Raw genomic sequence first — 249,521 nt, forward strand, 5'->3', positions numbered from 1 at the left:
ACTAAGAGCGCTCTATATCCGTTTATATGTGCATGCCGTTCTGACGCGAAAGACGCGGGTGCGATCCCGGCCGCGGCAGTCGAATTTCGATGGAGGCGAAATTCTAGAAGCCCGTGCACTGTGCGATGTCAGTGCACGTTAAAGAACCCTAATTGGTCGAAATTTCCGGAGCCCTTCACTACGGCGTCCGTCATAGCCTGAGTCGCTTTGGGATGCTAAACCCCAATAAACCAAACCAAGCATGGTAACTGTTGGTTTGGTTTTGGTTTTGGGGTGTTTAACGTCCCAAAGCGACTAAGGCTATGAGAGACGCCGTAGTGAAGGGCTCCGGAAATTTCGACCACCTGGGGTTCTTTAACGTGCACTGACATCGCACAGTACACGGGCCTCTAGAATTTCTCCTCCAAAGAAATTCTAGCCGCCGCGGCCGGGATCGAACCCGCGTCTTTTGGGTCAGCAGCCGAGCACCATAGCCACTGAGCCACCGCGGCGGCGGTAACTGTTCTGTGATATTTACATTTTTTTTTCATTCCGCACGCGTGGCCTAGAGCCACCGTTTACTTTTCAGTCATCGCTGGGTTGATGACAATATAGTTACAAATGCAGCGATAAAAAATTGGCAGTGGCTTAGCTCGGTTATGCCAGGACATACGTAGCGAAAGCTAAGGAGCCAGTCGTTCAGCGCGCCGTTCCTCTGTTTCTTGGGCGATCCGTTTCCTCTTCATCTCATTCCGATGTCGATTCCAGGCCTCCTTCTGCTTAGCAGACTTGTCACCGTCCATACTGCCGCCTCATCTGTGGTTGGTGCACGCGAGCTCTCCTTTTCAGTCTTCCAACATATTATGCGAAGCATATTAACGTAGGTTTCGGGCCTTCGCGCGACCCCGGCGGTGGCCACCATTGACCTTGAAGTGAGATCACGTGATGTGACGTCACGTGATGACGTCACACCGGCTGCAGATGAAGCCTCATATCGCGCCGTCGGACGTCGCCCGGCGGAGGCCTCCACGCCTCGCGCGGCGGCGGCGCCCCCATCGCTGCATCACGTGATATGTGACGTCACGCCAGGGATGAGGCGGCGCGCGCCCGCCGTCGCGTCAGTCTCTGTGCCCGCAACCGCGCCAGCGTCTTTGCGCCGGGCGTGTATATGCGGTGAAGATGCCTCCAAACGCTAAGGACGTTAATAATAGGAATGCAAAACGAAGTGACGTGCAAACCAAGAGTCATGCATTTACGAACCATAAGAGTGTGTTTGTCGGGCTGCAAAGAATAAAGTACGACGATTAACCTAAAAACACGTCTCCGTTACTTAGCCCCATCCACACTGAGGCAGCTGCTTAACATGCTTCGCATCCACTGGGCTTAACCTTGATAAGCCTTCAATTTTATTGTTATCAGGCATGCGACACAGCTGGTGAAGCGAGCGGAGGCGAGCGCAAAGACGAGGCAAAGCAGTGTGACGTCATACCAAACGGCGGCGAGCGCGCGGCGTCCACTAGCTGCGGCGGTTGCTAACCAACGGCTCAAGGTCGGTCTCTGTGCCTTCTCGGAGCACCGCCACAGCGAAATCGCAAGTTCGTGGCCAGTGTAGCTTTCGCTACAAAACTAGGCCAAAGGTAAGAGCCAGAGGGCGACACCTGCAAAGGTACTTACCGGCACACTCTAGGGATGTCCAGCCTGGACACGAGCTGAGCGTGTTTTTTTTTTTTTTTTTATGGCTTCGACCCTGTCTTACAGATTAGGACTAGCTATGGTCTCGTGTGATCGCATTCAAATGGCGACAGTCGATACAAGGCCGGGCGTCTTTACCGGATGCCTCCACTAAAGCGAGAGTGGACGCGTTCTCGCACTCCGAAGGCACACTCGGCATGAGCAACGCGTTTCCAAGATTTCCTTCTGCCTAGGTGGGACAAAGTAAAGGCCTGCACCGGACGGGCTTGTACGAAGCCAACTTTATGTCGTTTTCAATCAAGCTAGTTCACCCGGGCTGATCGACGAAACGACAACCGAACTCTCGCAGAATACCTTCGAGTTGTGAACACTTCAAAAGAAAAACAAGCGAGTAAGTAGGTAAACAAAAGAAAAAGAAAGGAAAAGGGCCTTCAACAGGAATTATTAGTGTAATAAATCAATTAACATTTTAGGCAATTAACTTCATTCACAACACTGTCTGGAAGGACATTCCACTCCGCTATGACAGCTCCTGGCAGGTCTCTCAACTTCAGAACTTCCGGCAAGCAATGAACTCAGGTTCTTTGATATGACCCTCGGAATCGCACCAGATCACATCTGCCGGAGAAACGCGCCACGCTCCATGAAGTGCCTCCTGCCCTTTTCGTCAGCGCACTCGAAAAACTAGTTGGTTGGTTGGTTGGTTGGTTTATGGGGTTTAACGTCCCAAAGCGGCTAAGGCTACGAGAGACGCCGTAGTGGAGGGCTCCGGGAATTTCGACCACCAGGGGTTCTTTAACGTGCACTGACATCGCACAGTACAGGGGCCTCTAGAATGTCTCCTCCAAAGAAATTCTAGCCGCCGCGGCCGGGATCGAACCCGCGTCTTTTTCGGGCCAGCAGCCGAGCACCATAGCCACTGAGCCACCGCGACGGCTCGAAAAACTAGTGAAGCGCAGCATCGCCAAGGAACGCACTTCAAAGATTGTGCTTTCACTGCGTCCCGGCCAGCTTCCAGGCGCAAGTCGGACGGTTGACAGACGGAGGGTTCCCCGTGTCGCTCCTTGCTAGCTTGGCAGGGAAATTACTGCGAGAGCTTCGCCATTTTCGGCCGCGCCAACAGCAGCCCGGATAAGTCAAGAACAGCGGTAATTCCCTACGTACACGGGGCAAGCCATAGACTCCGGCCGAGAAACACGGAAAACGCATAGCTTTTTCGGCGCCTAAAAAATTAGGAGGCCTCTGTAAAAGAGTCAGTCAAGAGGATCAGCCGACAAGCGCATGCAAGATCAAGCACAAGGCACCATATCTAAAACCCTGTGTGAGCTCGGCTGTATATGGGATACCGCTAACATGTGGTGCGTCCTACATTGGACAAACAGGAAGGTGCATCGCCGTGCGTCTGATGGAGCACTCGAAGTCACTCAATACCGGCACAGGCAGCAAACTGGCCATTCACTGTAAGAAACGCGCTTGCGTACCAGCCCTCGACAAGACAAAGATTTTGAAATAGATGTTATGGGAAGCGCGCACGTGAGATACATGAACCTACTATCGAAAGAGACTGCCTATCTGAAGAAGTGACTTAACTTTTAACTTTTTAACCCTTCTACAAAAGTGCTAGCCACGTTCCTTTTGCACCCAATCGCATGCCCATTATCCATCCTTCACCTGCACCTTGTTGTTTTCCTTTTCTCATGTCACTTATACCACAGGCATCGTTCCTTATTAAAATTTTATAGCTTTTATGATTTTATTGCTTTTATCCAGCCCTTTGCACCGCCCCTGACGGCTCCTCCATATCGCCGCCGGCCGAACAGACGAGTGAAGTCACGCCGCTCAATCACGTGACCTGCTTTAGAGGGGCTAAACAGCTGCTTCGCAGCGCTCGCTCCTCAGTCTGGCTATGGCCTGCCCACGGAAGGTGCGGCGGCGGCTGGGTTTGGCCGTCAGTGTCTTCGGTTCAGTGCAAGCCCTAGGCTGAATTCGATCATCCTGGATGTAGCTTGGCGGGACACCTATCTCGCTAAAGACAGTAAAGCAACCGTGTCAAACGTGAGGCCGAGACCACCGAACAATTAGAAGCCACTGGCCTGTTACCGAAATGCTTACCGAGCGCGGGAGCGTGTCAAGCTTGCAGCGACAGTCGAGTGAGTGAATCTGCGATGGACGTGAGCAGCGAGCGCCTGAAATACCGTTCGCCTAGCCGAATGCTCAACCGCAACGAAGCGGTTTCACGAAGACTTCACGCGTAACCCGTTCGGCTATGTGTGTGGCGTTTGTGATAGACTGCGGCATGCCAAGGACTTGACAGCGGTGAGTGAAATGTTTCCAGCGCTTGAAAATGCGTTTCGCTTGCGCTCGTCAAACTAAGTTCGAGCTATGCTTAAACCAGCCGAACTTTTTTTTTTTTTTCTGGAGTGTCGCCGTGTATTAGTGGAGGGGAGCGAGGAGGAGCATCGTCACTTCTAATCGCCAATACCGTCGGTGTTAATGAAGCTATAGCTCAACGACTTTTGCGGAGCGGTGACGAGTGATGGAATACCGATCGCGCGTGCGCCTTTCCTAACCTTAGTATATGCCTTTGATAGTCCATTTAAATGTTTGGTTTCTTACTGTGATTGAGGACAGTGCAGCCTCATATATGTTTATTGAGAGCTCGGCGTTCAAACTCTGTTCCAGCGCAGATCCAATTCGACGCACCACACTTCAGTCTGCGAGAATCGCTCTTGTGGGATGGTGTCATTACACGTGCGGACATGAGTAAACGGAGAACGCTATTCCGTTTTAAGTGCAATCACACCTTTTCTATATAGGAAATGAACAATGGTGAACGATTTCAAATTATCCGCCGCAGACGACGACAAAGGTAGATCGGGGAATGTGCAGGGGGTGGTCACGTGATTGCGAGAGGACACGCACGTCGCCATCGGGGAACGTCGCAGATACAGCTCTCGCTGCACAGATATTCGCTCGCGGTTCGAGAGCAAAATTCGACTGCTAGGCACTGAAGAGGATTCTGAACTTGTCTTCTTGCCGCAGGAACTCGATCTACACGTTCCTAGCAGTCTTAGAAACTGCAACTTATTGCCCTGTATGGCCGATTTTCCTAATTAAATCCAATTTACGTCCGGCTCCCGCCCTTTTTTTTTTAATTCTGCCTCGTACGATGGGCGGAGTCGACCAACGCGTGAAGTTCCTTTCAGCCAGCTCCGTGGAGACTTTGCTTTCGCTTTATTTTGGTTTTTAGGTTTCCATGAATAAATGGTTTCATTCGCAGAAAATATAGCCGCAAAATAAGCCCGCAGAAATAAAAATACGCGCGGACTATTTGCTACTACGGACTACTACGTATTACTCCGACGATGGCAGAGCGGCAAGCCGCCACGGGACTGGGTGAAAGGCACTCCACGCGTTGGTCGACTCCGCCCACCGTACGAGGCAGAATTAAAAAAAAAGGCGGGAGCCGGACGTTAATTCGATTTAATTTGGGAAATCGGCCATACAGGGCAAAAAGTCGCAGTTTCTAAGAATGCCAGGAACGTGCAGATCGAGTTCCCGCGGGAAAAAGACAAGTTCAGATTCCTCTTCAGTGCACCTTTAAGAGGTTTAAAAACACTACATCTACGACAAAAACACATGGGACACTAGCGGGTGTCCCTTGTGTGTTTGTCGTAGATGCATAGCGTGTGCAGGTGTTTTAAAACCGATAAGAAAATGATTCCAGCATACAAATACCAACTAGCCCAATTTAATGTTTTAACAAAATTCGACGTGCGCCCCCTTGTCCTCTACATAATGGTCTATACACAGTTTTCTTTCTGGAATAATTTCTAGTGGCACTCCCGACATATTCTTAGAGCTGACTTGTTCCTGCTGCACTTCGTCCAACAATGCGACCCCTTTCGATGGACCTCAACGCACGTGTTAAGTTTTCATGACACCGTGTCGGTTTGAAGATGTTTCACGCAGTAAACGAAAACTCATTTCGGGCACTGTTCCCTGCGGCAGCTTGAAAACTCCGTCACTTTGGATAAAATGAGACTTTCGGTACGTAAAAATTGCCTGGAACTCCGTAAAATTCATTTTTTCCCCTCAAATTCCATGAATAAGGAGTAAATTCCCCGGAATAGAACACCACTGGAGTTCCAGCCTTAAAGGGGCTCTGAAACACCTTCCGAGGAGAACATCAACTCGCTCAATCGCTACATTGCGTTGTCATGAAATCCTAGACAATAACTATTATGAACTTGCACTGCAAAGGCACTAACGTATTACAGGTAGTTAGTTTTTGTGACGCTGCATAGTTGGAATAAAGTTTAAAGATGGAAAAAGAGCTACATAATGGGTATGACAACAGTGCAGAAGCAATCGGGAAATGACTAGCTGGCACCCACACTTCGCGCACGTTTAAGTGGGAAGCTCCCAGACACCCTTAGAGCGTGTGGGGGTAGCGGTCTCGGACTCGAAGGAGATGCCCTCGACTCAGCGTGGCAAACTCAGCGGAGACCAGCTACCAAGTGACAAGAGGTTTTTGGGCGTTCGGTGCCCAGCTTTCGCTGGTCGCAAGCCAGAGAATGGGTCGGAGCCAAAGGTTCACAAAACAAAACAAAGTTTATACAGCAAAGAGACGATACAGAGGATTTCACAATCACTAGTACAAACACATACAAAGTGATTAACAAAACAATGCAACACGTGCAAAGTTAAACTCAAGAGAGAATACAATACTCAAAGGAAATATTGCACCTAAAGTGCACTAACACAAGAGAGAGAGGTAAACAAACAAAACACAATTTGTTCACCGGGCATTGCGGCAGTCCGACGACCAGAGTTCCACGACGATGCCGTCCCGCAGACTGGCGAACGTTGCCTCGTTGGTCCGATGCTGGCCGAGTGGTGTTTTCCCGGGAGTCGAACGGGCGCGCTTTGATGAAGCTTAAACGGCGGTCCGGACTGACTTGACAACGGTCAACGTCCTTCTTTATAGGCTCGCTCTCCCGTCTGTTTGTTGTTCGCGCCCGAGTAGGCGCGCACATACACGCAGCATTGACAGTGCTGTCTCCCTTTCCTCTTCTCACCGGCCGCGCGTCCCCATTGGTCAGAGGTCGGGGGTCGCATCTCGAAGTTTCGAGCGTGATCTTGAGTGGCGCCGTCGCCGACGGGCGAGGGGGACGTGTCGTAGTGCACGCAAGGCTACGTACGCCCTTTCCCCCCGTCAGCTGTAGAAGCAACTCGTATGTTCCAGAGAATTCGGCGTGGATGACTCCCTCGGCGCACGCCGCGTCGGTGAGAGGTGGTGGAGGAGAGAGGGAGCACACGCTCACAGGCTAGGCGCTCCGCGGAGGTTTCCTCCTCTCCCGTTCGGCCCGCGCCGGCGAGACGCGTCCGCGCGGCGCTGTTTTTCTTCAAAAATGCGCCGAATTTTGTGACACTAGCTTATTATAACGCCACATACTGTCAACTTCAATATTTGGTGTTCGACATCGGGTTCTAATGCTAACGAATTAAAATTATTTTTTTAAGCGTTACTACGCTTTTCGTGAATGACATGTGCTTTCGGTTAATTGAGCTTTTCGCACACTATCTTTTTTCCTTCGGAGGAAACGCTAAAACAATGCGACTCAGTCCGCTAGTCAACGTTTCAGCATAAGAACTTGCCTTTGTCTGGCCCAGACGACGACAAGGTTCATCTGGTTCATGTTGTTTTGTGCTGTCACGAATCCCGTCTTCCAGCCTTGTTTCTTTCCCTGGAAATCACGTGCACGACGAAAGCGAAAATTTCGAAAACCGTTTATTAACCGTAGCACACTGGTCAACGGGCACTTGGTCACTAAGGGTAAAGAATGGCTTCCAGCCGAAAGTCCGCATCCGCTTTGTGCAGGACTGTTCTTGGCACAGAAAAAGGCACATCTACACACGGCGCCTGAACACCAGCATGTTCTTCATGCTAGACCTGTAGTTTAGAGAGCAGCTAGGATGCTGCTAGAGGAACGCGTTGGTTACAGCCTTGTCCAATTCGTACTCAGCTCTTCGCCTCGCAGGTCTTTGAACTGGCAGCTTCGCCGTACTTTCCATTGCGCAGGGCATGCTTGAAGTCCCTCGCCCAAAATCGAGCCTCTTTCATGAGGCGCGCGGGGACTTCTCCGAACTCCGGTCTCTGCCACAGATGGTGGTTGGGGTCCGGCGCCAGCAATGCAGTGAGCCTCAAGGCGTAGTCGAGGTTTTCCTGCAGGGTTAGGGCCAGGAAGAAACAGGTGTTAGCCGTGCGGCACCACGGCCTCGTATGCTGCATCGGCTGTGCGGCGCCTTCCAGGAACTCGGCGACGAAGCGACTGGTATCCGCCACGGACTCTGAACAGCCGTCCTCCCGAAGAATCCGGTTCAGAACAGTAGCGTCGAGTCCTATCTTCTCTTGCACGCCGTACAGGAGCTCGACTACCTCGAGATGACCGAATTTCACTTGCTTTAGGAATCCTTCCTCCAAGAACCTGATGTCCGCGCTGCAAGGCAATGAATGCGTGCGTCACTGATTCAAAACAGCACTTTTCAATTGGCAACGTTCGTTCGCTTTGCCGGAGACTGCACTGTTATGAACAGGCGTGAAACAGTTGAAGTTGTCAAGGCATTAGCGTGGAGACTGTATTTCACATCTGACATGGACACTTGAAAACTTAATAAAGAGTTATAGCATACCGCGATCCGCTACCCTGATCCGTTTCAGCGCCCCGCCAATGGGCAAGCGCTGATTTGTTCCGCCGCGGTAGGCGTACACGCAGCTGGCCGGGCAGATGGCGCCACCTGGTGCCCATAAGGCGATCTACGCATGTTCAGTGGCGCTACGTGGAAGCGCATTAGCGGATCCCGCAATACTATAACTCTCTAATACTAGATGGTTTCAGCATAGCGCCTACCACATACCGCGTCCCGCCACTGCGCATGCGCAGATCGCCCTAGGGCGCCGTGCACCCGTCAACAGCGCAGATGCCTGCAGCGTCGGGGCCAATCAGGGCGTGCGTAGGGCGGGGTGCGGTACGCACTCTTCTAAATGTATCTATTAAGCCCGCCTTAGCGGCAGACTAGCAGTAGAGAATGCAAGACGGAGGTATTAGAGATTTAGCATAGCGCGAACGGTTCCTCGAGGCCCCAGCAGCGCATGCACATATGGTCCCGAGGCACGTACGCCTGTCATTGCGCAAGCACAGTTGGGTCTCCACGGAAGCGGATCGCGATATGCTGAATCTTACTAAGCATTTAATCTTCTTAGTAACAATATACCGATGACTGCGGGCTAGCTGGTGTAGCATTTTTGCAATGGAAGCGCTAACTTTGACGGAACGACACAGGGACGATGGAAAAAAAAATGACGAATGACCGTCCTCAATATGCCCACATATTGCTTAGTGCCTTGCTGTACGCAGCAGGGTCACAAAGACGCCCAGGGAAAAAAGGCAGGAGCGCTTGATTTGAGCGCATTTCTATTTTTGGACTGCGATCCCCGACATCCGCGGCACAAATGTTGCAGAACCGTCGCTACATGTCGCGACATCGCACAACACATTTCGTTATCCCCATGTAGCAAATGAAATTAGAAATAAGCTCTGTAGGCACGGAGAAAATATCACACAAAAGCTGTTTTTCTCCTGCGATTGGCCGTGAAGTGCTGCGATTATCGGCCTCGTAAGAGAGTAATCGTGATCAGCTGTTCAGTGGTACGGGTCGCGATTTGTGAGAGCCGTCGCTTCTAGCGTTATCCGCCGCAGTGGTTACACGCGTTCGTTTTTAGTGAGAATATTTGTTTCGACGGAAACACTAGCAAGGGTGAAGTGCCCGTGGCACGGAACGTTTGCGCTCTGCAAGTCAGTCAATCGTTTCTGTTAGACCAGGGAAAGGTGCCTATTTTGTGGAGCGACGGCTTGTATGAATGTAGCAATTTCACTTAACCGGCCGGTTTGTACGAAGCCGTGTGTTGTGTAAAAAAAAACAAAAAAAAGACCGTAAGGGAAGCCGCTCAAGCTGTACCATAGTTCCAACTAGTAGCGGGAATGCATAATGCGTGTAGAATCCTCTAAATATCTCAGTGCACAACTGCTTGCTCGTCGTGGTAAAACCAGACACTGCTGAATTCACGGGCTACCTGTTTTTAACGGCGATAGTCCAAGAATGGCAAACACCTGTGTAGTGGGGTCGTGCGGGGAGGGGACCTAGGGGTCTATGTGCCCGGTAATAATAAAAAAAGTGTTTTCTCTCGCTGCCTAGGGCAAACTAGGGGCTCTAGGGCACTATGGCAAACAAACAAATGCTGTATGAACTTTTCAAGGGAAATGAAAAATGTCACATGTTGAGAGGCCACTTTTTCGACACTACCAACTAAGCGTGAGATTTACTATCGTTTGCTTTCGGCGCCGACGCAACACACAGAAAATGCTACACCGAACCACAACCATACAAGCGGGAGGCTCGTTCGCAAAAAAGTATCGAACCAAATAAAAACTGACTCCAACGAGACCGAAATGCGCGCATTTTTAGCCGTAAACGAAAATTACACTTGCTACGTACATATCTTGGTGTTCAGCGTCGGCAAACTGACGTAGGACTCCGTGAAAAACTTGTAGCTCCGTACCCGGTGGCGTTCGGAAAGTGTGTTTTGGACGCGTAGTAAGTGTTTGCGAAGTCACTTGGAAACTTGGGCAGCAGAAACAGGTCGACTGACCCTTCAGTCAAGTTTACAGGCTCAAGTGACAGGAAATAAGACTTTCGAGCCAGCACAGCCGTAAGGAAGCTATCGCAGGACGCGCCTAAATCCAGAGAGCAGAGGCGAAACGAGCTTCAGTCATCCTCCAACATGGCCGCTTTCCCCTGGTTCTTCTTTTCTCCGATAGATGGCAGCAATTTTGCATAAGGTCTATAGAGGAAATTCTCGTCATTCTGATAAGCAGTCCCTGCCGCGCGCTACAATCTCTTTTAGTCCACTGTAGCCTTGCAGCACCAATCTTGTGGCGGGGGCGCCCTACGAATCTCGCTTTCACATATCTATAGTTGGATACAACTTAACAAGGCAGTGGCTTTTCCCCTTCAAAGGCTCCCCTTCCATCCAATGGCGTCGGCCAATTCTCATGACCCTGCTAGGGTGACAGTGCAGGGTGGGGTGCCACAATGGAGAGGGGTCTATCAACTTTTATCTACCACTCCCTGCTGTGTGACACTATCGTGGTCATGAGAATCGGCCGACGCCATTGGCTGGAACGGGGTCCTTTGAAGGGGAAAAGCCGCTGCTTTCTTAAGTTGTATCCAACTAAAGTTTTCCTGAAAACTGATTGTTTTCGTTTTGTACAAAGATTCTCACAAAATCCTTTCAGATTCAGATTTAGGCCTAACGCTGTTACCTGGGGGCGGCCTTCGCGTTGACGTGGTAGGCGTACTGGCCCAAGACCAGAACCACGAGAAAAGGCTTAACCACGCCGGGCCTAGAGTAAGTCTTCTGGAAGAGTTCGGTAAGGAACCTCCCACTAGGGCAGAACACGCCGTCTCCGTCGTAAGACGTCGGCACCGCCGCAGCGAGCGCCCTCTTCATTCGGATTCGGAAGAAATCCTGCACGTCCCCGACCGGTTTGGCTGCGACCGCGGCTAGCGCCAGGCTGATGAAGCCGATGATCAGGCCGGCTTCGCCCAGGGCCTCTCGGCTGGTGCTACTCTTTCTGATCAGATCTGCCAGGTAGTCGACGATCCCGGGAGAAGAGGGCAGAGGCTCTATTGGCTTCCGCTTGCATGCGAAGAGATCGGGAATCTTGTCCAGGTTCAATACAGGCGTCAGTACGTTCGGGTAAGGTCTGTCGATGACGGGGTCCCTGACCTTGTATATGTTGGCAAACAGAGGCTGCTTCGGGGTCGTCGGCGACGGCGTGGCCGCGACGCAGTCCAGCATGAGGCCGTCGAAGGAGTCGTGCCACTCGTTGGAGGCGAAAACCTTGAGCCACGCAGCATACAGCGAACGGCGAGTGGCGTCATCCGGGTACTTGACTCCCTTCAGGACTTCCCGTGCGCCCTTCATGGCCACGATGTCACTCCAGTCGCTGCGATGGTTTAAAAAGCGCTCCACATCCGGTCTATCGGGAAACATCATACGCGCAAAGGCGTTGAAGAAGTCCGAGAACGTCTCCATGGCTGCAAAGGGTCAACAGAAGGTGCTCTTACCGTTTGGCAACAATTCATCCATTCAAACAACTCGTGCCTAAGTCCTACGCCCAAGAAACCCCAACTTTAAAGTTGGGGTTTTTGGAATGTACGAGTGTTCTAAAATGCACGCCCGGAGTAAGCCGCCTCCTGTACTCTCTTTAAGCGGCATTCTTAGTGAAATGCCGCGTCCACTCCTGCATGCTTCTCTGGGAGAACACCCTGCATCATCATTACCATCAACCTGAACACCCTGCGCACTCCCCCAACTGACTGGCGACTCCCTGCACTAGTAAAATGTTGCATAGCTGCAGGCTCTTGTGATCTGAATCGTCGGAGAAATCATTCGTCATCGCTGGTTCCGCATACCGCAAACGAGACCTCTTTAGCGAGGCTTGCTTCTGCATGCATTCAAAAACACGAATTAGCTCATTTGGGAGTAAAAAGGGAATAAGCAGTCATCTAACTACCTTTTAGCGGCATGGTGTTCTACCCAATCCCAGCGGTAATTTACGTCACTAAAAATGCGGAATACTTACGGTTGACAACCCTCTTCAAAACATACGACGTTTTAACAGTGGCAAAGATTTTAACTCAGGTTTCAGTCTTCGCTATTTGCTATCCTGAAGACCTTCCATTCTAACTCTTCCCGTTGCTAGCTCCCATCAGCTTGTTATGCTTTGTGGTGGAAGTATGCCTCCACTGCCACGAGTAAGCACTCCGTACTATTTAGGGATCGATATCTACCCCGGGATTTCGCCAGCATACCCAGCCCCGAAAATGATGTGCGCTAGAGGTGAGCTTACTCCCATATAAGCTACTACTTCGTGTTTAAAGTGTGGTAGATGAGAGAAAAAAACAGCGCAACAGATGACGAAGGTCAAAGCGACAAACGCGAAGAGCACGAGCGCCATGCAAGTGCCAGGAGAGCATGTTTACCGATATATCCGAACGGCTATAGACACGCCAACGCTTGTATAGCAAACAGCAGTAAGAGACTTCGGTCGTACCGCAAAGTTGACAGCACAAATTGAGGAGGCACACAAAGTCGCTGGCTTAATGCGTACGAGATCCAAGAATGCGATGCCTATCCGATCTAATGATATCGGCGGGAGTGTACGAACGTGCACCCATTTTCCGGAAAAGTCCAAAATTTCAATGGCAAACGGACTCGCCACTGTACGCGCGATAACAACGAACAGGGACTCATGGAGACGAACCACCGATATGCTTTTTAACCGTTTACAGGTTAAAAAAAAAAAAGTGCGGAGAGTATTGTGAATGCCGCCTTCATGGAATGTATATTCGGCTCGGTGGACACAAGCTAAGGACATAGCGGCCAAATTTATTTAATTAATTAGCCCAATTTCATTAATTGGCTTTATAAATCTTCACTTTACGCTGCATATTGCAATCGCAATATTGAAGAATGTAAAGATTCAAAGCTGATACAGTTTGCAGCGTGTCCCTAAGTGCAACAGATACTGAGATACTCGCGATTGAATTTTCAGCCTTTTCGGATCCGATTCGGGAACTGAACGCTCAGAGTGCGCCGGAAATCCCGCCCACGATACTACGTAGAAGACTGACGAAATGATGACGACAACCGACGGCACCAAGGCTAGCTCCGACTGCGGCAGGCAGGCGCACTTTTTTCGTCATTGGCGTTGAACTTGAAGGCACGTTTCCTGCCGTCAGCGGCTTCGAAGAAGCAGCACAGTGATAACGCGCAAGATTTCCCTTTCCGCTCTGGCTCGGCCGAGAAAGGAACTGTGTGCAAGTTGTTTGCTTGGGCTTTATTATTTTTCATCCAAAAGACGTGAACTGATGATTGTTGCCCCGTCGTATCTCGGTGGCTAGGTTTTAGGCATCAGTAATGCTCAAAGTGCTTGCCTTCAACCTACACGAATGCCATGAATCTCTCCTTCATGGACTACAGCACTCGTTTCACAACCTGAGGGGGGTATATTCGCACATGCCTTGATGAGTCTTTGTACGAGGCCTGCCACTTCTTCGGGTTCAGTTGTGTAGGCTTCGTTCTTGACGTAACGCCAAAGAAGTGTAATGAAGTTAGGTCGGGTGACCTTGGTGACCAGAACAGGATTTCAGCTGACCGGGGAAGTTGCTGTCCAGCCAATCCCTTGCACGCGACGAGAAGTGCGCAGGCGCCCCGTCGTGCTGAAACCACGAGCCGTGGACTTGATTCAACAGGATCTCGTTCATGAAAACGCTGACAGCACCACTTAGAATGCTCGCTGTGCATGACTTTGTTGTTAGATTTTCTTCCAGAAAGTACGGCCCCACCACTATATTATATCACCAAAAGAACTGCGTGAAATGCTTGTATAATGATGCCATACAGTGACTTTTTTTTTTTTTTTGCCTGATGCTTTCCAGTTTCTAGCGATTTTGCTTAACTCATGTCTTTTTCCAAGTGCATTGTACTTCCTTAGCCGCACGCTTCTATGCTGCCCCGTGTGCTAGGGGGTCAGGGCTCCTCAAGCTGTTTCTCACAGCTTTTACCTGCCCTCCTCGGAACTTTTTTGTTTCGGAATAAAATTTGATTTGAGTAAATGCCACACCAGACATTCACTGACCACCGGACTTGGTCAAGGTGGTGTTCCCGAAGCCAGTGCGGGTTCTGATCAGACCAGCAGTGGGCGTTGTGTACATTGACTTCTCCATTAAGGCAAAAGTAGGCCTCGTCTACCCACAGAACTTTCCTAAAAAAGTCTGACTTTTCGTCACATTTGATCAACGCCCAGTTGCTGAGTTCGTACCGCTTTTTATAATCGCCTTCACTGAGATCCTGATGCAGCAATATGTGGTAAAGATAAAAAATATGCTTCTTGAGCACTTTCCATCCAGACTGACGGGAGGATCTAACGGCCTCAACGATTTCACGGATGCTGGCTTCGGGGTATGCACGAACGTAGGCAAGAACATTTATCTCGATTTCTTCACTCAGGATAACTCCCTTTGCCTCCCTTGAATGAAGCACAGATCCTGTAGTCCGGAACAGTTTGTGCATTTTAGAGAACATCGTATGTGACGGAACCGGGCGACCATGATTCTCGGAGGCGTGGAGTCCTGAGGCGAGGCGAGCGTTGCCATTCGTTTTTAAAAAACACAGGCGACAACCACTGCACCTTGGTTGCAGCTGCTCTGCCATTCCAACGCGCATTCAGATTTCATACGCATGTATTGCAGCAGCCCTGTTCGTTCTGTTAACAGAACCGACAGCCTGCAGCCGACCAGTGGAGATTCCGGTGAAACGTAATACATCGCAAGCCGATAAGCCATCGGTGCTTTCTTGGCCGAGCCACAGCGGAAAGGGAAGTATTGAGCGTTATCACCGTGCTGCTTTTTCGAAGCCGCTGACGGCAGGAAACGTGCCCCTAAGTTCAACGACGATGACGAAAGAAGAGCGCGCGCTGCTCACGGAGGTAGTGACTATGCGCTCTTCCCGAGCGCCTGCCTGCCGCAGCCGGAGCTATAGCCTCGGTGCCGTCGGTTGTCGTCATCATTTCGTCACTCTCTCACGTAGTATCATGGGCGGGATTTCCGGCGCACTCTGAGCGTTCAGTTCCCGAATCGAATCCGAAAAGGCTGGAAATTCAATCGCGAATATCTATCTCAATATCTGTCGCACTTAGGGACATGCTGCAAATTGTATCAGCTTTGAATCTTTACAGCCTTCACTACTGCGATTGCAATATGCAGCGTAAGGTGAAGAGTTAAAAACCTAATTAACGAAGGCTAATTAATTAACAAAATTTGACCGCTATGTCCTTATCTTGTGTCCGCCGAGCCGAATATACATTCCGTGAAGGCGGCATTCACGATACTATCAGCGCCTTTTTAACAAAATCTGTGAACAGTAAAAAAAATGGCTGAGGCTTAACTTGGTTAAGCCTGGAGAATGCGAAGCATCATCGTGTCGCGTAATTTGGAGGCGCACAACCACAGCGACGGCGCGAGGTGGGCCCCCGTTTCTCCACTGTCGTGACGTCATCGTGTCACGTGGTGTGACGTCATGTATCACGTGATTTGGAGGCACACAACCACAGCGACGGCGCGAGGTGGGCCCCCGTTTGTCTACTGTCGTGACGTCATGTATCACGTGATTTGGAGGCGCATAACCACGGTGGAGGGCTGAAGTGGTAGCTAAAGTAGTATGCTTCGCATAAAAAAAAACAATACCCTGTATGCGGCGATGTCGATGAGGTCAGTCGCATGCAAACACGCATGTGCTCTCTCGGGCATTCCATTGTACAATACGCGCGATGCCAGTGAATGCATCCGACTCTTCGCGGCGACAGATAACGTACGCCCTTTATCACCGCGGCAGATACGCGTAATGAATCAAAGTATCAAACGCTGTTCAAAGCTCTCTTGTACATACGAAGTTAACGACCTTCGAAAAAACAAGTGCCGTGGCTCGCACCGTATTTCGACAGATGGCATGAGGTATCGCTACAGCCCGACTCTAATATCTCTCTGCAATCGGGATGTCGTCGCAAACTCTCCTTGCAGCGTTTGGCACAGAAAATGCTGCGTGGAAGCAACACGAGTGAATGCGCTAGCGAGGAGGAGAAAACTCAATATATTGAAAATGCCCGGAAAGAGTGCTCAAGTCGTTAATTAACCAAGACGCACCGCTAATCAGCGTCTTCCTGTAATGTCATATAGTCGACTTGGCGATGGCAAAGGGTACTTAACGTCGCAGTCTGTGCAAATAGCAAACGGATCATGCAACAAAATACATCATCACCCAGCGTTTAACGGCGTAGCAGAGTGCGTTGGTCAACTGCAACTGAAAGATCAACATCCCGGTAGCCTGAGAGTATCCGACAGCAAATAGACCAAAATAATTTTCTTCAGCGCTGGCACGCGCTATATGCCGCTACCGGTAAGAGGCCAGCGTAGTTGTAGACACGAACAATTCAGGGGCACTTTGACTGTCTAAAGAGCGTAGAGGCGAGAGCGTTTTCCGCACCACTTTGACTGCCTCTGTGGCACTGGTGACATCACCACTGGATGACGTAATACCCTATTACTGACTAATTACTAAGTAATGACAAATTCCTAATTAACGATTAATGGCTAAATAATAATTAACTGCTAATTAATGACGCTTAAGCTTCGCCTTTAGGAATGGAACGCGACAGCGCGTTGCGGTTCTGCCAGGGAGTCAACGGAACGTCACCACCCGTTCCGCGCGATGCCTTGCCCTTTGAACGCAACACTTTTTCGAGGAAAGGAAATGGAGCAGTAATTCTCTGTCATCTCGGTGGACACCCGAACCGCACCGTACATGAAGGGAGAAAGTGGGAGTGACAGTAGAAAGAGCGGCCGTAATGAAGAAAATGGAAATTGTATTTGAGGAAAGGACATGCGCAACTGTCTCACATATCTCGGTGGACACCCGTCATCCGTTTGTAGAGGCAGGGAGGAAGTGGGAGTGAAAGAAGAAAGAGGGGCTGTAATGAAGAAAATGAATATTGTATTTTAGGTAAGGAAATTACGCAGTAACTCTCTCACATATCTCGGTGGACACCCGTCAAAAGCGTGGCACCCCTGCTGACAGCCTTCTGTCGACAACAATGAGGCATTAAAGGCTTTCGCCTTAATAATGCGTCGCAGTACGGCGCATTCAGAGCTGTGCAAACGAGGCGATGTGAGGCCCGCATACGCTGACGCCCACGGGCTATGACTCAATGGCTCGAGTTCATGGAAGGTGACAGAATGCGGGTGGAGGGAACGCAAAGCTAACTCCATGCCTCCGCCATCAGAAGGGCCAGTCTACATCGTAAACGTGCACTAGCAAATGCGCTCTCTTTCCATGTCGATAACATCGTATCAGCGGTTGAGTTTCCGGCTGGCAAAACGGGCAGTTCCGGTTCCACTGACTGAGTTTCCGGCGCCGAGTTCAGGGCGAAACAAAGGTGACGCCCGCACGAGACAGTCAATCTGACAACACCCAACAGCTGACGACAGCCAACCGTTCCGCTAACGGTAGATCCCGACATCAAAATAAGTTACAGGCAGCCTAGTACTGAAGAGCCGGGCTTGAACTGTACGAAGTAGGTGATTTGAGATGGTCAAACGTCGGGATGTGAGGCGGCGCGAACAGACGGGGCAAACGAACACGTAAACATGACAGCACCCGTCCAGCGTGGCTTCACTCTAGCAGCGACGGTCTGGCTGTTGTGGTTACGCTAGACTACGCTTACAATGCAGCAAAGAAGAAATTGGTGTTGCGTAATGCCGAGAACAAGAATCGTCACTGCCGAACTCCAGTAATTAAAAACATTCCTTCCGCGTTACTAGAGCTTGTCACCTAGCCATATCGTAAAGCGGTGTATAACCGCGTTAAATTCGAACGCAGCATCTAAAGCCGTTAAGAATTCTCACACAGCACCTGCTTTCTTCAAAAATTCCTCTTTTCTTAACGTCTCCGTGTCAAATACACCGCTGCGCGTAGCACGTGATAAACACTGTCGCGGGAAACACCGATTCCGAAACAACAGCGTAACTACTCGTGTTGTTTTCTGGTCAGTTCAGCATGTGTGCGTTTTGAACACGGTTACATTGTGGGTAAACTGGCACTTACCAGCTTGATGGGCAGTCCTGAAAGCGAGGTAATGAGCTAGACGGGAGGCTGGGTTCAAAATCTGCTTGTGCGCGGGATAACCAACGTAGCGCGGAGAATCCGAAGGCGCCGAAGATCTGAAGTTTTTCTTCCTCCATGATCTGAAGCAACTCGGAAGCGGATGCTGGTGACGTCGACGGCCGAGAACCCCGTAATGCGATTGGTCCACTCGCGCGTTTTACTTCGACAACAACACGATAGATGGCGCGACGTCCTCGTCAGCCGCAGACGGTCGTACTCATGGTCGCGTGCTTTGGCGCTTGTACCGATGGCTTGGGAACACGGTGTGTGAATATTTTTTGCACCGTGGTTCGGAAACGTATCTGCTGTAGTCGGTTCGTCGAGTTTGAACTGGCTGCTTAAATGCCTACAGGCAAAGCGAAACCCATCGTTGGGCTGAACGCCGCATCTGGAGTGAAACGGCGCGCCTCGTGTTGTTCTTGTTGCGCGGCGGAGGGTTCGTTTACACCGGAGTTTAGTCTGCGCCGGGCAGGCGTACTTTGAGCGGTCCGCCGCATGAGCTTCGTAGCCCTTTGTTTCCTCAGGCTGTTTGGTGACGCTATAGCTCTACTGATCTCGTCAGATCATTCTCGGATTCGCTAGCTTGTTTAGGCACTCTTTGTGTGATCCGGCGAAGGAATAGCGGTACATGTGGGATGCGAAAGATTATTTTGAAAAAAATTATTCACGGGTGTGAAAACCGGGTTGCTCGCCGAGCAGATTCCAATTCATTGTATTTCCTTAAAGGCCCCATGTATTACATAAGATGCAACCGAGAGGGGGAGGTGAAATATCATTCTTGGCTGAAAATTCTCCGTGAGTGAAGACATACGCCGTTTTGGGTCTCAAATTTTATGACTATACCCTTGATGGGCATTTGAGGAAATAAAAATTTTCTGAAACTTTCACATTTTAACGCAGTAAACTGCATACGTTTTACCAATTTCCTTGCTCGTCGACTGTGTTAGAACGCATAATTCTTTTCCACTTTTTCTTCGCGTGTCCGTGTTTCTTCGCGCTGTTTCTTCCTTTTAGAATAAGAAAACTAAGGAATAGTTATGATTTTCTGACAGGAAGTTTACTAGCTGCTCTCGCCAACACGAGGGACAACGGTGGAGTTCAGTACGAATGCCGCATTTTATTGTTACGCCTTTGGCGTAACCTAGTCGGCAACTCTCAAGAATAGGAAGGCCATAGCAACGCACTTTCCATCAACGCTAAAAATGCCTCACAAACGCGCCCAGCTTTACTGGCTGTGGTCGTGCACGGGCATACATTCATCCATCTCCCACTAGATAGACAGATATAAGTATTAGCTTCTCCCCTTATAGTATTGAAGTGGTGACAATTAAGTGTCACCTAGCCATTAATTCTTACCGTGCTCAGTATCTTCGGATTAACTGCCAATATTCTTCCCATTTTCTCTTGACCTCCGCCAATCCCCTAGACGTCTCTTACTTATTTCTATATACTTTTCGAAAATTTAACGTGTCCTGGTCATTCCGAAACCCTAGTGCTTCGCTGGTTCCTGTCGCGGCATCGTGCACTTAGGGTTGGAGGGTCTTACACTGGATAAGAACATGTTCTATCGCCTCCCTGTCTTGAATGCAGCAACAGCAAACGTCATACGTGGTGTCAGATTTTTGCCGGTAACACTTCGTCCTCAAGCACTCAACCCTGGCCTCGAAAAGTAAAGCACTTCTTTTGGAACTGTCAAAAAAGTTTTCCCTTTTAATCTTAGATTCAGCCGTCCTACAGAGCTCCAACGTCGGCTTATCCGGCGTTTACTTTTGCCGGTGAGTATTTTCTGAGGGCCTTACTTTCTGTTTCAAGGTTGTCATACAAACCTTCCTTTTGACATTTGTATTTATTAGCAAACCATCTAGTTCTTCGCTTCCATGTAGTATCGATACTGCATCGGCATAAGTACCAGGAAATTTCCCCCACCCGTCGTTTCTCATTCGTATGCCTCAGCCGTTCTTCATAGTGCACCTCACCATCTCCGGACGCTTATCTCTCCCTTTTCTCCCCTATGCGGTCGATTTCCCTATGAAATCGAATTGAACGTCCTGGCTCCCGCCTTTTTTTTTCAGCTCACCTCCAAAAGTAGGAGTCAACCAAGGCTTGTAGTACCTTTCAGCCACTCGCGTGAGAGCTTACCGTTCTGCCATCGTCGGAATGGTTGGTTGGTTGGTTGGTTTATTGGGGTTTAAAGTCCCAAAGCAACTAAGGATATGAGGGACGCCGTAGTGGAGGGCTCCGGAAATTTCGACCACCTGGGGTTCTTTAACGTGCACTGACATTGCACAGCACACGGGCCTCTAGAATTTCGCCTCCATCAAAATTCAGCCGCCGCGGCCGCGATCGAACCCGCGTCTTTCGGGTCAGTAGCCGAGCGCCGTAACCACTGAGCCACCGCGGCGGGGCAAATCGTAATGATACGTAAAGCAAATTTCCCACGCGTATCTTTATTTCCGTGGGCCTAATTTGCTGCTATTCTGTCTGCGAGTAAAACTCACGAAAACACACGAGTAAAATTCACGAAAACAAAAAATACAAGCAAAAGCGAAGCCGCCATGCGACTGTCTGAAAGCCACTCCATGCGTTGGTTGACTCCTAATTTCGGAGGTGTGATATAAAAAAAAATGGCGGGAACCGGGACGCTTAATACGATTTAATAGGGAAATCGGCCGCACAGGACACTTCGATGTTTCTAAGAATGCTCGGTAAAAATTGACGAGCTTAGAATCTTTTTAAGTGCACCTTTAAGGAGATTTCCCTCTCTCCACCTGCCAAGGTAGAGAGACGGAAATTCCCTCTCCACTTGTGTGGGAGAAGACGGAGAGGCCGGACTAGGAAAGACTCAGCAAAATGAAATGCGTCTGAAACGGGCGGCGGGAACAGGATTTGGGAACACTGGTGCAGTGATTGGTCACAACCTCCTATATGAATACAGCAATTAACCTTCGGCTCTCAGTCCCCAACGGCTTCGGAGCAACTGACCAAGGTGGCGGTCGGCACAGACCTGTGACACAGCAGAGGGTGCTAAGAATCTCTGGCTCCGGACAGGCCGTCACTGGAAACTGACTGGACTGGAGCCCATTTAGCAGGTTCTCCGAGACCATGAATGGCGGTTTGCCAATATCCCTCAAGATTAAAAAGTAGATAACAGCTGTATCTTACCGGTACTCACCTATATGGCCGGCGCAGAAACGTGGAGGCTAACGAAAAGGGTTTAAGTTATACGCGGGTTATTTGCATCATATAGTAGAAGTCAAGAAGACGAAATGGGCTTGGACAGGGCATGCAATACGAAGGCAAGATAACCGATTGTCCTCAAGGGTACCGGAGTGGATTCCAAGAGAAGGCAAGCGTAGCAGGGGGCGGAAGAAAGTTAGGTGGGCGGATGAGATTAAGAAGTTTGCGGGGATACGGTGGCCGCAGCAGGCACAGGAGAGGGTTAGTTGGGAAGGCATGGGAGAAGCTTTTGCCCTGCAGTGTGGGCCAGTGACGTGCCCCAGTAGACGATGAAGCGAATGCTATCGCATCTCCTCCGCATCAATCCAAATGATCTTTCCTAAATAAGGGCAAACGGCACCTCAGGCGCATTTAGCTTCACGAGCTAAATCCTGGGCACAATTTTTCATCGATCGATACCACGCAAATAACAAACCTCAAAAATATTTTATTAACTGCAAGACGCCGTTGCGTTCTTAATGGCAAAGAACGACTCTCAGATGTCACGTGGCCACATCCTCTTGATGGATTCTTCTCACTGGAAGGCACGGCTATGCAGTGACAAAAATGCAGCATGATCTTGATGCTGGGTTGTACTTGAAAGACACGGCTACTTAGTGCCAAAAAGGCAGCATGATCTTTGTACTCTCTTCAATTCAAAGGCACGGCTATGCCAAAACAGCAGCTTGATCTTGATGCTGGATTACGTAACGCAGATATACAGAGCAACAAAATGGCAGCATGACCTTAATGCTGGTTCTGTTTGAAAGCAGAACTACTGCTCTCAGATGCCACGTGGCCGCATCCTCTTCATGGATTCTGCTCAATGGAAGGCACGGCTATGCAGTGGCAAAAATGCAGCATGATCTTGATGCTGGGTTGTACTTGAAAGACACGGCTACTTAGTGCCAAAAAGGCAGCATGATCTTTGTACTCTCTTCAATTTGAATGCACGGCTATGCCAACAAAATAGCATGATCTTGATGCTGGATAACGTGACGCAGATATACAGAGCAACAAAATGGCAGCATGACCTTAATGCTGGTTCTGTTTGAAAGCAGAACTACTGATTGTTGCCAAAACGGCAGGATTTGGTGCTGTATCCTGCTTAAAGAAATACAGTGCGGAAACTCAGCATGGTCTTCACGCTGACCTCACAAGAAAAACGTATGCAACACCTGCAGGGAAGCAGGCAATAAAATGGCGTTACGACCTCGTCCAACTCGTTCAACCATTTCACTCAGTCACGTCCGAGATGGGAAGCTCTTCGTAGTTTTCACTGCACAGGGCCTGGTTGAAGTCATCGGCCCAAAGTCGAGCGTCCTCCATTCGCGACGCGGGGACGTCAGTGAACTCCGGCCTGTCCCGTAGCTCGTCGTCCGGCGCGAGCACTGCCGCGAGCCTCATGGCGTAGTCCAGGTTATCGCACAGGTTGAGGTTCGAGAAGAAACAGGTGTCGGCTGTGCGGCACCACACTGTCGTTTTCTGCATTGGCCCTTCGGCGCCTTTGAAGAACTCCACGACGTGACGACCAGATTCCGCCAAAGACTCTCGTCCGTCCTGCTGAAGGATGTGGTTGACAAACGTGGCGCTGACTCCTGTCTCCTCTTGCACGCTGTACAAGAGCTCGATCACCTCGAGGTTGCCGAATATCGCTTTGTCCAGAAATCCTTTCCTCAGGAACGTGATGTCATCCCTGGAAAACGAAATTGCACACTTTTATGACTGAAATGTTAACTTCTCCGGCAAGACGAAAGTGATCGAATGATTTGTTTGCTTCAACAGAGTGTAACTAATTTTTCGAACAAGCGGGAATGGGCGTTACCATGAAAAACATTGCATGCCCGTGCGCCTTCCCGCCAAACCACAACCCGCCATCTGTGTCCTCACAAAGCCTTTCATCTTTGTAGGAACCGAGTGCCAGCAAGTAGGGGGCTCTACCACAGTTCGCATGCAACGGCATGACCGGACAAGATTAAGTCGCTGTGTTAGACGTTATTCAATGGTTAGCAGCGTTCCAGAAAGGAACAACTACCCTCCACTTTCTAGCGGCCAGTGTCATGCTCCAGGAAAAAAAAAAGGCTTTTTGAGTTATGAAGACGCTTTCTTCGGCGGTATAAAACCAGAGTAGGCGGACATCAGAAAACAGGCGAATACAGTTAACTGGTAACCCGGTTTACTAATTCCTGATATTTAACTATTTAACTATTGCAGTTAGACACCTGGTTGCAACTGTACTTGTAGACGGTCGTTGTAATAGCCACATCAGTTTCTAGAATTTATAAAACGCAATTACCCTCGACGCTGTGGCTGTTTGGACTAGTTAGTTGCACTTTAGAAGGGTCGCTTTGCCTGCACGCGTTTCGAAAGCACATGGCCACGATGCAGCCAAAATTTGTTCGCTCATTCACGGCTTCGTCAAAGCCTTCCTGTCCGATAGAATTGCCACCATCGGCATGCCACCTTCGAATTGCCACCTTCGATGGGACAAAATTCGCACTCCAAGCAAGGGAACACCCCAAGGGTCAGTTATCTCACTCTTCAACATAGCTTTGATAGGCCTAGCTCGAAAACTAGAGAACATCGAAGGCATCAGGCATATGCCATGTATGCTGACGATATAACAGTCTGGACAAATATGGGCTGTCTCGGAGAGAAGGAAGAAAGGCTACAGCAGGAGGCCTCTTGTGTAGAGCAATACCTCGCAGAAAGAGGACTCGCATGCTCGACCGAGAAATCGGAACTGCTGAGAGTCTGGAGAGGCAAGCAAAACCGGACCGTCCCAACCAACGAGGACCTAAAACTCAACGTCTACCTAGAAGGGACGCCCATACCGGAGAAGACAACAATAAGAATTTTGGGCATGTGGGTTCAATCCAACCAGCGCAGTACTCACACTTTTACCCTGCTCAAAGCAACAACGCTACAAGTCGCCCGCATGATCACCCGCATCACCAACAGGCGACATGGCATGCGTGAAGAGGACACACTAAAACTAGTCAGAAACCTAGTAGTTAGTCGAATCACGCACAGCCTACCCTACCGGTGCCTCAACAAAAACGAAATACAACAAGCGGATGCCTTGCTACGCAAAGCCTATAAGGCAGCGCTCCGACTACCACGCAACACGTCTACAGGAAAACTAATGGCCCTGGGATTACATAACACCTTTGAGGAGCTACGAGAGGCGCAGCTTGAGTCGCAAAAACTCAGGCTGTTGCAGACAACGACTGGAAGAGCGCTCCTGCAGAGGCTCGGATACCGCGAGCAGATGCGAGAAATGACGAGGACGGCAACGATCCCCGACGAGCTTCGCAAGACCCTCAAAGTAGCGCCAATACCAAAATAACATGGATCCCAACCTCCATCGAGGCAGAAGAGAAGCGAGGGCCGAATTCATCGAGAAAGCATACGCTCCTCAAGCCACGACCGTGTATGCAGACGCGTCTTGGAAAGGAGAAGACACCAAAATCGCTGTGGCGGCGGTGGTCGATTCGTCTTTACGCGAAATGACCAGCGCGTCTCTCCGAGGCTGCACAGCTACAGAGTCCGAGGAAGTAGCCGTTGCTCTAGCGGTGGCGGAGGGCTATAGAACCGGGCGGTCGCTAACAATTAATACTCACGGACTCTCAAACAGCCTGCCGAAATTACATGAATGGCAGGGTAGGTCGTCACGCGCTCCGTATACTCCTCGCAGCGAACGACAGAATTAAAAACCAGGAAGAACAAAACGACAAGATCCCACACAAAATTGTGTGGGTACCGGGGCACACGGGGGTGGCGGAACCAAGAGGCCGACAGGATAGCTCGAGGATACATTACTTTCCGAGCATCCGACGAGACCGCGGAACTCGCGCCAGCACCGAGGGAATACTCTGCCATATTACAAAACTATAGAGGCAGAAGAATGCGACATCCCCCGCAGCACAAATCTCTCAGCAGAGATTAAACTGTCACTAGGAGACAATTAGAAACAGGCTCTTTCCCAAACCTGCATATACTAAACAAAATGCACCCTACGATATACGCGGACAAATGTCCCTGGTGCGACGAAAAACCTACTCTATACCACACCACATGGGCCTGCCAAAACATAGACGTGGTCCCCAAAATACAAAACCCGAGTGCGGAGCAATGGGAGACTCTGCTGTCCAGCGACCGCTGTGAAGACCAACAAGGTCTGGTACAGCGAGCTCAACGGGCGGCAGTGGCCAGCGGAGCCCTGGACTGAGGGCAACCGACCACTGATTAGAGGCGGACGACTTCGACAGAGAAGGCTCCTGGGGGTAGAACCAAGACGTCTCTGAAGATGCCCTCAAACCGCAGGAAAAAGCATTAGTGAAAATAAAGTTTTCCCGTCCTTCCTTCGCTCACAGCGTCGAGGGTAATCACGTATTATGGCTCTAGCGTCGTGAACCCCCAGTGCTTTCCATTTATGCCAAGGAAAGGCAACTCCAGCGTCAACACCCCGCAGTGCGTGTCGCCGAAGCTGAGTCAGTGTTTCGGCGAAACAGGGAGCCGAGCTACGACGGGCTTAAAGCTGAAAAGGAGCTCGCCACTGAACAACAAAAAAAAATTGCATAGAAAAGAGTTTCACAAGAAACGACAGCCAGCCGGTGTTACCTGGGAGCAGCACCCATGAAATTGACGTAGTAGGCGTACTGGCCCAGGACCAGGAGCACCAGGTAAGGCTTAACCACACCGCAGCGGGAGTTAGCCTTGCGGGAAAGATGGCATAGGAATCTTCCGCTGGGCCAGAAGAAGTAGTCGCTATCGACGTACTTCCCCACCGCCGAACACCAGGCACTCTCGAAGTCGAACAGAAAGAAATCCTGCACGTCCTTCACCGGCTTGGCCACGACCACGGCCATCGCCAGGCTACAGAAGCCAATGATCAGGCCTGCCTCGTCCAGGGCCTCTCGGCTGGTGGTACTCTTTCTGATCAGGTCTGCCAGGTAGTTGACGATCCCGGGACGCGTGGGCAGAGGCTCTATGGGTTCCGGTCGGCGCGCGAAGAGAGTGGGTTTCTCGTTTACGTTCAAGACAGGCGTCGGCACATTCGTGTACGGTCTGTCCACGGTGGCGTCGTGCAGATTGTAGATGTTGACGAACAGAGGCATCCCCGGAGTCGACATCGACGGCGTGGCAGCGACGCAGTCGAGCATGAGGCCGTCGAAGGAGTCGTGCCACTCGTCGGAGCCGAACACTCGAAGCCAGGAGGCGTACAACGAGCGACGGCTGGCACTGTTGGGGTACCTGACGCCCGCCAGGATTTCCCGGGCGCCCTTCATGGCCACGATGTCGCTCCACTCGCCGAGGTGTTCCATTCCGCGATCTTGGACGTGTTCTGTACATGTATAGAGAATAGAAAATAGAATAGAGGCATTATAGCTGGTTTTTTTTTTCAGCCAGGAATACTAGCGGATTGTGCAAACGTGTTAAAAAAAATGGTCTGGCTTAGCTTATGGTTAAGCCTAGGATACGAAGCATACCGCCGGCAGAGGCTGCGCGTCCGCAAGCGAGCGCACGAGTTGAGCCCCAGCTTTCACAGCTGTTGTGACGTCAGCGCCCCTAGCGGAAGGAGCGGGAGTTAGGCCGCCGGTGGAGGCTGCGCGTCCGCAAGCGAGCGCACGAGTTGAGCTCCAGCTTTCACAGCTGTTGTGACGTCATATCACGTGGTGCGCCGATGTAGGTCAAGTGGTAGCTACGCGGCCGCGCGCGGCGCAGCAAGGAAGACCTCGGTTGTGCGGCTAGTATGCTTCGCATAAAAGGCTGCCAGAAGAAGCATAAGCGGAAGTTCGTCCACTGTCGTGTTGGAGTCGTTTACAAGATCCCGACCTCTTGTGGCAGTTTCTACATCGGTGAGACAGGACGATGCACCAACGATAATAGACTGCGTGAACATGCAAAAGATCTAGAGAACGACTCGCAGAAACCATCTTGCTGTGCAGTGTTGAGTGTGACGATTGCGAAGCGCATCTCAATCGGACCACTATCATCGCCCGTTATAAAGATGAGACCACGAGGCTCATTTCGGAGGCTTGCCATAGCAAAAAGCTAGGTAACACCTGTATCAGCAGCCCATCGATAAATCTACTACCTAAGGAGCTTGCGCATCTTAATCAGTGACGGGGCTAAATCCCACCATGCTATGCGGGTAAAGATTGTTGTCTGCCATGTGACTTGTCTACCAGCCGTTTCTGGCCGTCGGGCTGAGCGGTCCGTAAAACAGCCTCCCAGGAAGAATGAGTGGGATTTTTGATCTGGGGTGTACTGCCTTTGGTCAAGGACATTCCCAAAGGTAGTGGAAAAGTGTGGATCTGGGCACGCCACAGGGGGTACAATCAGGTGGTGGTGGTGAAAAACATTTATCGTGCAATAAATTTTTACAGAGAGGTGATTGGGGTCGGACCCTATTGGCCCTTTCCCCTCACAATACTAGGTGGAGCCCCTATTCCGGGGCCCCATCGGCAAGCAACGCCGCCCGCGTCCGGTGAACCAAGGCCGGAAAGGTGGGGTGAAAGCATGAGAGACGGTGGGGTGAAATAAAGCAGCCTGTCTGTAATTGTCGCCATGTGGCGCTGGATAAAGGCCCGTTCACACTTGCCAGTCGCAGAGGTCGCTTCCTGCTCGATTTTCCAGCTTTGCGACTGCCAGTCGCAAACCACTTCACCAATCAGCGAGCGAGCCAAACTTCCGGCAACGACACCGCTCGCGGGCGCGCCGGGTGCCGACCTGCGCTGCTCTCAGCTGGCTGTCCTAGTCGTCGCTAAGCCTAGCCGGTTTCATATCGATGCCGCTGCTGAGGGCACTTCGGATCCTGGTCAGTGCTAGTAATTAAGACGCTGCTTTCGTCACCGCTTTATTGTGGACCTCGTATCATAATAATATGAAGACATGCTTGATTTCCACGACGCCTTCAGCAGCGGGTCTGGCAGACAACAGTCGAGCCGCATTGGGCAGCAGCAGCAAAGCGGCTGTGGGAAGAAATTTGCTTGTGTCCCAGTAATCACTTCTACCAGAAACTCGGAACTGGCCATCGATTTTCAAAAATGATTCATTTTTTTACATTCCTCTACCCAAGGGCTTGGTATGAAGGCGAACAAGCAGTACTGACGCATTTTCCTGACGCCGGCGGCCGGCATACAGTCTGGCAGGCCGGCCCTGCAGAGAAACGCCCCTCAGTCATCATGACGCTTTTACGACCGCGTGAAGATCAAAACCGCCACGACATCCACCTTTTCGCTCGGGTCGTCGTAGTACATTGCGAATAGCAGCTTAGAGGACCGAGCGCGAGTGCAGGAGGAGCGGCCAAAGCAGACGAAACTCTCGAAAGCGCGTGAACGTCATTCCCGAGAGTTTTCGCTTCAAACGAGAATCGAACGAGAAGGCAACCCGCAGGTCGCACTTGCAAGTGTGAACAACTGTGTCGTCGAGCTGCTGCCTGGTCGCAAGCGACTGCTGGTCGCATGCCCTTTGCGGCTCGCAAGTGTGAATGAGCCCTAAGGGCGACAAGGTACTGTGGGGTGTTGGCAGTGTCATGCGGCTGAGTTTGGAGAATGTGGTGATCTTCAAAGGACGGACGCCGTTTTTTTTATGCGAAGCATACTACTTTAGCTACCACTTCAGCCCTTCACCGTGGTTATGCGCCTCCAAATCACGTGATACATGACGTCACACCACGTGACACGATGACGTCACGACAGTAGAGAAATGGGGGCCCACCTCGCGCCGTCGCTGTGGTTGTGCGCCTCAAAATCACGTGATACATGACGGCACACCACGTGACACGATGACGTCACGACAGTGGAGAAACGGGGGCCCACCTCGCGCCGTCGCTGTGGTTGTGCGCCGCCAAATCACGTGACACGATGACGTCACGACAGAGGGAAAAAGGGACCCGCCTCGCGCCGTCGCTGTGGTTGTGCGCCTCCAAATTACGCGACACGATGATGCTTCGCATTCTCCAGGCTAAACCAAGTTAAGCCTCAGCCATTTTTTTTTTATCGGCCACCTCGGGTTCTCTCATGTGCACCGACGTCGCGCAGTACACGGGTCTCTAGCATTTCGCCTCCATCTAAATGCGAATGCCGCGGCCGGGATGGAATCCGAATCTTTCGGGCCAGCAGCCAATCACCATAGCCACTGAGCCACCACCACTGCTGCTAAATTAGTGGTTTCTGAGAAGAGGAAATGGCGCTGTAGCTGTCTCACTTCTCTGCGGACACCGGCGCATATTGGAATATAGCTGCCGATGCGAAGATCCAACTCCACGCAACCTGATTTGGGCCCCCGGTCACCAGGGCCTACAGGGAAACGAACAGGCCGATCAGGCCGCCCGCGCACTCTCTCCCCGGGCTATCTCCCTGTCCTTGGAAGCCTACTCCCAATCAGACAATCTGGCCCTTACATTCAAACACATCACCGATTACTACAAGGAGGAGCACCGGCGCTACCCGGCCCCTTGTAAGGGACTGGATCGCGCTGACGAGCGCCTCCTCATCAACATTCTTACTAACACTGTACTGTGCCCGGCGGTACTTAAACATTTCAACGAATCCTTTGATGGCACGTGCCAGTTCTGTGGGGAGGTGGCTGACACCTTCCACATGGTTTGGGCGTGTCAATCCAACCCATCCATCCCCCCCAACCCCAACCCCACCAGAGAGGACTGGGAGGCGGCCCTGCTCGGCTGTCAGGACCTAAAGACCCAAAAGGCCTTGGTTCACCGGACGCGGGCGGCGTTGCTTGCCAATGGGGCCCCGGAATAGGGGCTCCACCTAGTATTGTTAGGGGAAAGGGCCAATAGGGCCTACCCCAATCACCTCTCTGTAAATATTTATTGCACTATAAATGTTTTTCACCACCATCAACCACGCCGTGAGGGAAGGGAGGATGGTAGGAACGAACGAAGAAAGAGAGGAAGGGGTGCCTTAGTGGAGGCTCTGGAATAATACGGGATAGTTAACGTGCACTGACATCACACAGCACACGGAAGCCTTTTGCCGAAACGCCACTAACGTAAAACGGAAGTGGTCAATAGAAGCGGCATTAAAAAAACTTATCAATGCAAAAACATTATATAGCTCAGTTGAGTCCGCAGGTCCTGTCCGCAGAACTTTTCCGAAAAACGTGTCCTAAAAATGTGACCACACGATGACGTCACTCCAGATGATTGGTTTATTGGGGTTTAACGTCCCAAAGCGACTCAGGCTACGAGAGCTGCCGTAGTGGAGGGCTCCAGAAATTTCAACCACCTGGGGTTCTTTGACGTGCACTGACATCGCACAGCACACGGGCCTCCAGAATTTCGCCTTCATCGAAAAGCCGCCGAGGTCGGGATCAAACCCGCGTCTTTCGGGTCAGCAGCCAAGCGCCGTAACCACTGAACCACCACGGCGGGGGTCACTCCAGATGAATGAACGTGTAAAAGGTAAGTAATAAACTAATAGCGGTATATGCCTTGATGAAGAATGATGTCGTCGCAATGTTAATTAGTAAAATCAATCAATGAATAATTAGTGTAATTAAGGAGTTGATTATTTGAAAGTAATGAAATGAAAAGCGATGACGTCATCACTACTTAGTTACATGAAATAACATGAAATTACTAATTACATGAAATAATTAGCGGTTCACGTGACAACAAAAGCACGTGACAAATCTGAAAAAAGTTACGTGGCAATTAAGGTAATGACGTCACACCAACGTCACGTGACATTGTGACGCAAAAAGATTGCTGTGGCTTAGCTTGGCTAAGCCCGGTAATTGCGATCCAATTGAATCGACTCCAATCCATTCCAATCCAATTCAATCCAATGTAATCTAATGTAATCTAATCTAGTCCAATCCAGTCCAATACAATCAAGGTCAAATGAAGGTTAATGGTGGTCACGGCCGCGGCACGGCAACGGCGTGAAAGTGCAAGTAGTATTGCTTTCGCAATAAAACAAAGTGATGTTGCCACGGCACACAGGAAGAATGGCGAAGAAGGCCAGATAAGGCGCGCGGCAGCAAAACCGCGCTCGTCAGAAGAGAACGACACTGGTTTAAGGAACACACATCACAACTGCAGCTGAAATACCAGCGATCTCATCACTGGTTGACCTCAATGTGGCGGCGGTATTTTCGAAAACAGCCACCAAAATTTTGAGTAATTGTTTGTCATACGGCATTCTGGGTAATGCCACAGCATTTCTCTTTGCATATACCTTAAGTGTTTTAGACAAGATGCAGGCTAGCTTGCGACATTGAATCGGAACAATGACATATGCAGCTTCACTTGCATGCTTTCTGACTACATTTTCCCTTAAAGGGCGGTTCAGGTGTCCACTGAGGTGTCGAAATGTGAAGTTTGAGGCTAGCTTGCGACAGGCGCGGTTGAGGTGTCTACCGAGATGTCGAGATCAGAGCTCTACTACGTGCTTTCATTTCCACACAAACATTATTGAATGTAAGCTTACCGGCTTAGCGTATTAATTCAATTCAATTCAAGGTTTATTTTCCAGTTTACACTGGAAGGCTTTCAGGGCTAAAAGCTGCTCTGGGCATTTTGACGTGGCCACTGAAACCTTCACTTGGCTTTTAAAAAACGACAAAAACAGTGGAAACGCAATAAATAGATCACAAAAACAAGAGCAGATATAATACAATACAAGATATAACTGAAAAGCAGATGATCTGAATCACTATTTATAATGAGAAATAGATTTTTAACATTGAAGAACCTATTCTGACAACACATAATAGATTGTACGATGTCGTGCTCTGATTAACATCACATCAAAAAACAAACACAGGAAATCATATGAGAAAAAAAAAGAAACATTACATATTTACAAAATACTGCTGCAACTGTTTCATTGTGAGAAGTTCTGTGTCCTGATGCTTGTTAAGAATGGTAGGAAGAGAGTAGTGCAGTGTTTGTAGCTTGTAGTTAGTGCGAAAATGAGGCACGAACCATTGGTCTGGCTACGTGTACGCGCATCATTTACACCAGCTGTAAGGCAAGCGGTATTTATTAAAAAGCCTTTTAGTGCTGTAGACGTGGAATGAAAATATGCTAGAATGCGATATGTGAGTTGGTGTTCAGTATTTATTAGCCCGTATTTTATGCGAAGCATACTACTTTAGCTACCACTTCAGCCCTTCACCGTGGTTATGCGCCTCCAAATCACGTGATACATGACGTCACACCACGTGACACGATGACGTCACGACAGTAGAGAAACGGGGGCCCACCTTGCGCCGTCGCTGTGGTTGTGCGCCTCCAAATCACGTGATACATGACGTCACACCACGTGACACGATGACGTCACGACAGTGGAGAAACGGGGGCCCACCTCGCGCCGTCGCTGTCCGCCTCCAAATCACGTGATACATGGCGTCACACCACGTGACACGATGACGTCACGACAGTGGAGAAACGGGGGCCCACCTCGCGCCGTCGCTGTGGTTGTGCGCCTCCAAATTACGCGACACGATGATGCTTCGCATTCTCCAGGCTTAACCAAGTTAAGCCTCAGCAATTTTTTTTTAATAAAGCATACGTGGACGCGGAATATAAAATGTTTGCGATTATGCGAACGATTTTCTTTTGCAGAGCATTTATTCTATTGATATTCTGTTTAGTTGTTGTGAGCCAAACTAGGCTACAATAGTTAAGATATGAAGCGAACAACGCATAGTAAATTTACAGTTTGATTTGGACCGGAAGAAATGATCTGCATCGAGACAATGCTCCAGTGACAGAAGAAAGTTTTTTACATACCTGAGTTATGTGTAGGTCCCAAGTAAGGTTCGAGGAAAAGGTTACACCTATAATTTTATGATGTTCAACGATGTCAATAACTTTTCCCTCAAATGTAATAGCGTGTTGTAGATAACGGGGCTTATTTATTGATCTAAAAATTATTTTCTTCGTCTTTTTCGCATTAATGGTAAGGTGACTGGCCTGCGACCACGAGGACAGATTTGAAAGCACGCTATTGCATTTTGTTGCTGATGTGTTAATATCAGGTCCTGAGAACAGTATACTACTGTCGTCAGCATAGATGATAAACTTAGCTGTTTCGTCGAAATTCACTATATCATTCATGTAAACACTGAATAACAGAGGACCCTGAATACTTCCTTGAGGCATACCTCCCAAGAGAGGGAGAACATGCGATCGGTGGCGTCCCAAACACACAGATTGTGAGCGATTTTTCAAATATGATTCTAGCAGTTCTAAAGGTAGTCCACGCATTCCCGAAAACGCAAGCTTTTTTTATCAGAATGTGATGATTTAAAGAATCAAACGCTTTCGAGAAGTCTATGAAAAGTCCCAGCGTGAAAAACTTTTTATCAATATTTAGTTGTATGTCTTCTGTCATAGCTAGTAGCGCTGTTTCTGTGGATAGTCCTTTGCGGAAACCGTATTGTGCTTCGGAGAGTGTATTATGCCTAGTAAAAAAATCTGTTAGTCGACGAAAAGTAATTTTTTCAAGGCATTTGGAAAAAATTGGGAGAATGGATATGGGCCTGTAATTGGATAGTGCATTTTTTTCACCGCCTTTGTGTACAACGGACACTCTAGCTATCTTCATTAAAGTTGGAAATACCCCAGTCTCTAGCGATAAATTATATATGTAAGTAAGTGCGGGGACAATAAGTTCTAAAACGTACTTCACTGGCTTCATTTGAATGTCGTTAATGTCTAAGGCCTTACTATTCTTTAATGTCATGAATATTTCACCGATTTCACGTGCGTCAGTAGGCGCAAGAAACAAGCTTTCACATAAGGTCTGGTCTGCGTTATTAGAAAAAGACGTAGCAGTGGGAGCTGCAGTGCTATCCAAAAAGTGCGTGTTGAAAGCATTCGCCAGTTCTTGACCAGCAATATCTCGGTTATTGACTCTTATCTTTTCAGGTGCCAAATTCATTCTTTCGCGGCCTAGAACACGATTGATCACCTTCCACGTGGCGTCCGGTTCTTTTCATTTGATATCAGCAAAGATGTTGTGATAGTAAGCTGTTCTCGCTCGCCTTACTTCGCTATTAAGTTTATTTCTGTGCGTTTTAAACTCCTGCAATGCCACCGGGGATCGAGTGCGAAGGAATGCATTGTAAAGTTGATTTTTCTTTTTTCTAAGTGAAACCGAGTAACCCATGATTTTCTCATTTTTTTGGATGGTTTAAGAATTTTCATTGGCAAATGCTTAGCATAAATGCGTGTGAACGCTTCCAGGAACTTGGCATAGGCATCATCTACGTTTTGTATTCAGCGAAATCTGATTTGCATTAGCGGCCGAGAGCTCTGGAGTGGCACGGCCGCGGCGGCTGAATTTCTTTGGAGGAGAAATTCGAGGCCGGTGTACTGTGCGATGTCAGTGCACGTTAAAGAACCCCAGGTGGTCGAAATTTCCAGAGCCCTCCACTACAGCGTCTCTCATAGCCTTAGTCGCTTTGGGACGTTAAACCCCATAAACCAAACCAAACACATTTTGACGTTCTACACGTGACTGCCTGGTTGGGCGTATACATGCCCCTTATGGCGTCAATACGCTCACATGCGCAACAATTCCAGACAAAAGCACTTTTGAGAGGGAAACCATTTATGAACGTAATTTTTTCACCTAATGTAACATTTCACAATAACAATCCCTATATCCGCAGATCACTCGACGGCAGTCGTTATTTTTTTTTTTTCTATTAACATTTGTGCTACCGTCAAAAGCTTTCCCCATTGGCTTTCTGTGGCAGTCCTAACTATTCGATGCAGACACGTATACAAGCGCAAAAAAACACGAATAGAGAAACAGACTTGGACAACACGAGCGCTTATGCGATGCGAGTGATGAAAACACTTAAGAGATAGATTTTCCTATATATTAGAAGAATGGACCATTATCTTCAATATTTCCACAACAGTATCTTGCAGTTCACCAATTTTCGTAATGTCTGTCCGAGAATGTTTGACATGTGCGTGCTCGGCCTCCATCCGCTTGCTGTCTTCGGTTCGATCTCGTACCCAGCACGCTTCACGGACTCCGCCTGAAGCTGCGCGCGGAGGAGACGGACTGTGCGCGCGGAGACGTTCAAGTCCCGCTTGCACCAATCAGACTAGTCCCCAGTGCACGCGTGCACACACAAAACACATTTCGCCTCTATCAAAACACAATCGCCGAGTCCCAGTGTTCAGTAGCCTTAAGCGGTATCCATCGAGCCACCACTGTGGGCATGCCGCGCAAGTTTCGTACTCCATCCCCAGATACGAGTGGGGCGCGCTGTAAAGCGTGGGCGAAGTACGGCGACGCGACAGTGCCGTACCAACCGCGGCCACTCAAGCCAACTTTCGCGAAACCAACCTTCGTAATCGCTGAGTAATTCAACGCGACGCATCGGCAATTTCGCAGTAGAGAATTTTCTACGACAGCATACCTCGCAACCACGTCTCGTGCTCGTCTCTCAAATTGTCCTTGTAAACTGTTTCTCCAAAGCACACGTGCTCAACTGTTTCATTCAACATTACATCTCATCACCATGAATGTAAGGACATAGCTCCCGCTGTAAATCACAGCACAAAATCTGGCGCACCTAGAGCGATAGCCGCGTGCGTGTCGTCGACTCAGTGCCAGCGCACGGAGATATTTCACGCGCTTTACAAACGTTTGCAAACAAGAAAATGGCAACAGATCGACTCATTCTGCCCGAGAGAGTGTTCCTGTCAACGGTTTGTTCGGTATTCGCCTGCCGCAAACAAGTTCATTTCAAAAACAAGTAGATTTCAAAGACAACTGGGTGTGCTTGTCGGGCCGCGTACTTGTCAAGGCGGGTATGGAAGTAGAACGACATCGCGCACACTTACCAATTGCTGGGAAGCCAGAAATGCGGGTAGTTCACCATACGAAGGAAATTCAAGCTGAAAGGCCGGTGCGGCGGTAATGACGAGCAAACGGGGCTGCGATTGGTCTGATTACAGTAAAAAATGCGCAATGTTTCGTTGAAGGTTAGACAGATGGCGCGACTTGAGTCGCTGGAACGACGCAAAAATTTAGCGGGATATAAACGTTTCTTTTTCCGCGCTCTTTTCAGCTCTTTTCCTGAGCACAGTGCGTTTGATAAAACTGCGCGACCAACACTCGAGGCTCAATAATTTTACTGCAGTACCAAAACAGGCAGTCATTAATTTTTATTGAGGCAGAGGTTGGCATGTGGCCATGGTTGTTGGGTGGGGAAGAGGCTCCATTAGATGAAGTAATAATAGTGGAGCCTCTTCCTCCCCATCTTCCATGGCCACAAGCCTTCCGCTGCCTCAATGAAATTTTGGAACCTAACGAATTGCTTCTTGCGTGAAATAGTACTACAGGCGTTAGCATACCTTTTTATCGTTCCGTTCTCTCAGCTTGGAAAGCACATGCGAGCTGAGCACGGGCCAGTGTTGCGTCACAACTGAGCTGAGCATAGTGCGGTATCCCCCTCCCCCCTTCCCTTTCCTCCAACCAGCCTCATGCACCACACAGGTCCCCTATAGGGCACTCGGCTACTGTGCCGGCGGACCCCGGCTCAATCACGGCCGCGGCGGACGGTCGCGTTTCGACGAAGGGGAAACGCAAACTGCCTCCGTGTGCTGTACGATGCCAGTCAGTGCACGTAAAAGATCTCCAGTTAGTCGAAATCATTAACACCGCAGTGTTAAACGGGTGATCGGAGAAAAAGCGTGCTCGTTGTAGCATTAATTCAGAATTGGTTGAGAGGGTTATGAAGCCACACGTTGAAGTGGTGAATGAAAGTAATTAAAGCTTAAATTGTGGCTGTGATGTGTAGCATGACCTTAATGCCATTATAATGAATGAGGGAGCGAAGCATATTAATTACGCTGGAAATTTAATTTGAGCAATTAGAGTGAAATCGACCTCATGACCCTTGGGTTTCGATTAAAACCCGCTACCTCCAAGCGAATGATTTCAGAGTCCTTGTGTATCTTGCGGTGTATCACGTGGTCTAGTATGCTTATACGGATGCATGCTAACGAGTGTGTAGTTAGAAATAGGGACTAAATAAGAAAGGAAGTAGCACATAACCATCGATGCTTTAAGGTGGAGTTTAAGTGTGCCCATAATTTCCCGGAGCCCTCCAGTACGGCACCTGTCTCTCTCTCTTCCTTCTTTCACTACATCCTTCCTCCCTTCCCTCACGGCGCGGTTGAGGTGTCCACCGAGAAGCGAAAGAGAGACTAGTCTTTGCTTTCTTCGAAACCATTTTTTTTCGTCCTTAGGGTTGCATTAGTTGTGTGCTTCAGCTGTCCATTTACTCTTTTGCTTGACCAGCAGCGCCTTCCACCGCTCAAAAGACGTGTTTTCCATCTGTAGGGTGTTGGTTTGACCCCACATCCCCACGAAATGTGGTAGAGTGTAGGGCGGGCCTGGCATCAGGAGAGAGAGAGAGAGAGAGAGAAAACTTTATTTACAGAGGAATTCGGGGCACGCCCCAGGGTCCCCGCACGACCCCACTGCACTCAAGTGTTTATGTTCCGAAGGTCCATAACACTGGCAGCACGGCCGGTGGCGATGGTCTGCACGGCCGGGTCCTCCGAGCGCAGCAGGGTCTCCCAGTCCTCCCAGGTCTTGAGGTTCTCTAGGTCCCGCGGGGGAGGGTCCGCCGGGCAGAGGGAAATGATGTGGAGGGAAGAGGCGACGGGTTTTGGGCATAGAGTGCATGCCGGAGTGGGGAAGGAGGGATGATAGTGGGCTAGGGTAAGGGGTGAAGGAAGTGTGTGTGTCTGTAGTCTGCGCCAGAGTGTTGCGTGTTTGTTATCTAGGGAGGGGTGGAGCGGGGGGTAGAGCTGGCGTAAGGCTCTGTGCGCCTGGGTCAGCTCACTGAATGAGTGCATGCGCTCCTTCGTGAATCCCCGATCAGAGGCCACCTGAGCCCGGTTTAAAGAACCTCGGGCTAAAAGGTTGGCGGCCTCGTTTCCGGGATTCCCGGAGTGCGCGGGCACCCATATCAGCTCCACTTGGCGGGGCGGGGGCGCATCGGGCGAGTCCAGTATGCCAAAAGCAGGGACATGGACTCGGCCTCGAGCAAAATTTAGAATCGCAGTTTTAGAATCGCTTAAAATGTACTGGGCTTCCGTGTGGGTTATAGCAAGGGCAATGGCGGCTTCCTCTGCAGCCTCTGGGGACGTGTCTGGAGGGAGAGGTAGTGTGAGGAGGGCGGATAAAGAGGAGTCCACCACAGCTGCTGTCGCTTCATCACCCGTGCAGGCAGCGTCCACCCACACGGCGTCCGGCTGGGGGCCGTACGCTCGATGAAGTGCCTTCGCACGGGCTCTCCGGCGCTGCTCATTGTGGGACGGGTGCATATTCCTCGGGAGCGGCCTGATGAGGAGCTCTCGGTGAAGGGATCGTGGGATGGCGAGGAGGGTTGGGTCGTTGGCCGGTATTTTGATTCCGACGGTGTCCAGGATATACCGACCTGTGGAGGTTTGTGTGAGCCTGATGTATTGGGCCTGTCGGTGGGCCTCCACCAGTTCCCCGATCGTATTGTGGAGGCCCAGGCCTAGTAATCTGTCTGTGGGTGTGTTGAGGGGAAGGTGAAGTGCTACCTTGAATGCCTTGCGAATCAAAGCATCCAAAGCGTTTATGTCATGTTTGGATAGGTGTAAATATGGGGTAGTGTACAGCACACGGCTCAGGTCAAAGGCATGAATGAGGCGACATAGGTCGCGCTCCTTCATGCCTCTATGACGTCCCGAAACCCTGCGGATGAGGTGCGATATCGCGCCTACAGCCTGCTTGAGTTTCTTGAGGGTGGTGGTGTTTTTGCCATCGTTCTGGATGTGCAGGCCCAATACACGGAGGGTTCCAACCTTAGGTACCGGGTCACCATTCAGTTCAATGGCAATGGGGGAGCGGGGGCAGCGGTGGTTCTTAGGCCGGATGAGGAAGAGTTCGGACTTCTCTGGGGAGCAAGACAGTCCGATGGTCCGTGCGTAATTTTGGGTGAGGGTGGCTGCTTCCTGTAAGGTGTTCTCTATGTCTCCGTCACTGCCGTGAGTGGTCCACAGGGTGATATCGTCGGCATCGAGTTGGGCCCCCGTTTTATGCGAAGCATACTAAAATAGCCCAACCCAGCTCCTCGAGCGCGGCGGTGTCGTTACCATTGACCTTTCGTGACCTCCATGTCATACCACGTGATGCGTGACGGCACAGCAGATGAAAAACGGGGGCCCAACTCGCGCCGTCGCGCGAGGCGTCGTGACCAAGGATGACCACGTGGTGCGTGACGTCACAGGAGATGAGAAACGGGGGCCCAGCTCGCGCCGTCGCGCGAGGCGTCGCGACCAAGGAGGACCACGTGATGCGTGCCGTAACGACATAGGAGAAACGGGGCCCCAGCTCGCGCCGTCGCGCGAGGCGTCGCGACCAATGTGTTTCCTGCTTCTGCCGCTAGGTGCGCTGTAGTGAACACGTGATGCTGGAGCGGCGGTATACAAGGGGTTGCGCCTGCCTCTGCTAGGCGTACACGGGATAGAGATGCCTCCTGCTCGGGATTTAAGACCAAAATACCGCTACTGCATTCCTCGCTCCTCAACCCGGTACGGAAAGCGCACACGTCATTACTATGTACCTGCCTGTTTCAATAGCTTGCCTCCTACTGTACTCCGCATGAAAACCAAATACACCCTGAAAAAAACTTTGCGGTATGTCTCCGTGTTGCTTCCTGCCCCGTAGTTATTTCAGCTATTTACTGTATTAATTTCAAATCACTGTAATCTTTCTTGATGTTGTAATAGTTATATATTTGTTTCATTCTGCTTGGTGACCATTTTCTTTTTTTTGCAAAGTTCATTGCAACGTCTCTATTTTCCTTTGTTTTGCCAATGTTAGCTGTCTGCCAGGCGCTGCCACTCAAGCCCTTTGAGGCTTTGGTAGGCCTGATTTATGTTGTCTGGCAATTGACGTGAATAAAAGTTCTATCTATCTATCTATCTATCCTGGAGACAGGGCCGCTCGTTGGAATGAGAAGCAAAAGTTGCGGCGTGCTACAGAGACTGATGAAGAGCGTGAAGAACGTCTAGCCAAGCGGCGTGCTCGATATGCAACTCGGCGACAATATGCTTCGCATCTGACTAGGCTTAACCTAAGCTAAGCCTCAGCCATTTTTCATCTGCTGTGACGTCACGCATCACGTGGTATGACATGGAGGTCACGAAAGGTCAATGGTAACGACACCGCCGCGCTCGAGGAGCTGGGTTTGGCTATTTTAGTATGCTTCGCATAAAAGAGTTGCGTGGCAATGTAACGCCACACCGAAGTCACTCGACATTATGACGCAAAATTTTGTCCGATGAAACTTAGAGCGTAGACACCACACCGGTCCTGAGTCACAATTGCTGCCATGGCAGAACGAAAACAGCGGACTTCTTTGAGCAATATCAGGTGCCGATGAAATGCCAGCGATGTCATCACTGGTTGACCACAATGTGGCGCCGGTATTCTCGAAAACAGTCACCAAAATTTTGTATTAACCGTTTGTCATACGGTATTCTGGGTAGTGCCATAGCATTTCTCTTTGCATGTAGCTTAAGGGTTTTATTCAAGATATAGCTAGCTTGCGACAGGGGTTCGGAACAATAACATATGCAGCTTCATTTGCATGCTTTCTCAGACTACATTTTCCCTTAAGCGCCGGTTGAGGTGTCCACTGAGGTGTCGAGATGTGCAGCTTGAGGCTAGCTTGCGACAGGGGTTCAGACCGTGATATATGCACTTTCAGTCGCATGCTTTAAGGCATGGTTGAGGAGTCTACCGAGATCTGAGAGAGACTGCGTGCTCTCCTTTCCTCAAAACACATGCTTTCGCACTCCTCCCCGTAAGCGGACTTAAGTGCCCTCAGAACTTGTTTTTGAGGCTTAAATAAAGAAAATTGCTGAGGCTTAACTTGGTTAACCCTGGTCAGATGCGAAGCATATTGATGGCTAGGCTTGGTAATACATGGCTTTCCTTGGTTGAATACTTGGTCATTTTAATGCAACCACTAGAAGCCTTCGTCGTGGGGGAAGACAACGGCATGGCTACAGCGGAACGCCGACTAACCCCGAGACGCGCGTTGGGTGGGCGCCTGGATTGCCACGGAAGCCGCGTCCGCCTGCCCGGTGGAGCGAGCGTTTCACCTACACCGAGTGTGAACGCGCGTTCGAAATGCACGGGAATGCCGCTCGAGGACATTCCGGTGTCTGTGCGATGGCATCGTTCTCCCTCTCCCAGCGCGTGACGGCGATCTGTCGTGGCGTCATGTGTCACGTGGTATGTCACGTGGTGTGACGTCACTGTACCACGTGATGTGCACGGCGCATAACCACGGCGAAGGGCTGTAGTGTACCTCCGTCTTCCTCTGTCGTGACGTCATGTGTCACGTGGCATGTCACGTGGTGTGACGTCACTGTACCACGTGGTGTGCACGGCGCGTAACCACGGCGAAGGGCTGTAGTGTACCTCTAGTAATATGCTTCGCATAAAAGCACACACAAACATTATTGAATCTAAGCTTACCGGCTTAGCGTATCAGTCAGCGAAATCTGATTTGCATTAGCGGCCGAGAGCTCTGGAGTGGCAGGCCCATTCTGACCTTTAACAGGTGACTGCCTGGTTGGGCGTATATCATGCCCCTTATGGCGTCAATACGCTCACATGCGCAACAATTCCGGACAACAGCACTTTTGAGCGGGAAACCATTTATGAACGCAATTTTTTCGCCTAATGCATGATTTCACAATAACAATCACTATACCCGCAGATCACTCGACGGCAGTCTAATTTTTTATTCTATTACCATTTGTGCTACCGTCACAAGCTTTCCCCGTTGGCTTTCTATGGCAGTCTTAACTATTCGATGCGATTGACGAAAACACTTAGAAATAGATTTTGCTGTATATCAGAAGAATGGGCCATTATCTTCAATATTTCCACAACAGTATTTTGCAATTCACCAATTTTCGTAATTTCTGTCCGAGAATGTTTGACATGTGCGTACTCGGTCATCATCCGCTTGCTGTCGTCGGTTCGATCTCGTACCCAGCGCACTTCACGGACTCCGCCTGAAACTGCGCGCGGAGGAGACGGACTGCGCGCGATGACGTTCCAAGTCCCGCTCCTACCAAGCAGTCTAATCCCCAGTGTACGCGTGCACACACAAAACGCATTTCGCCTCTATCAAAACACGATCGCCGAGTCCCAGTGTTCAGTAGCTTTAAGCGGTATCCATCGAGCCAACTCCATCCCAAGACACAAGAGTGGGACGCGCTGAAAAGCGTGGGCGAAGTACGGAGACGCGACAGTGCCGTACCGACCGCGGCCACTCAAGCCAACTCTCGCGAAACCACCTTCGTAATCGCTGAGTAATTCAACGCGACGCATTGACAGTTTCTCAGTAGAGAATTTTCTACGACAGCATCCCTTGCAACCACGTCTCGTACTCGTCTCTCAAATTGTCCTCGTAAACTGTTTCTCCAAAGCACACGTGCTCAACTGTTTCTTTCAACATTACATCTCATCACCATGAATGTAAGGACATAGCTCCCGCTGTAAATCACAGCACAAAATCTAGCGCGCCTATAGGGTGATAGACGCGTGCATGTCATCGACTCAGTGCCAGCGCACGGAGATATTTTACGCGCTTTACAAACGTTTGCAAACAAGAAAATGGCAACAGATCGACTCATTCTGCCCGAGAGTGTTCCTATCAACGGTTTGTTCGGTATTCGCCTGCCGCAAACAAGTCGATTTCAAAAACAAATAGGTTTCAAAGACAACTGGGTGTGCTTGTCGGGCCGCCTACTTGTCAAGGCGGGTATGGAAGTAGAACGACATCGTGCACACTTACCAATTGTTGGGAAGCCAGAAATGCGGGTAGTTCACAATACAAAGCAAATTCAAGCCGAAAGGCCGGTGCGACCAACAGCGGAGCGGAAGCTATACAACATGGAGCTACCGAAAGTGGGCTATTATTGGGCGCTCGCGAACAACCCTATACTCTTGATAGTCATGGTGATTTCGCCTACGTGGAATAGACGTCAGACATTTCTTCCCACTGCGCTGTGAGTAGCAGCAAGATAGACCAACAAAGAAAAAAATATCTGGACCAAGCAGCGTAACAAATTATCGCGTGCTGCAGAACTCCGCTATCAAGAGCTTCCTTCAGCAAGCAAGCCAGAAATCAGTCCTTGGGTCAGAACTAAACTGTATGAGAGCCCGCGTCACGCTATTTGTTACGGAGTTGATTTGCTGCACCATGCAGTAGCACCAGCTCTGTCGTTACCTAAAAAAAGTTCACAAAGAGCAAGCAGCGAAAACAGCTTATTAACGACCCGAAAGACGCGGGTTCGAACCCGGCCGCGGCGGTCGAATTTCGATTGAGGCAAAATTCTAGAGGCCCGCATACTGTGCGATGTCAGTGCACGTTTAAAGAACCCCAGGTGGTCAAAATTTCCGGAGCCCCTCATAGGTTGAGTCGCTTTGGGACGTTAAACCCCCCATCAACAACAACAACACGGTGCTTGAAGAACACCTGTTTATTTCCCAAATGGCAAGGAACGGCTGTCAGGCGGAAAACTGGTTGCATCCTCTTGGTGCGGCAGAGTTCCGGCTGGAACTGTAAACTCACTGCGGCCCAATGTCGGCCCAGCGTCGGCCCAACGATGGTCGGCCCATCAGCTGGTGCCATGACAAAACATGTCCCACTGCAAAAGAAGCAGCGGGGATGCCCGTAGAGGGCGCTTCTTTCTTCTCCTCTCGGCCATCCATCTTAACGTGCCGCCGGTGCTTTGTTCTTCTTGGTCCGCACGAAGCGTCTGAAGGCCCTGGCCCAGAGCAGAGACTGCTTGATGCGCGACTCGGAGACGTCCACGAACTCGGGCCTCTGCCAGAGCTTGTGGTTGCGGTCCGGCGCCAGCAGCGCAGTCAGCCTGACGGCGTAGTCCAAATGGTCGCGCAGGTCCAGCTCCAGGCCGAGGCTGTGGCTGGCCGCGAGACACCAGGGCCTCGTCTTCTGCATCGGCTCCTCCGCGCGCTCCAGGAAACCGGCGATGACCGAGCTGGACCCGGTCACCGAGTGCAAGGGGACGAGCTTCCGGACGAACCGGTTGAGGTTCTTGGCGGGCAGCCCGGTGTGCTGTTGCGCGGCGTGCAGGAGCTCGATGACTCCGAGGCGGACGTATTTGGCCTTGTTCAGAAACCCTTCTTCCAGGAACTTGATGTCAGCGCTGCAAAATGAAATTTCGCGAGTGCAGACGGTTCAGTTAGGTGGGAAGGGAAATAGGAGGAGGAAGAAGAGAAGTGGAAAGGGATGGAAAAACAGAAAGAAAAAAAATTGACGGGGGCTCAGCTTTGGTTAAGCCTGGATATACAAGCGAAAAGCTGCAGTTATGCTTTGTTTGACGTCATGGCTGTCGCAGTTCGCGCACAATGCACTGGGAGCACCACGATAACGGTAGAGGCAAGCGCGTTATATAGCCCTCCTTCCGCATGCGTAGCAACTGTGGTAAACACGCGGCTGCAAGAAGCGTCATACGAGGAAGCCGAGGGCGCGCCGATGCACACTCGCTAAATGCGCAGAGCGCGCGAACGATGGCGAAGGTCGACCGACGGAGCCGCGCTCCGCGGCGGCTCCGCCGATCACCTGCGCCTCTTCAGTGACGTCACGCGGCCAACTCGCGCTTGCGCAGCTGTGCCTAAAATTGATCCCGGCGCACGCCAGACCCGGTGTTGACTAGCCTAGTGAAGCTTTTCGCTTCAAAAAGGAATGCGAGCTGATACTTGAAATTCCGCTATGGTGTCTCAGTGGTTAAAGCGCTTGCCGACAGAGCCGGAGTACCCGGATTCGAACCCGACCGCGGCGGCCGCGTTTCGATGGAGGCGGAACGCAAGAGGTGCCCGTGAGCTGAGTGATGTCAGTGCACGTTAAAGATCCCCAGGTGGACGAAATTATTTCCGGAGACCTCCACTGCGTAACCTCTTTCTCTCTTCTTTCACTCCCACCTTCCTCCCTTCCCTTACGGCGCGGTTCAGGTGTCCACCAAGATATGCGAGAGAGATACTGCGCCATTTCCTTTCCTCAAAACAAATTTGCCATTTTACCAGAGTGAAAAAAAAAGTCGAGCAGTTAATCTTAATGAGACAGCATTCTTGGGGGGCCAAAATGTCTGCACGCTTAGAAAATTCACCCATTTTCTGGATGGAATACGTCACTAGACCGGATAATTTCCATTGGCTGGAAAAAACAATTGCGTCGCCTGAGTGGACAATTCACACTGGCTGGAGGGAAGGGACGTCATCAGACCGAAAAACTGAAGTCATTTCCGGGAATGGCATGAACAGCTTCTGTTGCTGTCTCAAGTAACGTGTCCTTGCGAAGTTTGTGCGTTTCAGCTCTAAAGCTGGTGGCCACGAAACCAAAACAAAAATAAAATAAGCGGGCAGCTGGCGCCACGACACTGAGGACGTCATATGACATGCCTAGCGAACTAAGAATATGAAAATGACAGCTTAATACGTCCGTCTTAAAGCCTAATATACTTTGCGAATCATGATACCAGAGTGAACTGAGTCTCCGCTCAAAAGAACATAGAAAATTAAGGCTTTGAAGCGGTCTTCCGGTTGAATGAAAGTTTCCATGCTAGTTCTCTACGCAACCCGAGCCCTTTCCTGATGGCTTCGCTTTAAGAGCACCACCGTTCGTCCTCCCTTTTGACTGCTGTATACCTTCATCACCATCAACCTGACTACGACCACTGCAGGACAAAGGCCTCTCCCATGTCTCTCCAATTAACCCTGTCCTGCGCCAGTTGCGGCCACCTAATGCCCGCAACCTTAATCTCATCCGCCCACCTAACTTTCTATCCCCCCTACTGCGTTTGCCTTCTCTTCGAATACAATCTATTGCCATTAACGACCATCGGTTACTTGACTTTGCATTGCATGCTCTTCCCAAGCCAATTATTCTTCTTGATTTCGAATAGGAGGTCACATTTACCGTGTTTGTTACCTGACCCACTCTGCCCTCTTTATGTCTCCTAACGTTACACCTCCGATTTTCCTTTCGATACAGCTCGCTGTGCTGTCCTTATTTATATGCTGAACCCTTTTCGTTAGCATTCACGGTTGTGCCCCTTAGGTGAGTACCGGTAAGACGCAGGTGTCAGCAGAGGCGCGTAAAAAAATAAATTCAGGGGGCACTTTGTGCTGCAAGGCGAAAGCGTTTTCTGGCGCACTGTTTGTTTTTATTTACTTTTTATTTTTCATATTTTGTTTTTTTTTTTACTTTTTATTTCTGCTCCTTTTCTTTTTCATTTTCATCTTATTTTTATTTTGTTTTTAATTTTGTTTATTATCTTTATTTTTTATTTTTTCCTTTTCTTGACTTTATTCCTGTTATTTTATTTATGAAACCCATGCATTCACTAGATGCGCCTTTATTCATGCTCGAACCTTGAGCCTTCGTGGCGGAGTGGTAGCGTCTCCGCTTCAAATGCCAAAGGCCCTGGTTCGCTTCCCAACCTCGGCGCAGTTTCTTTTTAAGCAGTGACGCCGAAAGGCGGACAAATCTGCCGACGCGTCTGTCGACACGGCTGCCGACGCGTCTGCTAACGGCAGTATGAGGCATTAAAGGTTTTCGCCTTAAAAAAGTGCTCTCAGGGTCTCCTACCTGGGGGCGGTCGCCGCGTTGAGGTGGTAGGCGTATTGGCCCAGGACCAGAAGCACGAAGAAAGGCTTGAGCACACCGGAGTGGGAGTAACTCTTGAGGGTCAGCTCGCACAGGAACCTTCCCCCGGGTACGAACATGTCCCCGTTGAACGACGTCGGCACCGCCGCAACCAGCACCCTCTTCAGACCGTGGCGAAAGTAGGCCCGCACGTCTAGGGGATTCTTGGGTGCGGCTACGGCGAGCGCCAGGCTCATGAAGCCGATGATCAGGCCAGCCTCGTCCAGTGCCGCTCGGCTGGAGTCGCCCTTCCGGATGAGGTCGGCCAGATAGTCGACGAAGCCGGCTGACGTAGGCAGGGGCTCTACCGGTTCCCGCTCGTGCTTAAACAGATCGGGCAGCTGGTCGAGGTTGAGCACGGGCGCCAGGATGTCCGGGATGGGTCCGTCAGCGGGGTGCCACACCGAGTACATGTTGGCGAACAGGGGCCGCTCCGGAGTCGCCGGTGACGGCGTGGCTGCCAGGCACTCGAGCATGAGTCCGTCGAAGGAGTCGTGCCACTCGTTGGAGGCGGGCGCTCGTAGCCAGGCGGCGTACAGCGAGCGTCGGGTTTCGTCGTCCGGGTACTTGAGGCCCATCAGCACTTCCCGGCCAGCCCGCATGGCGACGAGGTCGCTCCAGTCGTCGAGAGGGTGCATTCTGGGGTCGAAACGCGAATCCGTCATACGCGCCAGGCAGCGGAGGAAATCGGAGCGTCCCCCGTACGCTGCAAAGAAAGACGAACGGTCGCTGTCGTTTCAACCAAACGGAGGCAGTTCATCCGCCGGAACAAGGGTATATTTTCGGGTTCTGTTCCGGCTGTGGCGGTCGAATTTCGATGGAGGCGAAATTCTAGAGGCTCGTGTGCTGTACGATGCCAGTGCACGTTAATGAACCCCAGGTGGTCGACATTTCTGGAGCCCTCCACTACGGCATCCCTCATAGCCTGAGTGTCTTTGGGACGTTAAACCCCCATAAACCAAACATTTCCAGGTCAAATTGGCAGAAAAAAAAATTAAAAATGGTTTTTAAGGAAAGGAAACGACGCAGTAACTGTCTCACATATCTCGGTGGACATCCGAGCCGCGCCGTAAGTGAAGGAACAAACGGCGTAAAAAAAGAAAGGAAGAAAAATAGGGACCGCAGTAGAGGGCTCCGGAAAAATTTCGACCACGTGGAGATCTTTAACGTGCCCGTATACATCCCACGCAGTGCATGAAAGTTGGTTCTGCATAGAACGCCGACGCACTTTGATGTGTTGAACAGAACGCTGGTTGTGTTCGATGTAACGCACGGTCGCACACAGCCGAAGCTCCCGGCATGGTAATAAAACATTGAAACCAGCGTTGTGTCTTATATCGCAGGAGCTGTCGCCCGACATTCGGTTTAGTAGCGTTGAACCCCTGCAAGCTTTTGTCTTTAGATTATACTGACATTGCACAGCTCACGCGTGTTTTGTGTGTTATGCCTCCTGCATCCGAACGCTTTGAATACTGAGCGGCAAATTCCTCGTTGGCGTTGCTTAATTCTCCTCGCAGCTCCGGACCCCTCCTCTGACCTGGCAGTCGAAAAAACATTAGTATACACCCGTAGGAGGTCCGAGTGTGTCAGCATATGTTCAAGGATGCGCATACAGCCTACTCTACGGCCGCAGATGAGCGGCGAAACATGGCGGCTCCGATCACAGAAGGGGAGGCCGCCTCAGCGGCACTCGCGAGGCAGTCTGCCTGTGACTGCGGCTCCAGAGGCGCGGAGGCACCGACAAGCAGGCTACAGGCTTCGAACTTCACCACAAGATTCGACGGTAGCCGTTGTGATCATCCACGCGTCAAGCTTGACGCCAACCGTGCATTGTGCGAGAGCGTTTGCCGAGCCGGCAAATTCTACCTGCGGCCGCCGCTGCGGGTGCTGCGGGTCGCACCACGCAGCTAAGCTAGCCTTCGAACACCGCACCAACGCTGCACGCTACCGTGATGCCGCTTAGCTTCGCGTATAACGGTGTTCTAAACACAATGACCGGCCCGGGACACAAGCATTGAAACTTACCCATCGCAACGCTCCTGGAAGTCGGCTGAGAGGACTCGTCAGGGCAGCCTCCGTCACGAACATCCGCACGCGACAGAACCTGTGGAATAGAACTGCATTTTGTTGCTGCGAGCGCTCGCGCTCCGATGCTGGTCGGCGTTGTCGTTTCTGAGTATTTAGAATTTTTTTATTCATTAACTGACGGTGGTGTTACACTAATATATTGCCACAAAAGGGACTGGATTAGTTGGGGCTGGTAATGATATAATAATTTAATTATTGAATTTTTTGTCAATGACAAACCACATAACATACGTGTTGCAGCGCTGCCAGAAGTCCACGGAACGCTAGCGCCCGTTCGGCGGGACGCCTTGCCCGTTCTCTGAACGCATTTTTCTTTGTTATATATAATTGTTTTAATTAATTAACTGATCAATTGCGCACTCTAAATTTTCTTAATCACCATCATCAAGCATTGGTTCTTTTTTCATTCTGAGCATTCTGACACCTTAAACCCCCTTTTCCAGCTATTTCGTTTCTTTAATAATTCAGTTAATTGCAATGATTTCATTAACTCGTAATTGCCTATCACAAACCAAGCAGTCACCAGTCGCTGGAGTCACAAATTACCATGATAAGATTTTTTTTCTTTTTTTACGCAGCCCCCGATTATTTCCAACACGCGGTTCCGACTACGACGACGGCCTTTCGACCGAACGGCCTGTATGCGCTACCGCATGAAATTCTTCCTGCTCAGTAGACGTGAGTGGGACACCCACCAGTAACCGATGCCAGGCTTGCTAGGGTACTTTGCCGTGCATTGCCGTGCAACGGTACATTGCCGCCACGCGGTAGCAGTTACTGCGTTAACCGTACAGTTTAAACAATCATCGATAACAATGTTCAAGGGCATATCGCGCCCAGATGATGTCTTCTAACTAGGATGTTATTGTGCATGCCCTTTTTATTGTAGCGCTTCTCGGAATTCAGCTTAAATATTTGCGCAGTGCTTATGCGCCGAAACGCGCGGCCGAAACCACTTTTTCCAGCCCGCCACTTCAAGAACGAAACTGAAGCAGCGCCGCAGTTCTGGCTTCTGTTGGTTAGTAGTGGCTCGCAGTGACTAGCGGCGACTGACAGGCCAAGGCCGGCGCAGGAGTATCTCATAAAGAGCGAAAATGAACAAGGTATATAGCGCTGTGTTTTGGGCATGGAGGATTTTGAGGCTGCTGGAAAACAGTGCTCAGCCACGCTACGCAAAAAAAAACAGAAATGTTGGATTCTGTTGGCTGCATAGTGGCTCGTAGTGGCTAGTGGTGACTGACAGGCCAAGGCCGGCGCAGGCTCGCAGGAGTATCTCTATGGGCGGAGGGCGTATTCAGAGGAAGGTGATCCTCGTTGCGATTGGCCAACCGAGAACAGACGTCACTGCTCTACTCTACGTCACTCTGTGGGGACTTTTGGGGAACACTGCGCTTCAACCGACAGGGAAAATCTCAACTCTTCGTGAAAATCCTTGTTCACTATCCCGAGGTATCCCAAGGTGCATTTCTTGCTCGCTTGTTTATTTTTTTGCCTTGAGCATGGAGACGGACATGTGCGATGGCGTTGCTTCAGCGGTTTGCGACAAGGCGTTCTTCAATACTAGTAATTTAAAAACACCCATCAAGGATATTCATGGGGAAGGACGCAGTTGTTGCTGCGACGCGTCTTTTCTTTTTCTCTTTCCTCTGATCTCTCCTCTATCTGCACGCGGCAGCGGTGGTGGCTCGGCTCCAGCCAGTAGGCAGGCCCATGCAATTTCTTTTTCATCCTTCTCCCAGTCACAACAACATGTAGTAAGGCACGGCCGTTCTTATGCGACTTACGTCCGAAGCATTTTGTCGCCCTTCGTGACCTGCGACGGCACCACAACTTCGAGGAAGAGGTGGAGAATCTAGTCTTCGACTCTAATAATAAAGGTAAGAAACGAAGTCTATAACTGTTGCATGCACGCACGCAGTGATCAAAGCAATAAAGGGCCAAAGCGGGATGCAGTCGCGCGCTTAGATTACCGATTGAAAAGTTGCAGTTTATTGACTTTTCGAGTGCGCGCATTTTAAGTTTGTAAACACAAAGCGCGTTCTTTTTTTTTTATTTACGGGCTTACGCTCACCTGGGGAAACTTGCACGTGGTTTTGTGCACGAAAACTTAGCGATGACATGCACGTTTTTAAAGGAACCATGAAGATTTCAATGGGCTTAGTCTAGTGCGACAGATCTGCAGAGGTAGCCTTTGCGAGCATTCGAGTGAAATGTGCAACGTAAGGTACTATAACCTTTGAAAGCCATGACTTGTCATAGTCATTTTGCACTTATTTGTAATGTAAGGTATAGTTTGTACAAAGTTTAGGTAGTCATAGTTTTGACTCCTAGTAATTCTGAAGTGTAGCATGACTCAGCACTTTACTAGTAACATAAGGTGTGCAGAGTTTGTACAAAGTTGCGCAGTCATGCCTTGCACTCATGACTCATCATTCTGCAACATAGCATGACTGTGCACTTTAATGCTTTGGCATTCTCGCTGGTAAGCAGTCTTATGTGTGTCTGCAGAATTTTTTTTTGGTGTCCTAGCTCCTCCATAAGCAAAGTGACAAGCAGTGCACTCTCTTTCATATTTAAAGTGGAAAAAAACTGCAGGAAAAAAACTGGTCCTTGGAGCAGACTCGCTGCTACAGGCCTTGCTTATGCTTTGTTGCAGGCACCTGCAATGTCTCGACAGGACACACAACATTGTCGCGGCATGCACCAGCTTAGCAGCGCTGAAGCCATGGCAATCGCAACACGCAGAAGTGTGTAGGAAGAATGCCCAGCATTGTTCTGCCTTTAGAAGTCAACAGCGCTGACCTGAATTTGTGGTCAAAGGACAGGGCCATGTAAAAGGTTGCTGTGCAGGAATGAGTTTTTGCAGGATGTAGTAAAATTGAAATACTTCCATGTAACAGTCCGTGTAATAACTTAACCTGAACTTAATAATTTTCTCCAAAAATTGTTCCCCATGCGCTATAGCAGGAAAAAACAGTAAGCGAATGACTGATAAATTTTTAACAATAAAAAAGCTGGGAAATGCAGTTCTGCACTGCAGTTAAAAGGCTAAAAATGTGAAGCTAAATCTGTGATTGTCATGCGCACTTGGCAGAGGCAGAGCGCCAGTAGTAGTGCGAGAGTACTGCATATGTGCCCACTCCATAGCACATGCATTTTTCATTAGTGTATGTAAAAAGTACAAACTTTAATTTGGCCTTGCTTTTCAAAAAATGAAAGTAGTGTGATACACAAAAAATTGACAGAGAAGTTTTGCCGAAATTTTATAAACGTGCAAAAGCAGAATTTCATGAACGTTGCCTTGTCTTGTTACTTTACTGTTGGCTTTCTAAGGATGCCTTATGCCGTTATTCATCTGCTATCATTGTGTACACGTTTTTATCAAAATGGAGCCCACCTTTGTTCACGCCTCAATTTTTAAAAATTTCATATTAGTCATGAGTTGTTGTTGTTGTGTTGGATTTATTGGCGCATAAGCTTTAGTCAGAGTGGTCATGGACTTAACATCATATGTTGGCATCGTGTTGTAACTATGTTACAATTCTGCTATGAGGCTGTGGTTGCTATGTCGCCGTTGCTATGCTCTTGGCACAAACCCACATACATCGCAAGATCTTGCTCGGGGTTTACCGTTCGGAATTGTGCTTTCACACTAATAATTAACTAAGACTATGTGGAGTGCTTAGTTATGTTTACAATCTTTCCATTTCAGGATTTTGCGCCTGGAAAGACAGAGAAGAAAGCAAAACTTGCTGCCATTTTACAGCTTCTACAGGAAAGAAGGAATGTGCACCAAGGGTTTTTAAACGCTACCTGCACTGCCACCGTTCCGGCTCGTACGAAGAGCTTCCTATAGAACAGCGCCAAAGGCAGGAAAAGGGGCAAGGAAGCTGCAAAATCGGCAAACACTGCTTTGCTACTCTAGAGGTCATGGAGAAAGAGGGCAAGGTATATGTAGTGTTTCAAAAGAAACACTACGGACACTTCAATGAGGCCTGCCACCAAAGGCTGTCCCAGGATGATGCCAGAGTGCTTGCAGGTTAGCCACTCCTCTTGTACAAAGCATTTGTGCATGCTGTGTTGACTGTACCGGAATGTGAAAACGTTTAGAAGCTACACTCCACCAACCTTTCATAAATGGGAGACGAAAGTGCAATAGAAATGTATTTTAGGGGGAAGATATTGCTCATTAACTCGAGTGATCATTTCAATGATTTGTATTATTCTGCGATGCATCTATGGTACAAAAGAGGTGGGACAACACGAAAATGCCTATTGTAAAGTGGGAGAAGGCATGTCCCACAAAACGAGGGGGCGGAAGAAGTTATAGTAAGGCACAGCTTAAGAACCCAGCAGCCAATGCCCCTCAAAGGAAGCCTGCCATCCAATGGCGTCGACCGATTCTCATGATGTCATGGTTAATCCTAGGGGGTAGCATTGCAGGAGGGTGGCAGGTGAAAGGGGATTAGTTATGGCTTTAACTGGATTAACTGATGAAAATCAGCTGACGCCATTGACTGGGGGGTCTTCTTTAAGGGCCATCTGCCACTTCGTTCTCGAGTTGTATCTGACTGTAGTGCAATTCACTTGAGCCTACTTGTTCGCATCAAAGGGTGAAAAACAATTGATCCACGGCACATCGCATGCACAGCACAGTCTGTACGAACTTCATGCCGTTTAGTTTAGAAATGCTTTGTGGAAGGGGTCCAGTCTTTCGAACTGAACATAATTAGGAATGTCATCTAGCACTGAACTACTCCAATGTCTGTTCTTTTGTTTTTCTGCTGGTTTCATTGACTATCCTAGGTCTGTCGCTCAATTGGCTGACGTTGAAACTTCATCCGTAAGAAGTCGGCTTGAGCTCCATGAAACGTGTCTTGAATGACTGACAGTTGCACTTGATGCTAGCCTCTTTTTTTTGGCTGCCTGTCAAAAGCGTAGGCATTTTGTTGCTGATCAATGCAACGCCACCAGTCTAATGGTTGTATAAGGGCCATGTTTTTTCTCATAAGATAGATCGTCTGCAGTGAACTTTCATTAATTAGAATTATTTGGCTGTTTTGGCACTTCATCAGTAATGCTCACAGGAACGGCTGTGGTTTGAGTGTTCAGCTACTAAGCTGGAGTACCCGGGTTAGAACCCGGCTGCGGCAGCTGAGTTTCGATGGAGGCAAGAGGTGCCCACGTGCTGCGCAGTGTCAGTGCCCAAAGATCCCCAGGTGGTCGAAATTATTACGGAGCCCTCCACTACAGCACCTCTTTCTCTCTTGCTTCTTTCACTCCTTCTTTCCTTCATGGCATGGTTGAGGCAGTTACTGCACCATTTCCTTTCCTGAAAAACCACTAATATAAAACACAAGCCTGCACAAGAGTTGAAATCGCAAAAAAAAAAAACGAACAAGCAGCATTTATATTTCAGTTTATGTATGACTGGCATGCCCTCCAATTGTCTCTGACTTAGCAGCAGTCATTTAGGTGTTGAGCCGCCGCGGTGGCTCAGCGGTTATGGTGCTCGGCTGCTGACCCGAAAGACGCGGGTTCGATCCCGGCCGCGGTGGCTAGAATTTCTTTGGAGGAGAAATTCTAGAGGCCCGTGTACTGTGCGATGTCAGTGCACGTTAAAGAACCCCAGGTGGTCTAAATTTCCGGAGCCCTCCACTACGGCGTCTCTCATAGCCTTAGTCGCTTTGGGACGTTAAACCCCATAAACCAAACCATTTAGGTGTTGAAACTGAAACAGCATGAGAAAAATATTCACTTAGAAATTACTCACCTGGCGTAAGTGAATTCTACATTGTGACTCGTGTACAAAGATCGCGTTCAAAAATTTGGTGTCCCTACTCCTTTAACGGTTGCTGTCAGGCGAATTGGTGCATTTTTTGAATATGCAGAATGAAATGGGATAGGATGAGAAGCACACGTCCTTATTCTTTTCTTGTCCACATTTTCAGTGCTGTTATATTCTGCATTTATAACACGCTGTATATAACTTCCCTGTTTTGCATTGCAGTATGCAAGTTTAAACACTCAAGCTCATAAAAATAAAGTCCATCTGCCTTTGAAACAACCATTTTGTCGTGTGCTTTGCAGTGCCACAAAAGTGAAATGAAAGTAAGATGAACTGTGTGTCACCTGTGAAAAGGAACAAAGTGCAAGACGAAGGAATCCGACCAGAAGTATTTGTCACTTTATTACATGGCTGTAGGCAGATGAACCACCAGAGATGTTAACAGTTTTTTTCTGTACCATTTTCAGGCCGGTTAGCAGAAGGAGTGCCAGAAAAAACCATTGTGCACAACATCCGAGCAGGTACAAGTGGATCAAGCCCACGGATGCAACTTGTGACCACTAAGGACCTCCGTAACATTGCAGATAAGTTTAGGATTGGCAAAACAGAGCAGAGAGATGCAGACAATTTTAAGAGTGTTGAATTATGGGTCGAAGAAAGGAGGGAAGAAAATGAGTCGCCACTGTTGTATTACAGGAAGAAGGGTGACCCCAACAGTCATGATGGTGACTTTGAGCGAGCATTAATGACGTTCCCACAACGAGAGCTCCTTTATGAATTGGGGGCAGCGAAACTGTGCATTGACTCCACCCATGGCATAAATAAGTACTAATTCCAACTGACAACCCTGCTTACAATTTCTCAAGATGCCTTTGGTATCCCGTGTGCCTACTTGATTTCAAAAATGGTGAACACGGGCACTGTGGTGAGGTTTTTCGAGGCCATCAAAGAAAAAACACAATACCATGTCAGGCATTTATGTCTGATGATGCCCCTGTTTATGGCAGTGCATGGGAGCAGGTGATGGGTCCCTTGAGGAGTCGACTGCTTTGCAGCTGGCAGGTGCTACACAACTGGAGCACGCACCTGAATACAGTCACAAACAAGGACTGCAGGAGTACAACAAGGGACATGCTGCACACTCTGATGAAGTGGACAGATGAGACTGACTCTCAACAGTTGCTCCCTGCACTTCTTGGTATCCACTCCAAAGAGCATCAGCTTAATTGCCTTTGGCTTCGTCAGAAATTTTGAGAAAACATACGCAATGAGGGCATGTCAGTGGGCTTACTGCTATAGGCAGTACATTGGATTAACAAAAAATAATCACTTGGAGTCAATGCACAAGGCACTGAAGTACTCTCACTTTGGTGGCTAGGTAAATGGGTGATTGAATACATTAATCAAAGTACTCTTCAATTTCACATCCGAAAAACTTTACAACAGGTGTCAAAGGAGGAGCAGACCACCGCAAATCTGCCCTATTTAGGAAGCGTAAAGTGGGGATTGAGCTTTCTAAGTCCAGTACTGAGAGAGTGGGAGATGGCCAGTGGCATGTAAAGTCACAAAGTTTGGTGAACTTCAAGCACACAGTGGAAAGAACTAGCAAATCGTGCAGTGGCTGCGAGCTTCATAGTGAGCAGTGCGAGGCTTGCCACAACATGTACACATGTACGTGTTGACCATGCAACGCATGTGCACATGTGCAAGCACATGCATGCTGTTGCTATAATGGAGTTACACTCGTGCCAGATGCACAGCAGCCAGAAAGTAGCATCTGACTGTGCTGGCGTTTGTAGGCCCTGCCAGCTGAAGATGGCAGATTTCAGGTGAGGGATTAGGATTATGTTATGAGCTAGTTGGCAGGCTATTCTGACAAAGTGCTTTAGCATAGCAAGCTCAAGACACAGCAGGGAAGAGGAGTGCCATTTGCTAATTTTCTTGAAGCCCACATGGTCATGAGAAAGGTGCGCCATCATATCCCATATCAAGCAGCACCATTGAGGGTGCACTACAGGCCTCTGGTATTTCTTTTCTAGTCATTCCTTTTTCCCGAAACTTTCCTCCTAGGAATGGAGAACTCATCCCGCCACGGCGCCTCAGTGGCTCTGGCATTCCTAGACTGCTTACCCGAAGGCTGTGGGTTTGATCCGGCCATGGCGGCCACATTTCAGTGGAGGCAAAATACAAAGATGGCCATGTGCTGTGCAAAGTCAGCGTGCATTAAAGGGCCCCAGGTGGTGTAAATTAATCCAGAGACCTCCATTATGGTGTCCCTCATAGCCCATGTGTCGCTCCCGAATGTTAAACCCGACAATTAAGAAATTGAGATATTTCAGGCCCCTCATTCCCTACTCAGAATCTGCTTGTGTGAGTACGCCCTCTCTGGCACTGCTCAACAGAGAACTTCTGACAATTGGCAAACATTTTTCATCTTTGGGAAATTAGTGCACTCATTTTCTTGTTCATACCTGCCTTGCATTCACTATAATTTTATTTCTTCGTCATCCCTGCTTGATTTCATTTTGCCTGCATGTGATGCACTCAGAGAGGCATGCGCTCTTCAATAAAATTAGTATGAAGTGTCGCTCCATGCTGCATTCCTCTTTGTTGCGTCGTGCTGTCACAGTGCACCGCCCTTTTAGGACATCTTGAGAAAAACAGCGCTTGCAGACAAAGGACCAGAACAAGAAGGACACACACAAAAAAAAACAGCGCAGTTGTGTGTCCTTCTTGTTTCCTTTGTCTGCAAGCGCTGTTTTTCTCAAGATGTACCCCAACCAACTCGCCCAGCAACACACCTTGCCTTTTAGGACAGTTGACAATATGTGGTTCTACAGTTCTGCAATGCATATGAGAAAAAGTATTCTTGACAAAAGGCTAAGCCGTAGCTGTCATCTTGCACACTGAAAGCTGCAGCGCAAACTACTATTCATCTTATTTTGCAAAGAGAATACTGCTGCAACAGAAAAACAGTATTACTCATTTTTCAGAGCATTGCTGGTGCAATTTGTGACACGAACTTATATTGCCATGGTAGAAACAGCCGTGAATAGCCTTCCCTCACATGATAAAGCACTTCATAAATGAACTTGCTTGGCTCTTACACAGTGTCTCTCCACCAGCCTTCCAAGCAATGAGCCTTCTGTTGTGTGATAGGAACACTGTGCCAATTTTGTTGCCTAGAAATTCTAAAATGCCCCTATTTGTCGAGAAGGCAGCTTAGATGAAACATATAGTGCCCAGTTAATGTCATTTCCTTTTTACTCATTAATGAAAAATGCTTCAAAACCCAACTGCAATGAAATTATAATTTGGCTAGAATGCCTGTTAATGTGCTGGGTGTGTCATAAAACTAATTGCAACAAAGTTTCATACTTCTCAGAAAACTGACTCTGTTGCTACAAGTGTTTAAAAAGCTGTGTAGTAGACAACGTGGCATGTCCATATAGGCAGATACGGATACCCGAGTGCCATACGGCCTCATGTCTGGCCCATTGGGAATGAACAGATTAAGGACAGTGTAGAGTGAAAGGCTAGGGGCTAAAATGTGGCTTGGCAGTCATGGGTATGGTGCTGTGGCAAAGTTCTTAGGAATTTGTTTCAATCCTGCAGATGCTGATTTCTGTTTCCATTCCAGGTTTCTGTACACCATATTTACTTAAATAATGGATGCATTTGCATAATAAATGCTTTCCCTACATCAATCATCAAAATCTGGGGAAAGTTCAACTGACCACACCATGGTTTACACCATGTAATAAATGCACCAAACTTACCATTCAAATTTTTTCCCACAAGAAACTGCATCCATGATGCAAGTAACTGCGGTATTACAGGTTACAGAATGAAGCACTGTCAGCCGTATTGTGTGGCCGCAAGACTGCCTGGCGCCATGTGAAGAGGAATGCTCCCAAGGCTCATCACATCACATTTACTCCAGTATCCAGATATGGCACCCATTTCATCCTGCACGTCACATTCACCTCGGGCTGGTGATAGCCTGCCAGCCAGATTAAGAATGTCGCAAATAAAATGTCTACCTAACTGAAAACTGCGGTTGTATATATCGGAGATTTCTGACTTGTGGCAGTCTACCTGGACAGGTTATGGTAATGCAAGGCAGCCCATTATGCACAGCATATGAGTGCATAGGCGCCACAACTTCGCATCTTTTCTAAGGGTTCATGTTTTGCACTATTGGGTGTGACCCGACCCATCTCTCCACAATCCTCGCGTAATTAATAATAAAGTGCTCCTAATCCTTTTTTGACAGCCAAAATGTATTTTCCTAGGCATATTGGCAATCTGCAATTTGTATTTCTCCACAGATTTGGTACTTCTGAGAAGTTGGACGGTCATTTTTATAAATGATATATTTTTAATAAGCTAGCAGATACTATTCTTGATTTAAACATTTGCAGGCATATATACGCTGCCATTGTTTGCCTTGATAAATACCGTGTCCATTGTGTAATCATAGTACAAACACGTTAATTGATTCTAAAGGATGTTAATGCTGCTTAATTACGCCGTACAAGCCCAGCTGTGGCTTTGGAAAGCTGCCCTTCCTTGGACTCTAACATTAAATACAACTTGTACGTGGGAAAGACTAATCTTACTGTGAGTGTAACGACAAAATTAAACAAATTCCATTAGACGCTGGTATGATCCCGGCTGCGGCAGTTGTATTCCGATGGTGACACACTACAGGCCCAGATGCTGTGCGATGTCGGAGCACGTTAAGGGCCACTGTTGGTCGAAATTACTGGATCCTTCCACTGTGGCGCCCCTCATAGCCTGAGTCGCTTTGGGACGTTAAACCCCATAAGCCAAAGTTAGCATTATGTTCCTGCCGGACCGAGCAGCCACTGACAGGGTAAGACTGTACGAATGGGTACCATCAATCACTACGTGACACCTCCACTCCACTCACCCGATGAAATCCCATCCATCAGTGACACATCCACTCTCTCCACCCTTCGACTCAGATTTTCAACCGCTTGCCAACCGCCTCCTCCCGCCCTCTCTTCTTCCCTCTTCCCTGCAATTTCGTGAAGGTGGATTTCACTCCCTCCACTCTGTCACCTGAGGCTTCAGACCGACGGATTATTCCAACATAGGGGGTTCTGATGCTGATGCACTAAAATGATATTTTTGAAAGGAAGCTACAGTTTGTTACATGTTAAGGAGAAGGGTACTCGCTGCACCATGCAAAATGCGAGATCATTCCCTGGTGTGCACACACTGCATCACAAGGAAGTACATTTTGCACCTAAATTTAAATGTGCAGTATAGCGAGCAGTTAGCACCAGGTGCTGTACACAGACACGAGCACAAAATGAACACGCTTATTACCAGGCCCTCTCTGTGCACTCTCCCTATACATAGTGCGAAGACTGCTTTTGAAGCTAAGGTTGGCCACATTACAAAGAAATAAAGACAGCATGAACATGAGAACCGGACACGCAGCACTGACAGAAATCTCGATAGTCGGTGCTGTGTGTCTGGTTCCCGTGTCGTCCCTTTCTGTTCGGCGACCAACCTTAACTAGAACAAACAACTTGCCCGAACCCTTGCTTTTGAAGCATTGCACATTGCATGCAGTAAGTAGCACACAGTACAATGCACAGACTGAGCCATGTGTGTTATTGTATCAGCAGTAAACCACGTGCAAAAAAAAAAGAAAAGACAGCCAATAACTACAGTCGGTAAAGCGAAATTTGAGCGCAGCTCTTCACATGTTTTAGTTTTGCAGTATGCTGAAGTAAAGAATTCCAGAGAGCCACCTGCCCCGGCGAGAGGCAGTGGTAGGTGACATTTCGCCCTGAGCACTTGGCTATCACATACTTTGTACACAAGTTCTGTCCCACCTCATACGAACACCAAAACACTTTCTTGAATATCTTTTTCAATGAAGGCAAATACACTGGCTTACACAAACATCGAAATTACTTGCTATTACATCTTAATAAAGTGTTCAGTGTCACACTATTACGATGCTATATATCAATTTATGCATGCCAGCACATCATCTCTGGCTGACAAAGATCTGACAAATCTTGCTTTTTGACAGTATGTGGGCACAGAGTCATTGATTGCACAGACCAAATATGACTATACCAGCAGAACGAGAACTCGGAGGATTACCTTAGAACTCATGTGCCTTTGAAAACATGCAGTGAACATGGAAACAATTTTATTTTTAAGGTGCGCCGCCCAGCGTATGCACATGCGTTCAGTGCACTCTCTGCGCCATGAAGGACGACTCGGTCCCAAGAGCAGAAGTACACACTGCCAGTGCATTCCAGAACACTCAATTCAGATAGGTACAACATGAGACGTAAGCAACGTATCTAGCGTTCGCACCGTGCAGCTTTATTGCAGCTTTATTGCTTCGCTCTGTCCCGAGCATTTTTCAGTCCACTGAGGTGGTTGCGAGCCACAGGTGGGTTAGTCTTGCGATTATTCTGCCGGCAATTGATTCTCTCTGTGATCTAGCAGATCTACGCCACCTCGCACCCACAACAGTCGTCAACTGGTACTGTCGCCATTTGGTGTCCAGATCAGTGTCTTGAAGGATCGAAGGCGGGCTGGAAACGACATGCTGCAATGTTCTCCAACCCTTGCATCATGAGAAAGTCAATGCGACGACATATCACAGCCCACGCACTGCATCGTGATGATTATAACAAGAGTTATATGCACAGATATTTTCCAGAATGAGCTGGAAACACCCAGATCAGGGACGCCAGTACTGGACGGCGCGGGCTTGCGTCCTGCTCACTCACCTTTAGAGACGCATGGGCGGTAAACACGCATTCCATAGGCGGTCTACTGGTCACAAACAAAAAAGGGGCAAATTTAAAGAACTACACACGCCACAAAGACGAGACACCGACGAATACTTCACTCGCAACAGCCGCCGACCGCGATTCAAACGTACGTAAACAACCGCCATGTTGTTTTTTTTCTTCTTTGCTAACTGACTGTAGGGGGCGCTGTAAGAGCGCTAGCATCATCATCATCGCGCGCTCCCTCAAAGAAAATTAAATACAAATAGCCGACACCAGCAATAAACTAGAAAAAAAAAGCACTAAACGTTAAAAATTGCAACATAAATAAGAAAGTCATTTATGCAGTTGACGAAAATCAACACACTCATTCAAAGGAAACGCCAATAAAATTGATTCATACAAATAAAACAAAAATATAAATATGCATGTTTTCTTTTCCTTGGTTTTGACTAAAGCTAGGACGTGCGACTATTTTTTGGCAGTTTTCTAAATCGGGTCGCCCAGTGCGACCATAAGAAAATTAAGGCAAGAAAACTGAAAACGTAACAGGGGCACTTAAGGGTCAACATTGCATCGTCAACAATATGCACGCTTTCTCTCTTGCTGCTCATCCCAAGCTTGAATGCATGTCAATTTGCTGTTTCAAAGCAGAACGGACTTCTATCATTGTAGCGGATTGAACCGAACCAAATGTACTGTCATGAACAAAGCGGTCACATAACTTTCACTTATGCAGCTCAAACTCACATTATTTATTATTTGAGTTTAGTTTTAATGACATGAAAGAACCACAAGTACCATTATAAATGGTATTTTTCATCAGAGCACTTCGGATGGACTAGAAGCCTTACTCCCAACAGTGTACAATAAAGCCATTCACACAAATCATGTTGGCAGCAATGTTGAAACTGTGTGCGTCCACCTTACTTGAAACTGCAACGGATGCAAGACAGACAAAATTTTACCATTCAAAATCAATGTGCCGAGATATTGCTGCAATCTTGAACGTAACCACGCTTGCCATTACAATCAAAATGACTCAACAGCACATGCAAACATGACAATCTTTTTTTCACAGACATTTTGACACTACATTTAGTTCACTATTTATGCAACTTCCGTTTATTTGCACGATGGACACGAATATTCACATGCACGCCAGTCTTAGCATGAGTGCCATGCATACGTAATTGTCGATATGCACCCCGTCACACATTGTGCATTTACACATAAAAATACTCATGAAAACTCAACAAGTGCTCAGCAATTACTGCAGCTTAAATGGTCAAGCACACAGAACACGTCAAAGTTATGGTATGGTATAGAATATGGGGTTTAACGTCCGAAGGCAACATGGGTTATGAGGAACGCCATAGTGCAGCGCTACGGATTAATTTTGACCACATGGGGCTCTTTATAGAGCACTGATGTCACTCAGTACACAGGCGCCTAGCATTTCGCCTCCACTGATAGGCAGCTGGCGCAACTGGGATCGAACCCGTCCTTGGGAACAGCAGCGGGCACCCTAACCACTCAGCCATTGCAGAGGGGCAACGGCTGACCACATTATAAGCAACCAAAAGTCCAGGTCTCTGCTTTATGTCTTACATGTTGCCTAGGTATCGTCTACTTTTACTAAATCTGCAATCTAAAAATTAACAATAGACAACTTCCCCACTCCATCTAAATTACTATAATTGTCCCATGCCCTTCTTGGTTTGCTACACACTTAAGCTTATAATTTTCGGCTAGTTTTATCAAGGTGTCATACAAGTGTAACAGCTGCCACAGTATGAATTGTGGATTCTAAGAGAAAAAAGAACTCACAAATTTTGCACTACTTTGAACAAAAATATTCAGCCAATATATGCACAACAGGCATACACCAATAACATTTCTACCGCAAAACCGTGAACCCACCGTACTGAGGGCCAGTAATAGAAAATCACTAGCCGCCGCGGTGCCTCAGAGGTTATGGTGCTTGGCTGTTGACCCGAAAGACCTGGGTTCGATCCAGGCTGTGGCAGTCGCATTTCGATGGAGGCAAAATTCTATAGACCCCTACAAAAATTTTATTAGTCACCCCTTGTCATGCTAATATGCAGGTACCAATTATTTCTGTAACATACCTCTTATCATTTCTGTAATACCCGTTACTAGGTCTTCAAGAAAATAATAAACTGAAATGTAGCAAAGAGCTGATGGTTGTCTTTTCATAGAACATTCTTCACAGCAGCTCTGCTTCTGAAAGGAGCACCTCATTCTTTGTGGACTCAACTAGTTTTCTTCTATTTTAATCACCATGAGGTCAGTTACTCCAGTAACACTCTGACTCCTGATATGCTACACTCTAGTGAGCCAGTTTCACAACTCTCATAAAAGAATGATGAACTCAAAGGTCTGCCACAAGCATGTCATGGGCTACATCTTTAATGGAGTACAGAAACCAAATTTTTGGATGCGCATTTCTCTTTACACTGATGCACTAGGCAATGGTGTACACAAGCCACCATGTGGATTTTAACTTTGTCAGCTAAATAATTTACAATTGAATTTTTTTTCTCGTGTCATCTGGTTTCGGTTTTTAACAGCCGAATGACTGCTCTGAAGTCAGATACATGTTCAGGTCACATGAGGCATGCAAAAAGAGATATAATCGCTGCCTGTTCACTTTATGTGACTCCAACTCTTAGACAGGTTTGTGTACGAGTTGATGCAAATAACAATGAACAAAGCTGCAACAATACTGCTGTCTTTGTATGCCTCACATGACCTGAACACATCCCTGACATCACAGTCGTCGTTCGGTTGTTTAAGCTAAAGCAGTGCGAGAGAAAAAATGCAATTATAAATATATTGCCTCTTGTCGCAATCCATGCAGCTGTCTAGTCTTTCTAAAGTACTGCGCATCATTCTAACCGAAAGAAACAACTAAAATTTTGTTGTCTCTACTCCTTTAATACCTACTGGGCCTTGACAATATAAAAAGCACCTAAACATATCAGCGAACTGAGCTGCCAACCTTCAAAAATGTATCCACAAGCTCTTTTCACATTGTGCTTTTAAATATGTTGCCTCATACTCGTGATATACATATGTTCTGACTGTGCACATTACAAAAACAGTAATTCAGGAACCAGCAGACCCACCCATTCAGCAGCATGGCAAGCGAAGAATGAAAATTAGAATGCAGCTAGAAAGAAAAGGCACACAGCTTTTTCAGACCTTCTAATTTGAATACCTCAAACTTATGTGGCCAACTGTAAATGTTTCCTTACTGAAATCTCACACTCCTTTAGACGTTTGCCATAAAGCAGAGAAAAATTTGTCAACATGCTTCCCTCTAAAAGGAACAACCAAATATAAGTAGACAAGCCATGTTTACATTTCATGCATTTTTAAGCTCTTCACTGTATGCAGAGAAGCATGTCACATGCATGGCGTGTTGATGTTTGGTTTATGCTGCTTCTTCACTTTATATTGAAAGGTCATGGCTACTCTTTTTTTTTTGTGTGTGTCCATTGCCCCACAGAGCTACCATCTATGGAGCAAGCTTATTTGCATTTAAAGGTCGCTTGCCTAGTCACTGCTGACTCCACACAAAACAGATTTTCCCCTCAAAACTGGCAACGTGCAGTAAAAGCAGGCGTGCAATTAATGTGACACCTCATACACTTCATAATGATGCAGTCGCCTACAAGGCCAAGCCAGCATGCTATTCATGTATGCGCACAAATTATATTCACTTATACAATGCTAATGTCAAAAAGAAACCCTTCTAGCTACAAATGCTAGCACAAAGTTAACGCAGCGCATTACGGCATGCATGGCATCCAACGTCCCTGTACAACATACTTTTACTAATAAGGCTAAAACAGTGCACCTGCACAAGGATGAAGGAAGATGAGACAAAACGCAGCATCTTCCTTATGCAGGTGTGCTGTTTTTGCCTTATTATGTCATACCAACTTGCCCATCAGTCTGTGTTTTCACTAACTGGTGCAGCAGAAAAAACAGCTAGCTGTGAAATTTGGAATGCATTCATGGCGTCTAGAAATTGAAGCTCAGAAAATGTAACACACAGAAAGTGCAAGAAACTGATCATCCCGAGTGTTTACGTTTCTCTCTGTGTTGTGTTTTACTTACCCCGCAATAACCCAACATCGTTCCCAAACAAACCCAAGGGCCACACTGGCTACGCGGATGCTGAAAGCCTAAGTCAAGCCTCCCACTTCATCACAAACCATTACAGAAATGACAGAGCAAGCAAAACAAGCTTCGGCCTTGTCTGGCTTTATTCCAATGCTGAACGTTACAAGAAATACACCAAGAACCACACGTTCTACTTAATGAGTATAAAAACACTTCACCAAATAGATAAAAGAAAAGCAGCTTTCTACATATTCAAAGGTTCGGTGGTGTGACCATACTACGACATTCGCTAAACGCCTATCAGCGAAGAAAGAGGCGTACGGATCATAGTTCATGTGGCACGATGCGTCGCGTTAAGTCTCTCCGTGGGCAACGTTACGGCGTCGTACAAAGCAGCTGTGGCCTACCGTGTGCTTTGCGCAACATGGGTGTCAACGCGAAGTAATCCATTACAGCTTGGCTAGTTGGTGGGTAGACACTGCAGGCATATTAAACATTAAGACGGAAGATGTGTTGTCCTTTTAAAGGCTAGCGTGTAGTACGTCCAGTCCGCCTTCCTTCCGCATTTTAATTTTTTTTTTAGCATAGCTTGTCGCCGGTGGGCATACATGCAGGACTCCAGGAACATAGTTTATATGTACCGCAACTGCCAAATGGCTCGCAGTATCCACCATTTTTATGCATACGAGCTCATCCTATCAGTACGTACAGGTCAGAATCAGTTACGCGCAACACAAGGAAACATAATTTTCGACACTCATCCAATGCTTCAAACCATTGCCTCCTTCTAGAGGAGGCAATGTTCAAACACGAGATACAATACCGAAAGGTGCCGAAGAGAACTGAAGTGACCTCAAATTCAGTCAAGAACCGCCTTGCAAAACGTCTCTAGGGGCTTCCGATATCATACCACGGCTGGAACAGGTCGCACTGCAAACTTGCATAATAAAGACAACACTAGGGCACTGGGGTACAAGTCCGGACGTTAGCGCGGTCAATATTACTCGCCATTGCACCAACCTTTGATGACTTTCACGGCAGCACTTACTCCACGCGTCAATGCACCGCGCGGTGAACAGCCATCGCAGCCATGTCAACAAACCACCGTGGCGTTGGCGATGACAGCGATGGTCACCGTGGCAACCGTGGAGACGCCAGCGACCTAGAAACTATGGCTAGGGACGTTTCAAAATTTTGCGACGCCATTTTTACCTAATTTTGCAACAAAAAGTACCCAGAAATGTACCTAAACAAACGCCATTTTGTTATGACGTAATTAAAAGTCACGTGACATGAGGATCGTCTTCCTCCATTTAGCCTTACGCCTCTATGGGCGCAGGCTGACAGTAGGGAGTGTGTGCGTGCGTCGCAGGCTGCCTGGCACTTTCCGCGGGCGGACGCGTTCAGCAGCGTGTCCCTGCATCAAGGCGCGTGTTGGGTTACGTGATGCCCTTTCGCGCCGCCGCATCAGCAGCGCGCGTCCGGTGATGACATCCGCCGGCCCCTGCCGCTCGTGATGCGCTGCTGACAGGCGGCGGCGCGCCGTCATGTGCAACATGGAAGCTCCCCGGCCCCGCGTCGGCTTCTGGTGGGGAGACAAGAAGAGCCGCGAATTGAGCACGGAGGACTTCAAGCAAGCCTGCGCGTAAGCACGCCGCGGTTATGTGCACGTGCGGCCGCCCCCCACTGGCCGCCGGCATCAGTTTCGATGGAATCCGGGCTTCGCCACTGGAGGCCATGCGATCCGCACATACCGATCACCGGGGCGTCGCGGTGCCTGTGTCCAGCGCCTATCAAGTGTCAGATGCGGCCTGTGTTTTCGGCGACGTGTGAGGGTGTCAGTGTAACTGCGCGCTGCTAGTTATGACGCTAGTTTCGGGTGGCACATCGGCATCTCATTCCGCGTGGATTTCATTTTGTGCACTTTCTGCGATTTCAGATGTCACGTGAAATAGTGAGGTTTTGATGAGCGCTATTTTCTAAGTGCTTCCTGTAGAGATAATGGGGTAATTTATTCCGATGTATAGCTAGCCTTCAAAAATTGCGAAGTGCATCACAGAGCATTAACCTGTTGCGCAGTGGTTGGAAGGGGTAATTTTTTGCCTCGAGGAAATTTTAGTGCGCAAAACCGTCACCCTATAGGGAAAATTGTTTTAATTCTGTAAGAGGAAATGGTAGTACAAACAGCAGATTCCTGATGTGTGCAGTCATCATACTACAGTGCAGACAAACTATGGCAGTTTGCTATCATGTTAGATCAGTTTACAATCGTGTTAGCTGTACAGTGGAAATAGCTGTGAATTTACGGTTTGCTGTCATAGCTTCCAGGGCACCAAAGCATCTTTTGGGGCAGCAAGGGCCAGAAAATGTGGTAGGATTCAAAAGCGAGACTGACTGCTTGCTTGTGAAGTTTTTGCTGTGGGGAGCCGTGTACTAAAACCATTGAGAAGGGAGCGAACACTGTTCATAACCAGGGTGCATTTGCAAATAACTGCGCAAAAAATCTACTTTGGTGTTTGTAATATTAACGGAGAAAAGTAGAACTGCACCTAACTCCAGGCGTATAGCCTAGAGGCCTGCTGCTGTGTGCCTACATTTCTTGTTTCTACCTGAGGTAGTCGGTAAATAGCAGCTCTTACAAGTTCTTGTATCCTTTCAAATGCATGCATATATCTACTCTCAGTGAAATGCGTCAGTTCTCCTAGTGCTGTTGTTTATATAACAGGCATGGTAGAAGTTAAAGGAGTCTGTTGCAGTCTTCCTTCTTCAGGCAGGAACTGCTGCTGCAGCTTTGCATGGACACACTAGTAGTAGAAGACAAGCACAATCGCACCTAGAACACTGAAACAAAGGATTCACTTCTACCTATTGTAGTACGTTGACTTTTCAGCTTATCTTGAGCATTCGCTGTAGGGAAGGGTCGACATTGCTTCTGTTTTGTTATACCCATGCATGCCCAGTGTATGTGATATCATTCAGATGATTAAGCACTGCCCTTCTTTCCTGCAGGTCTCATGGGCTGGAGTTGGTGAAGGTAAGTGAAGTCTCTTATTCATCGCAAAAAGTAACAACAGACAGTTTGTGCTGGCTCCTGTTAAAGCACCAGTGGAGTAGAATTCAAGTGTGCAAGTCGTGTTTCCTGTTTATGGCAACTGAGCAGGGTAACATTTTTGCAGCAGTGTGCATTGTTGTTCTGCGGTCTACAGCATTCTTACTTTATTTCAGTGTCCTGCAGATAGCAGATGTGCTTGTGTGTATTTGCATTGACTAGCACAGTGTACTGTGTGCATTTAAGATTTCAGAATGTGCGTCATTTGACTAGAATTCAAATATAGCTAGTCTTGTGGTCTTTGTTTGTATCGTAGTTGAAAGAATGCTGCCCAGGTATTCATAACTTGGTAATGCTTGGCAGGCTTTTAGCATTGCTATTTCATTCAATTTTTGCATTTCCCACCTATCGCGATTGACTGAAGCAGCACCATGCCCCGACTGCTCCCAGGCTTGAACGAATAACAGCTATTGCAAGATGTGCCTTTGCTTCAGTTAGTGACAGAGTGCGGGAAAAACAAAAATGCAAGTTTCATAAAATGGCAAGGTTGTGTGGGGTGTCGTCAGAATACGTGACAACTCTGCTTTTGGTGATATATGCTGCAGTTGCTGCTGACTGCATTGATTCAAGCAAATGTGGGTGTATTTGTTCGCACTTTGGTGTTTTGCTGGGCTGGAATGGTGTCTAAAGCAGGCCTTACTCAGTGAGGCAGCTGAATTGTATAAAGGCTTATCAAGATATACTGTTTGGCTAGTTGGTTGCCTATGTTGCTCATTTAACAGTGCTGAAACTCCATGGGGCAAAGCTTCGTTCTGTGTGTGGTGCTGTCGAACGGCCAGATCTCAAATGGTGCTCGCTTGCTCCAGTTGGACCTAAGTCGGCCCCTGGAGGAGCAAGGCCCCCTGGCAGCCATTGTGCACAAATTCTGCGACATCCTGGTGCGAGCCGACCACGGGGATGCTGAATGCCAACGCATCACTGCCGAGTTTGAGGTGCGCTTTTTGCACGGGAAGTTAGCAGTACTTTGTTTGCTCTCTGCCCATCCCACGAGTCACTTGGCATTGCACACAAATGGCAGAAATTTACTCGGATGTCCAGCTACGCTTGTCCGGTTATGCCAGCTATGTTCGCAGCGTGAACTGCAAAATGAAGACGGGATTGAAGGTTTCCGAATTTTTAAAAGCTGCAATAGAATGCGAGCAAGGCAGCTACCACAGAAACATTTTTAAGTTGGGCAGTATTTGTGAAGAACAGATCTTTACTAGTTAACTCTCATATCCTTGTCATTGTCATCATTAGAGTGAAATGAAGGCTGTCTTGCTTGCTACTGCAGGCACCTTAAGCGTAACTTATATTTGTGGAGTAGCTTTAGTCTAATATCGAAAATGGCGTCCTTATCAATTGTGATCGCACACATTGGACTGAAATTTCGCATATTTACTCCATACACGAAGAATCGGGAAGCATAGTACCATTCAAATGTTTCGCAGCTGTTGTCACTTTAGTTGAAAAAGCGACGTGGCAGATGTGATGGTTTAAGCATACAGCTCAGTATGGTATTGCACTCAATTATTGTGCTTTCTCTGCATAGTGAAAGTGTGTAACATAGCACATACCATAGATGTAAAGTTTGAAAGAATCGTTATAGGTGATTAATTTTTTTTGTTCTGATCCCACGGGGCAATTTGTCAATGAGAGCTATTTGTCCTTGTAGTTGACTGTGACAGTAGTGCAGTGATCTGTGTAAGTATGGAGGAGTGCTGATGTGAGGGCTAGTTAGTGGTGGTCCATTATAGTGGTGAATAGTAGAGCAACTACTAGATGGAACTCATTGACAAGTGGTCAACAGTAGCACTGTGTGGGGGAATAACACTTGCTTTAGTCATGTGACTGCAAGACAAATGAGGGCATTCAAAAAGGCTTAGCCCGTACAAGTGGCAGCTTGCTGCAGTTGTTGCGGGCATATCGCCGTAGCTGCATAGTCGACCAAAGTGTGAGGAGATGTTGGCGTGCAGCGCTTCTGTCGAGCACACCCGGGCGTGGTGGTGGTGGACCCGCTGGAGAATGTGCGCAAGGTGCTGAACCGGTTCCACCAGTACCGCTTGGTGGAGCAGAGCCCCCTGGCCTCCACAGGTGAGGAGGCTCCCATGCCTGGTCTCCTCAGCTTTGCCTTTGCAGGTCGCCCTGCACTCAGTCATGTAGTCAGCCTCACTATAAACTAGGGACCCAAGGAGTACAGGTACTTGGCTCAATATTGGGATAAGATGGTTCCAGTCTGGTCCTGTGTAGGGCTGGCATTTGCCAATACATTTCCAACATTGGGCCAATTACATGAGCTGCTTGGGGAAGTGGGAAAGGCTGCACCAGCTTTGCAGTTTAGTTTAGAGAAGGTAAGAGTTGCAATTGCCTTTTTTTCTCTTTGCAAGCTTAATTCATTGTGGTTCTTTGCTACTCTGACATTTTGAAATGCAAAGTAAATTATACAAGCTCGACAAGACGGAGTGTCTCTAATCACTACTAGTGAACATGGTATGATTACATCGATAGTGCTCTTCAGTGATCGTTGAATCTGGCTTTTGCCATTATTATGGTGAATGGTTGATAGCAAAATGCTTAACTGTAATGTTAGAGTCTTCGGCTCTATTTCGTGGTGGATTTATACTGGCAATAAAGGAATCGTACTTGGTTTGATACCATTTTTTTGTGCATTTTTTCTCTGACACATTTTTCTCAGATCATTGGAAGTTTGCAAAAGTTGTAAAAATTGAGTCATTTTTTTAACATTCACTATTTTAGCCAGCACAAGAATCCTTGATTCTCTTGATGCATGAAAGCATTTTTGGTAACTGTTAAATTGGGTAAACCTGATCCTTAATTGCATTTACAAATGGTGCCATTTCTCTTCAAATTTTTTAAGTTCAGGATCTGGGTGCACAAGCACATTAATCTTGTAAGCTGTACGGGTTTTTTGTCGTTTTCTTTTTTTGTTGCCTCCAATTTCATTTTTCCCGAATTGTCTACGCTTCATAGAACACTGAGAAGCCACACGTAAGTTCCATGCAGTTTGGGCATGTTTCGTCTTAAAAACTCGCTCTCATTATGTACGGAGCCCTTCATGAGAAAAGCGGATGACAGCGTTTACTTCGGTTTAGTGTGACAGGTGTATCTTGAAGGTAGTGCGCGGTCTCTTGCCACAGCCTTATTAGCCTGCTGTATCCTCACACTTTGTGGGTTGCCACATTGCAATGAGCTGAGTGTGGTGCTGCCTTGACCTGCATTGGGCCTGTGGCAGAATTTCTGAGAAATCGCCACTTTCAATGGCACTTTTATTTTTGTGCAACGAAAGTTTCTACACAGTGTAGCAAAGCCTTTAAAAGTTTTAAACGTGCACTAAAGAGGATCTGAACTCGTCTTTTTACCGCGGGAAATGATGGGCTGGCAATCTTTATGGAATCCATGTGGTGACCACATTGTGCAGACTTGTTATCGAGCTTGTGTCATTGCTGGGTGCCTTTCGTCGCTCGAGCTTTAGTTTTTTGTGTAACCATGTGAGAAAGTTCGAACCAAGTCTTTTAGTGGCAGACGCTTGAGGAAGCAGTGAAGTTTGTGGGAAATGCACGGCAGCGCTGAACTTTTCAGCGGAGGAAGATGGCGGTGTTCCTCGCGACGAGGACCGCACATGCACGATAAAATGCTTCCTCGCGAGAAGGGTGCCACTGCAAAGAAAACGGTCATTGTCTCCTATAAACCTGTGCAGTGCCTAGGCACTGACCTGTGCTATGATGGCATGTCGTGCTCATGCTGCGGCGTGATAACTTCAACAAAGCAGAACGGCCATGTACATCCTGGAACGATCTTCGTGACCACAGTGGCCCCTATTCATTCTGGCCTTCTCTAACAGATTTTCTTCAATTAGAGCCTGTTTTGGAGTGGTAATGTCACGACCTGGGAGCGTAGTAAAGTGCCTGTTTTTAAATCTCGTGCCCCTTTTTTTTTTTTCAAGTTGGAAAAAGGAAACCATGTCAAGGCGATATTTCAGAACACAAATGTAATAGGCATTTCACTGAAGGTCGTCTGCAACTTTTGCACATAAGAGTTTGCACTAATGCTAATGATACAAAATTGCGCTCATTTTAATCTTGTTACGCAATAAGTGAATTTGGGCGCGCTTAAAAAACTTTGCAGAGTTGGCTAAGACTGCTGTATACAATTAAACCTGCACCACTCAAAATCTTTGCGCAGTGCATTGTAATTTATTCTCACTATAGGGCTCCTGCTACAAAACACGAGGAAACTGCTTCAAATTTATTTTCACCTGCTACAAGCCCTGCTTCAGTATGCTCTTGGCCATTCCCACTGCTGCGTTGATGTTGGCTTGACGGAGATGTCAGTGGCGTTCTTGCATAGCTGCTGTGCAATGGTTGAGTCTTTTAAGGCTGCAGTTCCTGCTATTGTGAAGCGACTTGCAATAAACCTCTAAAAAGGAAAAAAAAAATAATGAAAGGAGAAAGAAAAGGCCACGTCATTCGTGGGAGCTGATGTGGATATCCAGCACGTTGTGAAATGCCTTGCAATGAGCCTTCAAACAGGGGGAAAAAAATAACAGAAGGAGAAGGTCACGTCAGTCATTCCTGGGAGCTGATGTGGACATACAACGTGTTGCAAGGGTTGTCTGTAAGGCTGCATTTCTTGCTCTTGTGAAATGCCTTGCAATGTTCCTTTAACCATGGGGGGGGGGGGGGGGGGGGGAAATGAAAGGAGAAAGAGAAGGCCACGTCATTCGTGGGAGCTGATGTGGACCTGCAACATTCTGTACAAGCATTGTATCTATAAGGCTGCAGTTCCTTCTATTGTAAAATGCTCTTGAGTGTAGTGTACCTTACTCTTAAAAGGCCTGTCGCGGCAATCTTTGAAGCCAAGAGAGAGATAACTTGGGGTAGAGATCAGTGCCCCCATGAGATACATGTGAGTCTATCAGAGGAGCAGATGAAAAGCTACTGATAATGGAGATAGTTGGGGCGTCATACATGGGGACTTTCTTTTTGCAGTGAAACCCGGTAACGCCCTATTATTTTTGCCCCAGGCAAATTTCTCGGACATTCAGTTAATCCCAGTTTCCTGGGCTGGAAAATGCATTTTGTAAAAAGTGTAATTTACCCACGTAGAAAGCAGGAAGTGCTACATTGGATCATTGGATGCCTTATGTGTGCTTATTTTTATAGTGGGCTGATTATTTCAATACACTTTTCAAGTCTTATTATCCATGACATGACATAATCTAAATTCGAAAAGGACATTAGAGAATAGAAAGGCTATTAGGAGGGAGATTTCGAGCGATATTGAATGCCAGGTCAGTGACCTTTGTGCAGTAACATTGTTTATTGCTATGTAGGGCAAAAAGAAATAGTAATGAAGAGGCTGGAACACTGACTTGGCATTTTCTTAGTTTCTTAGCATCGCTGTGTGCACATCTTAGACAAAGAAAAGTCCAAAAAGACAAAGAAGGAGCAGAAGCACACAAGCGCTGTGTCTGCTTCTTCGTCTCGTTTTTTTGCGCTGTTCTTTGTCTAAGATGTTCTGTCGCAAACTTACCCATCAATACACATTGCAGATCATTGTGTGAAGCACCCCCACACTTACACACTTACATGATGTTCCAATGCTGTCTGCATTTCATGCCCTTGTCTTGCAGCCACTTTCAAAGGCTGCTCATTCATTATCATTGTCGAACTAAAAGGAATCGTGCCACTACTACACGGCTAACTCGATCGCCATTGAGAAGTTCCATCATCTCACATAGAGATGATGTGGTGCCTCTACCACTGCCAATAATTTCCAGGCTTGCAAGCAATCAGCCTACAAGTTAAGCCCTAAAAGGTTGAAAACAAAATGCTTATTTATTACAGGAATATTAATCACTCTTGAAATGTTCGTTGTCGAGGAAAAGCTGTGTAGCATTCATGTACTTTTGAGGAAGCTGGTGTTATAGTAGGACACAACCTAAAAAAACAGGAGTTGCTAACACTGGGCCGCGGTCTGCGGCGTCCTGTATTACTCCGCTGGCCAATCTGAACTGTAAACGAAATCGGCATTTTAAATGCTTGACTATATCAAACACTCCATGTGTCAAAATTGTAGGGCTCATAACTTTTTTATCGTGATTAGCTTCTTGTTTACGTAACTAGAAACGTTTAAGCGGTGCACTGCTTTTTCGTCGTGGAAAAATTCTGTGCGCAGAGGCGGAATGTGGGCGGGGGCTTCACTATAGTTGCTTTTTTGTCGCTGATAACAGTGGCGTGCTGCAGCGTTTTGCAGCCTGGCCTGTCCCCTGCAGAATAACTTGCATAATTTGAAGCCCCATAATTTTTTAGTGATTACACTGCTCTGATTTCATTCCCCAGCACGTTGCTTGCAAGTGCTCCGATTCCAAGAGTGCTTGCTGCCACAGCTCGAAGGCCTGCGAAATCTCGATTGGGGTCCACGTTGCTGCGTTGACTCGGCAAACTATTGCCCCAATGGCCATTGAAGCTTCCCGTGTCGCAGCGTTCAGTTGGCCATTGAGTCGAGGTTCAAAGGCCCTTGAAATTCTGATGTGACATGGGCGCAGTCGAACGTGGATATGTAGAACTCAAATGAGATCACGAAATATATATATATATATATAGACAAGGAAAGGGGAATGAGGGGCTCGTTATAAATATGAGAGAAGCCAACAGCCACAGAAACCAAGGGGCACAGGGGATTTTTAATATATTTATTTATTTTGTGCTGTTGTTCGATTTAGAATATTACTGAATATGTTATCGCTTAAAGATAATTGATTAGAAAAGCAGAAGAAAAAACAAGCACATGCCGCCGGTGGGATCCGAACCCACGACCTCCGAATTACGCGTCCGGTGCTCTACCGCTGAGCTACGGCGACGGCTGTCAAACCTTCTGCTTTCGGGGGTATTTATGTTTACAAATAACCTAACCTTGGGAGTGTTCACTAGCGCCACCCACGTTCTTAAGCGGCGGACATAGCACGTCCTGAGTTACCGCTGATGTGACGTTGGCTTCTCTTATATATGTTGGCTTTTCTCATATGTGTGTGAGTGTGAGTGTGACCGCAGATAAGCTTATCTGCAGCTTGGAAACAAGAATACATTGCTCCCACGCTAGTGATAGCACTTCTTTCAGTGATGTGCCGGCAGCGCGCTGCTCGATAAGCATTGCCTATGCCTGACCTGCTTTGCATCGAAGCTGCAGTAGACAGTGCTTTGGAATAAGCCACTGCATATCATACGATGTCTGATCTGTTAGCAGCGCAATATAAATATAGTAATCTCATTCAAATTAAGGTACAATTGGTTTCTTGATGCCTTGGTCAGCAAAACAAGGAAAGCGTGTCAAATGAGGACCATTGCCAGGCTTTTGTTTTGAGGTTGGCTCCCCTGCAGGACAGGGGTGTGGTGTGGAAAATCCATGGCAGCGATTTGCAAATCGCGGCGGCCACGCGATCGCATGTTCCCTTTAACAGTGAACCATACTGTATACATATACCATACACCCCATGTTTACATCATCATGCGGTTTCACAACGCTAGCATGAGAGAGGCCACTTGAGGAGACGCGGTGTGCCATTCGATATATCATATGTTCTGGCAGTCGCGAGTTTGATAAACATGAATAGTGCTACCAATTTGCATGGGATTTTCAAGGGGATGTTTTGTGTGTTGGATGTAGCAATAATTCGATATATCCGGGCGAGACTGTATAGCCACTCTGATGAATTGTGGATAATCCAGTGAACCAGAATTAGTGAACCAGAAAAAGGAATGTCAGATTTGGTAGACATTTTCTTGATAGAGCTTGCCACTTGTAAATTCCTTTTGAAGATACTGTGTACAAGTTAGAGAATTTTATGTCCTGCACAGAGAAAAAAAAATGGAAGAGTTGATTAGTTCTACTACAGTTAATGATAATAAAAAATCGTTAACATGTAGCTTGTTTCTAAATATTGCACTTTTTGCCCCAATTTGAACTTCAAAAATAGTGCATGATACGTGTCTACTCACGAAATGAAAAAAAAAAAAATGTTCCTAGTTATACATTAAACAGATCTGTGCGCAGGCAAGCTCAGTTGCTGGCACTATGTTGTTAGTGTCAACCTTGTGTTGTACACAGTTTCAAGAATGCATTACTTGCACTGCCGTGTTGGTAGAAAGTTTCAAGGCTGCTTTTATTTGATGGTGTGTGTAGTTGACGTATATGTATGGAATGTGTTGTAGGTTTGGCTTGAGGGGTTCAACGTCTCAGACGCTGGGTATAAAGAACACCGTAGTGGAGTGCTCCCGATAATTTCAGCCACCTGAGGTTCTTTAACGTGCATAGACATTGCACAGTACATGTGTGTCTAGCATTTCACTTCCATTGAAATTTATTTATGGTCTGCATTCCAGATTCGCAAATGAAGTGTGCAGTGTCATGGCTGCATTTGCACCACTTACGAGCAGCATTTCTGCTATTGGAGTGCAGTCTTCTTGAGCTGTTGAGAAGAGAATAGGGGATATCCAAAATTCCGCAAGTGCGCTTTCCCACATAACTATGTTGCCAAAGACAAGATGGCAGACTTCTCTATAAAAGAACTGCGATGGCTAGAGGACAGGCACTAAGGGTGTGGATGGAATGTATGAAATATATTTTGGAAGAATAAAAAAAAAAAAAAACTAGTCCTTCTTGCTTTGTTTCAGCTGGAAACGCATAGTCAACCATCTTGTCTTGGGCAAAATTGTTAAGCGGGAAAGCGAACATGTGGAATTTTGAACGTCCCCTATTGCCTTGCTGACTATGTGGCCCTACAACAGTTGTGTCTTTATGTAGTTTGCTAAGTGGAACCACCACAGTTCTATAACCTGGTGCTCTGTTCGTGCATGTGTCTTATGGCGGAAGCCTTTAATGCCTCATCGTTGTAAGCAGGAGTTGGACAGAAATGTCACGCTTTTCAATTGGTCAAAATGGTTGTGACGTCGAAGTGCACGAATTTCAAACGGGCGAATTGTACTTTGGCTAGTAACCATGCAACCAATTAAAGGGATCGTATAGTGGTACTCCAAGTAATACCCCTGCCACACGGCAAATTTAATGTCATTCCCATCGAATGACATTCGTTCAAAACGACATTAGTTTGCTGCCACACGAGAAAATCTAATGTCATTCGATGAAAACGACATTAGGTATCGAATGAGTTCCCTGAACACATTCGCCTGCGACGTCCGAGCTAATGTGTTCCCTCGACACCAGAGACTTGGTGAGAATATACACCAAAAAACACGATTACAAAAACGTCACAAGCACTGTAATATTTCCGCGTCCCTACGATTGTGCTGTCGTTCATTTATGTATATAAAAATGCCAAATAGAATTGGAAAAAAATAAAACTCACTCTCGCTACCAGCCTTGCGTTGTTAAAATTCACAACATGGCGACGCCCAGCTCGCCTCGCCCGCTTCGGACCGAATACTGCGTCGCCGCTGCATTTTTCGACGCGATAGCTTGCTCTAAACGGTTGTATTCGCTTTTATTTTGTGCATTCTCATCCCTCCGTAACAATATAGGTTTGAAATATCAGACGCTTTTGAGATAAATTTCAGAATTTCTTGATGCTAGGCTTAACTATGTACGGATTACACTGTCGTCATAGCAACGACCCCGAGCGAAGTATTTCTCCAACTTTGCACTAGAATCTACATTTTCATTTCATCAAATTGATTTACATTAAAAAAACAAAGCCTTCGAATGCATTCATTACTGCCGTTAATAAAAGAGAAAAACGTTTTTTCGGCACTCAGTTCAGGAGGTTTGACTTGCTATCGTCTAGATGGCGCCACAGTATGTTATGCTTCTCGCGCGCTACGCTAGTCACACCCAACCACCGTGCTCCCTACTAAAACTGTTGTGAGGACGGGCGGCAGTGCGCGCAAGGTGCGCCCGTAGCATGAGCAAAGCTTTTGCGGCCGCACAGCTAATACTGTCTAATTTCACCATAGAGAGCATTTCACAATATGACGTCCGCCATTTGCCTGCCGCCGCTGGCTGAGGTTTGGCTTGGCTTGGACTTGTGGTGGATAGCAGTGATCAACACGTTATTGAAATCAACGTTTTTAGATTCCTCGCACAGCGCGCTTATCTAAATACGTTGATTAAAATGAGAATGAAGATTTTAGAATCGGTTTCCATTAGCAAAGCAATACTTTTTGCAACGTATTGAAGCATACATCGAAATTTTTGTATGCTGTACTCACTGTACTCTCTTTCCATCGCAATCGCCATCATTTGCAAATGACATTAGTTTTTGCCGTGTAGCAGCGCGCAGAAAAAATGACATTAAGTCGAACAAATGTCATTCGATGAGAATGACATTAAATTTGCCGTGTGGCAGGGGTATTAGTGGGACTGAGGTTAGTTGATTAATTGACCAAGTAGCCTAATTAACCTTTCTAGTCAGACCAGATAAATAAATACAACTGAGTAGGAAATTGGTCGAGTTGGGGAATCGAACCAGGGCCTCCGGAGTGCGAGACAAGCATGCTACCACTCTGCCATGCCAGCTCAGTGGTTTGGAATGAACAAAGACACGTCTAGTAAATAGAGTGTCTTCCTTCACTCCCATCTTTCTCCCTTCCCATTATGGGGAGGTTCAGGTGTCCACCAAGATATTATGAGGAGGTTCAGGTGTCCACTGAGATAGGGAGACAGATACATTTCCTTTCCTCAAAAACGAACTTACGGGCGAAGGCCTAGAGCCGAACGGGCAATGGCTGGCGTTCTGTGGACTCCCTGGCAGCGTTGCAAGACGCCGTCTTGTTCCACTCTTAGAGGCGAAGCTTAACATCTTAACCACACATCAGTGACACAAGCAGCACCACCGCGCTTAAGGCTTCCGACTCTTCTGCAGAGTGGGTGTTCATTCCACCTTTCGTGGAGCTGAGTGGGACGGACCCGGTGGTGGACCAGGCGGCCCTCCGGGAGCGGGGGGTCCGTTTCCCCATCGTCTGCAAGCCCCTGGTGTCGCACGGCATGAAGCGGGCCCACCAGATGTGCCTGGTGTTTGGCGAGCACGGCCTGCGGGACCTGCAGGGCCCCTGTGTCGCCCAGCAGTTCGTGCCTCACGAGGGCCGCCTGCTCAAGGTGTACGTGCTGGGCCAGCGCTACCACCTCACCTGGCGGCCCTCGCTCAGGGACTTTGTGGCCGGTGACCTGCCCACCATCTTCTTCAACAGCCAGGACGTGTCCAAGCCACACTCCAGCTCACCGCTCAACGCCCATGCCGTCTTGGAGGCGAGTGACCAACTTACAGTGTTGTGCGTCTCTCTTCTACTGTAGCTGGCCATTCTTTCTTTATGGTAACTCAAGTAGTTGCTACACCCTGAGAAACAGTCTATGCTGGATAATACAAGAACCTAGCAAGAGCAGCATTGATACATGTGCAACGAACATAAAAAACAGAAACATAGCATATGCAACTCTTTGTATGGAGACAAGTTTTCGCACTCTGTTGCACTGACTTTAAATTAGCTGGCTGATACTTTGGACTCCGATAATTCAAACTTGTGCAATATTTCGGATTTAGTTGCAGAACCGTCACGCACCTCAAAGAAATATTTTGGGCTGTGTAGAGCTTTGAAAACTGAATTTTTTGGAATGAATAAGTTGCAAGTGGACATCGCTGTGCAGTCAAGGCATCTCTTCACAGGTGAAGAATGCGCCATTGTGGATTCGGTGTGCCGGCAAATTGGCTTGGATGGGCATGGCAGTTTCTGTGCCTCATTGTTGCCGCTTGAGGCTACGGCACATACCGTATTTTCCGGTGTATAACACGCACCCTTGTATAAGACGCACCTGCCATATATGCAAGCTGTCACTGAAAAAGTTCGTATATAAGACGTACCCGTGTATAAGACGCACCCCAGTTTATCCAGTTAGGCTAGTGAGGCTTAGTTAAACACGCTTACGCGACTATCGCGAAATGCACCGTTCCTGTGAGCAATTCTTAAGCAACGCTAAGTGATCGAAAAAGGCAACACTCACGCCATACTTGTCCACGTTTTAGCAAAAAAAAAAAGAAAAAACGATACAGCTCCCCATATGTCCATAACAACATTTTATTTCTACTTGAAACCTTCGAAGTCTTCATCTTCAGATGCGCCATCAAAAGGTTCACCCATTTCTGGAAGCAACTCGGCTGAAACATGCACTACGTACACGGAGCAAAAAAAGTTGCGAAGGGTGACTAAAAAAGAACGCCGGCTTGTCTTGACAATGGCAAGAAGCACGATAGTCACGATCTTTTGGCGCTTCTCATTACTTTTGCTTGGGGACTCCGAAACAGCCGCGCGCTTGTGATCCCGGAAGTCGTCATCCCCGCCGTTTCATGATAAAGATCACCTAGCATGTCGCGCACAGCGGTACCGGTATTGAAGTATTAACCGTTACAACCGCGTTATTGGTAGTGATATTTTTTAGGTGAAAAAAGCTTGAGCATGAACCGGAGTAATCGATGAACTCGCAAAAAAAGATGAAAAATTCGCATATAAGACGCACCCTTGTATAGGACGCACCAGCAAGATTTTCGAAAAAAAGCCGCATCTTATACACCGGAAAATACGGTACTAATGTTTTTGAGGTCCCACTAGTGAGATCACGGTGAAATCGCAACAGTGGGAGCGTCGTTCACGACTCGAATGCCGCCACCGCTCATAATACCGGAAACCAGAAAGTGTGGTGGGAAGGGAGGTGGGGTGGTGATGATGTTGGCAAAGGCTTCCCGCATGTTCTCTGGGTTTGCCGTGCCATCATTCCCCTGGAAATGACCCTTGACCTTGAAATGACCTCTGTCTCTTGACCTTGAATTGTGCGGCGTGCATCCGCCGGAATCGCATTGAGCATGTTTGTGTTAGAGCGGCGGCAAGGGGCATGCTTTGCAGTGCAGTAGCAAATTGCTCGTCATGCGGTGAGCCATAAATTCTGATAGAAAAATTGTTCGCAAAGATCTTCTACGGAGTTTCCAACGAAACTGTTGCACCTTAGACAGCCAACTTTATATTGCTCCGAAAACAAAACAAAAAAACTGGGTGCTTAAAATTCACTATTCGCTCCCTTTCAATAAGACCACCACTAGTACTACTACTACAGGACAGAAGAAAAGTGAAAGACCGAAACACTAAAAGTACAATTTCTTTCACCAATGTTTCATCCCTTTCACTGTCTTACCCACAAAAAGGCACACTGTTTTTGCCAAAGCACGAGTGGCATTATTAACGCCACCAATCACAGGTGTTGTATCTAGTTTTGTTAACTCACCTTTGTTGTAGTGCCCATTCCATTTCTTTGCTGTTATGACAGACGACTAAACTGCTGTGAGGTGCATGGCAACTCAACTTCAAACAGCACCAGATGCATCACCAACTGTTTTCTGCCCTTGAAGCACATATAACTGAACATGAAACCTTTATTCTAACCAGGTGCCATGCACTGGCTGGAGATAAACCGAGGTCAGAGCAGTCCTGTTAAACGGGTGCAGGTCACAGTAACGAGTTGACAGAACGTAACCAGTGTATGTGAAGGCAGAGCGCCAAGCTTTTACTGCCAGCTGAAGTCCATAACTCACCACAGTGCTTAACATGATGAATACATTTATAGCTGTGTCACTGTGCTTACCCTTGGGTGTGGCTAGATGCATCTTATGGCCACACAACAAAAAGCCGATACAGTTGTTTGTTTTGCGGTCTCTGTTTTGTTGGAGTACGCCATTGCAAGTGTCCAGTAACACCAGGTTTTTGATGCTCAGGGTATTCCAATGCCGTGCCCACGAAAGCTCCGCTTTGTGGTGGACACCATGCGGCAACAACTGGGACAGCGTCTCTTTGGCATCGACATCATCGCTGAAAAGGGCACTGGCCGGTTCTGCATCATTGATGTCAACAACTTCCCCGGTAAGTGAGTCCGAGTTGTGCCTGTGTTGGCAGCAGCATTGTTTGTACAACGCGATGTCTTCTCATTCCAGGCTACGATGGCGTGTCAAACTTCCTGGACCAGTTGAGTGGGCTGCTCGCGGAGCTGGTTGGCTCAGAGCTGCCAGACTCGGGCATCGACACGTCAGACTCGTCAGACGAGACCCCCCGGCGACTTAACCACTGACACCACTCACTGGCCAGCCGACACGAACACGTGCACGTCGCGGGCGGCGTGCAGCAAGCGCGCGGCGCGGGTGCTTCCCACGATGGCCGCCAGGGGCAGCGCATCCTGGCGGCAGAAGAGGGCGGTGCAGTCAGCGCCACCTGCGGCCACCATGCGACACAGCTCCGGGTAGAACTGGGGCAGCGTGGGCAGCTCGTAGAAGACAACGCGCTGTACGCCTTTGATCCGGTAGCGGCGATAGAAGTGGAAGCGCTCCGTGTACAGCAGCAGTCTGCGCCGGCCGGTGAAGAATACACCACGCGCCCGGGCGACCTTGGCGTCGGGCGTGTACTCGCAGATCTGGCAGAAGCTGGTGTCAAGCGACCGCAGGTAATTGCGCAGGCGCACGAAGTCGAAGTATGAGCGAATGTACACCATGCAGCCCCGGGAGCCTTCTCGCAGCAGTGGCGGTAGCACTTTTTCAACGAAGAAGTTGAACCGGGCCTCTGGTACATCCGCGGCCGACGCTGCGTCGAAGCGCTGGAACACTTGGGTGAGGGCCACGGTAACCTCTGTTGGGAAAAGTAATGGGGAGGACAGTGTCAACAAAGGCCATCATATGCAAGCTGTGTGGCTGTGTAGTGTGTTTGGGTCGGCTGTCGCCTGATGACACGTCTCTGCGAGGCCCTGTTCTTCAACGAGGACGGAAGTTTTACAGTGCTCTCTGTGAGGTGTGCCTGGACCATGAGAAATGCAGTTCGGCTCGGAACTTTGTTCTTTTACATAGAACTGCATGGAATCTCTTTCTATGTTTGGAAGCAAAACAGAATGCAGCTGTGTACAGTGACTCGGTGGATGCATTAAAGGCATCAGCCTTGCTTAAAAATGCCGCTTTCTTTAGCTTTTTATAACGATGCTACACATGGGTGAAATATTATTCTAGTTGTCAGCTGATGCAGAAAACCTGCTGGAGGGCACTACAACAAAGCAATAAAAGCCAGAGTATGCATGATCACTCTCCTTGAAGTACAAGCATGCCCACAAGTGTGTTTCTCAAACGAAGGCCAAGTGGATGCTCGCTTGGAAACAACGTGTTCAGCTTGATTTTATGGCTGGTCACTCCCCTTCCTAACAAGTGTGTGCTCAAACTGCAACAGCCACCATTTTGGCATGCAAGAAGCACAGCCAAAGGCAACATGGCATGTCTAAGTGGCTCATCGCCGCGAGCCCCAGCCTGTACCTCTGAAGTTGAACTCCAAAATGGCGCCCGTCACATCACGTTGTCGTCATCATCAGCCTGACTATGCCCACTGCAAGGCAAAGGCCTCTCCCCATGTCTCTCCAATTAACCCTGTCCTTTCCCAGTTGCGGCCACCGTATCTCCGCAAACTTAATCTCATCCACCCACCTGACTTTCTGCCGAGCCCCCTGCTACGCCGGCCTTCTCTTGGAATCTATTCCGTTACTCTTAAGGACCAGCGGTTATCTTGCTTTCGCATTACATGCCCTGCCAAGCCCATTGCTTCCTCTTGATTTCGACTAGGATGTCATTAACCCGCGTTTGTTCCCTCACCCACTCCGCCTGCTTCAGATCTCTTAATATTAATTACACCTATCATTTTTCTTTCCGTAGCTTGCTGTGTTGTCCTGAATTTAAGCTGAACCCTCTTTGTTAGCCTCCACGTTTTTGGGCCTCATAGGTGAGTACCAGTAAGATATAGTTGTTATATACTTTTCTCTTGAGGGATATTCGTAAACTGCCATTCTACCATATGCGCTCCACCCCATTCTTATTCTTCTAGTTATTTCCGTCTCATGATCCGGATCAGCAGTCACTACCTGCCCTAAGCAGACATATTCTCACATCATGCGAATACCCCCCATAGCAGCGCAGCCATTTCTCACCCTTACAGCGGAGTGTTTTACAGAGCTTTTCACGGTGTCTGAGGTCTCAAAGTCTGTGTCAGGGCATACCTGCAATGGAGCCTGGCACAATGGGGTTGGCGGAGGTCACCAGGCCTGCGTAGTTCTGGGCGTGCCGGCTCAGAAGGGCCGAGACCGGTGCCTGCGACACGGCGCTCAGCACTACAGTTTGGCGGAAGTGCTTTGCCCAGCCGTGCAGCCACCACAGGCGCACACGCGAGAAGTCGGCCCCGTGCGGCTCCACTGCCAGCCGGTTCACGTGCTCCATCAGGTGCACCACATGTTCCCAGTTCTGCGAGATGTGACACGAGTGTGGAAAGGTGAGTGGCCTGTTAAAAAGCCAAATGTAAGTAAAACAGCACTAGACACGGGACAAAGGAAGAACAACACAGCACAAGGCGCTACTAGCAACTCGATTTTTATTCCACCGGAAGCAAAATATATATATCCGGAAAGTAAGACAAAACAAAGATAAACAGCACAGACACTCAGATACATAAAGTGCAGTCATTGCAGGTGCATGCACAAGTCACGAAGTTAGCGAATTTCTTTGTCAAGTACCTTAATGGATGGCTTGCTGACGCAGTTCTGTCCTCTCTGATGAATGATTAGTGCCTCGAAGACTTCTCTTGCTCTTTTCGATCTATATTTCTTGATAACGCTCGTGCGGTCCAAGAAAGGTGTGCAGTTTTTTGACTGGCAGTTTTTGCAGTGTATGGCCAGATTGCTGCCAGTTCCTTTCTTGGACTGCACGAGCGTTATCAAGAAATATAGATCGAAAAGAGCAAGGGAAGTCTTCGAGGCACTAATCATTCATCAGAGAGGACAGAACTGCGTCAGCAAGCCATCCATTAAGCTACTTGACAAAGAAATTTGCTATCTAATTTCGTGACTTGTGCATGCACTTGCAATGACTGCACTTTATGTATCTGAGTGTCTGTACTGTTTATGTTTTGTCTTACTTTCCGGATATATATTTCGCTTCCGGTGGAATAAAAATAGAGTTGCTAGTAGCGCCTTGTGCTGTGTTGTTCTTCCTTTGTCCCGTGTCTAGCGCTGTTTTACTTACATATGATGTACCAACTTGCCCAAGCCTCCGCCTTAACATGAAAGCCAAACTTAGTGTAACGAGCTGACCATAACTAAACTGCAGCTAATGAAAGATACAATGCCTTAAACTTGAGCTAAGGACGTGCACAGTGATAGCCAGAACTAGACTACTCTACTAGAATAGTGTACGAAGCTGCCCGATAGTGTTATTGAGCAGTACAAAAGGTTTATGGCCCTGACGCACATTCACCGAGGCTTTAAGCAGCAACAGCACTGACCTGCATGAGCAGCACCTCAGCCTGGTCCACAATCACCATTTCAATGGAGGAGAGAAAGTCGTAGTCCCTGTCTTTCTCGCCCTCGGCCCCCACCACAGTTCGCAACCCCAGGGGCGAGGCCACCAGAATGTCCGATGCGTAGAAGTCCTTGTACAGCCGCAGGCTCTTGCCAGACACACTCAGCCCCAGCCTGAATGCATCGTCTGTGTTGCCCGTAAAGGTCTGCTCGTAATCCTCAGGTCTCGACAGAAAACGGTGCTTCTCCTCTTCACAGCCAAACTCCTTCAGGAACCTGCACGTCCGCAATCAAGTGCTGCCCCGGCGTGTTTCGGTAATGTGGCACAGCACTGCACATACTGCATGTATCAGGACTGCGTATTTTCTGCATAATCAAGCCCCAGTGGTGCCAACATACTTCTATTCAAAGCAGCCTGGACTTAGTGTCAGAACTCGACTATACACAGGCCCTTATGCACATCCCATGCATGGCGAAGTTAGTTTAGTTTAGTTTAGTTTATGGGGTTTAACGTCCCAAAGCGGCTAAGGCTATGAGGGACGCCGGAAATTTCGACCACCTGGGGTTCTTTAACGTGCTCTGACATCGCACATCTAGAATTTTTCCTCCAAAGAAATTCTAGCCGCCGCAGCCGGTATCAAACCCGCGTCTTTTGGGTCAGCAGCCGAGCACCATAACCGCTGAGCCACCGCGGCGGCGCATGGCGAAGTGGAGTGCAAGTCGTGCTGTAACCTAGGCTTAAGGATTCAGTCACTGTACTCCATCTCACAAGTAGTTTGCAGCGCTGTGAAGGCTATGGCGACCTGAGCCAATCAGAATGGCATGGCTGGCTGCAAAACTTATACCTCCGTGCCCCTCACCCCATGACTGGTGGCTCCATCCCTGGGAAGAAAGGGCAGGTGATTCTAGTTCACTTTAGCACCAGAGTCCAGTTGCTGCGTGGAAGAGACTCAGCTGTCTTGGCAGACGCCATGCTTACGGATGGGGCTGCGCCACTTCGCAGCAGGCATCTGCAGTGCTGCGTTTATTTCAATTCGTTTATATTCAACTTGAGGTTGAAGGCCCCCAGGTGAAACTTCCTTTCAAGCAGACTTCCTTAATTTAACCAGTGAACGAAACGCTCCCTGAACTTCAAAAACACTATTGTGATCTACCTTTTCAGTTGCTACAATAATTGTTTAAAAAATAATCTTAACACTGCTCAAATATTTGAGGGACTATTTTTATCCTTCTTGGCCCTCATTGGACAAGAGAGCTTACCTTTCATAGTGCTTGTGAAACGAATTGTGAGATGAAGTATTGCCTAAGTGTGCTGGAAGCAGCTTTCTTTTGAGCCTTCGTTTGTTAAATTGCTAGAACGTGCCTCCCTCAACACTTTCTTCAAAAAACGCAGCAGTAGGGTTTATATCTCCGAACACAGTTGCTGTAGTAACCTCAATAGCATGACCAAAACCATAACTTGTTAGATTGCTTCCTTGCAAAGATCACAAGGATATCGACGACCTCATAAAAAGTGGCTTTATGGCCTCTCCTGAACTCATCATTTTCCTGCAGTGCCAAGCACGAAGGTGCTAGTTTTGTGGAGAGAGTGGCGAGTCACCACCCACCGTGCCATGTGGGCCACTTCTTTTGCAGGCAGCAGCTGGGCAAACAGCTTCACTGTGCGCAGGGCTGACTCCCGGAAAGGAAGCAGCACCAGCACCCGTGGCCGTGTCAGCCCCTGGTCCCGCAGCTCCGAGGTGGCACCTCGACGCAGCCGCGCGTTGTGGTGCAACAAACGAGACCGGCTCTGTCACAAGAGAACACATGCATACACAGAGCTGCCTCTATCGGGCTGAAAAGGAAAAAAAAAAATTCAGGGGGCACTCTGACAATCTAAAGTGCGCGAGGCGGAAGCCTTTCCACGCACATTTGGCTGCTACAGTTGATGCATCTGATGACTAACTAGTCATGACTGGTTAATGACTAAATAGTCTACTCATGACTGGTTAATGACTAACAAAACATGACTGGTTAATGACTATAGTTCATCATCATCAGCCTGACTACACCCACTGCAGGGCAAAGGCCTCTCCCATGTTTCTCCAATTAACCCTGTCCTTCGCCAGCCGCGGCCACCATATTCCCGCAAATTTCTTAATCTCATCCGCCCACCTAATTTTCTGCCGCCCCCTGCTACGTTTGTCTTCTCTTGGAATCCACTCCGTTACCCTTAATAAGGACCAGCGGTTATCTTTCCTTCGCATTACATGTCCTGCCCAAGCCCACTTCTTCCTCTTGATTTCAACTAGGATATCATTAACGCGCGTTTGTTCTCTCACCCACTCCGCTTCCGATCTCTTAACGTTACACCTATCATTTTTCATGACTAGTTATTCATGATTAACTAGGCATGACTTATTAGTGTACGACTGGTTAATCACTAGTTAGTCATGACATATGACTAGTTATGGGTTTCACATCAAATGTAAGGCGTTCGCCTTAAAACCTTCAATATTAAGGAATATGCAGCCACAAAATGTCTAAGGCCAGTAGCATCTTGCAAAAGCAGCTGCACCCACAATGTGGGGAATAGTAGTTTACAGTAAGAGCTTGCTAATTTGAGCTTCAAGGGAATGAAGAAAAATGTTTGAATTATTTGAATTTCTAATTATCGAATGACCCTGAAAAAGGCTGACAAAAACCACCTGCATAACAGTAAATTTATCTGGTGAAAGACTGGGCAAAGATCGCCAGCATACCGATGGGAGTGTCAGAAGAAGAACTGCTCTGAAATGGTTAAAGCCTTCCCGTGCTTCCTTCACAGTGTGACACGGTAGCGGCTGCAGCTACAATGTGTGTAAGGAGGCGGTGAACAAGCGGATAATTTCGGCACAATGGAAGAACCACATGGATGGAAGTGAGCGCAACGCACAGCACCGCCAGTCAGCGTCCGAAACTGCACGTAGCACAGAAAAGTGAAACCAAAACTAAGCGATCGGCCTATTCTTGGCGACAAGCCCGTCCGTTTTGTGTCACACCTGCCACTGCAGTCATGTCAGAGCTTGGGGGTGGCTCTGCAACTTGCAGGTTTCAGTAGGGCTATTGTGATGATTGCTTAGCATGCTGGTCATACCTGGACGCGACCTCCGTTCAGAAGCCTGTTTGAGTTAACTGGTGCGAGACCCGAAGCGTCCGAAATGCCAAGCGTATGATGCCATACATAGTCTTACATTCGGCGTTGGCCGGGATTGTGCCGGCAGTTTGAATGACCCACATTTCCAAATTAACGGGCGTCGAATTAACGAGACTCTACTGCCCCTATATATCTTGACAACGCGTCTGGCGCACAAGAAAAGAAATGATGATGGAGGAATTCATGCCACTGCCATTGATCGCACGCAACAATACCAGCAACAATTTCATCAATGCAGTTCAAGAAGCTGCACACACATTATACAGCAAAAATACCTAAGCACATTTTTTTTTTTTTTGTGAACATACAAGGAAGTTTCCTATAGGAAAAACGAAAAAGCACACACAATGCTTTCATTGCCCTGCCAGATGCATGTTACCATGCTATGCCTTTTCCTATACAAATCATACTAGTGTGCTAGTAACCCCCTATCCCCACTAAATTTTACTTTAGCTGACCTCGTGACTGCAAAATGACAAGCTGACCACAGACAGGCACCATTTCACTTTCAGTGACTGCTGCAAAAAATAATACTGCATTGAAAGAAACCCAGGAAGGGCAGACAGGGGTGTTCCACAGGCCTGTCAAGTGATGAAATTTAATGCACAGGTTCACGCCCAAGCAGTTTCAGTACTAACAAAGCGCTACGGGGAACACGGTAGGTAGGAACTCTAGCAAATTGCATGCACTTCACGATTCCACTGCGTGAAACAACTTTGGTGATTATGTTTTGTACACTCCTTTGTTGTCATGTCCAGTGTCGGACTGCTTGGAAGTAGCTCGGGCTACTCACCTTGAGCACGTGATTGAGCGCATGCAAGCAGTAGGCAGCACGCAACTCCTCGCCGTTGTCCAGTGTGCGCTCTGTGAATAGCAGGTCCCTGTACGAGGCCAGCACCGAGAGGAACTCTGTCTGGACTGGCGTCAGCTCGGGTACTGCCAGGGAACTCTTGAGCCACAGATTGTTCTTGCCCTGAGCTCGCACCAGTGGGACATCTCGGGGGTTCCCCTGGGGTAGCCAAAGCATCCTTTGCTCAGTGTTCTGCTTCCAAGTATCCTCTTACAACTAAAGTCAAGAACTGTTTAGAGCACTGCAGTCACGTACAAAAGTTTACCAGATGAAGGTTTGTGGAAGCAAAACATAGTTTCTGTGCCATCAAGCAAACCTGTTAACTGAAGAGCCTAAGCATGAGGCGACAATCATGTTCCATATACTGGAATAGATATACCTAAACAGGCCTGCTCAGGGGTCCACTCATTTCTGCTTGCTCTAAATCTCAAATCTGAGTTTGTGTGTCTTTCCAGGCTCTAAGAGCAATACTTCAGTACTACCCGCTTAAACCATATGATACTGCTTTAGAAAAATCATATGGAAGTTCTCGCTCTTTAGATGGACATCAGCCTCCACTTCAGGCTGTGCTAGGAAAGGTTTTATTTATGTTGTCACCTTTCCACAAGCCATTTTTGAGACTACAATATCCATCGGTGTATTGCTGGAATTAATCGAGAGAATAAACCTAGTCGAGAGTACCCTTGCTGGAAAAAAAAACCTCGGCCTGTGAATTTAAGTGAGCGCCAGTAAGTTCAAAGCGAGTCTAAGCCAATGGGAATTGACTGCATCCTGCAAAATAATATCAGGTGTAGAGCTAAGAGTTCAGTAGACAATGTGCACAATCATTTTTATTCCCTTTCCTGCCGGCACTCGTAGCCTTTAGCATGTTGATGGCTGAGCCAAACCTGTAATGCCTACAATGCTTAATAGCTGGACCACAAGTCTGCCTGAGCAAGTAGGTCTAGCCTAGAAATCTAGGTGCAGAACCTCCATTATATTCGCAGTCAAGAACTTGCTGGGCTGAAATTGATCAGGCCGAAGTGGCAATGCACGAGAGATAACTGCCACAGCTACATTTCATGAAACTTGCTCAAAACAACTTTCTCTATTCAAGTGCAGTTTACGTTTCCTTTGCCAATTCTTCTGTTTATTCATGAATATTGCCACTCTGTTGTGGCGAGTTTTAAGCAGCTAAGGCTATCATGCACCAAACACTGGAATGATTAAAATGTCTGTATGTTGCATATGAATGTATTTGTTTGGAAGGACCATAGCCATAACCTCTACCATAACTGCCCAGCCAAACATAAAAGTATGAGCTTTCCTGGATTTGAAATTTTTCTAATACCTGAGTGCACCGGTTTAATTTCCTGGCATAAACATATGAGACATGCTCAAAGATGGTGTGGTCCCTGTGTTGTGCACTTTCATCGTCCTTTGTGCTATTCCTATCATGTAGAATTAACTAGCCTACAACACCACCCTTGTACACATAGTGAACTCTGCTCCTCATACCTGAGTCCCTTTTATATGTTCTCTCTAACAGAACAGTTAAGTCACTCTTGTTTTACAATGGCATCAGCGTGACAAGGGACACAGTGTGACCAATATATCCAACCTGCATTCCTGTAACTCGCATCTGTCCTAGTGTCGGCCAACGCAGCTCGGTGCGCGTACGTTCAGCACCTTCAAGAGGGAACTTCTCTCCTTCGATATCCCACTCGAAGTGCACCAAGAAAGGGTCGCCTTGAGCTGGGAGTTCCTGCAATGTGAAAGCACAGGAATGGTGAAAGATGTGCCTCCCAGTCACGGCCTTTCACGCCGATGTTACTAAATACCAAGGCACAGCAGCACATGCGGAAAGAGCCGCGCTGACAGGGAGGAATGCTGTCGCAACAACTACAGGCTACAACCTATGGTACACTTGCAGCAATGCTCCTCTCGCCTCGACACTGGTTAATCGGCCTGCGGTGTAGCGCACAAGAGAAGAGCTGCTTAGAATAATGAGAACTGTGCTTTGCACAAGCACTGATGACGTATTCGTAAGCTGAATGCTGATCATACTGCCGGAAAAACACTCTGCTGACATTTCAGCACACCATAGCACAAGATTTAGCTTTGGCCGTACTTGTTCCTCCTCTTCGCCGGCACTTTGCTCGCTCGCGTTGTCGTCGTCGTCAACGTCGCGCGATACACCGTCACCATCCTTGTCGGCGCCGTCCTGGTCGTCGTCCGCCGAGTCGTCGTCGGTGCTACTGCTAGCAGCGGCGGTGGCGCGGCGGCCACCGAACGTGCCCAGCAGCTGACCCACAGCATCGTCACTCTCGCTGGCCGAGTCTTCCTCTGTATGGGAGTCCCCCGAGTCGTCTTCGTGAGAATCGGCGGCACGGCCCTCGGAAGGCACGATCACGGTGGCCGCGCGATCGCCGGCCGATGGCTTCTCGTTGGCCGGGTGCTCCTCGCCGAAGTCGACCCAGTGCCTCTTGTCTTTCTTGGACAGCTTGGGGGCTGCGGCCGCCCGCCGCTTTCGCCCGCGAGCCGGCCGACCCATTTCGCCTTGGGGAAACCGCGGAGATCACCGCCGGACAACCGCGTGTGTACTTGTCACAGCGAACTACAGCGAACCGACCGAAAGCACGACCCGCGCGGTGCACGCAGCACGTGGAATGCACTCTCATTTGATGATGATGAATAGAACATGAAAATGAAACTTGCAGGGTCTGAACGTTGCGTCAGTTGCACTGCTCTACGGCTCTAGATTGTTGTGCTGATTAATTCTTAGTATAATAAAGTTATTAGAGATTACACTTATGGAATTCATGCAGTTCATTTGACATAACTGCGCGATAATGATGCTGCACGACTCACTTTTGTGATTGCAGCGCCATAATACCAGTTGTGGAAATCTTCGTAAATAAATTGTGGACCGCATGCAATCAACTAGGCTGACTAGGCTACGAAGGAAGGGCGGGCACCTGGCGGTTGTAACCATGGAGGAAGAAAAAGTTTTTTTACCTCCATGGTTGTAACGGTGGTAACTAGCGACACTGTTGTAGTGGTGGGCCGCAGGTGGGGCGGATGACGCCCGCTTGTAACTGCTCCTGGCAGAGTTTTCGGCGTGCTTCCTTGCCAAGTTTGCCGCGGGCGGACGCAGGAGCCGCTAAACCCCGCGCTTGGGCTGTCGCACGTGTCATGCGCGCAGCGTTGGCGCGTCGTCCCGAGCAGCGGCCAGCGACCACGAGCAACAGGTGTCCAGCATGAGCGCCCAGTACCGGCCGTACCGCGACGAAGACAACGGCGCCGACAGCGAGCCCATGACATGGCCCGACCACGAGCACAGCGGCGCGGTGCAGATCTACGAGAAGACGACGGAGGACATCCGAGTCGTGTCGCATCGCAACCTGGTGATCAGTGGGCTCGGCATCGCGCTGCTTGGCCTGGTCGTGGGGCTGCTGGTCGGATACTTCGCACATGTCGAGCACAGCGGCTGCGAGCGGGGCAAGTCAGTGGCCATCCACGCCGTGTATGACGCCGATCCCAGCATCAGGGCGCGGCTGCTGGCTCTCATCAGCGCCGACGGCATCAACCGCACCGCAGGGTCAGCGCCCTTTTTTCTGCCTTCTCACGCGCCCTGCCCAAGCGAAGCGGCGCGGAACACCTTAGCGGGGCCTTCGCCGTTTCCCAGCTGTCAAACTTTTGCGAGACTTCCAACTGTCAAACCTTGCGAGACCGGGCTAAGCGGGGGGACCTGGCCTTGAAATTGCCGGGCTTAGACCCTAGGTTGTCGATCGCAGTCTTCCGTCCCATATTTGGAAGAAATCATAGGCGTACGCATTTCCTTCGCGCATTTACGGTGAGACTGCAAACTGCGCAGTCAGAGCCAAAGGAGCGACTGCGGCTTCTCTGGTTTATCTTTATTTCTGGGCGGTGATGGGACACACCCTTCAAGATGCAATTTCAATCTGAGGACCTCTGTTCTTTGAAATGTTCCATTGTGTTTAGCAGAGATCCTCGAAGACTGTGTAATGAGCCTCATAACTGTTTGAAACCACTACCCAGGATTTGGTAATCTAATTACTGTTGCCTTCTAATTCATCCTTAAACCTCTCCAGCTTTCACCTATGTGCGCTTGCTAAACACATTCAGCTCGTTTAAAGTTTTAGTGTTTTTGACAGTCGTGTGGAAAACAAGACAGGAACAACAAGACAGAAACAGGAGCGCAGTTGCAGGTGTGATGAACCTAGTGAAAGGTGTTAGCACTTACCTTGGCCATACTTTCTAACATGCAACAAAGTCGGTCCTGCCGCACTTTTAACTTCTAGCAGTACACATTTTTTGTGTAGCTTGTTCAGTTTTTGCTTCTGGAAGTAGTAAATAGGGACATGTGAGAGCTTTCCATTGATGGTATTGGTGCTTTTTATATTGACAGCACACTTGCCATAAATAGTTGCTCAGCCTAGTGAAGGGAGTGTCTCAAGATGGTGCAGTTTTCTTACCGAAGTGTAACTAATGTCCACATGAATGCATATGTAGAGCTACCAATGAAAAACGGCATGTTTGCTAAAGTCATTACCCTCCTGCTTGCGTCAGCTTCTAGTTTGAACCAAGGTCATGCCTTGAAGCACAATTGATTCTTCACCTACAAAGATTTCAGGCAGCTATGGAACTCTCCCATATAGCTTGTAGCCATCTGAGAGAGAGCTATCTACCGCTCCCTTCGCACTGTCATTAAAAGCAGGTGGAACTGCCCCTCTGCATTACATTGTGATTCATTCACTGAGAAACAGGTGATTTGAAGTGTGAAACAGCGACAGTTCTCGGCAAAACCTTTTGTAGTGGATCTTCACATAATTTGCTGAGTGGCTTTCTTTGTGAGTGTGTGTGTATCTACTGGGCACAGTGTAGTAGTTCCAGGCGTGTTTATATTATGAGGTTTATTGCACTAATGCATTGCAAGGTTGGTAGAAACTTTGTTTTCATGCAGTATGAACATTTAGTGCAGCGTCATGTTATTTTCCTGATTCACACTGATTGGACAGACCAAATTTTGCAGCCATGCAATGTCTTGTTACAGCACAAATGAATTTTCAAATTCTCCATTTCATGACTTTAACTGAGGCGATTTTTATGGGCAACCCTGCATATGTGATGTCACAGGTTGGCACGCCCATTGATAATCGCTCTGCGTTTGCTGAAGGACAAAACTTTCGTGCTTGTTTTTGATCACTTCAGACAAATAATGACCAAGTCTGTCGATTACAGTTCACCAGTTTGGCCAGTCATTGCGCAAATGATAACTTTTGGTACAGTATGTGATGTCATAGTTTGGCCAAAACCCCATTTCTGTTTTGGCTGTCTGGTTTCTGCTGGTTTAAAATACTTCTTTTCAGTATTCTGACAAAACGGATTTTTAATTGGAGAGAGGGTACTCTAAAGAATTTGATGTGATTGTTTTGTTTAGTTATTCAAAATACCCATAAAGGCCCTCTTTTGAGGGCACTACATAAGGGGGGGCAATAGAAAGGAAACTTACAATGTGACATGAAAAAAAGCACACAATAAAACGCAAATTATTTTATGCAGTCATGCAAATAAATTTCAAATACGAACAAGAAATATACCGAGTGCAATAACAACAACAGGTGAATTACTAAATCTAAATACATAGAGTAACATGCGCATCATAACATATGGGATGGCAAAGGATGGCACTACTAGAATTGTTGATGTCATTAGATGGTATCCAAAGCGGAGATTAGTTCTTGAAATTTAGATGTGTTAAATTTGGTAGCAATATTGGATGGTAAGCGGTTCCATTTGATGATCGTGCGTGGTATGAATGATTTTGCAAAAAAGGATGTGTGGCATGGCGTGCGCTTCACTTTAAAAGGATGATCACGGCGTGGGAAATTGGCGACAGGTTCCTGAAAGAAATCTTCATGCAGCGATGGGTGATGATAAAGTTTATGAAAGAGTGAAAGACGGGCAAGTCTACGACGGAAAGCAAGTTCCTTTGATTGAGCGCGTGCTTTTAAAGCTGTGACACTGGTATTTCGTGAATAGTCTGAATAAATGAAGCGGTACCACGCGGTTTTGCAAGGCTTCTATGTTATTTATGACGTAAGTTTGGTCGGGGTCCCAGATGGCAGGTGCGTATTCTATTTTAGGGCGGATTATGGTGGTGAAGGCCAGTTTGTGCAAGTGGGCAGGAGCGTGTTGAAGGTTGCGTTTAAGAAGGCCCAATGAGCGGTTAGCAGAGGCAAGGGTGAGATTGATGTGGTGATGCCAAGATAAGTGTGACTAAGTGGAGACCAAGATATTTATATGTATTTGTAAGTTCGATTGCTTCATTGCTAATCATATAAGAACTTTAAAACCGGTTTACATGATTGGTGAAGGACATGGTTTTGGTTTTAGAGAGATTTAAAGGCATTAACCAAAAAGAGCACCATTCACCTATTGCATTTAGATCAGATTGTAAAGCGAAGCTGTCAGTGTCACTGGAGATGTTACGATAAAGCACGCAGTCATTAGCAATTAATCTAATAGAGGAAAAAACACATGCGGGTAAATCATTAATAAAAATAAGAAATAACAGGGGACCAATCACACTGCCTTGAGGGACACCGGACTTTACAGAGCCAAAAGAAGAGTTGCAATTGTTAATGGAGGGAAATTGAATTCGAGATGAAAGATGACTCCAAATGTGCAAAAAGCCACCAGAGTTGTCCTATGAAATTCAGACTTCGGTCCCTTTAAATTGCTTCTGAAATGAACGCCGAAAAAAGTGCGCTAAATTTTTGAAAAGTATAAACTGAAAAAGTTTTAATTCCTAAGATAAAAGGCATGCAATTAAGCGCAGGATAAAATGATTTATGAAGAAGTGAAGTTGGTGGGCAGTGATGCAGAGAAAGAGTGCACTTTCAAGGATGAAAACTTCTCCTCCAGGCAACTCCTGGAAGTGGGCACGGACTCTGAGCTCGTGGAGTTCCTGCAGAAGCAATGGAAGGAGCAGGGCCTGGAGACGGTGGTGGAGCGGTCATACGAGGTGCTCCTCTCGTTCCCAGACGCCTCGCGCCCCAACCGTCTGCGACACTTTGCAAACGAGAGTGACACGGTGGGCTCCATTGCGGACCTCTTCTCGGACGAGCATCGTCCCTATGTGGCCTACTGCAGAGCCGACGGCCCCATCAGGGTAAGTTTCATGCCTGCTTCGCTCAGTTGAGTTGGATCTTGAAGAAAACTAGCTGACTGAGCAACTTTGAGAATTTGCTGTGCTGAACTTAAAGGGGCCCAGAAACACAATCTTAGTTAACTGTTTTGCCTGTTGATTGCATACAGTGAGTTATAATGGTGCTATTAGCGTCGGTAATACCCCGTATATTCCGTTTTTTTTATATTTTAATGTCCTCCCAAAAACAAATTCATGGCTCTCATGGTGTCCCCACACAGTGGCGGGTTTTCAGCAGCGGATATGACATCACCTGGCGCGAGCTTGATGATCGGACAAACAGTAAATATACTGCAAATTGTGTGAATAAATAGAGACACATTTTGTCACCTGTCTGCATTTTATATTAGATCAACAAAAACAACTTGTTTGTCTTAGATAAAAGCCCTGCAAAGCAAGTAAAATAAAAATACACCACCAGGGGCGCTCTGGCATGGAAACAACGCCATGCCCGTCTCAGCACGCTGCCCGTCTCAGCAAAAACGAGTTACAGAGAGCAGGCAACCATGGAGTACAAACTTCCGCGACGTGCTCTGGCTGGCTGTTTTGATTGGTTGCGCCAGGTGCCGTCATTGGGAGAGCGAAATAGGAGTGGGAAGCCCCGCCAAAATCGAGTTGAGGGCAGCGTTTTGTTTGCTTGTATTTTCGAATTTCTTCACTGAATAACTCCCGTTCCTGTGCATCGATTCCTGTAATTCTTTTTAAGTCAGCATCTGTGTGACATAAAGAACCCACCTGAAGTATAGCCGGTATCCCCCCAAGCAGTGTTTTGCAGCCCCTTTAACATAAAGGCTCGATGCCCTAGTACAGTTGACCACATTTTGATTTTGGTAAAATGCAAAACACCTCCGTGCATGGCCTGGTGAATGTTGAGCACCCTGAACAGTCGGAAGTTGGTCTTCAGCATTCTACTAGAGCTTCCTTGAAGACCCATGTGCATTTCTGGTTTTGAGACTAAGAAAAAAGCATTTCCCATAATTTTTTTGATGAACACATCCTGTTGCTCCCTTGGTTACTTTCTGGGAGAAAAAGACACTCATTTAAAGGAAGCAAAGCCTCAAACAAATTGATAGATGTAAATTATCTTAGTTTGTTCCCGCAATGTGAACACATTAACCTTCCATTTGGCGCATGATGGCCTTAGTTGCCTGTGTGCCATAAAACTGAACGCAACACAATGCTTCTGGGTTGTAAAGGTTTTCAAAAACTTATAGTTTATAAAAACCAGCTTGAAGGACACTGATAGAAAGGGAGACACAGACACACTACGCTAATTCCTCCCTTTTTGTCCCCTTTCTGGTTTTTATAAATGCATAACCAACTAGCCCAACTAGCCACTTTGTTAGACTCAAAGTCACAAGATGCCAAAGACGTTGTTTAATGTGATAAAGGGCCGGACTCATTTAACGAAAGGGGTTAGGGGGTGTGTTTGGATACGGAGGATGAATTTGTGTGCCTCCTTTACGTTTCTTGCTGCTTCCATCAGTTTCACTGTTTTGGTTTCGATTTCTAGTGTGTATGCTGTAAGGTGCTAAAGGCGTCCTAAAAAAGTAATGTGCCTTTTGGCTCTGCGTGCATTTTTTTTTTTTTCATTCATTCATTTCAAAAGTGTGCCACTAGGCCTAAGTTAGGGGAGGGAGGTAGGGGGGATAGAGGAGGAAGTTGAAAGGAATGGATTTTCACATAATTTTCTAAGTGACTATCTTTCTCGTCGTTGCTCTGCTCCCCGCGGATAAGTGCACTGCCGCAACTGGACCATCTAATTTTTATTTTCTTCTGACACGCATTTTGCAAGTGGACAGATTTACTGGCCTGATTAAGGAGAGGTGATTAACCCCCAGCCTAAGCTCATGCAGTAAATGTGAAACCTGCAACATCAGTGAATATGAAACTGCCTGTTTACAGGAAAATCCTGCTTTCCTCGTATTTTACCAATATGTTAAGGAGAATCTCCCAATGTGGAGCTGGGTTGAAACAAGAGGGTAATTACTCGTTCATATCCACTGATGCGCAGCCAATAATAGCTACAAAGAAAAGCGACGAAGCTTTCACAGGAACTTCATACTTCAAGAAAAATTCACCTTGTTTCAGAGGTGTGGCACTTTGTAGCTGTTTGGATCTGCTTTGGTGGGTGTTAATGAGTGAGTACTTTGTTATTCCTCATTACATCATGCTGCAGTTGAAAGCAAGTCTGTTCTGCCTTGCATATGAACTGTCCTTTATCTGAATTTTTCTTTTCTATCTTACACTGTTTTCAAGGCTGGTTGAGGAAAGGGTTCAGCTTAAGTTAAGGACAATGCAGCGAGCTATGGAAAGAAAAATGATAGGTGTAACATTAAAGCAGGCGGAGTGGGTGAGGGTAAAAACGGGGGATACCGTAAAAACCCGCGTATAATACGAACCCGAATATAATACGGGGCTAAGATTTAGAGGCGCGAAATGGGAAAAAAAGTTTCACCCGCGTATAATACGAGTAACACAAGCTCATAGAAGACATTTATTCAAATCGCATCCCGCACTTCACTTCAATTACTTTGTTCTTCAGTAGCGCTTTCTTCGAACATTTCTTTGTCCGACAAATCATCCCAAATGTACTCATCTTCCGTGCCATCGAGGGCGTTCGAGATGCCGCACTTCTTAAGCCCGCTTCAGCCGCCCGGTTGGCGTCACTGCAGGCTCACCTGAGCGCATCCACTCTGCGTAGCACCGCCTGACTGCGTCCTTGAACGGTTTGTTTACACAACCATCAAACGGCCGCGAAAGCTTTGTCGCATTCCGCTGCACGCGAAAAGGGCTTCTTTCTGTTGTGGCCATCCACGAATGCTTCCTTCGACGACACCAAACTGCCTCCCGGCCGCACCGTTGCCGATGTTCTCCGCAGCCAAAATCGCTTGAAAGTAGCCGAGTACTGTTTTCGAGACCGTGACATCGTGCTCTCTAAAACAATATCCACTTCACGAAGCGTGCCTTACATGCTAGCACGTGCGTTGTCAACAGGCGCACGGCACACCGCGACCCCCCGGCGCACCCAACGGATCAACAAAGAAACGACGTCGTGACGTCGTTTGTCGAGAGTAACGAAGCCAAGCCGTAGCCACGCGCCAATAGCGAAGCGAAGCCATAGCCACGCCGCAAAAACGAAACCAAAACATCGAGTAACTTCGAAAATTTTTGTTCGGATCCGCAAATAGTACGAGGCGGAAATTTAGGACGCTAATTATGGGAAAAAACCTCGTATTATACGCGGGTTTTTACGGTAATTACATCCTAGTCGACATCAGGAGGAAGAAGGGGGCTTGGGCAGGGCATGTAATGTGAAGGCAAGATAACCACGGGTCCTTAAGGGTAACGGAGTGGATTCCAAGAGAAGGCAAGCGTAGCAGGGGGCGGCAGAAAATTAGATGGGCGGATGAGATTAAAGGTGCACTGAAGAGGAATCTGAACTTGTCTTTTTGCCGCGGGAACTCGATCTACACATTCCAAGCATTCTTAGAAACTTCGACTTATTGCCCTGTGTGGCTGATTTCCCTAATTAAATAGAATTAACGTCCGGCTCCCGCCTTTATTTTTGAATTCTCCCCCGTACGGTGGGCGGAGTCGACCAACGTGTGGAGTGCCTTTCAGTCAGCTCCGTGGAGGCTTTGCTTTTGCTTTATGTTGTTTTTTAGGTTTTAATAAATAGTTTCATTCGCAGATAATATAGTCGCAGAATAAGCCCGCAGAAATAAAAATACGCACGGACTATTTGCTTCTACGGATTACTACGTATTACTCCGCCGATGGCAGAGCGGCAAGCCACCACGGGACTGGGTGAAAGGCACTCCGCGCGTTGCTCGACTCTGCCCACCGTACGGAGGAGAATTAAAACAAAAAGGCGGGAGCCGGACGTTAGTTCGATTTAATTAGGGAAATCGGCCACACAGGGCAATAAATCGAAGTTTCTAAGAATGCTCAGAACGTGTAGATCGAGTCCCCGCGGCAAAAAGACGAGTTCAGATTCCTCTTCAGTGCACCTTTAAGAACACCTTTAAGAACACACATGGGACACGGTGGCCGCACTGCAACTGACAAAGGACAGGGTTAATCGGAGAGGCATGGGAGAGGCCTCTGCCCTGCAGTGGGCGTAGTCAGGCTCGTGATGATGATGATGTCTGTGTTTGACTGGCATGCAGGGCCCCCTGGTGTACGCGGGCCGGCTGCAGCTGTCCGACGTGAACTGGCTGCACAGCTCCAACGTGACCCTCGAGGGCAGCGTGCTGCTCGTGCGGCTCGGCATCGAGCCCCTCTCCAGGCAGCTGGCCATGGCTCACATTGTGAATGCCAGCGCTGTGTTGCTCTATCCGGACCCCCGTGAGTTCCGGCCCCTGCCTCTGGGCTTCTCCCCGGAGCAGCAGGACAGCAGCGCTGCCTGGTGGTGGTTGCCGCCTGATGGGAGCCATAGCGCTTCCCCGCTGGGACCCCTCCTGGGCGATCCGCAGACTCCAGGATACCCTGCGTTAGGTCAGTGGGAGGAGTTGCACTGTTGTTAGTTCGAACTCGCTTAATTCAATAGGCTTTAAGGGGTCTCTGTTCTGGAGACGAAGTTGACTTGACTCACTTCTGTATCGTGAAATGCATTTGCTTCCCCCCCCCCCCCATCTATTCATTGGCTTACAGTAGACTGTTGTTAATCCGAACTCACCTAATTCAATAGGCTTTCAGGAGTCTCTATTCTGAAGGCGGAGTTGACTTGACTCACTTCTGTATTACATGACGTAGATGCATGGCCACACTGAAATGCGTTTGCTCAGTTTTAGAACATGAGAAGGGCATTTGGGAGTATAGGTCGTGATCGGACACTCACTGAAAGCTTTCTGGCCAACAAGCGCGTGTGAACGTAAAATCCTGTGCTTGAAGGAGTTGCCTTTATGGGCGTACTCTCTCACGGGGACAAACATCTATGCTACGTGGCTTCACGTTGGTGGCTGTGTGAGAGACTTTGCCCAGGCTACGTGATGTCTCTGTTGCCATCGTAGTGTATGTCATGAACTGAAGTTCCCGTGTTCACCCACCGCCCAAAGACAGTGTTGCCGGGGAGCGGGTATCACTGGTATGGGTGGCCATGGGAGAGAAGTCTAATCCAGTGCAGCTGTCACTGCCAGTTCCTCAGCCGTAGTGAGGGCAGAAGGTATCGGACATTTTGTTCATGAGGGACACATCAACAAGTCGGGCATATCATCCAAGCTTAAATTACATCTACGTGCTTGATCTGCCACTGTTATGCACTTTGTTGAAACTGTGTGTGCGTGCATTTGTAATTGTTCAATTTGTGGTTCATTTGTTCAAGTTGATGTTATTTTTACACATATATTCATATCTTGTTTGTATTGACAGGCTTGTGACCTTGTGTAATGTTTGAAAACTTGGTTTCATTTTACAGTTAGTCTTTGTTATGTGCAACTCTGTACTGCTCATCTAAGCAGCTGTGTTAATAAAAGGAGTTTAGGGCCAACAAGCTGCTTACATGTAGCTCTTAGCTCAGTCCTCTCTTTTCCTTCACTAATGAAAACAAGAAAGAAAGAACGAAACAAAAAATGAACTAGCGGTGTGATTCCAACTGTTCATAACACAAGCCTTCCTTTCTTCTAGAATCCGCTCTTCGAGTGCCTTGGGATCAGCTCTTTCTGCCCACTGTGCCAGCCCAGACCATCAGTGCCAATGCAGCCGAAGTTCTGCTGCGGTAAGTCTGCCTTTGAAAGCCATTTCTGGTTCCCAGGACTGATAGCACTTATGACTTTCTTTTCTGTATTGGTCTAGGCTATGCCTGACATGTTGTGTCATGTTTAGTGCCGTATTCACTGGAATATGTGATAAAGTTATTTCATGCATTTACTAGTGAGAGAAAATCTCTTGAACTCTCTTCTGAACCATGCCCTTGTAATGAAATTTTCCATTTGCTGGCTTTTCTGGGTGACGCAGAGTGGTACTTCATGTCCTTGCAATACACAAAGAGCATGTACTCAGTGGGCACTTAAACTTCATTGGACGTCCACAGGATGTCTTAAACATCCCTAGAACGTCCAAGGGAGTTTCAGTGCCCATTAGGTAATGCTGCTGCTGAGAAATGGCATTCAAAAAAGAACAAGGAACCTCTTGTGTCAGGAAATGCATTTTAATTAGAGATGTGTGAATATTCAGTTTCAAATACGATTCGAGTGTGTTTGATATTCAGTTCATTTCGTATGCGAGGAATTTATATTCAAGAATTTCAAATATTATTAAAAAATTGTCTAATATTCTGCAGCATTGGTATACTACACCAACTTTCATAAATTTTACCATGGCAAAATCACAATATCCGGGCTCTGTTGATGATAGAGTTTAACGTATGGGGAAAACAATAGAAATGCATATTTTTTGCTTTCTTCTCTGTCGTTTATCATGTAGACCGATCGCATTCGGGCACCGCTAGGCTTGACCTCATACGAAATTCCCAGCACGACAACCCAGTGATGACATGTCAACCTAGTTCTTAGAAGTAAACTTCTACTTGCGTTTTTTTCTGCCTGCTATCGCATTTTACTTGCGTTACTGTTTTAATAGATACACCAGTTTCTTCTACAAGCATGGCTCCAATTACTGCCATTTGCACGTTAATTACTGATAAATAAACTGTTCATGCCAACAAAAATGCTGAGATAGACTGTAAGTGACTTTGACCAGACATGATTGCCACATGAAATCACCAAAAATAGTCATTTATTCGTTGCAGATAATATTCGCCAAAAAAGAAAAGAAAACGAGTTCTGAATAAACTTTGAAAAACGTCTGCTGGATTTCAGAAAAATAAAAACCGGAGAGTCTCAACCCCTACTCGTACAGCTTCACTGCATTTTTCGAATTTTCAATTTTTTTTTTTTTCAGGGGCACGGGGGATTTTATAAATCGACCTCCGGATAATCTGGGCATTTCTTCCTTCCCTTATATTTTATTAGCCATAATGTTATTTTTAGTGTCCAGTCGTGTGTCATTTCATGGATTTCATTTTCCATGAAATCCTGTTGTAGAATGCTGTAGGTGGCGCCACCAGTGCATTAGTTTTGTGACTAGGTGGCGCCACCTGTCCTGCACGCATGCATCCCATTTCCATGGATAGATGAGATTACCACTGGGCATTTTACACCTCTGGCATGTCCTTGTGTCCCTCTGCAGGCACCTGGGTGGACCGGCGGTCACACCACAGATGCAGGGGTCACTGGGCGAGGCTGGGGCCTCTCTGGGGGCGGGGCCCGGTCCCGTGGAGGTGGAGCTGCAGCTGCACAACATGCTGCGTAACCAGTCGGTGGTGGACGTGGTCGGCTACGTGCGTGGGCGGGTGGAGCCCGACCGATACGTGCTGGTGGGCGCTGGCCGCGACGCCTGGGGCGACTCTGACATCGGCAGCTCGGCCCTTCTGCTTGAGCTCAGCTCTGCTTTCGGGAAGCTCCTTCAGGAAGGCAAGTGTGACACTGAATGTCACGGCTTGCTTCTTTGTTACGAGTGCTGTCCATTGCTCGGTATTCGCCGCCGTGGTGGCTCAGTGGTTATGGCGCTCGGCTGCTGACCCGAAAGACGCGGGTTCGATCCCGGCTGCGGTGTTCAAATTTTGATGGAGGCGAAATTCTAGAGGCCCGTGTACTGTCCAATCTCAGTGCACGCTAAAAAATCCCAGGTGGTTGAAACTTCCGGAGCCCTCCCCCATAGCCTGAGTCGCTTTGGGACGTTAAGCCCCCCCCATAAATCGTAAACCATTGCTCGGTATTCGTGTGCCATTGTTGTTGCCCATTGAAACATGCATTAAGTGTTGGCGCTGTGCTGGCAAGTTTAGCAATACACTGTTATTCAAGAGCTGTGGCACAAGTGCTGGCCAAACTAAGCCATTAGGCCGCTTCTGTGGAGCAGCTACCTTTTCATTTAGTTGGAGCTTGAACTTGGCAGAGAGTCACAGGGTGAGCAGAGTCTGCATAACTTTTCACTGCATCACACAAACACACCTTTCACCCTTTTCCTAGTTCCAGTGACGGTCACCGAGTTACTTCTGTGCGGCTTTGAGCTGTAGACTACATTTCATCCTCCTTCAGTCTACTGTCGACGACAGTTTTCTGCGGTAATTTTGCTGCGTGGCTGGAACGAACGGCGAGCTGCTTATGCTTTTTTGACACTATCAAAACTTTGATTTTTATTGTTCCCTGTGCTTCAGCGGTGAGCTGTAAGGCACAACACCTGTTTGCCGGTGTATTTGCACGTAGCAACATTTGAATTACCGGAATTGGTACTTGAAGTTGTGATATGGAAGGGAAGGCAGGAGAACTTGAACCTAAGTATTTGTTAGGTCACGACACCAGCACTGCCGATTGATCAGTCGCTCAGTCAGAATTGCAGTGGAACGGAGTGCCTTCACAGAAAAGGTTTCAGTGCTTTGGCGTGCCATGCTACTCCTGTCGGAGATCTCCACAAGTTGACGTGGCTAAAACGACCACTGAGCATTCACACGTGGGAATGATGCAGGCTGGCGGCCACGGCGCAGCATCATCTTCTGCAGCTGGGCAGCTGAAGAGTTCCAGTCCGTGGGCGTCGTTGAATGGCTCGAAGTGAGTAGACGTTTCCTAGCTAAGGAACCCATATCTACAGCGCGATAAAGGGGACAAGATGAGAAGAAACCTGTAAAGACAAATATACAGCACTGCTTCTTCTGAGATGTTTCTTCTCATCTTGTCCCGTTTATCGCGCTGTAGATTTGGAACATAGTCACCAACTCACCCAACTTACCTTGTCTAGCTAAGGAAGCTGCTGGCTTGTGCCCGCACAAACTGCTGTGCATCCATTTTTTCGTATCCATTACTTGTTTCTTCTGTCATTCCCCAAGCATATTGGATATAGCATCCTTGCCATAAGAGGTGGTTGTGGCTGGATTTATTTCTTCTTTTATATTTTTCAGTTCTTTATAAATGTTGCGAATGAATAAATAAGTTAATGAAACAATAACTTTAATTTTAACCTAACTTTGAGTTCCTCTCAGATTATTAGTTTTATATTTTGTTCATATTTTCATTACTTGCGTAGTTTTTTTCAATCTTGCACCCAGAAGAGAGGCAAGAAGTTTGAAGATTTTTCCATTAGTCTTCTTCCAGCATACACTTTTCTGATCATGCCGCCACGATGGCTCAGTGGTTACGGCACTCGGCTGCTGACCCGAATGACACGGGTTCGATCCCAACCGTGGCAGTCGCATTTCAGTGGAGGTGAAAGGCTAGAGGCCTGTGTACTGTGCAATGTCAGTGCACGTTGGTGGTCGAAATTTCCGGAGCCTTTCATTACGGCATCTCTCATAGCCTGAGTCGCTTTGGGATGTTAAACCCCGTAAACCAAACCAAACCAAACCTTTATCATACGAGCCGCGTTCAAACCTGCTCTCTTACCGTGTGTGCTGTCCGCAGGAGAACCTGAAGTTGCTGGATGGCCGGGCAGTGGCATACATTGACCTGGGCCAGCCTGTGCTCGGAACCACCTCACTGAGTGTGGCCGCCTCTCCATTGCTCTACCATGCTGTCTTCAATGCCACCCGGCAGGTGAGGGAGCGCTGCCCTGCAGTGTCGTATATTCTCTGTCGTATACTCTCTGTCGTATACTCTCTGTTGTATACTCTCTGTCGTAAGCCCTCTGTTGTATACTCTCTGTCGTAAGCCCTCTGTCGTATACTTTGTACAGTTCTGTGCTGCTACCATCTAGCATGTGTCTTGAGCCCCTTTCCGGCAAACTTTGGTGGTGCTGAGCAACCAAAATGAAAACAAAGATGGAAGTGCAGAATACTGCAGTGTGTGTAGTGCTCGGATGCCACTACATAATATGCCTGCTTTGTTGAAATCGGGCCTGCTTTATTCGGAGAGCTGAGCTCCCTGCATTGAACACGTGACAGAGCATCTCTCGGATGCTAGTGTAGCCAGTGAGGATGCGGAATTGGAACTTTAGCTTTGCCTCGGTCACATGCTAGGTATGAAACACAGTGTGGGTCATTAATGTAAATGCAAGTCCCCTTGCCTCACCATCATTTTGTGAATAGAGCGCAACTCTTGACTAGAGTGGGGGACTGGGGGTTTTCCTTTGTTCAGTACAGTCTTTTTGGACCTCCCTAAATGGCGTCATCAAAAGACATGAGGTGTTAAAATTCACGTTAGTATGTGTAGTGTTCAGTGCATGAATTTGGAGGCTGCTAGGAGAGAGCACGAGCGCACATGTGCACGGGGCATCACATTGCAGGTGCCGGCCGGTGGGGAAGGTGGGCGGACTGTGTATGAGCAGTGGGTCAGCACCTTCCCCAAGCATCGCAATGTGTCGCGGCTGCTGTTCCCGCCGAGGGGCACCACTCCGCCGCCACTTCCGACCGAGGAGGACGTGTGGGACGCCTTCCAGGCCGAGCCCCACGGCCTGCTGCAGAGCTACAGGCATTCCGCCATGCTGCCCGTGCGACCGGCGTGAGTGGCCCTCCTCTGACCCCTTCACAGTCGCCACTGAGGGAGCTTGGAAGACTCCGTTGTGTGCACCGTTGTTGTAAACCTCCTCTCACGGTTCGCAGTCCAGACCTCTGGCCTTGTTTTATTCATTCAGAACACACTGCATGCCAGAGACCAATTAGAGTCATAACTTTCCTGGAAAAAAGTGGGTTCATTATGTGAGTAAATGCAATACTTTTGTCTGTAAACTTACACCTATCTTTCAGTGTACTGCAGCCTTATTCCTTGTGTTACATCCAAGTCCTTTTGTTTCCTCTTACGCACCTGCAAATATCAACCCTCACGTTACAGTCGAGGTCTAATTACATTCGAGGCCCGATTACGTTCGAGTAATGTACAGTGCCACGTAAGCCAATCACCTGAGATGCAGTACCAGGCAACATGGTTGTGAGGTAGCATTGCAGTAAACTTCTTCCCAAGCATATGCATCCCGTATGCTTTTTCTGCTGACTGCACATACAGGCATAAGTCAAAAAGTTGAACACACCTGCTGAAAAATATACTCTATAGAGGTGCCCTGCCCAGACCACCATGCAGTGGGTGAAGCACGATTCGATCTCGCGTGTCGTTTCCACAGAGTGCGGGGCATGGACGTGGACGGCAGCTACGCGGCCTTCTTCTCCAAGGCGGGCATTCCGGTGGTGCAGATGAGCTACGTAGACGACATCCTTCAGAAGGCGAGTGCCCGCTCCCAAGACTAGTGTCCCCTTACGGGTTGTTCACTTGCAGTGCATGAGGTTTGCTCTCTGTGGCTGCCAACCACTGATCCTATCTTGTGGGTTGTACGTGGGTGTTACTTTCGCCATAGTGGGATGCTGTTCAGGGGTTATTTACCTCAGTCACTGCAACTATCACATGATGAGCGCCAGATGCTCTTATGTACTGGAATCGTGCATTAATAATTGTCACTCCTGTTGAGTTGCTCTTTAAGAGGGGGGAGGTGGCCTTTGAAAGCCAGAAAAAAAATTGCGAATAAGCAAATTTTTGAAAAAGTGCATATTTCAGCAGTATACGTTATAAACTACCTTTTATATAGTTGTCTGTGCCTAATTCATCAAGGGGGCGGCAGAAAGTTAGGTGTACAAATGAGATTAAGAAGTTTGTGGAGATAAGGGCCCTATGTGAACCATTTTGGTATACTCCTATAACTTGGAACCAGCGTACGCAGCTCCACGAATAGTTCTTCAAGTGTTTGTGCTATGAGTCTGCCCTGAGTAGCAGCTGCAGCGTTTGGCTGCCGAGTCCAAGTCTGCGGTGTCGGATCCCAACTGTGGTAGCCACGCTTCAATGGAGGAGGATTGCGAAAGGCAACCCTTGTTCTGTGCATTGTCAGTGTAAATACACACGGGAGAAGCGCAAGTGGTTTCAGTTAAACTGGAGCCCTCCACTACGGTGTCTCTTATAGCCCATGTGCAGCCTTGGGACATGAAACTGCGCATACCACCACCAGAATGAAAATGAATGTAAATTTGTTGGGGGTGCATCCACTGTTGGGGGCAGGCAGTGACTGGGGGATCATTGTGTATGCCCATCGGATGTGCAGATGTCCCGGGTGCCGTTCCCCCGCAAGCACACGCAGTACGACCGCTTCTCGCTGTTTCGGGATCACGTGGACCCGGAGTTGCGGGCGCACGCAACCGTGGCCGCCGTCGCGGGGGAGCTGGTGCGCACACTGGCCGACTCGCTGTTCCTGCCCTTCAACCTGTTCGACTATGCGCAGCTGCTGAAGGACCTCTCCTTCAGCCTGCACCTGCATGCGCAGGGCCTGGACAACCTTGATCTGAGTGAGAGCCTTCACCTGCTGCACCCAACTTCTTCTTAGCCACTGGCCCCCGCACTGAGATTCTTGGCGTCATTTCGGGGTCTGGGGAGCTGTTGCTCTCCGGTGTGAAGTCTCTACTTTTCTTAACTGAATCACAAAACATGATGGAATTGTGCAATCTCATTTAGTCAATCCGTTCAATCATTTTCTTCAGTAAAAGTGATGCAACGTTGGGAGTGTGATCAAAAGGCCCACAAGGCTCGACTGGAACCACGCTCCTGGGTAGGGGAGGGGGGCTTGAAGATCCAGGTTGCTTTTAAGGCAAGAAGGAATAGCTCCCACAAGTCTCATATTTGCACTGAATTCTTCAGGAGGCCGTCTGTTATGCACATAGGCCAGCTGCTGTTCAAGTCATTTCCTCTTTAGTCATTGTCATTTGAGCTGAGTCATTCTTACTCCAACTTCTCCTTCCTCTTCCCTACAAGTTGGGAGGGGGAGAAGGAAATCCCCCTTAACACCACCTGCCAGGGTTGATTTTTGGAAGCTTCACACAGACGCCAATAGCACTGGCCCTCCCAATCCTATTGCATTAAAAGAACAGAGGTGTGGTGACGTTTAGCAGTGTGTTGCGAAACTGCCGTAAATGTTTGAGTACCATTAGAGCTAGCACCAAATGAGGCCAATGTCCAGTTCAGCTGATCCGACATGCAGGCTGCCTTGTCCAGGGAACTATGGAACCGCTGCCTGAAGCGTACCACTTAGCTTGAAAAACCTGTTCCAGAAAATCATCATTAACGCATTCTAGCCCAATGGGAAAGTTCACAGCCTCTTGTGAAGTCTGAAGACTCTACTGACGAGAGTAGTGTGTTGTTGGGAAAGACACCCTAACCTGTGGCCTGGATGCACCTCTTGTTGCTTCCCCAGGCCTTCTGGATGCAGCCGTGCACAACTTCTCGGTGGCAGCCTTCAACTTCCACTCACGCCAGAACGGCTTGGACTCCTCAGAGTGAGTTCTTTCGTTGTGTGCACTGCGCAAGTCTTCCCTCGTCACATTCTGGTTGCAGTAAAGGCGGTCTGTGACTACTACTGTGCTAAACACCAATGGGGACCACTTCGTTCATTTCTGGGTTCTGTCTGATTTATGTGATGTAGGTAATTCAGAAATGCTTGTTGTTGGTCCTGGTGGTCAAGCTGTTGTCATTTCTTTCTTTTAGTAAAGGGCCAGAACTGTGTTTCTTTTTGGGTCTTGTTTTGCGAGCACATTCAGCACCTCCAGATTTCGCAGATGTTTTTTTAGGTGCCAGGTTTTCTACTAACATATGCTGCTCCATAACACTGTTTACTTTTTTTTTTGCTTGTCGTGGCTTGAGCGTTGCAATTTCTTTGAACTGCACATATGCTCTGCTCTTTATGTGCAATAATTTCTTAGCACGTAATGTGCTACTCACTATTTGTGTTGATCCTGACCTTGCCCTCTCATAACCCCAGTTCTCGTAAGTGCGGGGAGCAAATTGATGGTCAGCATATGCAGAAGAGATAAACAAGCGAATACTGAAATAGAGAGCTCAAGGGCTGCGGCAAGGCAGTTGTGCATGAAGCGTGCCTGTGGTGTGTGACGGTGCTTCGTGTCATTGACCGACCACAGCCCCATGGCCATCCGGATGGTCAATGACCAGCTGCTGCTGCTGGAACGGGTGTTCCTCGACCACAGGGGACTGCCGCAGAACCCTTACAAAAAGTGAGTCGCTTGTTGCTATTCTGAAGAGGGCACGCTGCATAAAACTGTTCACAAATCGTATGTGCATGCCATTCATTGGACTTGGAAACAGGGAAATTAAACTCCTTGAAGAGCATTGCCTCAGTTGATATCAAGTGTTTAACCCTTTGAGGGTCGAATTATTTTGAAGAAAACTTTCCCAGGTGGTCAAATTACTTTATTGCGGATCTTGAATCTACAAAATGCGTATAATCGAGAATAAATAGTCAAAAAAAATTAGGAACAGTACTTTGGTGACAGCATCACTCACAACTGGAAAATGTTCAATAGAATAGAATAGCAACGGTGATAAGCAAGCTAAGAGCAGCACCAATAACGATAGAAATCAACTTTCGCCACCTCTGCAAAACAGTGCCCACAAAGAGAAAACACGTTTCGCGCGACTCCGTTGCGATCCCGCGGCGGAATCGAAACCGCGTAGGCGCATTGCCACAGAGGGCGAGAATACCTCGCGAGCAACGGTGATAAGCAAGCTAAGAGCAGCGCCAATAAAGATAGAAATCAACTTCGGCAGCCCCTGCAAGATAGTGCTGACAAAAAGAAAACTCAAATTTCGCGCGACTCCGTTGCGATCACGCGGCGAAACCGAAACTACAAAAGGGGTGTTGCCGCAGTCTGTGCCGCCGCGCTAAAGCTAGACATAAGTTCTGCTTATCTCCGTAAGAAGGCAGCACAAAATTCAAACACTTCTTGTAAGCCCTAAGAGGTGGCAGCATGCCCCAGTGAGCACGCATTGTTCTTTTGGAGCAAAATTTTGGAGCAACGAAATATCGAAACCATACCCGTACGGCGAAGACCTTGCGGGACAGAAAACCGCCGCCGTACATATACGGCAAAAACCTTCAAAGGGTTAAAGAAGAAAAGAAGGTCAGCGGAGAGAGAGGCAAAGAACTGTTCTGTAAGCAAGTATTTTCTCATCAGCATTTTGAAACTGCAGTTGCTAGGCGTACTTTGGTGTTTTTGTGTTGTTATGTTTGTTTGTCTGTGTCCAGCATTACGCAAAGTCTTCAGTGTTCTGAAGGAGTCCACCAGAAGTGCATGGTTTTCGGACTTTCACGTTGGTGCTTGGCACTGCCGTTGAATAAACAAATATATTACTGAGTGCACAATGTATGAATAAAATGTCTTGTAATACTTCGGTTGCCATAAAAAACAACAAAACCTTACGCAAGCATAGAATCACCCTGTGCTATAATACTATATTACCGGTTATCATAAAAGTGTTATGAGTTTCTTGTAAGTGTAAGGTCTTCTTGTGACAAGAAAAAACTTCTCGCAGTCTCACTGGCCATGTACAGAAGACATACATTTGGCACCGTAAGTATATCAGTGTTGCGTCAAACAGACGGACTGTTTATAGTTGAATTTTTCAGCTCATGGTGTCAAACTTGGTACCTGTTGGCCTTGACCTTCGTGTCATAGACTTTTATGAAGCCTACCCATCCAAACTGAGCCAACAGGCTTCCAGTATCAGCACTACTTCCCTATACGTGTTACCTCTCTATGGGCAATACACATTCAGGGTGTGTTTCAGCTGACCAAAACCATGCTAATTAATTTTCTCTGAAACGTGCAAAGTGCTTGTTGTGCATAATTTAAGACGCATAAATTAGTGTCAGTTTCTCACGCAAAGGCAAGTTCAGATAGGTGGCTACACTTTAGTACCAAGTGACTGTTGTAGCATCATGTTCAGGTTCGCGATTTAGCACCAAGAAAATAAGCACAGCACTTAAGACATGGGCAAAGAAAGTAGACAGTATAAGCGTTAATCTTTTGCTTGTCATCTCATGTGTTGCTCTGATTTTAAAGATGCTGCACATCTTTCCACTGTGGATGAGCAGCAGCTCCAACAGACAATAGACTCCAACTCCAATAGGCTCCAACTTGCAATAGACCTCTCCCGGCCTACGTCATCAGCGCACGTGTTTCTGGCCCAATGGGCAAAACATGCGCAGTACCGAGAAGGCTCACACTGGGAGAAGAAAGGCTGCGAGGCGTTTCGAATCGGGGAACAAAGGCGGTGGGGGAGCGCTCGGCACCAGAAAAACCGGTTCAGAACCGAAAGTCGACGATTTTGCCCATCGGGGCACCCCTTTTTGGCGTCTCACTGTTTACATCAGGGAGAGGTCTATTGTTCTGCCATGAAGGCATCTCTGCGAAAGGTGATGGCTTTACAGAGGTTGAGGGAAAGCATATAGGGCTTTAGTCCCACATTCGGCGTTGAGATGAACTGCCATATTCCTTTTTCTGTGAACTCTTTAAGAGCGTCGTTCTTGTAAGCTGCGTTTTTATTATTATTATCATTATTATTATTAGTCTATTTTTTTTTTAATGTACGCTCTGTTTCGTCAGAACCGCTGTGAGGAGCAGTGTCACCTTTTTCTTCATGAATGCGAGGTTTTGTGTCCGCAGGCACCTGGTTCTTTCTCCTCCGGAGCGGCCCACGTACGTGGACGAGATGTTCCCAGGCATCAGCGACGAGTTTTCACGTATCATCGACGAGCTGGGCTCACCCGCCGATCCAAATCCGTTCCTGGGTGGAATGAGGAAACACTACTCACTGCTGGTGCAGGTCATCCAGCAGGCTGCCGACACACTCGAAGCCGTGGTGCCCCCCGGTGCCTAGCGCCACCTAGCTCCGCCACCGCGCCCTTTTCCTTCCTTTCAGCTCCATTCCGTGGTGTTTGGGGGCACAAGCCAAAGCGTGCACATGGCATGCACATTCCAGCATGTGCATGCCATGCTTGCATGTGTCAGTTTGTGAGAATGCGCTCACTTGATTTCGCGGCCATTTCAGGAGCGCTTCGCACCATACGGTTTCTCGAAATTACCTAGAGGGAAAGGAGGTACTGCGGTAGCTCATTCAGCGCAAGAATGCCGGGACGAAGTGCAAACTTCATGGTTGGTTTGTGGCACAAAACTTGGGTTCATTCCTAACCAGACGACTTTCATTTCCACAAAACAATTCGCTGATTTCCATACCTGCCTGATGTGGCAAGCATTCAACTTGCATTAAGTTTAAAGAGGTGAACCCATGTGTAATTTTCCAAAGAGTACCCAAGCAAAATACAAAGTGTGCACTTCCCGGCATTCTTGAGGTGGATGAAGTGCTGCTCAAGAAACTCTCGTTGGTGACCCTTTTCTTTCTACGTAATTTCAAGAAGCTTTGTGCTTTGAGCAGGGCTGGCATGTGCATGCGTCTAAGCTTTATTTCAGCTGTCGTGCTCAGCTGAAGCCCGTCCAGACAGCGAAAGTCGTAGTGCTAACTTCCGTTGTTTTGCAGGAGCATCCTATAATGCTTTCTCTATGCCTGAAGTTAATTGGCACGGCTTGGCGTTAGCGGATGGCCTAAAAAATTGGGCTGTGTGTAGGACCCACGGTTGAAAGTTTCGCGTCCGCCATGCTTTCTGGGAAAGGCTCTAAAGTCTCAGCCGTCACTTTCTGCCTGCCTGAAGTGGACAGGGCCTGGAAGTTGTTGACTAGGGGGAGCCGAATTGCGGCAGGATTTAGAGGTTTTCACTTTCATTTTTTCTTGATGCGACTTACGAATTGATTCTTAAGGCAGCAATAGGAATTCGTCAAGTCTGATTTTAGTCAGCTGTTTACTGGGCTTTTTGACCTTTTCATTCTTCTTGGTGAGATATACGTAGATGCATTTGTATTTGGTGGTAAGAGGGCTGGTTTTACTCTTTTTCAAAACATTTGTGAGAGACTTTTCTTCAGTCTGCGTAGATGCTCTCCTAGGCCTCTATTTCAGTACAGCAGCAACTCTACACATCCATGGATCTCTCTTGCTGTACCTTATTTTGTGGTCCAAGTCAACACTCGTGCACAAAAAGTGATATGCCCAAAGTTAAGAGTTCCATTAGATAGCAGCCGGTAGAACTTGAGGCTTGGCATTTGTGAATAGGGAAACGCTTAGTTTACATTTACTGATGCGTAGCCATACACCAGCTACGGAGAGCCGCAGAAGTTTCTCGGATTCTTCATGTATCAGTGAAAATTTAATCTGTTTTGTACTCGAATCTACTCGAAGTCTAAGGCTCTCTACTTGGTTGGCCAGCATGGCTACGCAGTGAATCAACACCTCAAGGCAGCACCTTACAAATTGAAAAACCTCTGTAGATCTCCTTTGCAGCTATATTGCTGTGCCTTTAATGGATGTTAATTGTAATTATTTTGCCTGCTCAAAATTTACGCTACCTTGTGAGATTCCTCCAAGTTTGCGGGGCTAATATGTAGAATGGCGTCCAGTGAATTGACCAGGAAGGCGTTTATAGGGTGTGCAGCTTCAAGTTTAGCACGATCTTGACTGCTAGAAACTTCTTCGTGCACTGTCGTGTAGGAATGGCACGGTTCGTGCTCGTAATTCCGCAGCTTGCGACACAGTTTTGTAGTAGTAGAAACGAGAACACATTAAGGTGCCTTCACGACGCCATGCCCATGTCTAAGGAGCGGTGCCATTTTTTGTCCGGTCACTCGCCACTCTTGCCAGGAGCTTTATTTACTCTACTCTTTCCCCTTTAGGGTCTTGCGAGTGCGAAAGACACCACCACGAGTGTGCCTTACCGAGTCTCCACCTGTGCAGGTAAAAGAACAAAGGGCATGTGACTAGCACCGTTAACTTGGGAAGACATTTCCCTCTCTGACCTGCTCCTTAATGTAACTGACTTTTATAGTACTATACTTTCTAGAATAACTTGAAGGCATCTAAAGCAGTGAAGTAAACTTCATTGCCTCTTTGAACTAGTGGTGCAGTGCGTGTGCTGGTGAAGCTGAACTTCAAGCACACTGAGAGCATCCCCCCGATTGTACCGTGAAAGTAGATAGCTTTACATCTTCAGCACTCCATTGCTTTGTGACGTGAAAAGAATTCAGTCCTCGCACATTTGGAGCCACTCGCATGGTGTGGGAACTTTCAACAAGGAATGCCACACTGACAAAGATCATGGCACGCTGCACCTGAAGCACTGTACGGAGGATAATGTACTACTGTAACGGTAACACTGCAAAACCATTCTCATTCGACCAGGAGGGGGGATCTAGCTCATCCCGAGTTTGATTAACTAGTCTCCATCTCAGATTTCTTTGCGCACTCCCCACGTCCACACCAAATACGCAGAAAGCCACGAAGCACAAAGATACTTCGTACCAAACCCAAGGTTGGCTGTTAGTTTTTTAGTCATGGCAGCTATTTAATAATAGTGTGGTGGGATACTAACAGTGCAGTCCATAATTAATGCCAATTATGGGTTTTACTTGAGATGTAACACTAGCCGCATAATTTTCTTGTCTTGCAAGGTTTTAGATAAATTTGCTTGCACTTCATGTCTGCCTTGGGTGCACTGCCACTGCACATAACTAAGAAGAACAAACTGCTGATGGTTTTGAAGGCCTTTTTCGATGCTTTACGTATTTAGTCTCTCCTTTCAATTAGATATGAAGGAGTATCACTCATAGCCGAGTAATCTACTGTGCACCTACTCTGCACATGTGAGTGTCACATGACTTCAGAGAAGCATGCCACCCATGCCAAAGTGTCATCTGTATCCGGACTTTGCACAGCTGTCATGTGCATCTATAAATGGATGATCCGCGCATCGCATGGTTGAATGCATATGGCTGCTACACCCGGTGCGCCCTGTGGGTCACTAGTCGCATGTCAGGGAGCTAAAGAAAGAATAGGATACTCAGCTCCGTCCTGTTTTCCTACTCTTGCACTCAGCACCACACAGACATGGGCTTCAGCATGTCTCACTCCTGTGCAGCTGTGTCGGCAGCAATGCATTTCTCATCATTTTTTTTTGTATGCGTATGTTCTTTAGACACGCAAGTCACTTCACCATCGCATGACTTGTGCATTCACAGGCTGCGAAATATAGGCTCAGCCATAACCACGCGCCTTGTGACGTACTCCTTTCACGAGCATTGACTTAGGAGATTGGGCAGTGCTTGACTTTTCTCCATCACAAAGTGTGGCCACTGTTGTACTTGTTTTATGATGTCATTTAGGCGTTGCCCCCGGTGTTCTGCACAGCTGGTTTGTGGAATGCATTTAAGAATGCCAGATGAGATGAGGTAGGATGAGGGAACAGGTTACGTTGTTCGCTGCTGTTCTCCTTGGTGGCGTTTTTGTGTTGTTTTAATTGTCTGCCGGTGACCTTAGTGTTGTAATTGATTCTATTGGCTTGCGAGCATGACATTTGTGTAGTGTGAGTGGGCTTGCTCAGGGCTGTACTGTCAGGTTTGTTATCACGGGGCTGTTTTCATAGCAAATGCATTTGTTATACCCGGGATTCATTTTATAACAAAGCACAAAATTTCCTGTTAGAAAACATACATTGTCGCTAGGAAAATTGTGAACATTGCGAAATGTTCTGCACGTGCAAATGTGTAGTGCATTGACTGTGCATCAGTGACTGCCTTGGGGTCAACAGATTTTGGTGGAGTCTATTCACCCCTAGGTGCGAACACAGTGCCTGTCTATTGCATGGACCAACGCATGCATTTAGCACCCTTAGCCCTAAAAAGAAGGCTGAATACAAATCTTGCACTGTGGCAAAATTTTTAACGTGGCATTGGAATGGGTATGATTGCTAATGAGGTCCTGACGGTGCAATTTGTAAAACCAAGTTAACCTGTCAGTACTACTGCCGAGTATATTTGTTGATGCCTTTGCGTCATGTATTGATAACAGCTGTGTGTTAAATGTGCTAATATCATAAAGGTTTCACTGCTGGCCTCTTCGAGAAGCAGGCATCAATGTGGCAACACCCAGAACCCTCGCCGAAAATTTGTTTATCTAGGTTTACGAAGCTTATGTTACTTGCGTTAAGTGACACCATTCTGCTTAGGCAGCAGGTTTTGAAAGCGCTAAGCGCTGCAGCGTTTACAAAAAATGTGATGTCAAAGATCTGTGAGGTCACCAGGTTGTTAACCGCGTTGTGGTGCGCATGTGACTTTCTACCAACTCTTGAAAGTGAACTACACTAACGCGGAAGGAATTAGTAGTCTGGGGTTGTTCATTATCTTGACTCGTTGGTTTTATTTAATAAGCACCTTGCCTTAGCTTAAGACGTTCATGTCAGAGCCCCTTTGGATGTTGCATTGATGCGTGCAATGAAGGCAGCGAGCATTTCTTGTGTTGCATGTCCCCAGAATGGTGGGGCTTGCTGCTGGTAGTTCGGTACAGTAAGAATGAGAGCAGTGCTTGTTGTTTGTTGAGGTTTTATGAACAAAGCTTCCTTTGTTTGCGTGCATGGGGCATCAGCGTTGACTGCTGAGGGTTGAACATTCCATTTTTTAGCTGTTTATTTTTTTTTTTGTGGTTTTGAGAACCAATGCATTATTACCGTGGCATCTCGACGAAACAGAGCTTCTTGTCACCTGGCTGCTTGCACCGACCTTCATAATCAAAAGACCAGGAGCTTCGGACGAAACTAGAGGTCGCCGATTTACGTTTGCATCTCGCTGGCTGTTTAACCAGCCTTAGCATTAGCTGGCATTACTGCTGTGATAGGTCTGCGACAGGTGTGAACAAATTGGGAGATGCAGCGGTTGGAAAGTAGGCTGTAAAGCATTGTGGATGACTGGTTCTTGATGTGAAGGGCCATGCTTTGGAGTTGCGCTTGCCTTTTTTCCGAGGGGTGCACTTTGCAGAACTTCGTGGATTGGATTCCTTTTTTGTGCCGCACATTTTTTTAAGGCTTTGCGAGTAACTGTTGCAAGACCTTTTTGTTTTCTTTTTTGTGTTTGTGTCGTGCACGGTTACATCTGCAGACTGCACCCAGTATGCTTTAAACCAGTCCTGCTAACCTGAGCCTTACTAACTAGTGAAAGAAGCTTTGCATCTGTTTTTGTTGAGGCCACGACCTATTTTTTTTTTTATTTAGAGGCAGCTGGACAGGCTAAACGAGTTTCGTCCCTATTTATTGTTATTCCTTTTTGTATGTTGTTGTCTTTGTGTTTTTATATCCTGCGTTTCCTTCTGCCTGCTTCTCAAAACAGTTCATACTTTGGCCTTTTTCTCAGTTCAGTTCAAGGTTTTTTAGCATTATTTCATTCTCACCTGATGGTGCAGGGCTTCTCACTGACCGTCTTACTTTTTTTGCTGCACTTCCACCTACTGCTCCAAGGTTGTGGGATCGAATCCCGGTCGCGGCAGCTGCATTTCGATGAGGGTGAAGTGCAAAAGCACCCATGCGCTGTGCGATGTTGGCACACAGTGGAAGAACCCGAGGTGGTCTAAATTCATTTGGAGACCTGCACTACGGGGGCCCCCCATAGCTCATGTGTCACTTTGGGATGTTTTCGGGATGTCTTTAGGATGTCTTTGGAATGTTAAACGTACCATGGCATGCCATACGAATCCTCAGTTTGGGAAAAAAAAAAGATTGAAACAGAACAATCGGGTTGAGTCAACATTCAGTTTCCTCAGTGTTTCTCAAAGTTGAGCGTTGGAATTGAAATCAGTGTTTAACGGAAATTGTTAGTAGGTGGAGCTGCAGTAACTGCACCGCTTGCAGCGTGAATGTATGTCCCGTGTGATTCCAACATCCGGTGTGGAAAGCTGACGTTTCCTCAAAGGGATCAGCATTTCCGAGGTGCTTGTAGGTAAAGCCCTGCGCACAGTCTCAGATGGGCGGTGCCTTCTCTGAACTGCTTGCAGTGCTTGAAACTCCAGGTGTGTACCCTCCAAGTGTCTGCACACATGTGCTGGAAATGCAAAGTTTCTGGTTTTTATACGCAATAAATAACTGCCTGTAAAGGCAACTTTCTTCTATTTCATTTTTTTCACCTTGGTGGTTGTTCCGTGACAGTCGCGGGTTCGATCCCGGCCACAGCGGTCGCATTTGGATGGAGGTGAAATGCTAGAGGCCTGTGCACTGTGCGATGTCAGTGCACATTAAAGAAACTCCGGTAGTTGAAATTATCCGGGGTCTCCGCTACGGTGTTCCTCATAGCAATAGTCACTTTGGGGGGTTAAACCAAATAGACTAAACTAAACTAAACTTTCTGCCATTCGTGTCCTGCTGCAGGTGCTTCACCTGTTTGCATTTAGCTAGGTAGACTTGCCATCAACCTAAGGTTAGGGAAGATGACTTTGGCAAAAATATTTATTTGCATCTGGAACACATTGCACAAGATTTAATGATGCACTGTGCAATTTGCACACTCAGAACTAGGCTGCATACAATCATTCCAGGCTGCCTGCAAAACTAGTAGTTTTTGATTTTACTGAAGTTGCCTTTGGTACGCTTTTAGTCGAAGATGTACAAATGAAATACAAACAGCAAAATAACATCTCGGCCAGGGGATGCTGAATACTAGTTTTGGTTAATTCCACCTTGAAGGTGTGAAGACTCTTTTATAGGTGTTCATCATTGACTAAGAATAAGCGCAAAAAAAAAACTACAAACAGAACAACAGAGAAAACACGAGTGCTCAGTTGTCTCTTCTGTATGTCCCATTTTTTGCGCCGTTGCTGTAATCGTGGACAACCAACTAGCCCAACTTCACGCACTGACAATGTTAATCAACCTCGCTTATATTTGCTCTTTAGGACCCCCATTATATTTTTGTGTTGGGATTTGTTTTTTTTTTATTACTATTATTATTTGTCTCATTTGTTGCTGATAGTACATCGACGTCATGCTTGGAAATGAGATGTACTGTGTGCGAAACGTGAGCAGCACCTGCTGCCTGTTGCCAAGCCAGAGTAAGGAACCCAAAGCAGCCATTGTGTTCTCCTCTTGTCAACGTGTCTGTGGCAACTAGCTAGTTGTTGTAGATGTGTTGCATGTTGCTGTTCTTCATCTTCGACCACAGGCACCTACACAGTTTGTTTCAAGGCTCCAAGTATGTTCCGTTTTTCGAGTCCCAGCATGGAGAGCACCATGAGAAACAATGCACGATATAAAAGCCCAATTTCTCACTTCACAAGTGAACAGCTTCCCGGTGGAGACCAAACCATGCTAAGTACACGATAAGATTCCTCCTCAATTGAAGTACTTGCTGCAAATTGGTTGAAGTATAACGTGAGCAGCCCAAAGATTCAGTTCTGGAAGCACTAGCATGTGGAAGTATTGCATTACTTACTTCAGGCCTGTGGAATGGTTCAGTGGATTTGTGCGCTTGTCGAGAAGCTGCTTGACGCACTGTTCTGACCGTATATGTACTAGAACCAAGAGGATGCCACACTGAAGGCTGTTGGCAGACTGGTAAAGTGGAGTTCGACATGACCTGCAGAAGGCTGGCTTCAGAGTAGACACGCAGCATTTGCAACCATGGCACTATTTGCAACATTGCATCATAGCCACCAGCAGCGTAGTACAACTGTCTCAATTCACTTGCTTCTATACAGGACTGTGTTGTACCACTATGCAAGTGCTTGCCAATCCCATAAACCTTGTGTGTGCCCAATTGCTGCTTTTTGCGTAAACTTGCTGAGAAAGCCCGATGGCAAAAAGTTAGTAAGTTCCATTCGTCTGCAGACAGGCCATAACAAGCTTAACAAACAAGCAGTCGTGACTGTTCACAAGCTACCCAGATGACAAGTTGCTGTGGAAGACACAGCAACTTGGAGAATATTTTTTGAGGGGAGTAGTGGTGGCATTAAGGCTCAAGAGAGTACAAGAACTTTCCAATTGAACGGTTTGAATTTTAGGCTAGTGGAAGGAACCCGCGACTGTACGGTTCTTGCTGGTCCAGAGAATGCCCCGAAAAGTTGGGCCTATTAGACTGAAATTGGAGTGATTGCCGTAACTTCCTCCAGATGCTTACAACGCACATACTTGGTGAGTAAGAGCAATTAATTTCATTACAAACTGTAAGAATGGCCATTAAATTTATGCACAGGAAATGTGCAGCGACAAAGTTCATCAGACTGAAATTACTTGTTTAGTTTGGTTTATGGGGTTTAACGTCCCAAAGCAACTCGGGCTATGAGAGACGCTGTAGTGAAGGACTCCGGAAATTTCGACCACCTGGGGTTCTTTAACGTGCACTGACATCGCACAGTACACGGGCCTCTAGAATTTCTCCTCCATCGAAATTCCAGCCGCCGCGGCCGGGATCGAACCCGCGTCTTTCGGGTCAGCAGCCGAGCACCATAACCACTGAGCCACCGTGGCGGCCTAAGAACTTGTGTGGTACCAGTAGTAAGTAGTGGTACCATGGAGTAAGAGAGTGGATTCTAAGGAAAGGGAAGCGTAGCAGGGAGTGGCAGAAAGTGAGATGTGTGGGCAATGTTGAGAGGTTGGTGGAGATAGGTGGTCACAGCCTGACACAAGACAGGGTTAATTGGAGATATTTTAGGCCTTTGTCCTGTAATGGACACATTTAGGCTGGTGATGATGGCAATCACTTCAACTCCATGAAAATTTTGTTACTTCCATTCTTGGTTGCGCAATGAACAGTACACTGTGCATTCAACACTTGGTGAAAACAAAACGTAGTTGCTAGGACATTTGGCTTGACTTGGCTGTACTTTTACAGCTTGTGCTGAATTTCGCATATGTATGGACACAAATGAAAGATGTACCAGCAGACATTTTAATATCTTGTGCCTTAAGGCATAGTGAAAACATTCGTACAAGAAATATACTTGATGATAAATGCAAACTTTTCTTGGGGCAACTTTACCAAGCAACCTAAATAATACTGCTTCATTTTGCTATAGACAATTTGCATATCACAGTTTTTACTGCATACGTGATGCATTATCACAGGAGAAAGGCAATGAGCATGTTTATGAGCTCAAAGAAGCACCGGAATTTGAAGCGCACGCATGGAATTTTGCGTGCAACTTTCACCCGCTTATGTCGAAGCAGTTCAAATAAGGCCGAGCTCGGCTTAGTTCAAAGGTGGCAGTTAGTATCGATGCAGAATGCTAATCATATTCTGTACTGTCTGTGCAACTCAGAGGTACTGTCTGGCCATGACCCGCAAAAAGTGCCCCCGGCGCACGTTGGCCGCCTCTCGCTGGATTTCCTCATTGTTGCTGGCATTGAGCTCCAACAGGCCCATGCAGTGCAGGGCCTTCTGGCGTGACTCCAGCTCTCCACGACGCGTGTGCAGGTGTATCAGGAACTCGAGCAGCGTTATGTCGAACACGTGCTCGTACAACGAGTCGCAACTGTCCTGGCACTGGCGCTCGTTCAAGGCTTTGAACGCTGCACCGTAGTCCGGCTTCTCCATCAGCTGACAGAACAGGGCAGCTTGCGTGTGGCACTGCAACTTGCTGCAGCAGTGGGACATCTTCTTGTACATCAGGTCATCCACGAGGGACGCCGGAGCCGGCTGTGTGAAGTAGTCGGTCGTCATGAGCAGCACAGTCAGGTAGTGCTTGAGCGCTGCCGAGTGATGGCCCTGCGAGTAGCTAAAGTCTGCCAGGGCCTTGACCCACCCCGCATGGGAGCCGTTGGTAGCCAGGCAGTGCTGCAGTGTGGCATGGAATACATCTGTCACGGTTGACTTGCAGTAGTTTGAGGGGTTGGTGATTGCTGTTGGCCACAACTGCGGGTACTCCAGGCACACTTCAGACCCACTGTCATCCCTCAAGATGTTGTACATCTTGGCAAGACACGACAGCAGTAGAGTCAGGGCCAAGTTGTCCTTCATTTGCTGCAGGAAAGAGTGAAACGTGTGCCTGCTAAGGCTTGGCACGGAAGGGGCATCCCGCTGCCCGCCATCTCTGGGACCTCCCTTGGCAGGCCTTCTGTTCTGCTGTCCTCCCGATGCCACCAACATCGAGAGCATGGGATCCCACAGCTGCTGGGCGATAGAACGGGTCATCTTGTTTGTGCAGACATCCTTACAGACTGCTGCCAGCGCCTTGGACAACTCAAATACACCTATTGATGCTTGTTGCGGTTTTCCAATCTCAGAGAAGACGTCCCACTCAGCCAAATTTAGGAGCAGTGTGCAGCAGAGCTCGGCCATTTCTTGGCAAGGCCGATAATCTTTGTCGGCGTCAGCATAGTATGCAAGCAGGGATTTGCGTGCCAGCTGAATGGTGTCGGCTGGCCGGCGTTGGGCATTGGCTGGCAGCGGCAACGCATCGGCTGCCTGCAGGGCCTCCGTGTAGTGCATCTCGGCCACCAGCAGCGCTGTCAGGCGCCGCCACTGGGGCAGACTGAGGTCTGCCTCCACTGCACGAAACAGCTGCAGTGCAGGCGCATACAGCTTGAGTGAACGTAGCTCGAGGGCTTTGGCCACAAGGACAAACATGTGGTCTTGCCACTGCTGTGGAAGGCCCCGATGAAACTCTCGAAGGCTGCGAGTCAGCTGCCAGTGTGCGTTCAGGGATGCCAGCCGGATTGATGGCGACACCTCCTGCAGCATCTTGACGAGAGACAGAATCTCCTCCGGGTCATGCGAGGCCACGAGCGCCTGCTCCATCCTTCCTCTCTTAGTGGCTGCATTTTCAGAGAAGGATACCCTCTCCAGAGGAATTTTGGGTGGAACTTCCGCTACTGGCGTCACCTCTTCCGATGGGAAGTACTTGTGTAGCACACCTGAACAGGAAAGTGCCTTAGCGACATCCGTGGAGACATTGCACACATACCCGACAAAATTCTTCACGAAGCCGATTTCTTTTGCACTCAGCGTTGGGAAAACAGCATTCAGTGCTTCGTTAAGAAAGATGACGCAACCTTTGTTGAGGGAAGCCAAGTTCAGCTGAGCCCCACATACAAACAGCTCTCCACTGATTACACGGCGCACAGCATTACAGAGCAGTACATGCGAAGCGACCTCTGTACCAGCAACATGCTGGAGTACGTAGAGCTCGGCGGTCTCTCTTTCCCACAGGGAGATCTCCCGCTTGAGGTTGTCCTCGAGCAATACGGCCACTGTTGTCTTGCAGTTGCCGTGCAAGCTAGCCTTGAGCTTATCCAACAAGGAGATGCACTTTTTAGTGGCGGTTGGCCGACATGCCACACAGAAGCCCTTCAGCCGCTCTAAGTCTAGGTGGCAGATCATTTTCTTCGATACCTTGGGGTAAAGTGAGAGAGCAGTTTCAAAGAGCTCCGCAGCTCGCCTGTAGTTCTCCTTGTAGAAAAGAAATGCCCCGAGCTCGAACGACACCTGACAGCAGACATCGTCAGCAGAGGCCATTATGCCTTTCTCCCACTCGTGTTTCGGCTCCACGAGCTCTGCTTTGACGACGGAGAAGCTCTGCAGTGTGGGAATCCGCACGCTCAGTTCGCCCGCTGCACGCCGGGACAGCAGCTTCTCCAAGAACGCCACAGCTTGTTCCGTTTCTTCAGCACACTTTTTTCTGATCGTATCAGCCATTTCTGGTGTCACCACTTTTGGGTCTACCTGCCCCGGAAGCTGAACAGCAACTACTTTAGAAGTTTTCACCGGCACCGAGGACCGCACCAGAGTATTCACTACCCAGCGGGACTTCATCATGCACGCAAACGCTGCGTCTGGGTTGTTCAGTCTCTGTTCTTCATTCAGTTCGCTGCAACCAGCTGCTTTCTCAAGCTCTGCAACCAATGTTTGCTGCATCGTCAGCGGTAGTTTTTTCTCGAGAAGGTCCATGTCCCAGCCAAGAAAAGCTGCAGCTTTCAGAGCCAACAGCTTCAGCGGCTGCGTCTTTCGGTTGCCTGGGTCTTCCTCGGGAGAGCTGTCTCCCAGCTCATTTGGTGCGCCGTCCAAGTTGGCCGTGCCTGGGAGGCTGTTTCCAGGAGGTGCGGGGCCTCCGTTTGGTCCTTGCTGCGGTGGCTCTGTCGCATTTGCCAAAAACTGAATGACCAGCTCGAACGCGCAGGGGTGTGGATTTTCGCTAGAGAGGTGTTTCTCTAGCAAGGTGTCGTCCAGCAAGAAGTCTAGCCACGAAATAACACGGCAGGGCAACGGTTCTTCACGCGTTTCCATTGTACAAAAGAAGCTAGCAACAATTATTTATAAATCTCCAGAATACTTCGTTCGTGGTCGTCTAAAACGCTACAGACGCGAGCACATGCTACCTCCACTACGCCGTGCACGCTGCAACGCCGGCACTGATGATGCTGATGCTGTTTGGGTCATTTTTCTTTGTACCGACGGGTCACAGGAATCGCAACATGCCTGGTCTAATACTGGATCAGGCCATTAAAACAATATTCTAATGTAACGAAAGAAAAGGTTATCGGCCTTGTGGCTGGATGACACATTTCAGCTTCCCGCCGAAGCCAGCCAAAGTGAGAGCGCAAGCCCACCGGAAGTTTGGTGGCTTTCCCCGGAAGTCGCCCGTCTGCTGTGCTTTCCAGCGGAAAAAGCGGCAAAAGCCGCTTCTTTCAACCTTCGGTTCGTACTTTTATGCGTAGTTCTCGTGTAATATCTACTGTTATTTCAATGGAGTAAGAAAGTTGGAAGCCTGGAATGTGAGCATTGTTTGCAGAACCCTGTATTCCAGAAAAACAAAGGAAAAGAGCTATGCAGGTTTCGCCGGAGTTAACGCATGTTCCGTTTTTATCTGCTCGGGTTGCAAGGAATTCTGCGCAAACTACTGGCCTATTTGTGCTCAACCACCGACCACAAGGCAGATTATGATAGTCTGCGTTTTTCGATGAATAATTTATTGTCGAAACTTGCCTGGATATTCTGGAATCGGCAAAAAACTATTGTCGGCTGCGGAACAATTTTCGTTCAAGTGAGCGGAGCAGCCAATTTTAGAGGCTGCGCCATCTGGGGAACTGAGATCCAGCTTCATTCATTCATTCATTCATTCATTCATTCATTCATTCATTCATTCATTCATTCATTCATCTATGGCCGGAGCCCAAGGCCGTAGAGCTCGCCGGAGTGACGTAGGCTACGTCATCAAGTGGAGTATGAAAAATCATGCCCGGAGCCGCAGCGCAATGAATAAAAAATGAGCGTTCGGGAAGCGCGCCGTCACGGAAACGACGGACGGTTTGAAATGTTAATGAAAGCTGAGAGTGCGCGCCGTGAAGAACCGCTCCGCTGAAGAAACGAACGGTTTGAAAAGCTAGTGAATGAGGGGAGACGCCGTCGTAGCGTACCTGCGCGTCATCGAGCTAATCCGCGTCATCCGCGCTTTCAGTTCGTCTGTCGCATAGGCTGCCTGCAGACACTTCTCTCGTACGTACACGTTTCTTAGCGCGAGCAAAACATCTAAGTTGTAGGGCATTCTGTTCAAGCCCATTAAGTGTTGTGCGCCCAACTGCGATGGCATTTATTCATTGGACCGTAAAGCACACGTGTTCCGATTCCCTCGGGACCAGGAACTGCCCCAACAGTGGATATACACTCAATACCTCGTGAGAAGTTCATTCCTTCGAAGTATTATAGGGTGAGTAGCTTCGCACTTTTGTTTCTTGATTTAAATGAGCAACTTCCGAACGGATAATTGTGATCTACTTTGCCTGACGTCTAAGTTGCATGGGAGTAAAGTGATATGGTTAAATAATTAGGAAATATCAGTGAAAATTACCAGTGCGTTCGGTGAGTGTCCGAATGTAAGTGGCAGCACGAGCTAGAAAAATATTTCGCGCTAGGTGTGCTAGAACTGTTCGTAAATTGATGTTGCGTGAACACGAATTCAGATATTCTCATGTTCTTTCAGCACTTGTATGCTGGCGCCCGCTGCAATCACAGTCACGTGTAATCGAAAACCTTTTGGCGCCAGGTCTGTACGTACAGTCGCGGGTAAAAAGATTAGCACACGAGACGGAACACCAGAGCGCCGGAATGACAACGCGTGGCCAGCGTGGCGCTGCCGGTGGCGAAGAGGCTGATAACGAGTGCCGGGCCGTTCCCATTCTTGGACTGCCACGGACCAGCAAAGTTACTGGCTAAAGCAGAGTCTATTGTTCCCGCGAGTTCCTTTTGACAAACCATCGCGGACATAAAAAAAACAGTAATAGAAAGAAGCCATCTTTGCTTGATAACCGAGCCAAAATAAATGCAGCATGCACAGTCACGTAGGGTTGGCACTTCAACGCTCGGGCGGTGCGCGCTTGATAAAGGTTACTTCCTGCCGCCCCCCCCCCCTCCCCCCCTAGGCTGCAAAACATGGAAACGGCCCGATAAGCAGGTCTGCGTACCACAGCGCCGCGTGGTGAGATATACGAATTCTGATCGCCAGTGATCTGTGCTAATATTTTTTGCTCGCGACTGTACTTACATCGCGTGTAAAATTAATGGCGAGTCGACGCAAAATCCAGCACTAACCATCTCATTGTCACTTGCGGACGTTGAATGGCGAAATTCACGAGTTTCAGCATTTGTCACTGTATCATTGTTGTGCGTAATAATGCGATTTTGTGCCACTCCGTTTTCGCAACAGCGAGGTATGCGCCGCTGGCTAATCAGGATGCCGACGAACGTTGTCTAGCTTTTTCTTCTTCTGTTTCTACGTGTGGGACATATTGTCTACCTGGCTCTGCACTACACAGGGTCAGAAAGTAGATTGAGGTTGAAAGTAACCTCGCCCGCTCCACTAAAGTACCGCGGGTACTAGGGACAGTTAGAACCATGCTTTCTACCCTACAAAACGGCTTATAGTAGGATACAACTTTAAAAAAAAACAGCAGTTGCTAACGCTTCGCCACGGTCCGCGTCGTACTGTTATGGTGTACTGTATTACTCCGCTGGCCAATCACAGTAGTAAATGAAATCAACCTTTTAATGTTTGGCTACATTAAACAAACCAGGTATTAAAATTGTAGAGCTTGCAACTTTTTCTTGTGATTAGCTTCTTGTTCAAGTAACAAGACAAGTTTTAACTACGGACGTCCTTTTCGTCGTGGAGCCTTCTGTGCGGCGGTCCTGAATGTGGGCGGAGCTTCGATCACTGCAGACTTGTGTTGTAGCCGATTTTCTAGAAGGAAGCGTCCGTGATCCGCGTCGCCCGGTATCGGCGACGGAGCACAAGTTTGCGCTCACACACTCAAAATGACCGCAAAACAAAAAATAAAGGCATGCAGGAAGGGGGAAGATCTCCACAGCCAAAGACAATGAACATTAGAGCCCTGAGGCATTCTGATGGGCATGAACTGCACTGGGCAACTTCAATGCCAGTTTTCTCAAAATTTTTTTTCGACCCGACTGCCTTGCGTGTGGACAACGTAGCATGACAATGGCTGGATCGATTTTCATGCCGCTTGTTGCTTTGTGCTGCTTGATAAATGCTCAGTACAAAGACTTTCCAACATCTGTGAATTGCATTATCATTGTTTACGTCATTGCCAAGATACCAGTTGATGCCATATGGAAATATGGATATAGCATTCTGTGTAGAAAAAGAAAAATCAGGCCGATGACAATATTTGTAGACAGTCTTCACATCAGCCATATTCCCCTGGGTAAAATTTAAGAGTGGCTACAGACTCTTACCTGTTTTGTTATCATCCACACATTTTATTTGCACATTGTTTTACAAACTCAATTCAGTCCCCATCCTTGTCTATCCCATCCCCCGGTCATGGTACTTGGCAGCATCAGGTCCCTATTCCATGCAGGGAGTGTACCAGCCCTGTAGGAAACGGGAAAAAATAAGAGGATCAGCAGAGAGAGAGAGCTCATTCCAGGAGTCCATTGGCTTTTACTGCCGCTCTTGCCCGGTGTTCATCAACTAAAGCTGGTCTCCCGAATGTGAGCTGGAAAGTGCCGCCTCCCAGTCTTCGGTTGTTGGTTTGCTGATTCTCTGTATGACTAGGTTTTTCTGGCATGCCCGTACCATGTGGTATAAGTCAGCCACTTCACCGCAGAAGGTGCAATGCTGATCGTATCAATTTGGGAACATATAGCTGAATTTGACAGGATTTATATATAAGTATTCGATTGCAACTTCCTCAAAATGACCCCTATCTCCCTGCTTTTAGATTTTTGTGTGGTTGGGCGTGTGCTTTCCTCGTTACAGTGGTTCAGAATATTTATGTTCCTGCGAGTGTTGGATCAGCAGCAACAACACGTTTAGCATGGCCGTCCCTTCCACACTACCTTGTGGCGTCTGAAGTGACGAATCAGAAATTTGGCGCAGTTTTTTGTTCATAATTTACGTCAATTCGTAAACAATATGCAATAGGATAAAAAAAAAGCGGATTCCCTTCCTTCTGGTGCGCAAAAAGACAGGTTGTTCTGTAATGACAGATTAATTATTTCTGTTGACAAAGCACTAGTTTCACTGAAGCAAATGAAACAGGTGTCACCACCACCGAGCGTTTTTGCAAGCTAGAGTGCGTGAAGACGCTTTTTTTTTAGAGCGCAGCTCTTTGGCGTCCGTTCCTGGGTTTCGCGTCGTCGTCGGCGTCGGCCTCGTAACCAGCTCCGCCCCCAATGTCACGCTTTTCAATTGGTCGAAATGCTCGTGACGTCACAGTGCGCGAATTTCAAATGGGGCCAATTGTACTTTGGCTAGTAACCATGCAACCAATCAAAGGGATCGTATAGTGATGCTGCAACTAAGTTGGACTGAGTTTAGTTAATTGCTTAATTAATCAATTAGCCTAATTAATATAGAGGAGAATGAAGAGGTCAGAAGAAAAGAAAAGAAGGACGCGCGCCGCAGCGACAACAGCGTCCGCGGAAGGAGACGCTGCTTAAAAAAAAAAAACAGATAAGTACGAAGCCGCGTTCACCCCACGCACTTCCCCACTCAGTAAGACGTTGCTCGTTTCATATACGTTGTGTCGAACATCCTAGACAGTTCCAACAATTGGCAGGTTAATTACAGAACACGATGGATAGAAATACAAGAATATAAATATGAAATAGCGTAATTAACCTTTCTAGTTAGACCGCATAAATCAATAAAACCGAGAACGAAATTGGTCGAGTTGGGGAATCGAACCAGGGTCTCCGGAGTGCGATACGAGCACGCTAGCCACTCCGTAATGCCAGCTGAATGGTTTGGAATGAACAAAGGCGCGTCTAGCTAATACGGCGTCTTCGTTCACTCCCATCTTCCCCCTTTCCCTTACGGCGAGGTGCAGGTGTCCACCCAGATATGCGAGAGAGAGATACATTTCCTTTCCTCAAAAAATAAATTTACCGTCCAGCAAGGCGTACAGCCGAATTGGCGATGGCGTTCTGTGGACTCCCTGGCAGCGTTGCAAGACGCTGTCGCGTTCCACTCTTACAGGCGAAGCTTAACATGTTAACCACACATCAGTAACACACGCAGACAGCCAATGGACGCGTCATTCGCTGGCAGCACTTGATTCATCATTCACACCCACATTCTTAACGTACGCTCCCTTGCCGCACATGCCAAGGACGTACACCACGATCACATTCTGCGCCATTCATCTGTACTTTGCTTTGCTGAAACCTGGATGGATCCCGAAGAGCCTCTCGAAATCATAGATTTCCTATACTGCTGTGGTGCTCGCAGAGACCACAACAGAGCGGCGGGAGTCGCTATCTACTTGCGCACAGGTCTCTCTGCAATACCAGTCGAAATGTTTGGCACGTCACATGAAGTTGGCGAACTGTGCGCCGCAAAGTTGCCCAACGGCTTGCTGGTAGTAGCTGCCTACTTCGCCCCTACCGCACTCACGAAAGACGTCGTGCACTTCCTGCAACTCGCATTAACCGTCCATCGATCCACACCGATGTTAGTAGTGGGGGACTTTAATGTTGACATAAAGACAAACAGCAATTTCCTAACACTTATGCGGGAGAACATCCCGTTCCTCTCGCTCGTAACGCGTCCCACGGCTGTGACAACCTCGCGAGGCACTTGTATAGATCTCGTCTTTGAGAATCAAGCATTGGTGTACCAAGTCGAACATATATCAGTCTATTTCTCCGACCACAAAGCTTCCTTCATGACTGTCAAGAACTGTTAGTGGAGTCTTTGTTAAAGGAATACGTGTGAAAAATAAAAAAAAAATTCTGTGATAGCGCATACATGTGTTGCTCGATTTCTTTGCCTCAATCTATCGAAAAGGTGAAACAGCTTATTTGCTGCGCTCAAATTTCGCATTAGGAAGTAACGTAATCGTCGGTAATTTTTTTTTGCAACCCTGAGATCCCTGAGGCGAGGCTGCACATCTATCCCCGTTCCAAACTGGGATCCAATAGTTCTTTTCTGGTCGTAAAGTCATTGAATATGATTTTTTTGGCAGAAATTTAATTGCCGGACAAACATCAATTATACATCCAGAAAGAGAATAGAACGTTGCACACCGAAAAAAAGTTGCACGGACTTGTTCGCAGTGTCGCTCTAAATATTATAATGCTCCCAAACAGTTGGAATTTCTCGAAAAAGACCATATACTACCCCGACTTCAACTATACTGTGTGACATTGGCAAGTCTGCATTCTACAGGAAAATATATTCCAATGCCTTCCCAGCAAAAATGTAATATATGTAAAAAACATCCACGTATGTGTGATTTGTGCAATCGGCATACGTGTTTGGCTGTCAGTGGGAACACAGTGGCAGTCTAAGTATAAAAAAAAGCCATGGCTCGTTTTGTAGCTGCGTTTGTTAAATCTTCTTTTCGGGAAATCGAACAAAATGAATTTCGTTTCAGGAAATAAGTTTTTGAACCCGACCACTTGCTACTGTCCACAGCTCTGTAAGTCCAGTCCACAACATCGTAATAGTGACGACGCTGTATCGTGTACGCATAAGGCGCTTGCTGCGTAGAGCTTTATTTGTCGCCAAATCAAGTGTATCTCTCTCTACTTCTGGTGGATTAATAAAATAAATATTAAATACAGGAAAGAATATATATTTCTGGAGCATACCAATTTCACATTATTTCCGAAATTGCACAGAAATAGCAAAAAAAAAAACGCAGTATGCCAACCACTTTGTTTTTTTTTATCATTCAGCCAAAAACTTCTGAAATGCTCTGAACCGCATTCATGAAAGAACTGTTTTTCACTACAGCTGCGCTTCCACATCGCATCCGTTTCCGGTCACCAAGCAAGCAACAAGTACAAGCATCATTTGCAGATGAACTGTGAGTTTTTTCATGTTTTTTTTTCCTTTCGCACATATATATTGTAATAAGGGAGTAATATTACTCATTGGCATCCACCCGAGCGCAGCCATACGGCTACAAAGGAAAGCTATACAGCTTTCTCAGAAACTTCGTAGTTAAAGAAAAATCCGTCCTGGTCCGGGGTTCGAACCCAGGACCACCGCTACACCGGAGCAGTCTCTCTACCAATTGGTAGCGCGACTGCTCCGGTGTAGCGGTGGTCCTGGATTCGAACCCCGGACCAGGACGGATTTTTCTTTAACTACGAATTTTCTGAGAAAGCTGTATAGCTTTCCTTTGTAGCCGTATGGCTGCGCTCGGGTGGATGCCAATGAGTAATTACTCCCTTATTACAAATCTACTCCACCTTGGGGGATTCCCATAAACATTTGACCAACATATATATTGTGTTATGTGATGGTAGTTTCGGGCGTTAATGGTGTTAATAAGAGCGGTTCGATGGCCGTCTTGATGATGATGGTGATTTTTTTTTTTTTTTTTGTGGTGCAAGGGCGTCTTTGGCCAAATAGCGCCAAACACAAGGTGATTGGTAAACTATAAATCTTTCCATTCACGAGCTGACAGCTCACCGTACTATCGCGCTCAATATGAGTTGCAACGCGCGGTCATCGACCGGGGCTCGTTCCGTGGTGTGCCTCCTCCACACAGTCGCTCGGAATTCTGGGAGAAACTGCTGTTCCAGGAAACAACAGCACCCCCTCTCAGGAAAAATTTTCTCCCAGAATTCCGAGCGACTGTGTGGAGGAGGCACACCACGGAACGAGCCCCGGTCGATGACCGCGCGTTGCAACTCATATTGAGCGCGATAGTACAAGCTGGGCTAAAATGTTCCCTGTGCTTGTCTACAGGCGCTGAAAGCCAACCCATGTGCTGCCGCCGCGGTGGCTCAGTGGCTATGGTGCTCGGCTGCTGTCCCGAACGACGTGGGTTCGATCCCGGCCGCGGCGGTTGAATTTCTTTGGAGGAGAAATTCGAGGCCCGTGTACTGTGCGATGTCAGTGCACGTTAAAGAACCCCAGGTGGTCGAAATTTCCGGAGCCCTCCACTACGGCGTCTCTCATAGCCTTAGTTGCTTTGGGACGTTAAACCCCATAAACCAACCAACCAACCAACCCATGTGCTACCAAGAGATAAGGGATGATAGTGCATGGCGATAAAAGTGTGGTCTCGAATGTATCGAATGTCGTTCGAGTTTTGCTCAGCGGCGACCTTCATCTGTGGTCGTTTATGGGGTTCAACGCCCCAAAGCGACTCAGGCTACGAGGGACGCCGTAGTGGAGGGCTCCGGAAATCTCGACCACCTGGGCTAGCGAGTATGTTTTTGCAGGCTAGTTGGTGCCTAAGCATTGTGGGTTTTTTGCGCAAAAGACACGACACAAAGGAACGAGGTAGACAGGACAAGCGCTTACTAACAACTCAGGTGTTTATTGACATAACATTGCTTAAATACAGCAGCTGCTCTTATCAAACACGAAAAGGGAAAGAAGAGACTTAGCATACATATATCATATCAGCACAGATCCCACCATCGCACGAGTGAATGCATGTTTCGAGCTCTAATTCTGCGCAAGATAACTGATTTCTTTTTTTGAGAGCAAAATTGAAGGATTGCTGACACACGAGTTACCCGATTTTCCTATCTCATTGGCCTCAATTATCTCTCTTCCAAGTTGTGTCTTGCACCGGCGCAGTACTGAAGTTTTTTCGAGCGCGGGAGTGCAGTTGCGGCAATTCCGAATATGGTCAATCATTTTGCTACCTGACTTGTTCTTTACATCTCTTGCGTGCTCCCTCAGCCTTTCATTAAGGCACCTGCCAGTTTGGCCAATGTACTGCTTACCACAGGCAAGTGGTATCGAGTACACAACGCTCTTTTTACAGGCCACGAAGCGCTGCTGGTGCCGCTTCGAACAAGCGACGGCCGTATCCTCCGCATTCACTCTCTTGCAAATCCTGGAGAGTTTTTCAGGAGCGTTAAAAACCACTCTAACACCAGCCCTAGCACCGATCTTCTTAATATTATGCGAGATTCCGTGAATGTACGGAATGACCGCCACTTTCTTCCGGTCAACTTGGTCGGGTTTGCTGGCTGGTTTCTTCAGCAGGTTCTCGGCAGTTGAAGCCAGCAAGGCCGTCTGGCAGCCTGCGCTCAAACCCGACCAGCCAGCCAGCAAACCCGACCAAGTTGACCGGAAGAAAGTGGCGGTCATTCCGTACATTCACGGAATCTCGCATAATATTAAGAAGATCGGTGCTAGGGCTGGTGTTAGAGTGGTTTTTAACGCTCCTGAAAAACTCTCCAGGATTTGCAAGAGAGTGAATGCGGAGGATACGGCCGTCGCTTGTTCGAAGCGGCACCAGCAGCGCTTCGTGGCCTGTAAAAAGAGCGTTGTGTACTCGATACCACTTGCCTGTGGTAAGCAGTACATTGGCCAAACTGGCAGGTGCCTTAATGAAAGGCTGAGGGAGCACGCAAGAGATGTAAAGAACAAGTCAGGTAGCAAAATGATTGACCATATTCGGAATTGCCGCAACTGCACTCCCGCGCTCGAAAAAACTTCAGTACTGCGCCGGTGCAAGACACAACTTGGAAGAGAGATAATTGAGGCCAATGAGATAGGAAAATCGGGTAACTCGTGTGTCAGCAATCCTTCAATTTTGCTCTCAAAAAAAGAAATCAGTTATCTTGCGCAGAATTAGAGCTCGAAACATGCATTCACTCGTGCGATGGTGGGATCTGTGCTGATATGATATATGTATGCTAAGTCTCTTCTTTCCCTTTTCGTGTTTGATAAGAGCAGCTGCTGTATTTAAGCAATGTTATGTCAATAAACACCTGAGTTGTTAGTAAGCGCTTGTCCTGTCTACCTCGTTCCTTTGTGTCGTGTCTTTTGCGCAAAAAACCCACAACACCTGGGCTACATCGCACAGTACACGGGCCTCTAGAATTTCGCCTCCATCGAATCCCGCCGCGGCCGGGATCGAACCCCCGTCTTTCGGACCACGGCGGCTTGTGTGCCCCGTTTAATTAGCGGTGCTGTTTGCATTCATTGTTTCTTTGGAGCATTATTAAACCTATTGACCATGTGGATACATCAACAACGCCTTGTTCCTGCAGGCCCCCTATAGAGCCCATTTACCTCTCTGCATCTGGTAACCCTGAGCGACATCCAATAATTTCGGGAAATAGCACTTGTTTTCTCTCAGTCTCCCAGTGATGTGAGGGGGTGGAAGATGTGCGAGATGCATGGTGTTGGGTGCTGTGAGCTTAGAAGGTGCTGGGATGGAATGTCAGTCGCCGCAGTAAAAACTTTTCAGGATGAAGTTTGTTATTTGTACTTTGTACGGGAAGTAGTCTGCACGCAGTTTCCGTCAAGGTCCCATAATTGGAGGCGACTTAAGGTCCGTCTTAAGGGTATGAAGCGACAGCTTGATGTGTTAATACCCAAACGTGCGGAATTGGTCATTCTCTACTAAACATTCATAGATCCCTGGGAGCCCTCATACGCCTTCCGGCGCAGTGGTGCAGCTGTTGAGCCATGCGCCACTACTGTGCGATAGCAAGTGCTCTCAGCGGTGGGTCTTGCGCCACCCAGGTTGCTCTTCTCCAGAGACCAATCATTAACTGCCACCTGCCACGGTGGGCAGGTTGTGATGACTCCCCAAGGTCACGTGACCTAGGCGGCCGACCTGCCTCCGAGGTTGCTCTCTGGGCACCACCTGGCATAGTTATGCTCGTGATTTTTCTCTCACAACACTGACACCGGGTTTTCTTAACGTTAAAACACGTTCTGCGCTGTCTTTGTGAGCACACTATCACCTCGCGACTGTGCAGTTATGCATGCTTGCGGAAAAAACACGAACTAATACATTTGCCACCCGGGTGCTCTTTAGCGCTGTTCAGGTAACCGCGGTTTTCGCTAACTATGGTTGCCTACATCAACCGCAAGGTCTCACAAACACTCAGCCGAGGTGTACGCTTGAGGTCCGGAGCAGACTTGGAGGAAAGCGCTCGCTGCGAGGCGCATGAATTCGCGCCACTGGGTCGGGGGAGAAAGCGCGGGAAAAGCCCCCGGAAGCGTCCGTCAGCGCCAGAGCAGAGCGCGCGCTCTCTCCACTCCCGCGGGGGAGAATGGGTGCATCCTTTATTTGCGCGCGCATCGCGGCGGGGTACCCGCCGCTCGGTCAATCACGGCGCTCTTGCCGCCCGTCGGGTGCAAGCCACGCTGCCGTACGGTCGACGACGCAACTCGGTCGCCGCTTCTGCCGAGGCGCCCATATGGCGGGGGGGCGAAGCGCCGAATAGCCGAGGGACGGTGGCAGCGTCGATCGCCACGGCACTTGCAATAATGCGTACGTAGAGGCTCATGATTGGCGACCCACAGCTCCAACAAGCGCTGAAACTTGCTTAACCCGTATATGCCAAGTCTCCTGCATTGTAGGAGGGCTCAAAAGTCGGTGTTGATGTAAATATTTTAATAAATAAAAGGATGATTCTCAAAGGTGACGTAAAATTTCATTTGATTTTGTTTCATTTTATTACCTTAAAGGCCCCAAAAAGGGGTATTACATAAGGGGTGGCAAGGATTAAAAGCATAGATTCACAATAACAGGAAAGTTTTTACATTATCAGAGAAAAGGCTTGGCAACGTTGTTTGGAAGGCCGTTCCCAGTCTGCAGCTGCACGAGGAAAGAAGGAATTAGAAATTATTTTTAAAATATTTCAATTTTTTTAATTTTCTGGAGTGTGGGTGTATATGTATTGATTAAAAAGAACATTTATCGCTTCTGAGCAGTTTGCACCTTATAAATTGCTTTGTAAGGCTGCCTCCATAGCCTGAGTCGTTTTGGGGCGTTAAACTGCATATAATGCTGTCTCTATGTTTCGGTTTTATGATGTAGTAGCCCAGAGATTCACAGAAATAAAGAACGTAGAAAAATGTGGTTTTAAAGCACTTCCGTTTCGGAGTCCATACGGGTCCGTTGTTCACGAGTGTACGCTGACTTCTGTGAATCCCTAGCCTTCCATCTCGCCAGACAGGATTCCATTGAACAGTGTACGGTGACCATCGTGGTACCACTTATAACCATGTGATCTGAAAAGACCGACGAGAAAGTTGTTGAACGAGTCGGTGACGGTATTCCATAACTACAGCGCGACGAACGGGACATCGAGGAAAGGAACACGCCGGGACAGCGCACAGCTACACAACACAATGCTGTGTGGTGACCCTGCCTATTCCTTCTATGTCCCGTTCGTCGCGCTGTGGAATACTGAAAAGACCGTTGCTGACAGATTAGTACCCCCCGAATCCGGCCCCCAAAGTAACGGCTGACTATCAAGAGGCGTCACCGTAATGGCTGCCACCCCGGTTAGTCAAAATGCGGAGCAGCAGTGCGTGGGAGTGCGTCCGCCGCAACACGCTGACGCATGCTCCGTAGGGGGAGGCAGGAATTAACCGGCCTTATTCAGTTGCCGCCATCATTCTTTCGCCTGCCGTACGTAACGCCGCCGTGACGCATCGCCGTGCGGTGGTCAATTGGGCGTCCCGCCGCTCCGAGCGCTGCGTGTCGTTCGTTGACGAGACTCGATGAGCGCCGACCGGCCAGCGTCTATACGCACAAGGTCCACGAGGGCCCCGATGCAGACTTCCGTTAATTCAGCCCCTATGTACGGTGCGGTTTGGGCGCTTATTGATTCGACCGCCCGGGATGGATGGTCCATGGAGCTGCCGCGATGTCGGTGCCGTTGCCTTCGATTCTGAGTAGCTGTATTTCGGGGATTTGACTTAAATTGGGGACAACGCAGCGAGCTGTGGGGAGGAAAATTATAGGCGTGACATTAAGAGACAGGAAGTGAGCAGAGTGGGTTGTGCAGAGAACAAATCCTTAAAATATTTCTTGAGACAGTCTGTAGACTGTTTATAGACTTTTGCCGTAAAAGTCTATAAACAGTCTACACTGTCTCAAGAAATATTTTGAGGGTTTGTTCACTGAATGGCCCACTCTGCTCTGTAGACTGTTTATAAACTTCCTATAGACCAATACAAATCACATAGACAGTCTGTAGATAATTCATTGAGTAGTGGACATACACTTTTAGTACACTGTACCGACCATTTTTATAAAGGAGGGTGGGTTAAAGGGACTATGAAACAAATTTATTGAGATTATGTAAAGATAGGCAATCCATCACTCGTCACTCCAGCGCAAGAATTTTTGAGCTAGCATCAATAACAACGAAGTTATAGGCGATTAAAAATCACCCTCCTCCTCTCCCCCCTCAACTCGTACGCGCGGGGCACCATGAAAAAATAAAGAAAACAGCTCCGGGACTGGGCTCCGCCCATGAAAACGTCATTCGCTGACGTTCGGTTTACAACTTCCGGTTGTCGCACTCGCGAGGAGCAGCGTGCGTCGGCAGCGTCTCTCCGGTCTCGGCGCTTTCTTGGATTGCGGCGCGCGTCGGGTTTCTTTGCTAGTTGGCAGAATGGACCCGGACCTGTTCCCGGCTCACACAATGTTTTATTTTTTTGTGCGCCGGTTCGGCCGTCACACCGATGCTGCCAAGTCTTGGTGTGAAACACCGTGCATATACTGAGCCTAGCTCTCGAATGATGTTGGACACCCGGCTGCGGGATCGCAAAATCGCGCCGCCCGACTTAGAGCACAAGGAACATACGGTATTACGGTCGTAAAACGGACGGGAGAGTCAAAGAAGGTCGGGTCCGAGTCTGCATGTCGAAGCAGCAGCCGAATGTGAACAGCAGCAGTACGTAGCCGTCAGGCCAAGGCCCTCCGCGACAGCTAACGCTTCGAATTCGTCCTGTGCCCTAAGTAAATGCGGCACCTTTTTTTAAGTTCTCGTAGATAAAATTGTCTTCCATCGCAGATCATATCGTGTAAACGTCCATACCGATCGCTGTAAGCTGGAAACTCACCTTCCCGGCGGGAAGAAACAGTGTCGGCAGCGACTTCGGTCAAAGCTTCAGCTGCTTGACATTCATGCCTGACTATCGAACGAGCGCTGGGTTATAGTAGTAAGCGTCAGGTGCGAAGTGTCGACCGCAAACGCGGAGTCTTCGGCGTGCGTGCGACGCTGGCAGCCCGATGCGCTCCATCCAGGCTGCTCTCTCACGCACGTCTCTAGGAGTAACATGCCTGAGTTCAACACCTCGCCAGTCACTGGGTTTGCAGCCGACGACACAGCAACGCGTATTCATCTTGGGCGGTCGAAAAAGGCACTGCTAGTGGCTCCCGAACTCGCGACAGAAAGAGGCGGCAGAGGTAAATTAAAACCATATGCGCGAAGGCAATGCCCTCGCTCGCGCTTGCCCCAGGGGGTCGCGCGGCAGCTCGAGCAGACGATTTTCACCGCTACCGGAAGTGTGCCCGTGACGTCGAAGCTGCGGCGGCTCTAGCGAATGACAGCGTGTGGTGGCCTGCCGACGTCATGGGACTAGTGACGTCTATCTTCCCGGTTTTGGTTTCAGAATTGCTCCCTACGAAGACACCAAGCGGCCCGCGAATTTTGAAAAACACGGTTTTTAAAAATTCATAATAAATTGCCGGCTGAGTTCCGAAGACTCATACTTGGTGTCAATGCTTCTGAGCATCACTTCTAACATTTGCAAGCGGCTTTTAATTCTTTTCATGGTCCCTTTAATGACATCCTGAGTCGAAAACGAGAAGAAATGGGCATGGGCAGGGCATGGAATGCAAAGGTAAGATAACCGACGGAGTGTATTCCAAGTGCGATGTCAAGAGTAGCTGGGGTGGCAGAAAGTTTGGTGGCCGGTTGAGGTGAAGAACTTTGCGTGGATAACTTCGCCGCAGCTGGCACAGGATGGGGTTATAATTGGAGACAAATGGTAGTGGTCTTATTCCTCGTGTGTGTTCTTGCTTGTCCCTGTGTGCATGCATTTCCGCTTTTTGTATGTAATGTCCTATAGTGGGCGTAATCAGGTTGATGATGATGATGATTACGGAGATAATTCTACTCGCCGTTTAGAATCATCCTATAGGCGTTCTGCGAAGTCGAGTGCAGATGGGTTTTTTATCGAGTTCTGCCCACCGAGTAAACCTTTAGTTGTATACCCTCTGTCCGCGGATTCGGAGCCTCGGTCGGTCGGCTTCAGATCAAAGCGCAGAATCAGTCTAGAAAATTAGACACTGTGGTGTTCCGAACCAGGGGTGGATTTAAAGGCGGGGGGGGGGGGGGGGTTGAGCGGTCTAAACCCCTCCCCCCCCCCCCTCTCTAAGCGGGAAATTTTACATATGGAAACTATGCTGAAGCCCATTGTTTTACTAACAAATTCTGAAAAATACATGGTTCAAATGAACCCCCCCCCCCCCCCCCCCCCCCAAGCGCCCACTACAAGAGCGGCCCTTAAATCCGCCCCTGTCATGAACATGTTTATTGTGCTGATGTAGATGGCGCTTCTGTCTGTTTTGTTTTAACTGCTTAGACGTGCTCCAGAGCCTATGCATCGTTGGAAACTTCGTTTCCAACCTGATTGCCCCCATATTGCTGTCTGGACTGCTTTTTGTACCTTGTCAGCCCACCGCATCTGCGGGTCGGGAGTATAGCAGCTTAGCAAGCAATAAGGCGACGCCCAGGGAGCAATTGATAGCGCCAAGTGAAAAAAAAAGCGCAGCAGCAATACGGCGGAAATCACGTTGGAAAGGTCTATACGCGCCGAACAGCGGCGCCACGGATTTCAGGCGAAACCGCAATACCCCAAACCTGCGCGGCATGCGCGGTTCAAGCTCTGCACAGGTCGTCTAGCAAGAAAGGCCGGCGTTTACGCCCTGAAGTCGCATGTAGTCGTATAGAATATGCTTGCGGCACATTCTTTCGACCACTGAGTCAAAGTCGATAGGCCAAAAGTGTAAATGGAGAGGAGAACCAAACTTTCACAACTGCAGATGTTACGCATGCTTGAAATTCACCTGCAGTTGCTTGCTGGTTTGGTTCGTTGGGGTTTAACGTCCCAAAGCAACTCTGGCTATGAGAGACGCCGTAGTGAAGGGCTCCGGAAATTTCGACCACCTGGGGTTCTTACATCGCACAGCACACTGGCCTCTAGAATTTCGCCTTCATCGAAATTAAGCCGCCGTGGCCGGGATCGAACCCGCGTCTTTCGGGTCAGCAGCCGAGCGCCGTAACCACTGAGCAACCGCAGTTGCTTGCAGTGATTACATGATCAAATGTAAGTATAGAAAGGCGGTAAGAAGGTATCAGAAATGTTAATTACATTCAGCGGGAAGTGAGCGTTGTAGCTCAAGCTGCCCCCATGGATGATGATGATGAAAAGCCTTTATTTAATAAAAGAGGTGAGGCTTTCTTAAAGAGCCCCGCAATGGGTGGAGTCCCTATTCCGGGACCCCATTGGTCGAAGCCGCCAGCTTAGCCCTCTTGACCAAAGCCTTTTGGGCCTGAAGGTCCGAGCAGCCAAGCAGGGCCGCCTCCCATTCCTCTCTGGTAGGGTTGGGGTGGGGGGAGAGAGCTGAGTTGCGCTGGCAAGCCCAAACCATGTGGTAGGTGTCAGCCACCTCGCCACAGTGTTTGCACCTGCCAGTGAACGCGGGATCGAAGTGTTTTAATACTGCCGGGCACAGCATTGTATTAGTGAATAGTCTAAGTAGAACGCGTTCGTTTGCTTTCCCCAGTCCCTTTGCAGGGGCTGGGTACACGCGGTGCCTATCCTTATAATAAGATGTTATGTCTTTGAACGAGAGTAAAGAGCCACCTTCAGGTTTCAGGTGCTCAGGAGCCAATGGGAACGCCCGGTGAATGAGTGCTCGGGCCGCCGCGTCTGCAGCCTCGTTTCCTGCTAGGCCCTGATGGCCCGGAGTCCAAACTATGCAGCGGGGAGTAGGATCGGTGTCTCGGCTGCAGTTTCTTAGTATTCGTTCAGCTAGTGGAGTTATCCAGCCAGCCTCATAATTTTTACACGCCGAACGCGAATCTGTTATGATGTGTTTTGATTTGGTATCAGAAGCAGCTAGGGCGATAGCAACCTCTTCAGCTTGTGTTGTGCCTGGGGCTTGAAAGGAGAGACCATCCACCTGTATTTCTTGATGTATGACCGCGGCAGTGTACCACCCCCCGTGGGTCGGCCCGGCTACATCTACGTAGTAGACACCTTGCTTGTTACCATAGTGGCGCGCTAAGGCTTCCGCCCTAGCCTGGCGACGACCACTATGGTCTGTCTTCCTTATCCATCTTAGTGGGGAGGGGTCGAACTCTGACGGCGCGTCTCCAGAGTTCGGGCACTCGGACCCGCTCCTGAATGTGGAAATCGTGTTGGATGTGAAGCCGGTCTAGCAAGTCCCGGCCCGACTTCGTTTGGGCTAGCCTCGTGTATTGATTTGTGAGATGGGCTTCCTTGAGTTCCTGAAAGGTGTTCACCACTCCCAATGCAAGAAGTCTCGCATTGGAGGTGGAGACAGGAAGGTCAAGTGCCCTCTTCATCATTTTACGGAGTATTACCTCAACTTTGTCTTCGTCGTGCTTCCGCAAGTGTAGATAAGGGACCGAATAGAGAATTCGGCTGATTACGAAAGCATGGGCCAGCCGAACTGCATCCTTGCTTCGCAAACCCCCTCTCTTATTGGAGACGCGACGGACCATACGGCCCACCTGGTCTCCAATTTTGCGGAGCTTGTGCAGTGTTGTGTCTACTCTTCTTTGGCTATTGATGAAGAGTCCGAGTATTCGAATTTCTTTGGCCTCATGTATGGGGCCACTTGTTAAGGAGAGATGTATTTTGGTATTGTCCTTAGGTGATGCCCTAAGGTGTACAAATTCAGATTTGCTGGGTGCGCATTGGAGACCACAGTGCCCTGCGTAGCGATCCACTACGTGAGCGGCTGTTTGCAGGCATTCCTCCATGCGCCCTAAGTTTCCCTCTGTGGCCCAGATCGTGATATCATCGGCATACAGCGCATGGCGTATGCCGTCAATACCCTGCAACTGGTCCGGGAGATGGAGCATGGCCAAATTAAAGAGTAGGGGGGATAGCACCGCGCCTTGTGGTGTCCCCCGCGTACCCATTTGATACGGACCGTATTCTGCCTCTTGGATTTTGATTAATGCTGTTCGATGGGTGAGAAAGTCTTTGATATAGTTGAAAGTGTTCCGGCCACAGTGGGTCTCACTGAGGTGTGAAGCTAAGCTGACTGAGGGCAGTTCACAAATTTGATTTTCGTTCTGCATCTCCGCTTTGAATAAAAATTAAAAAAATAGACGCACTTTCCTTCCCTTGTCCTTGCGTGGAAAGAAAGTACATTACTTTCGACTTTTCAGCCAGTCGTGAAGGAAATACACATAAACGTCCTTCCCGTGTCCTCGATGGAGTAAGAGATGAAAAAGTTACCACGCAGAAATGTACACCACCGCAGATCATTGCCGATGGAGTGAAATGGCTGAAGACGCTGAGGCAAAGCGATGAACAACGAAATATGATGCACAGGGCGTTTCACGTAAGACTTTACTCAATTTTTAAAGATAGGTTTTTGGAGTTAGAAAAGCGCGTTTTTCGGCGTGGCGGTGTCAGCGGTGCAGAACATCAGAATACAGCTAAGACGTGCTAACTATCAGGCTGGTGTACTAATGTCTACTAGTTAACTTCTCAACTATTAATTTTAGGTTCCTTAATTATTGAGAGGGTTGTAGAGGCTTGTAAGTAATATCCATATCAGTTTTCAGATTTCGAAAACACGGTTACCCTCGGCGCTGTGGCCCATCAAATTCTGGCTATTTCGACGAGTTACGTGCCCTGGAGAACTTGCTTTACCTGCAAGCTTCTCGAAAGCGCATGTATTTTGGCGCGGCCAAAATTTGTTGGGCCACAGCGCCGAGGGTAATCGCGATATATGCCCGCATGTATACCCTGGGGTCTACTCCCCTTCCTGTCAAATGTGTGGCCAACATGCCACTCTATCCCACATACTCTGGGCTTGCCCTCGGGACTACCCCCCTAGAGGCTTGCAGCTCTCGAATCCAGACCAGTGGGAGGCCGCATTGCTCAGCTCCGACTCGGACACACAGATCCGGGTTGTGACAAGAGCCCTAGAAGTCGCCGAACGCCACGGGCTCATGGCCACTTGATGGGGCTATAACCCCACACCGTCAGATACATCTGTCGACGAAAATAAAGTTTATCCTCCTCCTCCTCCTCGCGTTTTGTTGCGGAAGCAACACTATACGCTAGGTGTGAGCGATTTCGCGGAGTCAGAGAGCCCCAGCTGCGCATGCGCGAGGAGCGAGTGTGTGGTTGCGACTGCGACTGATAGAAGAATGAAAAGGAAAGTGCACGGGCCTGCCAACTGACTCAAGCCGAGCCACCACTGCTGCCACGTGCAGATAGAAGAGAGTTGAAAGATCAGAAGAAAGAGAAAAAGAGAGAGTAAAGACGCGCGTCGCAACAACCGCGTCCGCCGGAGCGGACGCTGGTTGAAAAAACAGATACACGGCCGTAGCCCGAAGGCTGCCGACCTCGTCACCACCTCCAGAGGTACTGCGTATTTCCTTTCCTCAAATACAAATTTCATTTTCTTCATTACGGCCCCTCTTTCTTCTTTCACTCCCACTTCTTCCCTTCCTCTAGAAACGGATGGCGGGTGTCCACCGAGATATGCGAGACAGTTACTGCGTAATTTGCTTTCCTCAAATACAATTTTCATTTTCTTCATTACGGCCCCTCTTTCTTCTTTCACTCCCACTCCTTCCCTTCCTCTGCGGTGCGGTTCAGGTGTACACCGAGATGACAGAGAATTACTGCGCCATTTCCTTTCCTCAAAAAGCGTTGCGTTCGAAGGGCAAGGCATCGCGCCGAACGGGTGGTGGCGTTCACTGCTAAAGGCGAAGCTTAAGCGTCATTAATTAGCTGTTAATTAGTATTTATTCATTAATCAGTAATTGTCCATTAATTAGTAATTTGACATTACTTGGTAATCACTACCTATGTGTGGCGTCATCCAATGGTGACGTAACCAGTGCCACAGAGGCAGTCAAAGTGGTGCTAAAAACGCTTTTGCCTCTACGCACGTTAGACAAATCCACCTGCGTGCAGTGAAGAACTGTACCACTAATAGCGCACACAGCAAACTACTATGCATTCATGCAATTATATGGAACGGTCGACGGTGCACTGGCTTTGTAGCGATACGTAAAAAGTTTTTTTCAGTTTCACTGAGCTCTTCAGCCATATAAAGAAAATATCCTCCATCTCCTTTCCTGCATGCGTCAGTCTTTAATCTGAACTAGAATTTTCTGAACTTTTCTGAACTAGAAGCTGCTTATAGTGGTCTATCTATACGAGACATCTGCCCCGTTAGTCGAGGCTATGCATACGCTTCTGTCTGTGACGAATCTCCTCAGTTTCACATGGTGTGAAACATGTCCGCCCTGCTAAAGTGAAATCAGCCACCAACCGAAGGCCATCCTATGGACATCCTGTGAACCACGGTGTACATATAGGGACTTGTAGATTGCAGGTGTTGTACATCATTCTACAGGGTGTTCAGGCACATCCACCGGAACCTCTATAACCTGCAGTTCACAGGCGACTCCTGTAGACAGACGTCCAAGTTTTTCAGACTCAGTGTGAAACTGAGTTGCCAGAAAATTTCGCTGAACAGTGCAGACTAGCAGTGCGGGACGAATATGGCAAAAATCCTCAGGCGGAGGCGTGCAATACCCCGTTGTCATCAGAGAACCTTTTAACGTCTGTAGTATGATTCTGAACCGCATTCGGTGCTCTATGCCACCTGAGCTGTCCAGTCTGCTGCTTTCAGGAGTATTTAATTATGTTGCACGTAACCGGGACTCGAGAATGTTCGGCTATGTGTAAATTTGGTTTTAGCAGTTCAGAAGGTGAGCTGAGTTAATAAGATGGCTATGCAGAGTGTTACACCTAAGATTTTAACCCCGCAGCAGTGGCTCAGTGCATACGGCGCTTGGCTGCTGACCCGAAAGACGCGGGTTCGAGCGCGGCGGCTGAATTTCGATGGAGGCGAAATTCTAGTGGCCCGTGTACTGTGCGATGTCAGTGCAGGTAAAGGAACCCCAGGTGGTCGAAATTTCCGGAGCCTTTACAGCTTGAGTCGCTTTGGGACGTTAAACCCTAATAAACCAAACCAAACCTAAGATTTTACACAATTTTTAAAAATATACTTTTTGAGTTATAATGGCGCTTTTTTCGGCGTAGCATTGCCAGCGGTGCATCAGAACACAGCTAAGACGTGCTAACTAGCAGGCTGGTTAATTAATATTGAATAGTTAACTTTTTAACTATTACCGTTAGGCTCGTCGGAGAGAGCACTTCAAGAAAAATCCGGATTTTGTTATCTAAGACGCGTCTTGGAACGTTGAAATGGCATCGTTGTCACACGGAACGTTTTTTTTTATATTGTACAAGTTATGGTGATGAAAAAACTACTTTACGCAAACGGAATCTTGGTGCAAACGATTCAGACAGCTGTTTTTCAAAGCGGTCTACAAATTTTCCATTGACATTTTGTTCCTGTAGCCAATAATTAAAAATTAGCCGATTAGACTTTGCCGATTAATTAAGGTTCGGTTTATGGGGCTTAACGTAATTGAGTAGTAAATAAACCGCTACTTCTCTCCCGGAGGCCTGCTTGCCGTGCCGGAGAGGGTAGGTAGATTAGGTTTGGTTTACAGGGTTTAACGTCCCAAAGGCTATGAGAGACGCCGTAGTGGAGGGCTCCGGAAATTTCGACCACATGGGGTTCTTTAACGTGTCCTGGCATCGCACAGTATACGAGCCTCTAGAATTCCTCCTCCGAAGAAATTCAACCGCCGCGGCCGGGATCGAACCGGCGTCTTTCGGGTCAGCAGCCGAGCACCATAACCACTGAGCCACCGCGGCGGCAAATAACTTTGAAAGAATGCAAAAGATACTGCAGACTAGGTCACGCGACTCTAAACAATCCTCACTTGGTTTCATGCTGCTAGGACATTCCGCGCTTTTTAAATGCATGGTTATATTCACCTGTGACACCTGGTATATATATCTTAGCTGAGCCAAGGCTTTTGTCATCTACGACTTGAAAATTTTGTGAGCCACTCCGTCTGTCGTAAATCGTGTTGCTCTCGGGCGCATTGAAACCGTAATCAAATCACTGTTGTAAACCGTGCACTGCATAAGAATGGAGTTGGTACTGATTCATATTTTTTGCAACAGCGCTACACAAACCACTGCTACACCAACACATTGGATGCGTGTATACTGATGAAGGAAACGCATTCTGCGTCGCGAGCTGTTGACGTGATCATAGTATTCAATTAACACATCTTCAAATGGCTTCGAGCAGGCCTCGAGTCGCTATAGAGAAAAATGTCCTGGAATGTTTCGGCGTAATTTATATCGCAGATGAGAGGCGAGAACTGCGCATGCTCGAGAGGAGCAGGCGTTGTCACTGATGTCATCCGCTGGGTGGCTCACTTAATACTTATGGCCTTTGGCTTCTTGGCACGAGGCTGCGGGCTACATCTATAATTGGGTGCACAGTAAAGGAATGCGAAATTCAGTTGTAAGTTGTAGCCCCGTCCTGTCCTCATCTTTCTGTGTCCTGTTTCAACGCTACATTTTTTCGTTCAAATTAATCCCCATTGATGCGTTCACTACGCCGCATACCCATCAGTCATTATTCACAACTTTCTTTTGAAGCGGGCTGCATTATGCTGAGTGCATGCGAACAGTTGCTGTTTGCTGTATACGTTGTTTGTCCCGTGCTTCTTTGCCCCGTTTACTTAGCGGCGCTTCTTGCATTCACTGTTTCTTTCATGCATAATTAAAATCTATTGACCGTGTGAATTCACCAACAATTACGCCTTGTTTCTGCAGGTCCCCTATAGGGTCGCCGTAAGGAATTAGCTCCAGCCAGCGTTTGCTTTGAACGCAAGCGGCAAAGTGTTGAAGTTCGCACCGATCGAAGGGAATTGAAATACTGTACGGGCCTTGCTTTCTGTATTTAAAGCTCACCACGGTGCGGCGAGCGGTGACACGTTTGGCAAAAGAGAAGGGAATCGTGGATACTACATCTATGCGCGAGGGGTTGTGAGTAGCAGGTATATATTCACGTAACGTCGGGGGTGTCATTTGTCTATAGTACAGCGCGCAGCTTCAGCTCTGCATGTATATGATGTACCGTCTTTGTCAAAAGTAACCAGGCTGCATGGTTTGCTTCTAGCTTCTATAGTGGAGCCCTTGTGGCTTTTCTAAAGATCGAAAGGTCTTGGAAGGTAAGAAGACCCCCAGTCCTTACCTTTAACGACCATTTCAGCTTCAGGGAAGCTGTAAGGGCTCCACTGCACGAGCTATAGAAGTAAACCATGCAGCCTGGTTACTTTTGACAAAGACTGTACATGTATGTATGTATGTGTACGTATGCATGCATGTATGTGCGTGTGTGTATGTATGCATGTGTGTGTGTGTGTGTGTGTGTGTGTGTGTGTGTGTGTGTGTGTGTGTGTGTGTGTGTGTGTGTGTGTGTGTGTGTGTGTGTGTGTGTGTGTGTGTGTGTGTTATACTCCGAAACGGCGGCCGCAGTGATGTTGGTGCTTCCCCCCCCCCCCCCCCCCCCCCCGTGAGTGAATCGCCATGAATGGATGAATTCCGGCGAAACATAGCAATAGCATCGCTGAATGAGCAGCACAGCGAAATCGTATTGCGCGGGATCTCTTCGCGACCATTCCAAGAGCACGACGGTGTCAATCCGAGTGTCAGGTCTTGCGGACGTGCGAATGTGCATGTCAGGCGGGGAGTTGTTGGAGTCGATGTATGTGAAATCATCGCTCACGTCACTATACTCGCATCAGGGTGCGCGAGAACAACTCCACACTCCACAAATATACCTCGTGGAACAAACGCAAATGATTCGATGAAAGAAATATGCCACATTTATAAACCGCGTGAACATTGCGTCGCGAAATCAGCGTATATGCTTTGACTTGTGATTCCCCCCTGCACAGTATAGACGCTCCTTGGATTCACGTTGTTTTCTCTGACGCGCGTTTCAGGCAAAGGCATTCAACTGCTATAGTCTGTGCTGGTCGTGGTCTCTTCTCTCATCCTGCTTTTTTTATGCGTTGTTTGTTGCCTCCCATGTGATCTGTTACCTACTCCTCGGGCAGCTTCGGGGAGAAACACGTCTCAGAAGCCGAGAAAATGGACACGGGAAGACATGTTCCAGCCTCGAGACAAGCTGAAATTCTTTTCCGCTGAGGGCGTTATGGAAAAGATCACCCTTATTCCCCCGTTCCCCTTCCCTTAACTACATCCACGTTGACTCTGGATACAAGCAGACGACGCGCGACCCAGAACCATACGTCTTCTGCTCCAGGGTATGCATCGTTGCACAAGGCGGGGCCGAGGACAGCTTTGTTGTCTCTATCTCGTGAGCACACATGCGCGACCCTGGCCAATCACGGGGACGTTGCCATGGCAACAGAAAAGGGAGAGGAGGATGGCAGATTCTCCGCCAAGTTCTTCGGGTGTCTTGTGGAAAGGAGGAAGGGAAGGACAGGTCCGCTGAGGGTAGCAGCATGCAACAGCGTGCCCTTTCCCATCCTCCTCCCCCTCCTGCCTTCGTTCTCGGCCGTTCGATACGCTGCTCACCCGGCAGCGGCGGCTTCTTGCAAAGGCCCCGTCGGGCTTTTATGTCTTTCTTGCCTTCCGACTTACAACAGCGGAGGCGTCTCAAGACACGCCCACCAGGCGCCCAGGGGGCGACACAGTAGCGCTTGCGTTAGACGTGCGAGCAAACAAAGCTCGGCAGGGGATAAGAAGCCAGTGGGGGCATCCGTTCCAGAAGCCAACGCGGGCATGCGTAACGCCAGAAAGCGGTCCCCGCTATAGCTCGACAGAAGCGGAGGGATTGAATAAGCCGTCCTCACCACGTTCCCTCCCCCCTTACGAGACCCTTCGAAAACGTGCGTATACAGACGTTTCACGGTGGCTCACGGCTGGGAAAATTCTGGAAGGCCGTGCCCTCCTGTCACAGCACAAGGCCTGGCGTCGTTTTTACCTCACAGCGTGTAACAGGCCGGCGTGCCATTTCGTGGTTGGGAGGGAAATGCGGGGACGCACACAGAGAGCCGAGTAATGTAAAAAAAGCGTCTTTAATAGCAGGCATAGACATCTCCAGCCTATATGTACATGAGAAGACACGTTTGCTTCCCTTTGCGGTAGAAGAACGGTATTAAATTAACCATAGTCAGGCTGAGACATTTTCTCGAGGAAGTATAAGATCTGAACATACATGCGTCCATTTTGTACAACTTTCACAAAAACAAAAACGCCAACATGTTTTAAACGGGTGAAAGAAGGCAGTGAGCGGACCAAAACAGGAGTCGTGTAAGCATACGCAACTTTATCGCTCATAAACCTCGTGTAGTTTTGTCCAAAACATCTTTTGTATTTTCAGCTGTCTTATAGCTTGGAGGGTGCACTGCATGTCTGTTACCATGATGCTGTGCACGCAGACGAAATTTCATTATTCTCTGTACTATTCTACATGCTGTTCGACGCCTGACAAAAGGGCTTTTAGCACGTTTCACAAAGAGTTTTAGCGCCGAAGGAAGCACTAACAGGAAAAATTAAGCAGTCCATATACATGCACAAGCATCATCAACAAAGAAGAACTCGTGGTCATTATGCTCGAATGCAGTTGCATCAACACCGAGCGTTTCACAGAAACCCTCCACATATTTGCTGCAGCTTCGCTCCCCTGAACACGTTTGCTGTGTACGCAATTAAATTCCGACTGCACTTACGATAATAATGCTTCCAGATCTCGATTTTATATTGAGTGTGTTGCAATAACGTGCAGCAAACGCCACAAATTATTTGTGTCAGCAGCTCTTTGCTGGTGACGTCTAATTTATGCTGTTCAGAACAGCACAAGTTCCGAATAGCAAACCGTAGTTCGATTACCGGAGATGGTGCTGATAAGAGGACAGAACATGTGCGCCTGGAGAAGTTAGGAAGCTCGAAAGAAGCGCTCAGAGGCTTCAGGAAGTCGCCACTGATCAAGTACAATAAGTACTCTACGCAGAACTTTACGCTCCAACCTGTACTTTTTGAACAGAGTAGCACATTTTTCATACTCCGAGACCAATGAGGCTGTATAAAAACTGCTGGCTTTTGAGCTATAGACAATAGTATATTTAGATGAAAAAAAAAAAGAAGGTGGGCTCCGTCAAAGCTGACCTGATGTCCCTGTTTGGTCGGACGCCGCTTAAAGGGAAACTGCGTAGGTTTTAGAAATCAACGAGCTTAAAAGGGTCGAATGTGTGAAACTTGCAGATAAAGAATGCGAAGTCTTTTTGGGCTAGCACTTGAAATAGTGAAGTAATCGCCGATTAAAATCTGGACGCCATTCAAGCTTTTCCGCAGCGCACAACGCCAAGTGAGGGACGCATGATGACGTCATCGAAGGTATCGGTACATTTACAACGCACAAACGCCTGCTTTGAAGGAAAAAACCAACGCCACTGAAGGCAAACCCTGCTGAGAGTTGTTTGGCAACATCTAAAGAGTCAGGGCAGGGTGTGGCTGACGACAGCGGCAATTTGAAATCATACCTTCCGAGACGTCACGCTGAATTTCTCTGCACTTCTCTGGTGCATTGAGGAGAAGCACAAAATTCAATCGTCGATTACGTCACTATTTTAAATGCTAGTGTAAAAACACTTGACGTGCTTTACCTGCAGCCTATATAGATTTGAATCCTTGAATATCGCGAAATTCTAAAAAAAGTGCTTCAGTTGCCCTTTAACTCTGCAGTGAAGCTCGGCCCACATTCATGACCGCCACTCCTCCGCGACGAGAAAATGAAGTTCGTTGTTGAAGCTTTTTCTTTTTATATATACTAACAAAAAGAAAATGGCTTGAATTTTGACTCATCTGGCTCTTTTAGCATACAGACAAGCATTAAAATGCTGACTTCGTTTCTTGCTGTGATGGGTGAGCGAAATAATACAACATACGGATCATGAATTGGCAGAACCGGAAGTGGACTTAGTGGCCTGAACAGCAAGATCGAAAATTAAATAGACTTGATATTGTACGCGCATCCATGGCATAGTGCAGGATGTGGAGGTTCTAGGAAAGGTGAGCCTGTAGCGACCATAGGATTGGTAAAGGTTCGAATTAGCCTAGACTCGAAGAGGAAGGGGGGGGGGGGGGGGGAGCTGCAGCAAGGAAAGAGCCCAAAAACGAGTTAGCGGTAATAGCTGTGAAGGAATTGAGGATCTCGCTGGAGAACATATATTCCGCTTTAATCGAGGACAATGACCTTATACAAGAAATGAATGATAATCTCACTAATGTCATCAGGGAGTGCGCAATAGAAGTTGGGAGCAGGTCATTGCTGCTAACTACTGTTTTGTGAAGCTCTCTCCAGCGTCAGACAGTGATATAAACAGCGACAGACGCAAACAAGGTTTTCATAGAGTATACTATTCTGTTTTGTTGTTTCTGTAAATGTGCACTAAGGACTAAAGCCAGGACAAACTATTCGCTGTTAGCTTCGAGTCGCCTGATCCACAGCCGGGGGAATGGTTCTACGGAGTTTTAACATATATCTATCGCGCAACATACAGACAACGATGCTTTATAGACTTGGCCCTAAAAGTGTTTTAACTGGCACGAATCGAGGCAATCAGAAGGAGTCTCGCCGGCTAATGCAAATACCGGGTCAGATGTGTTGCCTTAATGCTCGCAACGTATACACACACGACCATAATCCGCTTCTGACTGCCGTGATCACAAATGATATTGAAGTACGAATGCTGTTGACCTTTGCAACTATCGGGGTTCATGAAACAGAACAGCACGTATAAACGGTCTAAACGTGACGTCATAATGAACTGTCGCTTAAGGCATGGAGCTATAGTGATGATGGAAAGATAGCCTTGCGCCATACTCTGTTGTCGGAATCACAAGTCTTATTTGACGTAACAACGTCGCGTGACTGCCAGGCGCAAGAGCTCTGACCAGTAGGGTAGCCCTCTATAAAAATGGATTCGATCGAATCTCGGATGGAGGGTCGGTGAATCTCGACCAGAGGTCCCAACATGGCGGTCGCAATGACGTCAATGCCATATCCTCCATACTAACTGAAGAACAACTGGTCCTCATCTGTGCACTTGGCTTTCAAATAGCTATAGCTACAAGCGATTTGCTTAGCATACCTCTTGCTCGCGAGCGAACTTTCAGTTCAACTCACAGAGCTTCGCCTAGTAGTAATTGAAGCTTCGTCGTCTTTGGCACACATAGCCCGAAGCACAGACACGATGATTCGCAGAGGCGACGATGCAAACACGTTACAATGTATATGTACAAGCTCGCTCACCGTGCGTCAGGGGCCGCCAACAGACGCGACATTTCAATTCCCCCCGCTCTGCCCTTAGCACCTCAAGAAAAGTGCCAGCCATGCGTGAAAACTTTTGTGATCCCTAACACTGAGGTTTTTTTAAAAGGGGAGCAAAGCCACTTCCACAAAGGGCGCCGCCGCCACCGGGCACGAACCACAAGGAAAACAAAACCGAACCGCGAAGTCAAGCGAAGCAAAGCAAAAACAAGCAAATCAGGAACGAACAGTACAAAGGAAAACACGTGTTTTGACACGCAGCAGCGGATCTAGGAACACGCACGTGCTATCGGGCCGGCTGCAGCATGATCCGTGCGTACCGGGGACCGGGCGGAGGGGTGCAGACGCAGGGCCGATCAGCAGGGTCGGTGTTCGTCCCCCCGTGGTCGGTCGGGGCTGTTAAAAGGGAGGCGTCGGGGCTTCACCCCGGCTCTGCCTCCTTCGCGGCTTGTTGCTGCCGTTGTTCACCCGCGTGTTGTGTGTACACACTGTTTGCGGCGGTGACAGGGCGGGCCCGGTTCCTTTCTTCTCCGCTGGCTGCGGCGGCACCTCTTGACAAGGCGCGCTTTTAAGCGGGACACGCGCGCGTAGAAAAGGCGATCGCGATGGAGTCGTCACCTGGGCGGCGGAAGCCATTGTCGGCTCCCCTTTTGTGCGGCGGCCAGAGCCGCGGCGCCTTTGATCTTCCGACAAAACGGCAGTCGCTCTCTCTCTCTCTCCTCTTGCGGCCACGACGACGTCGTTGGGAGGGGGGGAAAGGACTCGTTTATTATCACAACCTACAAAACGAAAACACGTCTCTCACTGGGGCACTACACACTAGCTATGCCTGAGCACGGCCACGGGTCGGTACACGGGCTGCAGGGCCGTCGTCGAGACCGGGGGATGCTGGGGTGGGGGCGCCGACGACGGGGCAGGGACGGGCGTGGACAGGGACACTGCGTGGTGATGCGCCGCGGCGGCTGCCACGGGTACACTGCAGCAACCGGGAGGCGGTGGCCACAGCAGAAGACCGGCGGCCGCCGCTGCCAGCTGACAGCGCAGAAGCCACGAAGAGGGCCAGGAAGCCGCGGCCAGATGGTGCTGCTGCAGCGAGGCGGCGTGCAGGGAAGCCCTGTGCTGGTGTTGCTTCAGGGCAGCGGCGTGCAGCTGAAGACGGCTTCCCCTGGCCGCCGACCTCCTACGGAGCTTGCCCGTGCTGCCTCCGATGAAGACGTCGTCGCTGCTCGGGTCGAGCATCCAGTAGTTGCCCTTGCCCGGGTCGTCGTAGTGTCGGGGAACCTTGACGAAGCACTTGTTGAGGCTCAGGTTGTGGCGGATGGAGTTCTGCCAGCCCTGCTTGTTGTCCCGGTAGTAGGGAAAGCGGTCCATGATGAACTCGTAGATGCCGTTCAGGGTGAGCCGGCGTTCGGGGCTCTGTCGGATGGCCATCATAATGAGAGCGTTGTAGCTGAACGGAGGCTTCTCGCGGCTAGGCGAAGATGCTGCCGTGGCCGACCCGCCCGTGCTCGTCGGAGCAGCGGCATCGTTGCTGATGAGACGCCGGATGCTGAACGGGCCGCCGTGGTCCTCCTCCGCCATGCTTTTTTGACGAAGAGACCTCGACCGTTCCGAACCGGACCCCCTTATATAACTGCGGGGGGCGGGGACTGAGCGGAGCCCCGCCCACTCTCAGGGTGACGCCCCTCCCTTCCTCCGGCATCGATCGCAGCGCCCCCGGCACGCCTTCCCGCTTGGCACGGCGGCGGCGCGAGTTTCGCGTGGGCCGTTTTGTTTCTCGCAAGGGGGCGGCAAAGCTGTGATTCGGGTGTTTGATTTCCGCAGCGCGTTCCGGCCGCACGTTGGGCCCCTGTGTTTCGGCGTCGTTGGCCCACGTGGGGGCCTCGCCGTAGCTTGCCTTCCGCTCTCTCCGCCGCGGCGCCGAGAGAAGGGGGGCGTCGGCGCACTGCGGCCGAAGTCTCGGGCAACAGCGACGTCGCGCGCGACGTACACACATACAGAACCGCCCTCCCCACTGTCGCGGTGCCTCTTGCGCCTTGAAGCGTGCGAGATGTTCGCATAACGCTTATTGGTCGATGGCGAGAGCGGGCACGTCGGAAGGAACCGCTTTTTTTTTTCCTGTCTTATTCGTTCCTTTCCCCCTGTCGGCGCGTGAAAGGGGTTGGCGAGGAGGTCGAGATGAATGTGTCTTGAGAGCAGGGCGCCGAGGTTCAAGGAAGCTGCGTGCTTTGATCAGGAGCGAGCCCCGCAAATTGTAATAACAAAAAGCGAGGGTTGTTCTCTCCGTGACAACGACATTCTGCGAACACGCGGGTTCTGCGAAAACCCATCTTGTATATGTAACGCTCTTGCGGCCGAAGGTGTTCATTACGGGTGCCAAGGGGACCGGGTCCTCTCTCTCAGCAGCGAATAGGCTGGAAGTGTATCGGCGAACGCGGAGGCAGAAATACACTGTGGCTCTGTATTGATGGTGTACCGTACGATCGTGTCCCAAACATGCTCAGGGTTTCATCGTCAGTGCAGCGAACAGAGATGTGTTGCTCATTCGCTCCAGTGTTGCCTGCACACCTAACGTGACTTGCCCGTTGGTACGCTGAGCAGCGATTTTGATAGGATATGTGGGAAGTTGTAATCATTTCGTTTCAAAGCTGCCAAACAATGTAATCAAATGCATTACTCAGCAGAAAGAGCACTGTGAAAATGCGTCTGCCTATACCCGGAGGCTTGCATCAAACATCCATTGGTCGAAGTCATCTTGAAGAACAGCCAGCCTCGGTCGCCGAAAGGAAGAAAGAAGGGGTGGTATATGACAGTTTCTATTTCGGACTTAAGCGCTCTGTATTATTTTTCATTCGTATGACTTGATGGAAACCACTGTCGGCTGGGCGGAAACACGTGCCCACTCTGAAATAGAGCTGGATTTGTGCTTGTTCCCATACGGTGCACGCCTCTAGGCTGTTTGTACTGTTGTCCATCTACGTTTTTCCGAAAGAACGCGTTCGAAGCAAATCGTATGTATCTTACATTCTCGGGGTGCGAAAACAGGTTCTGGTTTGGTTTGGTTGGGCAGAGACGCCGTAGTGGAGAGCTCCGGTTAATTTCGCCCACCCGCGGGGTCCTTTAGCGTGCGCTGACATCGCACAGCACACGGGCCTCTAGAATTTCGCTCCCATCGAAGTTCAACAGCCGCGGCCAGGATTGAACCCATGCATCTTTCGGCTCAGCAGCCGAGCACCGTTATCACTGAGCCACCGCAGCAGCTACAAAGCATGTTATACCCGAAACTATACAGTCATATGTTTGTATGGTTAGATACAGCTATAGCTCAAGAAAGAAGCGGCAGATGTCTATCAGAGACTTCTTTGTCTATAAGCCTATAAGCCCTTTCCGTTGCCTTTGCAGGCCTCCCAAAGGCTGCTTCTATGTATAATTAGTTCGTCTTGGAGAGACCCGGTCAGGTCAGACCCTGCTTCGCATACGACTTGGACGCAAAGTCACTTCTTTGCTGCCCTCCGCACTCTCTGTACAGTATGAGATGGTCCTAGTATAGCACAATGAATTTCTTAAACCTTCTTGATCGAAAAAACTTAGGATTTTATGGTTTTTCAGTACATTTATCGCCAACCCCCCCCCCCCCCCCCCCCCGCCCTTCCTTGGAGAAAAGCACTCGTTGGTCGATGATGATGAATATTATTTTTTATGGCCCAAGGGCAGCTTCGGCCGAAGAGCGCAGTGACACAGTGTTTCACCTAGGCGCATGCAAGGTGGGGTTGAGTATGGACTATATATAAGCCGAGCACCAGGTCAGGGTGAAAGATTGCATTGCATCAGGTTGCTTTCAGTTTTGCACCGGCAGTCGAAATGAGCATGTTGTGATCATTACCCGCAGCATGGTTAAACATGAGCTGCGTATTGACTCTTATCTGATCCTTGCATGCACTCTAAATTTTACGTGCAGTGCGAAAATTACAACTGGCTGACATATGGTAGACTATATACGTACCACACATACATGTACGTAGTATTTGTGTCAGTCTAAACAGATTCGGCAATCGTGTATTGAATTGGGTATACAATTCTGTGCATATATATTGCCTAATTGTTTGTGCATTCAAAGGTGGTTGAAGAACTCTCCGCGCCCTAAAAGAAAGCTTAAAAATAAACTCGGATTTCTTGTAAAAGAAAGCAAGCTGTGACAATCCTTCAAAGTTTATGCCTTCGCGTTTGAGCAGCGCAGCTGTTGGTGGTTCTGCGATTGGGACTTTTGGAATTTGTGATTAAGTATATGTTCTCCGCTGAAACCTAGTGCGGAATGCACTCGGACAGCTGCTCGCTGCCGTTGGCGTGACGTCATCGGTCACGTGAAGTCATGTGCGCCGCTCTGGTCACGTGATATGGAAATAATCACGCCCGAAGTGAGCCACGCCGTCCATTCTGTTGCCCTGAAAAACTATAGGAATTTACCGTGGGCTGCCCAAGTCTGTTAATCGAGTGATTTCCGCGCACTAAGCTCTTTTCTCGTTAGCCCACATGACGAACGGACCTTCAGGTTTTCACATAGAGTCATCACCATCATGTAGGGCAGACCGGGCGCTGTCTAAATGTCCGGCTGTTCGAACACAGAAATTATTTAACGCCAACAGCTCTTGAAAATTTACCGAAGCATTGCAGAGAATGTAAATGTCGCCCCCTTTTCGATAAGACTGTAGTATTTGACAAAGCACATTATCAACGTACGAGAGAGATGATTGAAGCGTTCCATATCGCGAAAGGGGGGGAAAAGTGTGTTAGTGACGCATCCATCGCCTTGACAAAAAGTGAGATTGTGTACCTTCAATCGGTTGTTAAGTAACACTGCACGTGTTTTATGTTGCTGTGTACTTGCTTCCATCGCCGGCCTTTTATCTCCTCGACTTGTTCTTTTTTGAGTTGTTATTTTGTATTACCTTCTTCCTTCCCCGCTTCCATATCTATGGTATATATTCTGATATCCTTCCCAATAAAAAATTCAGTCGTGAGAAGCGCTCGTGTCCTGTCTTCACCTTGTCTGTGTCTTGTTTTTCGCCCTACGTATTTCGAAGATGCAATTGCTCCGACTAGCCCAGTTTAGCTTACTTGTGCATCACCATCATCCCAGTCAGCCCTGCATAACATACTTCCATGCACTACAGACAGTTCAGACAATTGCGTTGGCCGCTCCCAATGAATGGTCTCTAATTAGCTCACGTGACCTCGCGAGGGCCATTTTGTTGTCCAGCGCACAGTTTCAGGGGTGCAGGTCGGCACAGGTGGTGATAAACCGATTAGACATGCATGGGCGCGGCCTTTCGCCGGGCTCCACGTTCGCCAAAATAGCGGCCGCTACGGCTTCAGTGAATAGTACTGAGAGGTTTTCACGGGACGTCAATGAGCGCCAAGATGTAGCTCCCACCAGGCTGCGGCATGCAGCGCAGGCGGCGATAAGCCGCTTAGGTAGATGCGTATGTTTTCGCCGCGCCCATGGTACTCCAATATGGCGTCCAATATGGCGGCCTCTGTGGCGTCAGTGCAAACCATCTGTAATCTCATGTCTCCACGTGGACCTTGTGCGCCCCCGTTTTTCTTCCCTTGGAGTCCACACACTCTATTACGCTCACAGGCCTTCGCTTATCCGTACCACAGAGGCGATTTCCAAAAACATTAACTCATGTTTGTTATAAATATTTAATCATGCGCATTGTTCTCCGTGTGCCTCTTGAGGTCATACCTGTTACGTTTGGGTGACGTAGGAGAGACCAGCCCCAGCAGGTAATGATAGGTAGGTGGCACGACCGGAAGAGAAACAGCGTTGCCGTTGTCCGTATATATAAACGCCCTTCTTTCACGAAACTGAAAGGAGTTGTACCCGGAGTATCCTGGTTATCTGAAATCGCTATTTGGGGCTAACGCGCAAGAGGCTTGATCGTTCTTCCTGGGCGAGTTGTATCAGGTGGGCGAGGAGGTGTACATGATGTGGCTGGGGATTAAAAGGAATGGACACTCTGGATTAAGTTAAGGACACCGCAGCGAGCTACGGAAAGAAATATATCCGTGTAATGTTCCGAGAATGTGTCAGGGATAAAACGCCGGTTAATGGCATCCTAGTCGAAATCGCGACGAATAAATGTGCTTAGGCAGGGCCTGTATAATGCGAAGGCAAGAACAGACTGGATTCCAAGAGAAGGCAAGCGTAGCAGGGGACGGCAGAAAGTTAGGTGGGCGGATGAGATTAGGAAATTTGCGGGAATACGGTGGCCGCAACTGGCGAAGGGCAGGGTTAATTGGAGAGACATGGGAGAGGTCTTTGCCCTGCAGTGGGCGTAGTCAGGCTGCTGCTGCTGATGACGATGACTCTCGATTCTGTTGTGGAGGGCTTGGGCGAATTACCTCGTTACCTTCCGGCGACGTTTTGGCAACAGTACGTTGAGCCGTTCAGGGTCTCAGCCGGATTGTCTTTTTTGTGAATAGGGTTCTGGCGATGTATACCTTCTACAGCATCTGGGCTAATGTTGAGTATACAATGGCGTCCAGTTTCGGTTACTGCAGCGCCCTATACGAGTTCACCAGAGACAAGCGGGGGAACGCTTCTTGTGTGCAGATCAGCATGGCTTCGTTGCTTCTGCCTTGGTTGCAGGAGATTCTGATCCATAGGGTCGGGTGGTAGAACTGGTAGTAATATGTACGCAGCTTTCTACTCATCAGAAGCTCAGCCAGTGATTTTCCTCCTGATTTCAGCGTTGATCAACAGCTGAGAAGCGCTGTTGCTCCTTGCCTTAATTTCCTCGTTTGCTTTGGTCATCATCGACTTGTGCTGTGTATGGTTCTGTCCGCTTTGCCACTGCTGCGGAGTTCTACAGACGGGAAGTTAGTGGTGTGTCCCATCCCAGTCGCGAAGAACTTTCTCAACTTGTCGCTGTCCAAAAGTGATGCCTCATCGGAGATGATCGTCCCTGGAATGCCTAGCCCGAAGTGTGCAGGTGCTTGCTGAAATGAACTGGCCGTACTTACACGGTTTTAGTTACTCTGACAGCGTGTTCTGTTTGGGCGTTGCGGGAGAAACTGAGACACAAGGAGCCTAATTGCGAGCAGAAGGAAACTGAGTTTTATTCAGGACTGAGGTCAGGTTGCCGAAGAGCTACGGGCCCTTGTGTTAGTTAAAGAGACCAAGGATAGATAGCGCGACCAGAAGAGAAACAATAGTGTTCCTCTATATGAGCATATACAGGAACACTAAGAAACAGTGGAGATACATTGCTGCCGTCGTGCGTATACCAATATCTTGCATGTTCCTTCGCATAGTTAGTTGCGCTGATGAGCACGGGCTCGACAAATGTCCGAGAGGAACTGTTAAGCTGTTGAATACAAGGTGGGGTACTGCGCACAAAAAGACAAGGACAAGAAGATAACACAACAAGCGCAGACTCGCGACTAACTTTATTTGAAAACACGCCACTCCTTTTATAGTTTCAAAACTGTCACATCACACACATGTGATGTGACAGTGATGTGATGTGACAAATGTGATGTGACATCACACACACTCCTTTTATAGTTTTGAAACTATAAAAGGAGTGTCGTGTTTTCAAATAAAGTTAGTCGCGAGCCTGCGCTTGTTGTGTTATCTTCTTGCCCTTGTCTTTTTGTGCGCAGTACCCCCCCTTGTATTCACCATGATTGACCGACTAGCCCAACAACGTACGCTGTTAAGCTGTTGTTTATATCTGCCATTGGTGGGACTTGTGCTATCCAGATCGCTCCTCTTGAGCAACCTCCCACGACCAATCATTAACTTAACTGTCACCTGCCACGGTGTGCCGTTTGCTCACAATCCGATAGGCAGGTTGTGATGACGCCACAAGGTTACGTGACCTAGGTGGCCCGCCTGCCTCTTAGGTTGATTCTCTGGGGATTTTTCGCTCACGTTCAACGACACCGACGCCAGATTTTCTGCTACAAGAGCTCTCAAACGCTATCACGTTAGAATAAGTCTGTGCTCACGCTGAAATTATTTCTAGAGTGAAGAAGACAATGAAGACATACCAGCGTTCTTTGTGATGATAATTTCTTTTAACCCTCACCTCTTTGCTTCCTCGATTTTCGTTCAAAATTGCCTCAAAATCTCTCAGAATTCGTTGTTCGTTTTCCCAGATTCCTCAGTTTATATTCCTGAGCTGTTTGAGATAAACCTGAATGAATTTCTATTCTGTTTAGATCTGCACCAAACCCTGGCCAATCCCCCATCGTGGGTATGCGCCATCGCTTCACTAGCAACAACATAGAAAAAGTATACAACAGACACGATCGCTGACTATGCTGCCAGATGAATATATACCACAGGCGCAAATAAACCGTTGGCAGTAGTCAGCGCTCTCGTTGTCCGGTCCTTCGCCCTTGTCTCCATGAGCGTTGCTTTCTTTCATTTCTTCAACTGAACCAACTACCCCAGAGTGTTTTTCTCTCATCAGTTTTTTATTGTAATATATCTCTGGGTGGATACAGGAGTTAAATGGGGAAGCACGTAGAACACATGAATTTGTAACAAAGCGAAATTAATGCGAACAATTTTTTTCAGGCGCCATTCAAACTGCTTGGTCCATGGTTTATGGGAGTTTATAACGTCCCAACGCGACTCGGGCTATGAGGGACGACTCCGGAAGTTTCGTCCACCTGGGGTTCTTTAACGTGCACTTACATCGCACAGCACACGGCCGCCTCTTGCCTTTCACCTCCATCGGAACTCGACCGCCGTGGCCGGGATCGAACCCGCGTCTTTCGGGTCAGCAACCGAGCACCATGACAACTGAACCACCACGGCGGCCATTCAAACTGTGTTGAAGTCTTGAGTAACTGGTTTGGTTTGGTTTATGGGGTTTAACGTCCCAAAGCGACTAAGGCTATGAGGAACGCCGTAGTGGAGGGCTCCGGAAATTTCGACCACCTGGCACTGACATCGCACAGTACACGGGCCTCTGGAATTTCTCCTCCAAAGAAATTCAACCGCGGCGGTTGAATTTCTTTGGAGGAGAAATTCCAGAGGCCCATGTACTGTGCGATGTCAGTGCACGTAACTGCATTGTTACTAAGGATGCTGAGATCATCTGCATATAAGCCGTATATGAAATAGGAATAAGTTTGAAGATATTTCTTCGGGTTAGCAGCGCTGTTGTTCGGGCTTCTCAGCTATTCAGGAGTAAGAAGACTCGATGCTGCGTCGTATAACGAAAAAGAAGAAGTCAGGGAGGGCAGGAAATCCCTCTCCCCGGCTTTAATTCACTTATTTACGACGAACAGTGCGAGCGATACCATGGCACAACGCGACGGACTCACGCCGCTTCTCCTGGAGCCGCGAAAAGAAGACGACGGTATTGACATCCGCGGCAGCCCCGCAGAGGACAGAAGAATCACGCGCCGCGTATTTCGCCCAGCTCGGAGTTGAGTGAGGCAGCCGCGGACGGAACATAAAGAGCTCGTTGCGCGCGGTGCGGTGGCCGCGCAGGCGCTTATTTGCAGCGCTGATCGATGCACAAAAGCGGCCGCGGGGATCCGCAATTGGCCGCACAATGGACGCGGCGTATGTGTACGGACGAAGAGGGACGACGGGGTTGGTCTTTTGCGCCCGCCGTCGCGGCCGCGATCCGATGGCCGATGTCGCTGCGGATGCCTCTCGCTGTGTACTACACCGGAGAGCGTTCGCGACTGCGGGTGCCTGGTGCCGAGCAGAGTCGTGATCGCCATCTGTGCTGGTGCATCCTTGGTGACTGCGCTGGTGCATCCTTGCCGTCCCGGTTAGCTCAGTTCGTAGGGCGACTGCTCCGGTGAAGCGGTGGTCCCGGGTTCGAACCCCGGACCAGGACGAATTTTTCTTTAACTGCGAAGTTTCTGAGAAAGCTGTATAGCTTTCCTTTGTAGCCGTATGGCTGCGCTTGGGTGGACGTCAGTGAGTAATTACTCCCTTATTACAAATCTACTCCACCTTGGGGGGATTACTTTAAAAACATTTGGTCATCCTTGGTGACTCAGTGGGGCGGTGAAGGAAGGGAGGATTCATTCCCACGAATGAAAGGCAAGAATGAACATAATGATCCTGAGAAAACGGCACAGAGACAGGACGTGACGAAAGACTGGCACAACACGTGCACCACTCTCTTCGTATGCTGGGATATATTCACGTGACGTCACGAGCGCCATTTTGTTTCTCATTGCGTAGCTTCAGCAGTGCAGGCCGGGTCAGGAGGCGATAATCCCATCAGACACGCCCGCAGCCTTTCGCAGGTCTGCAAAGACGACAAAACTTTGCGTTTAGAGCTTTTGGATGGTACATGCTCTAGGTTACACACACACACGCGCACACACATTCAGGCACACGCGCACACATTCAGGCACACGCGCGCTCACACGCACACACATTCAGGCACACACACATACGCACACGCACGCGCACACATTCAGGCACACGCGCGCACACACACGCACGCACACACACACACAGGCACACCATACATGCACGGGCACACACACAGGCACACACACGCACGCACACATATTCAGGCACACGCGCGCGCACACACAGGCACACAAACACAGACACACACACACACACACACACACACACACACACACACACACACACACACACACACACACACACACACACACCGAAATGAGCCTCTTGTTTGTGTAACATAGTTTTTAGATCCTTTCGGGGCACATAAAATGCGTCGTGAACTGAAAGCAAGGCTCTATTGTTATTCTAGGTTGTGCTCAGCATCATATATAGGCGTCTTGTTTTAACGCCAAATAGACTTCGCAAGCATACATCTTCCGCACTGTTGTCGATGCGGTCGCTGCGCCGTTCAGATCTTGTTCACCATCACTATCAGTCGTGTAAAAGAAGTGTAGTTAATGCAGTGGAATGTAGTGTAGTGCAGTGTAGTCTAGTTCCGTGTGGTTTAGTGCGATGCAGTGTGGTGTACTGTGATATAATATGATGCAGTGCCGTTTAGTGTCGTGGTGTCATGTAGCAGGACAAAGGAGTAGTAGTGAAACCGCCACCAAGTGACACCCGTGGGCATACATTTTGCAAATTCACTTCTCTATCGGGTCGAGTAACAACAAAGCACGTCACATCAAACTATCAGGAGAAAACGCCACAACATACGAGGCGAAAGAGAGAAATTAAAAGAAAAAAAAAGTTGGCAGTATTTATCCCCAACGGTATACAAGGGAAGGTCATCCTAACCGTGGGGTGGGGAACACGGGGGGACGGGGGGGGGGGGGGGGGGGGGGGGGGGGGGGGGGGGGGGGGGGGGGGGGGGACGAAAACCATACTGCCTTTATTATTCTACTTATATGAAAACGAACGTGTTGTTGGCGGGGAGTCGTGGTGAGGGGGAAAGGCATGGCGTCGAGTTTTGCTTGTTTCTTCGGCGGGAAAAGCGAGCACGAAGCGGCGTCCCCCGGCCTGTTTCCCCAGCGGTTGCTAACAGGGGGAAGAGCCCTGCCCCGCCGAGCTGCGCGGTCCCTGCGCACGGCTCTGACACTTCGGGGTCCGCGGATGCCACCCTTCCGTCCACTGTGACCACCGCCGTGTGTATACGCATTTATGTTATATCAATCTGCGCGTAATTTTCTCGAAAAAGAAATGCATTGCAGGGAACAGGCATGCATAGCCGCACTCGGGTACTGGGGCAAGTCCTCGGGTTGTTGAAGAGAGAGAAGGAATTTTTAGTGGTAAAACACTATACTTCACGGGGTCAAACCGGCACGAGTGTGTGTGAAGCTTGACCTTGAGGGTGACCTTGTCCAAACCATAACTAGGTTTGGTTTATGGGGTTTAACGTCCCAAAGCGACTCAGGCTATGAGAGACGCCGTAGTGGAGGGCTCCGGAAATTTCGACCACCTGGGGTTCTTTAACATGCACTGACATCGCACAGTACACGGGCCTCTAGAATTTCTCCTCCAAAGAAGTTCACCCGCCGCGGCCGGGATCGAACCCGCGTCTTTCGGGTCAGCAGTCGAGCACCATAACCACTCAGCCACCGCGGCGGCAAATAAAATAAATATTGCCGCGACTGGGATTCGAACCCGCACCAGCGCGAACAGAACAGCTTCGCTGGCCACTGCACGAGAGCACTAAGCTCATCGCCGCAGTTTTTTTTTTTCTTTATTAAGGCGGAAGCCTTTAATGTCTCATCGTTGTAAGCAGCAGTTGTCGACAGAAAATGTCACGCTTTTCAATTGGTGGAAACGGTCGTGACGTCACAGTGCGCGAATTTCAAACCGGGCCAATTGTACTTTGGCTAGTAACCATGCAACCAATTGAAGGGATCGTATAGTGATGCTCCAAGTAAGTGGGACTGAGCTTAGTTAATTGCTTAATTTCCCAATTAGCCTAATTAGCTTTACTAATCAGGCCATATAAATAAATAAAACCGATTAAGAAATTGGTCGAGCTCAGGAATCGAACCCCGGTCTTCGGCGTGAGAGACGAGCATGCTACCCATTCCGCCATGGCTGCTCGATGGTTTGGAATGAACAAAGGCGCGTCTAGTGAATACGGTGTCTTCACTCACTCTCATCCTCCTCCATTCCCTTCCCGCGAGGTTTAGGTGTCCACCGACAAATGAGAGACAGATACATTTCCTTTCCTCAAAAACCAATTTACTGACGAGCGAGGCGTAGAACCGAATGGGCGATGGCGTTCTATGGACTCCTTGGCAGCGTTGCAAGACGCTGTCGCGTTCCACTCTTAGGGGCATCAGTGGCCACACTTTAGGTCAAAAAATTCAAGGGGCACTTTGACTGTCTAAAGTGGGTAGAGGCGGAAGCCTTTTCCGCACCACCTTCGCTGTTTCTGTGGCACCGGTGGCGTCACATATATTTCAGTACTAATTACTAAGTGATGGCAAATCACTAATTAATGGTTAATTACTGATTAATACCTGAATACTAATTAACTGCAAATTAATGAGGCTTAAACTTCGCCTTTAGGAGTGGAACGCGACAGCGCGTTGTAGCGCTGCCAGGGAGTCCACGGAACACCACCCGTTCAGCGCGATGCCTTGCCCTTTGAACGCAACGCTTTTTGAGGAAAGGAAATGGCGCAGTAATTCTCTGTCATCTCGGTGGACACCTGAACCGCACCGTAGAGGAAGGGAGGAAGTGGGAGTGAAAGAAGATAGATAAGGAGCCGTAATGAAGAAAATGAAAATTGTATTTGAGGAAAGGAAATTACGCAGTAACTGTCTCACAAAATTCAGGGGGGCACTTTTTTTGACCTAAAGTGTGGTCACTGATGCCCCTAAGAGTGGAACGCGACAGCGTCTTGCAACGCTGCCAAGGAGTCCATAGAACGCCATCGCCCATTCGGTTCTACGCCTCGCTCGTCAGTAAATTGGTTTTTGAGGAAAGGAAATGTATCTGTCTCTCATTTGTCGGTGGACACCTAAACCTCGCGGGAAGGGAATGGAGGAGGATGAGAGTGAGTGAAGACACCGTATTCACTAGACGCGCCTTTGTTCATTCCAAACCATCGAGCAGCCATGGCGGAATGGGTAGCATGCTCGTCTCTCACGCCGAAGACCGGGGTTCGATTCCTGAGCTCGACCAATTTCTTAATCGGTTTTATTTATTTATATGGCCTGATTAGTAAAGCTAATTAGGCTAATTGGGAAATTAAGCAATTAACTAAGCTCAGTCCCACTTACTTGGAGCATCACTATACGATCCCTTCAATTGGTTGCATGGTTACTAGCCAAAGTACAATTGGCCCGGTTTGAAATTCGCGCACTGTGACGTCACGACCGTTTCCACCAGTTGAAAAGCGTGACATTTTCTGTCGACAACTGCTGCTTACAACGATGAGACATTAAAGGCTTCCGCCTTAAAAACGAATAACGAGCATAGGTCTGTTTTTATTATGCCGGATGGACAACACATCCAATATCGTACAGGTGACAATTTTGGAAATCAGAGAGGTCCTGGCTCAAGTTACGCGCGACACCCCGCATATATTCCAGGCGCACGTCTTTTATCCACCGCCGCGGTGGCTCAGTGGCTATGGTGCTCGGCTGCTGACCCAAAAGACGCGGGTTCGATCCCGGCCGCGGCGGCTAGAATTTCTTTGGAGGAGAAATTCTTGAGGCCCGTGTACTGTGCGATGTCAGTGCACGTTAAAGAACCCCAGTAGGTCGAAATTTCCGGAGCCCTCCACTACGGCGTCTCTCATAGCCTTAGTCGCTTTGGGACGTTAAACCCCATAAAACCAAACCAAACGTCTTTTATCCCATGCATGCATCCGCACAGTTACAAACTCCCGACGCCTCGCACTTAGCACCTCGACTCAACCCTCAGCAGTGTGCTTCTCTTCCGCCGCCATATCATATATAGGCGTATATACCCACTCCGCGATCGCCACCTCTGGCTTCGCTCATTTTCGTGGCGACGCCTGCATACATACACATATGGACGGCGCCGAGGCGCATATGCGGTATGCGTTGACGAAAGCCAAACGGAGCCGTCGCCCCCTCCTTGAGTTCATTGGCGCCTGCTCTCCCCACGGCTGTGCGAAAACAGCCACGCCGCAGGTCTCGCCCTCTGCACACACATACGCGCAGAAACACACAAACACGCAGTCAGTCAGTCACTCGTCAGCGATACGCGCTTACGACTGAAAACACTCGGCCCCTTCTTGTCGTGCACTTCGATGCGTCCCGGCGCAGCTTCCCGGTCGGGGCCAGCGACGACAAGGCTGCTCTGTCCGGCGCCGCTTTGTTCGTGACGATGTGCAGAGCGGATTCGAGCTGTCGCGAGTTGAAAACCCGCGCAGCCCCTCCACCGCGGATCAGGCATGCGCCGCTGAGAGGAATTGGCGCGAGGGGCAGATGCGGGACGCGTGATTCCTATTCCTGTGCCGGTCGGCATTTGCGCGTCATATATATACACTCCGTAATACATCATTTTGGGCCAGTTGGTTACCTACATTCATTATTACAGCGCACCGACGGCACAAAGCAATATGGGGGACACAACAGCACTGAACTGTCAACTAAATTTTATTCGAGACCAGTAGGGCGATCAGAACAGGAAAAAACATACAAGAATAGCTACAGGCATGCGCAAGGGTACAAGAACGGCGGTTAGCCGGCACGTGTCAGATTTCACATTCTAGATATTTGTTCTCTTTCTGGGACAATGCCACTGATGGTGCGCTTATGCACTCGTCCTGCAATCTTATAATCATACAAGCTTCAATTATCTCTCTTGTTAATGCGTCTCGGTGTTTCCCTATGGCACTGCATTGCCTGTGCGTAGGTTCACATTTATCGTCGCTGCCATCTTCTGCGCTGCAGTCCCTGCAATGTTTGGCTACGTGGCCTGAGGCAGCAACACGTGCGACATTGTCACTGTGCTCTTTAAGTCTTTTGTTAAGACAGCGGCCAGTCTGCCCGACGTATTTTTTCCCACAGGACATGGGTTGTGAATACACCACACCTTTTTGACACGGGACAAAACGATCCCCGTGTTTAACTTTACACCTGCGCGTTTCGTTGGTCGTGCAGTTAACTTTTTTTCACAACCTGGAGAGTTTTTCCGGCGCTGAAAATACTACATCAACAACAACAGCGCTGTTGTGTCCCCCTCTTGTTTTGTGCCGTCGTTGCGTTGTAATAATGAAAGTATATACACTCCTTTGGACGACTGACTATACATGTATTGACGCTAGCGCTACTGAAGACGACGACGTGAGGACATTAAGCGAAAAGGACGAAGTTCGCCACCGTCGGACTCGGCACCGGACGTTCTTGGGAGCCTTCCAAACCGCCTTGAGCGTTAGCGCGTCTTACACCGACGTGACAGTATGTCCGGGGCAGAATCTGAGGCATAGCCCAGCCGTACTTGCATCGTTCTGTATAGCGAGAGCTACACTACGCCAGCCGCTTCGCGAGGTCAGCGTGGCTGCGCGCTGAGCCGTGGCACTACCTCTCCGCCAGCTGTGCGCATGCGCGGAGTGACGTCAGAGCACGCAGCTGGTGTGCGCGCCGCGCGCCTCGCCCCTGCGCCGACGGCGAAGCAGACGCCGCCCACCTCGTCAATTGTGCGCATGTCTCACTACTGTACTGACCACCGGAGCGTCTCCATTGGTATAAACATTAAAGTTCAAGCCGTTACGTAAACCGTGTGTCTTTAAGCGAAGCCTAAGCGTAGCCAGGGGTATGTACCTCTCGCTACTCTACCAGGTTTAACTAGAGCTAAACCGCAGCCAATTTTTTTAGCCCTATTGAATGAAAGCCTCAACGGAAGTAAAACGCGGCATCACATAATCCCGAGTGGCAGGTGGTAGGTGACGCCGCCTGCCATCTGTGAATTATGTGACGGGCCTTTTTTTGGCAGGTGGCGCCACCTACCACCTCCCAACAGTGGCAGGTGGTCTACGGGAAGAGCTTGGAAGGAGCAGCCAGGGTCTCACAAGACCCATCAGTCACGTCCGGCGAAGGCATCAACAGCTTCGAAGTGCTTTTAGCGCCCGTTGTCGGCAGTGTGGTGACGTGACGCCGAGACCGAGAGCCATCATCCGGGCTCTGAATAAAAGGGAAGTTTATTCAACAGTGCAAACAAACAAAACATTGGAAACACACTCATGACTGAGGGCAAAACAAATGTATACAAAGTGGGTGGCCACCCAGAAACACCATGACCTTATTTTAACACACCGTACATATCACAAATTACAGCCTATAGTGCATAGAACGAACACTGGACAAAGAAGAATCAGCCTCCCGTAGCAACGACGCACGGGGGGGGGGGCAAGGATCTTTCTCAGGGTGATCCGGGCTCTGAAACGAGAACATCCGGGCACCGTACGAGACATCGAGATTCAACGAGACTCTCTAAGCCCTCCTACGGGACCGGCATACAAGCGCCGGTTGTTCTCCAAACGAGTCACAAAAAACTGTTGCCAGTGCCTTCTCAATGTTTATCAAGATATCAGTCGAGCTGTGTATTTGATAATGCACGGAATTATAATTTCCGATTTCTAATAACGCGCGCAAAAAGCACATAGATGCCACAATACACTTCGTTGTCATACGTGATCTGTTAGGGGCTTTGAGAGAAGGCCGCTTAGAGAAATTTAGCCCCCGTTGTCGGCAGTGTGGTGACGTCACGCCGAGACCGAGAGCCGACATCCGGGCACTGAATTCCACTCATCCGGGCACTGAAACGAGAGCATCCGGGCACCGTACGAGATTTAACGAGACTCTCTAAGCCCTCCTACAGGACCGGCATACAAGCGCCGGTAGCTTCGCGCCGAACGGGTGGTGGCGTTCCTCTCTTCCTGTACGATGCGGTTCGGGTGTCCACCGAGATGACACAGAACTACTGCGCCATTTCCTTTCCTCAAAAAAGCGTTGCGTTCAAAGGGCAAGGCATCGCGCCGAACGGGTGGTGGCGTTCCGTGGACTGCCTGGCAGCGCTACAACACGCTGTCGCGTTCCACTCCTAAAGGCGAAGCTTAAGTCATCAATTAGCAGTTAATTAATTAGTCATTAATCAGTAATTAGTCACTAATTCGTTACTAATAAGTAATTTGTCATTACTTCGTCATCAATTATGTGTGACGTAATTCAGTGGTAACGTCACCAGTGTCACATAGGCAAAGTGGTGCGGAAAACGCTTTCGCCTCTACGTACTTTAGACAGTTTCGAACGCGTTGCATGTAGTACATTCTTGTCAGGCCTGCGTCTCGTCGTGTCCGCGTACGCTTCGTGTTATGCCCGTAAACATTTCATGCTTACTGTATACTCTCGGTTACGGGAGAGGTAGAGATTTTGAGGAAAGGAAATGTATCTGTGTCTCATATCTCGGTGGACACCTAAACCTCGCCGGAAGGGAAGAGAGGAGGATGAGAGTGGGTGAAGACACCGTATTCACTAGACGCGCCTTTTTTTTATTTCTCTTTCTTCACCGGCGCAGTGAATGTAGATGACACACGCGCACAACGCAAGTACGCGCGCAGAAATCAATCGAAAGGTACGCACAGCGTAGCAAATTGTCATATGAACATCTGAAGGATTGCATGGCAGGGGGGGGGGGGGGGGGGGGGGGGTACTAGCCAGCTACCCTCTTAGGAGCTGTCAGATTCGACAGGCGCTGCTAAAGTTGGTGGCAGCTGCATGCTCTTTTATTATATTTTTTTTCGGTGGCTGCGAGCGCTTGATCAACCGCTCTTGGAAACATCTCACGGTGCCTTACCGCTGGGCGGTTATATAGGTGGTGGTGGTAAAACTTTATTTCCCACAGTAGGGGTCCTGAAGGACACTCGGCTAGGCGCCAGGTGTAGAGGGCAGCTCCCACGTAGGCACAGAGAGCCCGAAGCTGGTCGTGAAGTGAAGCACTCTTTAGTACTTTGTCCCAATGTTCCTTGTTCTGGGCGTAGGCGTCACTTGATTCACAACCACATGGCATGTGGGTCAAGTCTACACGTTCACTGCACTGGTCACACACATGTTGTCCGTCGTAGTCTGGGTCGATGTGCTTCATGCGCCAGGGGTTGGGGTATGAGTTCGTTTCAATGAGGCTGTTTACTACCTCCCATACTCTTTGTCGTTTTATTAGATAGTCGGGAATATGTGTTCGCTGTGTATAATTCCTGTCTTGTGGGGGTATGAGAAAAACAAAGGCAGACATACCATTAAACTGTGCACTCCAAAATGGAATATAGGGACACAAAAAGGGGCGTCATTACATTTCTTTTATATCGCACCACTTTTTAGTAAATGAACACAAATCACTCACTGAATGAAACTTTATTATTAAAAATTAGCCATGGAACTCATAAGCGCAGAACCGACATAGCATATGCTTTCAGAAATATCACTATAGAAAAACAGCTCTCATGATCAGCGAAATCGTATGCACTCGAGAGAAGACCTGCGCCCCAATTATACGAAGACGTGTACCATACCGAACTTTAGAATTCCAATAGGAAGGCTCCTATAGCTTGAGTATTTTTTAAAATCCTAATAGTCAATTCTTGGGTACCATGCAGATATCGGTGACTTGGGACGCTGCTTCGATATACCGAGGCTGGATACTTATAGGGACATGCTTGAGAACTTTACGAAGAAAACGCTATGTACCGAGTATAGCATACACCTTGCAACTCGTATTTGTCTACTGAAAACTAAAAAGTCAGCTCGGCGTAACGCCGAACCGCTACATTTTTTCTTTCTACTTTTTATCCTGTTTTGTTTTGCGGCCTCTTCACTGCTTAATTGAGTTTTTCATGGTACTGACTTCGATGCTATTTCCTTTCCGCATTTCTGAATACAGCTTCGCTTGCATTTCTGCTTAGCAGATATGTCAGAGTTCGGAATGGGGGGAGGGCACCGCGCTGTGAAGCTATGTCAGTAGGTCTTCTCCAGTCCCGTAGACATGGCATACCTTACTGATTCGTTCAGATAGAGTAGGCAGCTTTCAGTATGCCCCTTATCTGCTTTCGATGGCGTGTTAAACTGCTGGAATGCGAGACCAACAGCTCAGTATAATTGCGAACGATACTGACTGCACCTGTGCTTTGCATATATTGACTAAATAAGTATACTTTGACACGCGTACGGCTCCGAATCACTCCAACATCTTCAAGCACAGTGTACTCTCAGTATAGCTGTCGCACATTAATTATTCATGTTCTGACAAAACTCTTCCCCTAAAATATTCGTCGTGAACATTGCGACGAATTCGATTAGAATAAAGTAAAAATATTTTCAGAACGTAATATACCCTATTGTTATACATTTTTTTTAAGCATGTGCATTCCTGTTTCTTCGTACGAAGAGGAAATTTCGGTTTGTTGCACTGCGCTTGTTGGGCAGATGGTAATTGTTTATTTGTTTCTTGCTGCGTTTTGCGACATTCCGAAATCATCCTGTCACCTATTGCGTAGGTTGTGACTTGTTTTATTTTCTGTGTGTGTGTATGCGAAGACGAACATCGGAAGGGAAAACATTGTAGTGATTTTGTTTCAGTTGGAGAGATGACAACTAGTGTTCGTTGCTACATTCTGTAATATTCCGAGGTAATCTTGCGTAGGTTACTACTAGTTTTTTTTTTATTTACATGAACATGGATGTTGGACTGATTTGATAGTTTGTGTTATCAGTATTGGATTGAATGCGCACAATGGTCCTTGTCAGGCAGGAATCAGTATCGCCAGAGAGAAATTTTGTTGTCAACCTGGCACGCCGATCAGAAATTCTAGCTCTCTGGTCATGTATTCCATAAAAAAAAAAATTAACTTTCAAAATTTAAACGTTCAGTCGCTAATAGTGATTTGGTAGCGTGCTCCATTCCATCACGATGTTCAGTCTTCCTGTATTTATTTTTTTCCTTTCTTGACCCATTGACGACTGCACCGAAGCTTCAGGTTGCTTGCATGGAATGCAGTGGACTCACATAGGGGACATTTTCTGCATGTTCATATAAACTCGCGTCTGGAACGTAATAATAAAGGACACAAGAGAACGGGCGACATCGGACATCCTATCGACATTTGTCTCATATTCCCACTGTCCTTCGTGCTTTAGTAATCATGGGTCAATACTATAACTACCTCAGCTCCTTGTTCTTGTCACGTGGAGATCCATCGATGAAATAAGTTTCAACATTCACTCACGACCCTCAGACAAACCGGTTATTTGGACTGCGGGGAGATCTCTTGGGGGAGCTTGATTCTTAATTCTCTCCTGTTCTACGAGAGCAGTTAAGGGTCCAATAAGCCGGCATTCTTCGACCTGTTTACGAAGAGACCTGTAGGCGCAGATTTAAGCAATCATCTGCTGCCACATGCGTGCATGCGAACGGGGGCAAGGGGGGGGGGGGCAGCCACCGTGGTGGTTCAGCGGTTATGGTGCTCGGCTGTGGTGAAACTTTGCTCTCCCTAATGGAAAACCCTGCGCACGCCTATGTCTGCAGCGCCTGCATTGTAAACACAAATTAGCCTGTAAAGGAATAAAAAAGGAGTAGACTGTCCTTTATAACACTCCAGTTTAGGGGCAGGGGTAGATTTCAGGGGTAGATTTCGGTCACTAAATATACGGAATGCTTACCTTTGCCCATGGAGGCATATTACCACCTGGAAGCATAGCAACTTGATGCAGTTAGCAAAGCAATGTGACCCTTAAGCGCGGCATCAGGGGTATTGAGGTTAGCAATTAGAGGAATCTCAGTTAAAAGCTTGTTAATCGCGAGAACTTCTCAAGGTTTGAAGCAGGAATCTGTTTCCGTCGCCAACCGTGAATATTCCGTTATTTTAGTGACGTAAATCTACCCCAGGGTTTGGGCCACATATCTTGTCCTTACTATGGAGTGTGCTAGAAGACCGCTTACTCATTTTTACTCTCTTTGAGGGTAATTCGTATACTTAGAAATGATCGCCGCACTATGTACAGTGCGACTGGGACACGAAACCACAAGGGACATGTCTCGTGGGAAGCAGTATGCAGTCCCACGGGGCCATCTTGAGTATATGGTATGCTACTACAGCGCGCCCCATCAAGCGCAGGGTGGCGCTGGCATCGGGCCACCCGAGCGCCGCACGGCGGCCACAACAGGCACACGGGGCGGCGGCGGTGCTTTTGGCTTCCGGCGCCGCCGCACAAGCGGCGGAACAACTGCTGCCGGATTCGCTCCAATTCCGCTGCGTCGGAGTCGGCGGCGGCGACTTCGAAGCAGCGCCGGAGGTCCCATCGCAAAGTCGGTCCGTGTCGAAACATGTCGCCTCGCTCTCGACGCCGGCGGCGGCTCGGGGCGCTCAATTGGCGAACAAAGAGGGCGCCCCGAATTAGTGTCGCCCCACGCCTCTTTTTACGCGGCGTCGAAGCCGCCTTTGCGGCTCACAGCGGCCGCCGCCATGTTGGAGGTCCCCCTCCGCGCCAGCGCCCGATCGGCTGACGCGTCATTTGTCTCTTTCGCTCCGCGCGACACGGTAATTGGGCCGCGCGGGCGTGGCCGTTACGGAGAGGGGGACAGAGGGAGAGGGGGGACAGCACCGCAGCGGCGGCCATTGTTGGGCCGCTGCTCTCCAACGCTGATCGGCTTCAACTGCCGTCGCGGCTGCTCTACTGCCGTTGGTGGCGGTACCGTCACGTCGGCCGCGAAACCAATGTTGTGTCGACAGGTGCGGAATCTGAAGCATGGCTCTTCGGGTGTCGGACGTCGGTGGTGTGGGTCTGGCGGCCGACGTAAGCGACACATGGTGACTCCCGCGGGGAGGTCATGTTTCAGATCGTGTTTCAGAGGGAGCGATGCGGGGCACAGTGAAAGAAGGTACGCCGGTGTATATAGATATGAGCGATCAGTTTCATCACAAGTGCACTGTACCATTCGACGCTGTATACGGTGTATCCAGTGCGGAAAATGTCGGTTTTCGGTACGCTGACCCCACATATTAAGCATATACTATACTGTTTATCTTTGGTTTGGTTTGGTTTGGTTTATGGGGTTTAACGTCCCAAAGCGACTCAGGCTATGAGGGACGCCGTAGTGAAGGGCTCCGGAAATTTTGACCGCCTGGGGTTCTTTATCACGACCTCAACAACAGACGTATAGAGAAGAAAAGCGTGAATTCGAGATGTTCAAGTTTTTGTACTTCGCCTTCGTACCAAAGCATCCTCCTTAGCATAATGCAGGCAAATAGAAAATGTCATTCCGTTACAGCAAGGCATGCAGTATCACTGGCTGGTAACTTCCCCTAGCCTCGTCTTCTTCTTGATGAAATGCTAATAAAATGGTAGCAGGTTTTGACTAGTTGCCGTGGGATATCTCTAAGGAAGAGTCGATGTGCCTGTTTATGAGTTTGACTACCTTCCACGATCCCGCCTTATAAACATAGTTTAGCTTAGTTTTTCATGATGAAAGCAATTTGGTGCAGTTGTTTTTGCAATTGCTCGTTTGACTATATACCGTTAAAATATTGATGGATCCTATACAAGCCCTTCTGATCTGGTATGCTCCTTTACTTTGCAGTTCAGAATGGTGAATGGCGTGTCCTTATCACTGCGATTTCGCTCCCTCATTCCTCAAGTTGATATAGTTTACCTGGATGTATCCTTTCGATGGCACGCCTCCAGAAGTGGCTTAGTGGTTTTAGCATCCGCCTCGTATGTGGGAGGTGCGGGCTTCGATCATCAGCCGCGTGCCCACTGGTGTCCAGTTGCTTTACCAGTGAAGGTTCATATGGGGAATTTTTATTTTCAATGTGTTTGATGGGTAAAATCTGGCGAAAAGGACGGAGTTTCAGGGAATTTTATGAACAGAAATTGCCCCTTTTCTTTAAACTAGCGCAATTTTCAAGCTGCTGCACGAAAGAAAGGGCCTGGAATGGGGAGCTTTGGGCCTAATTGAGGGAATTTTCGGGTACGGCAGGGAATATCACTGGCTGGTACCTTCTTCTTCTTGATGAAACGCTTGTAAAGTCAGGTCTTTGACACCCCCAAGCAGACTAAACGTTATAGTGATGGCGCTGTCTGAACAATCGCCATTGCTCCATTATAGTCAAAACATTATAAATTTTGCGCCCTGTCCGCGCAAGCATGAACACAGACCCTGCTAAAGAACATTCAACGGCTGTGACTCCCTCTGAAACATCATCGGAGACCAAAAGAACTAGCTTGGAGCTACAAGTCTGGGCGACTTTTGAGCGCTCTTACGTTAGCTGTAACTTTATAAGTGCACAACCTACGATCTCTCAAACTTCTCAAATGACGTCATCAGTCTTGCTGACGAATGAGAACTTGCGAATGGCGTCGCGCGAGTGCAGAAATCAGCGTGTATTTTAGTATTGAAGAGTGCGAAAAGTAAGTCTTTCTCTAAGTGGCAAAGCTTTACGACTGTCCGGCCCTGCACGCCGGCGGCAATCGCGAGCCCGAGAAAATTGCGGCGTCTAGCTTCGCAGGGGTCGCACCGTTATTTCCTCGCGCTTCGAGACGGGAGAGCCAGCCATGCGGCATGCCAACGCTCCAGGGATTCCGGCGCGAAAGCGAGGATGCTCGGGTCGGCAACGCGAAGACAGGTGCCGGCTCTCTGCAGCTCGTCTCGGGACCGCACGCGTCTTTCGACAGAGCATTAGCGGAGTCTTCCTCGCGTCGCTCCCGCGACTCGCACTCCCTCTGCTGTCCGACTGCACCCCGAAAAAAGAAGAGACAGCGCCTCCCGTGGCCCCGATTGATGGCTGCATTAGCCGCCATTACCGATGTGCCGGCGCCGAGCGGAGACGCAATTACTCGCGCGCCCCCGCTCGGCAAGAAGAGGCTGCGTGCGGTGTCATCGCGGGGCGTGATTAAAAGTTTCTTGTCGCCGGCGGGCCCTCGCAGCGAGAACAAAGAAGCGCTGTTGACGCTAACGAAGCGCGCGCTTCCTCCGACCGACGACCGCGCCGCCTGGGAGGGAGGAACGTGTTTCCCCGCTTATTGGCGCAATCCGCCGCCGCGCTATGACATTTGAGGTCCCCGTAACAAGGGCCGCCGCGCGTCACGTACCAAGCTCCTCACCGACCCCCGCCGAACTGGAGCCCCGCGTCGACGTCGCCGTCTCGGTGATGGATGCGGGGGCGCGGAGAGAGAGGGAAAGCCCGCTTCGGAGCGGCAGCGAGATGCGACGCTAGCGTACTCTCCACGCATACACGACGACCGGGGGAGGACGGGCGCCCTGTATATGTATACTCGGCAGCGCTGGCGGGGGCGCGTGCAACGGCGCAGGTATAACGACGTCAAATGGCAACCCTTGCGTCCCGCGCGCGCCATCCATCAGGGTAGGCGCGCTATTTGCATGCGGGGCCCGGGGTCGGGAGCTGTCGCCGCTGCAGCGCCAACCCCGGGGCCCCCGGGCTGCAGCTCTGCCACTTTGGCGCGCCCATTAATGGCTTCCCTCGTCTGACGCGTGATTAATGGCCGGGGCGGGGCAGCGCGTCTTCTTGGGGGCCCCGGAAAAGAGAGGCCTCGGCGCCCTGTGATTAGGCGCGCGCTGCTCGGAGGCGGGACTGGGCTTCTCCTCCGAGAGCAGGTGACGCGCTCCGTTCTCCGCTGTCGCGAAGCGCATGGCCGCGACTCGGTTGCCTCCTCGGCGCTTCCTCATCGGCGGCTCCCGGGCCCAATTGGGCCGCTTCCGCTCGGCTGACGTCAGCCGCCGATGCTGCTACGGCCCGCAAGAGAGACCGCCGAGCTGATCATCCGCTCATTCCGCGCGCTCTCCCCCCGTCCACTTTATACCGCGCACCCCCCCCGCACGCGCTCTCTCTGGCAGTAGCAGCCGCGTTTGTGTGTGTGTGCGCGCGCGAGGCGATCGATGGCGGCAACCGGCATTCGGCTCGCTCAACACGCGAGGCCCCAAAACAGCGCCTTTACCCCCCTCCCCTTTCCGCTACTCGGAAGAGCTTCGTTGAAGGACGCGGGCCCCGGAGGCGTGGAGAGGGGAAGAAGACGAGACGGACGCACCCCGCGTGTTCGTCGACTCCGGGACGAAAACAGCGTCAAAAACCGCACACACACACGCAATCATCTCTCTGAGGAACGTTGAAGGCCTTCACTCGCACCTCGTATGTCAAAGTGAGGACGCCCTTTTGTTATGATAAATAAACGAACCTGCGCAGTGTCAAACTCGGCGCCGCTGTGGGCTTCCGTCCTAGCGGAAACTGCGGGGCAGCTTGTTACGGTACACGGGAAACACAGCAGTCCCGGGGGCCCCGTTGCCACCGCTGTCGGAGGAGGTCGTTGGAACGGGGAAAAGAACAGCAGGAAACACGTACAAAGTTATCGTGCGGTCTTCAGCGCAGCACCACAGGCAGTGGAGTCCATCCGACGTTCGTAATGCAGGGCAATTCATCCTCTGCCACTAGCAAAAGGAGCAAGGACACAGGTTGAGGCGCAGTGAGGCTGCAGCGTTTCCAGTTGATGCCCAGAACTCCAATGAAGCATGTGAATTTATTGCGATAAATATGGCACAGACCGAGGACAAGTTAGCGTAAACCACAGTATCTTTACCGTGCTTAGATCCTTACTTCAAAATTGAGCTCTTGTTTTGCACGTACCAGCCTCCTTAGTGACCCAGCATTACTTCTCGCCGTCCATCTTTGGAATAAGTTACCGGAAGAAATCGTTTCCGCACCAAACCATTGCACCTTTGTTAAAAAACTGAGGGGCTTTTGCGCACAAGTTCCAGATACACGCTCTCCATTTGTGCGTGCGCTTGATTTTACATATTTATTGTTGCCATTAACCAAGGTTTCAGTTTGTTCATTCATTTTGTTTGTTTTTGTATTTGTATTGTGATGTTTAAGGTGGAATATTGGCCTTCTATGCAACAGCCCCCTCCCCCCACATGTAATGACCAAAAAGTGCCTTTAGGGTGTGCTAATTAAAAAAAAAATGAAAATGAAAAATGAAATGAAATGAAATGGAGTAAAGGAAAAACCTGACGCCATGATTTCGGCAACCATGTACATTACACCAGCCTTGCATACAAAGTACGAGCACAGCCGGCTTGGCTGTTCAGCTGGGCCCCATTTTCAATGAAATTTTCTTCGCCTCTTTCCTCCAATGTACATACAGCTCTTTGCCAAAAGTAACCGGGCAACAGTAGTTCCTTTCTTAGCCGCGTGGAGAAGCACTTACAGCAGCCCTTAAGCTATGATTCTGTGTAAAGTCAGGTGATCCTTTGTCCTCACGTTCTGACACTTTTCGGTCTTTATGGGTGCCGTAAAGGCTCCGTTATGCGGTTGAGAAGCAAAAACCAGCTGCTCGGTTACTTTTGGTGAAGGGGGGTACCTCACTTCGGTGAGTGTACACAAGCGAATGCGGTTAAGAGGTACAGGCCAAGCGACTGACCCATATATATTTTGGGAACCCGGGGGTATGCAAGGTTCTGCCCCGGTATCAATTACTCCGCGAAATCATCGGCAAAATTGGCAGTAAGAAAGTTTTTGTGCAGAGAATAAAGAGCAAAATGTCTTACGAAGCATGCACACAGTCTGGCCTTGAGCTCTTAAAATTTTTCATTTGGCAATTTTGAGGTCTAACCTCTAAAGTGGCATTCGGGCTATGAGCGACGCTGCAATGGAGGGCTCCGGATTATTTTAGACAACCTCACGCTGACATCGCACAGCTCCCAGGCGTTTTTGCATATCGGCTCCATCCAAATACGGTCACCGCGACAGGGATCGAACCCGCGAGCTTGGAATCAGCAGCCGAACGCCAAGGCCACTGTACCCCTGCAGCGGGTAGGCCTTGAACCCTTCATGTGAGAAGAATTCCCGCCGAACAAAAAAAAAAAATGCCCTCGATGGCAGACGTAGCCACCGGTGCGGCCTGTGCGACCCACGTTGCTCTTCCCGAGCAAATTCTAGCGGCCAATCATTTAACTGCCACCTACCACGGTGGTCCGTTTTCTCACAATCCAGTGGGCAGGTTTTGATCTTGATTTGATCTAATCCACCTTGGGGGGTTCCCCTAAACACTGGGCCAACACCGTTCCCGCTTCGAGTTGTTGATCTATTCGCTCTCGCCCTACCATATGCTAGCCTTCCTGGTTAGCTCGGCAGAACGGCTCCTCTAGTGAGGCGGTGGTCCCGGTTCGAAACCCGAAGTTTCTGTGGAAGCTGCTGCCTTGCTAAGGTAGGCGCTGCCATCGGTGGGGCTTGTGAGACTTAGGTTACCCTTCCCGAGGAACCTCTCTCGACTAATCCTTATCAAACTGTCACCTGCCACGGTGCGCAGTTTGCTCACAGTCCGGTGGAAGGATGTGATGACGTCACAAGGTCACGTGACAAAGAGCAAAAGTTGCAATGTCGAAACGGCAACCATGGGCGTCCAAAAGGGGGACCTAGAAGGAACGGTTGACTCCCCCCCCCCCCCCCCCCTCCCTCTCCTATATTTTTTTGTATGCACTAGCAAAAAGCGACGCAGCTTGATCAGCACACTCAAGTTCCGCATATCCACGAAACGCCCTTCAGGACTGCGAGCCACCTTTACGTGTTACGCACTAGAGCACTGCACGGGCCTAAATCTGGGGCCCAAGCCCGGCCCGGGCCCGAGACCTGAAGCCCGAGCCCGGCCCAGGCCCGCGGCTTCAAGCCCGGGCCCGGCCCAGGCCCGCTAAATTATCGCTCTAGCGTGCCCGGCCCGGCCCGTTTCACAGTATCACTTGAGGTATACTGCTTACTCTGAGCAAGTAGACTGCTACTAGACGCATAAAAAACTGGCCGACAAAGGTTCTGAAACCACAGTTTGGCTTACAGAAGGTTGGTTCTTTTTAACTCAGAAGGAAGTGATTAAGAGTTGTGCTCGCCAGGCCCATCTTTTGGACAGTGATCTCGTGTAGGTGCGCAAAGATAAACTCGGAAGTTCCGAGAGCCAAATAAAAAGGGCTGCATGCGCGCGTAATGGACTACTTTTCATTCCCACATGATTTTAATCAGTTATATTTTGGCGCTCACGACGTATAAACATTAAAGCTGCCTAGCAAGCAGTGGGATGACTTTTTTTTTTTTTTTGTGAACGCAATCTCACAGGTTCAACTCATAGCCGAACTAGTCGCCTTTCAGCAGAAACGAAAAGATAAGAGGCTTGAGTATTTCACGGTGTGTGCTTGAATACTATAAGCATCCTAAACTAACATGCTCTTCCCGAATACATTTCTAATAGTGTGCTGGTATGTTTTGGGATGACGAACGATCAATGGCCAATTAAGACCCGGCTGAATTTTGCTCTTACTGGTGGAGCAGAAGATAACGCGAACCACGTGATAACTTACAGGGCAACACTTGTCATGACAATCAGGCTGAAGAAGCGAGGAGGGATAGATGTGGTTATGAAATGAGCTTTACAAACTTTCGCGAGCTTTTGTGGCTATTTCATTTACGAGACGTTCCAGTGAGCCGATCAAAAAGAAAACCCAACGCGCTTTAGTTTGGAAATTTTTCTACATGAGAAAAATATAGCTATAAAATAAAAGCTATGTTCCAAGGGGAGTCAGGCTGTGAGAGACACCGAAGCAGAGAGCTCCGGATCATTTCGACCACCCGGGTTTCTTCAACGAAAACTGATACTGCAAAGTACATGGCTGTCATGCTTGCCGCCTAAACAGGAGTGCGGCCGCCGAGGCTAGGAGCAAACCTTGGTTCCCCGGCTCAGTAATCAAGCGCCTTGACCACTAAGCCACCATGGCATGGAAATAAGGAAATATATAAGTCAATGAATAAAGCTTAGTTTTTTTTTCTCCGCGCATACTATAACCCACAGCTCATCCGTGTCGCTGCTCCAATGCCGCAGTTGTGTACTTCACTCTGCAATAGTGAATGAATAGTCGGACACCAGCCGTTTCTGTACGGACCCAAGCCTGACTCGGGTACGCAGCTTTAAGCCCGAGCCCGACCCGGGCCCGCAACTTCAGGCCCGGGCCCGGGCCCGGCCCAGGCCCGGCAAAACAGATCATGTCCCGGCCCGGCCCGCGGGCCGGGCCGGGCCCGGGCTTTCGGGCCGGCCCGAGCCCGTGCAGTGCACTATTACGCACTATGACTAATCTTTCCGGTCATGCCATGGCAGTGACATGACTGGACATGGCAATCACATGGCAGTTTCGTGACAGTGACATTACAGCAGTCAGCAGCAAAATCGGCCGGTGTATCGGAAGCTTCGCTTCGTCTTCGGCAGATTCGTCAACGGCGGCGTCTACCCAGGATCTTATCATATCACTGTCTTCGTGCGCCGGTATCACGGACCCTCTGCGGCGCATCAGTACTGAGCTTCAGCGGTCTTTCCCGTGTATCGCTTCGCAGCATCCCTTGGTGCAAGGCAATTCAACCCGTTATATATACCTGGCGTCTGCCGCAGCTTATATGAAAAGCCTGCCACGCCCGTGCTTCAACGCAGCGGAAAAGTCGGCCGATGTCGCCGAAGCTGTGCGCGTGAGGTCTTAAACTGCCCTTAGTACTTACATCTGACTGTTTTGCCGCTGACTGTGCTCGGATTGCACAGAGCCGGTTGAGGGCACATTCCTTGTCTGTTCAGGTTTCAAGGGGAGCTACGACATAGGGAAAACTGTTCCGCGATTGCAAAAAGTGCATGCGCCAAAATGTCCTCCGTTAAGCGTGAATTGTGGACGTGTCAGACTTGCAGATTTGTTGCAGGTTCCAGACACAGCAATGGCTCACTCGGTTCTCAGTTTTGCGACTGTTCATACCAAAGTGACCAACTAACCAGCACTGCTGAGGCGCTCGTGATGAAGGCTGAGAAGTTGCTTTCTTTCAAGGCAACATTTGAAAAGGTGGCTGACACCTCACCGACATTCAAACTTCTATTACCCGCCGGGGTGGCTCAGTGGTTGTGGCGCTCGGCTGCTGACCCGAAAGACGCGGGTTCGATCCCGGCCGCGGCGGCCGAATCTCGATGGAGGCGAAATTCTAGAGGCCCGTGTGCTGTGCGTTGTCAGTGCACGTCAAAGAACCCCAGGTGGTCGAAATTTCCGGAGCCCTTCACTACGGCGTCCCTCATAGCCTGAGTCGTTTTGGGACGTTAAACCCTAAAAAACCAGACCAAACTTGTATTGATCTCCTTTCGTATAAGGGAGATTCCATTCTGTCGGCCGTGGCCGCTAATCTAGCGCAGGTGAAAGCTACGCGCTCAGGTGGAATCACTTTCTGTTAGAGCCATGCGTCAGACTGAAATAAAAAACAAACGGCAGTGCAAATAAATGAACATAGAAGAGTATGGCACACGTTGCAATTTTGAAATGAATGGGCTAACCAGAGGAAGACTTCAAATCCTTCATACGCAACTTAGCCGAATCACTACGCCTAAAAAAATTGGCGGGGGCTTAGCTTTGGTTAAGCCTGGTAGGTTGCGAAAGCAGGTGTTTTATACTGCATATGCAGCGCCTCTAGTGGGAAGAGCGCGGCGCGCCGTGGCAAGCCGTGGGAAAGTTCTTCCGGATCTTGCTGAACCTGGTCGGCTTCCTCGTCTGTTCATCAATGAAAACTTGACGGGAATAACTTGGAGCAGTTGCAGTTGGCATGCTCCAAATAAAAAGAAAACAGCTGTGTGTGTGTGTGGACGAGAAACGGAAAAGTTCTCGCAAGGAAGTCCGAGGGAGCACCTTTCATTCGAATAGAAAAGATCTTGGATTTGGAAAAGATTGCCTAGACATGGCTGACATCGAATATATTAAATGCACTGATTTTACGGATGTGCACAGGTTTTTCTCCGATGCCTCTGTTAGCAGTTTAAAGTTAGCGCGCGTTAACATGTTAGCATTCGTTCGGAAACACTTGGTTCAGTTATATGTCAAAACTTCATCATTTCGACTAACCTTCGACGAATTTGTATACTTAATTAATAGTTATTCTGACTACATTGCGCGGAATTCACTGCCCTAGTTACCAAGCTTTTTCGTACACACGTCCAACCAGAAAAGGAGAAATCGCAGTTTTTATAAGTACTTAATGGGCAGCTTCACAGTTCAGTTTTTCTGATTCCTAAGCTGAAGCGACCTCATTACGCTTGAACACGCCTACCGTTTCGGACATTCTGTTGTCAGTTCACCGGTCTTTCACAGCAGCAATGCGCAGCTCTTCTTATCAAAACTTGATGTGGCGCTGTCATCCTTATCGCTTGAAGAGCACATGTGTATACCACAGGCGATATCAGTACTACCTTTTGCGTCCCACAGTTGCTTTGGCTGCAAATTGTTTCGACAGCCTCTCCAAGAGGAGCTGTGTCATTCAGTATGCGACTCTTGGGGAATTTTTGGCCGGTAAGCCTGCCGCGTCTTGCATTGATCGCGTTGTTATTCGCTTTCAGTATTTAGCTGTGAAATTCGCTGTCGTAGAGGCTAAACTTGCAGACCATTACTTAGCGGTTCAATCAGTTGTCCACATTTCTGTTCCAACCAACGTTCCAACCTAATTCAGTAGTAAACCCCTTCAGCACAGGCCGGCGTACTCACTCAGGCTTACTCAAGCTGACATTCAGATCACGATCTGAGTCGTGACGTAGTGCATACATCACGTTCAGAGCATGATCCGAGTCGTGAGTCCGGACTCACATTCTGGTGGGGGTGGTGGTGGTGAAAACTTTATTTGAAACTGGGGAGTTTGGGACACACAGGTCCGTGGGCCCCCGCACGGCCCCACTGCACTCAAACGTTCATGTCCCGGAGGCTCATGACGCTGGCAGCCCGGCCGGTGGCGATGGCTTGCTTGGCCGGGTCCTCGGAGCGCAGTAGGGTCTCCCAAGCCTCATCATTATCTGACTTGTGAGTCCGGGCTCAGGCTCAGATCATGATCTTCGTTATCGCGACGATGGTGTGCGCTTAGTTTTTTTCCTCCTAGTCTTCTGACAGAGGGAGGAAGGAAAGATTACAGCCGCGACCAAGGACGCTTGAGGGTGAGGCGGCTTGGCGCTGTCTGTGGGCGACCGAAAAAGAGGATACCGCGGAAACAAGAAAGACGGCATTTTTCCCGTTTCGTTTACGCGGATGCGGTAGTGAGCTGCGTGGGGATATGTCGGCAACTCCGAGTTTCACAGTGTTTTTGCGAGGGAGGCGGGATTCCCTCTTCATGATTCTCTTGGACGCCTCGATCCCATATTACGCAGTGCGATCCCATGCCGATGTGAGTCGACTCGTAACGAGTGAGTGAGCAAAATTTAGTGGTGAGTGAAGGTGAGTGAGCCCAAACGAGCTGTGAGTCAAAAAGAATGAGGGAGTCCAAATTAGCTGTGAGTCGATATGGGTGAGTGAGACCAAATGAGTCGTGAGCTGTAATGAGTGGTTCAGCCCTGATGAGTATTGAATCTGAGTGAGCTCAAGTGAGTGGCGAGCCATGAGTAGCAGCAGGAAACAAAAATTAGGTGTGGGCTAGCATTGGCATAAAGTTTGGTTTATGGAGGTTTAACGTCCCAAAGCGACTCAGGCTCTGAGGGACGCCGTAGTGGAGGGCTCCGGAAATTTCGACCACCTGGGGTTCTTTAACGTGCACTGACATCGCACAGTACACGGCCTCATGCACTGGGATGAAGGACCAATGCTTCTACCTACAGAATTTTATTTGTCTGGTGTTTACGATTACCGAGCCACAGCTGATGGGGCGTTACTTTTTGACCGACCCTAGTACTAGTACTATGAATCAGCCTCCATTTGTGTCGTTGTCCAACATCGAATCAATGCGCCTTCACCGCAACATTTTTCTCGCTTTATAGTTGAACTCCACTCCACGGTAGCGTGTCATAATACAGACGCATAAAAGCATGAGCATCGCTGGATGCAACTATTGCGCATAGGCCTTACATCGGCCGTCTGATCCGTCGGTATGACCTCCGCAGCGAAACCATGGAGAAAAGCAATTAAGCTCCTCAAAAAAAAAAATATAGCACTGCAAAGAGCGGCAAGTTATTTGAGGCAAAGACGAGGGGCGTCTTTGGATTTCAAACATCAGCCAAAAGGGTTTCATACTGTCGGCCGTATCTTATGTATGATCTGATGAACACTTTGTTGGTAGAGAATGGATGGCCACAAACTTAATTGTTCGTTATGTATCTGTCTCGCATATTTCGGTGGACACCTGTACACTATCCCATACTTGCAACTATCCAAACATGACATAAACGCTTTGGATGCTTTGATTCGCAAGGCATTCAAAGTAGCACTTCATCTTCCTCTCAACACACCCACAGACAGATTACTAGGCTTGGGCCTCTACAACATAATCGGGGAACTGGTGGAGGCCGACCGACAGGCCCAATACATCAGGCTCACAAAAACCTCCACAGGTCGGTATATCCTGGACTCCCTAGGAATCAGAATACCTGCCATCGACCCAACCCTCCTCGCCATCCCACGATCCCTTCACCGGGAGCTCCTCATCAGGCCGCTCCCGAGGAATATGCACCCGTCCCACCATGAGCAGCGCCGCAGAGCCCGTGCGAAGGCACTCCATCGAGCGTACGGCTCCGAGCCGGACGCCGTATGGGTGGACGCTGCCTGCACGGGTGATGAAGCGACAGCAGCTGTGGTGGACTCCTCTTTATCTGCCCTCATCACACTACCTCTCCCTCCCGACATCTCTCCCCGTCCTTGGAAGCCTACTCCCAATCAGACAATCTGGCCCTTACATTCAAACACATCACCGATTACTATAAGGAGGAGCACCGGCGCTACCCGGCCCCTTGTAAGGGACTGGATCGCGCTGACGAGCGCCTCCTCATCAAAATTCTTACTAACACTGTACTGTGCCCGGCGGTACTTAAACATTTCAACGCATCCTTTGATGGCACGTGCCAGTTTTGTGGTGAGGTGGCTGACACCTTCCACATGGTTTGGGCGTGTCAATCCAACCCATCTATCCCCCCCCCCCCCCAACCCCAACCCCACCAGAGAGGACTGGGAGGCGTCCCTGCTCGGCTGTCAGGACCTAAAGACCCAAAAGGCCTTGGTTCACCGGACGCGGGCGGCGTTGCTTGCCAATGGGGCCCCGGAATAGGGGCTCCACCTAGTATTGTTAGGGGAAAGGGCCAATAGGGCCTACCCCAATCACCTCTCTGTAAAAATTTATTGCACTATAAATGTCCCCCCCCCCCCCCCCCCCCAGAGGCTGCAGAGGAAGTCGCCATTGTACTCGCAATCACGCGCACGGAAGCCCGGTACATTTTCAGTGATTCAAAATCTGCGATTCTAAATTTTGCTCGAGGCCGAATCCATGTCCCTGCTTTTGGCATACTGGACTCGCCCGATGCACCCCCGCCCCACCCCGCCTGGTGGAGCTGATATGGGTGCCTGCGCACTCCGGGAATCCCGGAAACGAGGCCGCCAACCTTTTAGCCCGAGGTTATTTAAACCGGGCTCAGGTGGCCTCGGATGCGGGATTCACGAAGGAGCGCATGCACTCATTCAGTGAGCTCACCCAGGTATACAGAGCCTCACGCCAGCTCTACCATCCGCCCCACCCCTCCCTATAGATATAACAGACACGCAACACTCTGGCGCAGATTACAGACACACACTCTCCCCTCGCCCCTTACCCTAGCCCACTATCATCCCTCCTTCCCTACTCCGGCATAAGCCCTATGCCCAGAACCCTACGCTTCTTCCCTCCACATCATTTCCCTCTGCCCGGCGGACCCTCCCCCGCGGGACCTAGAGAACCTGAAGACCTGGGAGGACTGGGAGACCCTGCTGCGCTCGGAGGACCCGGCCATGCAGACCATCGCCACCGGCCGGGCTTCCAGTGTTATGGACCTCAGGAACATAAACACTTGAGTGGAGTGGGGTCGTGCGGGGACCCTGGGGCGTGCCCCGAATTCCTGTTGTAATAAAGTTTTCTCTCTCTCTCTCTCAACCTCGTTGTAACGGGAAGGGATGAAGATGGGAGTGAACGAAGACACCGTATTCACTAGACGCGCCTTTGCTCATACCAAACCATCGAGCTGGCATGGCGGAGTGGTTAGCGTGCTCATCGCGCACTCCGGAGACCCTGGTTCGATTCCCCAACTCACCAATTTCCTACTCAGTTTTATTTATTTATCTGATCTTACTAGAAATGTTAGTTAGGCTAATTGGTTAATTAATCAATTAACTAAACTCAGTCGCACTTACTTGGAGCATCACTATACGATCCCTTTAATTGGTTGCATGGTTACTAGCCGAAGTACAATTGGCCCCTTTTGAAGTTCGCGCACTGTGACATCACTACTATTTCGACCAATTGAAAAGCGTGACATTTCTGTCGACAACTCCTGCTTACAAAGATGAGACATTAAAGGCTTCCGCCTTAAAAAAATGCCGACTGTTGCGTTACTTCCAAATGCGAAATCTGAGCTCAGTACATCAGCTGTTCCAGCTTTTCAATAGATTGAGGCAAACAATTCGAGCAAGACACGTGTGCACAATTACAGACAACTTGTTATTTTTCACACATTTTCCTTCTTCAAGAAACACTCCACTACACTTCTTGATTGTCGTGAAGGAAGCTTAATGGTTGGAGAAATAGATGGATATATGCTGCACTTGCTGCACCAATGCCTGGTTCTCGAAGACGAGGTCTGCGCAAGTATTTCGCGAAGTTGTCACAGCTGTGGGGAGGCGTTACGAGCGAGAGGAACGGGATGTTCTCCCGCATATAAGTGGTAAGAGATTCCTGTTTGTCTTCATATTGTTGCGGGAAAGATCTACATTAAAATATCTACAATATCTACATTAAAATCCGCACCTGCCCTCCCACCACGGCAGGTGGCAGTTATTAGTTGATCGCGATAGTTCGCTCACCGTTGTCAGCGCTAACGCATACAGCCCGCATCTCTCTCTCATCACCCCACGTAACTATAAGCGCGATTCAGGCGTCCACTGTCCCAGGGAGCCCGTTATTCGAATTTCCTTTCCTTAAAATGGTCGAAGTGTAAAACGTTGTCAACACCAATGAACACAACGAACGCCGGAGGCCTATGGCTTCAGCGCCGCGTTTCTGGCACAACCTTGTTTCAATGCCTGCAGCCCACATTTCTCTCTCATCACCCCACGTACCTATAAGCACTATTCAGGCGTCTACTGATCCAGGGAGCCATTTATGCGCACTTCCTTTCCTTAAAATGATCGTAGTCTAAAACGTCAACGCCGACGCCATGGAGGAAAGAAAACTTTTTTTTTTCTACCTCCATGGCCGATCGCCTGCAAGATAATGTTCACAGGCCCGGCGAGAGTCTGTAATAATCGAAAACGGTTATTACAGACTCTCGCCGGGCCTGTGAACATTATCTTGCAGGCGAAATATCACCTCTGGCATCGCAAATTCTAAGACGCGCTCTCGCCGATCCAACTCGCACAAAAGTGATCTGGGCTCCTGGCCACCAGGGTCTACGAGGCAATGAGGCCGCTGATGCGGCCGCCCGAGCGCTCACACACCGGGCTCCTCATCCTAGCTCTCATGGCTCAGAAGCTCATAAACCGCTTCTGCGGTTCCGCGAAATCCTAATTTATTATTGCGACAGCCACCGTCTCTACCCGGCACCTGCCAAGGGGCTGAGTAAGGCGGAGGAGCGAACTCTGCGGCGCCTGCAGACAGGAACCCTTCTCTGTCCTGCAATAGCAAAACACTTCGATCCGAACACAGATGGGCGCTGCCCGCACTGTGGAGAGATCTGCGATATCTTTCACATGGTGTGGGCATGTACTCAGAATCCTCACCTTCCCCCCCCTCCCCCACCCCCACCCGAGAGGCATGGGAGACTGCCCTCCTCAACTGCTCCACACTGGAGTCCCAAAGGGCTCTGGTCAAGCGGGCGCGAGACGGGGCCTCGTCATGCGGTGTCCCGGACTAAGGATACCGACCATGCAACAGGGTTATTTATTTTTTTTTAACCCTCAAGCTCTCTTTGATTAAAGTTTTTCACCACCACCACCCCCGGCTACGGAAATGGTTACGAGGGGCAACGGCGACACCGCGAAACGTAGAAACGGGCGCCAAAGAGCTGCGCCTCCCTTGTGGCTCCCGGAAAGATGCCTTGTCGCCTTGTCTACCAGTCACGTCTGCTCATCGTTGCCAGTCATAAGCCTGCTTTTGCTCGAGCAGTGGTGGAGGGACGAGCGTTGGCTCTATGACTACAATGAGTTATAAAGATGCAGCAGCGCACTGCAAGCAATAAGTAAAGTTCACTTCGCACTCTAAGCACTACATACCATGAAACATGGCTGATATGCTCACCGTAAACATATGCTCTATCGTGTCAGTGAGCCTGCTCACGGGTCTTGCAGAAACCACATAAAGGCCACCCTGTGTGGAGTGGGAGACAAGGGAAGAAATTGGGACTGAGAAACAAGGCACCACGCAAGAATGTATAATGTCCTTTTATTTTACAAGCCGCCGCAGTGGCTCAGTGGTCATCGTGCTCGGCTGCTGGCCCGAAAGACGAGGGTTCCATCCCGGCCAAGGCGGTCGCATTTCGATTGAAGCAAAATTATGTCAGTGCACGTTAAAGAACCCCTGGTGGTCGAAATTTTCCAGAGCCATCTACTACGGCGTCCCTCATAGCCCTAGTCGCTTTGGGACGTTAAACCCCGTAAACTAAACCAATCATTTTACAAATACAAAATTGTGCAATGAATGCTTTGAATGCTGCTTCAGTTTGTGACCCGTAACAGGAAGTTGGACTTTTTAGCCCCAATGGCTAGTCCCTGAACAAGATCACGTTCCATCATAAATATGGCACCACGTCACATTTCTCATCAGCTGTCTTGAAGCTTTGCAAGTTCCCCCGTGACTTCGATGCCGGCTTGAGTGTGTGGATAGCAGAGCACATTCATGGCATCAGCAAAGTTGTCGGCTGGGAAGAGGTACACTATCGGTGCTGCTTCCAAGGAACGGTCCCGGGGATGCACCATGGCTCGTAGTCGCGATACAGCCACACGCATTGGAAGCGGATTCCACGGCGCTGGAGTTCTTCCCAGTAAACTGTCACGACCATCAGACGTGACAGCTCGTACGACAAGATGTATAGCGCTGCTCTTTCAGCCAGACAACTTTGAAGCTGTCTTCTGAAAGTGTCGCATGTCACCACGCTGGTCTCCATAGGTCTTCACCGGCCAGATGTCGCGTCAGCAACAGTCCCCTGCTTGTCCTGCAGCTCAACGCGAGTCCCATCGAAGAGGCACGTCAGCTCACAACCTTGGGTGAGCTCGAGCAGGCGTTCGCCGTTCGTCTCGCACCATCCATGCTCTCGTTCCCGGCGGCAAAATGATGATGGTCGCCATTGTGCACAGTGCGGGCAGATCGGTAAAACAAGGCGCGAGAGAACGGCACCCGTCTACGTCTACCAGCTCTGCCTGCACGGTGCAGCCTGTCACGGTGACCACACGTGAGCGGTGCCAAGTCTCCACGCACACTGCGGCACAGGGGCGCCGGGGTTCCGCGTCGAACGGTGGCCCAAAGGCCGCCGGCCCGTAGAAGTGATCCATGGGCGCCCTCAGAAGGGACAGCGGCGACCCGCTCTCCGGTGCCAGCAGACGACGGGGCTCCCACACTCGTTGGTCACACGCATAGAAAACACGGCGGGCAGAGGCTGCAATACAGCGTCTGAATAGACGGCCGGCAGGAAGAACTCGCCCGAATACTCGGGCTCCTGCACGCGGAATAGTCGGGCCAGCAGCGCATCAGGTCTAGGGTCCTCAGGGTCGGCGGACGGCCTCGCTCACGTGCATGCGCCTCGGCGAAGAGCGACATAGAAATGCCCTCCGGGTACTGCTCCAACAGGGCGACGATAGCTTGTGGCAGGCCTGCCCCATTCCCTTCCTCCAATCGAATCCGTGTCAGGCAGTCTTCCAGCGAGGCGAAGCCGTGCTGTTCAGCGTCGAGCGACGTACCGAAGCGCCGATAGAACGCGTCCCGCAGCACGCGCTTATGGACATCGCCTACGCCCATGAGCTTGAGTAAGTTCTCCAGCAGGCTTCCAGAAGCTGCGGAACGCTGGGCCGTTCCCGTGCTGGACGCGCTACAGGACGCGGGGCGGGCGCGCGAGCCTTCTGAGGTTGGCGAACGCTTTCGTCGAGCTTTGCGCTGATGAGTACGTCGACCCCAGTGCACTGCACGTGCACCGGGTCAGGGAGGCTTTGAAGAAAGCCCAGGCGTGTATAACCAAAGCTGATGTACGGCATCAGGCGTCCCTCCTGCGTGGTAAGGCCGCTGTTGACAACAGGCAAGGTGCGCATCACGCAGTTGATGTCACCAAGTTCTTTCGAACGGTCCCAAATGGCTTTAGTCGTCGGAGGAATTCACACACAAGCAACACGCTGCACCTGGAAATTTCTTGCGGAGCAGGTCAGATCGGAACGTTCACCAACGCAGAGCTCCAGCAATACGTTCGATGCTCGGAGCGCGGACGTCTACTGTGACGTGTCTGATGTAGACGTGGTGCACGTTCATGCCAAGCACGATGCCATGCCAAGGCAATGTCTTCGGGTATTTGTATCCTACACGTGGACCTCTTTGATTGGCCGGCTGGCACACATCGCTGGGTTTCGGTTTCGAAACTTGAGGACCGTGGTGCGCGGCGTCCGATCATGAGATTGGGCCCTTTTGCCCGCGCTCTAAAGAGCAACTTACAGTTAGCAGCGAAATACGTATCTGCCTTCGCAGTGCACGGTTTCCACTGCCATTAGCTACGCCCCGACCCCCCCCCCCCCCCCCCCCCCCCCCCGCAGCCGGCGCCTGTCAGCAATTATATTAGTTTTTTTTTTTATGACTCGCGCAACCTAAGGCCACTTTTGACGTCAAAGCCATCGTTCGGTGTAGAAACCGAAACAGCATCAAGGAGAAATGCAATAATAAATTATTTTTCGATCATAGGAAAATACCAGGGGGTGATCTAAGTATACCAATGTCTGAAGCATCATTGCAAAGATGACAACACGCAGGTAAAAATTACTACCTACTTTCACTTCCTACTACTACTTCCATGCACCTCGCTGCCAGTTGCGAACTGCTGTTCTCTTGCTAGACTGTTGAACATTACTTTGCTTTTCTGCATGTTAATTTTTAACCCCACCGTTCTGCTCTGCCTGTCTATCTCATTGATCATGCTCTGCAGTTCATCTCCTGAGTGAGCTAGCTACACAATGTCATCAGCCGAATCGCAGACTACTCAGGTATTCTCCATTAACTGTTATCCCCAACTGTTCCCATTCCAGTCCCCGGAATACCTCCTGTAAGCAGGCAGTGAAGAGCATTGGCGAGATCGTGTCTCCCTGCCTGACACCTTTCCGTATTGGAATACGTCACTGTAAACAGAAAGGAGTAAAGAGGAAGTAATCTGTCCTCTGGCGCGCATCCTTTTGCAGAAGGGAATGAACAAGAGGACAGCTTACTCCCCATTTACTCCCATGTAGGCGTATTCGTGCCTAGAGTTAAGAGGGGGATTAAAGCTAATGGAGAATACCTTAGCAATATTGCCTTCCCAAGTAACCATGATCGAGGACCTAGGCAAAAGCGGGAGTTCTTTAAAAAAATATTTGTAAATTTGTCACCCAGACTTCGCGCAGCTTTAGCGTGAAGCTCCCAGACACCCTTAGAGCCTGTGGGGGTAGCGGTCTCGGACTCAAAGGAGATGCCCTCGACTCAGCGTGGCAAGCTCAGCGGAGACCAGCTACCAAGTGACAAGAGGTTTTTGGTCGTTTGGTGTCCAGCTTTCGCCGGTCACAAGCCAGAGAATGGGTCGGAGCCAAAGGTTCACAAACAAAACAATGTTTATACAGCAATGAGACGATACAGAGGATTTCACAATCACTAGTACAAGCACATACAAAGTGATTAACCAAACAATGCACTTCGTGCAAAGTTAAGCTGGAGAAAGAGAATACAATGCAAAGGAAATAATGCACCTAAAGTGCACTAGCACAACAGAGAGACAAACAAGCAAAACACAAGTTGTTCACCGGGCACTGCGGAAGACCGACGACCAGAGTTCCACGACGATGCCGTCCCGCAGACTGGCGAACGTTGCCTCGTTGGTCCGATGCTGGCCGAGTGGTGTTTTCCCCGGGAGTCGAACGGGCGCGCTTCGATGAAGCTTAAACGGCGGTCCGGACTGACTTGACAGCGTTCAACGTCCTTCTTTTATAGGTTCGCTCTCACGTCTGTTTGTTCTACGCGCCAAAGTAGGCGCGCACATACACGCAGCATCGGCAGTGCTGTCTCCCTTCCCTCTTCTCACCGGCCGCGCGTCCCCATTGGTCAGAGTACGGGGTTCGCATCTCGAAGTTTCGAGCGTGTTCTGGCGTGGCGCCGTCGCCGACGGGCGAGGGGGACGTGTCTTAGTGCACGCAAGGCTACGCCCTTTTCCCCCCGTCACCAGTAGAAGTGACTCGTATGTTCGAGAGAAATCTTCGGCATGGATGACTCATTCCCTCGGCGCACACAGTGTCGGTGAGCGGTGGTGGTGGGGAGAGAGAGCCACGCGCTCAGCTGGGGTTTTCCCTCTCCCCCGTTCGGCTCGCGCCGGCAAAACGCCGTGCGCGCGGCGGTGTTTTTCTTTGTTTGTTTCAAAAATTGCGCCGAATTCTGTGATAAAATTATCGGCTCGCTTCTGGGGATTTGTACGTGACATGCACACTCACTGGCATTTGCTCCACATAATGCATGCGTGACCCTGAACACCAGCAAGGACTGGTAAGCGGGCTAGGGGGTCCACCCAACCACCTCTTGAATCATCTTTCGCTATCATGGAGAGTTTTCAGTCAAAAAAATTGCGAGGACACTTTGGCAACTAAAGTGTTGAGAGGCGAAAGCCGAGGACACTATGCCGGGACGACTTCCGATGGATGTGACGTCACACAATTCCCGTGGCTAAATCGATACCCAAATTATACATATTTCGGGGATCTTAAGTGTTCATTACGCTTAATTACACATTTTTCTATCTAATTTGACACAAATCCGGCATTTTTCCGACCATTCTGTGACAATTTTCACTATGCCGTGATGACTTCCGGTGGATGTGACGTCCCACTGTTCTCGGGGCTATATCGACGTCTGCGTTATTTCGACGCAATTTTGACATTTTTACTCTTGGAGGAAGGAAAATGTTTTTACTATACTTAATTAACTAATAACTCTTACAGTCATCAAACGTGGCTTGTGGGTTCGTTTTTTTCCTCCTCTGTCTGAAGTAACCATTCGTTTTCTCCTCTTTTTTAGTTCCCGAGTTAACATGCTGCCAAAGGTGTGACACCTCACAGAGATCTGAAGTGAGCGGAGAGAGGCAGTAGAGCAGTAGTACCCGCATTTTCCAGCCGTGTCGGGAGAGCGAGCGCCGTGCGGCAAGAAAAAAGTAAGAAACAACCGAGCCGTGTTGGCTGGGTGCCGCTTTTGTTGGCCGAGTGCGGTGCCTGTGTGTAATCTTTATTTTTCTTGCTTCGTCCGGTGTATGAGTTGAGAGGGAAAAGGGGGAGGCTGTTCTTATCACCGATATCTCTGGTGCTATATTTACTAGATCAAGAATTTTTACGCGAGGATGATAGCTGATGCAATATCTATCAGTATTTCGGCCTTTTTTTTTTTTTTACCCTTGCTGGACACTGTTTCGGTGCCCCTTTATGACAGAGTACTTATTAGTCGCAGTTTCTTTTCTTTTCCTGTTAACATCTGAGCGTTTTTAAAGCCATATTAAAAAAAAAGCATTGTATGTCAACTAATCATCAAAGTAGACGGAACGAAAAAATGCTATAATTTCAGTCATGAAGAACGCTGTTGCTGCTTTTTCTTTTAACTTCGATACAATTTAGCTTGGACGCCCTGTATATTTTCTGTGAGCCGGCTACTCTTAATCTTTTGCCTACGCCTACAGTGAAATATAAAATACTACCCGCTTGTAGCGCACGACAGCAGCAGTGTGTGCAGCAGGTGTAAAAGAACTGGGAAGTCACAAATTGCCGAGGCGCCGAACTCAAGAGTCAAGTGTAACGTAGCAAGATCGTTACACAATGCACTTACAAATCTTGCACACTACAAACTACAAACCCTGCTTCCGATTTGGCCGTGAAGTGTGAACGGCCGAGCCAAAGTGCATTCAAATTCTCGCGGGATGAGAGAGGAAAAATAGATTTCGTTTTTTGCGCAGTCACGTAAGACATCTTTTGTACGTTTTTTCTTTAAACAAGAATATTACCAATTCTTTTTTTTTCGTAATTTTTTTATAAATTAATAAACACAGTATACAAAATAGGCGTCTACAGGGCTATTTTTTTCGTATTATTCAGCGGCTTCAGTTACTTTGCGATCAATTATTGATCCGGGAATACGAAAGTGCGTCTCGGCCGATGTCAGATTGCGTCGAACATGGCGGCGATATTGGAGGCTTCTGGCGGCTCCGATACAGAATGTTTGGTGAGGAATGAATCGTACGCGCACCAGTGTTCGCCCGAGAAGGAAGAGCTCGCCGCCAAGTACAAGGAGCAAGCCAATGACCACTTCAAAAGTAAGTGTTAGCTGTGTCCGGAGCCGCCCGAGCGAGCACATGGACATGCCGGCTGCGGCGCTGGTCGGCGTGCGCGCTGGCTGTGCCTCTGATCTCCGTGTCGTGTGCGGTTGCCTTCGCAGAGCAAGAGTTCAACGCTGCCATCGAGCTGTATTCCAAAGCGATCGAGGTGGATCCCTACAAGGCGGTGTACTATGGCAACCGCAGCTTCGCGTACCTCAAGACGGAGTGCTTCGGCTACGCGTTGTCGGATGCCTCCAAGGCTATCGAGCTGGACAGGACTTATGTGAAGGTGCGCCGCTTGCTACGGCAACCTGTGCGTCGATCGCCTCGATCGCGCTTGTGCGAGCCGATTCGGCTGTTCGCTGCTGTGCCGAGGTTTGATCTTGTCAGTGCCGCACAGTCTACGAGACTAGCGGCGTTTCTTCGATTTTGCCTTGCGCCGCCGCTTTCTCGAAGGGTTCGCAGAGCATTTGCTGGCCACTCATGTTGTACGCTGGCTTTTATACGCCTGTCGTAGACGGATTGCTGTGACCTAAACCTAAAGGGATCCCGCGTGAATCGGTGACATTAAAAAAATCAGCGTGAGATCAGCCAGCTTCAGTGGTCATTCAATGTAGCATGAAAAATGGCACGCCGTCTAGGCCTGCGCAGCTGATGCGTGCTTATTGAAGTCGCCTGAAGTGCAGTTCCCATTCGTTGATTGTCGTAATGGTAAACTGCCGTCAGGTTTTGGTGCAACTGGGCTTCTCTGTTCGCTGGCAGAACCACTTGCTGGTAGGATTTTCGTTTTCCCGTAGGTAAACATTTGCGGAGATAGTGCTGGACTTGCATCAGTGTTTGTTCCTGCCCTCACTGATCTACTGCAGCCAGAGTTACTCTCATAACTGATTGTATGATCATTAATGGAACCACTGAAAAGAATAGGGCTATTGTTACCTCCTTATTATAATGACATCAGTTGTGTATTTACCAGCTCTAAGACGATGCCCTATAGGTCGCCAGCAATTCAGCAATTCAAGAAATAAAACACCATGCACTCGCCGAAGAATGAAGAAAAACGACGCCATTAGACTGGAGTAGTGCACATCATCTCTTGCAAAGACTGTGATGTGCCACACATTGGTAAGTCAGACTACTTCAGAAGAAGAACGAACCTGCAAAAATTAATGGTTTTCCTTGTTTCTTGGTGAATGCATGTTTCATTTCTTGAATCGCCATGCTTCCCCCTCTCCAGGCAAGATTCTGTTGAACCCTCGATTAAATGACATAGCCGTACTGTAGTGTTAGATTGCAGTGACATCGTTGCTACAATTTGGGCCCTGCAGGGTTACTACAGGCGAGCAGCAGCATACATGTCACTGGGGAAGTTCAAGCAAGCACTCAAGGACTTTGAAGCGGTAAGTGGTGACTGAGAAGACAACAGGAATAGCTGCAACTGTCCAAAGGCACAAACGCAGTCACTTTGGTGCAGGTGACGAAAGCACGGCCCAACGACCGAGACGCCAATGCAAAGTACAGCGAGTGCCTCAAGGTGGTCCGGCGGATGGCCTTTGAGCGGGCCATAGCCGTGGACGACTCCAAGAAATCGGTGGCCGACAGCATTGACATTGATGCCATGTGTAAGTCATAGGCAGCCGTGGGAGTTGCCAGACTGCTGCAGTGAGATCTTGTATCTCTGTGGCCTATTTCAACTATGGTGGCTTCTGCACTAGAACTAGAATGGTGCACTGCATGCATTTGCACCACAGTAACAGTGTTTTCAATTGGTGTGCCCCTAGATCTCTTGTCAGAGTAGATATCCAAAACTGTGGAGAAAGAGAATAAACATTTATTATGTAAAAGGAGACCGGAGCAGATTGGGGGGGGAAGGGTCCTCAGTCCATGACTCCAGTAGCTTCCGCTGACACTTTGGTGGTAGCGACTAGTGCCTCCTGGTTTCCAGGGTGCCGCTAGCCAGTGTCACCTCCCATGACTCGAGCACCATGTCGGGCTGCTTTAAGTGGTGGTGGGTTCTGGTCCGAGACGAAGGTGGTTTGAGCAGGTGTGAGAATCTTCAACTGTGTAGAAGATTGTGATGGAGAGGAGTCCTGCTCAGATGGGAAAGAACTGCCATCTTTGTTTTCCTTAGAGTAGTGTGGTGCAGTGTGCTGACAAGCCGCACTGGGTACTAATGTTGTATGCTGTTAACCTGGAATGAAACATGATTAGAGTAAAATGCGAATGCTCTTTACTGCTCTTTGCTAGAGTCTGTTATGTGGCACTTAATGTTGAAACAAGTAGCATATCAGTTGTGAAAACATGTGAAATTAAGAACAGGAAGAGATCTTTGTTCTAGCTTCTAAGTGAACATTTGGAACTGCAACCAGTACACCTTCACTGTGAGACCTGGTCCCATATTCTGACTTCTCTGCCTGCAAGAATTCATACCCAGTAGCAGGTTCTGGCTGGTTAGACATACAGACATTGTTGCAGTTCTGTCGCGATGAAAAGTTCAAGGGAGCCATCTATACTTGTTCCACTCGCACTAGAAAGCTGCACTATGTTGTGCATATGTAAGTGATTATTTTATGAACGCAATGCATCATAAAAGAGTTGTGTCCCAGAAATATATAGAAGTTCTTGTCATTTATGAGAAATAGCAAGCAACTAAAACCACCACTCACAGCCACAGCTCTTGAGAAGATGTGGGGACATTGCAGCGCCTTACTAGCTTCTCTGACATATTGAAATGAAAAAACAATTGTTCAGAGGTAGTGACTTGCCTTTTATGACATTGCAGAACTGTTACGTACTGTTCAGTCTCTGGGGCTGCAGTCTCAGTTATAAGATTGTGCTGAGTATGTCCAGGAGTCAGTGAAAGCCATGGCAGCTGAACTGCCAAATTTGCCTTTGCTGTTTGGGCCAATCAGTGTACACTGCTGGCAATCAGTCCCTGCAGGAACCTAAATATGAATGTAGGCCTGATTCCAAACACGGCGTTCAGTGCTTCAGGTTTGGCACACTAGCACTTCCAGCCGTTGGTAACCGCTACGTGTGGCACACAGGCATTGAAGACGACTACCGAGGGCCTCAGCTGCAGGACGGCCGGGTGACCCTGGAGTTCATGAAGGAGCTGATGGAAACCTTCAAGGCAGGCCGCAAGCTGCACCGGAAGTACGCCTACAAGGTGGGTAGCTATGCTGTGTCGCAACAGCTGCCTGCTCGATCTGTCGGATGTGACGGCTAATATTTGTGCTATATAGCCGTACATTTTCCGATACATTCACGTTGTAGCTTTACAGTGCTCAGAAATTGTTTTATATATGGGATAATTCAAACTAAACGAGTTCCATATAATCCGGTTCGACTGTATTTCTATGTCCTTTCCACACATAACCAGCTGTACGCATCATTATGTTGTGTCATTCCTCTACATATCTTCTTGCATTTGTGCTGATCTCCAGAAGCAGTGCCTACTTAAATGTAAATCATTGCACTGTTCTAGTGCTTTGCTTCATAGGTCAGCCGCCTGAAGTGTGTCTTTGCCTTCTTGTGGCTTGCTTGGTAACCTTGGTGGTGAATGGGGCTTTGTTACTACAGATGCTGGTCGACGCCAAGGCACTGTTCCAGCCACTGCCAAGTCTCGTAGACATTCACGTGCCATCGGTAATGTTGCCACTTTTGCACAAACTCATGTGCAAACTCATGTGCAAACTCATGTGCAAACTCATGCGCAAACTCATGCGGAAACTCATCAGCAACCTTCTCGGGTGCAGGACTGCAAGTTTACGATCTGCGGAGACATTCATGGCCAGTTTTTTGACCTGATGAACATCTTCGAGCTCAACGGACTGCCATCCGAGACCAACCCTTATGTATCCTCTGGCGCCTAACATGACGGGAATTATCCCTAGCTTTGTTTTGCGACTGTCATTTCTAATGCATTGGACCCTTGACTTGTGTTTGGCCAGCTGTTCAATGGGGACTTCGTGGACCGGGGTTCATTTTCAGTGGAATGCATCTTCACTCTCCTTGGCTTCAAGCTGCTGTATCCAAATCACATGTACATGTCACGAGGTAAGGAACCAGTGAAAAGAAACGGAACCACCTCATTCTGTGTGTCAAAACATGACACCATGTATGAACTTTTTGACTGCCTATGCTGTGCAGGGAATCACGAGAGCCAAACCATGAACCAGATGTATGGCTTCGAAGGGGAGGTCAAGGCCAAGTATCCTTTACACCCAAGCTCTGTCGTCAATACACTTTCATGTTGATGGATTGTGGTTGTGATAGCATGTGGTTGAGCAGATATCTCATATCTTGAATGAATTTTTGTATTCTAATTTCTGGTCAGGTGGATCAGACTGTGGGTGAAAAGGTCACGTGACGAATTGCACGTTAGTCTCCTGGCAGCTGCACACATGCACACAGCGGACTGCAATAGCAAGCATACCGGACATTTCTGTGACCTACCACCCTCATACTGCACTCTAGCATTGCTGCATTACTGCTGGTCCTGAACCTAGGACGTTTCTTTTTGCATTGGTGGTGTTCACAGTGATGGGACAGGTGCGGTTGATGCAGCTGGTAAAATTTGAAGTTGAATTCTCCGTATCTCCTAATCCGAGCCTGCGTAGGTAGAAAGAGCATTTAAAGAAAGAAATCATTGCATATATGCCACACCTGTCCACCTTTTACTTATGGCAATGGTGTCAACTGATAAACCAGTACAGTAAGTCTGTGCGGTTAGGTCGCAGGGTCGGAGGTGTTAAATCACTTCAGAGGACATTGAATGGAAAACTTGACTGTTAACCCAGCCTTCCTGATCGGCGTCCTGTCCTCCCTTTAGGTGTAGCTTCTTTTTGATCAAGAGTTGAGGTTTGTAGTTTTGTGAAGGGTGTGATGCAGCTAACCTGCCCCGAGCACCTGCACCATTGGCTGTAGAGGTACAGGAAAAGGGCTCAAGAGATTGGTTGCCACTAAATGCAGCGTGCACTTTGGTAGCCTTGTGACACGGGAGGTCTCCTTAACCCACATCTGCTTAGGTACACACCCAAGATGGCTGAACTGTTCACAGAGGTCTTCAACTGGCTTCCTCTGGCCCACCTTATCAACGAACGAGTTTTGGTGCGTACTTGTGGTTCTTTAGTTGAAAGAGGGCTGTGATTTTCCCTGTTGGGCTTAGTCATAGGCTGTTTGGTCAACTCTACCTTCTCGCCAGTCATAATTTACAGTAGTCTAGAGTGGTGTGGAAATTGTTTGCAAGGACCAGGTCTCTGTATCTACTGACTTGTGTCAATCAGAGAAACGAGCCCGTTTTCAAATCAACCGCACAGTTCCCCCACCACCCTCTCCACGGTAGAGGACTTGTTTCTTCGGTGGGTGCAAGATGGCGCCACAGGTACCATTGTTGCAAAGCATTTCGGTTTTGGTTCGCCGTCGCCCTAGACAATAGAGATTTCCAAATAATTCTGACCAAATCAGGCAAGCACCCCACCTGAATGTAGTATATAACAAAACTGACTATCAAATGCAACCTCTGTGCAAAGATTGAACCCGAACAAACCTGCGGTTAGGCTGAGAGAATTTTTTTCGATTTTCTCTGATGCAATAGTCAATAGACGAAAAGAAGATGGAATGCCGAGACATTTCATTGAAGTCATTCTGCTACTTTGTGCTGTGATGAACATATCTGAGTTAAGGTTCATGCTCCATTTGTACGTAAGACAAGGGTTCTTAAACTGAATTTCGCTGCTTTCTGGGTTCCTCTGTTTCACCGTACAGCTGTTTGAATTGAATTTGAGCATTTCTTCGGCTGCCTTGTGTCTGCATGCTCCTTTTTACATGCATGTCAGGGATGCAAAATGTTTGGGCATACAAAGTAGTGACCTCTTGTGCATAAAGAGTCAACGCAATCGATGAGTAGAATGGGCTACTCTGAGCAACTCAAGCAAGTTTCATGACCTAATATGGCGTGTAGGGCTCACAAATGAACCACGAAAGTAATGGTTCCTTCCTTACTTGGACTCTTCTGTTGCTGTCATTCTGGCATAACGGAAATGGCTTTTAGGAAAGTGACACGAGCTCCACAGTTTATGGGACAACATCACTAACAAGGTGCCAAACTAATACCCCTGTCACACAGGCAAGTTTAGTGACACTTTCACGAAGTGCACTTCTCCAGAACGAGTGACACTTTCGGGGCGTGCTGCTACACGGAAAAATAAAGTGTAATTCGGAATTGATGGTGGTGACGATGGCTTTTCAAGTAAGGCACAAAAAATATTACTTTTAGCGCTTCAAAGCTTTAATGTACACTTAATGTACAGTAGATTCCAAACTGCAAGCAATTTTTTATGATTATCAAGGAGCTTTGTGCAATATTGGCGATTACAAAAAACTTGAAAAAAGGCTTCGCAAGACGAGACAAGCCAGGAGCAGTACTTCACTTTTTGAAGCATCATGGCGACCCACGGCGATAACGTTTGTGCACATCTGACACAATATGATTGGCAAAAAGTGGTGGCGACATACATGTGCAAATAAGTTTACATGAACAAGAGGGGAAAAAAAATTATCTGCGTTCAATAAAACGCCACTTTTATTACCGACGTTGTATTCTAATTTCGAAACGCTGCTACCGAGGCTATACACTTCGCCCCTCGGGAAAAGTGAAGTGAGTTCCCCAAACTCACTTCTTGCCGAGTGCGTTCAGCGGCGAGTGTCATTAAAGTTCATTGTGTGACATGATGCGAATGACACTACAGGCGAGTGTCACTCGTTGAAAATGACACTAAACTTGCTCGTCTGACAGGGGTATAACTCCTAGACATTGCTTATTATTGACAAAAAGGTATTTCATGGCCACTTTAAGCTCTGTATTGCTGGGTATGCTTTCGAAGAGAGCACATACTGCACTAGTCTTTCAGGGCAGTCTTCTTGTTTTGTGATCACCACTACTCTAGCTTTGCATATTCCAACGGGCTCATTCTAGCAACCTGTACTTCTATACGAAGCTTTAGGCTCTCCATTACAGCAGCCTTGCCCTTCTCTCTGTATGATGGTTGTGCAAGACTTTCGTGCAACAAAGCAAAGCATTCGTGCAACAAAGCAGCACAGATGTGACATCACTTGCGTGCTGGCACCCGGATGTGGGCAGTTGTGGACACCGCGGTGATACCGTCCCCCCCATGCAGGTGATGCACGGCGGTCTCTTTTCGGACGACAACGTAACCCTGGACGACATCCGCAAGACGCCCCGCAACCGGCAGCCCCCGGAGGAGGGCATCATGTGCGAGCTGCTCTGGTCGGACCCCCAGCCCCAGGACGGCCGTTCCCCCAGCAAGCGGGGCGTGGGCATCCACTTTGGGCCCGACGTGACGCGGAGGTTCCTGCAGCGCAACAACCTCGACTATGTCGTGCGCAGCCACGAAGTCAAGGCCGACGGCTACGAGGTGGCCCACCAGGGGAAATGCATCACCGTCTTCTCCGCGCCAAACTACTGGTCAGTGCGCAGGCCAGAAGCACATTGCTGAGGAGGGGTGTACGAATTAAGGGACCCTGGTCTTTGAAAAAAAAATTTTATTAATGAAGTCACAGTTATGAAATTTCCAGGCCACATGTAGTTTTGTGCGCTGATTCTGGATATGTCATTTAATTTCGTGTAAAACAATTCCTTGAGCACTTGTGCAATTTTTATGCAAGTATTTTGGGAAGAGTTTTGCAGAAAATTTGCTGTGGGAAACTCGCTGAAATTCATGCCATTGGGTTCTCTTGACACCGAGGAATGCAATAAGGGTAAAATTTTCATCCTGGCTATTATAGAAGGCGCCCTTGAACTTGAAGCGCCGTAGCTCACACACCGACAGAAGAAAAATAAAAACCTGCAAAACAGCGGCAGATGGCAGAACAACCCTTGGACCCATAACCACACGCACGCGCGTCATGATCCGGCGAATGCGGAGCGACCGCGCCACTCAGCAAAGAGAGAGGGGTGGGATGGCAGTCGCTCCGTACTCTTCAATACACGTACCAAAACAGTAAGGGGCGAAAATACGAACTTGTAGACAGATTCAACAGATGGTGTGGCTAGTCCAAGAGCGTCAGCTTTGCGCTCAAGCGCGAAATTTTGAATGCACGATAGAGAACGTACCGGTACGTCAGTGACACTGTGGGGGGGAAGCGCGAAAACGTACCGGTACGTCCATGACAGTGAAAGGGTTAATATCACAGGCACACCACAACTTTTTTAGAGCCCCTTTAAAAACTCCAGCCACTCGATTCAAACTCATGACGGCAAGTCCGAAAAGAACTCTGTGATCACTCTTTGGGTGTGAATGATGATATAGCCTAGCCTCAGGGATTTGCATGTTAAACTGCAGCTTAGGTAAAAAAAGCAGCGGGTGATGTTGATACCTGTTGTAATGGGAACGACCGGCAGCCATTCACGCGGTGCGACGAAGAGGTGAACGAAGTGCTGTGCTGGTTCCCAAGTGACTCCTGGGTGTGCGCCTGCCGTGGCGCGTCTTCGATCAACGGCCTCCGACCTGAGCTTCAAAGACGCACCTGTACACTGTATTTAATTTTCTTTTCCCACATTTTCGCTTATAAACGCCCCTTCTTCAATGAAAGTAGTGTTTTTGTTATTAGAACACTGTAAAAAAGATGACTTAAATTTTTCCTTAGTGTACCTTTGAGAACTAAGGACAGCTCCATCCAATTTTCGCTCTTGGTAAAAATTAGTTGCCTGGGTCTTTGTGGCTGTGTTGATGTTTATTTGGCTGCAACAGACACATTTATTGCCGAGAAAAATTGCGTTTAAAACTGCAATATTTTTTTCGAGTTTAAAACTCGTGATGTCAGGACCAAAAAAGACTGTGATCACCGGATCGCACTGTGATTGCAATAGCACTGCAGCCTAGCCTTAGGGATCTGCAAGAGAAACCCACCTTGACGTCACCGCAGATAACCTGCGAAAATAGGGAGGCCTGGTTAACTTCTTGGCCTTGTCTAGCTTATGAAGGCTCCATTTTCAGCGTAAGTAACGTTGTTTTTTTTTTGTTTCAGTATACATTGCCTTGCTGAGTCACTTTCAGGATAAATCGTTAGGCATGATCAACGACTTAGACAAGCAAAGCAGAACAGTAGGTCTAGAAATTAACACACAGAAAACTAAAGTAATGTTCAGTGATCTCTAAAGAAATTGAAATCCAGGGCTTGACGGAAACCCGTCTGATCGGGTATGTTCACGATGGATGTTCGTCAAGTGCCGACCAGTCGTTCTAAAAAATGACGTTTCGCTACGGGGGCCTTGTTCACAACTTATGAAGGCTCTGTCACAAGGCCCCTGTAGTGAGGCCGAAATGGGATCTTTTAGAGAGATTGGTCGGCCCTTGAAGAATTTCCGTCGTAAGGAAATTAGTAGGTTACAAATGGTAGCGAGGTGCTGGAAGGGGTGAGGGAATAAGTCTGCTTAGGGCAGATAGTGACCGCTGTTCTGGATCACGAGAGTGAAATAACAAGAAGAATAAGAATTACTCTCAGATCATGAATGGGCAGGGGAGAGCCCCCATTGAAATTGTAGGGGTCGGAGGCAACTTGCACTTGCACCTTGCCGCCATGGCCACTCATCTGTTGACTTTCGGGTCGCATTTTCGATCTTTGGAAGTGGCGATTGCAGAGACGTCATAGAAATTACATCGCAGCAGATCATTTTTTGAAGGTGCTTCGAATCCGTTAGTGTTTCGGTACATCCATTTGTGGTTTTCCTGCAATTGCAGCCACCTTTTCTCTCGGAGAAACCATCGGCAGGGTTTGCCTAGTTTGATATTTCCCTTTAGTGTCCCTTTGATACAACTCCTTGGCAAAAAGTAATACCCCATACAAGAGATGAAAAATGTAATGGAATATGTTTTCAGGCACAAAAGCAACAAAAGGCAGTCCTAAAAGTAAAGGAACTAAGAAGTGGCATGGCATAAAAATATCTAACTTTTCATAACGTGATAATCTGTCAGTACTGGGCATGTTCAGGTTGTCCTTGGTGTCCTGTTTTGAAAGGCTGTCTCCATCCCAGAAAGAGAATTCTAATGAGGCAAAAGCCGAATTGATATGCTTAATATGTAATAGGTACTGTAAGTTGCGGTTTTGTTACCTGACAGTCGCGCACCCTTCCTCGTGTTTGCTTTTCCTCTAGAATTGCTTGCATGAACCTCCGTTGGCGTGTGGTTTGTCCAGCAGTAACCTGCATCCATGCATTGTGTGCAGAACTACTGGAATGGAAGGAGGGGGCATGGTTTATGCGGGGCTTGATTTTAGTGTGGCCTGTGGTTAAGGTGGGGATTTCACGTGCTCTCATTAAGGGGGGACACTGGTCTTAAAAAGAAAATTTTATTAATTTGGTCATAGTTATGAAATATTCAGGGCACATGTATTTTTGTGCGCTGATTCTAGATATGTCATTTGATTTCATGTAAAACAATTCCTTGAGCACTTATGCACTTTTTATGCAAGTATTTTGCAGAGAGTTTTGAAGAAAATTTGCTGTGGGAAACTCGCTGAAATGTATGCCATTGGGTTCTCTTGACTCCAAGGAATACAATAAGGGTAAAATTGTCTTCCTGCCTATCATAGAACTTGAGTTATAGGGTACTGAAGCTGCCACTTCAGACACAGGAACACACACTTTCCTTCTCATTTCTGAAGCGACAACTTCAAAACTCTATAACTTAAGTTCTATGATAGGCAGGAAGACAATTTCACCCTTATTGTATTCCTTGGTGTCAGGAGAACCCAATGGCATACATTTCAGCGAGTTTCCCGCAGCAAATTTTCTTCAAAACTCTCCACAATATACTAGCATAAAAAGTGGATAAGTGCTCAAGGAATTGTTTTACATGAAATTAAGTGACATATCTAGAATCAGCGCACAAAAGTACATGTGCCCTGAAAATTTCGTAACTGTGACTTCATTAATAAAATTTTTTTTTTCAAGACCAGTGTCCCCCCTTAATTTGCCCACATGCTTTCCCTGCAGTGACACAATGGGCAACAAGGGGGCCTTCATCACCATGACTGGTGGCGACCTGAAACCCAAGTTCACGACATACGAGGCTGTGGTGAGTTTCATAACACGTGGCACCATCTCCTGCGAAGTGTGCCATGTTAGCAATGCTGCACTAATATCTTTGATAGATTGTACTGAGATGAGGTTTGTGGTACAGTCAACCCCAGATATATCAAATTCAAAGGGGATTGCGAAATAGTTCAATTAATCAGTAATTCGATATATTAAAAATGGCAAAGATAAGGATATCTGTAAACCGGAAGCAAGAATAAGCTGCACCTATGCTAGAGATGTGCTTCTTGTAGTGACGTGCCCATCGACGTTCTGACACCACTCACAACACGTCTCTGGGCCTAGCCTTCCTGTATCGAAAGCGCAGCGAAAGGGTGCTTGGAAATATCCACTGCCTATGATAAGAGGTCCAATCCTGTTACCAGTGCACTGTGAATAGAATAATTACTTGTTAAAATTATGGCGCAGTTGGTTTCCTCAGCGCCTTCGGCAGCGGAGTGAGCGAAGTATGCCAGGCAAGGGCCGCCACTAGACTTTTGTCGGATAAGTTGGCTTCGCCGCATGACAAGTTGTGCACCGAAAGCTGCCTTTTCTGCGTGACAGCAGTGTCGCGTGGAAAATGAGCACTAGAGACTAAAGGCTACTCGCGCGGTTTTACAACACTAGTGGAGTCAGTGAGTGCCCGGGGCCGTGCAGCTAACCCATCTCGTCGCATGTAAAGTGACCGCGGGAACGCCGTTAACAGAGTTGCCACTTGCAAGAGTGTGGCATGCTTCGATATGTTGAATATTCTGGTGAATGGGAGTTCGACAAACGCGAACAGTGCTGTACTTTTTACGCTGGATTTTCAAGGCGATGTTCTGACTCTCCGATGTGAATGATATTTTGAGATATAAGGGTTCCGTATATCCGGGATCGACTGTATTAGGGAGCAGTTTATCTATGCCTTGTCTTATGCATGCTAGATTTGCTGAATATCAAAGTGTCAGCAGCTACTGAGAATATGCGGCTCCTGTCACACTTTGCCTAGCCACACCTCAGGCACATTTTCGTTCTCTGTTGCACTTTTAGAAGTGGACAGTGCGGAACGAAGCAACATAGACAGGAGGCCAGCGCTTGTCTCCTGTCTATGTAACTTTGTTCCGCACTGTCCACTTGCAAATGGATAACCAACGTGCCCAAGCTGCTATTCTGGTAGTCTGCTGCACAGTGAGTTTCGCTTTCCCGATGCCAGCGTCTTGCACATTTTCACACGAATGGTTGTCTCAGAACTCTCGACGTCAGCTGTGTGGTCAGCAGGTCTTTTAACATGAGAGGGTGGAAGGCCTCGTTCTCCAGAAAATCTGGTGTCCGCATTGTCGGCATCAACGTTGTGAGCGAAAAATCATGGGCGTGGCTCTAGCAGGTGGTCCCCAGAGAATAAACCAGGAGGCAGATGGGCTAGCTAAGTCACGTGACTTTGTGACATCATCGCAACCTGCCCACCGTGGCAGGTGGTAGTTAAATTAATGATTGGTCGCTCAGGAAGAGCAACCTCTGCCACACAAGGCCCACCGCTGGGAGCACCTGCCACTGCAGGGCAGTGGAGCATCGCTAAACAACGGCACCACAGCGCCAGGAGGGGTATGAGGACTGCCAGGGATCTATGAATGTAAAGTAGAGAGTGATCTTCTGCATATATGGAAATTAACCCATTACGCTATCGCGTCATACCCTTAAGGCGGGGCTTAAGTGCCCCCTCCAATTTTTTTATCACGCACATGGAACCGTCTCATACAGATTTGGGTTAACTGTGACAGTCATTAGGGAGTTTTAGAATAGGGGCCCCAAGCTTTGGGGGCCCCAAGAAGTTTGGGGCGTCGAAGTGCGCATGCGCAGAACGCAAACCCCGCCCTGCGTCTTGGGTTAACGTTAGCGGCGAACGCTATTTCGCCAAAATAGCGTGCGCCCCAACGCTGCTCTACGTTCAGGCAACATGGCGGCGCCCGTCGAAGCGGGGCCTCTCACTACACCACCGATTCGTTGTTGTCGCTGCGCTGTGCCCCACGTTCACGGCAAACGAAAGGCACACGAAGCTATCGCTTTGTCTGATGATGCCCTCACCACAAAGTTTTAGCGATATTCACCCCAGATTTTCAGATTGCTTCTGTGTTTACATTGCTGCTAGGCTTAGCGAGTATGCGTCGTTTGACGTCGGAGAGCGCGCGAGGTTCAAACAGGCGTGAGCCCCAATGCCGCTCTACGTGCAGGCAACATGGCGGCGCCCGTCGAAGCGGGGCCTCCCATTTCACCACCGATTCGTTGTCGCCGCTACTCTGTGTATTAAGTTCATGGCAAACAAAAGGCACACGAAGCTATCGCTTTGTCTGATGATGCCCTCACCACAAAGTTTTAGCGATGAAATGCCCTATATTTTCAGAGTGCTTCTGTGTTTACAAAGCTGCTAGGCTTAGCGAGTATGCGTCGTTTGGTTGCTGTAGAGATGACTTGGTGGGACGTTCGAATGGAGTTTCCCGCCTCAGTAAAAACACACACTTATAATTTTTACTCTTAAATCGTGTGTCTGCAATAATAACAGTTTCTGACAAAGAAATGAACGAATATTTTGAAATCTTTTTAAGAGTATCTTTTTGGTTTGCCGTAGTGGCGCTGCAGTCGATAAACGCAAGCCTGGCCCCGCTGCGTAGGGGAGACCCCTATTCTAAAACTCACTGGCGCACTCGTACGTAGCGCTGGGGCCCGCTATTTCCTTGGGGCCCCCAAGCGTTGGGGCCCCCTATTCTAAAACTCCCCATTGTATCACCAGAGATGTGCAGATGGAGGGCAGAAACTCTTGGTGAGGTAAGCCATAGATCGGACCATCACCAGACTTGGGCAGTTGTTTTTCCACTTGAGCTAGTCAGTACAACTGGATGGCTCGCAGATGGGTGTGCTTGATTCAAGCTGTTTCTAAGTTTGGCCTTGCCTATCCATGTGTTGATTCTTTTGGTAAACATCATTGCGTAGTCAAATAGTGATCTGTGGATCAGAGCCTCATTCAAGGGTAATAGTCTTTTTTTTTTTTCTACACAGACTAGACAGAGGTGTATGCACCCTGTATGGTGCACAGCTGAGCTCGTACAAATTTTTATTGGAATTATTCTGTTGTTATAAGTCTACTTCACCTTTGTGGTCTTCCTTAAATACACTGAATTGTATTTTTATTTATTTATTCATTTTTTTTTATTAATTGATTGAGGACAGCACAGCGTACCGTGGAAAAGGAAATGATCGCGATAGCCTTTAGAGACACAGAGAAAGCAGTGCAGAATAGGGAAGAAACTTAATCGTATTCTAACCAAACGAACAGGAGGATGCGTAATGCGGCGAACAGGTAGCCAGTGGTGTGTGATGAGATGGGATAAGCGGGCAAAGGCTCAGGTGTACAGGAACAGGGTAATTAGGGTGCATCGGGAAACGCCTTTGCCCTGCAGGGGACACACTGTGGCTGGCAGTGACAAGATAATTTTTTTTGACTGCTTGATACCCGAGCAGCACAAGTAATATCGGAAATTGATATTGGCCCAATATTGGAGATTGATGGCTTCACACTGGTCCTGTGTAGGCCCAGTCTTTGCCAGCACATTTCCAATGTTGGGCCGATTAGGTGTGATGCTGGGGCTTTAGTTTGTTTGCTACATGCCAAAAGAGCTACTACTGGGGCTAGTTGGAAATAAATACTTGAAGGAATTGGTGAGCGCTAAAAAACAACGGCAAAAGGACGAACACACAGGAGGAAGCGCTTTCTAACAACTGTTTTAATCTCAAAAGGAACATGACTATATACACACATTTGACGTCTTATCATGCCCGGAAGAGGGAGGTACGCACGCGCTGACAAGAATAAAAATGAAGGAAAAAAAGGAAAACAGGTAAAAACTATGCGCGCTTACAACAGCCGAAGATTGCTATTCTTGAGATAGGTTAATTCAGTTCCCCCTAACATCACCGAAGGGAAGCTGACGCATTGCTTATCCGCTTTCGCAATGCACGTTGCTCCGGATAAGCAATGCTGCTCCCCTTCGGTGATGTTAGGGGGAACTGAATTAATCTATCTCAAGAATAGCAATCTTCGGCTGTTGTAAGCGGGCATAGTTTTTACCTGTTTTCCTTTTTTTCCTTCATTTTTATTCTTGTCAGCGCGTGCGTACCTCCCTCTTCCGTGCATGATAAGACGTCAAATGTGTGTATATAGTCATGTTTCTTTTGCGATTAAAACAGTTGTTAGAAAGCGCTTCGTCCAGTGTGTTCGTCCTTTTGCCATTGTTTTTTAGCGCTCACCAATTCCTTCAAGTTTGCTACATGCACACAACAGAGTTTGACTTGCTGTGGTCATGCAACCGTGCCCTGTCTTTACGCACATTTTCCGTCTCCAGCCCCATCCGAACATCAAGCCCATGGCCTATGCCAGCAGTTTGCTTGCCCTCTGAAGTGGGTGGACCACGTCTCTTCTTCCACGACTGCAAACATGGTGGCGCGTTGGCGCCCTCTGTTGGGACCCACTGCACGCAGATCTCCTCCCGCTGGTGTTTGGCACTGGCCTTCGACAGGCTGAAGCCTGCTGGCAGGCCCACACCACAATGGGATGGTCGTACCTGTCCCCAGTCATGATGCGGATGGCTTCCGCCTACCAGTTTGTACTAAAGAACTGCTGTTGAGAATACATGGTGTGCAACAGTTACAACACTTGTGCTCTTTCTGCCGGGAGTCCAATGGCACTTCCGTCACGCTCGTGCGCAATACTTATTCTTTCTTTTTTGCTTCTTTTGCACGCAGATATTAAAGTTTCGTTAAATATTTTACGTATTAGGGGATCGAATGGCACTCACTGCCCTTGTGCTCGTATGCAATACTTGTCCTTTCCTTTTTGCTTCTGTTGCACACAGATATTAGAGTTTTGTTAAATATTTTACATATTCGGGGATCACCCATAGAGGGCTGTTATAGGTTGTTTTCTGCGAGAACTCTATCTGATCCTTCACTGGTAATCTCCGTTCAGCTTCTATGGTTGTCATTGAGCTGGCCCAGTAGTATTCAAAATTACACTTAATGCACCCTTTTTGGGCATCTTTGCTATGTACAGGAATCTACACACAGAAGAGTCACCTAAAAATTTAAGTTGTGCACTTAGTACTGATCTGTTGATTTTCTTGGCACTCTACAGACTGTTTTCAGCGAGGGCCTGAAATTGCATCTGGGTCAGACATTGCAACAAGATCAGGTTAATATTGAGTAGTTTGTTGAAACTGTAATAGTCAACAAAGGGTGTACCATATTCAGAAAATTTTCCGTTAATTTTCTGCATTTTTATATTGAATGGTTTCCTAAATAGTGCAGTGTTAATTAAGTGCTGTTGGAAAGGCACGTATATAAAACAATAGTCGCTCATTAACCCTTAATCTGCCACTCCCGAGATAACTCGGGCTACCACATATGCACACCCCCTGCCTCTCCCGAGTTAACTCGTTTTGGCTCTTTAACTCACCCCCTGCCGCTCCTGACAATACTCGTGTAAAAAAAAAACTATGCAAACATGTAGCGCCATCTATAGAGAAACTCCGTAAATTCATAGATCTTGTAGGGTAAATTTTAAACAACAGATGGCGCGCATGTTTCCACATCCGAGTCACTTCGTTTTGGTCTGCGCACAGCAGCCATGAGGCTATGTGCCACACTTGTCCGCGCTTTGACGGACGAAGAAATTCAAAATTGCTTGTGAATTCGGAGTTCAATGATAATGAGAACGAGGAAGGCGCCCACCTAAGTGCCTTGTCGAGTGATGACAGCGATGAAGTCCCCCTGCCACCGAAAAATCCGCGTAAGAGGAGGAAATCCGACAGGCCAGATTGGTGCTGGAAGATTTGATTCATTACAACTAATATCTATAAGATTATCCTGAATAAACATGTCTACATGTCCTGCAGAGCATTTTAGTGCGTTACTAGCAAAAAATTTCCAGGAAACTAACATGCAAAAAAAACCCGGCAGGGTGTGTGCAGATGTGAGTAAAAAAACCTGGCAGTGAAAGGGTTAAGAGAGCCAGCGAACATTACTGCTAATACAACATCTTCTTTTGGTTAATATTTATGCTTATTACAACCTTCCAGTGGCACAGTTGCTGTACCAATTTTGTCTCTTGTTGACTACAGGCCTGTTGACTTTGTGACTGCACCATGCTTTAAACTAATGAGTGAGAAGTTGACCCTTTTATTACGGCTTTACTCACACCCTTCGATGTTGCCTTTCACATGAATGTTGCTGTTGATGTTGCGTGCACACTTGGAGTACTTTAAATGTACTAACGAAGCACAACTAACAGTCTAGCACTTGACTGCTGTGTTTTAATTTTTATTGTAACAGGATTCAAAAATAGGTGCAGCAATGATCTCCTGGCACCTTCTTGAGGGCAATTCAATCCTGCAGTCCATAATCTCCACTAGCATTGTACATTGCCCTGGTACACTGAACAGACAGCAAAGGCAGGTTTGTGTTTGTTCGTTTGTGAACAGGAGCTGGTGTCTGGTCTCTCTTGATCATGATCACTGCAGTTTAAACACATTTAGGTGTGTTTCCTTATAAGAGGGACACGCCTGTTTGGTGGGACTTTTAGTATTTCCTGCACTGACTCGACTTTTGACACTAGACATGGCATTATCATAAAAACTCTGGTGGGCAAATTTTGCATGGTATTTGTTTTGGTAAAAGTCACCCTCTTGACTCATTCATAATACTAGTGTTGTGAATGCTATCAGCCGGCATTACCAAATTGACATACGAGATATGCACAGCAATGGAGTAATGAAGGGTCTTTTCACTTTACAAACAAATAGCTGGACCAAATGAAAGCCATGGGTTGACCAAAGAAGAGTTCTGACTTGTGTAGCTTGTTGAGTTGAATTCGTCTTGGTTTTCCTTAAGTCTTTAATGCTGAAACATGATCGGTTATGCCCATTGGCACATGTTACAGGCACACCAGCATTACTCAAAACATTGCTGCGTGTTGTCTCTTACATTTTTGTAGATGTTTTGTGCTGTGGTTTTTCCAACTTGCACAAGAGCCATGTGAATTTCTTGCACATATTAGCAACAGTGTGTTCCATTAGCTGCTTATTTTGGTACTTAATGTATTTCTTATCCTGCATTAATCCTGATTTATTCATGAATTATCGTGGGTACATTGTTCTGTTAAGTGCAGTGGTGCTCAGGCTAGGATAAGGTGTGCAGTATTTTAAAATTCAGTAAATAATTGTCGAAGCGTGCTCAGGCTAGGATAAGGTTTGCAGTATTTCAAAAGTCAGTGATTGTCTCAGTACTCATCTGTTTTTCAAATGCAAATAAGTTGGTTTGCTTTTATTTAAGATAATGGTGTTGCAAGTAATGCACTTCTATTAGCTGAGGTCGCAACCATTAACTGTGCTTAAAATTGCAATAATTTGTTGCATTCAGTGAATGGAAATAAGGTGCTTCTAAGTTTGAGCCCATTATGGCAAATTACATTTTGTATTATCTACAGCAAATGCACTTCATGTTACAATTAAGCAACCTTTAATGATTTGTGTATGGGCCGTCAGTGGATACAGGTTTGACTGAAGGGTCACGATTAGACGTTCCGCGGATGTTGCTGAACATTAGCAATAAACATATTTGGAGAATACTGACAGTGCCTACAAGGTGGTTATGTATTATGCCATGTCCACCTATGAGGTATCAAACATGGCCACTGCACAAGACTTTGTTGCTATGCACTCATTGGATGCCTTTCGCAGCGGAGCTTAATATTTGTGACTTTTGGACCTATGAAATCCGCCATGTTGGGATTAAATTGCAGCAAAACAGAGTACCAGTAATGATATGTGTGTGTCTTGACACACGGTACACTGTGTCTAAGTTTATTGGTTAGTGTTGCATATTTTCTTCCGACAGCCGGGGCTATATCTTGATTTGTGTCGTGTCATCTTTCGTCTTGCTGTGGTCGTTTGTTTGCACTATTTTACTTTTAAGGTATGTACTAACAACTAACTTAGCATCAAGTTTTCGCGGTGCTGACACCTCTTGGGTGTACCAAAGGCTTTTTTTTTTTTTTTTTTCATATGAACAGTGTGTACGGAGGGACAAAAAGGAGACATATGTACAAGGATATTCCTTGGACATATGTCTATATGTTTTTCCTGTGTATGTCTTTTGTGCGCAATTCGTACCTACAAAAGGATGTTCCTGTATGTATTCCCTTTTGTCTCTTTCTAAGTAAGCGCTGTGCATCTCAAAACGGCATACCAACTCGCTCAAGCATCTGTTCTAATGTGTACGAAAGTATAAGCTGCTGCACGCGGAGTTTTGGGGTCTGACGTTAGGATCTCCTGGACCACTCGTTCGCTTGGCTGTGGTCCACCTGACGTAGCATTTGTGTTTCCTTTAACAATGTAAGCGGACGAGGTTTTTAAACAAGACCAGGTGGATTTCGTTAAGCCCGGAGTAGGGCTTCGTGACTGTTTTCTCCCTGGTTTGAGATTGCGATCGTTCCGTAATTCGGCCGTCAAAGAAGGTCGCCGTCTCTCAACATCAGCCGGGGCGCTATCGTCATCAATTAATCCGAACGAATCCAAGCCGTGTCCAATCCAATCCACGAAAGATGGCCGATCTCGCAGCGTCTTCGAAACAATCCGCGCCACGTAAGTTGCTACATTTCAGCGACGGCGTGCTCGAGGAGTGCAACTCCGAAGAAGAGGAACCAACCGCCGTAGCCCCGGCAGCGACCGTTGTGGATCCGGTAAGTACGACGGTGCTGTCGTGAGTTGTTGCCTGGCGGGGCAGCTGCAGAACTCTAGCGGCGGTGACTCGCAGAGGACTCTACCTTGGGCGCCGTTCTTGCTGCACTGGGCGCTGCAGCTGGGCACCCAGGCTCTGGCCGTGTGCGACTACCTGGGCGAGCACCTAGCCAACTGGTTCGGAATCACGGCGCCCAAGTACCGCTACGAAATCGAGCACGGGGGAGACGACGAAGACGACGAGGATCTGAAGCAGGAGCCCGGCTGGCAGAGGCCGGAGCTCGTCCAAGTCACGGCTCAGCAGCCGGCCCAACAGCAGGGTCCGCGCTACTGAGCACGGCGAGCCGGGGCCGGTGAGGGAGAAAGACGTCGCGCGAGATAACTGCACTCCGCCGCCACTTGCACGCGAAGGCGCACGCCGACGCCATCGAGAACGCACGCACCGTGATTGCACTCGCTTTGGGCGGCTGGTCTGAGCTTTCCGTGGGCCACGGTGTCAAGCGCGTGATGTCTACTCATTCCTGATGCCAGTCGATCAAGATTTAGACGTGTGTGAGTACGTATGCGTATCCGTTGTACAGACGCGAACGGTATAAAAGGGAACACGCTAGCCTGTGCCTGACTCATCCCGTGGTTCTACAGATAGAAGACGCACCGATGGGCACGCCCTGCGTCATATTTGCTTGTCGCATGCTGTGAAGCGGGATGTGATAGTCGCACTGAAGAGCTCTTTCGGCTTGTACTATTTTTTTTTTTTTAATTGGAGGCACTTTCTTGAAATTGCTACTGTTCTTAAAACCGTAGCCACGCCCCCCTTTTTAAGAGCAACAGTTTGTGCCTCCAACTTGCGGAACAGTCACGGGCGCGCGGTCGGCCCGCGTGCTCCCTTTTATATTTTTTGCAGCTGTACGTGTCTTTTGGGGTGATGCAAGCCTGTGCTGTATTTATCGTATTGGGGAGGAGGGGGTATGCTATGGGCACCAGGCTTACTGACTGATCTTCGAGACCTCTGTCCGTATTCGTTGAAACTCATGAAAGGAGTTGACGTAACTAAACAGTCTTGACGAGTGGCTGTAGTCACAATCTTTGTGATGTCAGTACTGCGCTGACACATTGCCAGCTGCCTTGGGCATTCCATTTATGTTCTCAGTCTGTTTTGACACATACATGCGTGCCTAATTCAAGGTTAATGTTGCACTTTGGCCGATACTCGTGCCAGATATTTATTCTTGCAGCCTTTTTGCTGTTTATGCTTAGCACACTTTGTTCATGCTGCCAATATCAGGGATGTAAATCTGCCAATAACTGCAAGCAAGAAAGGTGTTGCATGTGCAGCAATTTCACCTGTGTAACATGGACTGCACATTGTTTTCGCCTGTGCTTCGTAATAAAGAAAATCTCAACTGAATGTTTTTAGTCTGAAAAGGTTGCTGCGCACACAGTGGTCTTCTGGGTGGCATGTCTGCCTTGGCTTCACATAAACGCATGCAATGTATTATGTCAGAGTTCTGCAAAGACCTGGCGCTCGGCTGCTGACCCGAACAACGCAGGTTCGATCTCAGCCGCGGCAGTCGAATTTTGACAGAGGCAGAATTCTAGAGGTACGTGTACTGTGCGATGTTGGTGCACGTTAAAGAACCCCAGGTGGTCAATTTCCGGAGTCCTTCACTAAGGCGTCCCTCATAGCGTGAGTCGCTTTGGGACTTTAAACCCCCATAAACCGTATTGCTAACTTCCAAGGAAATTGTAAAAAGAAAGGCACAGCTGGGGTAATAGCAGAACAGATGGATTTGGAGCTGATTTCTGGGGTCATTCTGTGCTATCTATTGCAGCATTCCTGGCTATTGTCTTTTCTGTTTGCTGAGACATTCATTAGTATGTTGCCATGATCACTGGAGACTCCTGTTGTAAACGGTGTGGACTTGGTGCCCCTGGTGTAGTGTGTGTTTGAAATGCTTACAGGCAAAGACTATTAAGCATGGCTAGTTTCTTGAATGCTCTATCGTTACTATCAAACTGACGCAGAAGTGGCTTATTATGTATAAATAAAATGATTCTAATGTTAAACACAGAAAATAGAAAAATACATATAATGAGGACTTGGACAGAGTCAAATGCAAGAGAACTGTTGAGCTGTGTTGCGAGTACAGCACGATAAGAAAAGGAACAAGTGAAACAGTCATTGAAATAAATATTTGAAGGCTGTTTGTTAGCTTTTCTAGGCAAATGAATGGCTTTTAAGAGTTAAAAATGTTCTTCTGAAGCCGACATTTACTTTCACAAGCAGCCATCTTGTTCAGAGAAGTGCCTCGACACATTGTGTTTTACTGAGAAATGTGAAACAGTTTTTGGCAAGGCTAAACTAGGACTTGAGCAGCTATGTTAACAGGGGCTGGTTTATTTCATGGTACCTCTGATATACCAAGAACTGAAAGTGTGGCCATCTTTTTTTCTCAAAGAAGAGATTTGTCTTAGCGTTTGTTTTGGACCCGAGGAGCACTAGAATTGAAAGCCTAACTTTTGGCTTGCATTCGAATAGCCTATGGACTTCTCAGCACTGGCCTTTGCAACTATGAATGTCATGAAATTTCTTTCCATCACCCGAGGAAACCGCTGCTGCTAATTCTACAGCTTTCAGATTGGAGTGAATGTTTTGTACCAATATATTTAGCACTCAAGTCCTTTTCAAGCACTGAGCAGAATATTTTGCATTCATTCACAAACCATTTGTACTTCCAGTAGAGGCACCTGTAACCATTTCAGAAGAGCCGTGGGTAACTTGGGCCTCGCAATGTGCTAGTCAACCGATATCAATTCTTGGCGAACAGAAGCAATGGCATAATTGCTTGTCACTTAATTTCTAGTTGGTGTTTCATAGGAAACTCCACTTAAAGACCTTCTGCGCTGTATTCGTCACAAGTGTTATTCATAACCGAAGTGAGAAGCCCATGCTTTAATCTAAGTCAAGAGCTATGTGAGGTTTGCTCAGGTTTAGAGCAGTCTTTTTGTGAACTAGAAAACTCAGTGATGTGTGTGATGGGACATATGGCTTCAGCACTCCATTGCAGTTTTCGATCAGGATGTAGCCGTCATTGTTCTTTGTGCTTTCCCACCACCCAACTCATCAGTTGTAATGTTTGGTGCAGTTTGCGCACTTTTATATCATACATATTGGCAGGAAATATGCAACTTTAGTTGAGATTAGAAGGTTCTCTACAGTCTAACAGTGCATTCAGCAGCTTGCGTTGCATCTACCTTACCTGTGTCGTGGATCACCCATCAGCAAGACTGGTAGCATCCTCACCTGAAGAGGCAGCTAACACCCATATCAGTAGACCCATGTCACACAGCATTTATCAGCTGTGGCCCACAAGACATCCTCATGTGTGACTAGGCAACACTAGATGAGGCAACATTGGAGGAGGCACTCTTCAGTAATGACTGGACATGCCTGCCTGGGAATATACCTGGCGTGCTACTCCTGATGGGGTGATAAGATATGAATTGACACACACTCCCACAAAGGTTGTGCGGAAGGTTGTTTGCCGTACGCAGTCCTCACGTGTGCACACGTGCGATTTTACTAATAAATGATACATGTGCAGTCATAGTCCTGTCCACTATGACGATACATCTCGGGTGCAGGCTACTGTCTCTTACCCTAGCACAAGATAGCCCACATTTCACTTGTTTAGTAAGCAAATCTTCTGAAGACTACACAGGCTAGTTACCCCAAACAAATCGTATCCCAGCAGATGGCCACTTAGTGGTGGTTAGTCTAAATTGGTGTCTCATCGGTTGCAGAGTAATAACAGTGTGCTGAATGTTCTCTCAGTAGCTATTGCACTGTTATGCACAAAGTTTGTGCTGACTGTTATGCACTAAGTTTGTGCTGATCAAAAGCCATGAATGCCGGGCTTGCATATTAAGGCGAAAGCCATTAATGGCTCATACTGTCGTGACCAAGACGTGTTAGCAAATTTGTCCGCGTTTCAGATTGGTGGAAACGTCACTGCGCGCGAATTTTGACGGGTGTCCACTGAAATATGCGAGACAGTTACTCCACAATTTCCTTTCCTGAAATACAATTTTCGACTGGTGTCCACTGAGATATGCGAGACAGCTGCTGCTTAATTTACTGCCAGGGAGCTACTGCGTACTCCCTGGCAGCGCTATAGCACGCTGTTGCGTTCCACTCCTAAAGGCTAAGATTAAGTGTCATTAATTGGCAGTTAATTAATGCACGAACAGACTGTGAAGTGAACAATCGCGTAGCAGAATGCAGCACTTAGGCTTTCGCCTTCCACCGCTTTAGCCACCAAGTTCCTCGTAATTTTTCACTATAGCAGCCACCCATTTTTGACGTGTGGTACACCGCAGATACAGCTTTAGTTAAAATCCTGGGCACTCAGCGTCTCCCTTCTCACCTCGTTATTTTGTCTTTAAGACTGCAGCAGCATTGGTGTCCCTGCACAGTCATTACATGAGGTGCCTTTTAACAATTTCTGGTTTAGTAATAGTCCCACCAAAACAGAATTTGTAATGCTACTTTGCGACTAGACAGAAGCAACACGGTGGCTCGAGGACTGGGATTGGGACATTCAGGCTGGTTGGTCCACATGCAAATCTGGTTATAACAAATTCAGTGAGGAATCAAAATTTGTGCAATGTCCAGAAAAAATGCTACAGGGACTGCCGACATTAATTCTACAAGTGTTCATTTAAAATCGGTCGACGTCATCACGGTTTGCTTCACGAAACAGCTGTTGATGGCAATGCCTGCATCTCATTTGTTAGTCTTTCTTAGCTCTTAAAAAAGTGTCCACTTTGCAATTAGGACGCAGTGGTATATCAATATGGGCCAACTTCAAATTGGTCCTCAGTATATTTAAGGACTGCTGGTAAGCCACATGCACATTTCGTTTGCCAGGCGATGAGACAGGACTAGGATGGAGTGCAATATGATTTTTTTTTTCTTCACAAGCAGCCACAGAAGACAAACCTTGTGTTTCCAGACATGTGACTGACTGTGCACCGGAATAAATGATCAAAGCTGAGGTTCACAAAACTTCACAGTCCCAGCCTTGCCAAGTCTGGTACAGAGTCTGTCAAGCTGTCAGCTTGCTGCACGCACAAGATGACGACGAATGGCGGCAGGCACAGATTCTTCCGTCACGGAGGGGCGTTGAAAGTGTGCAGCACGACAGGAGAGGGGGCGGGGGGGACTTTATTACGAAAAAAAAACAAATAGGAGCGTGGAATGTGAGGTTTTGTTCATCGTCGTCGTGCCTGGCAGTGTCCTGGAATGTTTCACAACATGGGCAGAGACTAGCTCACAGGGAGAGCGGCTCGGCGGGGTCGCTAGTGCCGGCCGCGCGGCTGCACGTGGCTGGCTCGGTGCCGACACCGACGGTGAAGCGTACGCGCGACTCACTGCTGGGTGTGGGAAGCGGGCGGGGTCTCTGCCGCGGCGACCACACCTCAAGGCGGCCCTCGGGCGGCGACAAGGGAGGGCCCGAGCTGCTCGCCGAGCTGGCGTACGCCTGGTCGCTCGAGCTGTCGTTGGACGCCGTCGACGATTTTCGGCGGCCAAATGGCGACAGCGGGCACCGGGTAGTGTTGGCATCTAGGCTGAGCTGCTGCCTGTGGCCATGGAAGCTGTTGAGCGCGGCAACCGCGGCTGCCTGTTCGTTGGCCGCGGCGCAGACGGGGTACAGCGGGACGTCCTCGGGGGCTCCTCCCGCGGTGCCCAGTCGTGGGTGGGTGCGCGGCGCAAGGCGCACGTCAAAGCCGGCGCCCGGCGCGGCCAGCAGCGCGCCCGCGTTGAAGAGCAGCAGCTCGGTGCCGCGTCGCAGGCAAGGCAGCCGTCGTGGAGGGGACGACGTGGAGGAAGACGACACGTTGGTGGCTGATGTCCCAGCGAGCAGGGGTGTCACCATCGACGCCTGGTCGTCGTCGTCCCCACGGGGCAAGTTCGGCGCCGAACGAGACCAGCGCTTGTTGGCGTCGACCAGCAGGTGCTTCCGGGTACGGGGGCTCTGACGCTCGCGCTGGTGCACGGAGCTAGGGCCCCACGTCTTGCCCTTGAGACCCCCGTCAGGTGGCACTGCACCACAAATCGATGGACAGGCATAAGGCACCAAGCATTTGCAGGAACAACCATCTGACATGAAAGCTCGTGGCATGCCCGATTCAATGCAGGAAATAAGGCAGTGAACAATTTTGAATGCAGTGACCTAGATGCACTCCAGCTCAGATACCAGTAAATTAAGACATGTACCCTCACTTCCCTGCAAGCTCTAGAGTCTGGAGATTCCCCATCTCTGCACACCCCAAGAAAAATAGACTGCCATACTCGCGGCCGCCTCCTACCTAGTTTCACTCCAGCTTGCTACTCCTTGGAGAAAATGCAGGTGTCAATGCTTGCCGTGTTTTTAGGTGCCTAAGAGAATCAAAGCTCCTAAACAAGTTATGACATTTTAAAAATTGCTAACACAACACGACTGAACTAATTAACCAGTTGTACCAGAGCCCCTTCCGAGATCACAGTTAGCCATGTGCCTCAGAGGAGCACGGCCACAAAACACTCATCATGCACTGAGCTTGCTAAATCAAAGAAAGACAATTTACTGCAAAAAAGGACTGCAATACCACACTGTGTGACAGAAGTGCTCAATGGCACACCACGCACTAAATTTGAGACAACCAACTTGTGAAACAATGTGACCTGAACATCTACTACTAGCTTGTAACGAGGCATATGCATGCAGAATGTTTTACACAAAAATAATTTTGCAATATAATATATATATTACAAAATTATTTTTGTAATACAAAAATAATTACAATATATATATATTACAAAAATAATTTTGTAATATATATATTATATTGCAAAAGCAACAAGTCTCAATCCAGAATATGTTGCATCTAACAATAATTATGGTCATTTCTTGTCAAAAACAGAAGTCTTAAGGGGGGACATGGGTCTTGGAACATTTTTTTTTTATTTACAGACCAAATGCAATGAAACTGCAGAGACTTATTCAGTTTTTTCTGCTGATTTCAAATATGCAATTTGTTTATTTCTAGGCCAATTAGTTTTTGAGATATTAATATATATCATGCCATTGTGTGCTCAAACAATAGAAAAAAAATGGGCCACCAGGAATTTAATTTTAATATGTGGGTGGATACTACAATGTGTGAGGAATGCAACGCCGGAATCAGTTTTCAGTTTTTTGTCCGTATGGTCAAATGGGCTTAATAGTTAGTTTTCAAGTGAGTTAACCAGACATACAGTGCCAGAAAACACATGACACACATGAAACTAACTATTAAGCCCATTTGTCCACACGGACAAAAAACTGAAAACTGCTTCCAGCGTTGCATTCCTCACACATTGTAGTATCTACCCACACATTAAAATTAAATTTCTGGCGGCCCATTTTTTTCTATTGTTTGAGCACACAATGGTATGAAATATATTAATATCTGAGGAACTAATTGACCTAGAAATAAACAACTTGCATATTTAAAATCAGCAGAAAAAAACTGAAGAAGTCTGTGCAGTTTCATTGCATTTGGTCTGTAAATAAAAAAAAATGTTTTAAGACCCATGTCCCCCCTTAAGTTATGGCCAAATTCAGCCATAACTTCTTCGGCACGGCACCACTGCACAAATACCCAGCAAGGAATTGCAGGAGAGTGTACAAACAAGCATAGGCCCTCAGCCGCGGCAGGCTGGGTGAAGCAGGGGGACTCTCGGGACTGGCTGGCATCCGCAGTGACCGGAAGTCATGCGTGGGCGTGTGCTGCACCGTGATGTTGTGCCGGAAATCTGCACCCACGAAAATGGTGACTCAGCGGCACGAAGCTTCTAAAACGCGGCGGCAAAAAGTGCCGAGAAGGCATTCATTCGAGACAACCATACTTACAGCCACTAACTAGGCTCTTCAACCTGAGAAAATAGTGAACAAAAAGCACAGTTACGCATGTTGGCAACTGTTTCTTTTTTAACAGAACACAGTGAACCTAAAAGCATAAGCAGCATTGTGTGACATAGGAGAGACATGGAAAAAATGCTAAACGCAGGCTCCGTCTGCAGGAGAAATGCATCCTTACTCAGGGGCATAACCATAACTTGTCACCTGAGTGCCATGCAAGAAAAGGCATCAGTATATTGCATTTAAAGCACCGCTTGATCCAGCTTCATGCTACCAGCTGTCAGCTTTCTGGCTGTCTCCGGTTTTAGAGCATCTGGTCTACAACACCAACCAGCCCGACATTCAACCCAGAGGAGCGACTAATTTTCCCTCCAATAACAAAGCTGAGCAAGGCAGAATGCTTTTCCCATGCAGCAAGCTGGTTACATGTTCAAAGTAGATGCCAATCATCATGAAACTTGCATATCCAGACAGGGAAGCATTCTCCACATACTTATGAAACATCATAAACATTAATTTGGCATTCCCAGTAACTGAGATGGCAACATGTCCGCTTAGCATCCTTGAAGGAATCTGTTCAAAACAAGAAAAGAAAGCAGTACAGTGGTTAACAGTCCGAAATGGCTCCTTTCACATTCATTTGTTCAATTCTCTGCGTTCTCATAAGTCTGTAGAAGCGGGTAGGGGGTGGGCGTACCAGAGGGTGAGCTGATCTGGCTGCCCCCCTTGATCAGCCGCAGCCGGGACTTGCGGAAGTGTCCCCCACGCTTGCGGGGCGTCGGCGGAGCGTGCTCCTGCTGTGCCAGGATCATGACGTTGAGCTCGCGCTCGAGCAGGTTGATCTCGCGCTCGGCCAGCTCCTGTTCCCGCTGGCGAAGCAGGGCCTCCTGCAGCTTCTGCTGCACGAAGGCGCGGTGCAACTCCTCCTCACGACACCGCAGCTCCTTCTCACGGCAGCGCACCTGCACGGGAGTACACATGCCATCATCGAAAGTTTGCCCGAGAAATGATAACACGCACACAGAGGGTGCAAACATGGGGACAAGTGAGAGCACTGACACCCCAAGTAGAAATGCTGGAGGGTTCGATAGAATTGTGTCCAGCAAGCATTGATGTTCCATTTGAGGAATTTTCACCTCTTCAGGGAACTTTAGGGAGTAAAATTTGGCCAAACGGGAATGTTTGTGGGCTCTTAGGGAACTTTAGGGAGTAAAATTTGACCACATGGGGATCTTCGTGGGCTCTTAGGAAACTAATTCTTCCCTTTCTGAACTGCTGCAAGGAAAAAGGACCATGGGGATATTTGTGCTTATGGGAGTGTAGCCACAGCGTATAATCTACAAGGTCTGCACACAAATGTTTTGTGAGAACTGGGACAAGAAAAGGCTAAACAAGACTTTCAAGGTCAGTTGTCTTTACAGCTAGGAGTCGTGATTTCCGTTTCCCTGCAGCTGTGCTTAACCAGGAGGCACACCCAGCCACAAATTACTGTTGCAAACGCCGCTTCCACTGTTCCAGCCAACAGGGATGCGCTGAAAACGACAACCCTGAAAAATGATTGAATTAGTTTAGTTTCAGTTTTGCTTAACTGAACTACATGATGACTGATGTGCACTCCTATACCCAGGTCTTGATCTCAAAGCGGCTTCTAACCACATCCTGCTTAATACTGTGCAGTTGCAAATTGAATGTGGTTATTTGCTTTGTTATTCAATTCATAGACACACTGAAGGCAAAACTGGTCATTTGTTTTGTTTTTATGGGCCATGGTGGACCCATGGTCACGTGTCACGGCCACAACAGATTCATCTCCCTCCTCTTCCGCTCTTTTTTTATTCCCCATCAAATGTATGGTAGGCAACTGGGCATGCATGGGTAACACCCCTGCATCCCAACCACCAAGCACAACTTTTTGAGTGTTAGCGCTTACTCATCACGTTTCAAGATTTCGTGGGGTCTGCTACCACCCTGAGATCACAGCGCCATCTGTGGCAGCAACTAGAAAACAGCACGTCTCGCATTGAGACCTGCAAAACCATCTACAACAGCTAACGCTCGTTACTTCGTCTTCCAGACGGTGGCGACCTTTTTTTCCCACCATGTCACAGAAAAGAGCACTATTCGCTCTCTACACATGTTTCTGGCACAAAAACTGCAGCATATTATTCGAGCTGTTCCAGGGTCTTTTACAATGGCCACGAACATAGAAGAAAGAACAACAAAATGAATGTGCTCGCACCTCCTCGAAGAGGTGCGCAATCTCGTGACGCCAGTCCTCCTGGAGCGTGTGGAACGACTCGTGTGGTGTACTCATGAAAGGTGACTGAGTGATCTTCTCCAGTTCCGTCAGGATAGCCGTGAATGAGGGACGTTCATGGGGGTCCGAACTCCAGCACGCTGCAGCAGCCAGCAACAAGAGAGCACTCACTTGCATATGATGCTCCTCTAGCAACCAGCTCAAGTCAACTAGAGTGACAGTTCTCTCAAAGTACGGTAAGTGGCAGGTGCTAGAAAGTAAACGTATTCGTTTCGTTAGCCACATAACAGCAGCAAAAGTGACAGCCCTCAAATTATATCTCCACGAATGTACGCGGAGCAAGCAGAATACCAATGCACCACTTCTGGATAGCAGTACCGCTCTCTCACATAGAATCGGGTGGGCTTATCCACGAGCCAAGCTTGCATACACTGTTCTTCATCTTTCAACCGATTAACGGTGTAACGATAGCCACGAGAGTGAAGAGACAGCTAGCTTGCTGTACTTGCATGTTCACAAGCTAACTGAACGGGTCTGGGAGCCGCTGTTTCACACTTGAAGCTTCCACTCTCACTGCTAACAAGTTTCACGGACAAGTACACGGGGCTAGTAAGACAAAGGAAATGCCGTAAAGTCATGTTTCTCCATGTACCTCAGGCACACAGTGATTAGAGATCTTAGCCCTAACAAAAGAATGCGTCACAGTCTGTGGGTACGCATATCTCCGAGTGCTGCACAAAACTCGAACCCCATCAGCTGCGAAACCTGGGACATATAAATAGGATGACTGCCTGTTTCTGCGGGCTATATTTAAATGTTTCCTTTACACATCTCACTATTATTAGCTATTACAATTTTATTTAACCATCTTTGTCCAATTTACATGTAAACTGTTGCTGATTGTGGTGATTTGTGTCTCCATTTTTATCTCCTCCTGCCACAGCCTGATGTGAGGCTGCAGTATATCAAAAAAGTAAAGATATAACACGGCTATCATTTAAAGGAGTATAGACACCAAATTTCTGCTCACATACTTTCTCCTTTGTAAAGATTTCTTCGACATTAGTGTACATGGAGCATCCCATTGTATTCCCCTATGACTACGAAATATTTTATAACCGAATTTCTTCTCTGATGTTGTTCTAGTTTCAATTTCAACAATTGAATGATTGCTTTGACATGAAAGGTGGGATTAGGTCATGTGAGGATTGAAAATAACTAAAATATGTTGGCAGGTATGTCATTTCAATTGACTGCAGTGCTCAAGCTAGCCTCCTGCAAGGGCTAGAATGACAACAAACAATGTATCATCAGTAATTACATCGCAATTTTTTCATGCCTTACATGACCTATATTAACCTGTGACGTCGCGGCCATCATTCAGTCGTTGAAATCCAGAACCGAAACAGCACGAGAGAAAAATTCAATTGTAAATTACTTAGCAGTTGCAGGCAAATACAAAGTGGTGATCCACGTATACTAACGTCTTATACGTCATTACAGAGAAGAAAACACACAACTAAAATTAGGTGTCTGTACTCCTGTAAACAAAGTCCTACTTTTGTCCTAATATGACAAAAGCAACACTTTTTTATTTGCAAGGTATGGTTCCTGTCACAGCTGTGTACATAACTCTTCACTTTCCTCAGTACCTCCAGTTACAATATTTCACTACACACTGTACGTTCTACAACTAGGTGTGCTACAGTTGACATGTGATGAACAAACTCACTCTTGGAATTCAAAACGAAACATTTAGAAAAGCGACAGAATGCCTTTTCTACCATCTCTTTTGGAGCAGCACTGATTTTTCAGTTCGTTCAAGCTTTCCCGCAGCTAGACAAATGAAAGCTGCCCTTAGTTCTCGGTTCCCAAATGAGAACAACAAAACTGATCTTCGTGGAGCAAAGAACAAGCTTTCCAGAATCCACACTTTACACAGCCAAGCACAGTCCCATAGAGATTGATGTGCTTCTTGTTCAGTGCCTCACACCAGTGTCCAGGATACATGGATTCAGCATGCTCGAAACTTGTGCTGAAGTCCTGGCAAGTCAGTCGGTTTCTTCTTGTTCACTAGGAGGTGAAACATGTAGGCAGCATGACCAATGCAGATGTAACAAATTGATCAAAGCGGGTGATATTTCGAATAGAACAGTTATGTAACAGGACAGATTACATTTAGGCCAATTAGCTGTAGCCCCGTGCAAACAAATAGCAGTAGTAGTTCATATTGCCAAGCCTCGCTCCAAGCTGAATTCACAAATGAATTAAAAGCAATTACGAACACATGGCTTATTCACAGAATGATACCTATGGGCTTTCCCTTTAAAAAATGTGACATGTCCAACAGAGTTTCTCCATAAAGCACGCCCACACTGATTCTGTACAGGAACTTGCACCTGCTGAATCAGTGCAAGAAACTCCATTTTGTTTGACAAATTAAAGAACTAGATAGGAATCTACTATCAGCATCAGATTAAAATGTGCACAAGACAACTGAAATTGAAATAGCAAAAGGAGAAAATTTAAGCTAATGGGCACTATATACTAGTGCTGTTGATTATTACATCATAGACAACAAACTGCTCGTTGTCCACATTAATGGACTGCGCCTGTACTTCCGCTCCAGCAGCCAACATTCTTTTCTGTTCTTGTTTTCGTGTTTCAGATCTCCTCTTCATGTTTCGTCTGACGCTGACGGTAGTACATTCTTTGCTATGGCCGTAAAATGTGTGGTACAGAGGCCTTATCACAAGCATTATTACAGCCCACAAAGATGTTGTAAACACGCCCTGACGTGGGGGGTGTCTGCAACCCCTGTGTCGAGCTGCGCACCTTGCATGAGCTGGGAGAAGGGCGCCGGGCAGGTGGACGGGATGGGCAGCGTCAGCTTGTTGACGGCCACGCCGTAGGCGACGGCCAGGGCGTCGATGCCCTTGTAGGGCGTCTCTCCCGTCAGCAGCTCCCAGAGGAGCACGCCGTAGCTCCAGACGTCGGAGGCGCGCGAGAAGGTGGACGACTTGATCACCTCGGGCGCCATCCAGGCGTAGGTGCCGGCCGTCGACATGCGCGTGGTGCCGGTCACTTGGCGCGCCAGGCCGAAGTCGGTGATCTTGAGCGTCTTGCGGCTGCTGTGCTCGGAGTAGGGCTCGCTGAGCAGCACGTTGCTCGACTTGAGGTCGCGGTGGATGAGCGACGCCTCGCCGTGCAGGTACTGCATGCCCCGCGCGATCTGCACGGCCCAGTCGACCAGCACCTCGGGCGGCACACGCCGGCCCGCCAGCACGCGGTTGAGCGGGCCGCCGCGCGCGTACTCCATCACCAGGCACAGGTTGGGCGGCTCGAGGCACACGCCCAGCAGGCTGACCACGTTCGGGTGCGCCAGGCGCCAGAAGAGCTGCGCCTCCTGGCGCACGCTCTGCGCCGCGGCGCCCACGTCCTCGTCGGGGTCCTGGCGGGCCGCCTTGACGGCCACCTCCTGGCCCCGCCACAGGCCGCGGTACACCTTGCCGAAGCCGCCCACGCCGATCACCTCCTCGAGCTCGAGCTCGCCGAACGCGATCTCGCGCGGCCGCGTCTCGAGCGCCTGCACGAAGTTGCAGGGGAAGATGCCCACCCGGTCGCCGATCTTGCCTGTCCACCAGCCGTCGTCGCCCGAGATGCGCGCATCCTTGGACAGCACCTCGACCGTCTGGCCCCGGCGCAGCGACAGCTCGTCGTCGCCCGACGCCTCGTAGTCGTACGCGGCCGTCCACAGCTCGGGCCCATTGCGCTTCAACGACGAGGCCATCCGCTACGCCGACGATGGCATCGCCCAGGGGTCCCGGCCCGGGGCACACTTATTTACATAGCATTAGGGTTACTGTCACGAGCACGCCACCGCACACGGCACCCCGACGATGCCCCGCTGCCGCCGCTCCCGTCGCCGGTCGCATGCGTTGTGCATTCTCCCCGGACACGACGAGCCGTCAGCGACGCCGAACCGTTGACAGGATCCGAGCACTAGCGTCAGCCCGATGCGCCGCCGCCATTCTTCCCAAGCTTTGAGCCCAGCTGTGCTGCCCCACCGCGGCGCCAGCGGCGTTGTCACTCGCGGAAATCCTAATAATGCATAGTGGGGCAAGCAAAGTCGACGTCGTGATGAAACGTTGTGATGGAGTGATCTGCGTCGTCCATGGAGGAAGGAAAGCGTCGTCATTGTTACGGGGGCAGCACCTGCTTAGCTATGAACAGTCACTGCTACTCTTCTCTCATTATCACAGCTTCTAACAACGTTAATCTGATGGCATGAAAGTAATTTCCATTAGCAGAAATGTTTTCACTGAATAATGGACTCAGAAGCGCCATTTTTAAAGCCTACTTTTTTTTTTTTTTCAGAAAGTACAGCAAACTCTTTTCTTTGCTTTTGTTCATCGTCACAAACAGTCAAAATATGGCTCCTCGCTCGGAGAAAAAAGCAATAACCCCGTTATTCCTCAGTAAGAGGTCATGATCTATCTCAGCACAGCGTATTTAGTACATGTTCATCTTCAAAAAACCCTTCACCCGTATCCCCGAGATTGCTGAAAATTATCGATAGAAGAAATAAGAGGTGCTTGGCGGTCAAAATTTGCTGAGGGAGTACGCAGAACCGAAGAGAAGGGACCCGTCCACACTTCTCACCTTTCACCAGGGCTGATAATTAAGTCGCAGCGATGTGCGTATGGTAACCTCCATACATAAGAGCCATTATAAGGTCCCCTTTCACATCACCCTACACTTTGCCTGAACCCACCTGCTCCCAGAACTTCCACGGACGACGGACCGTGACAGGACCACAGAAGTGCAATAACATTTTAATTTTCCCAAGAATGATATTAATTGTGCGTGAGGTTTTTATGCGATAGCATTAGAAACCTTATCGGGAAGAAAATGTGTCGTCGGCGCTGATTGGCTGGAAGGAAGTGACGTCACCAAGCCTAAGTTTTTCCCATTGGCTCGAGGGAAGTGACGTCACTTCTGGCAAAGGCATCAAGAGCTGCTAATGCTTTTTTTTATTTCGAGGACTTGCCAGGTTGCATAAGATGGTATCGCATTGACGTAAGAAAGTTAGGTGTCTGAAAATTTTTCACTCGAGATTTATTTCAATATGCCGCTTAACTGGACCCTGCGCGGCATCCTGAATTCTGCAGTAAATCTGCCACGTAGGTTCGGCTAGTCGAAGTTTCCAGCGAGATTTTCGGCTCAAGTACGTCATTCCATAAACCGGGATAGCTGCCGAAGTTTTAGCCGCTTTATTTTCTGAAGAGGAATGCCGAGGTTCTCTCTGATCGTTGACGTACCAGAGTCTGCGGAAGCTTGCATGGCATGCGTCAGCGGGCGAGCTCTGTTTAAGGTGGCGGTTCCACTGCCGCCATCTTGCGAGTAGTTCATATTCTGCCACCAGGCTACGACACTGATCCATCACTGAGAAAGTGTCTACCCGTCTTGCCCCCAGCGACCCGAGACTGGTTTTGGTTGAGATGTTGAGATACGTGTCCGGTCCTTTCTTGACCCGTGCACCCGTGCTGCGTGAAGGCTTTTCTTTTGTTGCTGCGCCTGCCTTCAGAGGATTACAAACGAACCATGGAAAGCCCGGCTGCTAGTCCCCGTCGTGCGTGGGGGGAGGTGTTGGCTGGGGTGGTTCCGCATGCTTCTTTCTCTGCCTGTCCCTCGCCAAAGCCAAAGAGAGTGGGGCTTCCTTTATTCGGTCTATGGTTCCGGAAGGGTGAAGGGAAAAAGTTGGAGAGCCGGGGCAGAGAGGGTACCGTCTTTGTCCAAACGGCGTCAGAGGTGAGGTGATCCTTGTTCGAGATAAGGATGCCAGCACGGGAACAGAGGACCGTTTCCTTCTCTCTCTTGTTTAGCCTTGGCTAAATAGCCGCAGAAAGCTGTACCGTCGATGTTACTATCTGGAGGGCCTCCTTTGAGGGAACGTGCCGTTTCGTTCTTGAGTTTTACGCGACTACAGACTTTCCAGTTTTCAATGTCGTGACATATATTAGTGGGAGCAAAGAAAAAGAAAAAAATAATGCTGCCCAGCCCGCATCGCAAAAGGCACAACGTCGACACAGTGGAAACTTTGGAGAGTTAGTGATAATTGTCGACATAATTGCACAGAGCAAATTAGTAAGTAAGCGAAAAGAGGAAGCGGACGCCAAAAATAAGGAAGGTGTGAAATAAAGAAAATTAATTATGTTTATGTCCCATGTATATATTTCTAGCGTTCTTTTTTTTCAATGAACCTTATAGTTGAAATCGGTGCCTTTCTTGTGTCCTTCCTTCTGCCCTCGTCTTTTGCGCGTTCAATCGCTTCGTCACTGTTGATGCATAGTAATATTAGTAGTAGTCGGAACACTCCTGGTCTAGAGTGTAACCTGCTAACTATAGCGCTGAAAAAAATATATTTTTTTATCAAATGATATTGCATCTATGATAAGAAAACTATAACAAAGACAGCTATACAATTTAGTCAACGCTCAGCGTATGCCTGTCCAACCTTATAAACTATGGTTGGTAAAGAAAAAGGCAGAGAGAAGTGGGCAATTGTCAATTTCTGTTTACCCTTGAGATGAATCGACATTGCGCAAGAGACATGAAATTGCTATTGAGAGGGTTAGCACCGCAGGGTGTCGGAATGTGTTTACCTCAGAAGCAAATATTCGTCGTACATGCGGCGGCACCTTGCAACCAGTTCCGATCAACTTCGACGGAATTTTGCCAAGGCTCACAAAAATGCAGAATACAGATGCATACCATTCACGAGGCGGACTCGAGACTTTTTTATAGACATTGTACGAAGAACGGGGGGGGGGGGGGGGGGGGGGCGAGGTGTGCAGGAATGCTGCCGAAAAAAAGGGGTCGGCTACAAAGCGATAGTTCTGTAGGCACTTAGGGCGACCCCCTCCCCTCTCTCCTTTGGACCCTCAACTGCGTGCTCTTATTCATTTTAGACGTACGTCTTTCTTGTATCCAGTTTGCATCATTAGGTTGCTTATTCCCTCCAGAATTTTCCATCGCGTGTTGAAATGCATATCTTTCTAACCTTGCGTCGATTTGCCTCGATTTGGTTGGGTCAAAGATTGAAAAAGTGCGCCCGCGTATGTGTGTGTGTATGCGTGCGTGTCCACGCGCGCGTACCTGGAAACTGTAGGAACAGCTGCTATTTTCACACCGTCTATTGTCAGGAAACTATAGCCTCGTTTACATGAACCCGACTTCGGCGGGTCGAGCCAGGAGATCGAGTTGAGCAAGGTCAGCCCAACTTGACTGCATGTTTACATGAACTCGATTTTAGCGAGTCGCGACCGGTTCAACAGCAGCGGCACCAAGCGCCGAACGGCGCAGCGGGAAAGGGCAGTGGCAGCCGGGAAGATTGCGGCATGCACGGCTGCCTCGCAGGCGCTACGGCGCAAGCGAATAACAGGTTCGCATTTATCACCCCTCCTTCCACTAACCCGACTCAGACCGGTTTACGTGCTATCTGCTGTTGGGGTCGAGTGAGTCAACCGACCCCCTGCAGCGGAGTTGACTGGACTCGCTCCCTCGACTCCCGGACCCGACTCGTTTACATGAACCCAGTAACCGGTTTTCAGCTCAAATCCTCCACTCAACCCGTCATGTAAACACCGCTTATAACGTGCTTGTAATCATTTTCCGAGAATTCCTTTTCCTGCGGCGCTAGTCTACCCCGCCTGCAGGAGGGGCGCGCAGCAAGGGGAGGGGGCGGTCCTTTGTGCCAGTTCCCGAAAAGGGGGACTTCTCAGCACTATAGTCGGTTACAACAAAAGAACGAAGCGGAACACGCAACTCAGACGGAGCTCTCCAGCCAATCACGTCGATTTGTGTGGCTGTGCATGCAGCCAAGTCTGCGAAAGAGAACGAAGGAGTCGGCGCTTTGTCCCCGTGTCGCCGACGGTGGATGTCCTTTGTTCGGGATAAGGCTAAAAGAATAATAACGCAAAAAGAAAGGAAAAGATTTTGCTGCCCCGGCATCCGCCATCGTCTTTAGGAGCACCTGAGAGCAGGAGCAGGGGAAAAGACAGGGAGAAAGGCGAAGGTACTAGTAGGTGTGGTGCCCCCGTTTATTGTCTCAGCTACACTGGCCACTAAAGGGGGAGGGGGGGAGAGAGGGCTGGGCTGCTCACCTTTCGCATAGATCCGCGCGAGAGCGTCTTTTTCGCAAAAGCGCTGAATGTTACAGGTGGGGTCATATTCGGCAACAGACGGTCGTGGCAGCTTCAGTCTCCACTGCTGTCGCGGCGCACCTGTGGAGACCGAACAGAAAACTGTTCGGTCGACGCGCTTGGCTGGGCGGTCTCCTTTGATGGGCATGTGCTGCTTCGTTCTTGAGTTGTACCCGACTTATATACCACATGGATTCATTTCAGCGGTGGAACATGGCGCCCTCTGAACCACGGCATTCGTTTGAAAGAAGTGCGAGTCTAGTTCAGGAAAACTGCACCTGCTCCATGGTTAGTGCTGAAATAGTGCAGCTGCAGCCGCCATGGAAGCAGATGACGGTTTGCGGGTTGTGATAAACGGCGGAGACTCAAGTAACTTTCACTCGTCGACAAGCTAGAACGCTGCTCGAGTTCTCCAAAGAAACGGATCGAGGCTGGTTCATGGCAACATGTTATTGTGATGTGCGGTTTGCACATTTTTCATGAGGTACGAGAGGTTGGCTGCCGCTGATGTAGGCTGTAAACAGCTGGCTACAATTCATTGGCATCGCAAAGGCTAGCGACGGCCAGGCCTGCACTCGACCATCCGTTTTGGAAGCAGACAGTGCCAAACTGCGCTCAAAGTGCCGGAACTAGCGGTACACACCCGCCGCTGCCGCAGAACTTTGCCGAACTGGTGCATTGAGTGCAGGCGAATCGAGCGCTCTCCAACTCCCCTCCACAGCGCTAGCCGGAACAACGAACAACCGGCAGCACGAGGCGAAAGCCTGTCTCTTCCCTTTCCTGTCGCTTTAGCAATGCCAAAGTTGTCCTCGAAAAATAATACGACGCCCAGAATGCGTTTCGTAGCGTCAGGTGAAAAAAATTGGCAGTGGCTTAGCTCTGCTATGCCTGGGTATACGTAGCGTAAAGTGATCCGGTGTTTCGGCCGCACGTTTCGCCTTGGCTGCTCGACAGCAAACTGCCAGGCGACAACCTCGGGATCGGAAGAATTTACATTTCCCAGTCTTCTGCGCCGTTTGGCAGCGGCTCGACTCTCCTTAGCTTACCAGAGCTTACATGTTGAGCGCGACCGTCATTTCTCCGCGCACCCTCCTCGCGCATGCGCAGTAGCGCGCGGCGCAACTGTCGTAAACACGAGGTCACGCGTCGGAGAGGAGCGCACGCCGGCGGCGCCGGCAGCGAGGTGGCGACGCATCTGCGGACCTGCGCCTCTCGTGATGTCACGCGGTTCTCGCGCATGCGCATAACAGGCGGCGCACACTCGCGCAAAACTCGGCTCTGACCCGTGCAGTGTGGCTTTACTAGCTTTACGCTACAAAACAATCCAGCAAAGCAATATGACGGAAATCTGCTTGGAAGTTCGACACACACTACATAGGGCAAAATCGAGGGAAACGTGCGAACATCGTAGATGTATCGTTCCCTCTCGTGAACACCTCCTGATTGGAAATGTTTAGCAGCGCCACACTCGTTATTTTTTTGAACTGTGATTATTTAGTACACGTGCATGTGTGTAGATGGCGCTACTTACTAAATTTATCTACATTTATCGCATGTCGCTGCGTTATTGCTATTATTGTTTGTATTCTGTGGACTTTGTTCTTGGCAATTGTTACAAGTTGATTAAAGGAATGAGAGACCGACATTTTAAGAGTATATTTGCCATAAAAAAAGAAGCCGCGGTACGTTTCAAGAGCTTGTGTCCTCCATGAGGAGAACAAAAAAGGTAGCTAAAATCAACTAGACATTGCGCATTCCCCAAAAGCCGTAGAGTAAAGGCGATGCTTAGCCGCGTAGAGCGAAGTATTAAGTTTCTTCACGCAAAATCTCAAAACTGCCACGCGCTGGTTACCTGAACAGTTTTGCATTCCGTTTTTAACTATTTCGAAAAAACGCTAACTTTGATCATGAATAACTTTTAAACTAAACAAGGCAGACGGATGAAATTTTCAGAATGGAAGGGCAATTAGACGATCTCAAACTGTGCAAAAAAGCGCCGCAGTGCAATGCATATCCCAAAAGTTATTGCAGATTACATTGTTCTGTTTTCTATGCTTTTCAAACATGCGTGGCTAATAAACTAATCTATACACGTACTTCTAAATGCTTAAATATGCTGATTAGCATCCGATCTCAAAGTATCTTGAAAGATATTTCTCTAGGTGCAAGAGGTTTTTCACAATTTTGCATTTCCTGAGACAAGTTGAGCTCAACTGCCAGTTTTCATCTTTGCGTTTTCTTTTACAGTTGAAACAAATTTGCAGCTACCGTTAAACAAAATGCATCTTTTGAAAGCAGAGAAAAGTAGCTTTTCGGAGATATCTGAACCATATTTATGAAGCGAACGAGCGAGGTACAGTCGACGTACAAATATCACCAAAAATGGTTCCCGCTCACCGTCAGAGTGGGACCGCCACCTTAAGCGCGTTTTCGCAGCCGGTTCGCCTGTCGAGGGCAGCTGTCGCCCCTACAGAGAGAGGTCACATTTTTATATAGTAGCAAAGCCCCTGCCATGGATTTGCGAGCGGAAACCTGCGCTTTGTCGTTTCCGCGATGACGATCATGTAGTATATATATCGCTTCGTGCGAAACGGCCAATATGGCGTCCTGCTTCGGCGAACGAATGCAACACACGTGTCTTCAGGTTGGGCCATGCCTACTGAGTATCGGAGGCCTTGCTTCATTTATTCTTTCTCCTTCTTGCTTTCGTTCGTTCTGCGCCCGAAACGACCAGCTATATGTATGTGTTCCAAATAAGCCCACCACTGCAGATGCTCAACAATTATAAAATTAACACACAAATTATTTTTCAAATGGAATAGCAAAAGTCCACAAAGCACGATGTTTTTAAATATAGCATTTGTAGCTCTTACAGCTGGCCCCAGTTCAGAGCATCTCGTATTACTTATCGGATTACGGCACACAATCATGCTAATGAGTGAAGGGATTTCTCGTAGTACGCCACAATTTCTTTTGATTTTTAACCTGTGACTGCTGCAATGAGAAATTGAAAGCCTACGGTAACTGAAGATCATGTCCTTATTGTATAGTGCGTGTAAACTACGGCTTCTGTAAAAAAAAAAAAAAATTCTAGAATATGATACTTTCCACCGCCTCTTAACCTTGCCGGCAACATGAACTGGCTTTGTTTGTGAGAAATTATGCTGCAAATCAAGTGACGAAGATGGACAACTGAGCTACGCTATGATAATCTTTTAGGATGCAAAAAGGAAAAACTGCGTTGGGGGAACAGCAGACTTCACAGCGTCGAACTTACTACTCAATTAAGTTTTACTGAAAAGTAAACATAATAATATAACTGTCCTGGCCGTGCACGGCACGGTTGAGAAAATAGAAGGTAGACAAAATGCTGCGTTTCACATTTTGTGCACGGTATCTGCTATCACTTTGAAGACAGACAAATTAATAAAACACATTGATTACCTCAAGATCTCATAATCCCACAGGGGAAAAAAAAAATAATATTCAGCTGAAGGTTCAGCGCCGTTCTATCTTCTCTTCCTCGTCAGTTGTTTTCCCGCCAATTACCTCACAAACATTATGATACGTAAATATCGACTTTGCTGTCAGCGGCTTTTATTGTTCCATGCTTTCGACAGGCACGTTCCGAAACCATGCATGGTTTCGGAACCCCGGAGAGCTTTCAAAGAAACAAATTAACGCCATATAAGCTGCGAATATCTGCTGACCGGAGACAAAGGAAATAAACTTTGCTCTCACTTCCTTTAATTGGTGTTCTCATAAAGCAGCTCGATCGTTCGTATAGCCATGGCCACCTTTTTTATCGAATCGCTCGCCGCCACGTGGTACAGGTGAAAAAGCTGAATCCGTATTTTTAGTAGAGCAGTGTTTGGTCAAATGGCGTCGCAAATCTACGACATAGCACTGGTCTAGGACTATTGGAGAAATTATGCAGTTCGCGCCTCAACAGCCTATTGCAGTCAGCTTGAGCTTCACCATATGGCACCCTAGTCCACCACCCCTTGTATAACGATCGAGTGTCTGCTAAAATTCCACATGGGATCTTAATCTTAACATCCCAGTTACAGACGGGGCGCACCATGGATGGTCACGATTAAGACGTCACCCTTACGTAATCCAGAAGTTCCATTTATCATATGCCAAATGATGTGCGATAGGATCCCAGCAGGACGCCTCATGGCTGAGCACCTCTTGGACTTGTCATCTGCCAGCACATGCGTTTGATTAGTGGTTTACTTGTTCCTCTGCCACGTCACATTGCAGAGCAAAAAATATAGCATCTCTATAGAGTTTGCGAGTTTGGCCGGGCTGTATTGTCTCACTTATTTGTACTTCGTGCTGAAATTCAGCTGTTTGAAAATGAACCGTATCTTACATTTTAGACCTGCTTAAAACTTTAGAGCACGTGCAAGTATCATGAACAGTTGTATACGACGGCAAAAGTGCGTACTCATTTGTCTCATAGTAGCATTCGGATTCAAGAACTGATGCGTGTTGTGTTGCTCTCATCGTCATCATGACCGTCAGCGATGCGAGGCGAGCCGACGCAATCCAATCCATATCGTCTCGCGTTTGGTGCTCGCGTTTCGTTCCGGCGAGTCACGGTCGCTCTTAGCTTTACCGAGCCATGGTAAGCTTTCGTTCCTTCCTCCAACATCTACTGAATAGTCGTGCTCAAGACTCTGTGCTGCTGACTGTGTGCACGCGTTTCATGCCGCGCTTCAAAAACATAATGAGCCTACGCTCGTGACAGCGAGTAGGATGGGAAGCCGGAAAATGACTTGCAAGGCACAGGGTTTCAACTTGCTTGTTGTGCATTTAATTGCATGCAAGAAACGTCTTCTCAAATATATCGAGGAGAAAAGGAAACTTAAAGCAATATGACAAGCCTCCATTCCCGTGCTCGACATTGGGAGTAGTACACAGCAAATGCCGCTACAAAAACAATTCACAATAAAGCCAAGGTAAAGCACGACGTTCGCACAGAAGCTTCGCGCATGCTTTTCCGCGTATACACATATTCTTTCTTGCCTCGAACTAGCACCTAACTAGAGACTCGGAACTAGCACAGTTATCAGGTTCAGTCAGTCCGCAAGATAGTTTGAGCGAGCTTGATTCACTTGTTTTCTGGCTCTCTGCTTTTCCCCGACACCAGTACCGGAACCAGTACGACAACGACGTGACCGTGTGGAGCCCCCAGGGGCGGCTCCACCAGGTCGAGTATGCCATGGAGGCTGTAAAGCAGGGCTCGGCCACCATCGGCCTCAAGAGCAACACCCACGCCGTGCTGCTGGCACTCAAGCGAGCCTCCTCTGAGCTCTCGGCGCACCAGAAGAAGATCATCCCCATCGACAACCACTGCGGCGTCTCCATCGCCGGGCTGACGGCCGACGCGCGTCTCTTGAGCAAGTTCATGCGCACCGAATGCCTCAACAACCGCTACGCGCACGACACACCCCTGCCCATCAGCCGCCTAGTGACGCTGCTAGGAAACAGTATCCTTTCATTGAACCTCTCTAGAAGAAAGAGAGGCCAATGTTCTTGGCGGCAGGTAGTTTCAACTTCGCTGTGCTCTGCATAGTCATTTTTTAGGAACTGAGTGTTAAATGTGAAGAAAGCTGAACACATTTTATTCGCGTCACTATGTACGCTAGACAAAGCTGAGGAACCAGTGAAGGCATAGACAGGACAGGCTGGATAGAAGTCAGGCAAAATAGTGTGTGATCCATATCAGCCATCAGCCACCCACTGACACTCAGTGGCTGTGACATTCGTCTGCCAAGTTCGAAGATGTCAGGTCAAATCTCGGCCTTGGTAGTCACATTTTGATGGAGCCGCAGTGCAAAAACACTGCATGCCTCATGTGTGGTCATTGCGCATTAAATGGACACTGAGGGCTACTTGATTCAGGTATTGTCGTCATTAAAAATTGAATATCTGGCTCTTTCTGTGTGCGGTAACGTTTGTCTGGCACCAAAAAGCCCACTTGTGGGTGGGAAAATTGAATTTTAAGAAATTCTCTGCCATCCGATTCATACTCATCATGTCCACACTTAGAACGACTGTTGCCACCGTTTTACAACATAGTCTTTGGGATTGTCACAGAAAAAATTTAGTGTCATTCCACGCAGTTTACTTGAGAAATGGGCCAGTGATGATGACACTTGTATTTTTTTTCTTCTCAATTTTATAAAGGCTCCATTTCTGCTCAGAGTGTTCTCGTAGTCGCCAGAAAGCTGTAGTGCATCAGTACAGGCCAACTTCAATTTGACCTCAGTGTCCCTTTAAATATGACAGGTTGAAATTAATCTGAAGCCCTGCACTATGGTCTATTTTTCTCTCCATCCTTTTAGCCCCTCCTCCATCCCCTTCACCACAGCGCAGTTCATGTGTCCACCGAAGAGTGAGATAGGTAGTTCATATGTGTTTCCTTACCTCAAAACCACTCTTCCATCTGCCAGCCTCAAAATATGCATGTTTCACTGTTGTTCTTATGAGTTAAGGGGGTGCTCATTGACCATAGAATGAAGTAAAATGCATTGTACCTGTTGTTAGTGTGACATTGATGGGAGTTGCCAACCAGTCTTGAGAGACTCGTACTTTTATGCAGTGTAAGTAATTTTAAGTGCAGTGACACCAATCTGAGTGGCTTAACTGCCTCATGGATCAGTTTCTTGCAAAGGGGAGATCTTAACTACAGTTTATTTTTATTTATTTATTCATGCATTTACCTACATCACCCAGGGGCATTATTGCAGGGGGATAACAAATGTTGTATGTGATCTGTAAAAGAAATGTCAGGGACAGAGGGAACACTAAATACAATCTGAAAAACTTATATAACTAGCATACAAATGAACTCTGAAAGAACAGACCTCAAGCAAGGCCGAGGAGAACATAGAGGGTGGGACACTTATTACTGTTTCGCCCAAATGATTCCATTCATTAATAGAAAAGGGAAAGAAAGAATCTCTCATGCTATTTCTCATACGTTTTTTGAGTGATCAGTTCTAGGGGAAATATAGTGCGAGGCCTTCATGTAGATACTTTCTCTATACCAGTGTTGCCATGATATGCAGTGTGAAAGAATTTCAGCCTCAAGAATTCTCTCCTTTGGCACAGGGTTTGCCACCCAAGCTCGGTTTTAATGTTTGTTAGGCTGGAGCTGAAGTCGACTGGCTTCCTTGGGGCATCCCTTATTATTCTCGAGTTAGTACATATTTAAACCACAAACTCCCTCAGTGTACTGAAAGCACTACAGTCCAGAAATGCAGTCATGCCATCACTAGGTACTGTCATACACAACATAACAAGGTTCATAACACAAGGACATAACATAAAATTATGTTGGGTTCCAAGCCATGTTGGAATTGATGGTAACGAGAGAGCGGACGCATGTGCCTCTGAAGCCCACAACAAGGAAATACAGAAAATAAGCATGCCACATAATGATTGTATGAAGCTAGTTCAGAGCAGACTGAGAAACAAATGGCAGAGCATATGGAATAGTCAGATAAATAACAAGCTACACTTAATAAAACCAATATTAGGAGAAGGGAAATCATGCACTCATCAGGAACGCTTTTTTGAAGTTATTTTATGTTGTTTACGTATTGAACACACACACCTTACCCACAACTTTCTACTAACCAAACAAGACAAACCTGTTTGCGAAGAATGCGGAGACGAACTTACGGTTAACCATATTTTAATCTCTTGTGTTAAACTAGAAAAACTAAGAAAAAAGTACTTCAGTCAATTTTATAAAGAATGCATTCCTTTCCATCCAACATTGCTCTTACATGATATAATGCCATTGTTAACATACATTCTATTTTTAACTTTTTAAAAGAAGCAGGCTTACTCGAAAAACTAAACATTGAACCACTGGCTCGCTTTATTGCATGATACACCTCAGCCGCTTTCTCATTCCTGAGAAGAAGGCTGAGGCTTTTATTTGATTGGTTGGGATCCTCGACATCCTTGGCCAGCCAAGGATGGCCGCTGAGGTTGCCTGACCTTTCTTTAAAGCTTTTACCATTAGCCATTCTCAAATCTCGTTTTGTCTGTTATTACTAGCTAGTTAAAATTTTTAGGCCCTTTAGACCACATTTTTATTAAATCACACAGAAAACATTCCCTATTACCTTGTGTTTGGCGCATGATGGCCTTAGATGCCTATGTGCCATTAAACCCAACACAACACACACATATTTAAACCATGTTCCCTTGCTCTGATGGGGCTTGCTTTGTAGAAGTGGCATACCAAAGCGCCCCATTTGTGTTTGGTGGCATGCCATGTCTGTTTCTTGCTTTGTCCTTGTTCCCCGGTACTACAGTTTTTTGTGAAAAAGTCCTTGACTTCCGTGTCATCAGAAATGCAGGTGTGCACGCAGCGCTATGACCGCCGTCCATACGGAGTGGGCCTTCTTGTTGCAGGATACGACGTAAGTTCTGTGTCAACAAACATGTTTTCTGTGACAGACACATACTGAGTACCCGTCATTGTTGCTCAATGGCTGTGTCTTTTGGCTGCCGAGCTCAGGGTTGCTGGTTTCACTCCAGCCACAGCAGCTGCATTTAGATGCAGCTGAAATGAAAATACTCATGTGCACTAGAGTTTCATTGGGGCTGTAAAGAATCTATATTGATGTTGGAGAGAGGGAGAAAGAAAACAATTTATTTCCCGACCCTGGTGCGTTTTAGAGTCAGAGCCCATATCACCCAACACATAGGCGACATAGGCACCGAGCAATGTCCACAGTATTGGACACATTTCTGTGCCATAACTCACTTTCTCTTAAGTGCTGTGGTTCACCAGTGTAGTTGCAGTGCAAGCTATTGACGTAGCGGTTTCACATGCAATGATGTAGTTAGTTTGCAACCACCAGAGTGATGTAGCAGTGCTGTTCGCAAGGAATTGTTTCACGTGCATTGCCTCTCTGCGTTTTCTGTCTCTGTGAAGTCTGTTGTTGCTGGTAAAGAACATAGTCATGATTCTGGTGCTCTGCTACCACCAATAAATCTGCGACAGCAGCTATGGTTTAGTTTTTTTTTTCCAAAAGTTAAAACAAAGCAAGAGGGCTGTGCAACTGTTTGTTGGACTGTTCCTGAGACATGTTGCCTGCTAGCATGTTAAGTACATAAACACAGCGTATAAACACATTGTTTTATCTGCTGCAGTTTCTGGCACTGTTGAGGGCAGGTGTAGCTTTCCGAACATCAGATGTCGCACATGCATTAAACTGGGTTCAGCACTGCTACTTGCTTTCACAACTCACAGCTGGACAGCCCAAATACTACACTGTTGCATATTTGAGCTGTCGAGTTGGGAACAAGGGTCTACCGCTCAAAAAAAAAAAAAGGAATGTAATCCTATTTGAAGCTGAGTTTCACCATTGTCAAAACTGGTAGCTTGGCCGATATCTACCTCTGGAGCAGAGTTCACTCAAGAATGGGCTCTCTCGCACTGACTAACTTTGCCCCAACAGCCCAAACATGGTTCTTCACAGAGAGCTCTTCTGTGGTGTGAGTGCCATGTGTTCAGAGACGAGACATATGTGCTTCCTTGATGGCCCATCGCCCAGTTTGCCGATGGAGATGTGTCTTTTGTGCAGGACATGGGTGCGCACATCTACCAGACGTGCCCGTCGGCCAACTTCTTTGACTGCAAGGCCATGGCCATTGGGGCACGCTCGCAGTCGGCCCGCACCTACCTGGAGAAGCATCTGGATGAGTTCAAGTCCTGTAAGTACTGCACCTGTGGTGTCGGCTTGGCAGAGTAGCCGTTCCGCCTTTCCAAGTGACTATTTCTCCATTGTTCAGCCTTTATTCATTCCAGTGCTGCTGTTGGCGCTACTTAGCTGCCACTTTCTTGTTCTGGAGGCTTTCTCTCTGCTTCTGGCATTGCTGGCATAGTGTAACTATCCGGAATTTTCTTTAGCGATGGCTCAGAAACACAAACAAGATTGTGTAATTTTGCTCTCCCGTGGCAAAAAGAAGTAGTGTGCATGATGCACAAGTAGTGTGCATGATGCTTCCTTACTTGGGGGTTTGGACATATTGTCATGTGGTGATGGCGACAGTCAGGCTGGTAAGAAGACAGGTGAGGTCTTTCAAAAGGACTGTTTATTCAGCGAGCCTGTGCCCACAACAGGGATCACTCCGTGATGACATCAGCACGTGTGCTCAGTGGTCACTGAAAGTCAGAACCACTGCCTCTCACAGCTGCGCTCAATTTTTAAACCTGATGAACTTTTGCGATAAGGCACATAAAGCACCTGAGGTAGTCTCAGAACACTGTAGAAGCATTTAAGAAAGAACGCTGGGCGAGTTGTAATTGCAGAGCAGTGTGAAAAGACGAAGGCAGAAGCGACAAGGGAACACCACAGCGCTGGTGGTGTCTCCTTTGTCGTTTCTGTTCTTGCCTTTTCTCACTGTTCTGTACTGGAACTGCAGAAGCAGTCTTGTACACTTGCATTCATTACAGATAAATCTGGTTGCTTTTTATCACAAAATGAAAATACCACGAGCTGGCAGCTTCGAGCAAGAGCGAACGTCGCAGAGCTGTGCGTCAATATGCATGCTTGGAATAATAGTCTGTTGATTAAATTAATGCCCTACAAGAAGAAAAAATAGATGTCATGTGACATCACTAAAAACTACAATAGGACATTGTCGTCATCCTCGTTATCAAACATATCGCATGCGCTGCAGGACCAAGGCCTCGTCTGTGCTGATCTCGAATCTCACCTCCGTACCTGACTTTCATCTACCCCTGACGACGTTTGCTCTCAGTTGAGATCCACTCTGTTAGCCTAGCAGGCCATCAGTTATCTGTTCGCCGCATTACATGTCCTGTCCGGGTGTTTTTTTTCCACTTGAGTTTCACTAGGATGCCCGTAACTTGAGTTCCTTGTCTAATCCGCATTGCTCTCTTGTTCCCCTTTTATGGAGGGACGTAGTTGAAATGTCATTCCTTCGTCAGTTGCCAATTCTACCGGTTCGGCATTTCAGAAAAGTGCGAACAGTGTGCCACAGCTGGTTCTGTTTGGTGTGGCTTTAGGATGTCAAGATATTTTAGCTAGTCATGATGAGATCTCTGGACTGACTTTGTGAGGGAGCACAAAATGGCTTTTGCAATGAAACCTTGGTGCCTGTTGCCTGTTTCACTGTTTGTCTTGAGTGTTGGTGCCACCCCTAAGTCCAGACCATTCTATCTTTTCTTGTGCCAGTCCTTCCTGAGGTCAGAAACATGCGAACACCCGACCATTGGCTGCTTGGGCTTATTTCTTTATAAATTCCTGGCTTCCCGCGTGCACGTAATTCATTGCCGTTCTCATTAAAGGTTCACTGAGGACAAACTGAAGCTAGCCAATGTGTTGCGAATGCCACGATTTAACAAGAGCAACACTACTTTCACTGAAAGCGGAGATTTTTTGAGCTAGAAAATGTCATGAAACGGAATACAAGTGTTGCCATCACTTGTTGTTTTCGTAAGCAAACTGCGTAGTATCAGGACAACTTTTTTCCTTGTGCTTGTCGGACTGCTGCTTTCTAACTGTAACCTCTTTCGAAGTCACCGTAAATCTGCTCCTCCTATGTTTCCCATGGTTCCTCTCGCTACTCACTACAGTTCTTAGTTGTGCTTCTTCTACCTTGAGTCCAGTGCCTAGGCTTAGCCACACTGTCTGTTTTGCAGGTGTCGTCCATCAGTGTGCAAGTGTACAAAAGGAATACAATGAGGATTCTGTCACTTTAGAGG

General features: G+C 48.3%; 10 protein-coding genes, 1 long non-coding RNA gene and 1 pseudogene across 16 annotated transcripts; 4 read left to right on the plus strand and 8 right to left on the minus strand.

The window, feature by feature from the left end:
* Nucleotides 1–7,114: 7,114 nt before the first annotated feature.
* LOC149330834 (uncharacterized) lies at nucleotides 7,115–18,612 on the minus strand. 2 transcript variants are annotated; one of them, XM_089561524.1, is made up of 3 exons: nucleotides 18,461–18,612; nucleotides 11,058–11,744; nucleotides 7,115–8,174 (listed from the first exon to the last, which is right to left on the minus strand). In XM_089561524.1, exons 1-3 carry the CDS (start codon nucleotides 18,595–18,597, stop codon nucleotides 7,697–7,699), a joined length of 1,302 nt encoding a protein of 433 aa, XP_089417650.1. In that variant the 5' UTR covers nucleotides 18,598–18,612; the 3' UTR covers nucleotides 7,115–7,696. The 2 variants fall into 2 exon arrangements, with proteins under 2 accessions (XP_089417650.1, XP_089417651.1); XM_089561525.1 differs by having other exon boundaries at nucleotides 11,058–11,835; nucleotides 18,461–18,582.
* Nucleotides 18,613–22,170: 3,558 nt separating this feature from the next.
* LOC149330835 (uncharacterized) lies at nucleotides 22,171–41,133 on the minus strand. Its single transcript, XM_089559987.1, has 3 exons — nucleotides 41,096–41,133; nucleotides 26,360–27,083; nucleotides 22,171–23,432 (listed from the first exon to the last, which is right to left on the minus strand). The coding sequence occupies exons 2-3, from the start codon at nucleotides 27,061–27,063 to the stop codon at nucleotides 22,973–22,975; spliced, it is 1,164 nt and encodes a 387-aa protein (XP_089416113.1). The 5' UTR covers nucleotides 27,064–27,083; nucleotides 41,096–41,133; the 3' UTR covers nucleotides 22,171–22,972.
* A 3,140-nt stretch (nucleotides 41,134–44,273) lies between these two features.
* LOC149330836 (uncharacterized) lies at nucleotides 44,274–67,576 on the minus strand. Of its 3 annotated transcripts, none has more exons than XM_089561529.1 (4): nucleotides 67,325–67,576; nucleotides 49,505–49,583; nucleotides 47,423–48,185; nucleotides 44,274–44,981 (listed from the first exon to the last, which is right to left on the minus strand). In XM_089561529.1, the coding sequence occupies exons 2-4, from the start codon at nucleotides 49,506–49,508 to the stop codon at nucleotides 44,525–44,527; spliced, it is 1,224 nt and encodes a 407-aa protein (XP_089417655.1). In that variant the 5' UTR covers nucleotides 49,509–49,583; nucleotides 67,325–67,576; the 3' UTR covers nucleotides 44,274–44,524. The 3 variants fall into 3 exon arrangements, with proteins under 3 accessions (XP_089417655.1, XP_089417656.1, XP_089417654.1); XM_089561530.1 differs by lacking the exon at nucleotides 67,325–67,576 and adding an exon at nucleotides 49,799–49,865; XM_089561528.1 differs by lacking the exons at nucleotides 49,505–49,583; nucleotides 67,325–67,576 and adding an exon at nucleotides 49,249–49,359.
* On the plus strand, nucleotides 51,324–59,228 carry LOC149330837 (uncharacterized). Of its 2 annotated transcripts, XR_016285727.1 has the most exons (4): nucleotides 51,324–51,444; nucleotides 53,280–53,606; nucleotides 55,823–59,112; nucleotides 59,195–59,228. It is a non-coding gene; the product is annotated as an uncharacterized LOC149330837 (long non-coding RNA). The 2 variants fall into 2 exon arrangements; XR_016285726.1 differs by lacking the exon at nucleotides 59,195–59,228 and having other exon boundaries at nucleotides 55,823–59,133.
* A 59-nt stretch (nucleotides 67,577–67,635) lies between the features above and the next one.
* LOC149330838 (inositol-tetrakisphosphate 1-kinase-like) lies at nucleotides 67,636–84,547 on the plus strand. Its single transcript, XM_089561531.1, has 7 exons — nucleotides 67,636–67,949; nucleotides 69,314–69,338; nucleotides 70,220–70,345; nucleotides 71,369–71,486; nucleotides 80,290–80,672; nucleotides 83,182–83,326; nucleotides 83,398–84,547. Exons 1-7 carry the CDS (start codon nucleotides 67,852–67,854, stop codon nucleotides 83,529–83,531), a joined length of 1,029 nt encoding a protein of 342 aa, XP_089417657.1. The 5' UTR covers nucleotides 67,636–67,851; the 3' UTR covers nucleotides 83,532–84,547.
* Nucleotides 82,825–93,456, minus strand: LOC149330839 (U3 small nucleolar RNA-associated protein 25 homolog). Its single transcript, XM_089561526.1, has 7 exons — nucleotides 92,913–93,456; nucleotides 92,403–92,546; nucleotides 90,746–90,961; nucleotides 88,385–88,566; nucleotides 86,762–87,053; nucleotides 85,485–85,725; nucleotides 82,825–84,082 (listed from the first exon to the last, which is right to left on the minus strand). Exons 1-7 carry the CDS (start codon nucleotides 93,333–93,335, stop codon nucleotides 83,538–83,540), a joined length of 2,043 nt encoding a protein of 680 aa, XP_089417652.1. The 5' UTR covers nucleotides 93,336–93,456; the 3' UTR covers nucleotides 82,825–83,537.
* A 359-nt stretch (nucleotides 93,457–93,815) lies between these two features.
* On the plus strand, nucleotides 93,816–120,855 carry LOC149330840 (N-acetylated-alpha-linked acidic dipeptidase 2-like). The gene is made up of 13 exons (XM_089561534.1): nucleotides 93,816–94,382; nucleotides 97,733–97,979; nucleotides 102,188–102,515; nucleotides 103,644–103,734; nucleotides 105,207–105,490; nucleotides 106,542–106,624; nucleotides 107,471–107,602; nucleotides 108,291–108,505; nucleotides 109,122–109,221; nucleotides 110,088–110,328; nucleotides 111,231–111,312; nucleotides 111,952–112,044; nucleotides 114,496–120,855. Exons 1-13 carry the CDS (start codon nucleotides 94,042–94,044, stop codon nucleotides 114,707–114,709), a joined length of 2,451 nt encoding a protein of 816 aa, XP_089417660.1. The 5' UTR covers nucleotides 93,816–94,041; the 3' UTR covers nucleotides 114,710–120,855.
* A 2,767-nt stretch (nucleotides 120,856–123,622) lies between these two features.
* LOC149330841 (integrator complex subunit 8-like) lies at nucleotides 123,623–127,249 on the minus strand. The gene has a single exon (XM_089561533.1). It carries the CDS (start codon nucleotides 126,967–126,969, stop codon nucleotides 124,003–124,005), a length of 2,967 nt encoding a protein of 988 aa, XP_089417659.1. The 5' UTR covers nucleotides 126,970–127,249; the 3' UTR covers nucleotides 123,623–124,002.
* Nucleotides 127,250–155,376: 28,127 nt separating this feature from the next.
* Nucleotides 155,377–157,179, minus strand: LOC149330842 (uncharacterized). Its single transcript, XM_089559988.1, has one exon. It carries the CDS (start codon nucleotides 157,044–157,046, stop codon nucleotides 156,285–156,287), a length of 762 nt encoding a protein of 253 aa, XP_089416114.1. The 5' UTR covers nucleotides 157,047–157,179; the 3' UTR covers nucleotides 155,377–156,284.
* A 36,172-nt stretch (nucleotides 157,180–193,351) lies between these two features.
* LOC149330843 (uncharacterized) lies at nucleotides 193,352–195,285 on the minus strand (annotated as a pseudogene).
* Nucleotides 195,286–199,049: 3,764 nt separating this feature from the next.
* Nucleotides 199,050–215,266, plus strand: PpD3 (protein phosphatase D3). The gene is made up of 13 exons (XM_089561537.1): nucleotides 199,050–199,484; nucleotides 199,607–199,776; nucleotides 200,813–200,884; nucleotides 200,959–201,106; nucleotides 202,532–202,653; nucleotides 203,067–203,132; nucleotides 203,243–203,341; nucleotides 203,438–203,543; nucleotides 203,637–203,697; nucleotides 204,515–204,596; nucleotides 206,666–206,973; nucleotides 210,502–210,583; nucleotides 214,959–215,266. Exons 1-13 carry the CDS (start codon nucleotides 199,346–199,348, stop codon nucleotides 215,010–215,012), a joined length of 1,509 nt encoding a protein of 502 aa, XP_089417663.1. The 5' UTR covers nucleotides 199,050–199,345; the 3' UTR covers nucleotides 215,013–215,266.
* Nucleotides 215,267–224,299: 9,033 nt separating this feature from the next.
* Nucleotides 224,300–233,633, minus strand: LOC149330845 (mitogen-activated protein kinase kinase kinase 9-like). Of its 2 annotated transcripts, XM_089561535.1 has the most exons (5): nucleotides 232,386–233,631; nucleotides 229,533–229,690; nucleotides 227,991–228,255; nucleotides 227,065–227,187; nucleotides 224,300–225,453 (listed from the first exon to the last, which is right to left on the minus strand). In XM_089561535.1, exons 1-5 carry the CDS (start codon nucleotides 233,338–233,340, stop codon nucleotides 224,681–224,683), a joined length of 2,274 nt encoding a protein of 757 aa, XP_089417661.1. In that variant the 5' UTR covers nucleotides 233,341–233,631; the 3' UTR covers nucleotides 224,300–224,680. The 2 variants fall into 2 exon arrangements, with proteins under 2 accessions (XP_089417661.1, XP_089417662.1); XM_089561536.1 differs by lacking the exon at nucleotides 227,065–227,187 and having other exon boundaries at nucleotides 232,386–233,633.
* Nucleotides 233,634–249,521: the final 15,888 nt, after the last annotated feature.

The sequence above is a fragment of the Amblyomma mixtum genome, chromosome 9 (genome assembly GCF_055824585.1).
Source record: "Amblyomma mixtum isolate Tamu chromosome 9, ASM5582458v1, whole genome shotgun sequence".
Lineage (NCBI taxonomy): Eukaryota > Metazoa > Arthropoda > Arachnida > Ixodida > Ixodidae > Amblyomma > Amblyomma mixtum.

What these genes read in the sequence shown, in the direction of transcription:
- LOC149330834 (XM_089561524.1), bottom strand. Translation starts at nt 18,597, where the DNA reads ATGGAGGAAGAAAAACTTCAGATCTTCGGCGCCTTCGGATTCTCCGCG. An exon ending in CAGGACTGCCCATCAAGCTG is followed by an intron (nt 11,745 to 18,460) that starts GTAAGTGCCAGT and finishes AAACCATCGCAG; the next exon opens with CGACTGGAGTGACATCGTGG. An exon ending in AACGCGAAGGCCGCCCCCAG is followed by an intron (nt 8,175 to 11,057) that starts GTAACAGCGTTA and finishes ATTGCCTTGCAG; the next exon opens with CGCGGACATCAGGTTCTTGG.
- LOC149330835 (XM_089559987.1), bottom strand. Translation starts at nt 27,063, where the DNA reads ATGGAACACCTCGGCGAGTGGAGCGACATCGTGGCCATGAAGGGCGCC. An exon ending in TTCATGGGTGCTGCTCCCAG is followed by an intron (nt 23,433 to 26,359) that starts GTAACACCGGCT and finishes TTCGTTTTCCAG; the next exon opens with GGATGACATCACGTTCCTGA.
- LOC149330836 (XM_089561528.1), bottom strand. Translation starts at nt 49,279, where the DNA reads ATGATCACAACGGCTACCGTCGAATCTTGTG. An exon ending in GGCTACCGTCGAATCTTGTG is followed by an intron (nt 48,186 to 49,248) that starts GTGAAGTTCGAA and finishes CTTTCTTTGCAG; the next exon opens with CGTACGGGGGACGCTCCGAT. An exon ending in AACGCGGCGACCGCCCCCAG is followed by an intron (nt 44,982 to 47,422) that starts GTAGGAGACCCT and finishes TTCATTTTGCAG; the next exon opens with CGCTGACATCAAGTTCCTGG.
- LOC149330838 (XM_089561531.1), top strand. Translation starts at nt 67,852, where the DNA reads ATGTGCAACATGGAAGCTCCCCGGCCCCGCGTCGGCTTCTGGTGGGGA. An exon ending in ATGGGCTGGAGTTGGTGAAG is followed by an intron (nt 69,339 to 70,219) that starts GTAAGTGAAGTC and finishes CGCTTGCTCCAG; the next exon opens with TTGGACCTAAGTCGGCCCCT. An exon ending in GAGCCCCCTGGCCTCCACAG is followed by an intron (nt 71,487 to 80,289) that starts GTGAGGAGGCTC and finishes ACTCTTCTGCAG; the next exon opens with AGTGGGTGTTCATTCCACCT.
- LOC149330839 (XM_089561526.1), bottom strand. Translation starts at nt 93,335, where the DNA reads ATGGGTCGGCCGGCTCGCGGGCGAAAGCGGCGGGCGGCCGCAGCCCCC. An exon ending in CCGGCGAAGAGGAGGAACAA is followed by an intron (nt 92,547 to 92,912) that starts GTACGGCCAAAG and finishes TTCACATTGCAG; the next exon opens with GAACTCCCAGCTCAAGGCGA. An exon ending in TGCGAGTTACAGGAATGCAG is followed by an intron (nt 90,962 to 92,402) that starts GTTGGATATATT and finishes TGGCTACCCCAG; the next exon opens with GGGAACCCCCGAGATGTCCC.
- LOC149330840 (XM_089561534.1), top strand. Translation starts at nt 94,042, where the DNA reads ATGAGCGCCCAGTACCGGCCGTACCGCGACGAAGACAACGGCGCCGAC. An exon ending in GAGCCGACGGCCCCATCAGG is followed by an intron (nt 97,980 to 102,187) that starts GTAAGTTTCATG and finishes ACTGGCATGCAG; the next exon opens with GGCCCCCTGGTGTACGCGGG. An exon ending in GCAGCCGAAGTTCTGCTGCG is followed by an intron (nt 103,735 to 105,206) that starts GTAAGTCTGCCT and finishes GTCCCTCTGCAG; the next exon opens with GCACCTGGGTGGACCGGCGG.
- LOC149330841 (XM_089561533.1), bottom strand. Translation starts at nt 126,969, where the DNA reads ATGGAAACGCGTGAAGAACCGTTGCCCTGCCGTGTTATTTCGTGGCTA.
- LOC149330842 (XM_089559988.1), bottom strand. Translation starts at nt 157,046, where the DNA reads ATGGCGGAGGAGGACCACGGCGGCCCGTTCAGCATCCGGCGTCTCATC.
- PpD3 (XM_089561537.1), top strand. Translation starts at nt 199,346, where the DNA reads ATGGCGGCGATATTGGAGGCTTCTGGCGGCTCCGATACAGAATGTTTG. An exon ending in CATCCGAGACCAACCCTTAT is followed by an intron (nt 203,342 to 203,437) that starts GTATCCTCTGGC and finishes GTGTTTGGCCAG; the next exon opens with CTGTTCAATGGGGACTTCGT. An exon ending in TTCTCCGCGCCAAACTACTG is followed by an intron (nt 206,974 to 210,501) that starts GTCAGTGCGCAG and finishes CTTTCCCTGCAG; the next exon opens with TGACACAATGGGCAACAAGG.
- LOC149330845 (XM_089561535.1), bottom strand. Translation starts at nt 233,340, where the DNA reads ATGGCCTCGTCGTTGAAGCGCAATGGGCCCGAGCTGTGGACGGCCGCG. An exon ending in CTTCTCCCAGCTCATGCAAG is followed by an intron (nt 229,691 to 232,385) that starts GTGCGCAGCTCG and finishes TGGCTGCTGCAG; the next exon opens with CGTGCTGGAGTTCGGACCCC. An exon ending in GCGGCTGAGGGCCTATGCTT is followed by an intron (nt 225,454 to 227,064) that starts GTTTGTACACTC and finishes TTTGTGGTGCAG; the next exon opens with TGCCACCTGACGGGGGTCTC.